The sequence below is a fragment of the Amyelois transitella genome, chromosome 12 (genome assembly GCF_032362555.1).
Source record: "Amyelois transitella isolate CPQ chromosome 12, ilAmyTran1.1, whole genome shotgun sequence".
Taxonomy (NCBI): Eukaryota; Metazoa; Arthropoda; class Insecta; order Lepidoptera; family Pyralidae; genus Amyelois; species Amyelois transitella.
Window position 1 is genome coordinate 1,429,076 of NC_083515.1, and position 288,358 is coordinate 1,717,433.

Genomic DNA, 288,358 nt, shown 5'->3' on the forward strand with positions numbered 1-288,358 from the left:
AAGGTAAGCAGTTTTACCATAGTAAAATTTAAATAATTTTTCAGTAATATGAAATCATTCTCCAACTGTTAAAATAACAGAAGAACGCGGTTACTTCTGCAATTATTTTATTAGGTTATCCCCGAGAAAGCGGAGTGATTGGCAGAGACTATGATCTTTCCACTTGCTTGCCGCGATCCCTGCATACTTCCTTTAATATTGTCAACTCTTGTGATATATTTCAATGTTGGTCCACCGTTAACGCTGTCCCCGAATGGCTGATAACAACCACATGATCTTATCAGAACCGACCCAGAATCCGGATTTTATTATTCTCCTCCAAAACCGTACCTTATAACAAGGACATACAGTCCTATTTTATGTAACGTATTTTTGCAATGTTTTGTTGAAGCATTATGCCCTACTTACAAGCTTTTAGCAAAAGATTCCATGACCTTTAACTCGGATAAAAAGGAAACATTTTATTTCTGTCCTTCGAAATGCATTAAGTGATTAGGAAAGGTGAAGTGACTTTAAAATATTTACGGGCTTGTGACGTCACGGAACAATATCTACGTAATTATGGATACTCCATTGCATGTTATCTCTCTAAAAATTGCGCTATTCTTTTTGCATTAAGTACAATTATTGTAAAAAATAAAATAAATTAATCACACACATTGATCTCAGCGTAAGTTCGAGACTTGCGGTATAATGGTGACTACATAAGTACATATGTAGCGGGAACGATGATTCAGCTCGACCGCCACCAATGAGAAGATCTTCCGCCAGGCTAGGTGTTATGCCTGGGGAGCCGCGGCTCCGACGATGTTTCGATAATCCGTGAAATCTTTGTAATCGCGATTAAGACTCTTCGCTGCTATTGGCTGAGCGCTACAATTGTTGTGTATGACATTAGTGATGTTGCCACACATACATATTATACAGACACTATATCTTTCCTCTTGCCACGATCTTTGCATACTTCCTTCGCTTCATCCACATTCATAACTCTCGTCATGCAAGCTTTTCGAATTCCTTTTTATTTAATAATTACATACATACATATAGTCACGTCTATATCCCTTACGGGGTAGACAGAGCCAATAGTCCTGAAAAGACTGAATGGCCACTATCAGCTGCTCGGCTTAATGATGGAATTGAGATCCAAATAGTGATAGGTTGCTAGCCCATAGCCTAAAAAAAAAAAAACAAGTATGTAAGCCTATCCCTTAGTCGCCTTTTACGACATCCATGGGAAAGAAATGGAGTGGTCCTATTCTTTTTTGTATTGGTGCCGGGAACCACACGGCACTATTTAATAATTTAATAAATTTATATCAATTACTGAACTCAGAAAAGGTGCCTTGTATCATGATTAATTTAATTTATTGTTTTCTTTATCCAGTTATTCACATTTACCAGGGCTCTTCGCTAGTCCCAACTGATAGTATAAATGAGAGAATGAGTTTTATTCGTTTGTTTGTTTGTCATCTCTTCACGTCTACTGATTAAATCATAAAATGTCACGTATATAAAATTAAGTCTAGAGCAGGACATAGAGTACCTTTCATCCCGTTCAAAATTATAGTTCCCATGGGATTTGCGAAAAAAACTGCATTCTTTTGTAAGTAGCGCCAAATTCGTCGCTTTTTATAGGTTGCGTTTGATACTTACGATGCTTTTTGTAGTGCTTTTTGTGCTAATCTCGTCGCTTTTTTGTTAGAAGTTTAAATTCCTCGCTTCTTGTAGATGGTGCTTTTCACGCGAAGGAAGCTGCGGGAAAAAACTAGTATAAAATAATGTGCACGCCTCAATAATTCTCCGTACAACATGCGTTATCTCTTTCGCTCCAATGACTAACAGCTTGCGTTTTATTGTGAGCGAACTGTAAAAGGTGTGCTACCCCTGACTCAGACGACGACACAGAGCAGGGAAGATCGCGCCCTCGTTTTGTGCTCTGTGGTATTTCTAACAAAAACGACATGTTTTTATTTCAGTGAACTGCTATTGAATTGGAAATTCAGAATTTTTATCTAAGTATGGTATAAAATAAACTTTAATGTTACTAGTACAAAGGTATACTTGTATGTCTGTAACTATCGGTATGCTTATCCTACCTACCTAACCTACTTACCGTATAATAACAATATCCCGAAAAGCTACTCAGAATAGCCTGTATACTTTTGTATGTGGCGCTAAATTCGACACTTTTTGTAGGTGTCGTATAATTCGTTGCTTTTCGTAGGTGATGCTTATTTCGTCGCTTTTTTTTAACATTGCGTTTATTTCGTCACTTTTTGTAAATCGCGCTAAATTGACGCGGGCCACGTTGCGGGTAAAACGTAGTAAACAGACTTACTTTCGCATTTAGAATATTAGTTGGGATGGGATTATTTATTTAGGTACCAAGAAAGCGGATAGCTCTGCACAAATGAAATAATTTCCGAGCCAAATGCCTGTCGGTGACAGGGCTAATCACGGGAAAGCCGCAGACAGTGATTCGCAGATAAACGGATATGCAATATAATTGAATGCTGCAGTTGGCTCTCTCGGCTTATGTTGGCCTGGTACATGGAAAATTTTAAATCTATAAAAATACCTTCATATATTTATAATTATAATTTGAAATACTATATAATTCTTAGAATTATTAAAAAAAATCAAGTTTTAAAAAATAGATACATAAATTTCAAATCTACGAGAAAAGATATTAACGTAATAATATTTTTTACATTTAGCATTGAGCTATCAGTCTTTTCGAGATTGTTGCAATAGCCTATCTACCTCGTAAACTAAGTCTAAATAAAGACATTATTATATGGTACATAATTTAGGTATAATGTATAATATATATGTTTTAAATGTGACAGTATTACGCAGCTAAAAGCAGCCAATCCGGGCATCTCAGATAACGGATGGACGGATCGAATCATCGTTTATTGGATGCCACCTCGGCACAGCTGTCGAGTCTTATGCTGCCCTGGTACTTTTGTATTCAAACTAGAAATCCGCCCGGATTTCGCTTAAAGAAAATTAAATTTCCGCGAATAAAAATGCCACTATCGTTCGCAGTTCCCGTATAAATTTCGCAGCTTAGCTACTACTATTTTTTCTGTCAAAGTCAGCTGGTAATACTGAAATTCTAAATTTGGTAAAATTAACTTTTGGCTTTCAACAAAAATTGTTAGATTGGCAGACAACATCTTTGGACTTGCAATGGATCTCTGAATACTTCTTTCGCTTCATCCACGTTCATAACTATCTTCATGTAAGCTCGTTGGATTCGAGAGTTTTTGACCTGAACTTTTGCCAGGACAATAATACGGATGAAGCACGAAGGATAAGAAAATTATTCTCTTAAAAAAATTAAATAACTTTAGATATTCAAGCCGTACCAGCTCAGATTACGGGCAGATCCTATCATAGTTTATTGGATGCCCTCGGCACAGCTGCTGAACGTTATGCGATCCTGCTAAGAAAATCCATTTAAAGTTGCATTAAAAAAAAATCATAACTGAATTATCATTTTATTCTCTCATCAGCGTCACAGCAGTCCGTAAATAAAGCAAATATTTATGTATAGTAGAGTATACATGAACATTTACATGAACTAAAACTATTGGTAAGGTAAATCTGCCGTTGAATGTATTTTACTATGTGTTGGTCTAACATTTTAATCTTAAGTACAAAACGACGATGCTGTTATTACAAGTACTGTTTGTAATTTCATAAAATAAAAAGGTTTAAAAATTAAATGTTTTATTCTATAAAAAGATTCATCAGCTTTTTTTAAGTATGAGTCGAAATATAAAAAAAAATATATATCCTAAACGAATCTTTATTTAACTACAAATTACCGTGCTTACAAACTAAACAGCACAAGACTCCTTTCACTACATTACAATAAAAAGAAAAAAACGTATAGTTGAATATTCAAGTCCATTTATCCAGCAACAAAGCTATCTAACAACGGCCTTGTAAGGAAACTCCCGTAATAGGGCCAATTGGCCCTTATCATTGGCCAGAGCGGGCGAAAGTTAAAATCGCATTACCGACGCTAACGAGACGGTGGAAGCGTTAACTGTCATGTTTTTGTTCCAGACACAAGGCATGAGATACCAACGTGCTATCTATACTAATATTATAAAGCTGAAGAGTTTGTTTGTTTGTTTGTTTAAACGCGCTTATCTCAGGATTTACATAAATACATATGGTCACGTCTATATCCCTTATGGGGTAGACAGAGCCAACAGTCTTGAAGAGACTGATAGACCACGTTCAGCTGTTTGGCTTAATGATAGAAATTGAGATTCAAATAGTGACAGGTTGCTAGTTCCCAGAATCCCAAGTTTAATAGTTTATCCCTTAGTTGCCTTTTACGACATCCATGGGAAAGAGATGGAGTGGTTCTATTCTGTTTTCTATTGGTGCCGGAAACCACACGGCTAATCTCAGGATTTACAGGTTCGAATTGGAAAATTCTTTTTGTTTTAAATAGACCATTTACCGATGAAGGCTTTAGGCTATATACTCGTAACATCACGCTCCAACTATTAGGAGCGAATAAATAATGGAAAATGTGAAAAAGACCCCCAAATGATGCCCAAAATAACTATTCCACGCGGACGGAGTTGCGGGCACAGCTAGTCTTATAAATAAAATTCTCGTGTCACAATGTTCGTTCCCGTACTCCTCCGAAACGGCTTGGCCGATTCTCATGAAGTTTTGTGAGCATATGGAGTAGGTCTGAAAATCGGCCAACATTTACTTTTCATACCTCTTAGTGATAAGAGTTATTCACTCTTAACACTTTTTTTTCACTAGAAGTGACTTAAAAATTATTTATATGGCAAAACAACGTTTGTCGGAACAGCTAGTTGTATAATAAAAATTAAATTATAAACTAAATACCCTGACACAAATTTTACTTCTAACACTATATTGATTACAGGAAACAAAAAATATGTATAATACATATAGATATTTTGCGGCACCAATAAAAAAAGAATAGGATCACTCCATATCGTTGCCATGGTTGTCGTAAAAGGCAACTAAGGGATAGGCTTTTATACCTAAGATTCTACTTTTAGACGATGGGCTAGCAACCTGTCACTATTTGAATCTCAATTCTATCATTAAGCCAAACAGCTGAACGTGGCCTATCAGTCTTTTCAAGACTGTTGGCTCTGCCTACCTCGCAAAGGATACAAACGTGATTATATGTACATATGTATGTATTAAGCCAAACAGCTGAACGTGGCCTATCAGTCTTTCCAAGACTGTTGGCTCTGCCTACCCCGCAAGGGATATAGACGTGGATTATATGTATGTATGTATGTATGTTTCTTTCCCTTATTCCTCTGCATTACGCCACGCGTTAATCGAAAATCGTGCGGCCGGCTGGAATTGTTATTGGGCGGCAATTTGCGGTAATATCGTAAAAGCGGTTACAAGACTTCTCCTTTACTCGGCTGTGACCGGGAAACGTGATCTTAGTGTTGATTGTGCTAATGAATACTTTAGTTCATGTCGGATTGTTAGCGTTAATGTAGGTGTATGAATGGAAAGAATTTCACTAAGGATTAAATAGATAAGTACCTACTTTTATTTTGTTGTAATACATATCAGGTCAAAAGTATCAAAAGTATAAAACGCCGAGCTTGCATGAAGAGAGTTATGAATGGGGATGAAACGAAGGAAGTATGCAGAGATCGTGGCAAGTGGAAAGAGGTAGTCTCTGCCTACCCCTCCGGGAAAGAGGCGTAAGTTTATGTATGTATGTTTATTTTGTTCTGGTCTAGAAAATTCTAAATTGTTCTGTTAATGCCAATAATTGGTGCCGTGTGGTTCCCGGAACTCCGTCAGAAAAGCCACTCTGTCTCATTCCCATAGATGTCGTAAAAGGCGACTAAGGGATATGCTTATAAACTTGCGATTCTTCTTTTAGGCGATGGACTAGCAACCACTATTTGAACCTCAATTCTATCATTCAGCCAAACAGCTGAACGTGGCAGTCTTTCAAGTCTGCTGGCTCTGTCTACCCCGCAAGGTATATAGACGGGACTATATGAATGAATGAATGTTCTGTTAATTTCAGTAAAATTAACGACATTTCACAATACATATTTGTAAGGTATTGGATCAGAATTTATTTGGATACCTCTAAAGTGACGTCCTACTGACACTATGACATTAGTTCTGACACCCCCTCTTTTATGAATAGGGCTAAGACTTATCAAACTGTTGCTGATATTAAAAATAGACAGTAAATTAAATTTGTAAAATAAATTCTATTGATTCCATACTCTGTGCTAGTTCTACGACGCCTCTACGAGTGCTACGACCGACCGCTACGACGCTCTGCGATCTACGAATGGTCTACAATTTTTTTTTCCTATAAACGCTTTACTTCGCTGTATGCAAATGTTTTGTTTTAGGTAAGTACTTATTTTGTATATATATTTGTTATAAGTAAAATGTTTTAATATTTTATGTATATATTACAAGCTAACTCAATCTGTGTAATCTGTCCTATTATTTATTGAATTGTTTTAACAATCTTTCCATTGAAGCTCGTTTTTTAAGGTATTCTTGTCTTCGCATTTTTTTTAAGAACGTCCCCGTTATTTTAATTCTCCTTTACATTCTTCTACTTCATACATACATATGTATAATCACTATATCTCTTGCGGGGTAGACAGAGTCAACAGTCTTGTTAAGACTAATGGTCCACGTTCAGCTGTATGGCTTAATAAGCTAAGTGACAGGTTGCTCATCATCACAGCTCATCACCTAAAACAGAATCCCAAGTTTATAAGCCTATCCCTTAATCGCCTTTTACGATAGCCATGGGAAACAGATGGAGTGTCCCAATTTTTTAGTATTATGCCCACACGGCCCAGAAGACAAGAAGATCAAATCATCCCTGTAAAAGCACATTACATAATGAAAGCGCTCTGCATAGCTTTTAAAAAAAAGCTCTAATGAATAAAAGTCCACAACAATAAGCTACAATGTCGTCTAGTTGGTATTTATTTGTTTTTCACTGGTCATTAGCGGTACAAGGTGGCTCATTAGAGGAACAATGCGTTTTGCGGGTGGGAGTATATTAGTTGTGTTCCGAGACTTCGCTGTAGTGGGAATTATAGGAAAATAATTCATTCGTTCATATATCTATACTAATATTATAAAGCTGAAGAGTTTGTTTGTTTGAACGCGCTAATCTCAGGAACTACTGGTTCGAATTGAAAAATTATTTTTGTGTTGAATAGACCATTTATCAAGGAAAGCTATATAACATCACGCTGTAACTATTAGGAGCGAAGAAATATTGGAAAATGTGAAAATAAAACGAGGGAAATTATTCATCCTTGAGGGCTTCAATGATGCCCAAAATAACTATTCCACGCGGATGAAGTCGCGGGGACAGCTAGTAAAGAAATAATACTATAATACCTACTACAAAAGAAAAAATATTAACCGTTCTCTACGCTCGTTGAACGTTAATCCATTTTTTTAATAAAGCTCTAAACGGTCAAGGCGTAAGACTTTTTAAACCTCCAGAAATAAGACGTGCCTCATAATCAGGGTGTCTGTTAACAGGTGGCTGGTAATTATGAGTTAATTACCCTCTGTCCCCGAAACCGCCGAGCTTGCATGAAGAGAGTTATGAATGTGGATGAAGCAAAGGAAGTATGCAGGGATCGTGGCAAGTGGAAAGAGGTAGTCTCTGCCTACCCCTCCGGGAAAGAGGCGTGATTTTATGTATGTATGTATGTATGTATGTATTACCCTCTGTCCGAGCCGCTGTGATTCCAGGATTGACTGAGTGTAAATTGAATGGGAGCTACGTTCATATAATAACGTCTACATCCCTTGCGGGGTAGACAGAGCCAATAATCACAAGACTAAGGCAACGTTCAGCTAGCGCTTTAGTCACGTTTCTACCTTTTAACCTTTCATTTATATTGAGTATTCATCTCTTATGGGGTAGACGCAGACAGGACGTATAGGCTGGTTCAAGTATAGCTAGATAGTTGTAATGATAGAAATTTGGTCACCTTTATTTTATTTGTGGAATATTAACTTTTATATGCAGCTTCACTCGCGCGAATTTAGCGCCACCTAAGAAAGAATACAGGTTTTTTGCCAATTCCAAGGGATCTATAGTTTTTATCGGAAAAAAGTAACGAATGTCCATCTTCAGAATCCTAACTACATATTTCTTAGCACTAACAGAAAAAATAATAGGACCGACCACTCCATCTCTTTCCATGGATTTCGTAAAAGGTGACCAAAGGATAGGCTATATACAGGGTGGCATTTAAAACAACTGCATCCTTTTAAACATAGACTATACCCATGCTTCTGAGCCGTTTGAGCCTATTTTTATTTAAATTAAACGTCATCATTTTCACATTTAAAAAACCTTCAAATACTACGTCACACGCTTTATTAAAGACCAATACTACGAAAAGAAATTAAAACTAAACATGTAAATAAATGTCTGAAAAATAAATTATTTTTCTAGTATCAAGATCAAGTAAAGTACAGAGTTGTCGAGATCGCTCAGCTGAATGAATTGTGTCGTTGACCTCTGAATCTTACGCGTCGCTTTTCCGCCGGCCGGGGTGATATTACGTATCGTGGATTTTGATACTTTTATTTTTTTTTCGTACTTTCTGAAATATGAACCGATATTTTTCTTTTAACGTTTTTAAATATCCTTTAGATGAGTACACTCAACAGTAAAATTTATGCAGTTGAATTAAAAGCCAGCCTGTATACGTGGAATTCCTCTTTAAGCAAGCAACCTGTCACTATCTAAATCTCAAGTCTATGATTAAGCCAAACAGCTGAACGTGACCTTTCAGTCTTTCGAAGACTATTGGCCCTGTCTACCACGCAAAGTATTATATATTATGTCACTTTCGTATTAAAATATATTTCAAAGATGGGATATAACTCAGTACATTCACACAGTGAGCTGTCATAATAATTCAAGGGCATTGTTTAAGCGTTCCACAGAACAAAAGATAAATGGCTCGTATCAGATAATGTTTTGATTTAGTCTTAGATCGCGACCCGCGACACATGCCCGACAAAGACTCGAATGATTTATAGACTATGTCAGGTTAAGGCACGGTTCCTTTGCATATGCATTGCGATTAATATCTACATGATAGTCTGAAAAAAAAGAAAATGTAATGCGTGCCAACTATTTCTTTATCCACCGAGATTGTAATTAAAAATTAATCAAAGCTTATAAAGTTGGGTAATGAAATTCTACCTTTAGGCGATGAGCTACCAACCGTTCACTATCTAAATCCATCAAAGAGTCATCCAATGGCCTTGGAGTCTTGTGTCTATTGGTTTTATCTATTCCGTTAGAAACATATGTATGTATATAATCGCATCTATGCTTCGGGACCCAGTCACTAACATTTTATTTCCATTTTCTCTGTTCCCTGACTGTGATATTTCATAATGAACCATAATAACCATATAAATAAAAGCCAATCTCTCATCAGCTCAACTCTTGCGCTGAAATTACAGTGAAATTTTAAAAAAATATTTGACTTAAGTTACTTTTTGCGCATGAGGTCGGAAAAATTAGTTCAGAATTCGGCGGCTTTTTAAATGCAGACAATGGCATCGTTCGTTCAAAGGAAGTAAGTATCTTTAATCTGGGAATTTCCAAGTACGAGTATCGTATCGATTTTGGGTAAATAAATATGTTTTTCAAAAACATATCACTAACCGCGTTTTCTTGTATATTTTAATCTTTATTTCTTTGTATTTTCTTGTTTACTTCTAACTCTTATTTTCACTTATTGACATCGTCGAAACGAAAAGTACTGAGTCACCAAAGTCATCAACGCCTTGCCCCAACACTTGAACAAAGAAGGTTTGTACAAAGAACTCTTTACGACGCCAAAGGCCGTCAAAATAATATTGTACCGATCCGACAGTGAAATTAATTATATATCAAAAGCTAATTTAAAAAAGGCATTTTCTAAATATCTTATTCGTTAACGTATTGTTAAGTTACACATTTTGTTAACTTTGGTTTACTGAAATAAAGAAGACTTATTTTTCCGTGAAAGAAATGAATATAAAAATGCAAGTTATTAACAATTTTCCAGTTAATGATGGGTAATTCTCAAATTTGTTTATATAATTTGCATATTTCAATGTTCAAATTACATATTAAAAAGTAAAGTCCCGCTATTTTCTTTGTCTGTATGTAAGCGCGAAACTCGCAAAGTTGTGGACGGATATTATGCCTGTTTGAAATGTTGCGAACAGGATTTATTGAGGATGGATTACATCTATAAATGCTATTCGTGCGAAGCCAGGGTGAGTCGCTAGTTATTGATAATTCTATTAATACCTGAAGGATTATAGGCATATAATTTTTTTTACAATGTCTTCAAGAGGTCATCTAATGTGCTTTAATTTTGTATTAATTCCTCTCGTCAATGAGTATTTATTTTAAATACTTATTGTTCACGCTACGTTAAGCTACGCCAACGAGCGCAATACTTGTACAAATTATTAAATAATAAAGATAAAATATAATAATGTCAAAAACTACGCACAACAAAGAAGTTAAATAAAAAAAAAATTAAAAAATATTTCGTTGCACAATACATGCGAATAAGTTTCGCTTCCACAGAGCCGGCACGCCACTATTCAGTGCTCTGTGCTCGCCTCAAACTTTTAATTAAAGAAGACACATTGCGCCGGGACGTGCGACGACGTGACGTCACTATTTCTTTGCCCAAGAGAAATCGTCGTAATATGAGGAAGAATAATTTTTCGTGAAAATAAATTTCAGCTTACGTGAATAGTTGGAATTGTAGATTTTTGAACAATCGATATTTGTCTAGTGTATAAAGAAGCGAATGTTTTGACTGTACATTAAGGTTGGGTTGCAATACATAGATGCCAAACCGCACCATACATACATATATATATAATCACGTCTACATCCCTTGCGGGGTTGACAGAGCCAACAGTCAAACTGCACCAAGCTATCAAAATTTATTTTCCACCACTTTATATAATTCGTATCTATTTAAATAATAATCATAAATAGATTTGATATAAGAGGCTATGGTACAATTCACACATACAATTTAAAACAAAAAATCCTACTTATAATATAAATTCCAAAGTTTTTGAGTATGTCAGGATGTCAGTATAGATGTTTGTTACTCTTTCACGCAAAAACTACTGAACCGAATACGATGAAATTTTGTAGGTAGCTGAATACCCAGAATAACATATAGGCTACTTCTTATCCCGGAGTTCCCGCGGGATTGATAGGGTTTCCATGCGGACGAAGTCGCGGGCGGCCTCTAGTCTTTTATAGAATCTAGTGTTTTGACTGTTCATTATTCATATTATCGATAGTCATCAATACCTGGCCAAAGCATTCTAAACAGTCCCAACATATATCCTGTAACAGTTGCGCTTATGAGCCGGTTACTTTAATCACTAGTCTACCGACGGTAAGTCATTTAAAAGCTGTTAATTCATTTATTCCAAAATAAAGTTGTAATTTATACATACCAGCACGCCTCTTTCCCATTGGGGTAGGCAGAGACTCTCCCATTTCCTCCACACTCCTATTCTTTTCATGCAAATTTAATTTTATCGATAGTTGTCCTTGAAAATTATCTACCCTTTCGATAAACCTACCTATACTAATAGTATCGATAGCTCAGTTTGGTAGAAGTAACTATCGATAGTATCGGTACTATCAATAGTTACTTCGATCAATACTTTCGATGTTATGACCTATCGATAGTAGCAACACTGTCGAGAGTATCGACATCGATATCGAATAGTATCGATATTCCTATCGATACTACTATTTATACTCAACTATCAACAGTCAACTATTGATCGGCAACACTAAATTGGCCCACTAGCGAATAAAAGTCTTAACTAGAAGTAAGAATTAAAACATTTTTAAATTAATCTAGCTAACGGAATCGCGGCTTAACACCGCGGCACATCGGATCACTCCCGATGTCGAGAGCAGGCGGACTTAAAACAAATGAGCACACAACAAAAGCCCCTAATGTGCTCCTCATTTCCTCTGGGCGTGACTCCTGCATGAGGCGAGGGTTTTTGCTTGGAAGCCAGCGAAGTTGCTTGATAGTCATGACCTATCGATACTAGCAACACTGACGAGAGTATCGACATCGATATCGAATAGTATCGATATTCCTATCGATACTATTATTTATACTCAACTATCAATAGTCGAGTATCGATCGGCAACACTTAATTGGCCCACTAGCGAATAAAAGTCTTAACTAGAATTAACAATTAAAACATTTTTAAATTAATCTAGCTAACGGAATCGCGCCTTAAGACCGCGGCACATCGGATCACTCCCGATGTCGAGAGCAGGCGGACTTAAAACAAATGAGCACACAACAAAAGCCCCTAATGCGCTGCTCATTTCCTCTGGGCGTGACTCCTGCATGAGGCGAGGGTTTTTGCTTGGAAGCCAGCGAAGTTGCTAACTGAATTACGAAGCGTCCGGAAATTTCGTTTTAGTGTTCCAATGATATACCTCTCGGCGATAGACGTATTTTGCCAGGAGTGGCTGGCGGTGTTTAAGAAGTGACGTAAGATTTTTTTTAATTTGCTTTGAAGTAAGTTTGACACTAGTGTGATGAGATAATAACTTAATGATACTATATTTAATTTTTAAAATAAATACTACTTATCTATATAGAGGAACATCCAAGACTCAGGCAAATCAGAAAAAGTTCGTTTCTCATGAAGCCCCATAATGCTTTAAAAAAATAGAACCACTCTTTTCCATGGATGACGTAAAAGGTGACTAAGGGGTAGGTTTATATACATGGGATTTAAGACACCTCTTTTAGGCGATGAGCTAGCAACCTGTCATTTATTGAGTCGCAATTCTAACATTAACCCAAGCAGCTGAGCGTGGCTTTTCAGTTTTTTTAAGACTGTTGGCTTTGTTTATCGCGCATAGGGATATAGATGTGACTATTTTATTTTATTTTAAAATTAATGTTTAAAATATAATGTTAAACAACTGACTGTCGTAATCAATCTGAGATCATGGTGAAAATTACACACACAGGATCCTTTTGGTCTACTCCTGAGCGTTACCAGTGCCTGAGGGAGCGAGGCTTTTTACAAAGACGCTAGTGAATTGAAGGCGAACTCCTAAATGAATTAAAGAGTTACGTACAGAAACTAGAACCTTTAATCTAATATACATATGGTTTAGTATTTCAATGAATAGACGGAATAACTCAATTTTCGTTATTTTAGAAGTGAACATGGTTCTAAAATTAATAAATTATACAAAAATTTTATTAATAAAGTGATATATTTAAATATTATATAAGACTGATGAAGTTCTAGTAAGATTCGATGTTTACAAACTTATTTGAATCAAAGACTGAAGAGAAGAGTGCCAAAGCCTGGATTTTTTACACGATAAACTTGGTAGGTACTTATCACTCACTAAACTCTGAATTTCAATTCCATCAATTAGCTATTAAGCTAAACGTGGACTTCATATATACATACATACATATGGTCACGTTTATATCTCTTGCAGGGTAGACAGAAAAAACAGTCTTGAACAGACTGAACGGCCACGTCCAGCTATTTGGCTTAACGATAGAATTGAGATTCAAATAGTGACAGGTTGCTAGCACATCGCCTAAAAAAAGAATCTCAAGTTTGTAAGCCTATCCCTTAGAACTTCATAGTCTTTTGAATACTGTCTCTGTCTAATCTACACTATAAGTAAAAGATGGCAATACGCGTCTGTATTTTGTAAAGATTACATGTGAAGTTTGAATTCTGCAGAGCATAAATAGAGTATAAAAGAACGACTCACAAACTTATCTGACTCAAGGAATCTTGCGAGCGGAAAAGTGCTCGTTACAAAATTGCCTATTAAGCAGGTGATGTCGAGCGTAATTTCTTTCTTACTTAGAGCAAAGTGCTTAATAATTCTTTAAGGATGTTTTCAAACGGTGTACCTTTTAGTTAAATAGTTTTGCAAAGTCGAGTTCGCAGAAGTGGGTGTCAGTTCACCTCCCTAGTGGTGAAAGGCATAAACTGATGCGAGTTTTTAAAATTATAAATAGTTTCTGTAAAAAATAATTTAAATTACTCAAATATTTTTCTGCCAATATATAAATAGTACTTATCCTATTGACATTATTGTAGCTATATACCCGGTTGTATCTTCTCTTATCTATACACAAGGCCCTGGAACCCCTACGACCCTAGATTGACAAAGTCAATTTAAGATAAGTAAAGTCGAAACGGCTTCAATTTAACTTATGTAGTTGGTCAGAAAAAAAAATACAATTCACATAAAAACTAATATCATATTTTCTTTTTCACGAGCTAACTTGTCGGTCTATAGTATACTCTACCCGAAACAGAACGACCCTGATTTTATCAGCAAGTTAAATTATTCACAAAAAGAAAATTGACGCTCGCGCTTATGAGTCACACCACGTTAGAAGTCAGAAGTTTGTAATATCATTACTTCAAACTCCGTTTTGCGAAGGATCTAGCAGAAACTTGCGCCGGGGCACGGTACATGCCATCAACGTACCTAATACTGATGATGACACTGCCCCGTTTTTTAAAGAACACAAGGATTTAAAAAAATAATTGCCTAGAATTCAAAAAAAACAAATCTCATTACAATGACCGATTTCTTTTTTTAAATTAGTACACAACCATATTGTTCATTTAAAATAATAAAATGTAAAGTTGACAACTTTTATCATTGTCAATTTTGCAGGCAAATATTTTTGAACTTTTATAAGTGTACGTCGAAGTCTTCAGAATCTGAGGTCGATTTTCATTGTATTAACTATTTGAATTTCTTCAAGAGACAATTCTGAAGACTGAATATAGTCTTCGAGAATTTTGACTGTGTCTACCTTATTACATACATATAATCACGTCTATACCCCTTGCGGGGACACAGGGATAGGCTTATAAATCTGTCACTATACGAATTTTAATTCTACCATTAAGCCAATTAATTAAATAATTAAATTAATATTAATAATTATTATTATGTTTCTCCTCTTAGATCGGAGGCGAGGAACAGGGGCCTCCCCTGGGAGCACTCAGGTCCGTGGGGTCGCTACTCCCCAACAGCTCGCCACAAGCTGCCCTGCGGAGACTGATTGCACTGGGAAGGTGACCCAGGGGGCGATGGGGTCGTCACGTCCCGACGCCTTTATTATTATTTTTAATTATTTAATTTCAATGTAATGTACGAAATGTATTGCATTTAGTACAAATTACACTGAAAGTTACGAGTTTAAAGATTGTTTCTTTTTTGGTTGGGGTCCACCAAAATGGGTCCCATATTTCAGCAGTGCCATGAACATCTTTTGACCCGGCTTGGGCTACAGGTTGATGTATCTATCAGTCAATCAGTCAGTCAGTGTGATCTTTCATATATTTAACTAGACACAATTTTTAAAAACCTGTTTGATGTATATTCTTATTTGCTCATCATAATTGTAGCATATAAAAACAAAATTGTTTTAATGTCCACAAACTCACTTTGATCTCCTATAATTTAAATTACGCAGCTCCTAATTGTAATATAAACATTTCTCTGTTGTAGACACCAAAGTTAAATATCAATTTGTATTTATTGACTTGAAAGTTCTTAGCCTGAGTCGAGGTTTTAAGAGAAACTCATTATAAAATGTATGTCTACATAAGTAAATATAATATCTGTTCGTTTTAATCGAAATAAACTTTTTGGTTGGTGATTACCAATTCAAGTATAGATACATACATTCATATAGTACCGTCTTTATCCCAGGGAAGACAGAGACAACAGTCTCGAAAAGACTGAAAGGCACTGAACGTTCAGCTATTTGGCTAAATGATAGAATTGAGATTCAAATAGTTACAGGTTGCTAGTCAATCGACTACACGAGGAATTTCAAGTACAAGTACATATACATTCAGTCAGAAAAGTATCGGGAATGGATTATTTATTTATGGTTCCAAATTCAAATTTTTGTTTTTTTTGTTGTTGTTAGATTGGCACAACTGTTCCATTTTGGCGCGGAGTTTGAGTTGCATCTGTTGTTTACATTAAATACAGTGCTATTTTTAGTTATATCATATCTAGTGTGTATTGCTAATTTCATAATGGATAAAAACATCGAACAAAGAGTTTGTCTTAAATTTTGCATTGCCAATGGAATATCGTGTTCGGAGTCACTGAAAATGTTACAGAAGGCTTACGGTGAATCGACTTTATCAAAAACTCGTGCTTATGAGTGGTACAAAGCGTTCAAAAGCGGTCGAGATGTGATGGAAGATTTGCCTCGCTCTGGTAGGCCATCAACGTCTGCAACTGAAGTTAACATCGCAAAAGTGAAGGAAATAGTGACTGAAAATCCTCATTCAACTTTGAGAGAGATAGCCACCGAACTTTCTGTATCTCACGAGTCGATCCGTACCATTTTAACTAATAATTTGGGTATGAAACATGTTGCCGCTCGGCTAGTCCCAAAAGACCTGAATTTTTTTCAAAAACTCAATCGCATGAGAGTCGCTGAGGACATGCTAGAACGAGTCAATTCCGACCCAACATTCATGAAACGCATTGTTACTGGTGACGAGACGTGGGTTTACGAGTTTGACATGCAAACTAGTCAACAAGCTTCGGAGTGGCGCCTTCCAACTGAACCGAAACCGAAAAAACCACGCCAAAGTCGTTCAAAAGTCAAAGTCATGTTGACTGTTTTCTTTGACTATCGCGGTGTTGTGCACTCGGAATTCTTGCCGGAAGGTCAAACGGTAAATAAGGAATATTATTTGAGTGTTATGCGGCGTTTAAGAGAGCAAATCCGACGAAAAAGGCCAGATTTGTGGAAAGAAAATTCTTGGATTTTGCACCATGATAATGCACCTTCGCACAAGGCCATCATTGTGAACGAATTTTTAACCAAACACTCAACAAATATCATCGAGCAACCACCATATTCACCAGATATGGCTCCAGTCGACTTTTTTCTTTTTCCTAAACTCAAATTACCACTTCGTGGCACCCGTTTTCAATCGGTAGAAGACATAAAAGAGAATTCGCGGCGAGAACTGACCTCAATTCCGGAAACAGCGTTTAAAAAATGTTTTGATGATTGGATTATTCGTTGGCGTAAGTGTATCGTTTCTAAAGGAGCATATTTTGAAGGTGATAAAACAAATTTGGATGAATAACAAACAGTTTGTGTATTATTGATCTTTTCCCGCTACTTTCTTGACAGAGTAGTATAAGTATTTAAGAAGAATAACACAAAAGCCATGCAGACGTGCTACAAACAGTATGCAAACCATTTATCTATACTAATATTATAAAGCTGAACAGTTTGTTTGTTTGTATATTTTTATACATCTGTCAATTATATTATGATTTTTTTTTTCTGTACGTTTGCTTTATTTGGTTACACATTTTATTTTATTTATTTTACTTCGGATATGGATTTACGGATTCAGACATAATAAGAGAGATATTTTCTACTGATAGAAAAATTATGCTTAAGGAATCAGGAGTGGTCCTTTTATTTTTTGTATTGGTGCCGGGAACCACACGGCACATCGTTTATATATAAATGAAGTATACTCAATTTGATACATATAAATATTAAATATTATGTTACCATAGTATAAATATGGCTATAAAAAAAATTAACGAATCCATAAATAATTCCTAGCAAGCACTTAGTTCACATTCTAACTTAGAATTTAGTTTATGGCATAAAAGCCCTAAGTCCTAAGCCTGATTTTACTTAGCTTCATTGAATAGACACTAATTTGTTTCTGTCTAAAGTGGTTTTCATATTCTATTATGAAATAGACAAGATTAATATATTAAGTTACATCACGAAGTAGGCTTTTCAATATATTCACACTCATTAACTTTGGCAACAACGTGAAAGGCTTCTTTGGAATTAAATAGTTTAAGAAATTGATTTAGAAAACTAATACTAATATATTTGGTTTTAACGCTAGCTTCAACGAGGTTTGTTGCTTAGTTTGTGGATTTTTATTATGTTTAGATATAACTTAAATTCAATTTACTAGTATATAAAATGACGTGAAAAAAGTGCCTGCAAGGGCCTATTTACTGAATAAAATATTGATATTAGATTTTAACAATGATCCAATCCAGACAGGAGTCGCTTCGTATAAAAACTTAGAATGCAATCAGGTTATTTTTTTGGTAGAAAAGATATTTAGAAATTTACATTATGATCAAGTGTACCTTAAACCGTTGAGACGAGCTTGAACAAAAAGAGGTAACTAGGAATGTAGAGTGGATGGAGCGAAATATATATATAGTATACAGGGATCGTGGCTAGTGGAAAGTTGCCTCTGCCTACCCCCTCCAGGAAAAATAAGTCTTTCCGCTTCGCTCTCCACGACGCCCCTCTCCATATCCCGGGCGTCCCGGGTCTTCCTTCACCTTTGGACTTCTACAGCATTCACCAAGTAAAGCAGCTCGCTATCCTCTGGCGCCTTCTTGCTGGATCTCATGTCTAAAGCTAAACCCACACTCTCTTTAATTTATAGAAATTGTCCTTATAAAGATTAAATTTTAACTACAGTTATTCTATTCTTGTGTTGTGTGGTTCCCGGCACCATTACAAAAAAGAATAGGACCACTCCCACGGATGTCGTAAAAGGCGACTAAGGGATAGGCTTATAAACTTGAGATTACTTTTTTAGGCGATGGGCTAGCAACCTGTCACTATTTGAATTTCAATTTTATCACTAAGCCAAACAGCTGAGCGTGGCCTATCAGTATTTTCAAGACTGGTGGCTCAGTCTACTCCGCTAGAGATATAGACGTGATCATATGTATGTATGTAGTTATTCTATAGATCTATAAATTATCACTCATCTCTCTTACCTGCGACGTTTTACTAAAAAATGTTAATTTTTTTTTAACAAAAGCATCGGGACCATTAGTCGCAAATAAAATCACATGTCATTTCGTAAAACCACAAAAACATGGAATCAAAACGTACCGTAATACTATCACGATTCCCAAGAATAATCCAGGTATTGTTACATGCTCAAAGCCGAATACACAGATTTGAGTCGCAATATTTTTAATTAAAATGTCACAGAATACCTTTTCGAGTACAATGTTGAAGACAATACAGTAATAAGTTGATGAAATCCCGGCACTGCGAGTTATTGGCCACATAAACGGCAGAGGAACTTTGACGCGACTGTACTTCCAAACTACTTTTCAGTTTGTACACACGGCACTGAAGAACTGCTGGCTAAAGGTTGGCTGGAAGAGATTGCTTGGCGATAAGTCCGCCTTTGCTCAACATATTCGTAATGCATGTTTCTACTACATAAAATGTTTTTTTTTTTTTTTGTGGGCGATAAAGATAATTTGTATTGTATTGTAAGAATTGACAACTTGAGTAGACAAAGTTTTTAGTAGTATCCATGTAAGGAGGAATTATTAAAATTAAAAAAAAATTCAAATGCGTTCCTTTTTTCTTATCTGTGGTCTTATATGAAAAACAATTGCTTAGTGAAATAAGTGTCCGCATAAAATGTAAGGCGGTCTGCGATGTGAATGCGAAATAACTTGTGGCAACATTATTTCTTGGATTTTATCCAAGAAATAATGTTGTACAATCCTTTTAAAACGTAAATTTTTAGATTCATTTTCATTTCTAAAAAAAACCTTTAAATCGTGTATAAGGCTAATTTCGTGTATTCTTAAACATGTATTAAGTTTGGGTTGACTTACTTAAAAAAATGAGAAGGAAACCAAATTGACAATTTGTCTTAATAATGAACTTTGCTAAAGAAAAACGGGCAGGTTTTTACCCTACTAAACACACATTTAATATCCACAAAACAGCCAATAAAAATTGTAAATATTACCATAAATTAATAATTACTTTCCGTTCCCTAAAGCTGTGTGTCACACGAAAAGCTACACCAACCACGAAACTGCACCTTACGTCGCGACAATAAAGTCTAATAATATTTCATCGAATATATTTGTTGCTCCAGGAGATTGCTATTGAGTTTGCGGTTGCCACTTCAGGGAATTTGGGAAAATGGCCTCAACTCATTCTGTTATTGTCGAGTGCCCTTTGTGCACTCAAAACGTTTGGCGGCTTGAATTTGAAACAGCTCTTTGATCAGACAGTAATATTGTTTACTGACAATGAATTTATTAGTCGCTTTAAGCCTATTCCGTTTAAGCTCGCTTTGCATAGCTAATTTATTTTGCGATTAAAATGCGCGGTTTTGGTAATATGACGGCCAAGTTTGGAAGCCGTGTAAATAATAACTATGTAAGAGTCTTTGATAAATCATTTATACAATTTGAATTAGAATGAATAAACAAAAGGCTACATTAAGAAGAAGTAACTAGCCACTAACAAGTTGACTTTATTAATTCTTACCTTAATAAAGTAAAGAATTTTCGTCATTTCATTCATATTTCATGAGTTCATTTAGAAAACAGACTACACTAAGTTGAATGCATGATAAATTGAAATAAAAAAATCTTATAAAAATTATATATTACAAAAATAAAATAATATAAGTACCCGTTTAATCATAAAATACAAATTCCCAATTTTAAACCACTCACAATTCCACAAGTAATTGACAAAAGTAATGCCTTAGAACAGGATTCCACTGTTGAGTGCGGGATAAAGTATAAACTAGCATTAATCAAGGCGTCCGGTGCACGCGGACGCACTCACCGCTGTTAAGTGCACGTGCACCTGCTAATGCCGGCTCGCGTTAGCATTTACATTCTTATTGTGGTTAAATAATACTATCTTTTTTTTTATTTAATTTCGAATAGTAAAATATATGTTTAGATTGATTTGTGTGTTTGTTTGTAATATCTTTATTGCATAGTAATTTACACAGTAACAAGAAAATAGTAAATACATAGTTATAAAAGAAAGTTGATAGTAAAAAATTAAAATTTTAATATGCCGACTTTCGGATTCATGGAGAAATTTAAATTCATAGTAGGTCTTACATAAACGTATAGTTTAACGAAGTTTTTCATTTGAACTGTAATTAAATATTGCTAAACTCGTTGAAGCTATTCCATTACGTCAAAAAACCTACTACCTATAATAATCACGAGGTCTAGGGGTGTACTAAGAGAGTTTTTCCCGAATTTTCCGGAAATAACTGCAGACGATTGCTATTTTGCAAAAAAAAATAGAATCCATAATTATATTTATATTTGGAAATAGACCTTAAACATTATTTCATGTCTAATACATTACATTTATATTTCTCGACAAGCTTTTAAAATACTTTTTATTTAAGCAAGTACACACTCAACATTTTATCGTGTCTCCATTACCTTGCGCTTGTAAAGCCACGTTCAAACGATGATTTTATTTGTCCACATGGACCACAGACCCCGTATTAAACTCTCGCAATACGAACACTCCTTGATAGCGGCAGACGACAGTAAAGGCTTGTTCATACTGTTAAAGTGAAGACATTTTTTATCCCGCCAGATTTTTCAAAGCTCGTTTGAAATTTTTTTTTTTAGATTTTTGTTTGTCTCACTCTTTATTAAACTAAACAGTATTACAAATTTAAAACATTGCTACACAGATAGAAATGTATAAAAGCAGTCTTATCACTAAGCACACAAGCCTAATAGTGTTACCAACAAGGTTTTCTTGACTCGTTTCAATTTTATCTAAACATCTGCCGTCAAATGAACTGCGCTTTAAGTTTCTTTCTCTCACTAGTTAATTTTGCCTTTTATTAGCTGTGCAGTTTTCGTGGTACGACACTTTTGTATCGTAAATAAACAAAACTTGAGAAAAAATAATTTGTAATTTTTTTTTAATAACGATTTTTAAAAAGTTTGTGTCTACGACCATTACCCACTCTTCAAACGTAGCATGGAGGAGAACAAAGTGGCGAGAAAAGTCCTTAAGCCGAGAACATGAATAGATAAAGGAAGATATTTAGATTAAATTGCGCCAGCCCATGTGCACAGACCCTAACTCAGAATAAATGGAGCAATAGATCACTTGCGGGCTCTCTGCTGCGGCTTTTATTTCGAGCAAGATAGTGCAGGGTGTCCGGTATATATACAACTAAATATATTAAAACACAGCCTTATTTCACTTGCGACATAAAATAACGGTATTGTTTTTTTGACATGCCTGTCTGTTGCAGCCAGTATTGCTACCAAAGCAATACAATAGATACCCGTGACTTCATACATAAAATCACGCCTCTTTCCCGGAGGGGTAGGCAGAGACTACCTCTTTCCACTTGTCACGATCTCTGCCATACCTTCGCTTCATCCACATTCATAACTCTCTTCATGCAAGCTCGGCGGTTTCGGGTACTTTTGACCTGACCTTTTACCAGGACGTCCTTAATTTCATACGCGTGTGTTTCCCGTGTAGATTGTAAAAGTCATTCAAGCTCATGAATTTGGCGACTCTACCATACTATTACACTACTATTTCATGAGCTACATACTTTAGTTTGAAGCTAACTGATATTTTAACGATGAGACAACATCGCATAGTGTGAAAACCTGCACATTGAACTCCAATGTGCAACCATGTTGTGGAAACGCAGAAAAAAACATTATCTGTGTTTATATTATCTTCCAATGCTAACTGTAAAATCTAATAAACTTGGGATTCGTCTTTTAGGCGATGGGCTAGCAATCTCTCACTATTTAAATCTCAACTCCATCACTCAGCGAGACATCTGAAAGTGGATTTTCAAACTTTTCAAAATTGTTGACTTTGTTTTATTCATAAGGGATAAAGGCGAGATATATGTACGAATTTTTTTTTTAATAAGTCAAAAATATATTGGACAAAAATTTGTTATTTTACATTAAAAAAAAACCAGATAATTATCAGCAACATGCTTCGTCAAAATAGGCACTTTGACATAATTTTTTTAATTTAATCTTACTAAAATTAAACGTTTTAATTTGCGTAACTAAAACAGTATTTGCCCGAGACCAACAGAACTCATTCGGTGTATAAACGTGACTCGGGAACCGCAGTTTAATTCTCAAATTACACAGACTGCATCTGAATTGAAATCTAGATTAAGATTTGAACTAAATTATGACTAAGATCAGAAATGCCAGCGTGGGACAATAAACAATCATTTACTCGTTCCATAGTAACCTACACAATGTATTTTAATACAATACAAATTATCTTTATCCTTCCTACTAATATTATAAATGCGACAGTTTGTGAGAATGTCAGGATGTCAGTATGGATGTTTGTTACTCTTTCACGCAAAAACTATTGAACCGATTACGATGAAATTTGGTAGCTGAAGTCCCAGACGTGCATATAGGCTATTTTTATCCCGGAGTTCCCGCGGGATTGATAGGGTTTCCATGCGGACTAAGTCGCGGGCGGCCTCTAGTTGCCCATATAAAATACATATGCAGTAGAAACATACATTATAAATATATTGTTATGGAAAGAGATAAAGTGGTCCTATTCTAGAGTACTAGGAACCACACGACACAATATTGTAGCAAATTGTACCATTGGAATGCGAAACGTATCAGCGCATTTGTTCTCAAGCTGTAAAGTATCAAACAAATGCGCTCCACGAGTGTTCTACTATAAAGGACAGTTCACACCTGCTGACTATGCACAAGATGAAATTCAAATGTCAATATTTTTATTCATTATTTTGGGACATCACTTAATAATTGCCATATCTTTTGGTTTCACAACATTGGTTGACGGCAAATAAATTATTTAAAACTAAGTTTGCTGCCGCTTACAAAGCGTCAGTATAAGCGGTAACAAACTGCACTGCAGCATTTTCTTCAATAACGTCAACTTCACAATTATCCAAACTTAGAATAGAAATGTTGGACGAGTGAATACATTGTCGAGTCATTGAAAACTGAACTTTTGCTCACCTCTCTGGAAATTTTGTCATCTTATCTCTTCTCTGTGCCGTGTGGTTCCCGGCACCAATACAAAAAAGAATAGGACCACTCCATCTCTTTCCCATGGATGTCGTAAAAGGCGACTTAGGGATGGGCTTACAAACTTATGATTCTTTTTTAGGCGATGGGCTAGCAACCTGTCACTATTTGAGTCTCAATTCTGTCATTAAGCCAAATAGCTGAGCGTGGCCATTCAGTCTTTTCAAGACTGTTGGCTCTGTCTACCCCGCAAGGGATATAGACGTGACCATATGTGATGTGATGTGTGTTATCTCTGGAAATGAGCACGAGGTGCGCCTTTGATCAACATTCTTTACTCCCGCGTCTTACCTCCGCAACCTGCACATATAGAAACGTTATCCATATTGGACCATTATTACACAGTCAGTAAGTACTGTTCTTAACTAAAATAAAATCTGCCCTTAACTGTGAACCATATCAGTTCACGTGTGATCTTAACTGTGAAGTTACAGTATCAAACAAATGTTCTGCACGAGTTTAAAGCGATAAAGGACGGTTTACACCATAGAAACTGGAATAAAATAAGATAGAAAAGCCATATTTTAATTATTTTTTAAACTTTAAGAGAATTTGAATTCTATAGAAACGATGTCGTCGACTGCATCGCATTTTCTGCGTAAGTAGTTATAAAACTGACAAATTTAAAATTGGGATGCAATATAGAAAAACTTTATAGTATCACGTACTTACGATTTAAATCTGTTTATTCAAAAGAAGTATAACTGACTAATTGATTGACTGAATCACTGATTGAAACTATCCTAATCCAACCCAAACTAGTCTAGAGATTGATGACATTCAATATGAACTTTTTTAGTTAGAAAGTGCATTCCATGATACGAGTATCCTTACAGGAACACAAAATTTTTTCGAGATGGATTTACGCGGGTGAAACTGCGGGTAAATTCTTGTCTATTATTCTGTATTCTGTGGTTGCGATAAAGGACGGTTTATACCTACCGACAGTAGAGCTCAGGTTACGTTTACATGCAGCGAATGTACAGGAAAATGGTGGCAAAATGCCGTGTTTGAGATAAGAGACGCTGTTGTATCATATTATCTCGATGTTGCCCCTTTACCGTGAGAAAATACAATTTTATTTGCTAATATGTTGCAAGTACAAAAAAGACAGTATTTTTAAAATATTATTTTTATTATTTTTTTTTTTTTAGGCGATGGGCTAGCAACTATTTGGATCTCAATTCCATCATTAAACCGAGCAGCTGAACGTGGCCATTCAGTCTTTTCGGGACTATTGGCTCTGTCTACCCCGTAAGGGATATAGACGTGACTATTATGTATGTAGGTATGTATGATTATTTTTTTTATCTTACTTGCATGGGTAGCATTCGGTCATTATAGATCAAAAATCCGTCCACAACTCTCGAGAAAAAAGGGGGACTTCATAATTTGTAGTAATGTTGTGATTACATGTTTGTATTACATGTTATTGTTTACTTTTAAGTTTTAACATAATTTTGTAGGTATTTAAGATGATTCCATATTATAGCAGTAGGTAATTTTTCTTTGTTTGAGACATTTATATCCAAAAACTTGTCGTTTATTCACCGTTTATTTCTCACATTAAATATTGTAAAAAAATAATTATAAATATTAAGGTTGACTGGTAAATATTGCATATAGCATTAAGTCCGCCAATTGTGCTATACATTTGTATTTTGTGCAATGAAGTTTCAACAAATAAAGCTCATAAAAATATTGACTTACTTGACTTGACTTAAGGTCCTATGTCCCCTAGCTGGGGCAGAGGGCATCCACAGTGCGTCGCCATCCCGCTCGGTCTTGAGCTTCGCGTTTTATTTCGCTCCAAGTCTTCCCTATATTCTTCACCTCTGCGATGATTGTCCGCCGCCAGGTCTGTTTAGGGCCTCCACGTTTACGCTTTCCTTGGGGATTCCAGTCTAGGGCTTGCCTCGGTATGTGTTCGGGGTCCCTTCGGAGCGTGTGGCCGATCCAGTTCCATTTGCGGCGTTTGATCTGCTGGTCGATCGGAGTCTCACCGCAGCGTTCCCACAGGTCTACGTTGGAGATTTTCTCAGACCAGTAAACACCGAGAATATGGCGAAGACAGCGGTTAATGACGACTTGGAGACGGTGCGAGATGTCTTTAGTGACCTTCCACGTCTCACACCCATACAGCAAAACGGTTTTCACGTTGGACCGGAATATTTTGAGCTTAACTCTCCTAGTCAGTTTCCGTGATTGCCATACAGGACGGAGCTGTGCGAAGGTTGCTCTTGCCTTGGCGATTCTCGAAGTGATGTCCTCTTCGGTCCCTCCAGTTTCCGACACTACACTACCGAGGTAGGTGAACTTGTGGACTCTCTCTACCCCCTCTGCGCCGATAAGCAATGGCAGGGAGCCAGTTGTCCCGCACCTCATTTCCTGGGTTTTCCTGATATTCAATTTTAGTCCAACCATCAAAGCCTCTCGTCGTAGGTCATCCAGCTTGGCCTGCATGTCGGCGTGTGTGTGACTCAACAGGCATAGATCATCGGCATAGTCCAAGTCTTCTAAGACATTGGAGAGGCCCCACTCTATGCCGCGGCGCTTGTTGTTGGTCGTGTCATGCATTATGCCATCGAGAACGACAAGGAAGAGGAGAGGCGAAAGAAGACATCCCTGCCGCACACCAGCATGAACCGAGGATCTAGGAGGTCTATCCAGGATGATTTTGCAAAGCACCTTAGATGGGATCGAAAGCAAAGTTATACCTCTCCAATTGCCACATTCACTAAGGTCTCCCTTCTTGGGCACGGTGATCAGTAGGCCTTTATTCCAGTCATCGGGTAACTCTTCGGCTGACCAGATAATCCGCAATAGGGGTGTCAGCGCGTTTGCAGCGGTTGGAACGTCGGCTTTAAGCATTTCCGTTGTGATAAAGTCGACTCCTGGGGCTTTACCATTCTTTAGTGACCGGATGGCATCGATTACTTCCTCTCCAGTAGGTGGGGATACATCAATGTCTAGGCTTTGTGCGGGCAAGCTGACGGCAGGTATGATGGTGGCGACAGTCGACATCATAAAAATATAAGAACCAATATCATAAACCTACTAACTCCACAACGTAACGCGAAAAATCTCACCAAAAAGAAAATATTTACCAATTTACTTTTCAGGTTATATATTCAGGTCATTTCCGTCCAACATATAAATATTCATTGTGCTAAATAGCGCCAAATTGACCGAACATTTTAAAGTTCCATTTGCCTTGCCGACGACGCAATTTTAAGGTCCATCCGCACACACCAGGGACGAGCCCATGACGTAGCCGGGAGGTTTCCGTCCGGAGTCTAAAAAATATCGGTGATAAATAATATATAAATATATACTGGACAAATTATACAGATCGAGTTAGCCTCGAAGTAAGTGATTTTTCTATGGATTAACTCTGAAGCTACTAAGACGGCACAGGCAGCGATAGGTGTGATAAAATCCATAGACGATGTCTTCTTCTTCTTCCTCCAAGTGTTAATCCCGGTTCAGCTCTCTGGAGAAGAACCTGTGGTGCTTAGTTGGCAGCATGGTACTAGCCTAGATGAGGTACTTTAGTCAAGTTTTTATTCAAAGCTCCTCCCGTCTGGCCTCCGCAACATTATCAGGGAAATCTTTTAAATAAAGCATAGCACTCAACCTGACTCATTATGAGTCATGACTCATTATGAGTCAGGTTGAGTGCTATGCTTTATTTTTTAAATTCATGCGTCGCCGAGGGCATCACACATTCTTTATCGATTTGGTCACCGACGCTTCAACCCACAGATAAAGTAAGCAACGATATTTTTTTATGCTCCGGACACACCACGTTTCTGCCTCGTCCCTGATGTGTGAGATAGACCTTTACTCGGAATAAAAACGCGTCACACCTGCAAATATGATTGTCACGTTATTTTACAGATTAACACGTGCATTCAAAGCCCCCCGAGTGTTTTTGCGACGGTATCACGTCCGCTTTGTTTATCCCGACGCCGAAAATAAATGGCTTTTTAGTTGGAGGCAAATTTGAGTCGACGTACACTGAGTTACTTAATGGAAACACACGGGATTACGTTTTGCGGTTGAAAAAATGTTGCTAGATGAAATTACACGTACTAAAATTAAGAGCAGGTTGCTAACATGTACATATTATGTATGTATGTACATACATACATATGGTCACGTCTATATCCCTTGCGGGGTAGACAGAGCCAACAGTCTTGAAAAGACTGAATGGCCACGTTCAGCTATTTAGCTTAATGATAAAATTGAGATTCAAATAGTGACAGGTTGCTAACCCATCGCCTAAAAAAGAATCCCATGTTTGTAAACCTATAGGTACTAACTACTAAGAGATGGTGCGGTCCTATTCTTTTTTGTATTGGTGCCGGGAACCACACGGCATACGTTGCTAAAAAAACATAATGACGAAACCTGCACATTAAAGCAACTAGATGTGTAACCATGATCGTGTTGTACCTGCAAAGACTTCGGAGGTCAGATGGTAGTCGTTTCTTGTAAAAACCTGACTCACCCAATCCAGGATACATGGTCAATAGCATATGCCGGGCTCCTCTCCAGAGTGTTGAGGATGCAACTGGAATTAGAGCCAGGAGGAACAAGATGTCTCAATTCTATCATTAAGCCAAACAGCTGAACGTGGCCTATCAGTCTTTTCAAGACTCAACAGTCTTCAGTCAGAGCCAACAGTCAGAGCCAACGCTCTGTCTACCCCGTAAGGGATAAAGACGTGATCATAAGTATGTATGTATGTAGGAACAAGATGTGATTGTACGAATATGTATCCATATGTGTTGAATTATATGCGATGCCCGAATACTTTTACGTCTCTTTACATTATGACGCATGTATTCCGAAACATGACTACCAGACGAACGGTTTCTCCATTAACTTGACGAATTTTATTTTTATTGTATTTATAAAAATGTAATTAAACAAAAGAAACTTGAGAAAAACTCTTACTTTTGAATTAATCTTACTACTTACCTATATAAAGGAAGAAAGTGAATGACTGTATGACATATTAACACACCGCCCAAACCGATTGGTCTCGAAATTTAGCGTGTAAGTTCTTAATGCAATCCAGCGGTGCACTAAGGGAGGATTTCCCGAAAATCCCGCGGGAACGGGAACTATGGTCATTTTTCAATTTAAATTTTCGTATAGTTAATTATATTGTATTTATGCAAATAATAAATTAGAAAAAATAAAGTAAAAAACATTATATAAATTTTCTTTCTTACAAATTTCTAATTATCTTGCTCACTTGCTCTCTTTATATTTTCAAAGCTCAATTATTATTAATACTAAAAGAAGAAGCCCAAGTTTATAAGCCTATCCCTTAGTCGCCTTTTACGACATCCATGAGATAGAGATGGAGTGGTCGTATTCTTTTTTCAAATGGTGCCGGGAGCACGAAAAAAAAAAGAAAAATATATACACTCGAATATTATTACTTATTGAAATAAGTAGAAGAAAAGACGTGACAACATTTCATAATTTATTTTACTTAGACGTAAATCACAATTAATTTCAAACAAACATTTGAAGCATAAAGGTTTCCACAAAATGTGTCTTCAAGTAAAGCTCTTTATTTACATCTCAACTTTGAATATCACGCTTTTTGCGAGCGTTTCTAAAGAAAACATCAGCTTCCAAATCTTTCCCGTGAATTTGAAAATGCTTTTAGCTGGAGCACGGTAGGATTTTTTAAGGTAATTGGTTGCTAAAGGTGATATGGAGCTCATCTGGGGCTAAGGAGTTTCAAATAGCGCAAAGTGGTTTGGGATGGCCACATACCATATAGGAAATATTTTTACGTAACTGCACTAAAAAGACAATGTTACCTATGTATATTTATATATGGAGATTTTTGAGATGAATATTACAACTCATTCATTAATTCATGTTTTTTTATGTAGACAATGTGCATTTATTTGTCCACGATAAGAGATCTATATTTGTAAATTGACGTCCGGTGAAAATGCTGCAGTTCAGTTTGTTCCGTCGCTTCTTCTGCGCATACATGCGCTTTAGAAGCGGTAGTAGTTATAGTTACATTTAAGTGATGTGACGTCAATAAGTGATAACTTGATTCCAATTTTGAAAATATATCTAACTCATCTTTTCAACGACCTCAGAGACGAATAATTTTTTTTTGTTATAGTTCATACATCAATCTCTCATTTTTTCTTTATCTCTACGGGGTAGATAGAGTAAACAGTCTTGATACTGCAAGGCCACGATTCGATTATGCATATTAATAAAAACAATACATTTGTTTAAAGTATAAATATAATTAAATACAAATACACATCGCACAAGGATTAAAAATAGGTACTTACTATCATCATGATAGATCCATTAACGAGAAGTCGATCATCATTTTGTGTAAAATAATATTTCAGCAACAAAGTTAGAACGTTATGAAACCTTATATTTTGATCTTAAGCCAAGAACACACTTAGCACTTGAAAATTAAAAAAAAGTAATCAAATACCTGTTTTTTAGAAAATGTCTAAAAAAAACTCTACAAAAAAATTATCTTACATAATTAATATAAAGTACATAAATGTGTTCAAATTATTTTACGGCTACTCAGTGCTAGGCGATAATTTTTTTGTAGTTAATACATAAAATCACGTCTACATCCCTTGGCGGAGTAGACTGAGCCAAGTCATGAAAAGACGGAAAGGCACTTTTAGCCGTATGGCTTAATGATGGAATTGAAATTTAAATAACGACAGCTTGCTAGCCTATCGCATACAAGGAGAATCCTAAGTTTATTAGCCCTTAGTCGCCTTTCACGACATCCATGCGAAGTTATGGAGTGAGACTCTAACGTGCCGAGAACCACACAGTTACCGTACCATTATAATAATTAAAATTTCTTAACTTTATGTTTTCTTAAGCAGTGTAGAATGAAAAACAAAGGAGGTGACTAGACGCTATATATAATACTATGCATACTTATTCCAAGAAAAAAATGCAAAATCCATCCCTAACAAATTTCCTTTCCACTTCACTCTATCACTCCTTATCCAATACTTACTATCTATAAAAATTCAAGTCACCCTGCAAAGTAACATTGAATAGTCGAGAATATTCTAGATTTTTCAAAAAATGTGCACCAGGTATAATAAAGGCAGAGGTCTTAGCCAATATCTCCCGGTAATCCTGCAGGATACGGGACGTGACCAACGCCGGCGTCTCATCCCACCTTAAACATAGCAAATGTTTACATTTACAGAACGTCAAGTATGCAAATGAAGATTTTTTTTTTGAAATTAAAAATATTCTCATGAATGTTCTTTTTTCGAATTCGATAAGTTACGAACGACATTGCGTAGATAAATACTCTGAGTAGTAAGTTTTGTTATCTGTGTTTAACATAACATAACATACAGTCAGGTCTATAACCCCTGCGGGATAGACAGAGCCGACAGTCATCAAACGTCTGAAAGGTCACGCCCATTTGCCCGGCTCATTGATAGAATTGAGATTCAAATAGGAACCGCTTTCTAACCGATCGCCTAAAAGAGGAATCCCAAGTATATAAGCTGAGATATGGAGAAGTCCTTAATTAAAAGTGTAAAAAAATTAATTTTAAAATATTTTCACCGTCTAGAAACAAATCTAGTCTCTGCCTACCCCTCCGGGAACGAGGCGTGATTTTATGTATGTATGTATGTAGAAACAAATTGTAGTTCAGCACTGATTACAGAAATGCTACATTTGAATTTGCGATAGTAACAGTAAGTCTATCGTTGGAAGTTGTTTATTAAAAGGTACATTAGTTAATCTCAAGTTGTAATAGAGTTTAAATCAATTAATATTTTTAATTTTTTTCTTGTAAATACATTTACGTAGCATAATTAATAGATCTCTCTGTTAATATGTATTATTAGATCACACTTGACAGAAGAATATAATTTTTAGTACCCTAATGTAACCTTCTGGTTTATGTGTATATATACTGTGTGCAAGGAGAGAGAACGTTATTAAAAGTATAGTGTAAACTTGTTATAGCAGAAGAAAAATGTAAGGTGTTAGCGCTGCTTGATTTTATTTTAGTTTTGAAATTATAAATCTGTTTCTATATTGCTTATACTCAGTTAGGAAGATGGCTCATTTTAGTAAGAAATAACGACAGTTTTGTAGTAGTATATTATCTGGAGAGCCACTTATGGATGTAAGTGGCTCTCCAGATAATATCTACTACTTGACTTGCTGTCATCAACCTCTTGAGAAAGGTCCTGGTTTTGTCATCCCTATGGGGGTGAATTCCATCCCTGTGGTAGGAAATTTTAAATTGAGGAAGTCTAAAATCAAGCAAGTCATAAAGAGATGTCGTCTGACCGATATTTTTTCTTGAAACATAAGTTCATACAAACATCACGCCTCTTTTCTGGATGGAATAGCAGAGACTACATCTTTCCACGATCCATGCATACTTCTTTCGCTTCATCAATATTCAAATTGTGTCGTAATGTAACCTACAAATTATGCACAATATGAATGTATGTTCACATTGGTATTCTGATGCAAGAAATACCTACACTGAACCTTTTTACTCACTCCACTCTCAATGCAATTCTACAGTTATCCACTCAATATCTTTCCCAAAACCTTTCTCCGAATAATTAAACGCTACAAAGATTTCAAGCTTAATCTATTGGAATTTGCCGAGTGCTCGAGGAATATTAAGAAGACCCTTGACTCCAGATCGCTTCATGAATTTCAAAAAGCAATCGGGATGCGCTAAATGGAGTCTTGGGGCTTCAAAAGGTGGCCTGATGGTCCTCAAATGATTTATGCGGAGTCTCTCGATATTGAAGGCGTTTGCATCAAGTGCTGAAGAGAGCAATTGACAATAATATATTCAGATTTTTTCAGGACAAACACTGGCATTCGAAGTCATTTTTTTTTTTCATTATTGTGAGACATTATAAACATTGCCTTAATATACATACGTCTATAACGTTGGTTGACGTCGAATCAATAACTTAAAACTAAGAAGCGGTAACAATCTGCACTGCTGCGTTTTCTTCAATAACGTAAAACAAGCTTCGTGCGTGCCATATTACGGGGACTGGAAATGTTTCAGAGTCATGATCACCAAAATACAATTACAACACACGCCATTCAGTCAACATATCGAACTTGTCCAAACATCCTTGGACTGGCGGTCGACTCAACAGTATTAGGTTTATCAAAGGAGGCACATCGTTTGAGACACGAGCCTACTCGTATGTAAATTAATGACCTATGCAATTTTGGTCCATAGAATTTACATACATATAATCACGTCTATATCCCTTGCGGGGTAGACAGAGCCTACAGTCTTGTAAAGACTGATAGGCCACGTTCAGCTATTTGGCTTTAAGATATGATTGAGATTCAAATAGTGACGGGTTGCTTGCCCATCGCCTAAAAGAAGAATCCCAAGTTTATAAGCCTACCCCTTAGTCGGCTTTCACGACATCCATGGGAAAGAGATGGAGTGGTCCTATTCTTTTTTGTATTGGTGCCGGGAACCACACAACACTAGAATTTGTAGTATATATAAGCTTTCCTTTTGCTCGTGACTTTGCTTAAGTCGGAACATCTATACATCCTGTCTTGCCAAAAATATACATACATCTTTCACACGAATATACATACATATGGTCACGGCACACGGCACAGATATAGTTAGTAACCTAGATTAGAATATAGGCTACTTTTTATCCTGAAATTCTATCCCTTGGGGATGAAATAGGGGGTGCAAGTTTGTATGGAACTTCGTCATTTTTGAATCGATATAAAAATCTATAAATAATTATACATAGGTACATACATAGATATGGTCACGTCTATATCCCTTGCGGGGTAGACAGAGCCAACAGTCTTGAAAAGACTGAATAGCCACGTTCAGCTGTTTGGCTTAATGATAGAATTGAGATTCAAATAGTGACAGGTTCTCACGAATATGCATGCGTTTTTTCAGATAAGTCCGTTCAGCAGTACCTGTAATGTTGAAACATAATGTTAGTCATTATTACCTGTTAAGACCTACCTTCTAAAGTTTTACGTAACTATGTAACATTTTATGTAAGACTGTTGGCTCTGTCTACCCCGTAAGGGATAAAGACGTGACCATATGTATGTATGTATGTATGTAACATGCTTAAATACTTGGAATTCCTATTGTAGGCGATGACTAAGGAATATGCTTATATTCTTGGGATTCTTCTTTTTGGCGATGAGCTTGCAACCTGTTACTATTCAAATCTCAATTCTAAATATCATTAAGCCACACAACTGAACGTGGCCTTTCGGTCTTTTGATGACTGTTGGCTCTGTCTACACCTCAAGGGATATAGACGTAATTATATGTGTTTAAACTCTATATCCAGAATCCTATTAATAACAGCACGAAACATCTAATTATAAATTAAATTCGCCTATGTTATTATGGGCCCTTAATAAGCGGTCCTCCATAATTGATTTATTCCCCAAAGTGAGTTTACTTGCCGCCTGCCCCAATTACTATGAAACACTTCTATCAAATTTCTAAGACATTATTAATGTAAATTTACCCTTGTATTTGAATGAAACATTATTTTTTTTATATAACTATTTTTAAAGCATTGACTATAGCAATCATTTACTTGAAAAATCAACCTTGATTATATTATCTTTGTTTTTTTTTAATATAAGCTATATGTATCGAAAACAATAATGGAGAAAAATTATGCATGACGGTGTACAATAACATCATAAATTATGGCAAATTAAAGGATAAAGATTAGATGGAGTGTGGCTTTCAGTGGAAATAATAAAATCATCGTTATACGAGTATATTTGATCACCATTATTCCCTACTATAGTACCGTGTGGTTCCCGGCACCAATAAAAAAAAGAATAGGACCACTCCATCTCGTTCCCATGGATGTCGTAAAAGGCGACTAAGGCATAAGCTTATAAACTCGGGATTCTTCTTTTAGGCGATGGGCTAGCAACCTGTCGCTATTGGAATCTCAATTCTATCATTGAACCAGGCAGCTGAATGTGGCCTATCGATCTTTTCAAGAGTGTTGGCTCTGTCAACCCCGCAGATCAGACAGATCAATTATTGCTGTGGTCTTACGCTAAACTAATACCACATTTTGTTGATAACAATGCATCTAAAATACATTTATTAAGTAATTCATTATAGCTCCCAGCGAAATTTAAATAAAGTGAAAATTACGAGCTGTAAATTAAAAGGCGTTAAGGTACTTGTCCGTTGTTGCATCAGACTATATTCTGGTAGCTACCTCCTGAGTGAAAGTATCAACTTAAAAATAAGAACATTTTTTCTGTTTGTTGGTCTATGTATTATAAAAGTGCATCTTAAAAACGTTATACTTATAAGTATAAAAATCATGACTTTCACATTTCTACACGCTTATGGAAAAGAGGCTTGCATTTTGTATGTAATTAATGCGACTTCTTTTATAGGTATATTTGCTTCAAATCGATGTTACTTTTCTATAGATAAAAACTTTACATTTATTTCTATTTCCAGTTAGTTAGTCACTTTTTTTTACTTTATTGCGCTACAGCTAACACCGTAATACCACTATTTTTTATTCCATTGTGATAAGCCTAGTTTGAGCATGTACTAAAAGTACGCAGCTACGGAACTGTACTTTAAGCATTAACCAAGTCTATTACACGGGGTCCTGGTAACTTAAGACTCGGTAAAATTCATAATAAGGTAATAACTGGCGCTCAAAATGTCTTATATTGCTTTAAAGGAGCTTAGCGACAGGGAATTATTCTACTTTGTAGATCATTATCGATTGTAACCATATAACGACTAATTAAATCGCTTTAGCGTAAGGCTAAATTAAATACCTACACTTTTTTAGTTTTCTAACGCAAAAACGAATAAATAATTAATTCTGAAAATTGGACTTGATATCTTATGATTGATGGTGTTGACATAATTTGTACAGTGTGTACATATTTTATTTTATCTTTATTTATTTGACGAAATATTCGTATTGAAATATCTAGTTCTACATTTATTCATGTTTTTTAATGTAGACAATGTGTATTCGTCCATGATTTAGATTTAAGAGATCTATATTTGTACATTGACGTCCGATGAAAATGCTGCAGTGTAGTTTGTTTCGCCGCTTCTTCTACACATGCGCTTTGGAAGCGGTAGTAGTTATAATTAGATTTAAGTGATGTGACGTCAATAAGTGATACCTTGTATCCAATTTTGAAAATAAATCTATTCTATTCTTTTTATGACTGACTGACATATCTACGCACAGCTCAATACACTGGGTCTAGAAATTTGAAATTGGATATCTGCTTTCAGAAAATTCCCATGAGAATCGATAACAACGGTATTTATCGTATTACAGGAGCACACTCTACAGTTTGGCAAATAAGAGTTTGTACCGGTGACAGGTGGTACTAAAGAGTGTGAATAATGGCAACACTATTTGTAGTTAGTGTGTAGCTATTTGTCTATGCGAAAAAAATTAAGCGGTATTAACTGAACAACATATTTTGCCTCCATTTCTAAAACTCATTCCTCAGGGAGCATGCAAGCATTAACATTAATTTCCCGACCCATCTTTCTGTGAAACACCCGATGCACCGCGACCCGAATGCACCCGAAGCGGAACTCCGCCGCGTCGCCCTGATAAATGACCTAATCACACTGTGAATCTCTCGCTCTTGCAATTGCTCTGTGGTAATTATACTGCACTCTGGTTGGTTTAGTTTAAATTTGGAAGATGTTCTCTTTGTTGGCGCTATATTTAGATTAGTTTTTGTTTTTTTTTTTTTATATATATTATACGCTGGTACAGAGAACATGTTGAATTAAAATATATATAATAATTTTGTGTCAATAAATACTAAATATAAAAATAAAATAAACATACTTCGAAAAACAAAAGAATTTAGAGTTAAGCTCGTTTTCAGTGCAATATCATATCAGTCCTTTTTCCCGGTGTTGTGCAGAACAGAACTACTCAATTCGTATTTTTATTTTCTTATGAGGCGACTAAAGAACACACAAAAGCACAACTAACATTTTCTGAGAATTGTAGGTAAAATCTTTGCTTCGACTCTTCTTTCAAAACATACCAAATGACTAGTCCTAGATTATTCCGACTTCTACTTATATGAGATGAACATTGTTTCATATACGGAAAATTTTTAACATACTCACACATATAATCATGTTTTAAACCTAACGAGGCAGACAGAGCCAACAGTCTTAAAAAGACTGAAAGGCTACGTAGCTTAATGATGGAATTAACATGCAAAAGTAACAATAAGTTGCTAGCCCATCGCATAAAAGTTTTTTACCTTAAAACTTAGCCAAATACTATATAACCAAGCTGACCAGAAACAGGAAATGTCGGCACAGGTTCTATTAACGCTCTAAATTGTCTATTACGGCAATGCTAAGATGAATAGAGGAATATTTTGCGAGCTTACGTGGCCATTATGAGCGCAAATTACCTATTATCACGCTGATGAAACGGCACTGGCCATAGACTAGGTTTGTTTATTTTTATTTTCAGCTTAACCAGCAGCAGTTGTGCTCTATGATAAGGTTATTTTCGAGTTTAGTACCATTTTGTGTTCATATAAAACTGAAGTTAGTTATATATCGTAGCATTTTCATGTAATAACGCCCAGCAAATATGTGGACCGTAGAATTCTACACTTTTTAGATACGCAGTAGCAACTTTTTCATAAGTATAAAAAAATCTTCTGCGGTGCCGGGCACTTGGTTTGCGAATAGTATAGGTTCTACATACAAATAATAACGTCTATATGCCCTGCGGGGTAGAAAAAGTCTTGAATAGACTAGTAGGCCAAGTTCAGCTGTTTGGCACATGATAGAATTGAGATTCAAATAGTGACCTATTGCCTAAAAGAAGAATCCCTTGTTCATAAACCTATCCCTTAGTCGCCTTTTACGAAATCCATAGGTAAGGGATGGAATGGTTCTATTACTAAGGGATTGACTTATAAACTTGGGATTCTTTTAGACGATGGGCTAGCAACCTGTCACAATTTGAATCTCAACTCTATCATGAAGCCATACAGCTGAACGTCGCATTTCAGTCATAATGAGGCTTTTGGCTCTGTCTATCCCGCAAGGGATTAAAACGTGTCTATATGTATGCATTTACAATAATAAAAATCTAGTCAAGTTTCATCTCCATTGTAAAACGCTTGCTCCATTCTCTGCAAAGTAAACTGCCATTTTCATATCTTTACATTGTTTTGTTAAACCTTTTATCTATTATTTATTTGCCTCATTTCTCGAGCGCGACAAAGCCAGCGAGTAGATTAAGTTTAATTTATTTCTTGCTTTCTTGTCTTTGATTGACGACACGAGACATTAAGGTCTCGCACCCATTTCTCTTACTTACTGTGTTTTCTTTTTATTTGACAAGCTTTTGTGAAGGACTTCGCGCCCGTATGTAATTCCAGAATTCCAAAAGTAGTCTATCAATATGTACCTATTGTATAGTCTCTCGAAGGTCTAAGTATTCTATATCTTTGCCAAATTTTATAAAAATCAAACCAGTTGTGATTCAATTGATTTTATTCGTTACAAACAAAAAAAATACAAATAGATATTTTATCTACTCTTTACAAATATAATTATAATTGATTAAAAAATACAACGTCTGGACAGGAGACTGGGGTTTGCCTGTTGACCATGATCATTGACGGTTTCACCACCGACGTTTCGTTGGCACAGCGTGGTAACTAAGAATTTTGTTTTGCTATTCCCGCCAAAATAATTTTGCATACAATCCGTAAAAAAAATTGTGATTGTCATCTTTGAGTATCTACATACGTTTGTATTTCTGTACATACATACATATAATTACGTCTTTATTCGTTTATTATAAATATCTACTTAATTATAAATATTGGCACAAAGGTAAGTCTATAAAAAAAATTACTTTGTCCTTTCAGTCCCTACAAGCGCTTGGCTAGCCCTACTGTTTCGCTTTTTATTATGACGTGAGCGATAGATTTTCGCGCGTTAAAAACGGCGTCGCGCGTGCGCGTGCAGTTAGTTAATTAACCAGGTACAAAATAAATTGAAATAACAAAACGACAAGCGGGTGCGCACCTTAATTTAATTATGACGTGTTCTTGACAGGATTACTTCGGTTGGGAACCGCTTCAGGTGTAAAATGTACTTGCCTTTTGTAAAACAGCAATTACGGTTATTTCTAAAGTTGAAGCCTTTGTTTTACTTGTCGGAAAGTTATCATAAGCAACGATTTTCTTGCCACCGCCGTTGTGAGATGTGTATAAACAAGCAAATAAGTACTTACAAACTTACTTTACAGAAAATGGCTTTAGTTTTTAGGGTTCTGTACCTAAAAGGGAAAACCCCTATTAATTAGCGTCAGCTGTCTTGTCAATCTGTCTGTCACCAGGCTGTATCTCATAAATCGTGATAGCTAGAAAACTGAAATTATCACAAATTAAGTATGTATTTCCGTTATAACAAGATAATAATATACTACAAATTAAAAAGATTTTTATTAAGGGAGGTCCCCATACAATAAACGTGGTTTTTCCTATATTTTCACTCAATATTAATGACGGTCACAGGCGGACGCTTAAAATTTTCACAAAATATTTACTTGTACAATAATTATCTTTCAAAATAAATAATTAAATAACAATAAAGTATTATTCTTTTCTTATTATTTTAGAGATGGGCACCCATACATCAAACGTTATTTTTAAGCAATTTTTTGGTTGATTTTAACAAACAGGTACCAAACTAGAAACGTGAAAATATATGACGGTTAAATCTCCCGGCGCGAGTCTGATTCGCACTTGGCCGGTATTTTTTTTTTCTTCTGAAACACCATGATCAAAATTGACACATTGTGGTGAAAAGTCAGGGTAAGAATAACCATATCTGAAAAATGAGCTTAGAGAGATGTATGGCATGTGGGAAGATGTAAAGCAATCCTATCGGATGAAAATCAACAAGAACATTATGCAATGGAAAAGAACAATCAATTATTTATATGAAATTATAGTTAGCAAATAACTCATTAAATTATGGAATTACAAATGCATTGTTCGTCTCATTCAGCGCAACAACCATAGAACAACGGACTTCCACGAGGCATTGTCTTTACGGGTTCACGTCTCGTTGAAATTTAGGGATCCTCTGGACTTTTATAAAAGCAATAACATACCAGTGTAATTATAATACATAATAACCTACTAAAAACCAGTATAAACCCCACCTAGCCAAGCTCCCTTACATCGACTCAATTCATCGTGGATTAAGATTTAAGAGACTTTATATTTGTGAATTGACGTCTGGTGAAAATGCTGCAATGTAGTTTGTTCCGCCGCTTCTTCTACACAAGCGCTTTGGAATCGGTAGTAGTTATAATTGGATTTAAGTGATGTGACGTCAATAAGTGATACCTTGTATCCAATTTTAAAAATAAATCTATTCTATTCTATTCTTGGGTTCGCAGTCTGTCAAGCGTTTTCCAAATAACCCAAGGCAGATTAAGACCAGCTCCGTAGCGTAGCACGCGCGTCGCTAATTTTATCGCGCGAATACAAACGCTTTTTATAATGATGTGAAACAAACAGCGATAGTTTTATAGAGAAAGCCAAGGAATGTTCGTGATTCCCACAAAATATTTCTACCTATTCTTCTTCCTCCTACCGTTAGTTCCGATTACATCCTCGCCTTTCTGGAGAAGAGCAAGATGTACGATTTTTGGTAAATTGTATTACCTTCCTACTTATGACCTAAGTTTGTCTATATTGTTTAAAGAAGCATATTAAGAAATGTACTTGTCACAAAAGTGGGACATGGAATGAAATTGATAAGCTGAATAAAACAAAAAGATTTTGTGTACGGAACCCAAAAACAATATCAAACACGCACTTTGCCCCGCTGAAGTCTTTACGCCGCGCCCTGAAAATAGTATTCGTATCGCAGCCTGCACTTTTTGGCTGAATAGCTGTTGACATAGCATTGTGCGAACGGGACAATGGATGTGTGAAATACTTATATTTTCGTGTTTCATTCTCATTTCCCCATTGTTTTCATTATGGTCGCAACTGGAATTCTCTGTAGTCGTGTTTGTTAGCTGGATTCATCTTCAATTAATTTGTGCACGTAATTTCACTAATTGGTCTGAATTAATGAATAGGCTTGGAAATGCGGAATCGAATTATTCACTAGTGAGGTTAGATCATGGCTAGTCAGAATCTTTCTGATTTGTTATGACCACGAAGTTTAGTGCCTTATTCTGTTTAGGGTTACATACATACATATAATCACGTCTTTATCCGTTAAGGGGTAGACCTCTGGGTAGTCAAGTACTTATTACTTCTCTTTCCCGGAAGGGTCGACAGAGACTACCTCTTTCCACTTGCCACGATCTCTGCATACTTCCTTCGCTTCATCCACATTCATAACTATCTTCATGCAAGCTCGGCGGTTTCGGGTACTTTTGACCTGGCCCTTTACCAGGACGTCCTTAATTTTATCAAGATACGTTGGTCTAGGTCTTCCCACTCCGACCTTTCCCTCCACACTCTCCTTGTATATCTGCTTATTACTTCAAAAGACTGAAAAGACACGTCTATTTGGGGGCAGTCCCTCCTCTATCGGCTAATAGATCTTGATTCTTATTCTCTTCTTCCTCAAGTAGTTCCCTCACTAATGAGGATCGTGACTTCGACGGAAGCGCTGCAGCAGGCTACTCCGTCTACAGCTAGTTCGTCGGCCACCACTGTTTTGGATCCTTCTCTGTGGTCTTTTGCCATCCACCTTCCCAGTTATTATTAGCTTTTCCAAATAGTCAGTGATTCTTTTACGCAATAAAAAATAAGGCTCTATGACTTTGATATGGTAATAAAATAATTGTTATTATCGAATTTTCTGAATATTAAAAAAAAATATTTTTCTGGTGCGAGATCAGTTCTTATGTTATCTGTCTTTTTTAGAAATCAATCTTTTTGTGAATCGATACATCCGCTTACGATTTGGATCGCTATCCCTATAAAGAAGGTACTGTCAGCCACTGTCAATATCAGTTGTACTTGTCAATCTGCCAACTAAATAACCAAATTAGGTAGGTACCTGCCGACAGCGAGGCGAGAAGAAATTGCGCCAAAATTTCTCTCATTTGTTTGTTTATTCTTGCTGGCAAAGGCTGTTTAATTCATGTAATTGTAAAAAACACGTATTTAGGTGGTTGCTCAATCTTCATAATGTCCAATGTAAAGACAATCACTAATGCAGCTCGCATAGTATCTTCGAAGCCGAAGACTAGACCTTTTAGAGTTTCAATTGAAGGTAATATTGGGTCAGGAAAGTCTACGTGTATCAACTTTTTCGACAAATTCCACAACGTGGAAAAACACACGGTTGGTAGTCTTATTCAGACGATTCTTAACAATACAAATTGTATAATAACCTTATTCTTTCAATTTATTTTGGCTGTAATCAAAAGGTACCTTCTTACCATTTTAAAGTTCCTTTTCTATTTCAGGAACCCCTACACGAATGGCGGAATGTAAACGGGCATAATCTTCTTGGAAATCTGTATACAGATTTACACAAATGGACATTTTCTTTTCAACACTATGTACATTTAACCAGGCTCAAAATACAGACCAGTCCACCTTCAAACCCTAATATTACTGTCAAAATGTTTGAAAGGTAAAATTTATTATTCTATACTGTCATTAATTTCTAGTTTCTAACATTTAAAATTAAACAGTCAATTAGGATAGAACCAGTAACTGACTGGACAAAGTGGATAGAGAAATGTATATGGAAAAGAGGATCCCGGTTCCTTAATCATAATCATTCATCATGACCAGGAACACACAAGGATAAGGGATGTGTTTGTATGTCTTTTACTTCAAAACCACTGAACTCAACTCCATGAAATTTTCAATGCATATAATGTGGAACATGGAGAACCGAGTGCAAGTGAATGTTAGTACACTATACCAAGAAGAACTACTAAGGTTATATTGTCACACTATACATATTTATATTTTCAGATCAGTGCAAAACAGCAGGTTCTGTTTTGTTGAGAATGCAAAAACTCATAAATTTCTCCATGAAGCGGAGTATGAAGTCTTGACATCCTGGTATGAATATGTTGAGAAGAATCTGGATATTGGACTAGACCTTATAGGTGTGTATGAAAAAAAATATATTTTTTTTTCATCATTAATTTTAATTTCTTGTTTAAGTACCTTCATATTTATTGTTGAATGCTGCTATCCAGACTTGTTCAACCAAGTTAACCAATAAATAAATACTTTGCAGTATATTTGAAAACATCTCCACAAGTGGTTTGGGAGAGAATGATGAAACGAGGCAGAGCCGAGGAGTCAGAGGTGCCGCTAGAGTATTTACAGCAGGTTTGTATACATATACATTAAATTTTTTTATTACCCACTTAAAAAAAGTTCACAATTTGAATATATATATTTTTTATATTCATTAAAAAAATTGCTATACCTGACCAGGTTTATATTGTACCTACCCATTTGTAATCATACATACAATCATGTCTTCATCCCTTTCATGGTAGTCAGAGTCATCAGTCTTGAAAAGACTGAAAGGTCACATTCAGCTATATGTCTTAAAGATGGGAAGATTCAAATGATGACAGGTTGCTAGCCCATCACCTAAAAGAATTCAATGTTTTCTATCCATTTCTTTGACAGTGACTATTGTAGCAGGAAGGATAAGGAATAAAATGGTAAAATTCGTAAATTAATTTCTCGCAACATCATTTGTTTTCCTATATAATACATAAGTATATACAGTCTCGTCTATATCCCTTGTGGGGTAGACAGAGCCAACGATCTTGAAAAGACTGATAGGTCACATCCAGCCAATAGTGACACGTTGCTTGCCCATTGCCTAAAAAAAGAATTTTAAGTTTATAATCAAAGTGTAAGTTTATAAGCCTTAGTCACCTTTAACGACATCCATGAAGAGAAATTTAATTTAATTAACTATAGACACATCTTTGCCTTGGTTTTTTTTATTTATGATACACATTTGACTACAGGTACATGACGCTTACGAGAACTGGCTAAATTCCCCCGATGTGGGCTGCGAAATCCTAACCATAGACGCAGATAGAAGTCTTGACATAGTCAAGGAGGATTTACAAAGATATACGTACAAGATCTTAGGAGGGAACCATACTAATTGATAACTTAATTGCAAAACTGTTGAATAATATAGATATTATCATTAAAAGTAAGATTCAAACTACAGATAATTATAAAAATCTATGTAAAGCCTGATTAGTTTTAAGTTAGTTGCCAAAAATTTAAAATGCCTTATCCATGAATGTATGATAATTGTAAAACTTAGCTGTATCAAAACAGATTATTATGCAAGTTCTTTTAATTTATATACAAGATTCTTATTATCTATAAAGCATTAATTCTGATAAAGTACTACATACTAAAACATGCAAAATTATGACTGATTTAAAAAAAATAAATCTATGGACTAACTCGATAAGAGTAAATTGAATTATTTTAAATATATTTTGTAATAAAATCCAATGAACTGAGAATATGTTTTATTTATCACAAAAACAAATTTATTACTAGTTTTAAGCCCTATTTTGTTCACAATTAACCACTACCAATGTAAATTAATTGAAATAAAATGTCTAAAATTTAACCTTTTAACCGCGCGAGTCGCATATATGCGACAAATATTGCCGTGCCCCTACCGCCCGTGTCGTATTTCTGCGACAGAGAATATCCATGATTTTTTCGTTCTATTATCGTCCTATTAACTTCGTGGTATAACTAAAACTATTATTGAATAGAGCTATTTATTACAACAATTACTTAAAATTATGTTTCATAGCTCTAAGCATTGAAAAAACTTAAACAAAAATAAGTAATTGGCAGCTCGGACTTTTCTTCGGTGTCTATCGCGCGTGTCGCATAAATATGACCATAGGGATGGGATACAATGCAATGCGCATTTTAAAAACAAAATAACAAACAGTTAAATAATCAGGTATAATGCATCATTCAGCATGAAATAAACAGTGTCATACGAAATAAAGTTAAATTAACAAGAATAACTTTAAACATAAGAATTATTAAAACGGTCGCTCCATTCGCTCTCACAAAGAATTAGTCAAAATAAGTTAGATTTCGGAAATTTTACTAATTTTCACTTAGAGATAAGCTTTCACCTTAAAGATGAATGATTGTGATACAAGAAGGCTGATTTTAAATAAAAACATAAAAAACTTTTTGACTTTTTTTTATCGATACAACGATTACTCCTCCTTATTTATTGTAGGTATTATTTTATCGATTTGTAGCGGCGCGCTAGGGGCACGACAATTGATATTTAGCCAAGCGCTTAAAAGGTTAAAGTCTTCTGAATGTTGTTGCAAAATAGGTCTTAAAAGTATTTACACTAAGGTAATAATAAGTTATTAAGCGGTTTCAGTTTAGCGGTAGAGATGGTCCGCTCTTATGTTAGACGCTATTTCGCTTTCCCATTTGTCTCCGTTTGATAACAACTTTTCTTTATTGTATAGAAGTTCTTCGTGAGTTTCTGTCGAGAACTCGAAGTTGGGCCCTTCTACAATAGCGTCAACTGGGCACGCTTCCTGTAAATAAAAAAAAAATAAAATTATAGTACACATACAAAAATCATCTGCTAAGTGTTGAGATTCATATCTCTACAAATGAGAAGTAGTTATTCATGTCACATACACAAATATCTGCAATACAAAAAAATATGGTGTGAGTGTGTGAGATTTAAGCTCGGAGAGGCTTAACTTTGACTTCAAAAAATATAATCTCTGTATTCTGGTAACGCCACTGCAAGCGCTAGTAAAGAAATAAATAAATATATACGTGACAAATTACACAGACCAAGTTAGCCTCCAAGTAAGTTCGAGACTTGTGTTACGAGATACCAACTCAACGATACTACCTATATTTTATAATAAATACTTATATAGATAAACATCCAAGGCGCAGGCAATCAGAAAAAATTCTTTTCTCATCATGCCCTGGCTGGGATTCGAACCCGGGACCTCCGTTGTCACAGGCAAGCGTACTACCGCTGCGCCACAGAGGCCGCTTAATAAGCATCTAGACAGGATAATGACTGTAAGGCACTAAAAAGAGACGGTTCTAAATATTAAGATGAATAAAAGTTCTTACCTGACAGAAACCACAATAGATACATTTAGTCATATCAATGTCGTAGCGTGTAGTCCTTCTAGAGCCGTCCTTACGTTCCTCCGCTTCGATTGTAATCGCCTGTAAAAGTAATATGTATGTTAATATTCTTTTAATTTCTAACATATTGGAAAATCGTGGCTATACATGGAACATGATACTAATATATACAGGGTTGTGGTTTATACTAAAATCCCTTTGAAAATGGAACGTAGGCAGAGAAAGTAGATTTCAGCTCCCTAAGCACTGTACGCGCGACGCCGTCCCTTTTCACGTCATAATAAAAAACGAAACAGCGATAGTTCTCGCGCTAAAAAAACGGCGTATGCGTGCCATACTAAGTTGGCAGGGTAATGAATCTAACAAGGAATCATTACCCTGCCAACTTATTCTATATTATTAAAATAAATTATTTGTGACTTTTTTTGTTGTTTACAATTTCTTAAAGATTGTATTGTAGATGCATTTTGCATTTAATTGACCTATCAACTAATAATCTACATTTAATTTTATCAGTTGATCGCGCAATCAGCTTTTTTGGCTATAAGCAGATGTGATAGTGGTGGTCTGATAATAGAGTGCTTCCAGTGGAGTACAGTGCTCGTTTGATGAAGTCAAAGATATCCCTTAGTCTTTTAGCCAACAAATACTCTTTGGGATTGTTGATTTGGATGTAAAAATGTATATTAATAAATTACCTGGGCCGGGCAGATGGCTTCGCACAATTTACATGCAATGCATCTCTCTTCACCAGAAGGGTATCGACGCAAAGCATGCTCGCCTCGGAATCGGGGTGAGAGAGGACCCTTTTCGAAGGGGTAGTTGATGGTGGCTGGCTCCTGAAATTTTATAACAAAAATATTTCTTCAAAATAATAATGTTAAACATTTATATATGGTGGGAGTGGGAAGACCTAGACAAAGGTATCTTGATCAAATTAAGGACGACCTGGTAAAGGGTCAGGTCAAGAGTAACCGAAACCGCCGAGCTTGCATGAAGAGAGTTATGAATGTGGATAAAGCGAAGGAAGTATGCAGAGATCGTGGCAAGTGGAAAGAGGTAGTCTCTGCCTACCCCTCCAGGAAAGAGGCGTTATTTTATGTATGTATAAAATCCGTCCACAAGTTTCCAAGATATTAGCGCATACAAACAGACAAGAGTAAATAGGGGGATTTACTTTAAAATATGTGACTACAAGGGATATACTTACTGGCTACATGAGTATATGTATTCATATAAATGTGTGATTGAGAAGTGATGGTGATAACATAGAAATAATGTCAAGTATGTATGATAGAGAAGTGATGGTACTAAATCTGTGTGGTGGAATTATATATTTACACAAAACTAAGAATGTGATCAAGAATATGCTATGGTGAAAGGGGTTTTTACATCAAAATAAGAAAAACAACAGCATACTTTCACAAACCTTGAAAATGTGGGCTAATGTGACTGCAAATCCCCTAGCCAGCTCTGTCCAAAACATAGTTTGAGCAGCTCTGTCTGACATAGCTCTAAATGTCATCTCAGGGTCTTCAGCATTCACATATTTGTAGCCGGGAGAGTTGGGTGGATAAACTTTCTCTACTTTCCCTCCAGAGCAGTGACGTACCATCACATTGCCAGCATTTGTCGCACGGACTGAAATTTTAAAGTAGACAGGAATCATTATCAATATATAAGTTCAGCTGGAAAACATTTAATTAGTCCAAGTATTTTGCTTTGGTATAATGAAGGGAAGAAATGATTATGGTTGTTACAAATAGCCTTTTGAGAATTATAGTATTGTACGCAGAAACAATCGGAATTTAATTCTAATTGAAGAAACAAATCAGCTGGTAAATACGCAATAGAGGTTATAAACAAAAGTTGCGTAACAGGATATCGTAGTTAACACTAAATCAAGGTGCGTAATAAGTAAACAGTAGGTTTATTACCTCGTGACGACACTGAAAATATTTTAGCTAGCGACATTGTTTTTATTTTATCGCCAATTCATATAAAAATCGATTGAATTTGACTGCAACTTCAGCCGAAATTCAAAACGTCACTTTACTTTCGCCAGTGTTGCCAAATTAAAACTCATTACGAATGACATATGTTTTTTTAAATTTTCTGCTATACCGGTAGTAGTTACCAGGGATTTCAGCACACGCCTCACGGTGAAGTTTTATTATCACCCCTAAGTTCATGTAAACACAACACAACAAATGTTCGTTGATTGTGTTGTGTTGACTACTGTACTTTTACGTCAAAACATCACATCACAAGTGACGTTTACAGATTTTCATGTTGGTGATATAAATTTGCAGAAAATTGGCCACGCAGTATGGGAGATGCACCAGCTTCTGAAAAGGAATCCCCAAATTCTGATCCCTACCACAATGAACCACCAGGCGCGGTAAGATTTATAGTTTTCTCCATTTTTGTACATCTTATTGTATGCCACTGACTAAGCCCTTATCTACAGGACCGGCGTCCATTTGGTGGACTGGAGTTCCAAGTTTCGGAAGTGGTTGGACGACTAGAAGCCGGTGTGAACGCCCAAGAGACTCCAGAAGATGATAAGAAGCGAGAACAGCGCAAAATAAGCGCCGGCTTTTTCGAGCCGGAATCAACGAACATGGATGAGATTTTGAAGGTTTTGGAGGAATTGGTGGTGAAGACTGATCCTAATTGTGAAAGTATGGAACCGCCGTTGTTGCCTACGGATGCCACAACCCGTGCGGCTATTCTATCTCATAGTATTGCAGCATTATTTGGGCGTCTGGAGAGATCGCACGCCGCTCGGCTTGGCGCGCATATTGCTACCGAAACAACACGTTGGATGGCTCATATGTTCAGGTATTTTTTACAGTACATACACTATATATTCACGTCTACATCCCATGCGGGGTAGACAGAGCCAACAGTCTTAAAAAGACTGATTGGCCACATTCAGCTGTTTGGCTTAATAGTATTGAGATTAATAATAGTGACAGGTTGCTTCCCCATGGCCTAAAAGGAGAATCTCAAGTTTATACGCCTATCCCTTAGTCGCCTTTTACGACATCCATGGGAATGAAAGGGAGTGGTTCAATTTTTTTTTATAAGTGCCGGGAACCACACTGTGCTGCGGGGTGTATTTTACAATACATGGTATTAGAAAACTCGTAAAGTCGGGTCTACTTATTATTTTATGGCAATTTGTTATCAGTTGCCTTGAATTGTAATTGAGTTGGGATAAGATTACAAGCTTGTATTACAGTAGTAACATAAACATTGTTGATGTAATGGGAACAAAAACCAATGGTCAGATATTTGGTTGATAATTTAGTTCATTGTTTGTTGTTTAATGTTGATGTGCATTGTTTTGTACTAGATTGAATGTTGGAAACATTGGACTGAGCTTCATTTGCAGCAAACATACTGTCGAAATTTAAACAATTAGGTTCAGTTTTAAGAAAATTGTTGACATATGTATGTCAACAATTTTCTTAAATTATTTAAAAACATACATACATATAATCATGTTTATATCCTTTGTGGGGTAGACAGAGCTGACAGTCATGAATAGACTGATAGGCCACTTTGACCTGTTTGGCTTTATGATAGAATCGAGATTCAAATAGTGACAGGTTGCTAGCCCATCGCCTAAAAGAAGAATCCCAATTTTTCAGATTATAGATATTGTTAATCTTTTATTTCATTCTCGCATCATGTATGTAGATGGAGTGTTCCAAGTCTTTTATTCGCTAAAGTACTATAATATTAAAACAAGACTTACTTGTTCCAGATTAGACAGTTACAATGCATATTACCATCAAGAACAGCTTGAGGGGCTTGTTAGGGTCACAAGGATGTTGCTGCATCACAGATACCCTCGCTACTTGGAGGATGGAGGTGAGATAAAGCCATTTAGTATTCAAAACATTCAAAAGTAAACATACACACATATAATCACGTCTATATCCCTTGCAGGGTACATAGAGCCAACAGTCTTGAAAAGACTGATAGGCATCATTCAGCTATTTGGCTTGATGATAGAATTGCGATTCAAATAGTGACAGGTTGCTAGCCCATCGCCTAAAAGAAGAATCCCAAGTTTATCAGCCTACCCCTTAGTCGCCTTTTACGACATCCATGGGAGAGAGATGGAGTGAATCCTATTCTTTTTCTTTTGGTGCCGGGAACCACACGGCGCAAAAGTAGAATAAATGGGAATCACTTAGATAGGCATGTAACATCTTCATCTTCATCATCACTCACCATCAGGTGAGATGGGAGACAAATGCCTAATCCAAGGGTAGCCAATTAGTTTTGCTCGGGGTCTGTTTTTATTAATGACGTAGATAGAGCCAACAGTCTTGAAAAGTCTGATAGGCCACGTTCAGCTGTTTGGCTTTATGATGGAATTGAGATTCAATTCAATTCGATAAATACAAAGGTAAACAAACGAAGCGAACTCTTTCTTTCTTGTTTGTTCGCTACTTCGCGCGGCAGATTTCGAATTGACGTCAACAAACTTAATGCGGAGGATCAGTTTTATTAAATTACGTAGGTACTCTGTATGTAGTGCATGTTGCTGTTCTCGCGGTCCACACAAAATAGGTCGGCGGTCCGGATGCGCCATTTGGCGACCCCTGGCCTAATCCATAAAAGTATGTATGTATATACAGAACCAACTTGGCCTCCAGACTTATTTTAAAGCGCTATTTTGTATTTCAGCACTGTATGTATATACAGAACCAACTTGGCCTCCAGACTTATTTTAAAGCGCTATTTTGTATTTCAGCACTGTATGTATATACAGAACCAACTTGACCTCCAGACTTATTTTAAAGCGCTATTTTGTATTTCAGCACTGTATGTATATACAGAACCAACTTGGACTCCCAGACTTATTTTAAAGCGCTATTTCGTATTTCAGCACTGGCATTCACAAACCGCCTGCCTTGCATATACAGCTGCGTCGCGAGCCCTCTCGGAGTGGTACAGCACCTCTGCAGACAGCTCAGCCTCCCATTGGCCTGTGTCAAACCCGTGCCAGTACATGCATCAGGTAAAATATATATTTTTTTGTTTACATACATACATAAAATCACACCTCTTTCCCGGAGCAGAGACTACCTCTCTCCACTTGTCACGATCTCTTCATACTTTCTTCGCTTCATCCACATTCATAACTGTCTTCATGCAGGCTCAGCGGTTACAACCAAGGAAAATTTATTTATTAACTAGCTTTTACACGCAACTTCTACCGGGTAAATTTAGCGCCATTTACAAAAAGCGACGAATTTAAATATAAAGCCTCGTTAACAAAAAAGCGACAAAATTAAAAATTGCTCAATAGGAATACACTGCACTGACGCTTTGGAAGCGGCAGTAGACTTAGTTTCAAGTAATTTATTTGACGTCAAACTAATGGTTGTGAAACCAAAAGATATGACAACTAATAAATGATGAATAATAATTTTGAATTAAAAATACATACACAAAAAAAAATGTGGAGAGGATGAATGAAAGCAGGTTGACTAAGCATATATACAAGGAGAGTGTGGAGAGAAAGGTCGGAGTGGGAAGACCTAGACGAACGTATCTTAAATCAAATTAAGGACGTCCTGGGTCAGGGTCAGGTCAAAAGTACCCGAAACCGCCGAGCTTGCATGAAGAGAGTTATGAATGTGGATGAAGCGAAAGAAGTATGCAGAGATTGTGGCAAGTGGAAAGAGATAGTCTCTGCCTACCCCTCCGGAAAAGAGGCGTGATTTTATGTTACCTGCCTTGAATAGAATAGATTTATTTTCATTGCATAATATGCTTGCATATTTATACAGAAATGTTGCAAGGCCACTTTGCTATGTGTGATAATTCTTAAAAACCTTTACATTTTTGAAACTCTTATCATATGAATGTGAAAATCGTGCTAATAATGTCAACAACACAAATAGTTGAAAATAAAATGTACAATTACATCGTGATATGTTTTTTGGACTATTTTACCGTTACCGTTAAAAGTTAATAAATTTCAGAATTGAGATTGAGTCAGATTTTTACACGAAGCGACTCTCGTCTCACCGCCGTAACATTCGCCGGGGAATCTAACTCATATTTAATCATGCTTACACATTCAGTTACCTGAATGTGCACGTTTCGTCGTTATGTTTTCCCTCACTCGTAAATGTATCGGTTAACACTCAAACTAATGTACCTACATAACTCATGAGTCATTGATTGAACCTGTGACCTCACACGCATTACTTGCGCATTATAGCCACCTGATAGTCTTTTCAAGCCTGTTGGCTCTGTCTACCCCGCAAGGGGTAAAGACGTGTATGTATGTGTGTACCTTAACCGTTCGACCACCGACGTCATCTCCACCGGTACTTACCGCGTCTATCTCAAATTAATCATCAGGTCGCGGCATGGACATAGAAGCTTTAGAAAGGATATGCGACGATGATGCCGCCTCTAACCGCATCCCGCTCTTAGTGCTAGGCGAGGTGGGCGCCCCGCCGTTGGGTTGGAGCTCCCCCGTGGCGGCGCTAGCTCATATTTGTAGTAAAAGAGGTTTACATCTACATTTAAGTGGACATGCGTTGGCGTTACCACCCGTTATGGGTAGAGATGAGGTGAGTTTAATTTATTTTTTTAAATTTATTTTTTTTAATTTATTTTTTTTTAAATTTATTTTTTAAACATGATTTACAGAAATATGTGTTTACAGTTCATTTACAAAGGCGGCCTTATAGATATGTAAGTGCGATTTTGCGACAGGTTACCTGCTAGTGAGGATTTTTCAAATTGAATTACTATGTTATGTTTGCCTTTTTGGAGTGTTAAAAAATAATATTGATTATTTTAATTCTTGTTTGAAATAGGCACTTAATCATATCCCAACTGATAATAACACGGACATAGTTTACATTCAGGTAAAGTTCCCCTGCAAAGGTTGCGGAGGTCAGACGGGAGTCGCTTCGTGTAAAAACCTGACTCACCCAATCCAGGATCCATGGTCATTCAGGATCCATGAGAAAGAGATGGAGTGGTGCTAACCTTTTTTTTATTGGTGCCATTAATATATAAGAATAAAAAAAAATACACGAAAAGAAGATCCCACGTTTATAAGCCTATCCCTTCAGTAAGGACTGTCGCTTAAGAGTTGTTACTCTATCGATAGTATTGCTATCGATGCTTTTAAAGCCGCGCTATTTTCAGACGTTTAACTTAGCGGACTCCCTGACGCTGACACCTGGGCCTTGGTTTGGGGTACCGGGACTGCCTACTGTCGTATCCTTTACATATAATTAAATTAAAAAATTCTTATAAAATATAAATCATGTAATAATCGAATGTACTTTTTGTTATTTTATATATTTGTGCCCCCGTCCCTAAAATAATTTACTATTGAATGTACCCAAACGTTCTTAAGAAGATGCTGTAACAGTGATCATTACGTTTTAAACCAGTCATAACTTTTCCTTAACATAATTAACAGACATTTTTCAAAATACCAGAACCAATCACAGTGAATGACCAATCAAAAGGCGTGAATGCGGTAAGTTTTCATATCTTTATTTATTTGAAATAAATTTAAATTTTCGTTAGTTTTTTTAAATATAGAATTCGGAATAATATAATACTAGAAGTGGTAAGTACTGGTTAATAGCAAGCAAACGACCACACAATTCTTATAGTTTCAAATAGAATATGGAGTTTCTATTGTCTCGTATAATTTCTTTTTAAGACTATCTACCCCGCAAAGGATATAGACATTACTATATGTATGTATATAATTCTGTTCTATATAGTTTTATTCAACATTAATTTCGACAAATTAAATAAAGCGGATATAATATAATAAATTATATAGATATAGATACGTATCTTGATAGTCCTAATGCTTTGTTGGATTTATTTAGTGATATCTTACTATCTAGTCATAGATAATATATACCTTACGTATAGTTCTTGAATTACGTAAAACATGCATTATACAGTACACAGAAATATTAACTTTTCGTGATACTGAAATAAACAATCTTAAATTGTCTACCTATTATTGAATAAAATCTCCGCTCCTCCCAAAATCCTCTCCAATCCTGTTGGTCAATATTTCTACGCTTCGCCGTCTCACTCCGTTACAATGGACAGGCGGCCTTGGTTAAAGACGACATGATAATTATGTTGTTATGTTACGCCATTTTTGTTAAGTTCAAATTTTATTGGCGCGAAAATCTTAGCCTATCACAGCGCGCCATTTGTATCCGCGAACTACTGAACTGTCGGATATTACAAAAGAGAAATTTTGTTTTTGTATTTTAAGTATAATGTATATGTGATAAGGTCGTTTTTTTATTGAGTTTTCATTCGGTTTGGTTCGGCGGAGTTTTTTTTTAAATAAAATCACGTCTATATCCCTTGCGGGGTAGACAGCCCCAACAGTCTTGATAAGACTGATAGGCCACGTTCAGCTGTTTGGCTTGATGATAGAATTAAGATTCAAATAGTGACAGGTTGCTAGCCCATCGCCTAAAAGAAGAATCCCAAGTTTATAAGTCCACTTTTAGTCGCCTCTTGCGACATCAATGGGAACGAGATAGAGTGGTCCTAAATGTGTACTGCGTGCTGATGTTTATTCGGAAGAGTTTTGGGTACTAAACGCAGGCCGCCAAAATAGCACATCAACGTGCTTTTTAATGTTACTCGATTAAAATAGATGGTGCTCAACGCTGTTATTACTGTATGTGTATTGTATGTACAGGTTGGTAGCCGAGAGGGTGCCCTAGCGGCTTTAGCTGGTCTGTCAGTGGGGGGCAGTCGCGTGCCCGCATTGCCGCTGTGGACGTGCATCCGCGCGGGCGGCGCTCGCGGCCTCGCGCACAGGCTGCACTCCGCCTTCCGCGCCGCGCGCGCGCTGCACGCGGCCGTGCGCGGCGTGCGGCTGCGGCTACTGGTGACTATACACACTGCATGTACACACACACTGCATGTACACACACACTACATGTACACACACTACATGTACACACACACTACATGTACACACACACTGCATGTACACACACACTGCATGTACACACACACTGCATGTACACACACACTGCATGTACACACACACTGCATGTACACACACACTGCATGTACACACACACTGCATGTACACACACACTGCATGTACACACACACTGCATGTACACACACACTGCATGTACACACACACTGCATGTACACACACACTGCATGTACACACACACTGCATGTACACACACACACTGCATGTACACACACACTGCATGTACACACACACTGCATGTACACACACACGACATGTACACACACACTACATGTACACACACGCTGCATGTACACACACACTGCATGTACACACACACTGCATGTACACACACACTGCATGTACACACACACTGCATGTACACACACACGACATGTACACACACACTACATGTACACACACGCTGCATGTACACACACACTACATGTACACACACACTGCATGTACACACACTACATGTACACACACACTGCATGTACACACACACACTGCATGTACACACACACTACATGTACACACACACTACATGTACACACACACTACATGTACACACACGCTACATGTACACACACACTGCATGTACACACACACTGCATGTACACACACACTGCATGTACACACACTACAAGAAAGTGCAACATCGACCAATCAGAAAGCTGTGTATTATTTGCTGTATTTTAAAGAAGCCTAAAATTTAAAGCGCGTGTGCAATTGGTCGAACCGTTTAGAATATCTTACCAATAGATATCTGTAAGTTTATAAATTTACGTAGAAAATATGTGACGTAGCATTCCTCGCTGTGATTGGTTGATGGCGTATGACGTAAGAGATTACGCCACACACATATTGGATATTATTTGGTTAGTCTCATGACGTGAATATTTATGTTTCAGAGTGACAGACCAGGTGGGGATGAACCACCGACTGTAAGCATAGTTGTGAGTATTCTGAATTCAGTCATTTTCTCAACACTGCTTTTAACTACTAACTAACTAACTGTGCCGTTAACTTATATAAATAAACCAACACTCTCATGGCCAGGTGTTTCAGTTTAGCGTTAAGATTGTGAAAGTCGATAAAGGGAAAGGTAGGTCAATAAAGGGAAAATTGGGATTTTTTTAGACGGTGGTTTAGCAAACGTCGCTATTAATCTAAATTCCATATTTTTCCGAGCAGAGTCTTCGAGAATATTGGCTCTGACCCATAAATGACGAAGAAGGGTTATAAATATTGTATTTTGTTTGTGCCATGTATTCTAGGACTACTCCGTCTCTTTCTTATGGATGTCGTAAAAGGCGACTAAGGGATAAGCTTGTAAACTTTTGATTCTTCTTCAGGTCGATAAGCTGGCAGCCTGTCACTATTTGAATCTCAATTTTACCATTGGGCTGAACAGCTGAACGTGGCCTATCAGCCTTTTCAAGACTGTTGGCTCTGTCTGCCCCGCAAGGAATATATACCTATATTTTTTTTAGGACAACCTGTCACTATTTGAATCTCAATCATATCTTAAAGCCAAATAGCTGAACGTGGCCTATCAGTCTTTGCAAGACTGTAGGCTCTGTCTACCCCGCAAGGGATATAGACGTGATTATATGTATGTATGTATGTTTTTTTAGGAAGCAATAAGCCACGCATCGGCCTGTGTAGCGTTCCAATTCGCGCCGCCCGGGGTTGAAAAGCCGCCTCCATACTATGACAAACTCAATTCCTGGCTCGGACAAGTTCTACAGAGAGAGGCTGATATGGTAAGACACATGCTTTTTTTAACCGCTTTAAAAACAAAAGGCGGTTCTCATTTAGATCTGTATGTGTGTTTGTCCGAGATTATCTCGCGTATTTGTTACAATTAAAAGAAGGTTTAACCTACTTCAAAAAAGGAAGATAATAATTGGAGGTCTCTTGGTTCTCTTTTTACAAAAGTCATATCACGCCCTAGACATTTTATCAAGTTTGTTTAAATGTAGCTGAGGAAAAGCTTACTAATTTGAAAAAAAAAAACTCTGACCTCTAACTTGACTTAAAATATGGCTGATTTATAGCGGTTTAAAAAGTGAATTAATTCAGCTGACAATCAGTACATAAGTATTATAAAGTCCCTCTATTTTCTCTGTCTGTATGTGAGTATGCACTAATCTCGGAAAGTAGTCGACGGATTTTGTTCCTGTTTTAAATATTGGAAAGACTCATTTTATCAGCAATGTTTATATCTACTACTAAGTGCTATTCGCGGCCGACGACGGCCTCTGTGGCGCAGCGGTAGTACGCTTGTCTGCGACACCGGAGGTCCCGCGTTCGAATCCCGGCCAGGGCATGATGAGAAGAGAACTTTTTCTCATTGGCCTAGGTCTTGGATGTTTATCTATATAATTATTTATTATAAAATATAGTATCGTCGAGTTAGTATCTCGTAACACAAGTTTCGAACTTACTTCGAGGCTTACTCGATCTGTGTAATTTAGTCCCGTGTATATTTATTTATTATTTACATACATACATAAAATCACGCCTCTTTCCCGGAGGGGTAGGCAGAGACTACCTCTTTCCACTTGCCACGATCTCTGCATACTTCCTACGCTTCATCCACATTCATAACTCTCTTCATGCAAGCTCGGCGGTTATTATTTATTTATTTTATTCGTGCGAAGCCGGTGCGCATCGCTAGTTTGTTCAAACTGCGATGTCTCGAATCATAATCTTCTCCATTCAGATCAGCATAGAAGTGTGCGAGACGGAAGCCCACGGCGTCGTGCTGCGCTACTGCCCGCTAGAGGGCGCGGCGCCCGCCCGCGACCAGGTGGGGGCCTGGGCCGCCGAGCTGGAGGCGCAGCTGCACGTGTTGGAAGCTACCGTCGCCCTGAGGGAGACCTTCCACGAGAGGCTGGAGGGCCACGCGTGCCTGAAGCTGGTCCATGTGCCGGGGTGGGCAGGTATTCAAAGTTCAATTCGAAATGCCGTGCCGTGTGGTTCCCGGCACCGATACAAAAAAGAATGGGACCACTCCATCTCATTCCCATGGATGTCGTAAAAGCGACTGAGGGATAGGCTTACAAACTTGAGATTCTTTTTAGGCGATGGGCTAGCAACCTGTCACTATTTGAATCTCAATTCTATCTTAAAGCCAAATAGGTAGCTGAACGTGGCCTATCAGTCTTTGCAAGACTGTTGGCTCTGTCTACCCCACAAGGGATATAGACGTGATTATATGTATGTATGTATGTTCAATTCAAAATTTTTATTCATTATTATAGGATACTTCATATCGCTTAATAATTGTCGAAACGTATGGTTTAACAACATTGGTTGACGTCAAATAAATTACTTAAAACTAAGTTCACTGCCGCTTCCAAGGCGTCAGTGCAGAAGAATCGGTAACAAACTGGTGCTGGTATGTATGGTTTTGTTCTCTCTCACGGCTTCTGTGGCGCAGCGGTCTGTGATACCAGAGGTGCAGGGTTCGAATCCCGGCCGGGGCATGATGAGAAAAGAACTTTCTCTGATTTGCCTGTGTATAATTTTTTTTTAAAACTAGGTAAGATTTTTTGTTTGGCCGAGTTGAGGGTACTCGACCTCGACGCAGGTCACCCATGAGGTGGACAGATGAAATAAAATCAACACTAGGTGATCGTGAAGCGAGCCACTGACCCTTCTGTACGACCACGACCACTCTGACAAGAGTGTAACGCATAAGAAGAAGAAGATTTTTTATTCATGTCAGAGATTTGAGGAATTAACCTTTTGTTTTAGGTCTAGGTGGCGTCCGTTACGTCCCAGCGGGTTGGGAGGACGCCTCTCCGGAGGAAATAAACAATTTGAACAGACAATTAGTTGAAACGCTCCGTGCGACAGATGGCGCTTTCTCGTGCGGCGACGGTGACGACGGCATGGCGTGTGTCAGGTTAGGAACATTTATATACATTACAATGGATTTTCAATGTTTTGGACATACATACATACATATGTTCACGTCTATATCCCTTGCGGGGTAGACAGAGCCAACAGTCTTGAAAGGACTGAATGGCCACGTTCAGCTATTTGGCTTAATGATAGAATTGAGATTCAAATAGTGACAGGTTGCTAGCCCATCGCCTAAAAAATAATCCCAAGTTTGTAAGCCTATCCCTTAGTCGCCTTTTACGACATCCATTGGAAAGAGATGGAGTGGTCCTATTCTTTTTTGTATTGGTGCCGGGAACCACACGGCACGGCAATGTTTTGGATGGTTCATGAATTAACGGATTTTAATCATAATTTTTACGCGAACACTCCCGTCTGATCTATGCAACTTTTGATAATGAACCTTATCCATAATGGATCATTTTAAAAGCTGCACTGGTTGAAAGTGACCCATTCCCTACATCGCCTTTTACGACATTCACGCAAAACGAGACAGAGTGCTCATATCTGGTTTGATTGATTGATTTTACTTGATGATTCATCAATAATATCCTGTTTACAGATTCGGCATGGTAACAGCGGATACGGATGTAGATGAACTGCTGGAACTGGTGATGACGGCTGGCAAAGAGGTGGAGGAAAGTTCTAGGGCGCTCACGAATATGACGGAAGTTTTGAAGAAGGGTGAGCTATATTTATACATTATATTACGGCCTCTGTTGTGCAGCGGTAGTATACTTGTCTGTGTCAGAGTCGGTCCCGGGTTCGAATCCCGGCTAGGGCTAGCATGATGAGAAAACTAACTTTTTCTGATTCCCACTGCGCCACAGAGCACGTCAATGTGTCAAGATATACCGCACTTTCTCCACCGAAATGTGGTCGAAATCAATTTTTTTTTTTATTAAAAGTTCGTTTTGTAACGAAAATTTATCTTGCATCTCATTCTTTTTCTCAGGCATCGAAGCCGCCCAAGCGGATATAGAGCGAGAGAATGCTGAAAGACTATGGCAAGAAGGCCTTCTACGTAGAATGCCAGTAGTGGGCCGCGTGGTGGACTGGTGGTCACCGGCCAACGTGCCAATGACCGCAGGAAGGAGATTGCATCTCGCTTTAGGAACTCTTCAGACCACAGACGATGTCTATAGGTAAGTTTCTCGTCTCGTTTCTCAATGTCTTTCTCGTATTAGTTGGATGGTGTACGGCCAACGTGCCAATGACCGCAGGAAGGAGATTGCATCTCGCTTTAGGAACTCTTCAGACCACAGACGATGTCTATAGGTAAGTTTCTCGTCTCGTTTCTCAATGTCTTTCTCGTATTAGTTGGATGGTGTACGGCCAACGTGCCAATGACCGCAGGAAGGAGATTGCATCTCGCTTTAGGAACTCTTCAGACCACAGACGATGTCTATAGGTAAGTTTCTCGTCTCATTTCTCAGTCTTTCTGACTTTTTCTCATAGTAGATGGATGGTGTACGGCCAACGTGCCAATGACCGCAGGAAGGAGATTGCATCTCGCTTTAGGAACTCTTCAGACCACAGACGACGTCTATAGGTAAGTTTCTCGTCTCGTTTCTCAATGTCTTTCTGACTCTTTCTCGTATTAGTTGGATGGTGTACGGCCAACGTGCCAATGACCGCAGGAAGGAGATTGCATCTAGCTTTAGGAACTCTTCAGACCACAGACGATGTCTATAGGTAAGTTTCTCGTCTAGTGTCTCAAGGTCTTTCTGACTCTTTCTCATATTAGATGGATGGTGTACGGCCAACGTGCCAATGACCGCAGGAAGGAGATTGCATCTTGCTTTAGGAACTTTTCAGACCACAGACGATGTCTATAGGTAAGTTTCTCGTCTCGTTTCTCAATGTCTTTCTGACTTTTTCTCATAGTAGATGGATGGTGTACGGCCAACGTGCCAATGACCGCAGGAAGGAGATTGCATCTCGCTTTAGGAACTCTTCAGACCACAGACGATGTGTAAAGGTAAGTTTTTGTCTCATTCGCACTCTATTTCCATCTCTTTTCTGAAACTTATTCTCCCTCTTTTTAACACTCCTTTTGTAGAAAACGCAACAAAGACATTTCTTATCTCTTTCTAGCTATAGACTAGCTCGACTGAAAAAGCGGCTTCATAGCTCGAACATGACTAAACTACTTAAACTGAAAAAATTCCTCAATAAAATCTACGTATATATATATTGTTTGTATCCCTTGCGGGGTAGACAGAGCCAACATTATTGTATGCAATCGACAGTATGTATGTACGCAGTCAACTCTTGCGGCGAGCGAAATCGCGGATAACAGCTAGTTTTTTTTTTTATAATAATCATCACTCTGTTCCCAGGTACGTCCAAGAGAAAAACAAACAGAAGCAAGAGGAACCGGAACCGGCGCGGGCGCACTCCCCCACGCGGACTGAGAAGTGACACAAGCACATCGACATAGCGATACACGACTAATGTTCGCCCAATGTTTGCTAATTATACCAATATTGGTTAAAAATTAATAATGAAGTTTGTGTTACAAAATGTGAAGCGATATGTCCAATGTTTGCTGTTGTTTTACCAATGTTGGACGCAATGTTCATTACGAGATATAGTTAAAAAAGAGACAAATATAGTGTTTCATAGCTAACGATGTTTCTCCAATGTTTGGTATTGCGAAATCAATGTTTGACAAGTGATCGATCTTCAAAGAAAAGCGACAAATATAATGATTGTCAACTATGTAACAATGTTTGCCTCAAGAATATCAAACCGATATTGATTGAAGAATGAATAAAAATGTAAAACGATATGCCCAATATTGGCTATTATATTCCACCAAATGCTGGACAAATATTCTCTACGCGATAGACAAATATTACATTGTGATACAGCAAAAAAATTTTGCATACTGCATGCGTTGCTCAAGTCAATACAACTAACGCCATCTATTGGAATGTATGTGAAACATGATAATAATGCTTGTTAGACTATATCCGATAGTATACCAAAAATGAGACGCTCTTACGGTGAGGAAACCTGTACCATAGTCCAATATAGGTTGGGTTCCCCTGCAATGGTTACCGAAGTCAGATGGGAGTCATTTTGTGTAAAAACCTGACTCACCCAATTGACGTTCATGGTAAAATGGTGCGCCCGGGCTCCTCTGTGAGGACGTAACCGGCAATGATGACAAAAAATAGATTTTTATTCATAATATTACATCTGAAATTATATAATTTAAAAAATTGGTAAACATTGGACGACATTGTTAATAAAAAGCATCGCGTTGAACTGCCAAATTACATTATTATTTTAATTAGCAGAGCTTATTAATTATTATACTTATAACGAATATGTATACTTCATTATTATTCGTATTTATAATGTGATCTGTATTGTAAATGCTAGTTTTTAATGTTAATAAAAATAGTGAAATATATAAGGTCAGTACAAATTATTTTAATTCGGCTATCCAATTTATACTCAATTTAATTTTGAAGCGCTTGACAAAATTCGACAGTGTTTCAAATGTTTCTGTAAGAAATAAGTCAAGTGTAATACGCGTTTTAGTTCAGTTAGCGACAATTTCAAGACAAATGTCATTGAAGGAAAAAAATTACCAAAAAATTATTATTATTTTTTTCAATATGGTTGTTCAGTTATAATTTTATATGGAATCTATCATTTATACCCATAAAAGCAGGACGCTGAGCACTTATTAAAAGAAACTTTGACCCCTTGTAACCTGTTTTCACTAATAAAAATAGATATTCATTTATAAATAGTTTTAATATGGAGGTTTACTCCATCAATTTGAACTTGTACCGACCTTACATAATTTTCAATTAACTATAACTTACAAACGTACTTTCAGATAGAAAAAAAAACTGTAGAACAGTTTTTATTATTGTCTTGTACTGATAAAAATAGCTTGGCATTCAGATTGTAATGTCGTAGGTGTAGTCCAAGGACGGATATTTCAGAATTCCTAAGGGAACTCCGAAGCTAATTATCTACAATATGACTGAAACGTGACCTATAAGGGTTTGACATAATTTTTCATCCTTGTATAATTGAAAGAAAGAAACTTTTCATCTTTGAACGAAAAAACTTTACTGTAGAAGAATCGTTCGTATGACAAACGACTGTCGGAGAAAAGTAAACTATTGTATTAAAGTTCAGTGCAAATTATACATAGAAATGTATGTATGTAATAGTGTAATGCTGTACAAAAATTAGCTTTTCTACTTAGTAGTTTAAACTCTGGTTTTGCTACATAAACATATATATATAGGATGTTTCAAATTTAAATTTAATCTTTAATTCACTTGCATTGAAAGTGTGTTGATTATTTTATAGTTGACAAGTATGTGATTTTTTTTTTATTTTACTATATTTCTCTATGGTATGTAAGAAATGGGTACCATGTGTAAAAAAAATTACACAATAGTTTAGATTGGTCCAGTTCCACATATAGCAGGCATCTGTGGTACTAAGCTGTACTTTTGGTAGCCAAATAAATGTGTAATGTCGTTTTATGTATGTGATTTAAATCCAATAAAAAACTTACAATATTAAAGAAACACTACCACTGTATTCGTCTTGTCCTTTTAGCACACATAATTAAATCTTATTTTTGGTAGAATTTTATTTTTAATTTCAATTGTGTCATCACAACTTTTGTTCAATACATTATGTAGTAAAATATTTAAGGCATTATAAAGGTGCGAATAATATTTAAGATCTCTATATGTTACCCAAATTCTAGAAAACTTGTATTATAATTGTAAGAGATTTGACACACTATTGGTACTGTTTTTACAGATTTGAGCGCCAGTAACATGGCACGCGCGATGCCGTCTTTATCGCGCGGAAAACTATCGCCATCTCGCTTTTTATTATAAAGTGAACAGCATTGAGCGTCCGTGGTCGAATCGATAAGGTGCCTTTAAAATGCGTGATGCACATACAGGCACAGGATCGAATCCCACCTCGGCCATGTAGCAATGACTATTTTCAAAGATATTTACATTAGTTTGAATACTAACCGATGCTCTCATGGTAAAATCATTGCGAGAAAACCTACATATTTAGGCAACTGGATGTGTAGCCATGATCGATTAAATATGAGTCAGGTTTACCTGCAAAAGTCGCGGAGGTCAGATGGGAGTCGCTTCCTGTAAAAACCTGACTCACCCAATCCAGTATACATTGTCAAAGGCATACCCCGGGCTCTTCTCCAGAGGGATGAGGATGCAAACGGGGCTAAAGCCAGGAGGTGGGATAAGTGATAGTTTATCGCCGCGATAAAAACGGCATCGCGCGTGTCATGCTATGCTACAGAGGCAGGTAATGTATTCACGAAGCTTTATAAGGCAATATGTCTTATCTATGCTCCCTATATATTTTTCTCGGATTACCTAGGTATAACTATCTTATCTATGCTCCCTATATATTTTTCTCGGATTACCTAGGTATAACTAAGCGGTAGGTAAAGCTTAAACAGTAATAGTGATAAATTTATTAATTTTGAGGTACAAATTTTATTTGATACTTGTAGATTTAAGTATGTATTTATTTCCAAAATGTATGTACCTCGTTATTATTTTAATTAATCGGTTGGTGGAACTGATATTTTAATGTTCTAAGTTAATCAGTAAAAATGTAACTATTTGAGTCGAATACTTACAATTTTCACAATGTTACTATTGTTTAATTTGTATGGTCAAAACAATGTTGTACTCTGCCGCAACGCCCCCTGTTGGAATTTTTCTTCTACCTATGGCAATTTAATGTACAACAGAAGAATATTATGTACAAAAAACAATTTAGTATGTACATACAGTAAATTTGAGAAAAAATGATACTTTATAGGGCGCTGCTAGAGAGAGAGGGTATACTATACAGCAACGCCACTCAGAATACTTACTTGTATTTATACTAGAAAGCTGATTTTTGAGTTAGACGATGTACGACCGTTTATTAGTATGTACGTCTTAGAATAATAATGAAAATATAAGCAACTATTGTTTTATCTAACTTTAAAAGAAATGCCTTGCAAAGCCTTATTATTTATTAACGAATAAATTGATTAGATACTGTACTGCAGGCCAATTCTGCTATTTTATTTTTAGCCGAAACGGATCTGAAACGCTTTGATGACAACTTTTGGTATTCTACTAACCATTTTTCAAAACGAAGTCGTATCGCATTGGTTACACAGCCGAAAGGGTTCGGTTGTCGTATTCTGCTAAAGGACACGTAAAGTTCCGTTTGCCGTTCGGCTATTATTGCGTATTCTGATAACTTTTTGACAGTTGGTCCGGCCGAAACACAACGGTTCTGCGTTAGTTGAATTGTCAAAAGTTGCGGTTTTGCATCGGCAGCAAAGGTTTAACTTTTGCGAAATTTTGCGATTATCTTGTGATAAAATTGTAAGGTAGGTAATTCCTTGATTATATTAAATTACCTTTTCGGGTGTTTATTGTTGACTTAAAATTTTTGTTCAGTCAAAATTCATTGTTATTTCATTGGTTACTCATACCTTCTTACATATTATTCTTGCAGAAATAATGAGCTCATATTTAGCTTGGGATATAATGTTGAGAGCGCAGCTTCAGGATATTGCCAGGGCTAGAGACCGTCGTAGAAAAAGTCGCAATTCGGCATCAAGAGGGAAGGCCTTTGATATGACCGACAGGGAATTTTTAAAAACCTACAGGTTATCAAAGACCCTTGCACGTCACCTCATCAACGAATTACGGCCCTTTTTACGCCGGCCTCGCCGCAGTGATGCCATAAGCCCAGAAAATAAGGTAAAAGATTTACCCTTCCATCTACAGTGTGCCCCTTCTATACCAACTTTTAATTAATTCAATTTTAACTTCTAGGTGCTAATAGCATTAGCATTTTTTGCTTCTGGCTCATACCAGACCATAACTGGCCAATGTAGGGTCCATGGAGTTTCGCAGCCAACCGTGTCCCGGGCTATTAAGGAGGTGGTAGGGGCTTTAAATATGCCTGATATTTTAAATAAATATATTGTGTTCCCTTTGACTCAAGCTGGCCGGGAACAACTAAAGACCCAGTAAGTATATTGTATTATTCTTAAATATGTATGTAGCTATATCAAATAAATGTTAATTTTGGTGATTTGTTGCAGGTTTTATTCAAAATTCAGTATCCCAGGAGTTGTGGGATGCATAGATGGGACCCATGTTTCAATTATTAAACCCACTCAAAATGAGGAGAGGTATATGAATAGGAAGGGTTATCACTCCTTAAATGTACAAATTGTAAGCATGGTCTTCTTACTCTTAAATATTTGTACTCTTTTAAATGGAGTGTTTATTTTAGTCAACAAAAATTAAAATGATATTTTTATTTCAGATTTGTGATGTGAATCTCATTATAATGAGTGTGGATGCCAGCCACCCTGGCTCAACACACGATAGTGTTATCTGGGGTGAACATCCTTTAAATAATTACTTACAGAGGCAATTGGCCTTGGGTGAAAATTTGTATTTGTTAGGTTTGTATATTTTGTTACAAGTTTATAAATATAATTTCAAATTTAAATACATATTAATTCATTATTTTATTCATCAGGTGATTCGGGCTATGCTTTAAGACCAAGCATGATGACGCCAATTTTAAATGCTCTACCTGACACGCCTGAAGAGCACTACTACAACCTTCACGTCACAGCTAGAAATACTGTAGAGCGCTGTATTGGAGTTCTAAAAGCGCGTTTTAGGTGGGTATACTTATATTGCTTGTTAAAGTAATTGATGAAATAAAAATACTATTATTTTTGTAAAGTTGTGTAATAACTGTTTTATAATCATTTAGCTATTTTACTTTTTGGCTCTTCTATTATAATCTTTTTTTATCTGAAATCATCTCAAGTCTTATATTCTAAAGAAATTTCAATCAAAAACAATAAAATTATATCTAATATGCATCTTTGAAATCACAGTTAAATTACAAATCAGTCTTTTTACCTGAAGAAATATAAATCAATAACAATAACAATCTTTACAATAAAACATACATACATACATACATACAATCACGTCTATATCCCTTGCGGGGTAGACAGAGCCTACAGTCTTGTAAAGACTGATAGGCCACGTTCAAGCCATTTGGCTTTAAGATAGGATTGAGATTCAAATAGTGACAGGTTGCTAGCCCATCGCCTAAAAGCAGAATCCCAAGTTTATAAGCCTACTCCTTAGTCGGCTTTTACGACATCCATGGGAAAGAGATGGAGTGGTCCTATTCTTTTTTGTATTGGTGCCGGAAACCACACGGCACTAAATACACAATACAATAAAACAATTTTAAAATATTCATTATTAGGTACTTTTTGGTACATCTATATCCATTGAAATCACAGTTTTATTACCAAAATCAGTCTTATTTAAAAATCAATAATTTCTTATTAATCTATGTTATATTAACATATGAAAAATATTTCAATTTACTAACTATAAGTATTACTTTTTGATACTTCTATTATTTATATTATGCCATTTTGAAATCACAGTTAAATTACGGATCCTGTATCAATAAATTCTTATCAATTATGTTGCAGATGCCTGTTATCTGCTCGACAACTTCATTACGATCCCATCTCAGCTGCGCGCATAGTGAATGCATGTTGTGTTTTACACAATATAGCAAACAAGGCACGCTTAAATGTCCATCCACTAAACAATGATGAAATAGCAGCTGAACTTGCTGCTAATGTTGATTTGCGCAGGCTTGAAGCAAGGATTGACAGCAACAGGCATCAAATCAATCAGGAACTTTCAGAAGGCAGGGCAGTCCAACAATCGCTCGTGGACCGTCTGTGGGAAGAAAAACACAGACATTGATTAAAAACCTAATTGATACTGTACTCGCCTCACAATAATTTTATTAAATCTTATTATCACCATAATATTTACCTTTCATTACGCCTTCTAGTCACTACTAATGGTCACTCTCATCCCTCGAAGAAATTCGAGGACTCTGAAAAAAAAGTTATGATTAAAAAAACCGGCAACATGTTTGATGATATATTATAATAATTAAAATAAAATCAAAGAATATGTAAAGGCGGTTATACAAAAAAAGATTCTTACTTTTTGAGTATGATGTCCATGCTGTAGTGTAGAGGAGCCTGCAGGATCAAATGTAGACGACACTGCATCTGCTAGCTTATTTATAGCTAGTGCTATTTGCTGCAATGCCTCTACCTTTTTTATTTCTATCTCCATTTGTTTAGTTTGGGCTGCAAGCTTTGCTTCCTCAAGCCTAACAAATGCAGCTCGTGACTCATCCAGGGACTCTTCTACTTGTTGCGCTAAAACAAACATTAAAATAATATTTGATTGGCAGTTTTAAGAAAAATTTTGCTAAATATATATTATAATTGTTACTTACTCAACAAGGACCTATGTCTAGCATGAACTCTAGGCCTGTGTCTAGAACGGCGAGGCCTGGGCTCTGATTCTGTAGGCTCAAGTTGGGGTGCTGAGTCTTGTGGTGTATCATGGTCATCAGTGCCAATCATTTGTATCGAGACAGGAAGATCGGAGATAGAAATTTGCTCAGTCATATCCTGCTCATACCTGTAAAGCAACCCATCCTATATTTTTGTGACCTCTTTTGTGCCACAGCTTTGCTAACTTGTCAACAAAATGCATGTGATATGCAACTGAAATTGGCTTTGGTTCAATTGGTAATAATGAAGCACTAACATATATAATCTATAATAGTTTAATCACTCACTCAATTTCAATGTCGTTCATATAACTTGACAACTCTTGGGGTTGTTGAGGGTGGGATGCTTCATCAGCAGTGTTCTACAGTGAAAATCAAAACATGAAAAAATAAACTGTTAAACTAACATAACAAACCAACATTTATTGTTTATTGTATACATAAAATGAAATTACCTGAGACAAAAAAGGATTTTGTTGCACACCCTGCAACGGAGTGACAACATCTCGTCCCAATATTGTGGCCACTCTATCCTCAATAGGGCTCAAAGAAATATCTATTGCTGGTCCTCCTCCAGTCCCACCCACACTTTGGCGTATGGTACGTAATTTCGATTTCACTCTACCTTTGAAATCATTCCAGTACTGAAACAATTATGTAAAAAATATTTTTTTATTGGCTAGGTAAGAAATCATTATTACAATTTTTTATGTATTGTGTTACTAGCATTATCGTGAACCCACAGGAACAATTCTCTTGGCCGGAATGAAGGGTATCCTATATCATTCTTCATACCCCAGACTATGTCTATGCAAAATTTCATCCAAGATAGGTTCAGTGGTTTAAGCGTGAAGGCTGGACAAACAAAAACACTTTCGCATTTCTTATATTAGAGAGGATTAATTTTAAATGAAATAAAAATATAACTACACACCCACCCTTAAATGGGTAGTTTTTGGTGAAGTTATTTCTAAGTACTTAAGGTACTTACACGGCTCCATTCCTTGGGTTTTCTATATGTGCCCTCAGCATTACAAATCGTGGCACACTCATTCCACAGGCGAGAAGCAAGTGCCCGTGCCTCTTTACTATGTACACGACCAAGTGCCAAATCTTTATGGCGATCCATGAACTCCACCAACAGCTCCAACTGCCTCACAGAAGTTATTCTTCTGCTACGGCCAGCTTGTGCAGACGAGTTTTGTGACATTTTATCTACGAACGAAATTTAATATGAAGTTTACGAGAAAATTTTACAAAATAAAATTCATAGTTCTATTATTTGCCGGTTTATGTGGTGGTGGCCTATAGCACAAACCTCTTTGAGATCCGTCTCAGCAGTAGAACGTATTTATTTCGTGTTGTGTCTAACTATAACTTATAATAATAATAAATAACTTACTTTGTTAAAAATTTTCGTTTGCCGCTTCGTGAATTCAAAACAAACCACTTGTTTGTCAATGTCAATTTCGAACTAAGCGTTACCTTTTTAAACACTGAGCAAAATACTCATACAGCCAAAAATCTTGGAAATTTATAACAAAAGCAGCAATGTACGCGCAACTGTTTCTTTTTTGAGTTGCAACACCGTAAGCCTTCCTTAAGCGGCTTTATGACCAATCGTTTCTGTTTTATATGCGCTTCAGCTATCAACGTAAAGTTACTGGAATACCGTTTGACATTACAAACGCAACTGTAACCAAAACGAAACGCAGCAAACCTGTTTCGGTTAACAAATAGCAGAATTGGCCTGCAGTTCTTCTGTTGTACATTAAATTGCCATAGGTAGAACAAAAATTGCAACAGGGGGCGTTGCGGCAGAGTACAACAAAAAACTTATAACGTTATACTTTTGACAATACTTAATAGATTTCTTGAATTTGCGACTAGTGAGTTTATAGCCTGGTATACCTATTAATGTAGGTATTTTAATTTAATATCTATCGCACTAAATGTAATTTCAAGGTACCTAAATATAAGTTATTGAATGATTCTAAATAAAGATATACAATGTTACACATAAAATTGTTTTGTTTAATTTTAGTTTGTTTCTACCTATAGTGTATACATAACATTACCATGAATGTAGTAAGGGGTGACTATGGAAATAGGCACATTCATCCAGTGCAAACTTCTGAACTGGTTTTGCGAATGAATACAGGATTCTTCTTTTAGGTGATGGGCTAACAACCTTCACTATCTGAATAACACTCCTTCAAAAAGTCATAGTCTGTTTACTCTTGTCCGTTGTCACACATTCAGCTATCGGCTTCATTCTAAATAGTACACACAATATTATTTTATACAACCATAGTACAAAACTACATACATACATAAATCACACCTCTTTCCCAGAGAGGTAGGCAGAGACCACATCTTTCCACTTGCGAGGATCCCTGCATACTTCATCCACATTTAACTCCCTTCATGCAAGCTCATCGGTTTCAGTAAAATAATTTTATAAAAGATATTAGCAAGGTGTCCCATATTTTTCCACCGGCACATTCGGGCAACTGGATGTGTAACTATGAAAGGTTCTGCTGCAAAGTTGGGATCAGATTGGAGTTGCTTAAACTCAATCTGATTCAGTTCCATGGTCATAAGGTGCACCCCACGGTAATCTACAGAGAAGTATATAACTGCGATTAACACAAGAAAAATATTTGCAAGATAACCAGAGACTATGGACAAAACAGTATTATGCTTACCCGAGAAACACTCTTTGGAGTAAAATCTTACAAGGTAGGTTCATTATCTTCTGTGCAGTAATAATCAGGTATGTTATATACAAGGTCATAGGTGCTTCTTTCCAGAGTGGCGAAGACTGAATAAGCACAGTATGACATAGTACAAGAAGCTTTGTGCAATATTGCCTTGAATTGTGACTCTGTATGAGTAAATATGATAATACTGGATAAGATTTCATACACAGCGGTTTATGGTGCCTGTCATAACTACAAGTTGAAGTATTGATGAAAAATTAAAGGGTTTACATTGCACTTGTCACTTAACCTCAATCGGTCAACGGGTGTAAAAAACAAAAACAACAGAATATTTTTTTGGGTTTTTATTTACTTACAGCCTACAACCGTCATTACTTCTTGGCGGCCGCTCCGACCTTGGATTTCTTGGTACCACGCACCTTCTTCATCCTGTTCTTACGTTCCTTGCGCTGTTTACGTGTGGGCCTCTTCTTTTCGTACAATCCGTGGCGGGCTAACCTGTGTTTCGGCTCGAATTTCTTAGCCAAGTCTAAGGTGTCGTAGATCAGCGCGAATCCCGTTGATTTACCACCACCAAAGTTGGTCTTGAATCCGAACACAAAAACTACATCAGGGGTCACTTTGTACATCTTGGCCAGCTTTTCCCTGATCTCGGTCTTGCTGACTGTGGGTTTACCAGGATGGAGAACATCGCAAACCATCTGCTTGCGCGCCAACAATCTAAAAAATTAACAAACGTTGTCAGACATAACCTGTCAGAAGCGAGGTTTGGCGTTCACGCCGATTCCAACATTTACAAGAACAGATTTCAATGATTTACACATTTACCTGTTGGTCATAAATTTGCGCGTGCGAATCGTTGCAGTTCCTTCACTCATTTTTACTTATTTTAGAGTTTTCGGCGTAAATCACGCACGTGTCTCCAACAAACTCTCACAAAAAGAAATTATTAATGTTGCCAACTGGACATAACTACTTTCCTACTATATTCTACTATCGTGGTAGAATGTAATGAGTAATGAAAGCCCAAGCCACGTCTCTAAAACAGATTTTCATTTTGTACAAAAAAGTTTTATTTTTCTTACAAATTCAATATAAATTAATTAAAAACAAAACCTTCAATTCAATTTATTTTCACATACAATTCGTGGGAACGTCGTGTCAGAATGACATTTTGTATGCTGGCAGCCCCGAAAAGAAACGCTAATAAAAATAAAAACCGGTACGTTCACTCACTCAAAACTTTTGGATCGTAATCTTTATGTTACGTTCACCGTACCAAATTTTTGTTGGTCTGTTATAAATAAGTGAGGATTTTATGTCATTGGTCTGTAAGAAATATTATGAAGGTCGATTTTTTGTGCTAGTTACGATTTCTTGTAAGATTTGGTTAAGATCATAAGTCAAGAACCGAGATTATAAAAACTAAGATTTGTAACATAAGTTTTCAGCTAAAAGATATTTATTAACGAGCAAAATGCACATATCTATTATAAACTAAGATTTAAAATAATTTACTTATTTTAAAAATGCTTTTTGCATCGAGTTTTAATTATGTACCTGAGTATAAAGACGTATTATTATTAGCTAGTGCCTAGAACCAATTTTTATTTACCTAGTTCACTCATTCTTATAAGTAGCATTGTTTTCGAACTCATAAGGATCCGAACTCGGGACCTACCATGTCACAGACAAGCCCTCGGAGTAAAGAATCTGATGATGAAGATGAAAAAGTAAAAAGATATATCTGCTCTGCCTACCTCTCCGGAAAAGAGGCGCGTAATGTATGAATTGTAACCGTTACCTTTGGCCTTACCCACCTCATGGTTTCCTTTGAGCAAAGTCACAAGCGAAAGTAAATAAACGGTGTGACCTTTATAGAAAAATCGACTAGCGACAGCGACAAACATAAAGTTGTGTATACACAGATCAATCGTCTTTGAACAGACAATTTGGCAAATCGCTCCCTAGGGACGAGTCGGGTTTTTCACGAGTGCTATTTCGGTCGGGGCGTTTAAGCAAAGACTAAGTTATTTTTTTAATGTCTCATAGAGAGGATATCTAGGCTTTTATTATTAAAGTCTATGTATGGTAGTATGGCAATAAATAAAGGAAGATATCACATTAAATAGGTCATTATTTATAATTAAATCTATACTCTAAGTTATAAGTTAAAAGGTTTCTTTTAGGCGATCCTACGAACCGGCCAATAATTGAATATTAATTCCTTCATAATGTCATCCAACTTTTCAGTCTTTTAAGGCTGTAGCTCCGTCTGTCCCGCAAGGGATAATGTGAAAAGGTGAACTGATAAAGTTGTTGTATATAGGTATAACTTCAAAAGAAATCAGCAAACTTATATTGAAGTATGCACATGTAATTGCTTATTCTTTTGATCAGGCGTTTAGAAACAGTCGATCTTTTTATAAATTTCGACGGTAAAGTGTTTTTTATTTAATTTTGGAACATTCACCTTTCTACAAAATTACATACATATTTAGGATCCGTTTTCATTCTTTGCTTTTTTAATGATCTCTAGTTATGTAACAGTAACAGCCTTATTATAAGGGTCTATAAGGTAATATTGCATGCATAGCGTTACTATTTCACCACAGTAGGTATTTCACATAAATAAACAGCAAACGCGAATATTTTTCTTCTATTCGTGTTTACTACTTCCCTGTGACGTCAGATTACACCATTAAAAGATTTCCTTAACACAACCACTTTATAAGACCTGCAGGAAACCCTCATATTTCCTCTGTCTGTTATTGGGGCTTAAATATTTGAGAGGGGCGGGGGAGGTCTACATGGCTGGTGGGTAGAAAAACCACCCTCCACCCCCTATTGATCGTTTGTTGGCGCCGGCTGTATAACGTGAATGTAAAGTGAAACGGTCGGTTGTCTTGTGCTTATAAAAAAAAAGACAATACGTAGAGATCAAAAAAGGTAAGAATTTAAATTTTGTACCTATTTATTTTCACGTTACAACCTTAGTTGTAGTCAATTCTTTAAGAGATGGACTAGCAACCTGTCACTATTTGAATCTCTATACAACTTTCAGTGGTTGTGAGACTGTTGGCTCTGCCTACCCCGTAAGGGATAAAGACGTGATTGTATGTGGTTAGAAAAGCGTGGTTCTTTTTAGTTGGGTATTTCGTTTATTTTTCTATGATTGGAGGCCATAACCTTGTAGATAAGTATTAATTTCTTCACCTTTACTATGTAGGTACCCATCAATTTCAGTACTTATGATTGTAGGTAAATCTTTACTGATGCCTATTTGCAGACTCAGAATTAAAAGTAGATTAAGAGATACCAACTTCTGACATTGTATCTATGCCCGATCTCGATAGTGAAGTAAAAACAGAGTACGAATGTCCATTATAATGGACTTTCATGAAAAAGGCTTATAGACCTAAATTTCTTTCGGGTCCTTTCGGGTTCTTTCGGGACCAGTGACCTGTAACTCTCCGAATTTCAATTCCGCCATTCGTGGTTTTCTGGTCAGCTCTTCTCTTATCTAATAAGTTTAGAACTTTTCACATTTACAAGAATAGAGCCAAATGTTTGTCCAATGTGCTATATAAATGAATCCACCCAAGAAATATCTACAAATACTTTAATAGTATAAAGATAATACTTAGTTAAAATTAGTTACACGTAATTAATTTAAAATTCTGAATCTCAATTCCATCATGTGGCCATTCAGCTGAACGTGGCCATTCGGTCTTCTCGTGACTCTTGGCTTTGTCTGCCCCGCAAGGGATATAGACGTAACTATAAGTGTATGATTAATATGAAAGATTACACCATATATTTTACATTAGGTAGTATATTTCGCAACAAGGTGTCGAAGCGGTATAGGTACGCTAACTATGAGATGTTTCAAGAGGCAAATACCTACATATTTCTAATTTAGGTAGTAGGTACCTTACGAAACAACCCTGAATACATAATACCCATTTTTGGCAGTTGGGTAAAAGTTTTGCTTATAATGATTCATGGGTAGGGTGGTGAATCCGACAAAGTTCAAAGTTGAACAATAACTTCTACTTTTTGCTGTGTCACTGACAATATTACGGCCAGAACATCATTTGGGGTGGATACAAAAATGAAGTGTAGTTCTACGAATATCCTGAGTTTTGATATTTAAGAGAATCCTACAAAATTTGGCTACATTCAAAATTAAAATATTGAGGGATCCCACAAGGCTTCACGACGTTATGTAATAAGAGTATATCAATTTCTTTTTAATAATTAAAAAGTAACCACTAGGTAGGAGGTCTAAAGGGGGCCGTTTCATCGTTATTATACTATGAATATATCGTCATGTTATCTTTTTTAAAAATTCGGACCTACAATTACAGCAAGCCAAGTTTACGAAACCCGAACTCTAAATAAATGTTATTATCATTGCTTACAGTCATTCGCCATTAGTCACTTCGACTGACACGAAGAATCACCAAAATTATAACTCGGTGAACTGCGGCGCTGTACCGCGCCGCTCCCATAACAACGCGTGTATGGGAGGCCTTACAAAGAGAAGTATACAGAGAAAATTCTTAATGGTTGCAAGTCAAAACAAGCCCAACACACTCAAACTGAACTGCGTCGCTAGAGAAACTAGCAGATACTCCGCCAGAGACCCAAGATTAAGACGCTAATAAAAAACAAAAGAGTTAAACACTGCCAGTATTCTCAAAGGTATTATTTGTAGTACAAACTATGGATTCTAATTCAGAACGCACTGTTAAAAAAAGAACACCGAAGAAAGATACAGTTAGAGATGTAGCTGTCAGAGAGTCTCTTTTATCTGAATCGACTTCAGGAATCTGCAAAGACGAGGAAGATGAACCAACCTCATGCACTTCAACATTCTCAAGTCCAGATCTAGATTTGAGTAACGTAGATCACTTAGTCACAATAACAGAGAGCAATGGCGGGTTCACAAATGATATTATTGATAAAAACACTAAACTAGACACTAAGAATGGAAAAGCAAATTACGTCAAAATTACATCGAATCCGGTGGATGATGTCGATATCGAAAAATCTGATATAAATAAAAAGGTAGCCATACCAGACGGTGGGTGGGGGTGGGTGGTAGTTTTGGCTTCATTTATTATATCTATGATAGCTGATGGAATTAGTTTTTCCTTCGGCTTACTGTATATTGAATTTTTAGAGGAATTCGAAGCGAGCAAATCTACGACTGCTTGGATCGGAAGTCTATTTATTGCCGTACCTTTATTATCTGGACCAGTTATGAGTGCACTGGTCGATAGATATGGATGTCGTAGTATGACTATACTGGGCGGCATAATTTCAACACTTGGCTTTGTCTTGGCATCGATCTCAACTACTTTGGAAATGATGATGATAACTTTTGGCGTAATTGCTGGCCTGGGCCTCGGTTTGGTATACGTCACTGCTGTAGTATCTATAGCTTACTGGTTTGAGAAAAAAAGGAACTTAGCGGTTGGTTTGGGTGCGTGTGGTACCGGCGTCGGAACTTTTGTCTACGCACCTATGACCCAGTATTTCATTGAAGAGTATGGTTGGAGAGGTACAATACTTCTGCTGTCTGGAACACTTTTAAATTTATGCGTATGTGGGTGTGTGATGCGCGACCCAGAATGGTGGATTCTCGAGCAAAAGAAGCAGAAAAGTAGCAGAGATGAGGGCAAAATGAAAAGAGACAGTGTTTCAAGGAATTCTAGCTCCTTGTCTGTAGTCAATCCATATGCATTTGACTTCGACGCCCCTACTCGTGGTAAAAGTATGGGTGGTCTGATCAGAAGAGGTGTATCACCTGAGAAAGTTATAAGACAGGAAGCTGCAAGTATTAAACGTCATCAAAATTTACTACAAATGAAGAAGAAGCAATATAAAATCGAGACACGGTCACGATCTGTCGTTAACATACCCACGTATCTTACCTACAGCGACAAGGTAATAATAATAATATTTTATGTAGTCATGTTCCTTTCATAAACAATGCAAAAACAAATTAACTTATCTTTGGTTTGTCTCTTTCAGGTATCTATGACTTTGTTGGATACCCTTGTAAAAAACACTAGCAAAGAATATGATATAGAAATAAAGTACCCATCGTTTGCTATCAGCAGAAGATGCCACAAAAAAGTAGAAGTTGAAAGTCCTGAAGAAGAAAACGATATACCTATAGTCACTTACGAAAAACCACTGCTTCAAAGAACAAATTCAGAAAAATATGGGTATAAAAAAGAAAAGGACTATGAACATTACCAACTAAAGAATCCTAGGCAAGGACGAGTATTTAAAAAATCAAAGTCCGACGAAGATAGAAACGATAGTAAAATGTTAATAAAGCAGGATAGTAAGGAGAATAAAAGAGATTGGCTCAAGAAGCAGCTTTCTGTAAATCATCATTATTTGAAAGATTTGAAGATGCCTATAAATTCTATAAGTCATAGAAACGCGATATTGAATATAAAAAGGTATAGATTAAAAGCTTCATCATGTCCTGATATATTTAAAAATTCTATGATCACGATTGACGAGAAAGAAGAGGTAAGTTTGTAATTACTAATTTTGTTAAACCTAGGTATGATAAATCACCATAAATAGACTTTGGCACAAAAACTAACTGCACATTACGGCATAATCTATTTTAAGAAATTAGTAACTTAGTTTACATTCACTTCACACCTTTGAATGTAATGAATCATTTAGTTTTCAGCCTTGTTGTAAAAAAGTGATAATTAAATGTCCTACAGGGATGATAATTTCCCTGCTTATGTTCCCGTGCAAATTTTAAAAGTCAATAAAGATAAAGGACAGGTAGGTAATAAATTTGGGAGTCTTCTTTTAAGCGATGAGCAACATCTCACTTATTGAATCTCAATTCCATCATTGAGTCATATAGATAAACGAGGCCTTTTAGTCTTTTAAAATATTGGCTCTTTCTTCCTCATAATATACAATACATAGTAGAAAGATAAAAATTACTCATGTCTTTTATTCCAGAAATGGTATGACGACTGCGTCAGCTGCCTCGCCGACATGTTCAACGTCCAACTGTTCAAGAAGATGACCTTCAACCTGCTTTGTCTTGGCACTATAATCCTGTTCATCTGGTTCATAGTGCCTTACTTCTACTTGGCCGAACATATGATCCACAAGGGGTACACTGAAGACGACGGGGCTGTCATGCTCAGCTTGATTGGCGTTACCAATACTATAGGAATGGTGAGATTTCTGTTAAATTTTACTATTTTATCGTTATTAGTAGAAGCTGCACCAATTTCATTTAGAAACACAATCCAGTTGATGATAAAGTAGGTATCCTATGACAAAGCAACAGTTATCCTGTCACGGAGTAACTCCTGTCGTATCTACGTGCCTTTCATTCACATCCGTCTTATAAAGATGACTAGGTATTACCTGTATGGACAGATAAGATTTTACTTTGATAGAAATGTTGTTATCGTTTCTAAAAAGAGGAATAATAATTCAGTGAGCTTGACAAATGGTGTTTATTTCTCTTCGTGCGATGACAACTTGATGACTGTAAGTTTTAACCGAATATATTTTGAGACAAAATTAGAGAATTCGTCTCGGAATTTGGCACAGATTGGTTTCAAAATAACGAGTAACAGAAGTTGTTTATACTGTACTTTATTTCACTAATTGTACATTTGGTTTATCAATACATTGACCATAGTTCTAGAATTAATGGTTCTTGAAAAAATTGTTAACCAAAAAAGAAATTCCAAATTTTTATTCATTCTTATGAGACACTTCAATATCAATTAATAATAACATAACTTTTGGTTTTACAACATTGGTTGACGTCAAACAAATAACTTTAAACTAAGTTTGCTGCATCCAGTGCGTCTGTGCAGAAGAATCGGTAACAAACTGCACTGCATAATTTCCTTTAGTGTGTTTAATATTTGGTTAATCAGTGTAAGCCTGTTTAATCAAAATGTGTTTTTATTTCGGTACTTCTTCATTGTATTATACGGCATTTACTTATTTGAAATTTTATTCTAATTTTGTGTAATGTCTCCCAGTCATTTACACATCATCATACAGAGTAGTTGTGAGAGTGCAATGCAAATTGTACTTATTTATCAAGACGTCTTATCTGACTTAATTTTAATGTTAAGCCCAGTTTTGTCCCAGCCAGACGTATGGAAACTGGATAGTTATTTTTGGCCAGCCTCGGTGACTGTCATTAGTCATGTGAGGCCTTGGATAGCCAGACTATTTTACTAGTTTCATATGTTTAGAAATTAGTTTGATTTGTATCACCTGCTGTTATTTTGTTTATCGATTTTGAATCTGTTTGTTTGCGTAATAACATAATATGATAACTTCGTCAATCTTTATTATCTACATCAGTCTTTATCATTTCGGGTTGCATTCGATCAATTGGTCCAATGTTCGATTCGCATTTTTCAACAATTCATAAACTTATGTGATTTTCTCGCTTCGCTCGCTCGCTTATGGTTACAACGTTCTTGATGACCTAACAAACCTACCTAAATCATTGTTAGAAAATTTTCAAATTCGGGAAACTGTTTGTAAAATCTTGACGCAAGTTGTTTGAGATCAGAACCTAATGAGACAGAATAATTCAACACATTCCATACTTACTTATTTAAGTAGCTACCATAGCAAGGCTACGGTACCTTATTTAACATTTCTCTTATTGCTTCCAGGTGGGTTTAGGCTGGATCGGTGACTTTCCCCAAGTCTCCATCGGGAGTCTTTACGCCTTCTGCCTCATCCTCTGCGGCGCCTCCGTCGCCGCTCTACCACCAGCCGCTACCAATTATTGGATTCTCGCCTCTGTAGCGTCGGCTTTCGGTCTACTTTTCGCTGCATCCTTCACGTTCACACCAAGTTTGCTGGTGAAATTGGTGTCTTTAGACGACTTCACGTCTGCGTACGGATTGGTGCTGCTTGCGCAAGGTATCGGTCATCTGATTGGTCCTCCGTTGTCAGGTAAGAAATATTTATTTAATTTTGAATTTTTAAACACGAAACTTGAATTAAGGGTGAAAATACAAAGAAAAGAAACAGGTAAATTAATACTAAAATACAAAGGTAAATAAAAATAACAGTTAATGATATAGTAGTTGTAAACCTATAGCCTATTATTAACCTATTGTTGTTTTAAAGTACGTTAATAAATTAGTAGTTAAGTATTAATAAAAAATATATATTAGGTCTATTTTATACGAATTTCAGATTTCAAGTGAGAAGCTTCACCATATTTGGTAGCTAACTGAACGAAATATTATGATCAAAAGGCGCAACCCGGGTTTCTCTATAGAAATCCAAAGAATAAATACATAAATTTATTCACCGTTTGTCCAGGTTTGATCTACGACTTGACGTTTTCCTGGGAGTTGTCTTTCTACCTTGCTGGTGGCTGGATCATGGTGTCAGGTCTTCTCATCTCCCTCATACAGCCGGTCAAGATGTACCAAATGAGTCACGCTGAAAGGGATGACCGTAGCGAATCTAGTGCATAAAAAACACTTAATATTATTATGGAACTTTAAAAGCCAGAGTCCACCAAACGCAGAACAGTAGCAGTTAAAAGAAATTCTTAGAACTCGACGCAAACTACGCTACGCTACTGAACTGCGTTTGGTGTGCTCGGGCCTTAAGAATTTTATAATATTCTTGCGAACCATAAATTAATTAAATAGATCTTACCATCGAATTAAGACTAAGGCGTGGATTATAACAAAATCTCAATTTATAAACTTAAGACAATACAAGTTTACATTAATTATTTCAATTTTAATAGCTATGGTATTTAACAATGGAACTAAGTATAGCGTCATGGCTTAATTTTTTTTTTTTTTTTTAACGCCACGCTATTTAAATGCATCTATAAATTGTGCGATATATGTACGTATTTACCTTTTAGAAAAAGGGCCATTGCCAAAACCATTGCTAGGAAATTAATTTAATTCAAACGACATTAATTTATATAATTTTTGACACGAATAAGAGTCAAAGTACACGTAAAGTAGAATGTCATAAATTTAATTCAAACGACATTAATTTATATAATTTTTGACACAAATAAGTCATAGTACATGTAAAGTAGAATGTCAGAAAGCGGTTTCTATGAGAAAGTTATTAATATAGAACACCAGGATGTGCCGTATCAGTTGACTATTGAGATGGCAAGTGAAAGAAGCAGTTGGAAAAAACTAAACTGCGCTGACCCCACGTTAAGAGTGAGAAAAGGTTACTTAATACTACAAAAGGTAATCTAATAAAAGTCACTTTTAGGTGGATGTTTGAAATCCGACAAAGTGAAAATAGAAATGTCGAAAATCGGACCCTGGGCCCCGAAGCATGAGGCAACGAAGCGAAGTGGGCAACTGGGAACACGCAAAGATGTGAGAGAAGAATTCAAGTCACTGTCTACAAAATAAGTGATTAAGAAGAATTAAATATTTGTATGGCACGTTATAAATTGGGAGTTGGAAATTAGGAAGTTTATACAATGTTTATGCACAATGTATTTTTAATAATCTAGTATTTTTCCTTGTAATGTATTTGTTATTAGTACAATAAGTATTTAATATTATTATAAAATAGACGAAAATACTTAGGTACCTAACTATTGTATTTCCTCGATATTTATTCATGTTTTAAAAATATGAGCATCAGTTATATTAAAATTATTGGAAACATGTTTGCTTTATTATACTTTATTTCACTTATTTTTTTTACTTATCTAACCCATGGATGTCGTAAAAGACGACTTAGGGAAAGGCTAACAAGCTAGAAGGAAGCTCTTTTATAAAGCGCAAGGATAAAAAGGAGAGAACGAGTTGTGCCTGCGACTACCATTGGGTAAGTCATGTTTTTTACACGAAGTGACTCCTGTAATTCCCCTGCACCTTAGCAGGGGAATTACCTTCACCTCCAGTTGGCTGAATTTGTAGGTTTCCTCACGATGTTTTCCCTCAACTTAAGAGCATGGGTATTTTTCGATCGTCCATCACGAGATTTCCGATACTTTAGAATAAAACCGTCTGTTTTCCATGGATGTCGTAAAAGGCGACTAAGTGACAGTTGGCACAGTACAATTGCAAGTTTATGCTGGCTTGGTAAGTAGCATATGATATGTAAGTATGCCTATTTTATTATTAGTACTTTGATATTAAGTAACTTTGTAATAACGGATAAGATTTATTTAAATTTAAAACTAAGAATCAGTCATCATATCAATGACTCATCATATATTATTGTTTTTTTTTGTTTCTTGTTCTTTTTTCAATATTAATTTCCTCCCACCCTAAGGTTCACTGGAAGATATTGCTTTAGCGATAAGTCCGCCTTTGTACCTCATTACCTGTGTTTTTTTTCTGTTTTTCTTTTTTTTATGGTGCAATAAAGAGTACCTATATAGAAAAGGTGCTCACCTGCAGGTAATAGGGTTGCATGCTTGAATTTAATTTTGTGAGTGTATTTTTTTAGAATGTAATCATGTAATCTGTTGGTGTCCCTAAATAAAGAAACAAGATACCAACTTCACAAGACAAATCGTCAGATATTGCAGATAAGAATCATGTTACTTATTGTGAAATTTCTTGATAGCGGCCACACACAGATTTTTGTGATCTTGAGTTTCAACAAGAAAGTAATACCTAATGTAATTACGTCTTTATTCCTTGCGGGGTGGACAGAGCCAATATAGTCTAGAAAAGCTCTTAAACTAAATGATAGAATTGAGATTCAAATATTGACAGGTTGCTAGCCCATCGCCCTAAAGAAGAATCCCAAATTTATAAGTGTATCCCTTAGTCGACCTCGTTTACGGCATCCATTGAAGAGAGAGAGAGAGAGAGTCTATTATTGCTCTATTATTTTTTCTAATGGTGCCAGGAACCACACGGCAAAAGTTTTACCATGGTCTGCTAGGTCGCCTGATCTGAATCTAGATTAGTAACAATGTAGATTGCTTGTGTTGTCAGAGGAGCGGTTGCTATGAGCACTGTTAGTGAGTGACTGGCGGCTGATTACTCTTTCTTTACTATACCGTATCATTGTCGACATAGATTTATAAATGTAAAAGACATGACGGATATAAATTAGTCAATTTTCCGACAAAAAAAAGCCGCGACCTCGCGATTATTTTGAGTTGATGCCTTTCTGAGCGTTGAAAAAAAATAACTTAAAAATTGTACTACGTTTTCTAAATACCTACTTGCAAAATTCCATCAAAATCGAACCATCAGTTCGAATGTTAGCGCGTCATAAACATTTGTAAGTATTATTCCTGATTATGTTAAGAGGTAGGTACCTCTCAACATAATCAGGAATCTAAAAAAGGACATAGGGTTCTTTTTATCCCGGTAAAAACTATAGTTCCTGTGTGATTTGCACAAAACCTGTATTCTTTTGTAGGTGGCGTTAAATTTGCGCGGGCAAAGATGCTGGTAAAAGCTAGTACATACATAAAATCATATAATCAAGACTATATCCCTTGCAGGGTAGACAGAGCCAACAGTCTTGGAAGACTGAATGGCCACGTTCAGCTATTTGGCTTAATGATAGAATTGAGATTCAAATAGTGACAGGTTGCTAGCCCATCGTCTAAAAAGAATCCCAAGTTTGTAAGCCTATCCCTTTGTCGCCTTTTGCGACAAATGAATGTAAAAGCCTATTATTTTTACTACATCTACCCTTTGTGTTAGGTTTACTCTCAAAAATGTTCTACAGCGTTGCGGTTATAATAACAAAAATCTCTGGAACCTATGGTTTTAATGAGATTTATATATATATAATTTCCATGTAAACGACTTTGGTTTCTGGCACTTCAGAATAGAACCTCTCCATGTCGTTCCCATGAATATCGTTAAAGGCAACTAAGGGATAGGCTTAAAAACTTGGGATTCCTCTTGTAGGCGATGGGGCTAGGAACCCTAGGAAAACTAGGAACTGTTACTATTTGAATCTCAATTCCATCATGAAACCACACAGCTGAACGTGGCCTTTCGGTCTTTTCGAGACTTCAGGCTCTGTATATCCCGCAAGGGACATAAGCGTGAAAATATATATGAACGTCTTTGGATCTCGAACAACTAGTCCATCATAATCCTCAAAGTCAAAGGCACACTCTTTTGGGAATAAATATAGAATTGGTTGTAAATTTTGGTTGAAATCAAGATCTATAAGTATATGCAGCAGCTAATACGCCATGACTAAAGAGAAGGAGTTCTTTGAAGCAAAATGTTTACATTGCTCATTTGAATATACCTACTAAGACTAGGGTCCTATAAGGAAAACCTATGATCACATGCTAAGGCAGAACTGCGAGCTGTTCTGTACGAGGTAAGTCCTCACAACTAAAATACTTTAACCTCGAGATCAACAGAATTAGCATAAACCGAGACAATTCTGGATGGCACAGTTGCCGCTCAAACCTCGCCGCATCTGGATTCCAACGCCGCTTCTAAATCTCACGACATCTACACGTCAATTACAATAATTATACGTAAAATTCCACTGATAACGTGATCTGAATTCGCTCAAACAAGAGCGAAGAGGGTAAACAATATTATCGTTGGGAAGATAAGAGCATTTGTGTCCATCGTTCCTTAGGGATCGGTTGTGTGTGAGAAAAAAAAAGTGAAAATAAAAAAAAATGCGGTTGTGCAGTGAGAGGCGTGGCGTTCACCGTCTCGCCTCGACGGTGTAACGAACGATGCCCAGTACCCAGAAGTGCTGTGTGCTCAAAACGGAACGCACGTGCATTAAAAAACCCAGTGAGAACGATTGTGAACACTCAATTCTCGTGTTACTTGGTACGTAGTCGATTTTTTTACCATAATAACAACTGTTTGGACGTATTTTTAGCATTATGTTCTTGAATGAATGGAACGCGTTGATGTGTATTCGATTTTAGCGCAATCAACTCCTTTTGTGAATATATTGCCTGTGAAATACCGAGTTGTTATCGATATTTTGTTGTGTTTACATTTACCGTGCATTTGATATATAGCATGTGTGAAATTGTTAAGAAAATCTGTTAATTTGTGGTTGAAAAAATCTTATGTATTTACATAATACTTAATTTATAGTGGAAAATGTTTTGTGAATGATACGGCAAAACGGAATAGTGTGCCAACCTAAAAAGTGGGATAACATTTCTTTGTTATACAAAGAAATGCGATCGAAAGATCTAGAAATGGCATTAAAATTCACATGAAAAAAAATATAAAAATAGATTTTCGTTAATGGAAAAATACAGTGATTTGAACCGGTGCCCGTCTGGTATGAGTCAGTATTCACAGGAAATATGTTGTAGGCATTCGTCGCTGTGTTCTGTAATACTTTTAATTTTAACCTAGTCTATTCTATACGGCTTCTCTACTACGGTAGAGCAGGTAGCGTCAACATAAACAATGCATTAAAATTTTTATAAATCAATTATGCTTTTGTTACATTTTTGGATGTTGTTCTATTTTAAAATTATTATTATCTGTAAAGAAACTAATTTTACTTTATAACACCACTTATATTTATATGCTACAGTCTTTTAAACTTAAGGACTTTATCTATGGTACTCGTATTGGGATGGCTAAAAAATATGTGCTTTTAATTTATGTTTAACTCACGATGACAAAAAACCAAGTTGTGCAGAATCGATTGACGATACTATCCAATTAAATCTTATATATAAAATTCCCGTATCACAATGTCCGTTCCCGTACTCCTCCGAAACGGCTTGACCGATTCTCATGAAATTTTGTGAGCATATTGAGTAGGTCAGAAAATCGGCCAACATCTACTTTTCATACCCCTTAGTAATAAGGGTAAAGGTCTAGTTAAAAAAAATGTTAAGGGTGGAACTTAACATTTTTTTAACTAGAAATTACTTATAAAATATTTATGGCAAAACAACATTTGCCGGGACAGCTAGTTGTAGTGTAGTATAAAATAAAGGACAAATAAATGTCACAAGCTTATTATACACCTCAAAGGTACAATAGGTGGACTTTAATGAATTAACCTTTAGAAAATAGCACACAAATAAATAAACCGGTGTCAATTTAAGAGTGAGAAAGAAAAATAAGCACGTGTTTTATTCATAGATATGCATAAATAAGAATATATATATGGTGTATGTGCCGTGTGGTTCCCGGCACGAATACAAAAAAGAATAGGACCACTCCATCTATTTCACATGGATGTCGTAGAAGGCGACTAAGGGATAGGCTTACAAACTTGGGATTCTTTTTTAGGCGATGGGCTAGCAACCCTTCACAATTTGAATCTCAATTCTATCATTAAGCTAAATAGAGAAACGTGGCCATTCAGTCTTTTTAAGACTGTTGGCACTGTCTGCCCCGCAAGGGATGTAGACGTGAAATGTAAAGATCGAAAAGATTTGGCGAATTTGTCTGTACCTGTCCCGCTCACAATTTATTATGCCTTGAGAATAATAAGACTGTTCAATTAGTTAGGTACTTAATTTATACCTATCTCACTATTGTTATCAATTTATTGAAGCCATTGTGATTGACATCATTCATTGTTAATTTGCATTGCTAATAAGCCAATCCGGCAGAAATAAATCAAAACTATCAAACACTTAGTTTTATAAAGTGCACATTCGTTATTTATTTATTACGTTAAGCGGTTTGGCTAATTTATAATAGGATTGAGACTTCAAATAATGACAGGTTGCTAGCCCATCGTCGAAAAGAAGAATCCCAAGTTTATAAGCCTATCCGTTAGTCGCTTTTTACGACATTCATGGGAAAGTGGGCCTATTCTTAAATGATGAAATCTTAATTTTATAATTGATAAGCCAAACAGCTGAACGTGTCCTTTCACTATTTTCAAGACTGTTGGCTCTGTCAACCCCCAAGGGATATAGGCGTGATTATATATTGTTATATTTTATACTAGCTGTGCCCGCGACTTCGTCCGCGTGAAATAGTTATTTTGGGCAGCATTGAAGCCCAAAATAAATAATTTTCCTTTATTTCTTCGCTCCTTATAGTTGCAGCGTGATATTATATAGCCTAAAGCCTTCCTCGATAAATGGTCTATTTAACACAAAAATAGTTTGTCAATTTGAACCAGTAGTTCCAGAGATTAGCGCGTTCAAACAAACAAACTCTTCAGCTTTATAATATGAGTAGGTATAGATTTAAAGTATAAAAACACGAAAAGTTTTGGCGAATTTGTCTGTGCCAATACCTACCCTACTGACTAATTATTACGACTTAAGAATATTTATACCATTATATTATATTAACCCATGAAATAAAATTCATCCCGAGGAAATATAATAAGAAGTTACGCTTGTAAATCCTAAGATAATTGTTTATACATTAAACAACAGGGTTAATAATAGTCGAACGAGTGATTGATTGTACAATTCTAACATGATAGTGATGAGGTCGATGACATTCGACTCTGTTCAGTAGGTCACAGAGTATTAATTTATACACAATACAGATTTGAATGGCTTTCTAATGAAAGTTACGAGCATACATATAGTCACGTCTATACCCCTTGCGGGGATAGACAGAGCCAACAGTCTTGAGAAGACTGTAAGTTCACGTTCAGCGGTACAGTTATGATGTATTTGAGATTCAAATCTAAGATTCAAATATATTGCCAGGTTGCTAGCCCATCGTCTAAAAGAAGGGTCATAAGTTTATAAGCCCATCCCTTTGTCGCCTTTTACGTCAAACATGGGAACGAGATGGAGTGATCATATTATCGTTTTATATTTTAGCTCAACGTCAAATTTTTTATGCTAACTCTACTTTAGTTTCTCTCAAAGGCGCACTTTCGCCAAGTCTCGAGGGGCCCATACTAATGTCATTTGTCACTTAGGGAAAAGATTTGGATTTTCGTATGTTTGTAACGAATAAATTAAAAAACTATTCGACCGATTTTGATGAATTTTGGTACACAGAATGATCCTTAGTAATAACATAGACTTATTTTTTCTGGTAATTCCCACAGGAGCGTAACCTCGCGCTATAAAACTATCGCTGTTCAGTCTGACATCATAATAAAAAGCGGAACAGCGATAGTTTTCCGAGCGATATAAATGGCGTCGCGCGTGCCAGTACCTATACTTATTGTTATATCAAGAAGTGTCAAGTCAAAGGCTGGAGGCGTGTGAATTTTTTGTTCCTGCAATTCTTTCGTTATCTTCGTAAATATTTATAATTCTTTAATCTATAATGCAAAGTGCTTACCACGATGAATCGATCTTAATCTCTAGGTCAGTGTGCGGTGTCAATGACCTCATAATGAGTGACGACAAATCAACTGAATCGGCTTCTTAATTAACTTAGATATCGCTTTTTCTAAGTATATTTTTTTTCTTAAATAGGCAATTGATGTTCCTCAATCTCTTGTGGTAAATTTATTTTCTACGACACTCCACTTAAAGCAATTGAAATATTATATCAACATCACTATAGTACCTACCTACCTACTATAGAAAACATTAGGACAGTCTTTATTTATTTAAAACTATTAAGCCTTTAAGGTACAATTCATTCATTCATATAATCACGTTTATCTATATCTCTTGTGAGGGAGACAGAGCCAGCAGCTTTCAAAGACTGATAGGCCACGTTCAGCTGTTAGGCTTAAATGATAGAATTGTGATTCAATTAGTGACAGGTTGATAGCCTATCACCTAAAAGAAGAATCCCAAGTATACGCCTGTCCCCTAGTCGCATTTTACGACATCCATGGGTCCTTTTCTTTTTTTATAATGGCGTTGGAAACCTCACGTGGTACACATAAGTGAATTTATTCTTTTTTATGGTACCATTTTAAATTCAATACAGCTACAGCAGGCAACATTGAAATTGAGAACTTCCATTTTTGGAAATCGGTTAAAAAGAAAGCATTCATCACACCTTTCACACAAATGAATGGCACTCCGTCTGTCTGTTATCTTATCTCCGTAATCTATAGATTAGTCTTTGTTCTTGTGAGCTCAGCAAACATCAATGAAATCCCTTTGTTATATGATTATATGAGTACTGTACAAACTCCTATTTTGAGGTTATTACATCTGTCACTTTTTTAGACGTAACTAGCTGTGCCCGCGACTTCGTCCGCGAAGAATAGTTATTATGGGCATCATTGAAGCCCTCAGGGATGACTTCTCCCCGTTTTTTCACATTTTCCTTTATTTGTTTGCTCCTTATAGTTGCTGCGTGATGTTATATAGCCTAAAGCCTTCCTCGATAAATGGTTTATTCAACGCAAAAATAATTTTTTAATTCCAACCAGTAGTTCCTGAGATTAGCGCGTTCAAATAAACAAACTCTTCAGCTTTATAATATTAGTATAGATTATTATGAGTAGGTACCTGTACAATCTCCTATTTTGAGGTTATAACATCTGTCACTTTTTTATACGTTATGTGATTTACATCACTTGCAACTTTTACCAAAATCTTTTTCTTTCCTCCCGGCTCTAGTCCCGGTTACATCCTCACCTCTTTGGAAAGGAGCCAGCCAGGTGGAAGATCTTCCTTTTGGTGACGGTCGAGCCGAATCATGGCTCCGGCTACACTGGTTTTACGCGAAGCCACTCCCGTCTGCCTGCCCAACATTTGCGCGCGAACTTAACTCACATTCAGTTGCTTGAATGTGCAGGTTTCCTCATGATGTTTTCCCTCACCGTAAGAGCAGCGGTGATATTGCTACTTAATTATTGTAAACTAATGTCGTGTGATTTCCGGTGTTTTAATAGAATCACTCCATATGTTTCCTAAAAACTTGGGATTCCTCTTGTAGACGATAGGCTAACATCGCAGGCTAATCTTTCACTGTTTGAATCTCAATTCCATCATAAAGCCATAAGCTATACGTAGAACGTGGCGCTTTTGTCTTTTCAAGACTCTTGGCTCTACCTACCCCACAAGGGATATAGACGGGACTATCCTACTAATATTATAAATGCGAAAGTTTGTAAGTATATCAGGATGTGAGTATGGATGTTTGTTACTATTTCACGCAAAAGCTACTGAACTGATTACAATAAAATTTGGTATGTAGGTAGCTGAAGACCCAGAATAACATATAGGCTTTTTATCCCGGAGTTCCCGCGGGATTGTTAGGGTTTAAATGTGTATGTAATGTGTACTAACATAACTTTAAAAATATTCAAAAACCTGTGCAAAATATACTTTTATTCGGGCACCTTTTAATCGACTACTGACGCTTTTCAAGACATTTGTATACATCCATAGACAAAAGACGAATTACATTTCAAGAGTAAAATGTTATGGCGATATTTGCATAATAACGGACGTAAGTACTAACCCAACGCCAGCCCTCCGCGGCCCTTACAGATTACAACTACGTCACTGCTTCACATTTTTGTGTCACGGTCATTTTCAGATTGAGGTACTGGTATAGATATGTATACTATGGCTAGGTTATGTGAATAGTATGTTTTATACTATCAAGACAAGTGCCGTGTGGTTCCCGGCACCAATACAAAAAAGAATAGGACCACTCCATCTCTTTCCCATGGATGTCGTAAAAGGCGACTAAGGGATAGGCTTACAAACTTGGTATGCTTTTTTAGGCGATGGGCTAGCAACCTGTCACTATTTGAATCTCAATCCTACCATTTAACCAATTAGCTGAACGTGGCAATTCAGTCTTTTCAAGACTGTTAGCTCTGTCTACCCCGCAAGGGATATAGACGTGACCATATGTATGTATGTAAGATATAGGGCAAGAACGAACTTTCTTAAGCTACCACGTATGTCTTTGTCATAAGTATTTGTATATCCAGGCAGACTTTGATAGATTCGGATTTGTGTGGCAACGACTTAAGCTGCTCTTATACTACAGACAGACAGACAGCTGCACAGACATATACGTAGAAATAACAACACCGCCTTTTTGATTGGCGTCAAAAATTGTGTTTTAAAGTGTCAATGACATAAGATTACAAGACATTGTAGCAGTTGTACAAACAATACAGTCTCTTAATTCCGACTAACAATAAATATTATAATAAGCACAGTGTGTTTGTTTTACGTAAAATGTGTAGCGTACGTAATTGAGATTAGTTTTGAAGGACATTGGAATTAATGTAACATTTTATACGATGATTCTACGCTGCAATACTCTTTCTAAGGTTCGCATTCAGCTCCTCCCGAAAAGAGATGTCAAAATCAGTACAGTACAGTATCTATGCAAAAATGCGTGGAATTTAGTACAGTTGTTTTTGACGTGAAAAACAACATTTTCCAATTTGTATGTCTACAGCGTTCCCTGTTTATGTAATCCATTGGCATGCATAATCAGCCTTTGCGATGTCAAGCCAAAAAATTTATAATTTCCTACTTGGGCCCGACGGAGATGGTTTAGCCAGACATTTGTTCACCAGGATTGGTTGGTTAAACAAAATATTAGGTCAAAAACACAAGTCACAGGAGATACAAGAATTAAAAAAAATATTGTAACTATAATGAACTATTATCATAATACGATTTAAAAAATCAGTTCATGTTTAACTTCTGTTTGTTGCAATGTAGATAATGCTTCAAAATTCAGTATTCATATCTCAAAACAAAAAAATTGGGGTAAAATGCCGCCTCGGCCGGATGGGGGTAGAAAGGAGCGGGTAAAAAGGATGAGTAGGTGAAGCGGTAGACCGGTCTGGGTAAACCGAAGAATTCTTGCTTAGAAGTGGATAGTAGAAGTAGAAGAGGACCCCAGGCCCCGAGGCTTAAAAGAAGAGGGTGCAACTGGGAACACGCCAGGATGAGAGAGAGATATTAACTTAAAATAACATATTGCATGCGTAAAACCCACGTATCAAGTGACAACCATTACAACACAATTAATTAGGCTTATATGTTAGTGCATTGTTATCTAATCGAGCAAGGTCATAAAGATTGTCTGTCACACGAGTTTTCAGGGTGTCTGTAACTCTTAGAGTTATGTAAATTTAACGCAGCCAAAAAGTGTGAAACGATGTTTTTTCATTTTTCAACGCCTAAATTTTCATTACAGCACCTATGTAAGCTTTTATTTCCAATTCAAAACTTTTATTCATTACAAGCTGTGCCCGCGACTTCGTCCGCGTGGAATAGTTATTTTGGGCATCATTGAAGCCCCTGAAGGATGAATTATTTCTCTTGTTTTTTTCACATTTTCCATTATTTCTTCGCTCCTAATAATAGTTGCAGCGTGATGTTATATAGCCTAAAGCTTCCCTCGATAAATGGTCTATTCAACACAAAAATATTTTTTCAATTCGAACCAGTAGTTCCTGAGATTAGCGCGTTCAAACAAATACACTCTTCAGCTTTATAATATTAAGTAGTATAGATTATGGGATATATCAATATCATCATTTAATAATTGTCATAACTTTTGGTTTCACAACATTGGTTGTCGTCAAATATATAACTTTAAATTTAGTTTACTTCCCCTTTGGCGTCAGTGCAAAAGAAGCGGTAACATACTGCACTGCAGCATTTTCTTTAACTACGTTAAATTCGCAATTATCTTGACTTAGAATAGAAATGTGGAAAGAGAAATGATTTTCATTTTGATGGTTTCTGAAGTTGTCTTATCATTGTACGGGATCTCTTAAGTATTTGTTTTTTGTGAAACAGAATTTCGTTGGATGTAAAAGCACCCGGCAGTGCCGTGTGGTTCCCGGCACCAATAGAAAAAAAAAAGAACCATTCTATGATGTCGTAAATGTCGACTAAGGGACGGGCTTAAAAAATCATTCATATTAATCGGATAGTCGCTCCAAAAAAAACATACAAATGATGGCATGGTCGTTAGGTATAACATTCCTCTTTTTGGAGTCGGTTGAAATGTGATTTTTTTAAATTTTTAGTATCGAATATTGAGACAGCATTATTTAAGATACACAAATAAGTTACCTCCAGCTGTAGTCTAAATATACCTACCAGCGTTGAAAAATCAACAACGCTCGAGTTGGTGTGACGTCATCAGTTAAAAATAACCCTGGTACTCGTTCGTGGAGGGACTTGAATGGGATTTCGCAGGAATTCAATACAGTATCTTCTCTCTATCTAGTGCCGTGTGGTTCCCGGCACCAATACTAAAAAGAATAGGGTCAATCCATCTTTTTCACATGGATGTCGTAAGAGGCAACTAAGGGGTAGGCTTATGAACTTGGGATGCTTTTTTTAGGCGACGGTCTAGCAACCTGTCACTATTTGAAAATCAATTCTATTATTAAGACACACAGCTGAACGCCTATTAGTCTTTTCAAGACTGTTGGCTCTGTCTACCCCACAAGGGATAAAGACGTGACTATATGAACTATATGACTATATAAACTTAGGATTCTTCTTTTAGGCGATGTGCTAGCAACCTGTCATTATTTAAATTTTTCTATCTATTTTTATTTTATATTTTTATTCTATCTATTCTCACAAACCCAAACAGCCGAACGTGACCTATCAGTCTTTTCAAGACTGTTGGCTCTGTTTACTATATATGTATGTATGTATGTAACTCGTCCCGTTAACGGTAGTGCAATGTTTTGAAAAGATGTTGTTTATTTGTATTAAAGCCCTTTATTATTATTTCCTCTTCTCTATAAGGCGACTAAACCAGTTAGCCTTTACAAGGTTAGTGCCTTCCAAGAAAACATGACTTTTTATTTTAGTCAGGTATTTCTACAAGATCTGCTATAAACTAGTTATCCGTAAAGATTGCATGTGCTATGGAATTTTTTAAGCACCTCTTAGCATCATTTTAGTGATAAACTAGCTGTGCCCGCGACTTCGTCCGCTTGGAATAGTTATTATGGGCATCATTGAAGCCCTCAAGGATAAATAATTACCCGTTTTTTTTTCAATTTTTCCATTATTTCTTCGCTCCTAAAAGTTGCAGCGTGATGTTATTTAGCCTAAAGCCTTCCTCGATAAATGGTCTATTAAACGCAAGAAGAATTTTTCAATTCAAACTAGTAGTTCCTGAGATTAGCGCGTTCAAACAAACAAACAAACTCTTCAGCTTTATAATATTAGTATAGATAAAATAGAAAAATCGACAAACTTGCTTTGTTTTTCACATGGCCATGATAATTAAGTGTATTTCATTCAAATACTTTTCATACCGAATTCGCACCATATTAAATAAAATTTTTGACTATTTTTTATCAGGCTCTAAATTTTGTATTATCGTAAATATTCGAACGTAAGCATATGAAAAATAAACAAATTCCGTGAAATCATTTCATGTATACTTACAAACTTCTCAGAAATTTATTTTACATACATACGGTCATGTCTAATCCCTTGCGGGGTAGACGCCGTTTACGGCATCCATGGGAAAGAGATGGAGTGGTCCATGTGGTATTCTTTTTTGTATTGGTGCCGGGAACCGCACGGCACGGCACGGCAAATTTATTTTGTTTTTCCATAAAAATATTCGCAAACTGTACTTAGATAGTACAAAATTATGACTTTTTAGATCCAATGATCAATGCACATTCGAAATGAATGTGGATGTATGTAGAGATCGTAGCAAGTGAAAAGATGTAGTCTCTGCCTGCCCCTCTAGGAAAGAGGCATGATTTGATGTACCTACATATGTATGGTCAGCCCGGAAAAGTAATAAATAAATATTTACTATATCAATTATCTGCTGTTTGTTTTAAGTAGATAAACTGGCGCCAATCTTCGTCGAAATATTGCAAAAAGTTGTTAATTTGATAACCGTAATGATTAGGCGAGGTCAAAAGTCCCACTTTGACCTTACCGTTGCTAACCTGCCTAGTAAACAACATTAATAAGTTTTAACAATAAAGTTATAAGCATTACACCATTGGTCACTTAAAATTTTACGACAGAGCCTTCATGAGCACGGGATCCCTTTCATTCGACTAATTTTTTTGTCCTATTTTTGTTTGGCATAACGAGTAACGCATACTATTTTTTGGTATAATTGGTTTTGGCATACTATTTCAATAGGCATAAATATAGTTAAGACTAATTTATTTTTTGCGCGGAGCAGATGTAGTGTAATGCGCTATAAGGCGAGTACTTCTTAGGTTAGGTTAGGTTAAAGGTTAAAGAAATATGCCTAAAAAGGTATGTCAAATAATATTATGCGTAACAATTATTAGGGTAAACAAAGTATGCCATGTAAAATTATGATACAAAATTTTATGCTAATAGATAGAGAACCCCTGTGCACACTAGCCTTTATAAACGAAAAGTGTCATTAGTATGGTGACGTGTGGTTCCCGGCACCAATACAAAAAAGAATAGGACCACTCCATCTTTTTTCCATGGATGTCGTAAAAGTCGACTATGGGATAGGCTTACAAACTTGGGATTCCTCTTGTAGGCTATGGGTGTGCAACTTATCACTATTTGAATCCCAATTCTATCATTAAGCCCAATAGCTGAACGTAGCCTATCAGTCTACCAAGATTGCTGGCTCTGTCTACCCTGCAAGAGATATAGACGTGATTATATAAATTAAATTATTGATTATTAAATTTCATTAGTTCTAGTAATTATTATTATGACTGCATTAACTCAAGGACAAATCCCGAGTCTACTTTGACCTCAGTCTAGGAATCGAAAGGTCAAATAAATAGTCTGATCTCCGTAACTCTGTAAACAAGTTCGTTTACAAGCAACGACTTCGTAATTCACAAATTACAATTGAAAATATAAATGTTAAATAATTTTACTGTGTAAAAATTTATATTCCAAAACATTACATAGTGCACCATTAGACATTTTGTTAATAATACCTAATTATAATAATTGGCTTATATAATAAAGCTTTAGGAACATTACTGTGATATCGTTTATGTCTTTTTTACGAGCTAATTGTTTTCATTTTCTTTGTTAATTTTAGTTAATGGCCTCACTCATGTATAGATTTAATACTTTTAAACTTTTGCTGACATAAATAAATAAATAATTATATCCGGGACAAATAACACAGATTGAGTTAGCCTCGAAGTAAGTTCGAAACTTGTGTTACGAGATACTAACTCAACGATACTATATTTTATAATAAATACTTATATAGATCCAAGACCCAGGCCAATCAGAGAAAGTTCGTTAGTCATTATGCCCTGGCCGGGATTCGAACCCGGGACCTCCGGTGACACAGACAAGCGCACTACCGCTGCGCCACAGAGGCCGTCATTATTGAACATGATATTAATGTTTGTAGACGAAAATTATTTCTAAAGAAATTTCTTCCATAAGTCCCACGACAGGAAAATGTTAAGAAATTACAAAATTTTTAAAGTATTTGTTACATTAGGTATTGGAGTTTTATCATTATTGCTGCCAATTACAAATTACAGTGTAGTTTTTTATCTGAAAGAGGACAAACAATAGGCGAGTAACACGGGTCTCGTGTCATTTGTGTAATAAAATAAATTTATATGATAAAAATAATTCTGAATTGAGTCATGTTCAAGACAACGGGGTCCAGTTATTTAGTTAGGACGTCAATATATAGTTTTTTTTTATTTTATTGCACAAATCCTGTTTGAAAGTTTATTATGGAACACACTGGCCACTTAGAAAAAAAATATTATAGGTACGAGAGGAAAAAATTAAATCTTCTGTCAATTTTCAAATGAATACGCAGGGAGATTTATAATCTGTTGTATACTCTTCCCGGCTTCATACATTTATTTGATACCAACCAAATTGATTGGACAAAAACAGTACATGCCTCACCCCTCTAATCATTCCTGTCCCATGACGTCATTCATAAACCCGATAAGATCTTAACATTCTTTTCGTAAGGAGTGCTTGGCAACCAATTGATGTTTATTTTTATCCAGACAGTGTATTGTGGTATCAATTGTTCAATTAATTGAATGAGTTCGTGCCCGCACATCACTAGTATCCAATTGCTTCGTTCCATTTGGAATTGTTTTAGTTTCTAGAACCGTTAGGTTCAATTTTATGTTCTTCGGTTATGTTGTTGTTTCTATTTGGTTGTGTAAAATATCACATGTAGGTAGTTATCTTTGAATTGGCCTATTTGTAGATACCTAGTTTAATATTAGGTGTTCCTTCTTAATTTTTACTTCAAACATAGTGTGATATGATAAGTTCATATGTAATTTTCTTCTTAATATAATTCTAATTTATTTTTCAGTCGCTCAGCCTCAAGTTCAGACCACGGATCATTGTAACATGATGATTAATTAGATACATTCAAGGTTTAATTTTTATTATAACGCAAACCCGTTACATAATACTTAACGTATTTTGAAACAATTTCCAAAAAGTTACCTACTTGTGTAGTCCCTATTTTTCTTTAAAAGCGAACTACGTTCAAAACCTAAACTCATTTATCTATGAAATTTTGCCTACATAATATAGAGCACGGACGAAAGCTATTACATTCATAAGCACTCCTTGCAAGGCCCGTATTGTCTTGTATTCTCTCGTCCACATTCTATTCTAAGTTTAATTGATATTGTGAAGTTGACGTTGTTGAAGAAAATGCTGCAGTGCAGTTTGTTACCGCTTCTTCTGCACTGACGCCTTGGAAGCGGCAGTAAACTTAGTTTTAAGTAATTTATTTGACGTTAACAACCAATGTTGTTAAACCATACGTTTTGACAATTATTAAGCGATAGGAAGTATCTTATAATAATGAATAAAAATTTTGAATTTGAATTTGAGCTATTATGCGAAGCGCCATCTAGACGATAAGTAGTATAAACAAGTTTATATTCCAGTACAATTTGAAATCAAACTATTCGTTCATATGATCACGTCTATGTCCCTTGCGGGGTAGATGGAGCTAGCAGTGTTGTAAGACTGATAGGCGACGTTCAGAAGATGATAGATTGACTGATGAAATAGAAAAGAAGAAATAGATATTATCTTTGGTCAATTTAAGAATTTTAAAACTTATAACTGATTCTTACCTCGGAATTTTGTCCTCTCAAAACATGAGCGGCCAAAACCCCCGTGTTTACTGGAGAGTGCCAAGTGACGCAAGGCGAGGCGTCTCGTTTCCCGCTATTTGCGAATCGACGACCTTCGAGGACATCCGAATCCACAGATCTTGGAGTAGAGTTGTTAAATTGTCGATTATTTTGTTATCGATTGTATTAGGTGTGTTGTGTATTTTAGTGGTCTTCTTTGAGGCGATGGACAATCTGTCACTATTTGAATCTCAAATCATTAAGCCATACTTACAGCTAAAAGTCACCTTTTAGTCTTAACGAGACTATTCGCTCTGTCGACCCCGTAAGAGATACAGAGTTGAATTTATGTAAGAAATTTTACTTAAATTGATTGCATTCAAATGTCTCTGCAACAAGTTTTTAACTATCTATGATATAGACGACAGCCAAAAACACTATAGATTTTTTTATTGTTATTTCAGTCTAAGTACATGATTATATTTTTCATTTCTTCTCCTTATAAAATATTAGCTGACTCTTGTTAGTGAAGTTAAGTGGAACGTATTTCATTCATTTCTTTTCTCAGTTTTTTTTTTATTTATCTATAGTTGTTTGATATCGACTAGGACTACCCTTTCCAAATTGAAAATTAAAAAATTTGTGTTGTCTTTGGTAAGGCATTATGCCTTTGATAAGTTGGAATCTTCCATTAGCAAACCTGACTTAAATCTTATGCAAATAATTTTCTTTTGATTGTTTACATTTAATACCTACGCGCTGACAGAACAGAATTCGTTCGTATTTCAACACACAGTTTTATAAAGACAGATGTTTAATTAATGCTGAATGAATGATTCACTGTTTCTTTATTCTCAGAAACATAATGTTTACCACATGTTACAAACATTCATATAAATTGAAATTTTGTAAATAACCGCATGCATTTTTGCTTTGTTTAAAAAAATCCCTTTGAAATTAGTCTACCATAATACTTTTTAAAATAGATTTCGTAGATTTTATATTGATCTTTATGTATTAGTCTTTTTGTTATTTTCCTTATTCGTTACCAATTAAATTTTCATTGGAAATTTACCAATAAACCAAAAAAAAACTTTAGAAAACATCGTAGGGACAAACGAAAACAGTGGTCCAACACTACAAAGTAATAGAAGGTTCGTGCTCATAATGTGAATTACAAAACCTAGGATTATCCACAAGGACATTTTAGTCGGTACTCATTCATTGGTTGAACAAAAACTGGTTTTGGCCCGTCTGGCTCGAATTCTTTTATTTGTGGGCAAAATGCCATCGAGTCGATACAAAGTATCGATAGAAATCGTTATCTATACAAATATTATAAATGTGAAGGTATGTGTGTTAAACCATCTTTCACGTCAGAACCACTGAACCGATATCCATGAAATTTTGCATATAATGCACGGAATGGGGCATACGGTATGTTTCATGTGTAAGTAAATATTAACCCAAAAATCTTACTGGAGAGGAAGTTAACTTTTTAAAAGTTTTGACTCATACAACCAGTCACAACCACTTTTGACTGAATCAGTTAGTCAAAAGTACATTTAACCAGCTCCATTTGGCAAAAGTACTTTTAACTGTTATTTTAATCGAAAGTTAACTAAAGCATACGGTCAGTAATAGTAAGTTCTTTCGGCTGATAAGGAAAGAATCCTGAGCTGTGAAGCCATATTGAGCTGCAAATAAAATCAGGATTATGATATAACTAACTTTGGCTTAGTGAACTAACGGACTTAATCTTATAAGCTCCGTACAGGATTTAAAAAACCAACTTAGATGGCACTTCAAACGTCTCAACATACATACATATAATCACGTTTATATCCCTTGCGGGGTAGACAGAGCCAACAGTCTTAAATAGACTGTTAGGCCACGTTCAGCTGTTCGGCTTTATGATGGAATTGAGATTCAAATAGTGACAGGTTGCTAGCCCATCGCCTAAAAGAAGAATCCTAAGTTAAAGCCTTAGTCACCTTTTACGACATCCATGGGAATGAGATGGAGTGGTCCTATTCTTTTTTTTATTGGTGCCGGGAACCATACGGCATAACGTCTCAATCTTACATAGGTAAATATCTCACATGGTGAAATGATTGATTGATCAACTGATAAGATAATGATAAGAAAATAACAAAACATTATCACAATAAATGTATTAAGTAATGCTAAGATTAAGCTTATTTTCTGATAAAAAATAACAGAGTTTTATCATCGAATCGATATGCCGATTAGTGTCGTTTATTGTGATTCATTGTTCTTTATTTAGCAAGTACATGAAGGTCATTGCAATTTTTTTTTATAATTCGAAATTTACATAGTTTAATGCTAGAAAGCAATAAATAAAATAATGCGATTAAGAATTAATTTTTATAAGTGCTATCTTGACCCGCGACTCCGTACGTGCAGTTAAATAATAAATTTCTTTGTTGTTTGGTTTCGTACAGAACGTAAATGCAATTCCAAGATATATTTTTAATCCACAGTTTAATGTCTTTAGACAGGTATTTAATAAATTTAAACTAACAAGTCTAAAGGTGAAACTAAACGAAGCTAAGTAAAGAAATAAAAAAAAATTAAAAGTTTATTTTCGTTTACATTTAGTTATTTTATCATAAATTGTCTCAAAAATATCAGAACATTCTAATTTTGGAACCTTGGATCATAATTCCGATTATTATTGTCAGAATTTACGCGTGCCGTGTGGTTCCCGGCACCAAAAGAAAAAAGAATAGGATTTCTCCATCCCTTTCCCATGGATGCCGTAAAAGGCGACTAAGAGATTGGCTTATGAACTTGGGATTCTTCTTTTAGGCGATGGGCTAGCAACCAGTCACTATTGAATATCAATTCTATCATTAAGCAAAAAAGCTGAACGTGGCCATTTAGTTTTTTCAAGAATGTTGGCTCTGTCTACCCCGCAAGGGATATAAACGTGACCATATGTATGTAAGTATTAGTTAGCCAAACAGCTGAATGTGGCCTATCAGTCTTTATCCAAGACTGTTGGTTCGGTCTACCCTGCAAAGGATATAGACGTGATTATACATATGTATGTCGGTTTTGGGTACTCCTGACCTGACCTTACCATTTATTTATATACATTACTACATGCACGTCGGATGCGCCACATTATATGCAAATTCCCATGAGATATTTTCAATTACCCAGATATATGTACACTGTGCAATGAATGATGTTCCATTGTGCATGATAATCATCATAGTATTGTATGTAAACTGATGACGGTCATACAATACAGGGATATGGGAACTTGTCGAGAGAAACTGACAGAGTATATGACGATTTGCAGGTTAGGCTGTGAATCATTTTTAAATCATGTTAGAAGCGGACGCACAAATCTCTAAATATTAATTTTGTCTATCATTTCTGTGAGTAAAATTCATGAAAAATGGAGCAGTTAGGAAGGTACGTTGTACTGATTGTTTTTTTTTGTTTTTTTTTTGTTTAGATAGGATAAGGTTATCTTCCGGAAATTTCTTTCCAGCCTATCACGTCATGTGATACGTTGGTTAGGTAATGATTATTTTTATTTTTTTTTGGTTTGAAGTGGAACTTATTTGAACACATAGTGCCTATGGCGTATTAAGTACGTCGGTACAAATTTTTTTTTAATCTATGGTGTCAAGCAAGTTTCCTATAGATGTCTTATGATGTCCATAGTGTTAAACATCTCATTAAAGTTGGACGTAGGCTTTCCTAAAAATTCTTTAGAAATAATGCAGTATAGTTTGTATACGAGACACTAATATAAGTTATAGGGTTTTTTTTTATAGAAAATATTTTGTAGCTTTAACATACCTAACGTTGATCAAAGCAAAACAACGGCTTAAAGTCAATGACCGTTCACCTTTATAAGTAATATCCTTTACAAAAACTTGTTTTGATATTTATGTTTAATATCTCAAGAAGATTGCAGGCAAAGACATGAAATACAACACGTCTTTATAATTTACGGGGGACAAAGTTAATACTCTCGAAAAGACTCGACGGTGTTCAGCTGGATGGCTGAAGTTAAGATAGAGTCAAATTGACTTCAACTTAGCAGTGAAAGTCAAAAAGTGTGCAATCAGCTGATTCCAATTTGTGATGAAAGTTAGAATTTTAAGTTTTTATACTGCCGTCATTTTCTATTTGAAGATTTTAGTATTGGCCCAAGTTATCCGGAAAATTTGCTGATGTTTAAAAAGCCAATTTGTATAAGGAAGTGGGATCATGTATGTTTACCTTATTACTTATCTTTATGATTCAGTCATCATCAGTACCTATCGTTTAACACTTAAATGATGATATAAAGGAAAGGCTAATATACTTGGGATTCTTGTAGGCGGTCGGCTAGCAACCTGTCACTGTTTGAATCTCAATTCCATCACTAAGCCATGCATTTGAACGTGACCTTTCAGTAGCAGGTTCAAAATCAAAATCAAATTAAAAAATTTTATTCATTTTTATAGGACACTTCATATCACTTAATTGTCATATCTTTTGGTTTCACAAAGACGTCAAATACCTATGTATATTACTTACTACAAGGGATGTAGACTATATGTATGTATGATTTTAAATACTAGGTAAGTATTTAACAAATAAAAATACAAGATGCATGTATTTAAATACATTGTTATCCTTTTAAACTAGTTTAAGTACCTACGCATTACGCATATGAACTCATAATCCAAATTATACCCACTTATTATACTAACTCTAAGTGGGTTACTAAACTAATGATATGTTATCCTAAATTGTTTACATTCTTAAACTCTCTTATACGAGTACTATAAGTTAACTATGTACTTACCTAATGTTTCATTGATTAGTTTCGCTCAATTTTCAAAGTTCATTTGTATTTCGATTACATTTTAAGAAAACCGTACTTTCTTACTTAGTTGGGTTCTCACAGGTAAGTATTTTTATATTCGTGTTATTTTTTTAAGCAGAAACTTAAATTAGAAAGAAGCTTATATTTATTTATAATATTATAAATGCGAAGAATGCTTTTACGCGAAAACTATTGAACGGATTTTTATAATACAGTAAAGTTAAAATTTATAAAGATTTAAAGCTGACGAAGACGCGGGTAACAGGTAGTCATTTCTCATTTCCGACACAAAAAGAGAATTAAAATTAGTTTCGGCTAAGTCTGGTATCTTCTGGTGTAGGTACTGGTAATTCAGGTCAGGTCAGCTCATTGATCGGACATTGGTGAAAACTGGACCGATTGGGTTCTTGATTGACTGCTTCCTTGACTCTATGAGAGCTCTAGTTTCCTGTTATGTTAAAGTACTTGGTGTAAATTTAACGACTTTTAAAAATAGGTACCTAGGTATTTGTGTAAAGTGTTAGAAATCATAGAGATAAAAAAAAGTTTGGCGTGTGGTTCAATAGAAAAATGAATAGGACCACTCCATCTCTTTCCCTTGGATGTCGTAAAAGGCGACTAAGGGATATGCCTATATACTTGTGATTCCTTTTTTAGGCGATCGGCTAGCAACCTGTCACTATTCGAATCTTAATTCTATCATTAAGCGAGTAAAGTGGAGTAGTTCTATTATAAAGCGTCAGAAACCACACGGATAATCGTTGTAGTTAAATAAATAATACTAGCAATCAAATCTTATCTAAATTTTAGTGTCACACTTTAAGAATAATCTTGTTTATTTTTTTTTAAGGTAGAATTAGTTATTTGAGAAAAACATAATAAAACATTTTTACTTATTAATGTTCTGATTGGAGTTATAAGCCGTTGACTGTACCTACAATGGCGACAATGATATGCATTCGTTGTCGACTCACGGCGCATCCTTGCTATCAAACAATAGGCTGTTTTATATGCAACTGTCATGGTGACGCTATTCAGAGGTTGTGCTAGTCAAAATATTTACTTAATGGTGGTGTGTTCCACAATGTTTACGAGTATATTTATGTGGTCAAAAGTTCAATTGAGCAATATTTGATTAGTTGGAAATGCTCCTTTAACTGGTCAGGTTATATGATAATAACTAGCAAAATAAAAAATATATGAACGAATCCAATCTCCAATTTCTTATTTTTTCACAATTAATGCCAAAACAAGCAAAAGGAATATTTAATTTAGTTAATTTTAAGTTAAGGTTGAGATTCGCCCGCGTAAATTTCGCTATAGGTACTTATTCTATGACTTCACACAAAAGTTCACAAAACAACATGTACCTAAATATACGTCTTACACCCAATATTTTATTATTACTTATTTATTAGACATTGAATTATAATGTTTCACCCTGTTACTGTATTGCGTAGCAAATCTTAAGAAAACAAACATTCCAATGTTGTTTGAAGTCGGTTGAAAATTGTATAAGTCATTAAAATGCTAAAAAAATGTCTACAGTTTTATGATACGAAGTCATAAGTCCTCATAGCATTTGCCGCCAATAATTTATATTTTATTACGCAAATGTGTCAAGACCGTTTCCAGCACACGTGTCTCTGGCCGACGTCCAAAGTCTCGCGTTTCCGAAAAGCAGACAAACTTACGTAAAGCGTAGGTGTCAGCTGAAAATAAACGTCAAAATAAACTTTTAGTATTGTCAAAACGCCAGGGAAATAAGAAAGAAGAAAAAAAATTATTGGTTTTTTATCAATGCCCCGGGTTCGAATCCCAGCCAGGGCACGATGTGATACTAATAAGAATGAATGCCAAAAAAAAAGAGAAAAAAAATCTATTAATTTGTCCACATTTCTATATTTAGTATGTATAATTGTGAAATTGACGTTATTGAAGAATATGCTGCATTGCAGTTTGTTACCGCTTCTTCTGCACTGACGTTTTAGAAGCGGCAGTAAACCTAGTTTTAAGTAATTTATTTGATGTTAACCAATGTCGTGAATCCAAAAGATATGACAATTATTGAGTGATGTTGAAATGTCCCATAATAAATAATGGATAAAAATTTGGAATTTGAAAAACGAACTTTCTCTGATTAGCCTGGGTTTTGGATTGTCTTTTATAAGTTTTTATTATAAATATAGTATCGTATCACAATTTAAATCTCGAGTTTACTTCGAGACTAACTAAACCTGTGTAATCTGGCTCATATTATAAGTATTTATTTATTAAATTTTCATTTTGAGCTAACACCATGTTGAACATGTTTAAATCCGTATTTATAGGTAATTTACCTTTCATAACATCCACAACAAAAAGATAAAGTAGTTATAACCTAATCTTAAGTAAAAAAAAACCCAATAGTTGACTGGTAGATAATGCTTCTAGCATTAAGTCCGCCAATTGTGCTATAGGTACATTTGTTTGTTTGTTTGTAAACTCTTTATTGCATTAAGAAATATAACAAAAAAAAAACAATCGTTGGATGAAAGGCCACGTTATCGGCTGTTTGGCTGAATATTGAGATTTAAAAAGTAAAAATTTGCCTTTCCCTTAGTCGTCTTTTACGACATGGTCCTATTCTAAAAGTGCCGGGAACCACACGGCACACAATTTAAATATATTATAAACACAGATAGGAAAATCCAAATGTTTTGAAAATTATCTTCATTATCATACTTAAGATACATGAGTAGATATCATCTATATAGCTCAGATATCACCTGATAAATGTTGCAATCTTGTTATTTTGATTGTCCTTTGACACCATCTTGATTTATTGATCAATCTTATTGAAAAAAAAGCTACTCATTATAATTATGTAAGTATCATAAAAAGTAAGGGATATACCTAGACGTGATTATATGTATGTTTATGCCCGTACCCCTGATTGGCTTTTACAAAACTTTATTTGCACGGGAAGTGAAAAACAAACGTTAGCAAAATACCTAACTAAGTAAACACATAATACATTTTTAAATTTCTCACTTCACTTAAAAAAACCAAATAATAATAAGTATTCTTAGGTTTCAATATAATAGTACCTACTACATACTAATTTCTCGCAATAATTCATCAATAAGACAAAAAAAAAACGAAAAACTAGGTAGGTATTTATAAATTGTAATAATCATATGTTGAAGAAATAAACTCAATATTTATTTGGTGAACAAAACTTTGTTCACCAAATAAATATTGAGTTTATTTCTTCAAATAAACTGCCAAGTCAGTCGAACATAATCTACAACAGATAATCCTACTACTATTATAAAGGCGAAAGTTTGTATGGATGTATGGATGTTTGTTACTCTTTCACGCAAAAACTACTGAACCGATTACCATGAAATTTGGTATGTAGGTAGCTGAAGACCCAGAATAACATATAGGCTACTTATCCCGGAGTTCCAGCGGGATTTATAGGGTTTCCATGCGGACGAAGTCGCGGGCGGCCTCTAGTGTAAAATAATCCAGCAGTCTGCTCGACAGCTCATCATTATGCGCTAAACCAAGGCTGGACATCGACCTATCAAGGCCGAACTATGTAGGCTTAGGAGTGGCAGGTTATCTGTTAAATAGCAAAACAAGATTGTTTTGGTTAGAATACACATACCTACAAACATATAATCACTTATATCTATGTATATCTGTCTATGACAGAGCCAACAGACTTGAAAAGACTGAAAGGCCACGTTGCTAGCCGATGTCCTATAAGATGAATCTCAAGTTTATTAGCCATTCCCTTAGTCGCCTTTTACGATATCCATGGGAAAGTGATGGAGTGGCCCTATTCTAAATGCAGAGAACCTCAATGTTTGAACAACTTTAAGATATACTTTTATATATGTACTAGCTTTGGCTGCGACTTGCCGATTCCGTGGGATTTTTATAAATCCTTTCTCAAGCCATCAAGTCTCCAATACATCAGTTACAAAAATCGCACTTCGTGTTTGGCGGCTTTTGGCACTAATATGGTATACTATCATCTATACTATACTTAATATTATAAAGCTGAATAGTTTGTTTGTTTGAACGCGCTAATCTCAGGAACTACTGGTGCAAATTGAAAACTTCTTTTTGTGTTGAATATACCATTTATCGAGGAACGCTTAAGGCTATATAACATCACGCTGCAACTTGTAGGAGCGATGAAATGATGGAAAATGTGAAAAAAAAAAAAGCTTATTCATCCTTGAGGGCTTCAATGATGCCCAAAATAACTATTTCACGCGAACGAAGTCGCAGGCACAACTAGTTAATGTTAATGCTATCTTAAACGGGGTATGCCACTCAGTTGAGAGAGAAATTCGGAAATTATACAGTATAGGTATAAATACCTAAGTTTTGAAAACAGTCACATAAAATAATAATAAAGTTTGATTAGATTTTTATTGATTAGGTTAATATAGCTGTTCCGTTTGAAACAGATTATCGTAAGGCAACTTACAGGCGTCGATAGCCACCTTCAGGTCAGCACCTCACCTCGAGTTCATCGTCTCAGCTCGATTCCAACCTCGGCCCAACCGGTTATGTCTCAACCGAGTTAGCTCCTTTCGAATGCCTGTACGGTCTAAGTTTTAGAATGTTATTTTTATCTGTACCTACTAATATTATAAAGCTGAAGAGTTTGTTTTTTTGAACGCGCTAATCTCAGGAACTACTGGTTCGAATTGAAAAATTCTATGTGTTGAATAGACCATTTATCGAGGAAGGCTTTAGGCTATATAACATCACGCTACAACTATTAGGAGCGAAGAAATAATGGAAATAGTGAAAACCGGGGTAACTTATTCATCCCTGAGGGTGTGGCGCCATCTCTACGCCACTCGTCAACAACATCAAATCACACAACAACTGTCAATCATCTCGAAGAAATCGACGCGCTCAGCCAATAGCAGCGAAGAATCTAAGACGCGATTTCAAAGATTTCACGGATTGGAGCTATATATACAACCTCCGACACAACATCGTCGGAGCCGCGGTTCCCCAGGCATAACACCTAGCCTGGCGGAAGATCTTCCCTTTGGTGGCGGTCGAGCCGAATCATCGCTCCCGCTACATTGGTGACCCCGACGTGATCGGAAGCAACCTTCTCCATCATCAATCAACTTCAATCCTCAGCATCACTCCTCACTCTGCAAACAGTCTCACAGCAAGCCAGCAACTGGGTATCGCAGCAGGTCCATCGCAGCCGACTCACCGAGCTTCCTGGTCCTGTCTCCACCCGCACTCACTCTCATCGACTTCAGCGACCGACGCATCTACCGCAGCCCACGCCTGGATCTCTTCGACGGCCGCTCTTCTCTCCAGCGTGGCAGCTCTGCACGATTTCTCCCGGCGCCAACAAGTCGACTTCGCTCTCTTCTGTCTCGACTCACCGCAGACTACGAGCAACGCAACGGCTCACTCCTGACTCACTAAGACTTCGAGCAACTTCCGACTCACTGGAAGACAACTGGCACTTGCAAGCTACTGAAGCACAGATTGCACAGCAAGATCAAGACTTCAGACCTCCGGTCTTGGGGGGGAGTACTGTGGCGCCATCTCTACGCCACTCGTCAACAACATCAAATCACACAACAACTGTCAATCATCTCGAAGAAATCGACGCGCTCAGCCAATAGCAGCGAAGAATCTAAGACGCGATTTCAAAGATTTCACGGATTGGAGCTATATATACAACCTCCGACACAACATCGTCGGAGCCGCGGTTCCCCAGGCATAACACCTAGCCTGGCGGAAGATCTTCCCTTTGGTGGCGGTCGAGCCGAATCATCGCTCCCGCTACAAGGGCTTCAATGATGCCCAAAATAACTATTCTATAAAAGATAGTTAAGGATATTTCTTTTCAAGAAGCCGAACACAGTTTGGAGCAATTATAAAAATTGATTCAATTGTTTTTGCCTTACAACTCAGGCTTTCGTTCGTGGACCGCGTTGCAATAAGGTTTTTGGCCATCAAATTTCAAGCTAGCATAACAGGCTATACTATATTTAGGTATCTTAGTGTAATCACACACAAATCACGAAGCAATAACATCTTTCTTGAACTTCAGATTTATGTCTACTACTTAGTGGACGCTTATGTAAAGCGAAAAATCCAATTTTCATTCCCACAGGGATTGTGGAGTGCCCTTTTTGCGTACCCATAGATCCCATAATTATTATAGGACGTCAGTCAGGATTAACTGCTTCTTCATATATAGATCAATATATATATTATAAGTGCCGTGTGTGTTCGGCGGACCAATAAAAAAAATAATTTTCCGTTTCTTTCCATGGATGTCGTAAAAGGCGACCAAGGGATTGGCTTATAAACTTGGGATGCTTCTTATAGGCGATGGGCCAGCAATATGTCATTATTTGAATCTCAATTCTATTATAATGCCATACAAGTGAACGTGGACGAACTTAATATACATTTAGATAAAGACTTTCTGTACCTAAGACTGTAAACCTTTAAATTTTTACTCTATAAACTCAATCCTTTATAACTGTTTATAAGAAACATAAATTATTGTGAAGCAAAGTCATAAAATGAAAGATATGGTTTCCGTCAGCGATATTAGACGAAATTTTATTAACTTTAGATATTTACATAAAGATTTTTTGCATCTGTTTCATTTATTGCTTATAGATTGTATTTGCAAAAGTAAATAATAAAAAAAATACCTACTCTTGAAAATATTAGGTATTTAAAATTGCTTTTAGACTGGTTCACGATAAAATCAGAACAAATTCTTGAGTAAATATAACGACTCTTGAAACCAAAGGCCTTAGAATAACTTTATACCTACCTCTATGGTCCTTTGTCTGAGACTACCTCTATTATACTTAATACAGAATATTAAAAAGTACCTAAGTACTATGTATATACTTAGATTAGAGGTGAAAACGTATTTGCCATATGTAAGCGGGAAGAAACTAGCGTCAATAAGGTGTTGCCTGTTAATAATTTAACAAAAATAATTCTTAACAATATGGCCACCTTTTGCTATTTATTGTTATTGTTGCAATCACTTTAATATGGCATATGTACCTATGTGTTAACGAAAATTATTCATAATAATATGTATGACCTTTTTCTATTCATTATTTATTGCCATGAACAAAGCAATCACAACATACGGCATATTATTATGTGTTATCTTCTCTCTCTCTCTACACCTTTCGGTTACCCTGAAATACAGAAAGAGATAGAAGATTGAATGGGTCTGATTATACTCGAATAGAACTACAGTAGTCAATTGTGTCAAGGTGAATTCAGGGATGGTCGTAATTTTATCACCCCATTTATTTTCCGCGAGGCCGTTGTAAAAATAAATCACTTTTGGGAGTGTCGCGCTCTCGCTTGCCTACTTACCATTTTACACGATACTTTTGCCTGACTAAGTATCGGCAGGGAACCTTTCATCCCGGTAAAAACTATAATTCCCGTGGGATTAGCGAAAAACCTGTATTATTTTGTAGGTGGCTTAATTTTTTTGAATATTTCTCAGATACTTAGTCGTTTCGTATAAGGTTTTACTGTCAATCGTTTTACTGAAATTATGGGTAACTTTGATTTTTAGATGAATATTATATACTAGCTATATTAAAACTAGATAATTATGCACTTTTAGTTACATACATACATCTTTGATTTATTACTATAGCCTCAATTTCTTGTGTTCGTCTCTCATTAGCCAAACTTTAAATATCATAAAATGTTATCTGTAAGCGTGTTTGCTCTACTTTCGCCTAATGTTAGTTTTATCGTTAAAACAGTTTTAGAATTAATGGATTTAGGAATTAATTTATAATAGCAATTTAGATACGTCAGACGAAACACGCGCCACTTTATTTGGGAAATATTTTTTTTTGTTAATAATAAAATTTTGTAAGAAATCTATTATAACATCAGACTAATAATTTGGATTATATTATTTTAAGGAATATTGAAATTTGTTAATTTTGTGACTAAAATATAACTGATTTAAGTATGTTTTTTTTTTGTTTCAGGTCAATTTTTTGAGGCATATTCAAATGTTGGCAACACTAGCAGTTTGAATCTTCATGCCAACGGAGCATACGGAATTCCGGAGATCAGGACTAAACAAAAGTGAAGTTTTCAAGACGCTGAGATCGAGGACTAGCCGGTCCTTGATGTACTCGACAAGTTACAAGCTTTGCGCCCAAAAACTTTACTTGACTAAGAGACCCTGTCGCTATTCCGCTAGAGACCCAAGATTAAGACACTGGTCCAGAGAATTCTTCTCTTACACTTACAACCAATCTCTTCATTGGTTCTAATCGATTCGACAGAATCGTCCTTTAGAGGATTGACTTAGAAACTCAAGTACGTACGCGACGAGTACTTTCAAACAGGTCGTCTCAAAGACTAATGGACACTGAAAGAGTCTATTCAAATGGAGTTCCAGGTAAAGAGAAAACGATCAAATATGAACACAAAGTACCGTCTGAAGAGGAGAAGACTACGTCTCCTCTCCTTAATAAAATCAATGACTTCAAGTACATTGATGAAAAAGATGACAAATTAGAGCGAGATGTGAAGGACGAAAAGCCTAAAGAAGATCTCAACAAAGTGAATTCTATGAAAACGGATTCACATTCACCTAAAAATTCTTTAGCTGTGGGATATAAAAATGAGAAACACGACGATGATGCCACTTCAAATAATGAAGGGGTTAAATTCTTTGGTTTGGGAGAGGTTGATAGTATCTGTTCAAGTAAACCTCCAGAACAGCCACCGCAAATACCGGACGGCGGATGGGGTTGGGTAGTAGTGGCCGCATCTTTCTTGATTGCAACTGTGGCTGATGGATTAGCATTTTCCTATGGATTGATGCACGACAAATTCGTTGACCATTTTGGCCAATCAGAAGCAAAGACTTCGGTGATTGGCAGTTTATTTATCTCCGTCCCTTTGATAGCAGGACCAATAATGAGCGCATTGGTAGATCGCTATGGTTGCAGGAATATGACTATTCTGGGTGGTGTAGCTTCTACAATTGGATTTGTAGCAGCTTCATTGAGCAATTCTGTTGAGGTGCTATACGTGACTTATGGCCTGATGGCTGGAATTGGAATGGGTTTATTATACGTTACAGCCGTAGTATCTATAGCGTATTGGTTTGAAAAACGAAGAAATTTAGCTGTAGGTTTAGGTTCTTGTGGAGTTGGCTTCGGAACGTTCGTTTATTCACCTCTTACTACTTATTTATTAGAAGAGTATGGATGGAGAGGTGCCTTGTTACTTCTCGCTGGTACAGTTCTTAACGTTTGCATTTGTGGTGCTGTAATGAGAGACCCTGAATGGTTAATACTGGAACAAAAGAAGCAGAGGAAATTGAATCATGCAAAGAAAGCATCAAGTTCTGTATCAATATCAGCAAGATCGGCCAGATCCGGTGGCACAGATTCAGTATATCCAGGAATAGAGGAACTTAAAACTCTAATGAAGAGTGGGGAAACACCGGAATATATTTTGACCACTTTGGTAGCTTCAATAGCTGAAGCAGAAAATCTGGAAGCTACAACAAAACAAAATACAGATTTATCCCACCACAAAGTCAGCTCCGTCGTTAACTTGCCCACATTTTTGAGGCAAAGCGAAAGGGTAAATATATTTTCTTAGTAAACTTTGGCTTTATTTTTTCAAAATACCTACCTATAAAGTACAAATTAAATAATTTGTATGTAAAAGGGACTATAACTTTAGTTAACAATAATGTTTTTCTTTTCATTACAGCTACCAGTTGAAGTTTTAGAACAATTATCAGCTAACAAACGCCTCTACAACATCGTATTACAAAATTATCCTTCCCTTCTGGCATTGAGAAGCAACTCTGAACAAAAACTCCCTATAGAACCTGCTCCAGAAGCGGCTAAGAGTAAACCAGTGACCATGTCTATGAAACTCAAACTGAAGAAGAAACAGAAGAAAGATTTTGAAACGAAGCTGGAGAAAGTGAGAGAGAAACTTCTACAGCCTATTCCTGAGAATAAAACTCCAGTGATACCACCGAGGCAAGATTGGTTATCGCGACAACTAAATACCGATCATCATTATTTGAGAGACATAAGGGTGCACCGTAATTCTATTATGCATAGAGGAGCTATGATGAATATTGCTAAGTATAAATTGCGAGCCTCATCCTGTCCTGATATTTACAGAAATTCCATGTGGTCGGTAGAAGATGATCAAGAAGAGAAGGTAAGTAAATTAGCATGTTTCATGTTAACTAGATATATGAATTTAAGTAATTTTACACTGATGATTCTGTAAGAATAGTTTTACCTTATATTAATCACCAATGACGATGTTTGTGTTGATGTTTAATATGTCTTTTCAGACATGTCTCCGCCGCATGCTCGACACGATCAAAAAGACATTCGACTTTAACATGTTCACGGAGTTCCACTTCCTCATGATGAATCTCTCAACTCTTGTTTTGTTCATCTGGTTCATTGTTCCTTACTTCTACATCGCCAACTTTATGGAGAAGAGCGGTTACCCCGCGTCTGACGGCAGTTGGATGCTCAGTGTTTTTGGGGTCGCTAATATCATTGGTATTGTAAGTATACTTTCGTTTTATACTACTTAAAATTATTTAGTTTATGATGAATTATATAATTTTTATTTTCGTGATTAAATTTAACATTCATGCCATGAATGAATTTGAATTTCGGCCATGGTCCTGGGCACGTCTTAAAAATTATAACAAAATAATGTATCTTTACATACATACATATAATCACGCAGGTTGCTAGCCCATCGCCTAAAAGAAGAATCCCAAGTTTATAAGCCTACCCCTTAGTCGCCTTTTACGACATCCATGGGAGAGAGATGGAATGGTCCTATTCTTTTTTCTATTGGTGCCGGGAATTACACGGCGCAATCAAATCAATAATGTATCTGTAAATGATCTATTTGGAAATTATATTTATCTAAGGGTTTTGCATAAAATTCCTCCATGTTATCGTTATTCTTATAGTACTTATTCAGGCATTAACTTATAACTGTTTCTAAAATTTTCAGGTGGGTCTCGGTTGGATTGGTGATCTTCCTTGGGTCAACATAACCAAGACCTACGCCCTTTGCCTGGTCATCTGCGGTGGAAACATCGTTCTGTTCCCCCTCCTCATCGGATGGTTGGACCCCCACCACCCAGCTAGTTTCTACGCCATAGCCTGCAACGCAGTCATGTTCGGCCTTATGTTCTCCAGCTCATACTCTTACACTCCAAGCATTTTGGTAGAGCTGATCGCCTTGGAAAGATTCACTATGGCTTACGGTCTAGTTTTGCTGAGTCAAGGTGTTGGACATCTAGTTGGTCCGCCTATGGCTGGTAAGATATTAACACTTTTTCTGTAATTAAGTTTTGTATGTAATTTTATACGTGGTATTTTTTGTTTATTTTGAAAACACTGAAAAGCAACAAATAATCTCTTACAACTAGTTTATTATTTTTAATTTTCCCTCGTTGAATCATTAAAAATTCATGTCAAATGTTTTATCTACGCTATTTGTGAACTCTGACGCCTACATTTGATTTAAATTAAATCGATTAGTTTTGAGAAAAATAACCATAAATCGATTCAAGAACAAGGCTTAAAGATTTAAAGACTTCCTTTATTCTATTCTTTTTTGTTACTTAGCTGTAAATCTTCCAAAATTACTTATAAATGAATTAATAAAAAGGAGATCTTCCATTAACCTATTTCACGATGTAATTTCAGGTGCACTCAAAGACATAACCGGGTATTGGGACGCAGCATTCTACGTCGCCGGTGTTTGGGTCATCATCTCTGGTTTACTCGTTGCTGTAATACCTTACACCAAGAACTTTAGGATGTGTGGTAATGCCCCCCTCGCGAAGGATGCAGCTGGTGAACCGGATCCTAATATTAAGATCATTATAGCGCATTAACATCATGAACAGAAAATTAATCATCACCTTTGTAGTCCGATATGAATAATACACCAAACACTATTATGGTGGGTCTATCAAATTGTTAAGCAATGCCGTGTTAATATATATGCACAGGGTAGGCAATTTACGATTGATATAAAATTGAGACAAGTATTTTATTGTAACAATTTGTCGATGTATATTTATGAAAAGATTTTCATCTTTGCTATAGATACTCATATCGGACATTAGAAGAGTATCAATGATTCTTGTGATCACTGCAAAATCACTTAGAATATTATAACTCAATATTGTAGCTTTATTACAAAATAAAGTGCCTTAGAAGGTTATATTAAAGTTTTGTGCGTTCGTGGATATTGTGGATCAGATAGGTTAAAACGAAAGTAATTTATATTTATTTAGATAATTATATGATTCATGCGGTTTCAGTGTGATAAATAGATTAGATTTGTATTTGTATCAGTGTTCGCATGTACTTCCATCGGTTCTGAAACTCCAAAAATATTTTGGAAATTTCTAAAAGCTGGAATATAAAGCACATAAAAAATAATCATGATTATTCATATTCGTAGACACCTGTTTACAATTAAGTAGGCAAAACAGTAAAATAATAATGTTCATTTGTCAAGTAATTTATAAACTAACGGGCTGAGAGAAGAAATCCTTCTGAGAGTAAAAATTAAGGGAGAGAAAAAATATAATTATTAGATATACAACATAATTATTTTTAACAAGTTTCTTAAAAATATAATTCAATCATTATTATCGTAGTTATTGCCTTTCTCCATATCCATTTTTATTTGTAAGTTAATTTTAATTGTTTTCTAAGAGTGACACTGCGTGCCTAGTTTATATCCGTGTTTTGTAGTATTTCACTTATTTATTTTTTAGTTTATAATTATTATGGATAATGCAAATAAGATAATGCAAATCAAATGAACACAAGTGACACAATAAGCATACTTAATAAAAAAATACAGGTACTCTTAAACGATTATAATCAGACTTTTTGAAATGTGTTCACATCTTATATTTTTGTGCAGTAGTATTTAGACAACAGGAAGTAGGTACTTATGAAGTAAAGTAATAGTGTGGCGACTATTTATAAAAAAAAATTGTCCTATTCTGCCTTAGATTGTGATGATGATAATTATGATACTACCTACCTACGAATTTATTTTTATATTGCATTCGAAAAGTATTGTAGCGTAAGAGTTTTATCTACTTACTTACTTAGAAAGTAACTTAAGGTATACGATATAATCTTATTAAAATTGTAAGGAAATAAAATAAATGTTTGCGATTTTATGATGGGAAGTTATTATTTCTGATAACAATCACACCTACCATTCTTTAAAGATCTTAATTTTCTAGTCGCCGTTTAAAATTTAATGAAGGCATTTGATCAAGTAGGCAATGACATGGTCCTGGCAATAATGCTTTTCAATTAGCTTTACCCCTGCGCTTCTATTATTTTGCTACTTATTACCTCTCAAACTGGATGCAAAGGGAATTATAAATCAATTTCAGTAATTGAACTGTACTGCCTGTAATAGCTGGAGTTAGTCAGGTGAGTACTTTGGGCCCCATCTTTCAGAGGCGACCTATGTCAAAAGTTTGCTATTGCTATTGTACTACAATTTGCTATTGTCGGCCTCTGTGATGCAATAGAAATGTGCAATTGTGCATGTGACACATAAGGTCTCTGATTCTCTTTCTTTGTAGCTAAGACATGTAATCTGTCTTGCAGACAGTGGATATTCAAAAGAATATTGAGAATATTGAGGTACTCATATCAAATAGCCACTGAATTAAAGCTGAGTGAATTACCTATATGTGTTCACCACAGATAATAATATAAAAGTCTCAGAGTGTTCTCGGAAGAAGGAATTAAAAAAATGTGAATGTACCCATTTTACGATGGCCGGTTTGATTATTAGGTGAAAAAAGTGAAAACTTGGCTACGCATATGCGAAACTAATTTCTTAGTAGGAATAATTTATGTAGAAAAGACATATTTTTTTTTAATATAAATCCGAATTGATGTTATCATTATGTTAAGGATAGAACTCTCTTGGGTTGAGTAGGGTAGATTATAATAACACTTTTGGCAACATTAAAATCTTTTGAAGACGTCCAATCTTCTATCAAATTCAGTTATGTCAATGTCAATTCAAGGCGTGGCATTGACAAGTTTAGTTGATAGATTTAATTATGGCTTTGTTTGTTTTGTTTTCTTTTTTTGATTGTGGTATTTGAAATATAAATACTCTGACGTTGTTTAATATTCTTGATTCAACTTATTCAAGGGCAAGTTCCGATATATAATCAAAATAAATGATGAGTTATTGTTTATAACAAACAAACAACGTATGTACCTTACCGGCTTTTTTAATTCGCGTGCAATAGCATAGAAGTTGACTCAAACTGATGTTATATATTTGAAAAATACTTACCTCAAGAATTTGCAACTACAACTCAAGAACTCGTTAAAATTTAATCATTGTTTAGCCATTTCAAACCAAAACAACAATGCAAGTGGAACACAGGTAAGCCCTAACTAAATCGCCTTTAACTCACAAAATGTTTACTTTCCCTAAAAGTTTTACAATGCTTTTATCTAAAACTAATTTTGTTTCCTAACTAGCCAATTTCATAGCTTTTGGTTTTAAATAATTATTTACAAATTGTTACACTTTCAATTGGTTAATTTGTATTGCTGGTTTCTGTCCCCGTAGTATGTGACACGCGCGACGTTTCGCTTTTTATAATGACGTGAAACGGGACAGCGATAGTTTTTCTATATATAAAAATTAAAATTTATTTTCCAGGATTGTACATTTGGACTTGAAGGGTGCTCCTTGGAAGATTCCTTATTTAGAAAAGGTAATCTTGTTCATAGATCAATACTGTCAGTACTTATATTATACTTTTACAAAAACATAAGTGTGTTATATTTTTGTAAAAGTATATTATGTTATACTTTTACTAATACATAAGTGAGACCACTATAATATATTATGTACTAATATACATATAAGTGGTCCGATTCTAAAGTCCTGAAAAAACCTCACCGCGCCTGATACCAAACATGGACAATTTTTTTTATAATATTAATGACTCATTCATTCATATAATCCCTTGTGGGGTAGACAGAGCAAGCAGTCTCGGAAGACTGATAGGCCACATTCAGCTGTTAGGCTTAAGTTAGTTAAGCTGTTAGGTTGATGTTATTGCATGATCATTCAATATTATTAATTTTATCAGTTCCTGTAGTCAAAGTGGATATTCTGATTCCAGGTATTACTGAAAGCCAAATCATGGGGCGCTACCGGAGCCCTGTTCGAATGGGAAGACACATTTCCGTATAATGGAGAGCTTGTGGCATTAGGAAGTATCATGGGATGCGGGGGAGACGGCATGTACACAATAGACGAAGTTAATTATATCATGAGATTTTGTAAAGAAAATAGCTTGGAAGTTGTAAGTTTCTGCTATGTGAAAAATGCAATTATTTATACCACTAGTCCTGTCTATATCTGTATGCACAAATATTACACATAAACAGATAAATTAATTTGATGCATTTTTAAGATAATGATCTAGCTGGGTTTCATGTTTGTGAGATTTTATTTTTTCATATTTTCATTTAAAACCATTTGAAGATTTTGTTAGTCTATGAGTGGTCTACGATAATTTAAGTGCCTTGGTCCTGTGGCAGAATCTATGTATGTCTATCACATAGTATGTACTAAGTTTGATTCCCAACTATTTATTAGTACAAGTATTTTGTGCATGGAAGAAATTTACTTTGTGTGTTCAAAAGTCACTTTATTCTGATTTCAGATCCAATTAATCCAAACCATGGGTCACATGGAGTTTGTACTGAAGCACCCAGCATATGCACCTCTCCGGGAACTCCCAGAGTCTCCCACCTCGCTCTGTCCGTCCAAACCGGAGTCCCAGGTTCTAGTCCGAGCCATGCTCGAACAAGTGCTGGATGCTCAGCCTGATGCGGCTTATTTACATATTGGAGCTGATGAGGTGAATAATTTTGGTTTGATACAAGAAAATATATAGTGTTTTGCTTTTGTGATAATTTCTACTAAGGATAAGGGTATGAATATATGTATGTACATACATACATATAGTCACGTCTATATTCCTTACGGGGTAGACAGAGCCAATAGTCCCGAAAAGACCGAATGGCCACGTTCAGCTGCTCGGCTCAATGATGGAATTGAGATCCAAAAAGTGACAGGTTGCTAGCCCATTGCCTAAAAAAAGGATCGCAATTTTATAAGCCTATCCCTTAGTCGCCTTTTACGACATCCGTGGGAAAGAGATGGAGTGGTCCTATTCTTTTTTGTATTGGTGCCGGGAACCACACGGCACTGCCGGGAACCACACGGCACTATATGTATGTATTTTCCAGGTATGGTACACAGGTGTATGTTCAGATTGTAAAAAGAAACTAGAAGGGAATGCACACGGAACAGTATCACTTTACCTGGAACACATACAAAATTTAGCTCTATTCCTGAAAGAAAAGAGACCAAATTTGACTATCTTGATGTGGGATGATATGTTAAGGCCCATGAGTTTGGATACATTGAAATGTGAGTATTTTTTACATTATTAATATGTACAAGAAATTGTTGTATACAGATATATGATCAGGCCCATCAGTCTTTTTAAGACTGTTTACCCTGTAAGGCATATAGACGTGATCATATGTATGTATGTATGATCAGATTTGGAATGATATGTTAATGTCCATGAGTTTGGGCACATTGAAATTGTATGTTATAAATTAATAATAACAAGAATGAAGAAATTGTTATACACTTAAATATGACTGACAAATTTCATCGTCGCTCAACATCAGGTGAGATGGAAGACAAACGCCTAATCCAATCTATACTAATATTATAAAGCTGAAGAGTTTGTTTGTTTGTATGAACGCGCTAATCTCAATAATTACTGATTTGAATTGAAAAATTCTTTTTGATTTGAATAAACCATTTATCGACGAAGGCTAAAGCCTTCGTCGATAAATGGTTAATGGTTAATATAAATAAATGGTTAATAAATAAATAATATATATAATAGCCTAAAGATATAAATAATAGCCTAAAGGCTATATACCTATATATAAAGAGAAAATAAATAATGGAAAATGTGAAAAAAAAAACGGGGAACGTTATTCATCCATCAGGGCTTCAATGATGCCCAATATAACTATTCCACGCGGACGAAGTCGCGGGCACAGCTAGTAAATTAATAATTACAAGATTAAAGAAATTGTTATACACTAAAATATGACTGACAAATTATATACTTACCATCAGGTGAGATGGACGACAAATGCCTTATTTCAATATTGAATTAAAAAAAAAAATGTTACAGCGTACAAACTAGGCGAGTTGGTGCAACCAGTGGTGTGGGATTACAATGTGGTGCACCATTTCAACATACCACCAGATTTGTGGACCAAATACTCGGAGATGTTCCCGAAGGTGTGGGCCGCTTCGGCGTTTAAGGGCGCCAATGGAATTAATAAGGTAAATATTAATACACTAACCGTGCCCGCGACTTCGTCCGCGTGGAATAGTTATTTTGGGCATCATTGGAGTCCTCAAGGATATAATATAATTTTAGAATAATTAAAGAATAATTTTCCCCGTTCTTTTTTTTGCATATGCCATTATTTCTTTGCTCCGTATAGTTGCAGCGTGATGTTATATAGCCTAAAGCCTTCTTCAATAAAAAAATTCGAACCAGTATTTCTTGAGATTTGAGCGTTCAAACAAGATGATTACATCTATACTAATATTATGAAGCTGAAGAGTTTGTTTGTTTGTTTGAACGCTCAAATCTTAATATTAATATTAATAAGGTATATAATGATATGTGCCGTGTGGTTTCCGACATATTATATAAATAGGATCACTTCATCTCTTTTACATTGATGACGTAAATGGGGACTAAGGGTATAGAAATTTGGGCTTCTTTAAGACAATTTATTTGAATCTCAACTCCATCATTAAGCCAAACAGCTTACCGTGGCCCGGCAAGGGATATAAACATGATAATATGTATGTATTTTTGTCGTAAATACCCTTAGTCCCCAAGGGTTTAGGCACACTTATCTAGCACATTCATCTCTATATATATATATACGTGAATATAAAATACCCGATGCAGAATCATAGTCTTTAAGGCGCGTTCGTTTGTATGTATGTATGTATGTTTTTTAATTTTTTTTATTGTTTTTATAGGTGATATCGCCTGCCAGTAGATACGTGAGCAACCACGTGGCTTGGGTGAATGAATTTGAAAAATATCCGAATATCAATTTCGCTGGAATCATATTGACTGGCTGGTCGAGGTATTGATTTGAGTTTTCATCGCGTTTTCCATTCGGATTACTTAGCATAAGTGAGAGTCTGGTATAAACATTATTACATATTGTAAAGTCCCGTATTTGCTCTGTCTGTCTGTATGTATACGTTTTTCTCGGTAAGTTGTGTACGGATTTTGAAATGTCGGAAAGAGGGTTTTTTGAGGTAGGTTTTTTATAAATGCTACCGGTGCGAAATCGGAGCTAGTATTTTATAAAGTTTATAATTATGTCTCATAAAACACATACATATATAATATACACCATATAATATAGTTTTGTAATGTCCATCTTTTTAAATATCCGTAGCCCTACTCAATGAATAGAAAACATATAATTTCGCGTGAACATAGGAAAAAATAGTTACATTATGCAAATATTAGATTAAAATTTAAATAATTATTTTATACATTCTCTAGATTCGTTGTGATAATTACATACATACATATAATCACGTCTATATACATTGCGGGGTAGACAGAGTCAACATTCTTGAAAGCACTGATAGACAACGTTTAGCTATTTGGTTGTAATAATTAATTGGTGTTATTATTAATTTTTTTTAAGGTACGAACATTTCAGCCCACTCTGTGAGATATTGCCTGTTTCTATGCCGAGTTTGGCGAGCTGTTTGAGTACTGTGGCCCAAGTTGACGGCCGACCATTAGGTTTGTACGACTCCCACTGTCATTATATAACGTCCGAACATTTATAAGCTATTTAATAAATGATTTAGTACATTTTAAAAATAGATTTTAACGTATTGCAATAAAACACACAGTCCTTTAAGTATTAATTTTTGCACATTGTGATTGAACAGAATTTTATAATGTGGGGATACATATGGTCACGTCTATATCCCTTGCGGGAGATCCAGAGAATGTATCGACGCAATATCTATAAAACCACAATCTCGCTGAAAAAACAATCAGAACCAAACAAGTTCGTCCGTCCATTCGAAAATGGATCTTAAAATAAAACACAAAATGTGCCGTGTGGTTCCCAGCACCAATACAAAAAAGAATAGGACCACTCCATCTCTTACCCATGGATGTCGTAAAAGGCGACTAAGGGATAGGCTTATAAACTTGGGATTCTTTTGTAGGCGATGGGCTAGCAACCTGTCACTATTTGAATCTCAATTCTATCATTAAGCCAAAAAGCTGAGCGTGGCCATTCAGTCTTTTCAAGACTGTTGACTCTGTCTAGCCCACAAGGGATAGAGACATGACCATATGTATGTATGTATGCATATCTATTCTTTTTTTTTCCTTTTAGTTTTCCTCCACTTAGTAATACTACTGGGATCAGGGGGCAGGTTTGAGTGTTCCCAGTTGCACCCTCCGCTTTACTATACCACGGTGTGCAGTATCGATTGAATAACTACCGTATCTTTATACCGTATTAGATTTATTTCTCTTGTTCTGCGCCAACGCCAATCTCCTGTTTAGTTTCCTTCCACCCAAAGGTTGACTGGAAGAGATTGCATTAGCGATAAGTCCGCCTTTGTACCATCTACATACATACATACATATGGTCACGTCTATATCCCTTGCGGGGTAGACAGAGCCGACAGGCTTGAAAAGACTGAATGGCCACGTTCAGCTACATATTTGGCTTAATGATAGAATTGAGATTCAAATAGTGATAGGTTGCTAGCCCATCGCCTAAAAAAGAATCCCAAGTACCATCTCCATCTGTTTTATGTTGTTTTGTATGTTTTACTCTTATGGTGCAATAAAGAGTTTTATCTACAGTAGAACTCCAATTATCCGAATTAATGGGGACCGGGACCCATTTGGATAATCAAATATTCGGATAATTGCCATGAAGAACTTGATTGATTGATTTGATTCGGATAATCGGCGATTCGGATAGTCGGAGTTCGGATAATTGGAGTTTTACTGTATCTATCTTTTTATGTGAATGTTTCAGAAACGTCAGTGTGTGAAGATTTGCCGGCCGAGGAATGGCCCGGCAGCCATCTTGCTAAATGCATCAGATACGCTATCTCATTGACTGAGGATTGTCAGAAATTTGTTGCTGGGTCAGTAGTTTATTTTTACTCGTTTTATATTTATACATACATACATATAATCACGTCTATATCCCTTGCGGGGTAGACAGAGCCAACAGCATTGAAAAGAATGATAGGCCACGTTCAGCTATTTGGCTTTAAGATAGAATTGAGATTCAAATAGTGACAGGTTGCCTAAAATTAATATTTATATTTGCTTTTATTTTCGGAACCTCTCTCCCGTGGCAATAACCAATTGGAAAACATACATACAATCACGTCTGTATCCCTTGTGGGGTAGACAGAGACAACAGTCTTGTAAATACATACATAAAATCACGCATCTTTCCCGGAGGGGTAGGCAGAGACTACCTCTTTCCACTTTCCACGATCTCTGCATACTTCCTTCGCTTCATCCACATTCATTCTTCAAACTTATATTATATTATATAATATTCATAACTCTCTTCATACAAGCTCGGCGTAAATACTTATAATTATATCAGCTGTTTGGCTTAATGATAGAATTGAGATTTAAATATTGGCGTGTTGCTAGACCATCGCCTGAAAGAAGAATCCCAAGTTTATAAGCCTATCCTTTGGTCGCCTTTTACGACGTCTACGGAAAAAAGATAGTCTTATTTTTATTGGTGCAGGGAACCACACGGCACTATGGAAAAAGGTTGTCTATACTACTGCTGAAGGTACGGTCACGTTCATAATTGCAGTCATAGTTCGCAAAACTTTATAGCTTGCACCACTGCTACCACTCACACATTCACACAAATAACACAATAAACAACAAGCGGTGAAACGTTGGGTAACGCGCCATCAAGAAGAGGGTAGTGAAAAAAAAAAAGTCGTCCGCTAATCAACACAGCGACACGCCACACAGCGGAGATCCATGGTGGACCAGTACGAAAATAATGGCTTCATACCGACCTGAACATTTGCGGAACAGTTCGACACATCAGTGGTTACTGTTCGTTGAGTTTGCACCGTGAGGGACTGCACCACAGACAGCCAGCAAGAAAGCCGTATTTATCAGAAATAAATAAGCAAAAACGTTTAGAATTTGCTCGGCAGTATTTGGATTTTAACTGGAAAAAAGCGATATTTACGGACGAAAATGTTCGTTTACGTCATCGCAACACGGTAGGCTTCATTTATGGCGAAGAAATGCAACTCGATATGAAGAAAAAAATATTGTGCCAAATATGGAGTCTGGACACATATCTGTAAATATGTGGGGCTGGATGAGTGCTGCTGGACCTGGGGAACAGGTGTGGATAGCAGGACGCGCTACAGCTGCTCATTATGTGCAAGTGCTGCAAGAAACCATGTTACCAACTGTGCGGTGTATTTATCCGATTGATGATATGCCAACAATATCATTTGTGCAAGACAACTTCCCTGTGCATCGAGTCCATATAGTGCGTGAAAGGTTCTGCCAATTTATATTAAAAGTACTAATTACTTAGATAGTATTTTAAGGACAGCTTCAATATCTTTTCTTTATGAAAACGAATAATTAAGCTGTAACCTTAATAATAGGAGATAAGTGGATGATACAATTAGTGTAATATACTATATATGTATAGCTTTATATAATCATCAATGTGTAAATAAAACTATAGGTAAACTGTTTCAATAAAATTTACTAATTTTAATTATTGAATGTTTTATTTTGCTCCCTCTTGTTTAATATTTCTTGCTGATTTCCGTGTTTGAAGACACGGGTATTGTAATTCTTAGATATCAGTTAGTTAGTTAGTCAGTCAGTTACTTAGTTCAAATGGCACCTTGAAACATTAAAAATTGTCAGTAACACTAAAATAGACAAAAAAATCCTTGAATAACTTCGGAATCCAAGTAACGCTAGTAACTAGAACAAGCGAGTGTGAGCAAGCGAGATTATCTCATATATCTTAGATCTCACTTGCTCACACGAAATAATAAAATTGCTACCCAATAACTTTCAAAGGAACCACCTACCTATGTTAGGGTCGTGTGCAGACAAACTTTCAACCTTATTGAAATGACATAAGTCTGGCAGTCGCAGGCTTCCCTCTATAGGCAAATCTTATGCAAATAATGAGAGACGACGATATCTCGATCGACAATTATCGGGCCCAGTTCGGCGAATGTTAATTACCGTCTCTTTCTGTTTTGTTATGTTATATGTCATAGAATAATAAACTCTTTTACTTAGTAATCATTGTCATTAAAGACCGTATTAATTTGAAGGAATATTTATTCTTTTTAAATATGCATGTGTGTGTATATCTAGTGGAACCACAGTGCACGCTATTTTAACCCGTAAGAATTTTAAAACTATGACTGCAGATATGAACGCGATCGTACATATATGTTTACTTTATTTCTTATTTGATTCAGTCATCATCAGTACCTATCGTTTAACACTTAAATGATTATAAAGGAAAGGCTAATATACTTGGGATTCCTGTAGGTGATGGGTTAGCAACCTGTCACTGTTTGAATCTCAATTCCATCACTAAGCCATACATCTGAACGTGACCTTTCAGTCGCAGGTTCAAATTCAAAATCAAATTTAAAATTTTCATTCATTATTATAGGACACTTCATATCACTTAATTGTCATATCTTTTGGTTTCACAAAGACGTCAAATATATATCTTACTACAAGGGATGTGGACTATATGTATGTATGATTTTAAATACTAGGTAAGTATTTAACAAATAAAAATACAAGATGCATGTATTTAAATACATTGTTATCCTTTTAAACTAGTTTAAGTACCTTTAAGTACCTACGCATTACGCATATGAACTCATAATCCAAATTATACCCACTTATTATACTAACTCTAAGTGGGTTACTAAACTAATGATATGTTATCCTAAATTGTTTACATTCTTAAACTCTCTTATACGAGTACTATAAGTTAACTATGTACTTACCTAATGTTTCATTGATTAGTTTCGCTCAATTTTCAAAGTTCATTTGTATTTCGATTACATTTTAAGAAAACCGTACTTTCTTACTTAGTTGGGTTCTCACAGGTAAGTATTTTTATATTCGTGTTATTTTTTTAAGCAGAAACTTAAATTAGAAAGAAGCTTATATTTATTTATAATATTATAAATGCGAAGAATGCTTTTACGCGAAAACTATTGAACGGATTTTTATAATACAGTAAAGTTAAAATTTATAAAGATTTAAAGCTGACGAAGACGCGGGTAACAGGTAGTCATTTCTCATTTCCGACACAAAAAGAGAATTAAAATTAGTTTCGGCTAAGTCTGGTATCTTCTGGTGTAGGTACTGGTAATTCAGGTCAGGTCAGCTCATTGATCGGACATTGGTGAAAACTGGACCGATTGGGTTCTTGATTGACTGCTTCCTTGACTCTATGAGAGCTCTAGTTTCCTGTTATGTTAAAGTACTTGGTGTAAATTTAACGACTTTTAAAAATAGGTACCTAGGTATTTGTGTAAAGTGTTAGAAATCATAGAGATAAAAAAAAGTTTGGCGTGTGGTTCAATAGAAAAATGAATAGGACCACTCCATCTCTTTCCCTTGGATGTCGTAAAAGGCGACTAAGGGATATGCCTATATACTTGTGATTCCTTTTTTAGGCGATCGGCTAGCAACCTGTCACTATTCGAATCTTAATTCTATCATTAAGCGAGTAAAGTGGAGTAGTTCTATTATAAAGCGTCAGAAACCACACGGATAATCGTTGTAGTTAAATAAATAATACTAGCAATCAAATCTTATCTAAATTTTAGTGTCACACTTTAAGAATAATCTTGTTTATTTTTTTTTAAGGTAGAATTAGTTATTTGAGAAAAACATAATAAAACATTTTTACTTATTAATGTTCTGATTGGAGTTATAAGCCGTTGACTGTACCTACAATGGCGACAATGATATGCATTCGTTGTCGACTCACGGCGCATCCTTGCTATCAAACAATAGGCTGTTTTATATGCAACTGTCATGGTGACGCTATTCAGAGGTTGTGCTAGTCAAAGTCAAAATATTTACTTGATGGTGTGTTGAACACTGTTCACGAGTATTTATGTGGTCAAAAGTTCAATTGAGCAATATTTGTTTAGTTGGAAATGCTCCTTTAACTGGTCAGGTTTTATGATAATAACTAGAAAATTTTAAAAAAATATATGAACGAATCCAATCTCCAATTTCTTATTTTTTCACAATTAGGTAGTTGCCAAAACAAGCAAAAGGAATATTTAATTTAGTTAATTTTAAGTTAAGGTTGAGATTCGCCCGCGTAAATTTCGCTATATTCTATGACTTCACACAAAAGTTCACAAAACAACATGTACTTAAATATACGTCTTACGCCCAATATTTTATTATTACTTATTTATTAGACATTGAATTATAATGTTTCACCCTGTTACTGTATTGCGTAGCAAATCTTTAGAAAACAAACATTCCAATGTTGTTTGAAGTCGGTTGAAAATGTATAATACCTAAGTCACTAAAATGCTAAAAAATGTCTACAGTTTTATGATACGAAGTCATAAGACCTCATACCATTTGCCGCCAATAATTTATATTTTATTACGCAAATGTGTCAAGACCGTTTCCAGCACACTTGTCTCTGGCCGACGTCCAAAGTCTCGTGTTTCCGAAAAGCAGACAAACTTACGTAAAGCGTAGGTGTCAGCTGAAAATAAACTTTTAGTATTGTCAAAACGCCAGGGAAATAATATAGAAAGAAGAAAAAAAAATTATTGGTTTTAAATCAATGCCCCGGGTTCGAATCTCAGCCAGGGCACGATGTGATACTAATAAGAATGAATGCCAAAATTTCTATTCTAAGTATGGACAATTATGAAGTTGACGTTATTGATAAATATGCTACGGTGCAGTTTGTTACCGTTTCTTCTGCACTGACGCTTTAGAAGCGGCAGAAAACCTAGTTTTAAGGTATTTATTTGATGTTAACCAATGTCGTGAATCCAAAATATATGACAATTATTATGTGATGTTGAAATGTCCCATAATAAATAATAGATAAAGATTTGGAATTTGAATTTGAAAAACGAACTTTCTCTGATTAGCCTGGGTCTTAGATTGTCTTTTATAAGTATTAATTATAAATATAGTATCGTATCACAATTTAAATCTCGAGCTTACTTCGAGACTAACTAAATCTGTGTAATCTGTCTCATATATATTTATATAATATATTTAATTTTCATTTTGAGCTAACACCATGTTGAATATGTTCACCCGTATTTATAGGTAATTTACCTTTCATAACATCCACAATAAAAAGATGAAGTAGTTATAACCTAATCTTAAGTAAAAAAAAAACCCAATAGTTGACTGGTAGATAATGCTTCTAGCATTAAGTCCGCCAATTGTGCTATACATTTGTTTGTTTGTTTGTAAACTTTTTATTGCATTAAGAAATATAACAAAAAAAAAACAATCGTTGGATGAAAGCCCACGTTATCGGCTGTTTGGCTGAATATTGAGATTTAAAAAGTAAATATTTGCCTTTCCCTTAGTCGTCTTTTACGACATGGTCCTATTTTAAAAGTGCCGGGAACCACACGGCACACAATTTAAATATATTATAAACACAGATAGGAAAATCCAAATGTTTTGAAAATTATCTTCATTATCATACTTAAGATACATGAGTAGATATCATCTATATAGCTTAGATATCACCTGATAAATGTTGCAATCTTGTTATTTTGATTGTCCTTTGACACCATCTTGATTTATTGATCAATCTGATTGAAAAAAAGCTACTCATTATATCTAAGTATCAAAAAAAGTAGGTAAGGGATATAGACGTGATTAGGTATATGTGTGTAGGCATGTATAATTTGCGAACGTTTTTATTTAATTTCTGAGTTTTATGCCCGTACCCCTGATTGGCTTATACAAAACTTTATTTGCACGGGAAGTGAAAAACACACAAACAAACGTTAACAAAATACCTAACTAAGTAAACACATAATACATTTTAAAATTTCTGACTTTACTTAAAAAAACCAAATACCTATTTAATAAGTATTCTTAGGTTTCAATATAGTACTCGTACTATACTTATTTCTCGAAATAATTCATCAATAAGACAAAAAAAAACGAAAAACTAGGTAGGTATTTATAAATTGTAATAATCATATGTTGAAGAAATAAACTCAATATTTATTTCGTGAACAAAGTTTTGTTCACCAAATAAATATTGAGTTTATTTCTTCAAATAAACTGCCAAGTCAGTCAAACATAATCTGCAACAGATAATCCTACTACTATTATAAAGGCGAAAGTTTGTATGGATGTTTGTTACTCTTTCACGCAAAAACTACTGAACCGATTACCATGAAATTTGGTATGTAGGTAGCTGAAGACCCAGAATAACACATAGGCTACTTTTTATCCCAGAGTTCCCGCGGGATTGATAGGGTTTCCATGCGGACGAAGTCGCGGGCGGCCTCTAGTGTAAAATAATCCAGCAGTCTGCTCGACAGCTCATCATTATGCGCTAAACCAAGGCTGGTTAAAGACCTATCAAGGCCGAACTATGTAGGCTTAGGAGTGGCAGGTTATCTGTTAAATAGCAAAACAAGATTGTTATGGTTAGAATACACATACCTACAAACATATAATCACTTATATACCTACCTACTTATGTATATCTGTCTATGACAGAGCCAACAGTCTTGAAAAGACTGAAAGGCCACGTTGCTAGCCGATGTTCTACAAGATGAATCTCAAGTTTATTAGCTATTCCCTTAGTCGCCTTTTACGATATCCACGGGAAAGTGATGGAGTGGCCCTATTCTAAATGCCGAGAAGCTCAAGGGTTTGAACAACTTTAGGATATACTTTTATATATGTACTAGCTTTGGCTGCGACTTGCCGATTCCGTGGGATTTTTATAAATCCTTTCTCAAGCCATCAAGTCTCCAATACATCAGTTACAAAAATCGCACTTCGTGTTTGGCGGCTTTTGGCACTAATATGGTATACTATATACTATACTTAATATTATAAAGCTGAATAGTTTGTTTGTTTGAACGCGCTAATCTCAGGAACTACTGGTGCAAATTGAAAACTTCTTTTTGTGTTGAATATATCATTTATCGAGGAAGGCTTTAGGCTATGTAACATCACGCTGCAACTTTCAGGAGCGAAGAAATAATGTAAAATGTGAAAAAAAAACTTATTTATACTTGAGGGCTTCAATGATGCCCAAAATAACTATTCCACGCGGACGAAGTCGCGGGAACAGCTAGTTAAGAATAAGGCGAAATGTGTAAATATATTGCTATCTTAAACGGGGTATGCCACTCAGTTGAGAGAGAAATTCGGAAAATATACAGTATAACTAAGTTTTGAAAACAGTCACATAAAATAATAATAAAGTTTGATTAGATTTTTATAGATTAGGTTAATATAGCTGTTCCGTTTGAAACAGATTATCGTAAGGCATTACAGGCGGTCGATAGCCACCTTCAGGTCAGCACCTTACCTCGAGTTCATCCCCTCAGCTCGATTCCAACCTCGGCCCAACCGGTTATGTCTCAGCCGAGTTAGCTCCTTTCGAATGCCTGTACGGTCTAAGTTTTAGAATGTTATTTTTATCTGTACCTACTAATATTATAAAGCTGAAGAGTTTGTTTTTTTGAACGCGCTAATCTCAGGAACTACTGGTTCGAATTGAAAAATTCTATGTGTTGAATAGACCAATTATCGAGAAAGGCTTTAGGCTATATAACATCACGCTACAACTATTAGGAGCGAAGAAATAATGGAAATAGTGAAAACCGGGGTAACTTATTCATCCCTGAGGGCTTCAATGATGCCCAAAATAACTATTCTATAAAAGATAGTTAAGGATATTTCTTTTCAAGAAGCCGAACACAGTTTGGAGCAATTATAAAAATTGATTCAATTGTTTTTGCCTTACAACTCAGGCTTTCGTTTGTGGACCGCGTTGCAATAAGGTTTTTGGCCATCAAATTTCAAGCTAGCATAACAGGCTATACTATATTTAGGTATCTTAGTGTAATCACACACAAATCACGAAGCAATAACATCTTTCTTGAACTTCAGATTTATTTCTACTACTTAGTGTACAGGGAACGCTTATGTAAAGCGAAAAATACAATTTTCATTTCCACAGGGATTGTGGAGTGCCCTTTTTGTCTACCCATAGATCCCATAATTATTATGGGACGTCAGTCAGGATTGACTGCTCCTTCATATATAGATCACTATATATTATAAGTGCCGTGTGTGTCCGGCGGACCAATATAAAAATAATTTTCCGTTTCTTTCCATGGATGTCGTAAAAGGTGACCAAGGGATTGGCTTATAAACTTGGGATGCTTCTTATAGGCGATGGGCCAGCAACTTGTCATTATTTGAATCTCAATTCTATTATAATGCCATACAAGTGAACGTGGACGAACTTAATATACATTTAGATAAAGACTTTCTGTACCTAAGACTGTAAACCTTTAAATTTTTACTCTATAAACTCAATCCTTTATAACTGTTTATAAGAAACATAAATTATTGTGAAGCAAAGTCATAAAATGAAAGATATGGTTTCCGTCAGCGATATTAGACGAAATTTTATTAACTTTAGATATTTACATAAAGATTTTTTGCATCTGTTTCATTTATTGCTTATAGATTGTACCTATTTGCAAAAGTAAATAATAAAAAAAATACCTACTCTTGAAAATATTAAGTAGGTATTTAAAATTGCTTTTAGACTGGTTCACGATAAAATCAGAACAAATTCTTGAGTAAATATAACGACTCTTGAAACCAAAGGCCTTAGAATAACTTTATACCTACCTCTATGGTCCTTTGTCTGAGACCTACCTCTATTTCTATTATACTTAATACAGAATATTAAAAAGTACCTAAGTACTATGTATATACTTAGATTAGAGGTGAAAACGTATTTGCCATATGTAAGGCGGGAAGAAACTAGCGTCAATAAGGTGTTGCCTGTTAATAATTTAACAAAAATAATTCTTAACAATATGGCCACCTTTTGCTATTTATTGTTATTGTTGCAATCACTTTAATATGGCATATGTACCTATGTGTTAACAAAAATTATTCATAATAATATGTATGACCTTTTTCTATTCATTATTTATTGCCATGAACAAAGCAATCACAACATACGGCATATTATTATGTGTTATCTTCTCTCGCTCTACACCTTTCGGTTACCCTGAATAACAGAAAGAGATGGAAGATTGAATGGGTCTGATTATACTTGTATATAACTACAGTAGTCAATTGTGTCAAGGTGAATTCAGGGATGGTCGTAATTTTATCACCCCATTTATTTTCCGCGAGGCCGTTGTAAAAATAAATCACTTTTGGGAGTGTCGCGCTCTCGCTTGCCTACTTACCATTTTACACGATACTTTTGCCTGACTTAGTATCGGCAGGGAACCTTTCATCCCGGTAAAAACTATAATTCCCGTGGGTTTAGCGAAAAACCTGTATTATTTTGTAGGTGGCTTAATTTTTTTTAATATTTCTCAGATATTTAATCGTTTCGTATAAGGTTTTACTGTCAATCGTTTTACTGAAATTATGCGTAACTTTGATTTTTAGATGATTATTATATACTAGCTATATTAAAACTAGCTAATTATGCACTTTTAGTTACATACATACCGACATCTTTGATTTATTACTATAGCCTCAATTTCTTGTGTTCGTCTCTCATTAGCCAAACTTTAAATATCATAAAATGTTATCTGTAAGCGTGTTTGCTCTACTTTCGCCTAATGTTAGTTTTATCGTTAAAACAGTTTTAGAATTAATGGATTTAGGAATTAATTTATAATAGCAATTTAGATACGTCAGACGAAACACGCGACACTTTATTTGGGAAATATTTTTTTTGTTAAAAATAAAATTTTGTAAGAAATCTATTATAACATCTAACTTATTATTTGGATTAATATTATTTTAAGGAATATTGAAATTTGTTAGTTTTGTGTCTTAAATATAACTGATTTAAGTATTTTTTATTTTATTTCAGGTCAATTTTTTGAGGCATATTCAAATGTTGGCAACACTAGCAGTTTGAATCTTCATGCCAACGGAGCATACGGAATTCCGGAGATCAGGACTAAACAAAAGTGAAGTTTTCAAGACGCTGAGATCGAGGACTAGCCGGTCCTTGATGTACTCGACAAGTTACAAGCTTTGCGCCCAAAAACTTTACTTGACTAAGAGACCCTGTCGCTATTCCGCTAGAGACCCAAGATTAAGACACTGGTCCAGAGAATTCTTCTCTTACACTTACAACCAATCTCTTCATTGGTTCTAATCGATTCGACAGAATCGTCCTTTAGAGGATTGACTTAGAAACTCAAGTACGTACGCGACGAGTACTTTCAAACAGGTCGTCTCAAAGACTAATGGACACTGAAAGAGTCTATTCAAATGGAGTTCCAGGTAAAGAGAAAACGATCAAATATGAACACAAAGTACCGTCTGAAGAGGAGAAGACTACGTCTCCTCTCCTTAATAAAATCAATGACTTCAAGTACATTGATGAAAAAGATGACAAATTAGAGCGAGATGTGAAAGACGAAAAGCCTAAAGAAGATCTCAACAAAGTGAATTCTATGAAAACGGATTCACATTCACCTAAAAATTCTTTAGCTGTGGGATATAAAAATGAGAAACACGACGATGATGCCACTTCAAATAATGAAGGGGTTAAATTCTTTGGTTTGGGAGAGGTTGATAGTATCTGTTCAAGTAAACCTCCAGAACAGCCACCGCAAATACCGGACGGCGGATGGGGTTGGGTAGTAGTGGCCGCATCTTTCTTGATTGCAACTGTGGCTGATGGATTAGCATTTTCCTATGGATTGATGCACGACAAATTCGTTGACCATTTTGGCCAATCAGAAGCAAAGACTTCGGTGATTGGCAGTTTATTTATCTCCGTCCCTTTGATAGCAGGACCAATAATGAGCGCATTGGTAGATCGCTATGGTTGCAGGAATATGACTATTCTGGGTGGTGTAGCTTCTACAATTGGATTTGTAGCAGCTTCATTGAGCAATTCTGTTGAGGTGCTATACGTGACTTATGGCCTGATGGCTGGAATTGGAATGGGTTTATTATACGTTACAGCCGTAGTATCTATAGCGTATTGGTTTGAAAAACGAAGAAATTTAGCTGTAGGTTTAGGTTCTTGTGGAGTTGGCTTCGGAACGTTCGTTTATTCACCTCTTACTACTTATTTATTAGAAGAGTATGGATGGAGAGGTGCCTTGTTACTTCTCGCTGGTACAGTTCTTAACGTTTGCATTTGTGGTGCTGTAATGAGAGACCCTGAATGGTTAATACTGGAACAAAAGAAGCAGAGGAAATTGAATCATGCAAAGAAAGCATCAAGTTCTGTATCAATATCAGCAAGATCGGCCAGATCCGGTGGCACAGATTCAGTATATCCAGGAATAGAGGAACTTAAAACTCTAATGAAGAGTGGGGAAACACCGGAATATATTTTGACCACTTTGGTAGCTTCAATAGCTGAAGCAGAAAATCTGGAAGCTACAACAAAACAAAATACAGATTTATCCCACCACAAAGTCAGCTCCGTCGTTAACTTGCCCACATTTTTGAGGCAAAGCGAAAGGGTAAATATATTTTCTTAGTAAACTTTGGCTTTATTTATTCGAAATACCTATAAAGTACAAATTAAATAATTTATATGTAAAAGGGACTATAACTTTAGTTAATAATAATGTTTTTCTTTTCATTACAGCTACCAGTTGAAGTTTTAGAACAATTATCAGCTAACAAACGCCTCTACAACATCGTATTACAAAATTATCCTTCCCTTCTGGCATTGAGAAGCAACTCTGAACAAAAACTCCCTATAGAACCTGCTCCAGAAGCGGCTAAGAGTAAACCAGTGACCATGTCTATGAAACTCAAACTGAAGAAGAAACAGAAGAAAGATTTTGAAACGAAGCTGGAGAAAGTGAGAGAGAAACTTCTACAGCCTATTCCTGAGAATAAAACTCCAGTGATACCACCGAGGCAAGATTGGTTATCGCGACAACTAAATACCGATCATCATTATTTGAGAGACATAAGGGTGCACCGTAATTCTATTATGCATAGAGGTGCTATGATGAATATTGCTAAGTATAAATTGCGAGCCTCATCCTGTCCTGATATTTACAGAAATTCCATGTGGTCGGTAGAAGATGATCAAGAAGAGAAGGTAAGTAAATTAGCATGTTTCATGTTAACTAGATATATGAATTTAAGTAATTTTACACTGATGATTCTGTAAGAATAGTTTTACCTTATATTAATCACCAATGACGATGTTTGTGTTGATGTTTAATATGTTTTTTCAGACATGTCTCCGCCGCATGCTCGACACGATCAAAAAGACATTCGACTTTAACATGTTCACGGAGTTCCACTTTCTCATGATGAATCTCTCAACTCTTGTTTTGTTCATCTGGTTCATTGTTCCTTACTTCTACATCGCCAACTTTATGGAAAAGAGCGGATACCCCGCGTCTGACGGCAGTTGGATGCTCAGTGTTTTTGGGGTCGCCAATATCATTGGTATTGTAAGTATACTATCGTTTTATACTACTTAAAATTATTTATTTTATGATGAATTATATAATTTTTATTTTCGTGATTAAATTTTACATTCATGCCATGAATGAATTTGAATTTGGGCCATGGTCCTGGGTACGTCTTAAAAATTATAACAAAATAATGTATCTGTACATACATACATATAATCACGTCTATATCCCTTGCGAGGTAGACAGAGCCAACAGTCTTGAAAAGACTGACAGGCCACGTTTAGCTATTTGGCTTTAAGATAGAATTGAGATTCAAATAGTGACAGGTTGCTAGCCGATCGCCTAAAAGAAGAATCCCAAGTTTATAAGCCTACCCTTTAGTCGCCTTTTACGACATCCATGGGAGAGAGATGGAATGGTCCTATTCTTTTTTCTATTGGTGCCGGGAATTACACGGCGCAATCAAATCAATAATGTATCTGTAAATGATCTATTTGGAAATTATATTTATCTAAGGGTTTTGCATAAAATTCCTCCATGTTATCGTTATTCTTATAGTACTTATTCAGGCATTAACTTATAACTGTTTGTAAAATTTTCAGGTGGGTCTCGGTTGGATTGGTGATCTTCCTTGGGTCAACATAACCAAGACCTACGCCCTTTGCCTGGTCATCTGCGGTGGAAACATCGTTCTCTTCCCCCTCCTCATCGGATGGCTGGACCCCCACCACCCAGCTAGTTTCTACGCCATAGCCTGCAACGCAGTCATGTTCGGCCTTATGTTCTCCAGCTCATACTCTTACACTCCAAGCATTTTGGTAGAGCTGATCGCTTTGGAAAGATTCACTATGGCTTACGGTCTAGTTTTGCTGAGTCAAGGTGTTGGACATCTAGTTGGTCCGCCTATGGCTGGTAAGATATTAATACTTTTTCTGTAATGAAGTTTTGTATGTATGTATGTATAATTTTATACGTGATATTTTTGTTAATTTTGAAAACACTGAAAAGCAACAAATAATCTCTTACAACTAGTTTATTATTTTTAATTTTCCCTCGTTGAATCGTCAAAAATTCATGTCAAATGTTTTATCTACGCTATTTGTGAACTCTGACGGCTACATTTGATTTAAATTTGTAAATCGATTAGTTTTGAGAAAAATAACCATAAATCGATTCAAGAACAAGGCTTAAAGATTTAAAGACTTCCTTTATTCTATTCTTTTTTGTTACTTAGCTGTAAATCTTCCATAATTACTTATACTTAAATTAATAAAAAGGAGATCTTCCATTAACCTATTTCACGATGTATTTTCAGGTGCACTCAAAGACATAACCGGGTATTGGGACGCAGCATTCTACGTCGCCGGTGTCTGGGTCATCATCTCTGGTTTACTCGTTGCTGTAATACCTTACACCAAGAACTTTAGGATGTGCGGGAATGCTCCACTCGCAAAAGATGCAGCTGGTGAACCGGATCCTAATATTAAGATCATTATAGCGCATTAACATCATGAACAGAAAATTAATCATCACCTTTGTAGTCCGATATGAAACACCAAACACTATTATGGTGGGTCTATCAAATTGTTAAGCAATGACGTGTTTATATATATATATATGCACAGGGTAGGCAATTTAAGATTAATATAAAATTGAGACAAGGATTTTATTGTAACAATTTGTCGATGTATATTTATGAAAAGATTTTCATCTTTGCTATAGATACTCATATCGGACATTAGAAGAGTATCAATGATTCTTGTGATCACTGCAAAATCACTTAGAATATTATCACTAAATATTGTAGCTTTATTACAAAATAAAGTGCCTTACAAGGTTATGTTAAAGTTTTGTGCGTTCGTGGATATTAGATCAGATAGGTTAAAACGAAAGTAATTTATATTTATTTAGATAATTATATGATTCATGCGGTTTCAGTGTGATAAATAGATTAGATTTGTATTTGTATCAGTGTTCGCATGTACTTCCATCGGTTCTGAAACTCTAAAAATATTTTGGAAATGTCTAAAACTGGAATATAAAGCACATAAAAGATAATCATGATTATTCATATTTGTAGACACCTGTTTTCAATTAAGTAGGCAAAACAGTAAAATAATAATGTTCATTTGTCAAGTAATTTATAAACTAACGGGCTGAGAGAAGAAATCCTTCTGAGAGTAAAAATTAAGGGAGAGAAAAAAATATAATTATTAGATATACAACATAATTATTTTGAACAAGTTTCTTAAAAATATAATTCAATCATTATTATCGTAGTTATTGCCTTTCTCCATATCCATTTTTATTTGTAAGTTAATTTTAATTGTTTTCTAAGAGTGACACTGCGTGCCTAGTTTATATCCGTGTTTTGTAGTATTTCACTTATTTATTTTTTAGTTTATAATTATTATGGATAATGCAAATAAGATAATGCAAATCAAATGAACACAAGTGACACAACAAGCATACTTAATAAAAAAAAATACAGGTACTCTTAAACGATTATAATCAGACTTTTTGAAATGTGTTCACATCTTATATTTTTGTGCAGTAGTATTTAGACAACAGGAAGTAGGTACTTATGAAGTAAAGTAATTGTGTGGCGACTATTCATAAAAAAAAATTGTCCTATTCTGCCTTAGATTGTGATGATCATGATAATTATGATATTACCTACCTACGAATTTATTTTTATATTGCATTCGGAAAGTATTGTAGCGTAAGAGTTTTATCTACTTACTTACTTAGAAAGTAACTTAAGGTATACGATATAATCTTATTAAAATTGTAAGGAAATAAAATAAATGTTTGCGATTTGATGATGGGAAGTTATTATTTCTGATAACAATCACATATACCATTCTTTCAAGATCTTAATTTTCTAGTCGCCGTTTAAAATTTATTGAAGGCATTTGATCAAGTAGGCAATGACATGGTCCTGGCAATATTGCTTTTCCATTAGCTTTACCCCTGCGCTTCTATTATTTTGCTACTTATTACCTCTCAAACTGGATGCAAAGGGAATAACAAATCAGTTTCAGTAATTGAACTGTACTAGCAGTAATAGCTGGAGTTAGGCAGGTGAGTACTTTGGGCCCCATCTTTCAGAGGTGACCTATGTCAAAAGTTTGCTATTGTACTGCAATTTGCTATTGTCGGCCTCTGTGATGTAATAGAAATGTGTATGTAACACATAAGATCTCGAATTCTCTTTCTTTGTAGCTAGGACATGCAATCTGTCTTACAGACAGTGGATATTCAAATTAATATTGAGGTACTCATATTGAATAGCCACTGAATTAAAGCTGACTGAATTATATGTGTTTACCACAGATAATAATATAAAAGTCTCAGAGTGTTCACGGAAGAAGGAATTAAAAAAATGTGAATGTACCCATTTTACGCTTGCCAGTTTGATTATTAGGTGAAAAAAGTGAAAACTTGGCTACGCATATGCGAAACTAATTTCTTAGTAGGAAAAATTTATGTAGAAAAGACATATTTTTTTTTAATATAAATCCGAATTGATGTTATCATTATGTTAAGGATAGAACTCTCTTGGGTTGAGTAGGGTAGATTATAATAACACTTTTGGCAACATTAAAATCTTTTGAAGACGTCCAATCTTCTATCAAATTCAGTTATGTCAATGTCAATTCAAGGCGTGGCATTGACAAGTTTAGTTGATAGATTTAATGATGGATGGCTTTGTTTGTTTTGTTTTCTTTTTTTTTTATTGTGGTATTTGATTATATTATACCTATAAATACTCTGACGTTGTTTTATATTCTTGATTCAACTTATTCAAGGGCAAGTTCCGATATATAATCAAAATAAATGATGAGTTATTGTTTATAACAAACAAACAACGTATGTACCTTACCGGCTTTTTCAATTCGCGTGCAATAGCATAGAAGCTGACTCAAACTGATGTTATATATTTGAAAAATACTTACCTCAAGAATTTGCTACTACAACTCAAGAACTCGTTAAAATTTAATCATTATTTTGCCATTTCAAACCAAAACAACAATGCAAGTAGAACACAGGTAAGTCAAAACTAAATCGCCTTTAACTCACAAAATGTTTACTTTCCCTAAAAGTTTTACAATGCTTTTATCTAAAATTAACTTTGTTTCCTAACTAGCCAATTTCATAGCTTTTGGTTTTAGATAATTACTTACAAATTGTTACATTTTCAATTGCTTAATTTGTATTGTTGGTTTCTGTCCCCGTAGTATGTGACACGCGCGACGTTTCGCATTTTATAATGACGTAAAACGGGACAGCGATAGTTATTCGCGCTATAAAAATGGCTTCGCGCGTGCTATTAAAAATTAAAATTTATTTTCCAGGATTGTACATTTGGACTTGAAGGGTGCTCCTTGGAAGATTCCTTATTTAGAAAAGGTAGTCTTGTTCATAGATCAATACTGTCAGTACTTATATTATACTTTTACAAAAACATAAGTGATACTATATTATATTATACTTTTACAAATACATAAGTGAGACCACTATACATATACTAATATAAATATATAAGTGGTCTGATTCTAAAGTCCTGAAACCTCACTGCACCTGATACCATATACCGCACATAGACCAAACTTTTTATAATATTATTGCATAATTCATTCATTCATATAATGCCTTGTGGGGTAGACAGAGCAAGTTGTTTTGGAAGACTAATAGGCCACATTCAGCTATTAGGTTTAAGTTAGTTAAGCTGTTAAGTTCTGATGTTATTGCATGACATATTGCACAATCATTCAAAATTATTAATTTTATCAGTTCCTGTAGTCAAAGTTGATATTCTGATTCCAGGTATTACTAAAAGCCAAAGCATGGGGCGCTACCGGAGCCCTGTTCGAATGGGAAGACACATTTCCGTATAATGGAGAGCTTGTGGCATTAGGAAGTATTACGGGATGCGGGGGAGATGGCATGTACACAATGGACGAAGTTAATCATATCTTGAGATTTTGTAAAGAAAATAGCTTGGAAGTTGTAAGTTTCTGCTACGTTAAAAATGCAATCATTTATCTGTATGTACAAATATTACACAAAAACTGATAAATTAATTTGATTCATTTTTTTATTTTGCAAATGTAAGAAAATGATCTAGCTTGGTTTTTATTTTTTCATATTTTCTTTTACTTTAAACCATTTGAAGATCTTGTTAGTCTATGAGTGGTCTACGATAATTTCAGTGCCTTGGTCCTGTGGCAGAATCTATGTATGTCTATCACATAGTATGTACTAGGTTTGATTCCCAACTATTTATTAGTACAAGTATTTTTTATGCCTGGAAGTAATATACTTTGTAGGTACATAAGTCACTATTCTGATTTCAGATCCAATTAATCCAAACCATGGGTCACATGGAGTTTGTACTGAAGCACCCAGCATATGCACCTCTCCGGGAACTCCCAGAGTCTCCCACCTCGCTCTGTCCGTCCAAACCGGAGTCCCAGGTTCTAGTCCGAGCCATGCTCGAACAAGTGCTGGATGCTCAGCCTGATGCGGCTTATTTACATATTGGAGCAGATGAGGTGAATATTTTTGTTTTGAACAAAAAGGAAATATATAGTGTGGCAGGCTTTTGTGATAATTTCTACTAAGGATAAGGGCGTGACTATATGTATGTATGTTTTTTCCAGGTATGGTACACAGGTGTATGTTCAGATTGTAAAAAGAAACTAGAAGGGAATGCAGATGGAACAGCATCACTTTACCTGGAACACGTACAAAATTTAGCTCTATTCCTTAAGGAAAAGAGACCAAATTTGACTATCTTGATGTGGGATGATATGTTAAGGCCCATGCGTTTGGATACATTGAAATGTGAGTATTTTTTACATTATTAATATGTACAAGAAAATGTTATTCACAGATATATGATCAGGCTCATCAGTCTTTTTAAGACTGTTTACCCCGTAAGGCATATCGACGTGATACATACATAAAATCACGCCTCTTTCCCGGAGGGGTAGGCAGAGACTACCTCTTTCCACTTGCTACGATCTCTGCATATTTCCTTCGCTTCATCCACATTCATAACTCTCTTCATGCAAGCTCGGCGGTTTCGGGTACTCTTGACCTGACCCTTTACCAGGACGTCCTTAATTTGATCAAGATACGTTTGTCTAGCTAGGTCTTCCCAATCCGACCTTTCCCTCCACACTCTCCTAAACTCTCCTTGTATATCTGCTTAGTCAACCTGCTTTCATTCATCCTCTCCACATGACCGAACCATCTCAACATACCCTAGCATAACATAATCAACGTGATCATATGTATCTAGGTACCTATGTATGATCAGATTCGGAATGATAATGTTAATGTCCATGAGTTTGGACACATTGAAATTGTATGTTATAAATTAATAATTACAAGAATGAAGAAATTGTTATACACTAAAATATGACGTCCGATGTCCGATAAATAAATTGACGTCCGATGAAAATGCTGCAGTGTAGTTTGTTCCGCCGCTTCTTCTACACATGCGCTTTGGAAGCGGTATTAGTTATAATTAGTTTAATTTAAGTGATGTGACGTCAATAAGTGATACCTTGTATCCAATTTTGAAAATAAATCTATTCTATGCTGTTCTATACATACATACATATAATCACGTCTATATCCCTTGCGGGGTAGACAGAGCCAACAGTCTTGTAAAGACTGATAGGCCACGTTCAGCTATTTGGTTGGCTATTCTATGGCTGACAAATTTCATCGTCACTTACCATCAGGTGAGATGGAAGACGAATTGGAGAAAAATAATTGTTACAGCGTACAAACTAGGCGAGTTGGTGCAACCAGTGGTGTGGGATTACAATGTGGTGCACCATTTCAACATACCACCAGATTTGTGGACCAAATACTCGGAGATGTTCCCGAAGGTGTGGGCCGCTTCGGCGTTCAAGGGCGCCAATGGAATTAATAAGGTAAATATTAATACACTGGTAAAGGGTCAGGTCAAGAGTACCCGAAACCGCCGAGCTTGCATGAAGAGAGTTATGAATGTGGATGAAGCGAAGGAAGTATGCAGAGATCGTGGCAAGTGGAAAGAGGTAGTCTCTGCCTACCCCTCCCGGAAAAAGGCGTGATTTTATGTATGTATGTATTAATACACTAGTTGTGCCCGCGACTTCGTCCGCGTAAAATAGTTATTTTGGACATCATTGAAGCCCTCAAGGATGAATAATTTTCCCCATTCTTTGCACATACTCCATTATTTATTTGCTCCGTATAGTTGCAGCATGATGTTATAAAGCCTAAAGCCTTCTTTAATAAAAAAATTCCAACCAGTAGTTCTTGAGATTAGCGCGTTCAAACAAACAAACAAACTCTTTTGTTTTATAATATTTTCGGAATTTAATAATAAATAGGATCACTTCATCCCTATAACACGGATGTCGTAAATATGGACTAAGGGCATAGAAACTTAGGATTCTTCTTTTAGGCGATGAGCTAACACCCTGTCACGATTTGAATCTCAATTCTATCATTAAACCAAACTGCTGAGCGTAGAATATCAGTCTTTTCAAGAATGTTGGCGCGGCTGCCCCGCAAGGGATATAAACGTGATAATATGTATGTATTTTTGTCGTAAATACCCTTAGTCCCCAAGGGTATAGGCACATTCATCATATATATTTATATATACATACATAGATATGTATACATATAAATATATATATACATATATATATCACGTGCCGTGTGGTTCCCGGCACCAATAAAAAAAAGAATAGGACCACTCCATCTCGTTCCCATGGATGTCGTAAGAGGCGACTAAGGGATAGGCTTATAAACTTGGGATTCTTTTTTTAGGCGACGGGCTAGCAACCCGTCACTATTTGAATCTCAATTCTATCATTAAGGCGCTACATTCAGATTACATGTACCTCGATGCGGGCGAGAGGCTCACCCCGCGCGGGGCTCACCCCCGACCACGCTTGCCCCGCTAGATCGCCGCTGCACCGTAGCCGCTGGCGCGTGACCTCACGTAACCCGAATAAAGTTTGCGAATGCAATGGAGTCCGCATCAGAATATTTTATTGTTTTTGATACAATAAAATAATTTTACAAAAAAACATACATATATTAAATTACATTATAAGCAATGATATAGTTGCGGATGTATGCAAAAATTTTGTATAAAATGAATAACTTGTAATGGTTTTAAAAAAACTACTCGTAATTACTTATTCGATTTCGTTCAATCAAAGGTAATTTACATAGTAATGTATATCATATATTTTTAGGGTTCCGTAGCCAAATGGCTACGGAACCTATGGTTTTCTATATATGGTTTTCTATCTTGGGTTGTCGTTGATGTCGGCGTCGGAATAATGCCATGACTATCTAAGTCCATAATATCAACTGTCGACTCCACACCATCCGCACTTCTCTGTTCGGACATTGTCAACGACGATATCGGAGACAATTTATTTTTCCTAAAAATTAATAACAATCAAATAATGACATAATGATTGTGATCGTGCCAAATGAAGAAAGCGAAGAAAAGTAAACCCTGCGACGTCTTGCAGCTGAGGAGGTACCCTGAATAATACAGTTACCTAGGAGTAAGTACCTATAGAAAAAGACAGAACAATCATCCAGTAAAAAGTACTGTTTCCGTAGGCAAAGACCAGGGCAACAACTAGTGACAGTATAACCGACGGCGGCGGAGCTGTTGTTTGTTGTTGTTTTATCTATCTATCTACCTACTGCCGCCCCGCCACAAGCCGGTATCAAATGAAATATTTTTCACCTTCAGTGTTTGCGGAGAAAATCTCAGTAGGCATCTATATGTCTATCTATTAGTAAGTGTAATTAGTACCCACCATCTTAATTGTCCCATATGGGAAGCTCTTTCAAGGTTTTTTTTAATATGCTAACATTTAACATGCTATCATGACGTAAAATTATACACCTATTTACACTAAACGAAACAAAAAAACTGTATTAAAAACTAACCTAAACTACAGAGCCGGATTAACCTTAAGGCAGAGTAGGCAACTGCCTAGGGGCCCAGCATCGACAGGGGCCCCGCCCACTGCACTGCATTCCGAAAATATTTTTTTTTGAATTGAACGAAAATGATAATTAACAAAACTATTCTTTCTTTTTCAACACCTGTAACACTTTATACATACAGAACCATCTAGTATCTAATATTAGAACAATATAATCCTTCGAATCGCAACTAACTGGACTTCATGTACGTTGGGGGAATCCCCGATTTGTTGGGTGCGTTCTGTAAGCTTCCGTAGCGTGATAATAATTTGTAGCGTAATAGTTCCGAAACTTTCAAAATACCTATAACCTACGTATAGTGCGATTGCAAGGTAAATTTTAAAAAGTTTATGTGTTCTCCGTATTTGAAGACTTACGATTTTCACATACACAAAACCAAAAGTATTAAAAACAAAAGTGTTCCCGCTATTTCGGCATTCATAGAAAGGATTATGAATTCGAAATGGTGTGAAGAAAGAAACAGAGCACATATATCTTTTATACCTACTAAAAATGAGCTTTTGATTTATAGTAATTTAAAAATTTACTGCGATAAACCTTCTGCCAGTTGTATTGGAGAGAAAATTTTTTTTAAAAATGCAAGAAGTGCAAAAAAATATAGTTTTTGGCCAGTAAAAAATAAAAAATAAATTAGTTAAATGTAACTTAGGTAATTTTTTTTTGTTCCCTACTAAAATACTATATTTATGTGCAAGGTACTATATTTATAAAAACTTTTCTTAAAAAATACTATATTTTGACACTAAAATGTTGGCAACCCTAGTAGAAGGCAAAAAAAAATACGTCACATGATTTAGTCAGTCAGAATAGGTAAAGAAAAGGGGCCCGAAAATTGTAGTGCCTACAGGCCCATGACAGGGTTTTTTTTTAGTTTAGTAAACTATCTGTAATACCTATATTTCAGAAAGTACCAAAAAAAAAAAAGTATTAAAATCCACGATCCTAAATACCTACGTAATATCACCCCGGCCGGCGGAAAAGCGACGCGTAAGATTCAGAGATCAACGACACAATTCAATAAGCTGAGCTGACAATTATGTACAGAAATAAATTCAAACAAAATGAATGTGGGAAATTAAATACTTCGCAGAATATTTTTCAACGACGCTCGGAGCGACTGGCACAGGTCCTGCGTCCGAGAATGTGATCCGCGGAGTGAAGGCACGCTTACAAAGGATAGCGCTTTATCCCACCCGGTCGTGTAGGAATGAGACAGAGATAAAGTGTCAACACTCTACTGTCCAGTACTATTGTCGCAACAATTTTAATTCCTGTTTTCATCAATTTAGTTTAATTACGTCTAAACAAAACATCCAATCGAAATTTCATCTTCCAGAAGTTATTATTTTTTAATGATCTTCAATTTGGTACAAAATTCAAATTTTAAATCCTTATAGTTTGAGATAAATAATCGAAATCTAGACTTGTGTTCCTGAATTTTTTTGATCGAGGATTTTTGTTCCAATCGTGTTTTCATCTTCCACAAATATAATTGAATATATTTACTTTCATATCCTAAAATATTGAAACGATGCAAGTTATATTTTATGAGAAAAAACCAAGTGAAAATGACCCAAAATCTATGATGTATCGCCTTAACCCTTTCCATGCGGAAGCATTATTTCAATTTCGCCGTCTCTGTACGGGCGGTTTTGTATTAAGGCCCTTCTATAAAACGATGGGCGAGATATTACGTCATAAAAAAGTGGTTCTACTGTACGGAAGGCGTATTATTGCGTTCTGTAATTTCTTTCGCTAGACGCGGATGGCGTATTATTTCGTTTTCAAAATTATATAGACAATTTTGGTGTTGCCATACCTTGAAACAATAACGTCTTTATAAGCAGAAATGAGCAAAATTGAATTATGATTAAGAATAATGAATATTTGCTGCAAAAATACAAAAAGAATACCAAATCAAATATTTATATAAAATTACTTGCATATATATTTTTTTTATAAAAAACTGAAATATGTAGTAAATTGAAATCAAATTTTTATTAATCATAATAATTTTTTGGGCAACTGGGTATGAGCAAGCATATAAGCAAATTAACACTCAGTTTTTTACATACTCATTTTACATTTTTTTATATTATTTTATCATGCTTTTAAAAAAAAATCTATGGTTATAATAAAATGTAACGAGGGTAGCTTAAAATTTAATTTATGAGAGTACAATAAGTAACTGGCTAGTTGACATATCTTGTACATTGTATCGTGTTTTTATTGGACATGGTGTTATCGGATTTGGAGAGTCATCATAACATTTCACTTTATTTTGTAAAATTCGTTGCGGTATCTTAAATACTTGAGATTCTTTGAACTCGTCAAAAGTTTCGGGAGAAATTTCATTGTTTCTTCCTCGTTTTCTAGATAAAATACTTTACGACATCTCATCATCGTCGATAAAATTTGGTTGCGAATATGGTTCATGCTCGTCAATTTGAGTCTCATCTGAAGATTTATCTTTAAAAATATTATCGTCGAGGTAAAACACATTATTAAGAATTATAAGTAATAAACTTACCATTTATATTATTCTCCTTTTATTAGACTTTTTATATAAAAAGCTTACAACACTATCGGCTTAAACCATGCACTCGTATCTACATAATAATAAGTAAGTATTTTTCCACCGTTTCACGTAAGGTTGTTGAGTTTATAACTACAGTACAGGGGAACCAACTTTCATATTGGTCTAATCGTTTAACACAAGGAATTGTTTTGGACGCAATAATACGCCCACCGTGTGGCCAACGGTTTTTAGTTATACGTGATATTACGCCAGCCGCATGGAAAGGGTTAAGCCAAACAGCTGAACCTGACCTATCAGTCTTTTCAAGACTGTTAGGTCTGTCTACCCCTTAAGGGATAAAGACGTGATCATATGTATGTATGTATACATTATATCTATGTATATATATATATATATATACATATATATACATATATATATACATATATACATAGATACGTGAATATATAATACCCGATGCAGAAACATAGTCTTAAAGGCGCGTCCGTTTGTATGTATGTATGTTTAATTAATTTTTTTATTGTTTAACAGGTGATATCGCCAGCCAGTAGATACGTGAGCAACCACGTGGCTTGGGTGAATGAATTTGAGAAATATCCGAATATCAATTTCGCTGGAATCATATTGACTGGATGGTCGAGGTATTGATTTGAGTTTTCATCGCGTTTTCCATTCGGATTACTTAGCATAAGTGAGAGTCTCAGTTTTTGTATAAACATTATTACATATTGTAAAGTCCCGAATTTGCTCTGTCTGTCTGTATGTATACGTTTTTCTCGGTAAGTTGTGTACGGATTTTGAAATGTTGGAAAGAGGGTTTTTTGAGGAAGGTTTTTTATAAATGCTACCGGTGCGAAATCGGAGCAAGTATTTTAAAAAGTTTATAATATAGTTTTGTAATGTCCATCTTTTTAAATATCCGTAGCCCTACTCAATGAATAGAAAACATATAATTTCGCGTGAACATAGGAAAAAATAGTTACATTATGCAAATATTAGATTAAAATTTGAATAATATTTAATAGATTGTCTAGATTAGTTGTAATAATTACATACGTACATACATATAATCACGTTTATATACATTGCGGGGTAGACACAGTCAATATTCTTGAAAACACTGATAGGCCACGTTTAGCTATTTGGTTGTAATAATTAATTGGTATTATTATTAATTTTTTTTAGGTACGAACATTTCAGCCCACTCTGTGAGATATTGCCAGTTTCTATGCCGAGTTTGGCGAGCTGTTTGGCCAAAGTTGACGGCCGAACATTAGGTTTGTACGACTCCCACTCTCATTATATAACGTCCGAACATTTATCAGCTATTAACTAAAAAATTAAGGACGTCCTGGTAAAGGGTCAGGTCAAAAGTACCCGAAACCGCTGAGCTTGCATGAAGAATGTGGATGAAGCGAAGGAAGTATGCAGAGATTGTGGCAAGTGGAAAGAGGTAGTCTCTGCCTACCCCTCCCCTATGTATGTATGTAACTAAAAAATGATTACATTTAAAAAGTAGATTTTAAAGAATTGCAATAAAATACACAATCCTTTAAATATTATTTTTTGCACATTGTGAATGAACAGAATTTTATAATGTGGTGTGGGGATTTTGTGTTTTATTTTAATACTTTAAGATCCATTTTCGAATGGACGGAAGAATTTGTTTGGTTTTGATTACTTTTTCAGCTAGATTGTGGGTTTATAGATATTGCGTCGATACATACATAAAAATAAAATCACGTCTGTATTCCTTGCGGGGTAGACAGAGCCAACAATCTTGTTGACCGAAAGGCTACGTTCAGCTGTTTTGCTTAATAATAGAATAAGCGTTGATACACATTCATTATATTTGTATCATTTCATCAGTCCGCCTTTGTACCATCTACATACATACATACATATGGTCACGTCTATATCCCTTGCGGGGTAGACAGAGCTAACAATATTGAAAAGACTAAATGGCCACGTTCAGCTATTTGGCTTAATGATAGAATTGAGATTCAAATAGTGATAGGTTGCTAGCCCATCGCCTAAAAAAGAATCCCAAGTACCATCTCCATCTGTTTTATGTTGTTTTGTATGTTTTACTCTTATGGTGCAATAAAGAGTTTTATCTATCCATCTTTTTATGTGAATGTTTCAGAGACGTCAGTGTGTGAAGATTTGCCGGCCGAGGAATGGCCCGGCGGCCATCTTGCTAAATGCATCAGATATGCTGTCTCGTTGACTGAGGATTGTCAGAAATTTGTTGCTGGGTCAGTAGTTTATTTTTACTCGTTTTATATTTATACATACATACATATATAATCACGTCTATATCCCTTGCGGGGTAGACAGAGCCAACAGTATTGAAAAGACTGATAGGCCACGTTCAGCTATTTGGCTTTAAGATAGAATTGAGATTCAAATAGTGACAGGTTGCCTAAAATTAATATTTAGTACATACATACATACATACATAAAATCACGCCTCTTTCCCGGAGGGGTAGGCAGAGACTACCTCTTTCCACTTGCCACGATCTCTGCATACTTCTTTCGCTTCGTCCACATTCATAACTCTCTTCATACAAGCTCGGCGGTTTCGGGTACTTTTGACCTGACCCTTTACCATTATTAAGATTTATATTTGCTTTTATTTCGGAACCTCTCTCTCGTGGCAATAACCGATTGGAAAACATACATATAATCACGTCTGTATCCCTTGCGGGGTAGACAGAGACAACAGTCTTGTAAATACTTTTACTTATATCAGCTGTTTGGCTTCATGATAGAATTGAGGTTCAAATAGTGACGGGTTGCTTGACCATCGCCTGAAAGAAGAATCCCAAGTTTATAAGCCTATCCTTTAGTCGCCTTTTACGACGTCTACGGGAAAAAGATATTCTTATTTTTATTGGTGCCGGGAACTACACGGCACTATGGAAAAGGTTACCTATAGGTACTACTGCTGAAGGTACATTCAGTGCAAAATATTTTCAAGTTATCGTAGTATTTTGCGACTATAAATAAACATATGTACAAACATTATCTCTTTATAAAATTCTCATCAGCGAGAAATAAGCTCGTTTTGATTACAAGACATTGTTCATTTCAATTCCCTAATTATATTATTATTATTATTTTTTTGTTACAGACAAACAAATTTGAATCCTGACATGGATTCCGCGCAAGTTGAAAAGAAAAATGAAATTTCGGAAAATCCTGCTGAGTAAGTAGTATTCGTGTACTTGCGGGATAGACAGAGCCAACGGCCCCACAAAGACTGGAAGGCCACGTTCAGCTGTGTATTTTAATGGAATTGAAAGGTTGCTAGCTCATCGCCTTAAAGAAGAATCAATAATCAAGTTAGTTATCTATGTTCATTCGTGAAATTATTTATTTTCGCACTCATAATCTTATAATTAGTTGGGATTGAATGTATATTGCAACAGCTTGCTTTCTAGTTACATCGCAAGCCAATAGATGGCGCTATTCCTAATCATAATAAATACTGTAACTTTACAATTGCCGTTTCTGTTTTTTTCAGAATGCTCAAAGAATTGCAAGCGGTGAAAGACGATGTGTCGAGGCTACTCTCTGAAATAACAGGGAAAAGGAGTGCGCAAGAATGGGTTCAAGTTTATCTCATGCCGTCTATAACAATGTTGACAGAAATAATTAAATAGACCATTCAAAATTGGCCAAAGATTGAATTCAGAAGTGTAGAGCAATAATATAAATGCCGCCTGGAAAAGATGCTACATAGTAGATGATTGTACCATAGACAAATCATGATCATCCTGATTAAAATAGAATAATTTCCGAAAACTATTACGTACTATTTATGCTTAAAAAAAACTTATTTAGCTTTGGATGTGTGAGAAATCAAAGGCAAGTCAGCCATAGTTATTATTTGATTTTTGTCAAACAAACGGTTGTAATTTACTTAATTTTAGCAATAAGTGCAATTGTGATCAAATAAATAGTAATCTGTGAACTTTAAATTATTTATTACTTATTATTTTAGAATTCTTTTTTGGAGAAATAAATTGATTTAAAATTAACCCTTTTCAGTCAGTTTGTATACAAAAGTCATCGTCCTATTATTATATGATCCGGTCTCATTCTCACCTCTCAGGAGAGCCCGGGGTGCTCATTTGATTGGTGATGATACTTGATTGGTTGAATAAGGATTTCCACATGAAACCATCCCATCCCATCTGACCTTCGCAAAAATTGCTTATTATGTTGTTAAGCCGCTAGCTTCGGAAATACTTGCCTTGTGTTTTTTGATGTGAGCGCATCATTTTGTAACGAAGCCATGTTTATTGTCATGTTTGTGAAAATGACAGCTTTTTAGCTATTAGGTTTATGAGATTTAGCCTGGTGACAGACGGAAAGATAGCGGAGGATTAGTAATAGGCTCCCGTTTTTACCTTTTAGGTAAGGAACCTTAATAACGCAAAAGTTTGTACTGGCTATCTGTTTGTAACCATTTTACAGGTAACTGAAATTTTCTAGGAACGTTGCATAATGAATTAAGTCAATAAAATGCTATTTTTTAAATCATTTTTTAATAATCATAATAAATATAATAATTAATTATTTAAAGCTTTTTATATCGATTCAAAAATGACGAAGTTCCATACAAACTTGCACCCCCTATTTCATCCCCTTGGAATAGAATTTCAGGATAAAAAGTATCCTATATTCTAATCCAGGTTACTAACTATATCTGTGCCGAATTTCGTTCAGATCCGTTCGGTAGATTTTGCGTGATGCGCGTACAAACATACAGACAGATAGACGGACAGACAAAAATTAAAAAAAAAATTGTTTTGGCTTCTATTGACCCTAAAAAGACCCCGTATAATTTTTTTTTCTTAAATATCTTCAATGTACAGGCAAACTTCAGTAACAGTTTTATTATATGTATAGATATTATTTAATGTAAATAACTTAAAATAACTTCGAAAATAGTCATTGGTACATAGCCGGGGTGAGATTCGAACCTGTGCCTTCCGGGGTGGGATTCGAAATTTCGAACCTGTGCCTTTTTGCGCCACACGCATTTTAACCGGGCACTTAACCGATTTGACGACCAACGCTCACTTTATATATACCCCATCTGTATATCTAGTGGTATACTCATTACCTTACTTAATTTTAACTCCTCTTTGTATCTGATAAACATTTGAAAAAGGTATAAACTGAAAGCCTCCCCATTATAGCAAACTGCGGGCGTTAATTATGTATTAATCAAGCGATAAACACTACCTAGCGGAAAACGCTGTTCGCTTTGCGACCGCTTGTTTGACCCCGAGAGGTTTATCTGTGTTTGACGATTCAGTTTATTGTACCGAATTTTTTATTTATTTATGTAATCCATTGGCTATTGTAATGTTTTAGTTGAATGACTGACTGTTGGAATAATAATATTTGTGGTTTTGGGCTATATTCAGTATACCCGTATAGTGCAGATACTATTACCTGGCTCACCCAATCCTTGATCGTGGTCAAAAAGGCACACGGATGTAACCGGTATGAACACCAGGAGGAAGAAGAATTAGGTACTTATTGGATAGATTTGTCCGTGTGGTTTTCGGCACTTTAGAATAGAACCACTCATATCTTTCCCGTGGATGTCGTGAAAGTCAACTAAGGGATTAAAATAGAATAGATTTATTTTCAAAATCGGATTAGTACAAGGTATCACTCATTGACCTCACATCACTTAAATCTAATTATAACTACTACCGCTTCCAAAGCGCATGTAAGAAGAAGCGGCGGAACAAACTACACTGCAGCATTTTCACCGGACGTCAATTTACAAATATAGATCTCTTAAATCTAAATCGTGGACGAATGCACAGTGTCTACATTAAAAAACATGAATGAATGAAATTATTTCAATGCGAACATTTCGTCAAATAAATTGATTGGTTTATAAACATAGGATTCCTCTTGTAGGCGATGAGCTAGCAATCCGACACTATTTGAAACTCAATTCCATCATGAAGCCTTACAGCTGAACGTAGAATTTTCAGTCTTTTCGAGACTGTTGGTTCTGTCAACCTCGCAAGGGAAATTGACACATTGTATAATTTCAAGTCGACCGTAGGCCGTAGTCATTTTATAAATCATTGTACTTAAACCGAATATTTATCTCAAATAATATTTGGCACGGTTTATAATTACCTATTATTCACGTCAGTGCCTAAACAGGATCGAATGAACTGGATCTAACGAGAATGAACCAGGGCCCAGTCATCCATAATGGCTGACATCAAACCGACCGCCGCTCTTTGTTGAAACACAATGAACCTCCCATAATTAAGATAAAACCGCAAATATACAACCGAATTTTATATGATTATCGTTGGAGATGCGCTCGGTCATTTTGACCCACTTCGCGAAAAGGAGTAAGTAATTTTCACTTGTATAAAAATGTTATGAATCGTTTAATGTTTCGTGGTGCTTTAGAATTAATTCTTTTTTTTTACCTTGAATTTCGTAAATGGCGTCGTAATAAAATAATTACGAAGATTCATCTAGTACCTACATAATATCGGGGACGTCTTGGCGAGAATGATGCATGTCCTATTCCCAAGGGCCGGGAATCACACGACATCACGTAAGTATGGAAATGTTTATAATTTAAAGAAAAATAATTCTAAAGTTACTTCAAAAAATCACAAAATTAAGAAATATACCTTTATATTAGTGGGTAGGTACCTACCCAATTTACTACCAAATTGTTACATCGCACCGAAATTATCCCAAAATGGCAGTTCGTTAATAAAAACTTGAATCATTACAAAGAAATATACCCTCGAAGAGTACTATTTGGCGAGATCACACCATAAACTTGGATAAAGTTAGGGTCACCAAGTTTGGAAAAAGATCTGGATAAAGTTTTTTTTAAAGTGAGCCAAAGTTAATTTTTTTTTATCTTTGACAAGCGTCTGTTGAACGTGTTAAGGCACAAAACCATAAGTTTACACACACGTAGGTACACCCTGGATTTTTTGTAACCAGTGTTTGTTACTCAGGACAAGAACCATACCGAAACTTTTAAAATCCGTCAAAATGTCAAATGAACTTAGTCTACTTCGTTAAAAAAAAACCTACGTACGAGCGTAGCGCATTCTATTTTTTTAAAATCAAACTACGGCCTCTCTCCTTCTCATCTTTACTTGTTCCTTCTCGGTTACACCCTCGACTGCTATATTTCTGTGTGTTATTTTTTTATTATCATATTACGCGACGTCAAGCCAGTATTTTTACCACTATTGACAAATATCTCCAGGGCGGGCAACCAGATTATCTGTAAGTAGAATTTTTAGATACGAACTATCCGACCTGGCGTGGACAGAGGCTCCTGCATGATTTGTCAGTATTTGTTGGAAATTTGTCCACAATTTGAGACTTATCTAATAAATTCCGAACGCATGGTGACCTTAGCAACAATGATGTTCAATGGGGTTCAAAAAGTACGCCGTAAATTGTATATTCGCCGATTTGCGTTTTACATTAATCTTCTGGAATTGCTTCCGTTTATTGTGGCTTTTAATTTATTAGTTTACGTCATCCATGGAGAAATGCAAATGAGTTTAGTGGAGTACCTAAGTAAACCAAAAACATTAATTTTATACATACATACATACATACATATGATCACGTCTATATCCCTTGCGGGGTAGACAGAGCCAACAGTCTTGAAAAGACTGAATGGCCACGTTCAGCTATTTGGCTTAATGATAGAACCGAGATTCAAATAGTGACAGGTTGCTAGCCCATCGCCTAAAAGAGGAATCCTAAGTTTATAAGCCTATCCCTTAGTCGCCTTTTACGACATCCATGGGAAAGAGATGGTCCTATTCTTTTTTGTAATAGTGCCGGGAACCACACGACACATTAATTTTATAAACATAAATTAGGTAACTGTTCGTGATCATTTTATTAGGACTGTTGTTAGTATTTATGGATACTTTTTTTTAATTTCCTAGGTATTTAGCAGAAGCGACAGTTCAGAGTCGACTGCCATCAAAGGAAAAACCGAATTATTTAATTAAGTGTAATCCTACTACTATTATAAAGGCGAAAGTTTGTATGGATGTTTGTTACTCTTTCACGCAAAAACTACTGAACCGATTACCATGAAATTTGGTATGTAGATAGCTGAAGACCCAGAATAACACATAGGCTACTTTTTATCCCAGAGTTCCCGCGGGATTGATAGGGTTTCCATGCGGACGAAGTCGCGGGCGGCCTCTAGTAGGTATATAATATTTTTGCATTACGAGTACTTTCGCTTTTACTACTTTCTCGGTAACGAAGACCCCGTCTAACCATCAAAATCTAACCCAGCTTGATTAAGATTGTTGCACTAGTTTAAAAATAATTAAACCCTTAGTCGCCTCTTACTCAGTTCACGGTATTTCAAATAAATTCAATATGAAAAATAAAATATAATGTACCCCAAATATTACATCAAATAAGTGAGTAATTAGATGTTACATCGCCTAAACCAATGTAAATTACAATAATCAGCCGCATTGTTATTTAACTGATAGCGATAACGCGGTCACGTATAATTCTGAATTAGTCTAACTGCGCGCGCGCCGTAAACAGACGCGTCTAAAATAAACCAAAATGGCCGGCCGTGCAACGCAGTGTTTATTGAGCATTCCAAAGAGGGGTTATAGCTCAAAAGCGGATAAAAATGTGGCCTTTCTCGGCCTTGGCAATATGGGAGGGTTTATGGCCGCAAACCTAGTCAAAAAGGTGAGTTCTCAAAGTTATTGTGAATGCAAACCGGTTTGGTGTTTGAATAAGAATGTTTATGAATGTATTTGTTTAGTTACGTCTTATTTGTACGGAAAAGCAAAAGACAATTTTATGGTGATTGGTCTTCGTATTTATTTATTAATGTAGATACTGATTTTTATTAAAATATCAACATATCTATGTATTTATTGGTGCCGTGTGGTTCTCGGCACGAATACAAAAAAGAATAGGACCATTCCATTCCTCCCTATCAAACCCGCGGAAACTCCGGGATAAAAAGTAGCCTATATGTCATTCTGGGTCTTCAGCTACCTACATACCAAATTTCATCGTTATCGGTTCATTACTTTTTGCGTGAAAGAGTAACAAACATCCATACTGACATCCTGACATACTCACATACTTTCGCATTTATAATATTAGTAGGATAATAATGTGGTAGTTTCGTATCGTTAGGCATTTAATTACCTAGTAGATATTAGTATATCTTCATAAATACCTCAACCTATTGGAATCCTAACATACCGGCGGTAACGATAACATTACAGAGCACTGAAGCCCACAGCGCCCGAGGGAATGGCATTCCGTTCTCTGTGGGTGGCTTTGTATGGGTGCCTGACAAGATAAAATAACTTTCAAAGTTCAAGCGATAATTTTACGAATTTCATCATACGGTTCTGAATAAATCCAAATTACATACATACATACATCTGAATAAATCCAAATTACATATGTATGTATGTATGTAATTTGTATTTATTCAGAAGCGTATGATGAAATTCGAAGAATTATCACGTGACCATTCACGTCTATATCCCTTGCAGGGTAGAAAAAGCCAACAGTCTTGAAAAGACTGAATGGCCACGTTCAGCTATCTGGCTTAATGATAGAATTGAGATTCAATTAGTGACAGGTTGCTAGCCCATCGCCTAAAAAAGAATCCCAAGTTTGTAAGCATATCCCTTAGTCGCCTTTTACGACATCCATGGGAAAGAGATGGAGTGGTCCTATTCTTTTTTGTATTGGTGCCGGGAACCACACGGCACCAATCCAAATTATGAGATATTTACACACACCTCACGTCTTTATGCTCTGCCAGGTAGACAAACAAATAGTTATAAGACTGAAAAGCCACGTTTGGCATCGTTTTGTGGACGTTATATTCTGAATAAATTCTCTAAAGGGAGAATATTTTTCAATACATAATTATCAATAGTAAAACCTTTCTTCGCAACCTCAACCAGGATATGGCAATAACAAATGTAGGTTTACGAGAACCCTTATTCCTCCTTTCATAATTAATATTACACTTAGAAAAATACTGATTAACGGTACACAAAAGCGGACTTAGGTATTTCTCAGAAATCTCTTCTTGTGTAATCTGTGGACTCTGGGATATTTTCCAGGCAGTTGGACTTAAGTCAGAGGATGGATGAATATTACTCGTATTATTAAAAAAAAAACATTTTTAGGGCCAGTTCACAACGAAGACGCAACGTGACAGTTAGCAAGAACTATTTAAAAATTTACTTCATTTCTATAAGGACACGAAAAATTGCACAAATGTAAAAAGATAGCGAGAATTAAGATATGTATTGTCTTGTATTGCCTGTTGGCTATATAACTCTTAGTTATTTAAAGAAAATTATATAATTTTTCATTTGATATCAGAACAGTACATTGTATAATGTCTTATCTTTAACTAAACAGTTATAATAGGCTTACTTAATGATACTTTCAACCTTGCTATTTAAATGAAGCTGAAATGGTTATAAAATCTTATGCAATCATTCACAGTTTTAATAATAAACAAACATCCAACATGTTTAAGACAATAATTGTATTAAAAAGAGTACGCAAATCTTTTCACAGCACGAATTTGCCTGCTGAAATGCTGTATTTTGACGATTAAAATTTTAAATCTACCTATATTAAAAGTACTTTTCAGAAAAAAATTGTTAAATCTTTTCGTAAAAGTCCGTGAATGTTTTAACGAATCTTTAATTATTCACGTAATCGACTTTTTCCTATTCCATTAAAATCTCTCCCTCAAAATTACCAATACAGAAGTCAATTACAAAAATTAAAACATCGACAAAAGATTAAAGGTAAAAGTAAATTAAAGATTGAGCAGAATTCGTGGCAACCAGTACAATTTAAAATTAAAATTCACTCAATTCATTCAGGATTATGCAGAATTATGCAAATGAGGTGCTCTTTGCTTTGAGTTTTGGGGTCATTTGAAATGAAAAGTAAAACATCTGGACCTGTAATCTGACTAAGATTATATACTAAAGATTCTTGGTATATATTTAGTTACAACCAAATGGATAATTTGTACATACCTTCATATAATCACGTCTATATCCCTTGCTGGAAAGACAGAGCCAACAGTGATGGAATTGAAATTCAAATATTTAAACAGGTTGTTATTCTTAAAACATTACCTAACTAGAGAGGGGGAGATTAATGATTACTTCACATCATTGTAGTTGATCTTAATCTTTCTTCCCCTGTTGCTACGGTAAGAGTCCGATTGAACTCTTAATTATAAGAATTGCACTAAAATTTAATGTACGAGTGAAAATATGCAGTGTAAGTATGAGTTTGCATGACAAGACAGATTGAGGTCTAATGAATTCAATTTACAATAAAATACGGTCCTTATGTATTCTAAAAAGAATTCTTTTTGAACCAGGGCTTCGCTGTGAAAGGCTATGACCATAGGACCATTCCATCTCTTTCCCATGGATGTCGTAAAAGGCGACTAAGGGCCAGGCTTAGAAACTTGGGATTCTTTTTTGGGCGATGGGTTAGCAACCTGTCACTATTTGAATCTCAATTCCATCATTAAGCCAAAATTAAATTTACGCGTGAAAATATGCAGTGTAAGTATGTGTTTGCATGACAAGACAGATAGAGGTTTAATGAATTTAATTTACAATAAAATACGGTCCTTATGTAGGTATTCTAAAAAGAATTCTTTTTGAACCAGGGCTTCGCTGTGAAAGGCTACGACCCATCAAAGGAAGCCGTGACAGCAGCCGCCAAGAACGGTATCACAGGAGCCACATCCATCGCAGCCGCATTGGAAGGTGCAGACGCCGTGGTCTCCATCCTGCCCAGCAACAAAGTGGTCCTGGACGCGTATCTTGGAAAAGATGGCGTCGTTGCACATGTGAGTATAGAATAGAATAGATTAATTTACAAAATTGGATACAAGGTATCACTTATTGACGTCACATCACTTAATTCGAGAGCTGCGTTTAAATTATAGGTCAAAATGAAAACGTTATGTAGCAATTATATTTATCATAACTCACCTCTTTTATTACCATCAAAGTTTTAAGTGCATGACGTGCCTTTTACAAATAAACACTTATAGATTTTCTTTATTTTATTCCAGGCACCCAAAGGAACCCTACTCATAGACTCTAGCACAGTGGACCCCAATGTTCCCAAACAAATTTTTCCAGTAGCCATTGAAAAGGGGGTTGGATTCATCGATGCCCCGGTATCTGGAGGTAAATTATTACATTGTTATTACATACCTAAATATGTTTGTCTTTATCCCTTACGGGGTAGGCAGAGCCAACAGTTTCGAGAAGAATAGAAGGCCACGTTTAGTTTACTTATGAAAAAAGTATTTATTAAATAGTAATTAGCTGAACGTGGCCATTCAGTCTTGAAAAGACTGTTGGCTCTATCTACTCCGCAAGGGATGTAGACGTGACCATATGTATGTATGTATGTTTGTATAATAGTTTCCACCAACTCATAAGTATAAACTTCATTACTATAAGATTTTCCACTCATTTTCGTTCATAATGCTATCGAATAGAATTATTATAAAGATACACAGCATTATTTATCCAAGGGGGGCGACCCGGCCCACTGATAAGCTATCGTTGTCTTATCAACGGCACATTTAGTACGTAACAATAAATGGAGTGATTTGAGAAAAACAATTCTTATCATCGATAACTATTTGTTGCCATCTGAAAAACAAACAGCTGTTACGTGATACTTATTTACCTGATGGGGAAATAACGTTGAGGGAAACCATTGTGAGGAAACCTGCACATTCAGGTAACTGGATGTGTAAGCATGATAGATTCAATACGGGTTAGGTTTACCTGCAAAGGTTGCGGAGGTCAGAGGGGGTAGCTACATGTATAAACCTGACTCACTTAATTCAGGATCCATGGTCAAAGGCATAACCCGGGCTCCTCTCCAGAGTGAAGAGAATGCAACCGGAACTGAAAGCCAGGAGGAAGAAGGGGAAAGAAATCATGCGATATTTTTTACATTCATACATACATATTGTCACGTCTATATCCCTTGCGGGGCAGACAGAGCCAACAGTCTTAAAAAGATTGATAGGCCACGTTCAGCTGTTTGGCTTTGATGGAATTGAGATTCAAATAGTGGCAGGTTGCTAGACCATCGCCTGAAAGAAGAAATCCACGTTGATGATGGTGGATGAAGGGAGGTGAAGAAGGGACGGTGGCAAGTAGAAAGATGTAGTATTTGCCGTCTCCTGAAGACAGAAAGATACACGAATACCATGGATTTCATGTATGTTTTGTTCAAAACAGAGTGAGTCAATAGTCTCAAAAAGACAAGAAAGCCTCAGCGGAGCTGTATAACTGTAGTTTGGAATGGAGATTCTGACAGAGACAGATTGATAGCTCATCGCTTAAATTATCCCAAGGGTTAACCTTGATTGAGTCATACAATAGTTCATCAGTTCTACATTCATTCATTTTTTTTTAATGTACACAATGTGCATTCGTCCTCGATTTAGATTTAAGAGATCTATATTTATAAATTTACGTCCGATGAAAATGCTGCAGTGTAGTTTGTTCCGCCGCTTCTTCTACACATGCGCTTTGGAAGCGGTAGTAGTTATAATTAGATTTAAGTTATGTGACGTCAATAAGTGATACCTTGTATCCAATTTTGAAAATAAATCTTTTCTATTCTATCCTAATAGGGCATTATCCCAACAGAGGAGACAATAAACACCTTCAATAATTCCAGGTACAATGGGAGCCCAGAATGCAACTCTCGCGTTCATGTCAGGAGGTCGCAAGGAGGACTTTGACAGATCCCTCCCCATGCTGAAGGCGATGGGAGCCAAGCAGTTCCACTGCGGTGAGATTGGCGCTGGCCAGGTCGCGAAATTGGCCAATAATATGCTCATGGGCATCACTGGCATGGCCACGGCTGAGTGCATGAATATGGGTATCAAGTAAGTAGTCTTTATAATGCATCTTGATTTTTAAAAAGTTGAGATTCAGGTAAGAAATAAAAAGGAAGCAAAAGAAAGCAAGAAGAGCTTAGGCGATATGTAAAGGAACAAAAAGTACAGTTGGCAAATGCTTCGCGTAACCTTTTTTTGTGGTTATCAAAGGGGTGCCGTGTGGTTCCCGGCGCCAATGGAAAAATGAATAGGACCACTTACGACATCCATTGGGAAAGAGATGGAGTGGTCCTATTCTATTTTTTAATGATGCCGGGAGCCACGCGGCACTGTTTCACGACATTTACATAATTTTGTTTTTTTTTTTTACGGTTTTATTAAGTACACAGATCAAGTAAGCCTCGAAATAAGTTCTAACTTGTATTACGAGATACTAACTCAACGATACTATATTTTATAATAAATACTTATATAGATAAACATCCAAGACCCAGGCCAATCAGAAAAAGTTATTTTCTCATCATGCCATGGCCGGGATTCGAACCCGGGACCTCCGGTGTAACCGCTGCGCCATAGAGGCCTTCAAAATTACAGGAACATTTCTTTATCACAGAATCCATCAAAAATTCCTGATGCTATTGGTAAATTTTAAATCACATCGATTATACGTCTGCTTACCATAAAGAAATTGAATCACCGTTTCCCTCCTGACTTGAGTAACAAATCGTGTCTTTGGATTAATAAAATCGCCGCAGCTTGGTAAATAGGGTGCCATCTGAGTCATTTCAATATCTTATAATGGACTATGCCAATCATTTGCATACAATTGGAAATGGCCTAGTTAAAAGGAATTGATGGCAGTAAAATTTAGGTAGGTATATAATTGAAGTTAACCTGTCATAATGAGATTTGATAATATTTTGAGTTTACGGTTTTTAATGAATCATACATACATATAGTCACGTATATACCTTGCAGGGTAGACAGAGCCAACAGTCTTGAAAAGACTGATAGGCCATGATCAGCTTTTTGGCTTGATGATAAAATTGAGATTCAAATAGTGACACGTTAAAAAAAATGGGAAAGGAACTTCTTCTGATTAGCCTGGGTCTTGGATGTTTATCTATATACCTATAGTATCGTTGAGTTAGTATCTTTAGTTTTAGACTTATGTTATTATATATAATTATAATAAATCTGTAGAGAGGTCATGGAATATATTTTCAAAATAACTATCAGGGGGTGATTAGTGATCGATACTGATGCCAAAAATGCAATCAGTAAAATTTTTGTCTGTCTGTCTGTCTGTCTGTATGTTCTTTATAGAAACAAAAACTACTTGACGGATTTAAACGAAACTTGGTACAGTTATTCTTCATACTCCTGAGCAGGTTATAGTATACTTTTCATTATGCTACAATCACTAGGAACAGAGCAGTGAAGAAAATGTTGGGAAAACGGGAGAAGTTACTTGATTTTTTAAACTTCCGTCGCGTGTGCAGCCTTAATGGTTAAAGATACAGCGAAACTATGTATAATGGAAATATTCTACATAAAATTATTAAAAAAATATCCCAAGACAGCATAAGTCTATCTTTTATGGTTGACTCACAATAACACGTGTAATTCCTAATAGCTTAGCAGTTCGGAGATTTCTGATTATATTTCTTTACTCTGATGTTTATAATACCAATAACACTCACACTCATTCGTAATTCTTAAAAGTTAATATAAGTACCTATTCAATAAAATAAAAATCATCGAAATCAGTATAGAAATACCAAAATTATACATGAAATGAAATACGCTAGCAAGCCATCGCGCGTAAATACTGAATCATGCTATAAGGATTATTTTTGCGTAACGGTTGCCGCGCTCGACGCGGCTAGCGGCGGCAGGGTATAAAAGGGGCGGGAGGGGAGTGCAAGCTTCATGACCAAGGCAGCCAGGGGGAGACTTCACGCAGTTCTCTCCTCCAGCCTCCCCCTGAGGACGAAGCTCGGGATCTACCAAACGTACGTCAGATCCCGCCTCACGTACGCGGCCCCGGCGTGGTACGCATTCTGCTCTGAGACCAACAGGAGAAGACTCAGAGCCCAAGAGAACCAACGTCTCAGAGCAGTCGTCGGAGCCCCGCGCTACGTGAGGAACTCGACGATCCGCAGGGACCTGAAGTGGGAGAACCTAGATATTCGAGAGGGCGGACGCGTCATCACACAGCCACCTGCGCGTCATCTCGCCGCTCCACGCCCGCCCTCCGGGCCGTCGGGTGAAACTCTCCCCTCGCTGCCTTGCGGCAGACGTCGTCGACCAGTGATAACGCCGCCGCCGATGGGAACTCCCAGTGTATGAAGTCGTGAAGACCCAGGCCGTCACGGCCGCCCCATCGACCTGCCTACAGTTGTAGGCAGCGATGATGCCATTGAAGAGACCATTTATCAAGGAAGGCTTTAGGCTATATACTAGCTGTGCCCGCGACTCCATCCGCGTGGAATAGTTATTTTGGGCATCATTGCAGCCCTCAAGGGTGAATAATTTTCGCCGTGTTCTTTTCACATTTTCCATTATTTCTTCGCTCCTTACAGTTGCAGCGTGATGTTATATAGCCTAAAGCCTTCCTCAATAATTGGTCTATTCAACACAAAAAGATTTTTTCAATTCGAACCAGCACTTCCTGAAATTAGCGCGTTCAAACAAACAAACTCTTCAGCTTTATAATATTAGTACAGATTTTGACTACAGTTTTGTCTATCAGTCTATGTATTATAATTATTAATTAATAGCTTTTTATATCGATTTAAAAAATGACGAAGTTCCATACAAACTTGCACCCCCTATTTCATCCCCTTGGGATAGAATTTCAGGATAAATAGTAGCCTATATTCTAATCCAGGTTACTAACTATATCTGTGCCGAATTTCGTTCAGATCCGTTCGGTAGATTTTGCGTGATGCGCGTACAAACATACAGACAGACAGACGGACAGACAGACAGACAGACAGACAAAAATTCTAAAAAAAATTGTTTTGGCTTCTATTGACCCTAAAAAGACCCCTTATATTTTTTTTTCTTAAATATCTTTAATGTACAGACAAAGTTCAGTTACAGTTTTATTATATGTTTGGATTACGTCTAGCTGCAACTATTAGGAGCGAAGAAATAATGGAAAATGTGAAAAAAATCGGGGAAGGAGCATCCTTGAGGGCTTCAATGATGCCCAAAATAACTATTCCGCGCGGACGAAGTCGCAGGCACAGCTAGTTATATATAATTATGTAAATGCCGTGTGGTTCCCGGCACCAACACAAAAAAGAATAGGACCATTCCATTTCTTGCCCATGGATGTCGTAAAAGGCGACTGATAGGCTTACAAAACTTGGGATTCTTTTTTAGGCGATGGGCTAGCAACCTGTCACTATTTGAATCTCAATTCTATCATTGAGCCAAATAGCTGAACGTGGTCATTCAGTCTTTTCAAGACTGTTGGCTCTGTCTACCCCGCAAGGGACATAGACGTCACCATATGTATGTATGTAAATGTAAAAGTAATCGTATCTTTCTTACAGAATGGGTTTAGACCCCAAGGTTCTCCTAGATGTCTTGAACAACTCCTCGGCCCGCTCGTGGTCTACCGAGGTCTACTGCCCGGTGCCTGGCCTGGTGCCTACCGCTCCTTCTAGCAAGAACTATGACGGTGGCTTCAAGAATGAACTCATGGTCAAGGTGAGCGTGTAAAAATTCTTTGAATGAATGAATGAATGAAAGATTTATTTGAACAACCCAACGTACAGAAGCTTCAAAAACATATAACATAAAAAAAAAATCTTAAGAATAAGAAGTTATGCGCTGCAGCAATTTAAAAGGGTCATAACAACAAACAGTCTTGAAAAGACTGTTTGGCCTCCGCCACCATCAGCTGTTTGGCTTGATGATAGAATTGATATTTATATAGTTCGATAGTTATATAGTTTCGACGGCCTCTGTGGCTCAGCGGTAGTACGCTTGTCTGTGACACTGGAGGTCCCGGGTTCGAATCCCGGTCAAGGCATGATGAGAAAAGAACTTTTTCTGATTGTCCTGGGTCTTGGATGTTTATCTATATAAGTATTTATTATAAAATATAGTATCGTTGAGTTAGTATCTCGTAACACAAGTTTCGAACTAACTTCGAGGCTAACTCAATCAGTGTAAAAAAAAAAAAAAAAAAATAGTGACTGGTTGCTAGTTCATCGCCTAAAAAAAGAATTCCAAGTTTATTCTATCATTAAGCCAAATAGCTGAGCGTGGCCTACCAGTATTTTCAAGACTGATGGCTCTTCCCCACAAGGGATATAGACGTGACCGATATGTATGTATGTATATTATATCTATTCCAGGATCTGGAGCTCGCCAGTGGCATGGCTCTCGGCATCCGGTCACCCATCCCGCTCGGGGCCGTCGCGACTCAGCTGTACCGAATGGCGCAAACAAGAGGCTTCGGACAAAAGGACTTCTCATATATTTATCAGCTTTTGAAAGAAGATAAACAATAGATAATAGAATTTTTAAAAGATAAATTTGCTTTATTTACCCTTAAGTGACGAGTTTGTGTGGAGAGATTGATGAATTTGGATGACCCAAAAATGGATTGTGGCAAGTGGAAAGATTACATACATACATATGATTACGTCTATATCCCTAGCGGGGAAGACAGAGCCACCAGTCTTGAAAAGACAGATAGGCCACGCTCAGCTGTTTGGCTTGGTGATAGAATTGAGATTCAAATAGTGACAGATTGCTAGCCCATCGCCTAAAAGAGGAATCCCAAGTTTATAAGCCTATCCCTCAGTCGCCTTTTACGACATCCGTGGGAAAGAGATGGAGTGGTCCTATTCTTTTTTGTAATTCTGCCGGGAAACACACGGCACTGCCGGGAACCACACACTCTCTGAATACCCCTACAGGAGTGATATTTAAATATAATTTAACATACATTATTGTTTTTGTATTGCCAGTCGTACCCTCGTTCCAATGCAGCGGGCCTGGGTACCCCTACACACACTTTTCCTTCTTAAGAAAAATACATGCCAAAGTTCAGCTTTTTACAGTCAAATTACTTTTAAACTGCTTATCGCATCCATACTTACATCCATTGGTACTAATATTATAAATGCGAAAGTGAGTTTGTTTGTTACCTCTTCACCTTTAAACTACAGAACCGATCTGCATGAAATATTGCATAGGTACGTATAGTTTGGCGTACGGAGAAGGTCATAGGGTAACTTTAATCTCGGTAAAAATTCCCGGGGGATTTGCGAAACATCTATATATTTTTGGAAAGCTAAAGTAAAAGCTAGTAAATCCTCATTTCAGCCCGAAGCTAAAACTGTATCGCTCCACAGATGGCGGCTAAATAAAAAAAAAAAAAAAAGAAATAAATGTCATTGTATTCAAATTTGGAACTCGTGCCAATTTAGCTGGGACGGCGGCATTCGCGCCGATAAGTTATGGAAAAACGCTGGCTGGTTTGATATTTCATTTTCGTCCAATACTGTTCAATTTCCTACCCATCTTGTGTTAAAGGTGTACCATTTCTTATCAATGTAATAGAATAAAGCAAAATGATTTTTATTAAAATTAAAAAAAATATTCATTCAAAAGAATTCGTTGTTGGAAATCAACAATTTTTTTATTTTACATTTTCATTGACAGCCTGTATGACGCAGTTATCGGATTCTCGCTTCCGAACCAATGGGTCCTGGATTCGATCCCAGATCAGGTCATGAAAATAGTCATTGCACCACGAGTCAAACAAAGCGAATCCATTTCGTATTTTATTTTCCTACAAATCAAAGCGAAACCAGATTATAATTTATTTTTCTACAAATCTCATTGCAAATTTATTGTGCTTTAAATGTTTCAGCGTGAAGTATACAGCTTTGTATCAAAAGTTTTTGTAAATTCAAAAACGCGTTGTACTTAAGACTTGCTTTGTTATAGTACAAAAAATGGCATTTCCCGCCAAAAGAACCCGAAGTAGAGTGACGTTAAAAAACTGAGCATCGTCCGAAATGGCCGGTTAAACGCAAGCAATGCCTCGTTTGAACGATTCAAGTGAGCTTGCATCGAGTAACGTTGGGCAGTGATAATTTGTATAATATAATTGTTTTGGTGTAGATTCTTTAACGGCTCTAATTATAACTGAAGAATGTTTGAAAAATAAAATATAACTAGGACAAAGTTGTCGACATATAGAAACATAGGCTGGAAGTTAAGTAGATGTAGCGTTTTAGTAAAACGTCGCAGGTAAACGAGATGGGAGATAATTTAAAAATATAATAGAATAAAGACAATCTTTATAAGAACTAGTTTTACAATTTGTTAAAGGGCGTGGGTTTAGCTATAGACATGAGATCCAGCAAGAAGCCGCCAGAAGATGGCGACCTACTTAACGGTGAACGCGGTAGTAATCTAAAGGGTTCCCAGACTGTGAAGAGTGGCGTCAAGAAAGAAAGGACAGGTACGCTTTTGGTAACTGTAGCTGGGAGCCTTATTTCATTATTTCTTTGTAGACAGTTACAAAAAGCAGACAACCTGTCTTGATTACAGAATCTAGCAGTATCGAGTTCTGTTTGGCGCAGTAGTAACATGGCACGCGCAACGGCGTTTTGATAAACTATCGCTATCCCGTTTTCACGCGTCGTAATAAAAAGCGAAACAGCGATAGTTGTGTCATTGTGTCGCTTGCTTGTGTGATTTTGTCGTATATTATCAAAAGTACAGCTATTTCTTTAAAAATATCAATTACATTGTCCATCTCCAAGTAACCGCTGAACGTGTAAACGAGCCTACATTCAAAAAACCCAACACAAACGGAGCTTATATGCGCCTAACTTTCATTTATAACCCAGTCACATTAATGTAAGAACTCTTTTGTGCTGAGAAAAATATGATTATGACAGAGACCGTCCCTCCTATTGTCCTTTATTCGATTTTTTTCCTCCAAAAAACTCAATATGGATGGCATTTTTTGCCGTCCGAAAGCCGAGGCGGGGAATTAAAAGGGATGCGTCCATTCCGCTCGGCGGTGGAAGTAGGGAATGTGAATATTATAAGATTTTCGTATGAAGTGTTTTGTATAAAAAAAAAGATTTAAGTCATTGTTTCAATTTATCGTGTGGATTCTACAAAACGAAAATAATTATTGCAAGATTGACCTTTAAGTCTAATAATTAAAGGCTAATAAGCTGCATCTTATACGCATCTTATGCTTTTTATTGTTATATGTGTGCATAAAGTAAATATAAATATACTTATAATGATATATCAATGCTAATCAATGCATAATTTGATTAGTTAGGTTAGTAAGAAACACATTCTGATCTTCGATAAAGTATTAAGAAAATATCTTGTTATTACCTACCATAGGAAAGGGAATGGATATTTTTTTTTAATTTTGGGAATAGCAATAAAGAATATCAAAAAATGATAGCCATAATATTATTTAAGGTATTTTAAAGCAATATTGTAATGAGACTCGATTCCATCACTAAGCCATACAGCTGAACGTGGCCTTTCAGTCTTTTCAATATCGTCAGCTCTGTCTACCCCGCAAGGGATTTAGACGTAACTGTATGTATGTTTTATAATGAACACTACATTGAGATACGTATTAAACCAAATAAGTATCTTAATTTAAGAATTAAATAAAGGTCATTGTACACATTCATAAATCACCGAATGGAATCCTTATTTTCCTCACGTAAACCACAAAGAAAATTAAGGAGCGTCGTGTAAATTTTTCGGAGCTGACTATAGGCGCACGAAAATGTATCGGAGGAATCCAAATAGCATTCCTGTCACGATTCGCCATTACTTGCCGGCAGTGACTTCCAATTTCACCCATCACAATACAAACACACCTTAAAATCAACCATTATCAAACGAAAATAAATTCTATTCCCGAAACTGTAAGGTTGAAAGTCAATTTGTTGGTCGCATGAGTTATATCATTCTCGACACCGGAGCAAACATCGTAACGTGAAAATTTTAAATTTCGTGTTTAAGTGAAATTTTATTGGGATTCCCTATTTTTATTGGACGTTTCCCAAAATATTGCTAGTTGAATATTTGCGTAATGCAAATAAACTATTATTTGCGAATAGAGATATTCTTGACAACTGTGTAATGTTGGTGCCGTGTGGTTTCCGGCACCAATACAAAAAAGAATAGGGCCACTCCATCTCTTTCCCATACATAAGGGGTTCATCATTTAGGCTATCAGCTGAACGTGGCCTATCAACATTTCAAAATTGCTGGCTCGGCCCGCAAGGGATATAGACGTGATAATTTATTTTTATGTATCAATATCACTATCTACGTTAGTACCACACGGAGTATTATTTCAATTGCATATTGTACACCTAGTTCTAAACTAGCGAAGCATTAAAGGCAATTTAAGCAGTAACATCAACACGAATATCCATAAACGGCAAGTTTTTTATAACACAATACGTATTTATGAGACGGCAAACATGACGATCCCACGGGACGTCTTTATAATTCGTGTTCAGATAATAAGCTGTGTGGATTTCTGCCACAATATTAACATAGATGGCGGAAGATAAGGGGACTGATGCGAATCTTATTACTCTGGAGATTGAAAGTATATTATTAAAAAGTATCTGAGTATATATGTTTGCGTAAAACGAAATAAACGTATAGTTACGTCTGTATCCCTGGCGGAGTAGACGGAGTCAATAGTCTTGAAGAGACAAAAATGCCATGTTCAGCTATTTGGCTTGATGATATAATTGAGATTAAAATAGTAACGGGTTGGTAGCCCATCGCCTAAAAGAAGAATCCCAAGTTTATAAGCCATCCCTTAGTCGCCTTTTACGACATCCATGGGAACGAGATGGAGTGGTCCTATTCTTTTTTTTTATTGGTGCCGGGAACCACACGGCACACAGATTAAAGTATATGAAACGAAATATACGTATAGTTACGTCTGTTCCCCTTGCGGAGTAGACAGAGTCAATAGTCTTGAAGAGACAAAAATGCCATGTCCAGCTGTATGGCTCAATGAAGAAAAAAGAATCCAAGGATTATTAGCCTTTCCCTTAGTCGCCTTTTACAACATCCACTCATTCATTCACTGCTCTTTCATTTGACATTTCTCCATAGGCAATTACGAACATTTGGGTTGCTCACGTCAACTTTCTAACCTTTTATACTTTTAAAACCGCCATTTTGACTATCTGTCAAAAAACGATTTATTGAATCCGCTTTTGCTATTTCGGCATACAGATTCGGTATATCCGTTTTGGTGTTACTGCGACACAAACAAACACATACATACATATGGTCACGACTATATCCCTTGCGGGGTAGACAGAGCCAACAGTCTTGAAAATACTGAATGGCCACGTTCAGCTATTTGGTTTAATGACAGAATTGAGATTCAAATAGTGACAGGTTGCTTACCCCATCACCTAAAAAAGAATCCCAAGTTTGTAGGCCTATCCCTTAGTCGCCTTTTACGACATCCATGGGAAAGTGATGGAGTGGTTCTATTTTTTATTGTATTGGTGCCGGGAACAAACACGACAAATTGATATCACTCCTCTTTTATGGCGGCGGTTCAAAAAAACTACAAACGTGATTGTTGTACCTGCACTGTCGTGTCGTGATTAGAATGCTTATTAGCATACAAAGTGGAGATAAAATTCTTCGTGCAATGGCGCATTATTTATACTATCTAATTCAGAAGTGTTTAAAAGTACGTAAACCTTTTTTAATAGACAATTATACTGTAGAATTCATCGTAGATCTTTCCTCATACATACATACATAGGTATAATCAGGTCTATATCCCTTGCGGGGTAGACAGAGCCAACGCTCTTGAAAAGACTGAAAGGCCACGTTCAGCTGCATGGTATAATGATGGAATTGAGATTCAAATAGTGACAGATTGCTAGCCCATCGAGTACAAGAATCTTAAGTTTAGTAGCGTTTCCCTTAGTAGCCTTTTACGACATCCATGGGGATGGTAACCATGAATCTCGTAAAAACAAATTTAAAATGATCAGTGAAAGCCAAAACTAACGTGCATTGACTAAAATAAAGAATACCTTCTTGTAATAGTTGGGGTCTTAAATAAAGGAAATTTAAATAAAATAAAATAATTAAATTAATGACGTCCTGGTAAAGGGTCACGTCAAGAGTATCCTAAACCGAGGAGTTTGCATGAAGAGAGTTATGAATGTGGATGAAGCGAAGGAAGTGTGTAGAGATCGTGGCAAGTGGAAAGAGGTAGTTTCTGCCTATGTATGTTTGTTGAGTTCAAGGTTACCTTTAGCCAGCGTTTTGATCAACGTGACTGAAGCAAAATATGTATGCAAACGAAATTTATAAAAAAAAATAACAACCATTGTCGGAAAATATTGCAAAAAATACACCCTCTAATGTGACTTTAATGGATTTCATATCATCATATTCAAAGGTTTTACTCTGAATAGAGTTAATGTTGAACGTTTAAGTACATACATACATACATATAATCACGTCTATATCTCATGCGGGGTAAATAGAGCCAACAGTCTTGAAAATACTGATAGGCCACGATGCTGTTTGGCTTACTGATAGAATTGAGATTCACATTAAAGTACTCCTAACAAGTACTTAAGTATTCTTAAGTGCCGTGTGGTCCCAAAATAAAAAGTAATAGAACCACTCCATCTCTTGCTCATGGATGTCATAAAAGGCGACTAAGGGATAGGCCTATAAACTTGGGATTCTTCTTATAGGTAATGCTAGCAACCTGCCACTATTTGAATCTCAGTTCTATCATTAAGCCTAACAGCTGAACGTGGCGTGTGAGTATTTCAAGACTGCTTGCTCTATCTACCCCGCAAGGGGTATCGACGTGATCAAATGAATGAATAAAGTAATATATAGCATACATACATATACATATATAATCACGCCTAAATCCCTTGCGGGGTAGACAGAGCCAACAGTCTTGTAAAGACTGAAAGGCCACGTTCAGCTATTTGGATTTAAGATAGAATTGAGATTCAGATAATGACAGGTTGCTAGCCCATCGCCTAAAAGAAGAATCCCAAGTTTATAAGCCTACCCCTTAGTCGCCTTTTACGACATCCATGGGAGAGATGGAGTGGTCTTATTCTTTTTTCTATTGGTGCCGGGAACCACACGGCTCTATAATACAGAAACATATTTATTTATATTTCACAGGAATATTAATTGATATAGTATAGTTAGTTCGTAACAATTAATTACTTAGTAAGTATTTCATGACAATATCAGTGTAATACATGTAATGGAACAAATTAATGGTTCAATCAAGCAGAGTTCCATTTGTCCTTCACGATCAGATATGAGACTTAATATACAAAAAGCTTTCTATATGAATTACTGATTGTCAATCTAAATATACAAAAGAGGTCATTGACTGACTGATTGAATGACATTTGGGTCTATTGATTAAAATATTTCATTATGTGCCGTGTGGTTCCCTGCAACATTAGAAAAATAAATAGGACCACTATTTCCCATGGATGTCGTGAAAGGCGACTAAGGGATTGGCTTATAAACTTGGGATTCTTCCCTTAGGCGATGGGCCAGCAACCTGTCACTATTTGAATCTCAATTCTATCATAAAGCCTAACACCTGAACTGACTGGCCTATCAGTCTTTACAAGACTGTTGGCTGTGTCTACCCGCAAGAGATATAGACGTGATTATATGTATGTATGTTTTTCTTATGTGATTTAGGGGTGTACTAAGATAGGGTTTTAAGAAATTCACGCGGAATGGAAATTAATAAGATCTAAAGTAAAGATCTTATTAATTTCCTAGTTTTTATGAGTAAACCTCTATAATTCAGTAAAATTTTGTGAATAATATAAATAAATTTATTGTTATTTATTAATTCGGCCTCTGTGGCGCAGCAAATAATAATGGACGTAGACAAATAAAAAATACTGATAGACAAACGCACTACTTGACCATCAATATTTTTTATTTTACTCTATTAAGAACAGCGATCTTTTCAATGGCTTTTCATTCCGGCACATCTGCAGCACTAAGAATGCCTATTTTAAATTTCCAAGTCGCTTCGTCATAGTAGAAATGTTCGTGGAGTAATGCGAATCTCGAAATGAGACCGTGAAGTTGTATTGAGACACACTGATAAGATGATTGGTGAATAATATTTAAAACAATTAAGAATGGAACACATATAAAAATATAAAAAAATGTGGATGAGTATAAAATGAATCGAAAAAACTGATTTAATTCTATATTCATACATATAGATCCCATGCGAGGAAGACATAACCAACAGTCTTGAAAAGACTGAAAGGCCACGTTCAGCTATTTGGCTTTAAGATAGAATTGAGATTTATATAGTGACAGGTTGCAAGCCCATTGCCTAAAGGAAGAATCCCAAGTTTATAAACCTATCCCTTAGTCGTACGACATCCGTGGGGAAGAGATGGAGTAGTCCTATTCTTTTTTCTATTGTTGTCGGGAACCACACGGCACTATTACACGGATTATTTATAGTCCTCATCATTTTTCATCGAAGTATGAATGCGTGCATCGAATCATGGAAGCGGTAGTAGTTATAATTAGATTTAAGTAATGTGACGTCAATAAATGTATCCAAAATCATGAAAGTAAATCTATTCTTTTCTATTCTATCGATTATCTTCGATAAAATAATAATTTGATAACGTTAAAAAAAATATTTTACCGAAGACGATCGTAACAATAACGTTATTGTTGTCCAATCTTCACGTCCGTATGTCACAAGCAGCGTCTGCCATCACTCCCAGGACATTTGGTTTGCTTTAATATAATTAGTTGGACTAACTTGAGGACAGGATAAAGCAAGTTCCCTTGGGAGTGGTGTATTATTTAATTATTGTGTAGACTGAATCTCTGATCAATTATTAAGTGAATTAAATAACTCATGTGATTACATACATGTCATCACATCTTTATCCCTTGCGGGGTAGACAGAGCCAACAGTCTTGTAAAAGACTGAAAGGCCGCTGTTTGGCTTTTTGATAGAATTGAGATTCAAATAGTAACAGGTTGCTAGCCCATCGCCTAAAAAAGAATCCCAAGTTTGTAAGCCTAACCCTTAGTCGCCTTTTACTACATCCATGGGAAAGAGATGGAGTGGTCCTATTTTTTTTTTGTATTGGTGCCAGGAACTACACGGCACTGATTATAATTATCACCAATTATTTATTAACTTGGCTGAATTAAATAACTCATATGATTACTCATGTGATTAGAGTAATGAGTGTAGAGGAAACGGGAGAGGTCTGTTAGGATCGTAGCAAGTGGAATTCCATAGTCTCTGCCTACCCCAATGGGAAACAGGCGTGATGGTATGTATGTGATTAAAGTAATCCTAATGCTAAATGTTAGTTTACTAAGAAAAAATGTAAATGAACACACAAGACTGTTGCAATACACACATACATATTTGTATAAAATCACGTCTGTGGCGACATCTTTTCGTCACAAGTCACAACAGTTAATCACGCGACGCTATCACCCAATAAGAGCGGAGAGTCTAAATCGCGCAAGCAAAGATTTTACGGATTGGAGAATATGTACAATCTCCGACACAACGTACCATCTAGTCTGGCGGAAGATTTTACTTATTAGATAGAACTTTATTTATTTATTTGTTAGTACATCAAGGAAAATAAGAATAAAACTTTGTGGCGGTCGACCACGAATCATCGCTCCAGCTACACGTCTATATCCTAGATTGGGTAAGTCAGGTTCCTGTTTTATATCAACCCAAGTTTAAGTTAACTTTTGTTACTTTTGTCATTTTAATTTGTGATCATAACAAAAATAAATCTTAATTAACTTCGACGGCAAATTTAATTTGAATTATTAAAGGATGTTCAAATCAAATCAATCTTCAGATGCTGTACACGTCTTGAGCAATTTCCCTTGCTTCCTTGCCAGATTTTTATGACGTGAAGTGGAAGGAAGGCCCTCGGGACGCCGTGGCGGGAATAACAATGGCGGTGTATTTTTTTTTAATTTTAACTTCGCTGTGGCGAAGACGTTGAGGCTATGCGGATTTGTGAGCTGCGGGATTAAGCGTCCTCATACGTGACGGGTTAGAATTACAAATAATTATATTTAGAAGGAGATAGATAGATAGATAGACTCTTTATTGAACTATAAGAAAAAGAAAAAAAAGGTTCTTGAGAGAAGATTATTTTTAACCTGCATTAACTATTTATTACCTAACTAGGTATATACCTTAGCATGGCCCTTAGCCTAACTAACATAATGCCTGTTTCGCTGCAGGATTTTTCGCTTCAGCTTCACCTTGATCTGACCTTTAGACAGGACGTCCTCGATTTAATCAAGGTACATATTACCTTTTTATTCCTGGACCTTAAAGCAACGCTTAACATGAAGAATAATCATATGTCTCTTGTTTGTCCAGATATAGCCTTCCACCGCAGCATTATAGGTACATTTTCATTTCTTGAAATTACGAATACATTCTACTAATATTATAAATACGTAAGTATGTAAGTATGGATGTTTGTTACTCTTTCACGCAACACCTACTGAACCGATTACGATGAAATTTGGTATGTGGGTAGCTGAAAACCCAGAATAACATATAGGCTACTTTTTATCCCAGAGTTTTATAGATTGATAGGATTTCCATGCAAACGAAGTAGCTGGCGGCATCTAGTTAAAAATACTGTTGAAAATATCGAAAAAAATAATAACAGTATGGTGTAGAAAATATTTTAATATCAAACTCGTACGGTCAAGCACTGAAAACATGGTAATTTTTTTAACTGGCAAAAGAACACAGCGTTGTAAAATGTAATGCAATTGAGAGCACTTGTGCCGAGCCCCATAAAAACGCGAAAACACGCCCTTAATGAGCAATTAGTCGACATGTGTCCGCTAATTCCCGGCTTATGGCCATATATTCCCATTGAAGCCCCGTTGGGAATCTGAATTTACAAATTTAAATAAATACACATTTTATTTTACATGACAAAGAAAGTTTTAGATTAGGCCAAAGTATATCTGCAGCTGAATCCGCCAACCGAACTTAATTGCTAGACGTGATAGGTTATAGGTACAAGTAATCGCTTATAACCCTTGGCCACTTTGAGGAGCTAATCTTTAATACATTAAAAAAAATACTTTACTATTTCATTCGTTTGATTCACTGATCTAATCGGTTCGATTATTTTTGGGAATCATTTTCACGAGCCAAGCGGGAACGCGCCAATACATGAGATATGAATGACGCTGATTGGCCAATTTGAATTCGTACGCGCAACATTTGGGGAGCGTGAATAATTTTTAAATTTATTAAAAATATTGGATGGTCTGCTTGTGAAAATATTAACTTCTTTTTTAAAATTAAATAGTACATAAATAAAGCATTTTATATCCTCAATAACAAACTTTTTTTAAAGTACGTGTCACTCATATTTTTTATTGATCTCCTGAAAAACATGGGATTACTCGAAGTTGTAGATCGCAGGTGAAGAAACAAATAACAACAACTTTCACTGTACTTTTATGCAAATATGGAACATATTTCTTTCAATATTAAAGATCATATTGCATTAAACTATGAACTAAAAACAAATAGGGAACTCAAGCCTTTTATAAAAATTAAGTACGCAATAATACAATTTCACTTTTTTTTTTCATAAACTGTATTTACCAGCCAAATACTTCTGAAAAATAAATGGGGTGGCTTCAATGGTTGCTTATTCTATTTTCAAACGGTGACATTTGATTCTTTTACCTGCCTATGCAATTATTCTTTTCACATTAAAATAACCAATATATAATGCTGAAACGCATTTCTGTAATGTTACCCTATTTACCTAGAGATGTAGGTAGACGTGCCAAGCAATGAGAATGTATTCTAAAACTAGACGACAAACGACATACCATGTTTTATCCTATTCCTCCGTGCGTCACGGTCGACTTACAGGATCAATTTATTTTCAATTTTTCCTCGCATACGCACGTAACGCCGCCAAATTGGATGTCTCCCCGATTTAGGGGTGACGCGGGAGATTGGGAACTTTTAATTCGAAGGGTTTCCAGATAAGTGTCCTTAGGTTAAGCCGTGTGGGAAAAACGGTATCGCACATCTGCGATTGATGATTTCGACACGTGAATAAAAAGTTTTCGTCTACTAAAATTTTACTTAGGTCGTTGTCAGATATTTAAATGTGAAGAAGCCATTGTATGTATTGTATGTATATACATGTATTATTTATGCCTCTTTCCCAAATAAAAGAACAGAAAATCAGAAAAATACACTAAGGTCAAATTACATTAATGGAAATCCCCAAAGTAAAGTAAGTAAAGATGATGTCTTTATCCCTAGCGGGGTAGACCACATTCACCTGTTTGGCTTTAATTGCGATTCAAATAATGACAAGTTGCTTCTAAAAGAAGAATCGCAAGTTTATGAGCCTTCCCTTAGTCGCCATTTACAACATCCTTCAACTTGTCACGATCTCTGCATTCGTTTGTTTCTTTATCATCGAATTTTATTATAATTACTATTTTATTATTCTCACGGCTTTATTTTATAGAATAGATAGACAGTTAAAGATAGAGGCGGCAGGCGGTTCTCAACTTGGTCACGAATTATTATCAGCAACAACATAACTTGGACTTTGGAAACCGTTGAGTTACATTTAGCCACAGAGCGTGCAATTGACTGGACGTGCATCAATAGCAAAAAAATAGTTCGATTTAAAAAATATTCTGCGATGAAAATGAAAACCTATTGTTTTAAATATTGATTTGATCTGAATAAAAATCTGTTTTTGCTGTTGCGACTTGAATAATGAAACAATTAAATGTTTTAATTCATAAGTCCGCCATTGCATGTGATTTATTTATTTTATATCTATGTACTATTTTCTTGTAACTGTGTAGATTTCTATGCAGTAAAAATATTACAAACATACATACACACATACATATGGTCACGTCTATATCCCTTGCGGGGTAGACAGAGCCAACAGTCTTCAAAAGACTAAATGGCCACGTTCAGCTATTTAGTTTAATGATAGAATTGAGACTCAAATAGTGGCATATTGCTAACCCATCGCTTAAAAAAAATCCCATGTTTGTAAGCCTATCCCTTAGTCGCCTTTTACGACATTCATGGGAAAGAGATGGAGTGGTCCTATTCTTTTTTGTATTGGTACCGGGAACCACACGGCACAATTACAAACACATATTACAAACAAATAAACAAACAAAAATCTGTTTTTGGAAACATTTCTCGATCATTTGAAAATATTTGATCGCAATTACTATAATAGTATTGGGGAGTCCAGATTAACTAATTTGAGTGGCAAATACGCACTCTTGTTGGAACAAAAGACATTTCAAATTAACTCTATGGCTAAAACAGACGTCCTAAGTTCGACAGATGTCTACGCTATGTCTAACTTCACAGAACAAGATGCGCCTACTAAGCGGCAGCTAGGGTTGTGGAGCTGATACTTATAACTATAGAAGCAATTGAAACTAATAACGAAATCGCTGTTCTAACGACGTTTAAAGTTAACAATAATGTTATTGTGTAAAGTTAGATTATATAGTAATTATTAATTACATACATACATGTTTGCGGGTTAGATAGACTCTGCCAACAGTCTCTAAAATACTGATAGGCCATAAGCTGTTTGGCTTTATGGTAGAATTGAGATTCAAATAGTGACAGGTTGGTAGCCCATCGCCTTTAAGAAGAATCCCAAGTTTATAAGCCTATCCCCTATTCGCTTTTTACGACATTCACGGGAACGAGACGGAGTGGTCGTATTCTTTTATTGGTGCCGGGTACCACACGGCATAAATTATTAGTAAGAATAGTAATAAGTTAGATTGATTATTTAGTATTACGAATTGATGCTTATACGGGGGATAATTGGGAACACAATATCACGAGAAAATCTGCACATTCAGGCGACTGAATGTGCAATCATGATCCAAGTTAGGTTAGGTATCCCTATCCAAAATGCCGTGTGGTTCCCGGCGCCAATACAAAAAAGAATAGGACCACTCCATCTCTTTCCCATGGATGTCGTAAAAGGCGACTAAGGGATAGGCTTATAAACTTGGGATTCTTCTTTTAGGCGATGGGCCACCAACCCGTCACTATTTGAATCTCAATTCTATCATTAACCCAAACAGCTGAACGTGGCGTATCAGTCTTCAAGACTGTTGGCTCTGTCTACCCCGTAAGGGATAAAGACGTGATCATAATGTATGTATGTATGTACAAAATTGCGCAGCACAACACATACGGACCATGGTTGAACAGCACTGTACAAGCAGAAATTCATTCATATTGTAAAAACGTGTTCAGATGGAAGAGGCTTCGTGTTAAAACTTGACTACTAAGAATAGGGTTCACAGGACTTATCTTCAAAGATGTGAGGATACAACCGAGCCTGTAAGAGGATGATGATGTGATCGAAATCTATATAGGTATTATAATGAAAAATTATTTTATTACTGACCGACTAACTGATTGAGAGACAACGCACAAACCAAACCGCTGGATCTAGAACCTTAAAATTTAGGTTTCTTATCTAAGAGAGGATTTCCCGACATTAAGAAATTTGTTTAATATAGGCAGAGTAGCGGGCGTTTCCTAGTCTAATTAATACGTCACCGGTTAAATAGAGTGAACTGGCCACTACACTGAAACAGGCAAACTAAAGCGTAAATAAAAAAAAATAAACAACAAAAAAGGTCGTAACAATCAAACTACCAACATAAGAGTATTTACCCGAGGCAAGAGTCATCCATCTTTAGTTGTTGTTCTATAGACAGGCCATTATAGGAACTGCCAACACTCCGAAATAAACGGGCCGATAGTAAAAAAAACTTTTAACTACCCAAGTTTTCACATCCCCTTGTTTCTTGTTTGCGATTTAACGACTACGCCTTGGTGGGATTATCTCCGATACTCATTTGTTATACGTTTCTGTTAGTTTAAAAGTAAGCTATCTGGGTATTGGTCAATGTGCAGACGTTTTCAATTTAGTTTGACCGGCCTGATTTTTGCTAGATTAGATATTATATTTTTATTATTACAGACATACATACATACACATAATAACGTCTATATCCCTTGCGGGGTAGACAGAGCCAACAGTCTGGAAAAGACTGAAAAGCCACGTTCAGCTGTATAAGGCAATAGAGATTCTTATAGTGACAGGTTGCTAGCCCATTGTCTACAAGAATAATCCCAAGTTTATAATTACCCTTAGTCGCCTTTTATGACATCCACATGGATAATAAAGTGGTCCTATTCTAAAGCGCCGAAAACCACACGGCAATATTTTTATAATTTTTTATATTTATTCAATCGCAAGAACAGTCCAAGTCAGAGACAAAAAAAAAAGTAAACGAACTTCTAACACTTCTATTTCCATTCACTAGGACCATAGGTAGTTATAAAGTAAGCTAGTCTTAATGCCAGGACTATGATTGATGACAGGCCTTCCAAAATCAGATCAAAAAGATGATGAAAACTAGCTAGAAATGTCATTAAAATCCGTTACAACTTCGCCCTCGAAATTAAAAAAAAAACACTTTTTTTAACAGATGCCATTTATCAAAGATCTATAAATTTCCAAGGAAAGCCAGGTCGGCCGCTTATAGCCTATAACTCAACCGAATAAACCTGATACTGCCACAAAGTGCGCGGTGCGCTAAATTAGCAAGACACAACTAAATGCATAAATTCATTAAAACTTTGCGGGTCTGCGTGATCTATAGGTTGTTGTTAGAATTTAGAATACATTGTGGATTTGCGTGATGATATATTACAACTGTCGTGTTTGCATCTAGTAATAGATGTAATACGTTGTCTCGCTCACACAAGTCGGTATCACAAATGTCAAGTTGACAGTGACAGTTGCGTGCGAACGTCAATCGCAGACGGACGTGTACTGATACTTGGTGTGGTATTGAGCCGTTGATTGTGAGCAGTACAAATATCAGGTGTTTTACAATAGCCGCATTTATATTTCATAATTTTAAAGTCGCATTTCGTTTAAAATAATTGAGCGTTTAAATCGGCAACAAAGTTCAGTTTGTTACTGCTTCTGCTTTGCTTTGGAAGCGGCAGTAAATTTAGTTTTAAGTAATTCGTGTGTCGTCAATCAAAGTTGTGAAAAACCAAAAGATATGACAGTTACTAAGTGATGTTGAAATGTAGCATAAAAATGAATAAAAATTTTCAATTTGAATTGCTCTTTTCAAGTAACACAATTTTAATATACACATTTGTTATTTAGTGCCTTTATTCTTCTTTCAATTCTGGTCCATTTTAAGACATTTATCTTTTCACTTTGTTCGGTCTGCGGCGTCTTTCCTTTTATTTATTACTAGTTGTGCCCGCGACTTCGTCCGCGTGGAATAGTTATTTTGGGCATCATTGAAGCCCTCAAGGATGAATAAATTTTCCCGTTTATTTTTTACATTTTCCATTATTTCTTCGCTCCTAATAGTTGCAGCGTGATGTTATATAGCCTAAAGCCTTCCTCGACAAATGGTCTGTTCAACACAAAAGTATTTTTTTATTTCGAACCAGTACATAGATCCTGAGATTAGCGCGTTCAAACAAACAAACAAACTCTTCAGCTTTATAATATTAGTACAGACTAGCTTATAGTTAGTTGCACATAGTTTTTCTCGCTCTTTCATTACTTGCGCGAATTTTGTGCCACTTACAAAAGAATATAGGTTAGGTTTAGCATTATCTCACGGGAACAATAGTTTTTTCCGGGACGAAATACACCCTATATCCATTTAATTATACCTACCTATATATGCAAATTTCAAGACGATTGGTTTAGGAGATAAAGTGTTAAGAGACAAAGAAATAAACTTACTTTCGCATTTATAATATTAGTTGGAATGTACGTACATCAAGTAAGAAACACAACAAGACCTTAGACTAAAGAAAAATTTTGTAGGTACTACTTATTTGTAAATAAATTTCTTTCAATAGTAACTTTTGTTTCTCATCTCCACTATTTTTACAATTCACAAAAATTTATTAACTATTTGTACGCGATAAAACATTTATAATTTCAACGTTTCCAATTTACATTGGATATAAGTGAGTGAAATTGTATAAAATTGAAAAATGTGATTCGCGCGCACCAAAGAGTGGAAGTCTTCAACAATTCTACGAGTATTCTGCCTTTGCAACAATACAACTTTGCATTGGAAAGCTGCACAGTGTCTGGTAGCATTTACACCGTAACGTACAACAACGACATTTCGTCACGTCTTTATCCCTTGCGGGGTAGACAGAGCCAACAGTCTCGAAAAGACGGGCCACGTTGATGACGTATAGCTTCATGATGGAATTGAGATTCAAATAGTGACAGGTTGCTAGCTCGTCGCCTAAAAGAGGAATACCAAGTTTATAAGCTTATGCCTTAGTCGCCTTTTACGACATCTATAGGAAAGAGATGGAGTGGTCCTATTCTTTTTTTCTATTGGTGCCGGGAACCACAAAGCACCAATTGTTAAAGATTATCTATTAATTATTTATGTACATACATATGGTCACGTCTACATCCCTTGAGGGGTAGACAGAGCCAACAGTCTTAAAAAGACTAAATGTCCACGTTCAGCTATTTGGCTTAATGATAGAATTGAGATTCAAATAGTGACAGGTTGCTAGCCCATCGCCTTAAATGAATCCCAAGTTTGTAAGCCTATCCCTTAGCCGCCTTTTACGACATCCATGGGAAAGAGATGGAGTGATCCTATTCTTTTTTGTATTGGCGCCGGGAACCTCACGGCACTATGATATGTTGATAAGTTTAATTTGAGCAAGAACTTCGGTGGTCAAATCCGAAGGTGCTCGTTTAAAATACGCTATGCGCATGAGGTACTGGTTCAAATCCCAACTCGGCCATGTACCAATGACAATTGAAGAAGTTATATATATTAGTTTGAATACTAACCGATGCTCTTACGACGAGGGAAAAGATTGTGAGGAGTAAACCTGCATATTCGTGCAATTGGATGTGTATGTGTAGCCATGATCTGAAACGGGTTTTTTTTTAATTAATTTTATTTGTTTTATCTTTAGGTTTATTTTGTCACATATGTTTTAAGTCTTTCTTTATCTTTCTAGTTTGTTTGCAATTTGATACAATTCAAACCAGTTGGCTAATGTTTTACTTGTTTTGAAGTCACAAATCGTCGGGGATAGTTCAAAGCCGCGTAACTAGCATTGGATAATTTCGCATATATGACAAATGTAGCCATTTTAAGTTTTCGCGGGCAATTCACGCAAAATCTTGATAGACTGCCACCGACTTGAAACGAGTTCATTTCGACCAAGAGACACATTACTAATTACTTTTTGTGTAAAAATGAGCTTAAAATTAATTGAATTAATAAAGTTATTAAGTTTTAAACTTCCCCTGTAAAACTGGATCTGTTGCAGATACGCATCTTTTACGTATGGTAGATTCGCGGATTTGCACTATCCCCGATGAAATGGTTTATGACTGATACTGGTTTAGTTTCACCTGTAAGGTCAGGTGGGCTTTGCTTTGTGTAAGAACCTGACTCACGCAGTCCAGTATCCATGGCATACGAGCTCCTCTCCAGAGATTTTAAATAAATAAATATATACGGGACAAATTACACAGATTGAGTTAGCCTCGAAGTAAGTTCGAGACTTGTGTTACGAGATACTAACTCAACGATGCTATATTTTATAATACATACTTATATAGATATACATCCAAGACCCAGGCCAATCAGAAAAAGTTCTTTTCTCATCAAGCCCTTGCTGGGATTCGAACCTGGGACCTCCGGTGTAACAAACAAGCGTACTACCGCTGCGCCACAGAGGCCGTCAAAATTTTATTTACATTTTTAACTATTGCTAAGGTTACTTCCGTGTGATAGGCATCCATCCGAGGCGAATATTCAAGGCATCTTTGAATGTTTCCGCTGAAGGGTACAGATGTCGGCCGACAACCCATTTTGCTGGAAAAAAGAAAATATTTTCATTTTCCACGCAGATCTTCATGATTTTCTGCAGATAAATAGAAGTAGGTCTCGTAGGCAATGAGCTTTGAATGCTGTTGCGAGTTTTTTTTTAGTTTATCCTGCTGCAAAAAAGAGGGTTATGTGATAATGTAAAAAAAGCGCGTAATAATAAAGCAAACCGCCATCTATTAGAACAAAAACAAAAATAAAGTTTCATAAGATTGAACAAAAGAATAATCAGAACTGCATTATCTTAATCTATCTGTAGCGGGAACTATGATTCGGCTCGACCGCCACCAAAGGGAAGATCTTCCGCCAGGCTAGGTGTTATGCCTGGGGAACCGCGCGACAGACGATGTTGTGTCGGAGGTTGTATATATAGCTCCAATCCGTGAAATCTCTCTCTCTCTCTCTCGTGACTGATAGCGTCGCGTGATTATATTTTTTTATTTTTGTGACTTGTGGCGTACAGATTTCGCCACATACCTTTTGCGAAAACAAAATATATATATATGTAAATTTATATCATTATATAAGGGACCTTAACTCCGAAGTTACCTTGGGCGCCTACGTACACTCGCAATCAGAACTTTTTCTTAAAAACTTACCCGCTTCAAGATACGACTGTCCAACTTTTACCATAACGAGTTTTGTTAAAAACTCTTTTATTCCCATTGTACTTGGGAACTTGGTTCCAGCATTTTATAAATGGAAAATTGTCACAGGGAGCTTTAAGGTTGAGTAAATAAGTATTATTTATCGGTGATCTATGGGGCGAATCTTATTGCCCTGACCAAAAAGGACGGTGGTATACGCCCCATTGCTGTAGGGTCTACGTTCAGACGGTTAGCTGCTAAAGTGTGCGTTCGGCTCACTCGCCATAAATTACAAAATCTTTTTGAGCCCGTACAGGTTGGTTTCGGCACACGTGGAGGGTGTGAAGCTGCAGTGCATGCCGTGCGCACCTTTACTCATTCCAATATGTGCGAAGTTCTTTTAAAACTAGATGTCAAAAACGCCTTTAATTCGGTCAACAGGGATACCTTGCTGAATGAAATTAAATTGCATGTTCCGGAATTGTACAACTTTTTACTACAATGCTACCATACTCCATCAAAATTAGTACACAAATATAATGAGATTGATTCGGCCACGGGTTGTCAGCAGGGTGATCCCCTCAGTCCAGCTATTTTCAGTTTGGCAATTAACTCAATAATTCACGGTTTAAATTCAAAATTAAACGTATGGTACCTTGATGACGAAACCCTAGGTGGAGACTTTAAAACAGTTTTGAAAGATTTAATTGATATAAAAAACAAGTTCTCTAATATTGGTCTGGAATTAAATTTTGATAAATGTGAATTATATATTTCTGAAACTTTAAATACATCTTTGGCATCTCAAATTATTCAAAATTTTAATAACATAGCCCCTAATATTAAAATTTTGACAAAAGATAGTCTCTACCTACTTGGTTCACCGATATTTGATGAGGCCATACCTTCCCTTCTTAGTAAATCAATTTCAAAATTCACTGACTATTCGGACCGCCTCACCAAAATTAGCAGTCACTCTGCGTTATTCGTTCTAAAATTCTGTTTATTCATACCAAAATTAACTTACCTGCTCCGTTGTTGCCATATTTGGAAATACCCCACTTTGGTCCAACCTATTGATCAACTTTTAAAAAATAAAATTGAATTAATACTCAACATAAGTTTTGGCGAAGAGGCATGGACCCAAGCCTCCCTTCCAATTAGGAATGGAGGCTTAGGAATCCGAAAAATTTCTTGTGTAGCCCTGCCGGCTTTCTTGTCCTCTATCCACAGCACATCTAATCTCGTAGGTAATATTCTTAAGGTCCCTGCGACTACAAACTACGAGATTGCGTGCTTGGATGAGGCCACAAATGCCTGGCTAACCGGACCGAGTCCAAATCTTCCCTCCAAGCTACAAAGCCAAAGGGCCTGGGATTCCATTTCTTCTAATTTTATTTTCAGTTCTCTTTTAGAAAATTCCTTTAGCAGAGATAGGGCTAGACTATTAGCCGTGTCCAGACCAGAGTCCGGACATTGGCTTCATGCCTATCCATCTCCTGCTTTAGGAACTTTTCTAAATCCCCTAACTCTTCGCGTGGCTGTCGGTCTCAGAGTCGGGGCTGAAGTCTGTGTGGACTACAGCTGTGCCTCTTGTGGGGTTTCTGTTGATCGCCTAGGTCACCATGGTCTTGCCTGCTCCTCGGGTGCCGGCCGCCAATCCCGCCATGCTGCTCTCAATGACATCCTGAGACGGGCGCTTGTCAGCGCCGACGTCCCCGTGGCCCTTGAGCCCCAGATCGTGCGAGACGATGGCAAGCGCCCCGACGGGATGTCATTGATACCCTGGCGCACGGGTCGCGCGCTGGTCTGGGACGCCACTTGCGCAGATACGCTGGCGGCGTCCTACCTCCCTGCGACCAGTAAACAGGCTGGTGCGGCGGCGGACGCCCGGGAGCGCTTCAAGACCAATAAATACAGTTGTCTTGGCACCCAGTACGAGTTCGTACCGTTTGGTGTAGAGACACTTGGTCCTTGGGGCAAGGGCGCGCGGGAGCTCCACAAGGCGCTCAGCAAACGCCTGAGGGAGGCAACAGGAGACCCTCGCGCGGGCAGCTTTCTTGCGCAGCGTATTGCTATTGCAATACAGCGCGGGAATGCTGCCTGCGTGATGGGAACCCTTCCTAGGGGTCAAAATTTAAACAATAATGTTTTTGGCTTGTAATTTAGAATAGTTTTTTTTTATTATTATAAAATAATTAATATTAGTTTAAATCATTTAATTAGGTATATTTATTATTAGTACTTTTCTGATTAATTATAAACAATTGTATGTAATATTTATAAACAAATAAAATCTCCTTATTTGTTATATCTTTATAGTATTATTTTATCTTGCGTGCACTACCTTAGACCCCATCTTGTTTGCTATTAAGAAGACTGCAAGCGCTCATATTTTCTAGAAATATATAATACTAGAGGCCACCTGTGTCTTCGTCTACGTGAAATCAATCCCGCGAGAATTTCGGGATACAAAGTAGCCTATGTGTTATTCTGGATCTTCAGCTACCTACATACCAAATTTCATCGTAATCGGTTCAGAAGTTTTTGCGTGAAAGAGTAACAAACATCCATACTGACATCCTGACATACTCACAAACTTCCGCATTTATAATATTAGTAAGATATAATATAACTCTTTATTGCACCATAAGAGAAAAACATACAAAACAGAAACAAGCACAGATTCGAATCCCACCCTGGCATTTACCAATATTTTCGAAGTTTTGTACATTAGTTTGAATACTAACCGATGCTCTTACGGTGAGGGAAAACATCGGGTTAGGTTCCCCTACAAATAGTTGCGGAAGGCAGACGGGAGTGGCTTAAGGTAAAAACCTGACTCACCCAACCCAGGATCCATGGTCAAGGGCATACCCCGGCCTACAGAGTGGCAAATGAGGATACAGCTAGTCTATTATATGTTGATAAGTTTAATTCGGGCTAGAGCTTTGGTGGTGGAATCAGAAGGTGCCCGTTTAAAATACGCTATGCGCATAAGGAACAGGTTCAAATCCCACTTCGGCCATGTACCAATGACAATAATTGAAGAAGTTATGCATATTAGTTTGAATACTAACCGATGCTCTTACGGCAGGGGAAAACATTGTGAGGAGGAAACCTAATAAGCGCGACTAAAGCCAGGAGAAAGACGAAGGTCCAATGGGAACTCGCTCCCATGAATGTGACAAGTGTGACCTAGACGAAAGTAGATAAAAGAATATGAGTTTTGTCTTAACTTTCTCGCCGTGGGAATAAAGTTGAAACCTACAATGTAAGCTTAAATAACTCGAATTTGTTTTGTTGTTAAAATAATTTGTTTTGGGGCTTTTTTGAGAATTGTATTTCCTCTTAAATAAATTTATAGTTTACATTTATTTCTTTAAGAGGAAATACAATTCTAAAAAGTAAGTACAATATTTAATGTAATTATTATACTTACTTTTTGGAACAATAACTTGATGTTAAAACCATTTCATCACTAAAAACAATATCATGACAAAAAAATGTGAAATCCCAGTTGACCCTAAATCGAAAAGATCAATGGTCATTTAAATTGTGCGTGGGTGGAGCAAAATTACGAATGATTCGATTTGCATTCGAATAATTGGCATCGATGAATCGATAAATCCAGTTACATGGCCAGTAATTCTATTTACCCCGTGTCTTTCCCCTGGGCCACACGAAACAGTGAAACTCAAATAATTAGCCTACCTGCCTAATTGTATGAGTTTCACTGTGTATACTATTAACTATATGGTGATCTCTAATTGAAACGTGTAGGTGTTTAATTGTTACAGAATATAAATTTAATTTGGTGCAAAATAATTTAATTTAGTTTATTTTGTTTACCCTTGGCTCTGTTGCGGCAGGGGATATAAACTCGATCCGAACTACATGTAGTATGGATGTATGTAAAATCTGTAACGACTTTCTTATTATGATTTGTATGGTTAGAAATAATTATGTCGTTCTTAAATAGGTATTTTAAGTAATTTACTGGTTGACTCTATAATAAATAAATAAATATATACAGGACAATTTATACAGATTGAGTTAGCCTCCAAGTAAGACTTGTGTTACGAGATACTAACTCAACGATACTATATTTTTTAATTAATACTTATATAGATAAACATCCAAGACCCAGGCCAATCAGAAAAAAATCTTGTCTCATCATGCTCTGGCCGGGATTCGAACCCGGGACCTCCGGTATCATAGACAAGCGTACTACCGCTGCGCCACAGAGGCCGTTAAACAAATATCTCCATACCTGATTTGATATTACTTAGGTTTTACATATTATGGCGTGATTTGGAAAATAAATACGATTAGCTGTTTACTACTATAAATATGATAAAAAAAATTGTATTTTTTTTTCGTAAACCCATAAAAGCCAAGAAGAATTTCCCGCCAACAAAGCACAATAGCTCTTTAGCGGACTACTTAATTGAGCCTTCCCCAAAGACAAAGGCCAAAAAAGCGAGTAAAGTCGGGGGAACTCACAACAAACAGGCCAACCGCATCCAGCTAACTTTTGCATAACAAAAACAACATGATATTTGGCAAAAAGAAGGCGCTCGCGACCGGTAAATACCAGTTTTTGCCGGATTAAGCCGGACCGAGGCGGATATACAAACACAGTATATGAGAATTTACCGCCGTTGTATGCAAAGCGAAGTTGCAGAGTTTTTAAGTGAGGATTAAAAGCGAGCTCTCGTGTGGAAGGAAACTTTTGTTATAAGCGCGAGAGGGTTTCGTGAGGCGTCTGTTGACATTAGGGGAATTATTAATTTCAGTTTAGGAGGTCTTGTTTGGCTAATCTTGAAACACTCGACGATAGTACTGCTAACTTTGCTCAAGGTCACATTAATTCATATTTAAAATCACTCTTAATTCCCGGAGGGGTAGGCACTACATCGTTAAAAAGACATACTAATAGATTCGTCTAATTGACAGATATAATTCAATTACAGTCACATTAGTCTTAGGTATTTTGATTTATAGGCATGGAGAATATAAATTTTCAAAGGTATCTCAAAATACTTACCCTAAATGTTAAGTTAAAGGGAACAAATAAAGGTCGTCGTAAAACAAGAGCGAGGCATGAATTGCAGAGTTGCCGTCGAATGCCGTTCGTTTGTTGAATGCGAATTAGAAGCGGTTTGAATTTTAAAACGCGTTTAATGCCTAGTTTACATGGAGATTTTTATAAGTGCATTTATTTTTTTATTAGTGTCAAGATTAATTTATTTATACTTGGATCACAGTCATAATCATTTTTTTTATTGCCCCAGCAGGATGCCAGGTGGATGATGATAATTTTAATAATCTATGTCTATGTAAATGTGAAAGGTGTTTGTTTATTTGTTCTTCACGTCAAAACCACTGAGCCGGTCTCCATGAAATGTGGCATACATATAGTGTAGACATGTACAGGTAATAAAACGAACTGTACACGCGGGCGAAACTAGTGCTATATATAGTAGTAGTAGTAGTAGTAGTAGTAGTAGTAGTAGTAGTAGCTAGTGTCTATATCCCTTGCGGGGTGGACAGAGCCAACAGTTTTGAAAATACTAATAGACCACGTTCAGTTGTTTAACTAAATGATAGAAATGCGATGCAAATAGTGACAGGTTGCTAGCTCATCGCCTAAAAAAGGAATCCCAAGTTTATAAGCCTATCTCTATTTTTTTCTTATAATTGGATATATAAATATTTTCTCATACTTACTTTTAAAAAATGTAGACGTACCTTTACGAGGTGTCATCAAGCTATAAGCTCTATTCCTTTCTTACTATGAACCAACGATTATTTTATCCAGAAATAATTATAATATATTATACTTGTTACACGAGTAACTGGTACTTAGTTGCTACAATAGTGTAGCGAAGGCAGAATGACTTTCATGTTTTCTTTGGCATGTAAATTTCGAATACAATTTTCCGATTTTACGGTGTTGTATCTCAGAAAAATCTTAACTTCGGCTGTAAATAAAAAGAAACCGTGCCTTTATTACATTTAATAGAAAATTGGATTATTTGTTAACCCTTTCGTATTATCGGGGCCCGGGTATAAACTATTTTTAATGTTAACTTTATTGGACTAAAACTGAACTTAGCATTTCAGTCTTTTCAAGAATCTTGGCTCTGTCTACCCCATCAACGATAAAGGAGGCATGATAAATGTATGTATGTTAGTGGACTCTAGGATCCAAAGGTGCTCTCATGAGCATTTGCCATTCTGAAATTAATATTACCTTTACAAGACAAATTATTTACTAAATACATATAATCACGTCTTTTCCCTTACGGAGTAGACAGAATCAACTGTCTTGATGAGAGTGCAATGCCACGTTCAAGTTCAGCGACATGGCTTATAATGACAAATTATTACTTACTTTTAGTCATCATAAATTTTTTATTTCATTTTAAAAAGTTTGTCATTTTTTTTTTCATTTATTGAACCTTTTCATTATACGAAACCCAATTATTTTTCACCCAGATTTGCTCGTTAATTGTCGATGCCGTTTTAATTGCGTCATGAACGCTTATAATTTCCGATGTGACAATAACGAACGAAAAGTCAATTTATAACGGTTAATTACCAATACGGAATAAAAAACATACTGATTTTTTTTTAATATCTATTTTTTATAATCTGAGTACTCGTACTCTTTGAGAGTAGGTAAAAAAAAGTCTATGGTTGACTGGTTGAGGTATTCGCCACATTAATAGTTACTCAGGTTCAAATCTAACTGCCGCCATATACTCGTATCAACCAATGATTATTTTATGAGCTACATGCTTTAGTTTGATGCTAACTGATATTTTAACGATGAGACAACATCGCATAGTGACAAAACCTGCACATTGAACTCCAATGTGCAACCATGTTCTGGTGGTGCAGAAAAAAACCATAGTCTGTATTTACTTCGCTTCCCATTCAGATCGTAAAATCTAATAACCTTGGGATTCGTCTTTTAGGCGATGGGCTAGCAACCTGTCACTATTTGAATCTCCATTCTGTCATTACAGCTGAATGTGGCCCAGTCTTTCTAGGACTGTAGGCTCTGGCTACCTCGTAAGGAATATATAATTATGTATCTTGTAATTATTTATGCATTTTGTTTTTCGTAATGTATGTATTTTTCAGTATGTATGCGCACTTTATCGCACCACCAACTTAATTTTTTTTCTTTTTGGTCAGCTGGTTGACTGGTAGAGAATGCCACAATTTAACGGCCTCTGTGAGGCAGTGGTAGTACGCTTGTCTGTGATATCAGAGGTCCCGGGTTCGAATCCCGGCCAGGGCATGATGAGAAAAGAACTTTTACTGATTGGCCTGGGTCTTGGATGTCTATCTATATAAGTATTTATTATAAAATATACATAGTATCGTTGAGTTAATATCTCGTAACACAAGTCGCGAACTTACTTCGAGGCTAACACAATCAGTGTAATTTGTCCCGTATATATTTATATTTATTTATTTATTTATTTAATATAATGTTTGTCCATATCTTCCAATGGGTCCTTTAATAAAAATCGATTTCGCCAGCGACCATTCCATCAGAGGAATCGTTATATTTTTTGTGTCACATCACTATACACCTGCTTCCTCGTCAATCACACTGCGACCGGCTGTAATCAGATACAGCTACAATGATTGATGCGAGAACAGGATAAATTTTACTGACATATCATTTTTATGATTGTTTCATATCAATTTTTATAACGATTCCTCTTATTGGCGATGGGCTGGTAACCTGTCACTATTTGAATCTCAATTCTATCATTGAGCCAAACAGCTGAACGTGGCCTTTCAATCTTCAAGACTGTTGGCTCTGTCTAAGGAATATAAACCTACATACATACATACAATCACGTCTATATCCCTTGCGGAATAGACAGAGCTAACAGTCTTGAAAAGACTGATAGGCCACGTTCAGCTATTTGGCTTTAAGATAGAATTATGATTCCAATAGTGACAGGTTGCTAGCCCATCGCCTAAAAGAAGAATTCCAAGTTTATAAGTTACCCCTTAGCCGCCTTTTACGACATCCATGGGAAAGAGATGGAGTGGTCCTATTATTTTTTCTATTGGTGCCGGGAACCACACGGCATCTAAACCTGATTATATGTATGTATGTATGATACCTACTAAATAAAACTTATTCTTAAAATTCAAAAATATAAAAGACCTAAGAAGTACTTATGAATATTCACTAGTAGTTTTAACGACATAGATAGATAGTTGACCTATATATTCAAAATATAACACGGCAAAACCAACCACGATATTATACTTTGAAATTGTTAGTGGAGGTAATATTAAAGTTAAGCATAACTTTTCAAAAGTTCAACGTAGAAGGAAAACCAATAATACCACTGTGACGTTTATAAGGTTAGGGATTTGTGTACTATGGTTACTCGATGTGAGTTCACCTGTATTTCTTTTTATTAATTAATTTATGTACACACATACAAACATACATATGGCCACGTCTGTATCCCTTGCGGGGTAGACAGAGCCAATAGTCTTGAAAAAACTGAATGGCCACGTTCAGCTATTTGGCTTAATGATGGAATTGAGATTCAAATAGTGACAGATTGCTAGCCCATCGCCTAAAAAAGAATCCCAAGTTTGTATCCTATCCCCTAGTCGCCTTTTACGACATCCATGGGAAAGAGATGGAGTGATCCTATTCTTTTTTGTATGGGTGTCGTGAACGACAGTTCCTAGGGGCCAAAATTTAAATAACAATATTTTTAGTCTGTTATTTAGAATAGTTTTTATTTTTAATTAATATTAGTTGTATTTTTAATATATAATAAATAATATTATAAATACATAATAGGTTTAGATAAGAAATGTAATTTTTTTAGTTCACAATTTGTACACATAATTTTTGATGAAAATCCTACTAATATTATAAATGCGAAAGTTTGTGAGTATGTCAGGATGTCAGTATGGATGTTTGTTACTCTTTCACGCAAAAACTACTGAACCGATTGCGATGAACTTTGTTATGTGGGTAGCTGACCACTACTACCCAGAATAACACATAGGCTACTTTTTATCCCAGAGTTCCCGCGGGATTGATAGAGTTTCTATGCGGACGAAGTCGCGGGCGGCCTCAAGTAATATATATACAATTTAATTTAAGTAACAGAACCCATTAGCTGAACGTGGCCTATGAGTCTTTACAAGACTGTCGGCTCTGTCTACCCCGCAAGGGATATAGACGTGATTATATGTATGTGTATGTATGTAACCCATGGCCGGTTAGAATCGTCCAATATATGAGTTCGAAAACATTGGTAGGGTTGCTATGAGTTAATAATGTGAAAGTATAAGACTCGCTACCTACCTAGCGTGCGGATGTAACGGTGAGAATTGGCAGCGAACTACTTCGAAAAATATTTTTAAGGTGACAGATACATAACTCTAGGTGTTAATGTAGCATTGCTTGGAATCATAGAATAAAATAGAATAGATTTACTTTCAAAATTGGATACAAGGTATCACTTATTGACGTCACATCACTTAAATCTAATTATAACTACTACCGCTTCCAAAGCGCATGTGTTGCAAGAAGCGGTTGAATAAACTACACTGCAGCATTTTCATCGGACATCAATTTACAAATATAGATCTTTTAAATCTAAATCATGGATGAATGCACATTGTCTACATTAAAAAACATGAATGAATGTAGAACTAGTCAATATGATTTCATATGAAAGAGAATCACAATCAATCATTATTGTAATAATGTTTGACAATATCTGCTCCTAAGAAAAATAAAGGCATCAATTAATTCACATAAGAATCTCAGATATCAATTTCAAATCTGTAAACCGGGTTACCGCTGTTGTCTAGTTATAAATTATCGTGATTTAAATAAAACAGTTGTTTTCTGATGTTGAACTCTAGGTGTTTTATTCAATCACTAGCTGTTGCCCGCGACTTCGTCCGCGTAAATTTCGAGTTGGATCTTGATAATACAGTCAGATACAGACAGACAGACAGACAAAAAATGTAAATAAAAAAATTCCCTATCCGTTTAAGTCAATATATTAAATGTACCTACAGACAGACATATGTAGTTTTTGATTTTCAGGTTTTTTTAAAATAAAATACTCAAACAACAAAAATAAAAATATTTTTAATAAAAAATATCCCGTTTTTGTTGGGGCTCGAACTAAGACCGCCAACTTCACAGTGTCACGCGCCAACCACTGGACCATCGAGGCCGTTGTGGTGGTGTCGAAATTAAAGAAGACTACATACACGACGTCTCTAGACAGAGCCAACAGTCTTGAAAAGATTGAATGTCCACGTTCAGCTATTTGGCTTAATGATAGAATTGGGATTCAAATAGTGATAGGTTGCTCGCCCATGGCCTTAAAAAAGAATCCCAAGTTTGTAAGCCTATCCCTTAGTCGCCTTTTATGACTACATGGGAAGGAGATGGAGTGGTCCTATTCTTTTTTGTATTGGTGCCGGGAACCACACGGTACTAAAGTAGACTAACAAACCAAAAATCTTTTTACGTGAGAATTACGCATGTTATGTGCGGCAAAACCAAAATATTATCAAACTGATTTTCTTTTATATTTATATGTTATAAGTATTATGCTGTCGTACAATGATAAATGACTTAACATATTAAATTTCTTTACTTATTTGCAGGCAAACTCATGCCTTGACTTCATGTCGATAACTTTTTTTTAGTGAACCGATTTTGATGAAACTTTAAATGTTCTTCTGAGTTAAAACAAAGCAATTGGTGAAAGTTTCAAGTAAATCGGTTCAGTACTTTCGGAGATAATCATGATCATATATACAGACAGACAGACAGACAAAAAATTAAAAAATATATTTTTGCTTTCTATTATTCATTTTAAGTGTCCCTCTACCCATTTCAGTCAAAAATACTAAATGTACAGACAAAATATTTTTACTGTTTTATTATATGTATAGATTACAAACGCTAATAGACAGACGTCCTTTTATATATGTACATATATAAAAAATATAGTTGTATATGTTCTTAATTTGAAAACACGAATAGAAATTTAATACTACGAATTGATATCTGTTTAATTTCACGCTCTGCTAACACTGAAACAAACTCAATTTGTCGTACGCGAGGAGGTATCATGTTTCTAAAACGAAGCCACGCCATGCCCTCATCAAAAAACCATCAGCTGTCATTAAGTCATAAATTACAATTAGGTATAACATATAATAGTTCAGTTGCCAACAAGTCGTATTACAGACAAATACTACTTTGAATATTTGTATGAATATGTGCAAGGATAATACCTAGGTATATTTTATAATACATACATATAATCACGGCTATATCCCTTGCGGGGTAGACAGAGCCAACAGTCTTGAAAATACTGATGGGCCACGTTCAGCTGTTTGGCTTACTGATAGAATCGAGATTCAAATAGTGACAGGTTGTTAGCCCATCGCCTAAAAAAGAATCCCAAGTTTGTAAGCCTATACCTTAGTCGCTTTTTACAACGTCAATGGGAAAGAGATGGAGTGGTCCTATTCTTTTTGGGTATTGGAGCCGGAAACCACACGGCATTGCCGGGAACCACACGGCACATAAACGGAAATAGCTTAGCTTTTAAGACAATTACAGTGAATAAACGCACTAATTTGAAAGATTGGAAGGAGCTCACGCGTCTTAAACGTTTTAATTGTGGAGCAATTTATGAACTGAAGCGATTTATTAAATATTATGGTGATTTGGCGAAGTAAAGAGAAAATTCCAACTGTACATTACAAAAACATTTCAAAATTAATTAATTATCCAACTACGACGCAACTAAAGTAAACATGTCTTCCGAAATTGACGTTTTGTGGTAAAAAAATCTTATGGGTAATAATGAAGTAAGGTTTAGTAGACGTTTTTCAGACACAAAAAGTTATGTTTATTATTACAATGGCATGAATAACTTAAGATAGCTAATTGGAAAATAATTATTTCTATTTATATGGCAGAAAATAGTTATTTCTATTCATATTTATTGGTCAATTTTACCTACAACAAATATCCTTATAGTAGTAGCCAGACTGAGAGTATATCAGCAAAAAAAAAATTAACGAAAAAACAACAGTACCACGAAATATTGTTGCAATGACGTTTCGCCACAATATTGTACTGGATTTAATTTCCAACTAAGATATCGCACTACACTTTCATAGTGATTTATCTAGGCATATTTCCCTTGTAGATTCACAATACATGCTTTATTTTATTTAAGGTGTGTCTAATTAAAAAAAAAGCAACAACAAAAAAAATCATAACATATATCTCATTGATGTGTAAAGCTTTCAACAAAATTTCAACCTTTACTTTTTACCCAAAACGACTTTACAAAATCTGTTAACTTGGACCACACGGTATGCGGGGTCGCGTGTTAACTCGTCAATTAATATTATATTTGTAATGCAATTAATCGTCAGAATCCTTTATAAACGTTAATCCTTTTTGACGCATTGGACAGTTGGCACAGGTTCAAATCCTGCCACGGCCACTTTTTGAGTTATGTACAGTTTGTGTATTGCTCTTACGGCGAGGGGAAACATCGTGAGGAAACCTGCACATTCAGGCAACTGAATGTATTACCGTGATACATTATGGAAATCCCTTAAAAGTTTATCTTATTAATGTTTGCGGAGGTATTTGTGGTAGTTGTTCCGAGCAAAAACCTACAAACATATATATGTAGATATAGTTACGTAAACTTGGGATTCTTCTGGTAGGCGATGGGTTAGCATACTGTCCCTATTTGAATCTCAATTTCATCATTTAATTGATCTTGATCAAATTAAGGACGTCGTGGCAAAGGGTCAGGTCAAGCGTACCCGAAATTGTCGAGCTTGCATGAAGGGAGTTATGAATATGGATGAAGCGAAGGAAGTATGCATACATGTATAATCTCCTTATAGTTATATATATAGGTAAGTAGAGACCGTGGCAAGTGGAAATATGTAGTCTCTGCCTACCCTTACGGGAAAAGGCGTGATTTTATGTAATGTAATGTATTCCATCATTTAACCATAGAGCTGAACGTGGCCTTTCAGTCCTCTCAAGTCTGTTGGCTTTGTCTGCCTCGCAAGGGATATAGACGTGACTATAATACGTGTGTACGTAAGGATTTTAATTCTTTTTATCATTTGTACTAGCTATAACTGAGCTCGTATTTTTGCCGACTATAAATCTGTATGGTCCAATTAGTACGGCTTAGCGTTAATCCCGGCGGAACAAGTTGAAAATAACTAAACAGCAAGTACTTAGCATAGGGGGATTATAATTGTTACAGTTTAAATTCCTTTGGACATACGTTATCGTTGCTTTGTCCCTTATAGGGGTAGACAGAGCCAACAGTCTTAAAAATACTGATAGGCCACGCTTAGCAATCATTATTAGGTATTAAACGCACATTGTCTCCGAGGGTCATTGTAACATAATTCGAAACATCCGAGATAAAGGTACATATTATGTAAGTGTATGTGTAAGTAAGTGTGTTTAAAACCTGTATTCTTTGTAAAAAAGTGAACCTTTTTTTCTTTCTAGAGTTAAACAAAACAGAATGAAGATACGACATTTTCCTATTAATTACACTAATGAACCATAGAATTTATGGTAATCTTTATAAAACTTAATTATTATTAAACAAAAGAACATGAAGTTGATTTGCTTAAAGTGTTCAGACGATAAGAAATAATCAGCAGGAATTTATTGCTTTTCAAAATTAACATCCTGAAGCGTCGTTATAATGACTCGGTGTCTCCGTGTGGTCCAAGTTATAAGATATTAAACCAGAGTTAATTAACAGGAGTTTATAAGGTTATTAGGAGTTTATTAAATGTTCTTACGTTTTAAACTGACTGCTTTTTACTGCTAAATATATTAAATGACTTGTAACGCTACAAATTTATATGTGTCAATAAACATTATGGTTACAAACTTTTATGTTAATAAATAATATTTTATTCATTTATTTATGTACACAAAATTATGTATAAGAGCATATAATACAGTAATTAAGGTACTTAATGCTGAATTATTACATGGAGTTTATTTCAAGAGGTAAATGTCCTTAACTCGTCGTTTCAATGAGGGAAGAGTTTGGGAATCGCAAATATTATGTAGTAAAGAATTTCACAGTCGCAGCATGAGCAGAGAAGGAAAAGGAGTAAAAGGAAGTCGTCCTAATAGTTTCGAAATAAATTGGAAGAAAGAAAGAGGCCGTTCTCATGTAATTATTTGTACTGTACTAGTTGTTTACTTAGTAATGGTCCAAAAACAGCCAAAATCAGAGAAAAACAGCAAGAGAATAAAATATGAGAGATGAATTGAAAGATTGTAAGGTGAATCAAAGGATTATTTTGTTTTTTTTTAATAATTTCAGGGCGTTTGACCCCAATCTGCCTGGTGGTAAGCAAGGTGAGGTCCAAGGTGGTGCATGCAAGCTCAAATAATACCTATTCACCCTTGCCTTGTAAATTTCCAAGTTGTATGTATCATTGAAGAGAGATTTGGGAACGGAATTCCAAATCACAGCGGTTCACGTGATAAAAGATTTGGCGAATCGCAGAGCGCGAAGGGCGGTGATATCGACCATGTACGAGTGGAATTATGTGAGTGCTTGTTGAAATTGGTGGCCATTTTTAATTAACATAAATATTGTTGTTAGTTAACTGATAAAGTACCGTGTGGTTTCCGGCACCAATATAAAAAAGAATAGGAACACTCATTTCCCGTGGATGTGGTAAGAGGCGACTAAGGGATAGGCTTTAAAACTTGGGATTCTTATTTTAAGCGATGGGCTAGCAACCTGTTACTATATGAATCTCAATTCTATCATTAAGCCACACAGCTGAACGTGGCCTGTCAGTCTCTTCAGGACTGTTGGCCCTGTCTACTCCACAAGGGATATAAACGTGACTTTATGTATGTATGTAACTCATAAACTCCACGATTTTCTCTCGTCACTTGTACCAAACAATAGTCGTAATTCGGCTCGCTCGTAAAAAAGCGCTAAACATCAGCGTGCCTCGTAAACGTGCAAATAAACGTGTTATGTTATGTCGGACAGAAGCCTACTGCTTACTGAAACTGAATTTTTATCACTCTTAATCTGACTGTTAATTTAATCTGACGATGCTGAAAAATTGGAAGATAAATCAATAAACATACATACATACATAAAATCACGCCTCTTTCCCGGAGGGGTAAGCAGAGACTACCTCTATCCACTTGCCACGATCACTGCATACTTCCTTCGCTTCATCCACATTCATAACTCACTTCATGCAAGCTCGGCGGTTTCGGGTACTTTTGACCTGACCCTTTGCCAGGACATCCTTAATTTGATTAAGATACGTTCGTCTAAGTCTTCCCACTCCGACCTTTCCCTCCACACTCACCTTGTTTATCTGCTTCCCGTATATATTTATTTATTTAGCAGGTTGACTACCTGCTAAATAAATAAATATATACGGGACAGTAAGTATAGGGGAAGTAAGTTCGAGACTTGTGTTACGAGATACTCAGACCAGACAGATCAGATAAGATCAGACAGAGACCGTATTGTTACGCGGGCAGCGTTGAATGCCTTTAAAAAAAAAAGATTACTTAAGGAAACTTAGCTTTATTCACTGAATGGATGTACCTACATGAACAACTTATTTTGTTTACTGGATAGTTTTAAACGATTTATAACGTTATGGAGGCAACCGCTCTGCAAAAGGTTCTAAGGTAGACTGACTATCAGAGCAGCGTTCGGGACAGAGGCGCTGTGAGGGGATGATGAGCAAGCCTGAAGGGTTTGCTCTGTCAGCACTATTACTAACACTAGCGGGATGTAACAGTATGTATGTAAGATGGGACATACATACGGTCTCTGTGGCTGCGTTAGTATGCTTGTCTGTGACACCAGAGCGTATATTCGAATCCCGGCCAGGGTATGATGAGAAATGAACTTTTTCTGATTGGCCTGGGTGTTGGATGTTTATCTATATATGTAAGTATTTTTTATAAAATTAATGTAGTATCGGTGAACTAGTATCTCGTTACACAAGTTTCGAACTAACTTCGAGGCTAACTCAATCTGTGTAATTTCTCGCGTATATATTAATTTATAGAAAGTAGATCTCGGGGCCCTCAGAATTCAAAGAAAAAAGGGGCAAACATGTATGTACAAAAATCACGCCACTAATCCGGAGGGGTAGGCAGAGATCACATATCTCTTCTCGATCCCGGCAAACTTCTTTTGCTTCATCCATATTAACACAGTGTATAAAATGTTTCTCCGCAAAAGGCATTATAAAAATTTTCTCCTCCCGCGTCTGCAAAATTATATTTCTTTTTCAGAACTCATAATAATGCTTTCTTTTATTACCACACTGCGCCTGCAACATAGAGTTACGATTCTATAGAGCGTGCATTGCATTTTACTCATTTTTTTCGGGTCAATTTTTGATAAAATCACATAGAATTTCTTGATTTGATTTTTCACGGTACTAAATTCAATAAATAAATTACTATTTAAAGAAGACTTTGTTAAGCAAACTCCTTCTTTATTCTGGATTTAGTCAGACCTTCGGAAGGTCTTCATCGAGAGAGGAACCCGAGAGGCGTCTTTCTGAACATGACATTTTGATGTTTGAACTAAGTAACCATTGCGAGGGAACCTAATTGAGAAGCTTGTAGAACAAACAAATATGAAAACCTAGTTTTTAATAAAAAATGGTGTTAAGAAATAAAAATGATAGTATAATAACAATATTATAACCTTAATAATATTTTTTTTTAGTTTGTAGTTTACATTTTTATTTAATAATTTAGTTTTATTATTAGTAGAGATCGGATAATCGGATGCATATTTACCTAAACTAATATTTTGGCTAAGAAAGTGTGGAGGCGGCTTCTTGCTTTCGGGATTCGAATTATTTTGATTCCCGGATATTTTATTAAACAAGAAATTATTTTATAAACATACGTGATGAATAATCACATTTATTAAAAAAATACCTACCTACCGAGATTCCAGAATTATACAGCGTAATTTTTTTTTACAGAAGTACGTTCCATACTAACCCAACACCCCAACTTTACGTAAATATGCATCCGAATATCCGATCTCTGATTATGAGTATAGTTTAGAAATTGTAATAATACATTTTGTCAACATAATATTAATAATAAATAAATTTCAGCAAAAAACAGAACAAATAAATATTATTATTTATTTTTCTCCACAAAATACACCAACTTTTCATACTAACTCTACGAATTGTAACAATATTAAACTTTCGCGTGGTCTCTGAATTCTTACCTGCTAGAAATTTGTGAGGTGCTAAGACTTGGCGCTTTCGTAGCATTATCGTAGCGATGTGGCTACGGCGTAGCATCTGCTACGACAACTTTAGTGCGATTGTATTTTATGAATATGAAGTAGGAATTCTGTTTTAAAATAAGGAATAAATAATGTTAGAAGTTACTATATATAAAAAAGTGGGAAATTTATGCGTAAAAATTTATGCAGAAGAAAAACATGATGAGTAAACAAACGACACATTCGGGCAACTAAATGTATACCTATTTTATCTCTTTCTCATGGATATCGTAAAAGGCGACTAACGTTACTATTCATTTTCTGCAAAACTTTGTGCTTCTAGTACCAAATAAACACATGGCTGCTTATTTTCTCGCACAGATAGAAAGATCCAATTAATACAAAAGATTTTAATTTTAGAATCTTATTTTATGCAATGCTCTAACAAAATCTATTGAATTATTAATATTATTCATTAATTTATCATTTCCACCAACATAATCTATCCACATCGAATCGAATCACTAAAAACAAAATAGAATCACGCTTTTATAAATCGCAAAATATGATATAGGGAATGAAAACATCACAAATAAGGCTGCAGGTGGTACAATATTTGCAGCGGACCGATGCTCGTTGTGTGCCGAGTTCGCGTGAAAAATGTATCGTTACTCGAGATCTGCCAATTTTTAGAATTAACGATATCCGAACATCGTTATTCGAATACAAAATTGTGATGTCTGACTTGAGCGGAAATGTTTTTCAATTTTGTACATACATACATATGGTCACGTCTATATCCCTTACGGGGTAGACAGAGCCAACAGTCTTGAAAAGACTGAATGGCCATGTTCAGCTAATATGGCTAAATGATAGAATTGAGATTCAAATAGTGACAGGTTGCTAGTCCATCGCCTACAAGAGGAATCCGAAGTTTATATGCCTATCCCTAAATCACCTTTTACGATATCCATGGGAATTATATCAAGTGATAGTAACGACACGACAATATTACTTCGTTCTAAAATAAAAGTCAGTTTTTGTACAAAATATATTCTTATTTTTCAACATTTCTGATGGTACAACTAGAAGTCTCTATTAACTAACTTAATAATTTACGAATTCATTGTAATTGTTAACAAAACTAATGCTTTTAAATGAGTATTGAAATACAATGACGTCACGTTGTTATTACTTCACAAGGTCTCACAGTTAAACTTATTCAAAATTCATACTTATAAAATGGTATAACCTTAAAAAGAAATCGTTGGTACATATTTTAGACATACATCCATACATATGGTCACGTCTACATCCCTTGTGGGGTAGACAGAACCAACAGTCTACATATTTTAGAGTTATTTCTTTAAAGGACTTGCTCAAACCCAGGGTTTGGGAAATAATAATATCCTAGTGAAATCTGTTCAGTGATTTCGGTCATGCATTAACATATATACATTCATACTCACGTCTATATCCCCTGCGGGATAGACAGAGCCACGTTCAGCTGTATGGATCAATGAGGGAATTGAGATTCAAATCGTGACAGGTTGCTAGCCCATCGTCTACAAGGAGATCCCAAAGTTATATATGTATGTATATCATATTTATTGCATAGAAAATAAATAGAAGACAGCTTCCAATTCATATGTTTTTTTTGTGTTTCTCATATGTGTGTAGACCTTGAAAACTTTATCGAATAATTCAAAATACATTATGAGGTATGAGTATATCGTTGTTACAAAAGTTTATTAAGGTTTTATATACATACATCGACATCAATACTGGGTGATTTTTTAACAGGAGGCATCTTAATATTCTTTTTTTTTGACAGACAAAATCTAACGAACTATAATAAAGGCTTTCTGAAAACTCCATCTTAAGGGAAAAAGCTTTGTATTAATTTGGTATTTCTTTAAATTTAATAGTTATGGTCTAGTCATGTATAATAATCGAAGCTACCTCCGTATCACGGCACGCGCGACGCTGTTTTTATCGTGCGAAAATCTATCGCTATCACGCTTTTTATTATGACATGAAACGGGACAGCAATAGATTTCCGCGCGATAAATACGGCGTCGCGCGTGTCACGCTACGGGGACAGATGCTCTTTTTTGTATTCTACGTATCATTCGACGTCTTTCACTGTACAAAAAAAAAATATTGTAAAAAAAGGGAATATAGGATCTACTGTTAAAAATCACCAGTCTGTCATGGCGGGTATTAACATTAAGGCAGTGTTGGGGAAATAATGTGCGAACAACCATCAGATAATTAAACATATTAAAATAGCTGAGTGAATAAAATAGGCATTAAATTAACTTTAGTTTTTGCATATAGGTATATCATAAACTAGGTGTGCCCGCGACTCCGTCCGCGTGGAATAGTTATTTTGGGCATCATTAAAGCCCTCAAGGATGAATAATTTTCCCCGTTTTTCTTTTCACATTTTCCATTATTTCTTTGCTCCTTATAGTTGCAGCGTGATGTTATATAGCCTAAAGCCTTCCTCGTCTATTCAACGCAAAAATAATTTTTCAAATAGAACCAGTAGTTCCTGAGATAAGCGCGTTCAAACAAACAAACTCTTCAGCTTTATAATATTAGTACAGATTACTTCATATTTTTAAACATGTAAATTTTGGTATGACAAAATACGATTTTACTCGTAAAAATATTTCAATAGAGTTAAAAAATCAAAAATTATAATACCTCGCAAATATGTACCAAGTTTTGATGATTCTGTCTGATTTGGAATAAATGTTAAAATTGTGTTTTGTTTTTATTTAGAGGAAAGTAACTAAATGTGGGCTAGTGCTTTAATATGGGCTAGTAACAATTCTCGAAAACCTACAGTCGAATGACACAACAAACGACGATCGTCCATCGCATTCATTCGCTTTGACATCGCACTCACTCGCTCTCGTCAATCGCGCGCGAGCTGTCGCCATTGTCAGCTGTTCTTGTGTTGTTGCTGTCGAAAAGTTTTCTGAGGTTCGTATCAATGTGTTGTTTAATCAAAGAAAATTAGGTCTAAATACTGTAACCATGTGTTTTATTGCAAAATATAAGTTTAATTTTATGATTTTCGGTCGATTTATTGCTTGCTATATATGATTTGTAAAGTACAAGATCAAATTTATTTTAGTTAAGAATTTCGAATATGGGCTATTACTATGGTCCTAAATATGGGCTGCTGTGGCTTCGGTCATAACTTTGTCTCCATATAAAAATGGCCTTATTGCAACAAGTAGGAAGAAAATTGAAAAAGAAAATAAAAGAAAAGATAAGTAACCCAAGCAAAAGAAGTTTAGGAAATAAGTAAGCCAAGACCAAGGAAGAAAGTGTAAGTGAAGAATATGTCCAATTTGATTCAGTACCTCAAGTGTAACTGTTTGTTTAAAATTTGAATACGCTTCGAACACGTTATTCGAGCTTACTACCATCTATCCGTTTTTTCAGAACCAGATGCCCCTATAGGAAGAGAGGCTCCTGATACTGCCGATGCAGCGTGTATGTTTTGTCAGGAATTTTTTTCAGAAAACGCAGCAGGAGAACTGTGGGTAAGATGTTTAATGTGTCAGCTCTGGGCACATAATGACTGTCCAGATGCCCCTATAGGAAGAGAGGCTCCTGATACTGCCGATGCGGCGTGTATGTTTTGTCAGGAATTTTTTTCAGAAAACGCAGCAGGAGAACTGTGGGTAAGATGTTTAATGTGTCAGCTCTGGGCACATAATGACTGTGCTGGGCCAGAGTTCGACACTTGGATATGTGATTTTTGTAAGTAAATTATGTGATTTCTTCCATCTACCAAAGTAATTTGATCTCTTATAAGGTAAATATTTATAATTGTTATTTTCGTAGAAGACATATTAAGTTTCTATTAGTAGCCCATATTTAAGTACCTGTTCCATATTTAGAATCTATTTTGATATTTTGTTTAATGCTCAAGATAATAATATATAATAATATTAAGAACATATGATTGTTACTTAGCTCTTTAAAAATGTATGTGTGATTATTTTGACCACAATAAATGGTTATTTTTTTAATAGTTTTTTATTTTTGAGGCAAAAACAAAATGGTAGCCCATATTTGGTTACTTTCCTCTATGCCTATTTTAATCACATCATCATAAATTATTGCGTTCAACTAATAAGCTAAGATTCGTGCGAATATCATCTTAAGCTATTGTCAAAAAGATTTCTTTGTAACTTAATAACTCCCGAGAAACCTTTCTGGCATTATTCTAATAACATTCTTATGAATAATACTTTATATTTACAGAGTAACTGACTTATTTTCGCGCAGAGAAAAAGCGCGGCATAACGTAGAAGAGTTTCGAAGAAAATTGTATGTAATGGATAATGTTACTAACAGAAAGCACATGTTCGATATGAATTCGAAAATAAATAACAAAAAACGTGAACTTTTCTCTATAAAGTAACAAGAATAAAAGTGTCGAAATCAATAAAAAAATGAAGTAGTAACAAAAAAGCAAAGCTTATTTGATTATGGAATGTCATAATTGAAACAAAGAGAAAGACAAAATTGACACATTGATAGTATAATCGTTTGATTTCAGAGTGAAAAATGTTCACGTGAGCAGGATTCACGAGTATTATCTTGCACATCTCGATTGTATATTTAAAAACAGTAGGTATTTTTCTCCGCTTAAAGATGACATGTCTGTACCTTACTTTTTCATACAAAATTACGTGACCAATACCTAATTGATAATTGCTTAATATTTGGCTACTATCACCTTGTCCTATCCTATACGATTCGTTCAAAGCATACATTAACATATTACTATGGTATATAGCATGTTATAGTATGTATATACATTAATTACAAATAGCATTGAGCGCCAACATTACAATAATTGAACCCTCGTGAATCATGGCTTCAAGCTTGTGCATCAAAGACAGTAACACCCAGATTACACCTAATGTAACAACTGCATCACTCCGATAAATTGGTAACAAAATGTTTCATTGAGCAAAAGTGGAGATACACCTTTCAATAGTCAACAAGAGAGGGCTCTGGCGCTCAGTAAAGCGTCTGTCAATGTAGACTCCAATCCAGGGGCAGGTCCCTGGACGTTGACCTCGAGTGGAGTGACGGCGGCGCGTGCGCACCGCGGGCCGCGTGTCAGTAATCCAATGACTCTTCGTCTGGAGATCGTTTGCGGCAGCATAGACGCCAAGCGGCGCCCAATGCACAGACGGCAAGAGCGATCGCTAACCCAGCCCCCAAAGCTGGTGCTGTCCAATCCCCACCGACAGAACTCCTCGCACCAGCACACAATTCTGGCGCCTCATCATGCAACTGTCCCAACGGAATGCCGTTCAACGCATCCAAATACCCAAGACGCCTTAAACTATCCTCCGAATAAGCTTCTCTAGCTCTCTTCTCTTCTGCCGTCCAGAATTTTCTTTCTCCCGACGTATGAGTAACATTAGGACAATTCACAACACCGTTACATATCAGTCTTGCAGGAATACAAAGCGCTTCCTCGCCAGGGCAAATGAAATCACACCCGTGGCCGTCAGCTTTGGCTCCACCATCAGTCAAGCGAGATGTCATCAATGTCCCATCTGAGTTCTTAGGCAAGTGGAATAGTCCTGTCCAGGCAATTTTGAAAGCTGCCCTAGCTGGTGATGCGCTACCTATAAATACTATTCGAATAGATCTAGTTTTTTCCTTCTCCATTACTAACGGATCATCTAAAGATTCGAAACCAAGTTCACCAGCAGATAATATAGGCAGCTTGTCGGTTTCGGAGACATTTCCACCACAAATGGACAAATAAGGCTCAACTCTTCCAGGTAGGAATATTTGTATATTTCCATCTTCGCAATGACGGGATGCGAACTTTATACTATCGAAGTGCAGCCATATATCTCTCTTTTCTTCTATTTCTAGATCCCAAATACATTGTATTCGCTTGGGAGGTTCAGTGTAACCTAAAGCTTCTAAATGGGGATAGACAATTTCACCATCTGATGCAGCAGCAAGTACGGCGGGTCCACACAATGGACCGTGGATGAATTCATAGCGAGCTTCGAAAAGTGGGGATGGATTTTTGAAGTAAGACGCTGCGGCGTGGGCATTATCTACAATCAACTGCAGATTCAGAGTTTCTCCAGATGAAACGACTCTATAAGGTCTTGCTCGAGATACTGTATTTGCATGTTTTGCACAAAGACATGAACCAAGTGAGCGTTGAACAGCTAAGTGTAGGGGTAATGGAGTGGTTGTTACTCCTATGGAAGAGTTGATAGACTTTCCACCAGGTGTTGGCTCCCAAATGATTAACTTATCAGCACGATCTTCGTAACAGTTTTGGCACGACACTGGCGTATATGGGTGTTCCTGTGAACAAAAAACATCAAGGTTAGGAGAATGTTAAATTTTATTGATTTTTCAATTTCGTAGATTTGTTAGTCTTTGATAATATAACAAGATACGAGTATATCCATTTTGAAAATAACCCAATTTTGGCATTGGCCAATGAATCGTTTGTTTCAAGTTTATCTCTTGTAATTTTACTTCAATTATAACATTATGATTGCAATTGTATCAAATGAATAGTACCCAAACTTCTATATAATTTTTGTAACCCATAAGGAGTCTTACCTTGAAATTTACGCTGAGTATGGTAAGAATAACTCTTGCATAAATCCTTTTGTCAGTGACAAATCTGTACAAGCAATGGACATCTTCGCCCACCGGCGCTTGCTTATAGACCAGGGTGTTGAGGGGAGACCTGAGCCTACCAGCTCTCTGCTTCCAGGAGGCGATGACTTCATCACAAGCGGTGTTAGGAACGGGTTCACCGAATCGGGTGTTGTTGAAGAAGTCGTAGTGAGCCCAGTAATAGAGGGAAGACCTGAGGATTATTTTTTAGTAAGTTCAACAGAATCTATTCTTTTTAAGTAGGAGCTTAAGTTTGTCAACTTATATTACCTTAAGAATAATGTTGAAAAGAATTGAAATTCTTTTTTTAAATTTGAAGAATAACTAATAAAGTGTATATTGATAAACTGAAAAACAATGTATACGATAAAGAAATGACGGTAGGAAGTGAAACATGAACAATGATAAAAGTCATAAAAGCCAACTGAAGTTTTATGCCGTGTGGTTCCCGGCACCAATACAAAAAAGAATAGGACCACTCCATCCCTTTCCCATGGATGTCGTAAAAGGCGACCAAGGGAAAGGCTCATAAACTTGGGATTCTTCTTTTAGGCGATGGGCTAGCAACCTGTCACTATTTGAATATCAATTCTATCATTAAGCCAAATAGCTGAACGTGGCCATTTAGTCTTCAAGACTGTTGGCTCTGTCTACCCCGCATGGGATATGGACTTGACCATATGTATGTATGAAGTTTTATGACAATGTCAAAGTAAAAATAAATAAAAACATACCCACTGTAACTCCCAGTTTTACTCTCAAACCGAACAAACATAGCGTTGCCGGTAGACACAAAGTCATGTTTCTCCATGGGTCTGCTGAAGGTGTCACAGAAGGTCTTTATGATCCTCGCGTCATCAGGTCTCGGGGCATCGTAAAGGGTCAGGGATTCCCCGCAATCTCCCGTCCAAGGCACTATCGGAGACTCTATGCGATTGATTCGGAAGCTGACAAAGGGAGAAAATTATGATTTTAAAGTAATTGATTACATACATCATTTTATAAAGTTTTCATTCCTTAGAGGCAGTTAAAAAGACAGGTAATAAATGTACAAAATTCAAATATAGAGTTTTGCATCTGTAACCTGGACGTCTTATAAACTGTTCAAATCTCATAATTTGCCTATATAATATGCCTTTGTTTGTTTAGCTATAACATAATTCTTCTTCTTAAATTTTATGAAAATCACTTCATCGTTTTCAAAATAATGGGGCAAGAAATTGGGAAATCAACTCAAAGTATGCAAATATGTCTGAGTAAGTAATTAAATACAAGGCTCAACCTAATGAATTTGTATTAATTTACGTTATTTAATTAACCAAAGTAAAATTAAATAAAAAGTGCCGTGTGTTTCCCGGTACCCATAGAAATAAAAGAATAGGGCTGTTCCATCTCTTTCCCATGAATGTCGTAAAAGGCGATAAAGGGATAGGCTAATAAACTTGGGATTCTTCTTTTAGGCGTTGGGCTAGTCACTATTTGAATCCCAATTCTATCACTAAGCCAAACAGCTGAACGTGGCTTACACAGTCTTTTCAAAAATGTTGGCTCTGTATCCCCCGCAAGGGATATAGACGTGAATATATGTATTCAGTCTTTTCAAGACTGTGGGCTCTGTCTCCCCCGCAAGGGATATAGACGTGACCATATATATGTATGTATGTATGTATGTAAATCCTTAAGACAATACCTTGGAAAATATAGCCTGACAACTTGACCAGGAAATCCTTGCATGAGGTAAGTGCAAGAAGTGTGAGGTGGGTACCAGTGAGCCACTGAGAGGAATATGCCTTCAGTGTCACCAGACTTCTTCAGGGATTCAGCTGTTAGCAGCCAGTCACACGTGCCGACCCTGGACCCTGGCGCCTCCACGTGGCCAGGCCAGTTGCCCACGTTAAAATGGAAACCAGTGTTCAGTAATGGACCTGTGAATTAAGGGGGCGTTGTAGAAAACTATTTGGTGAAAATGCGATTACATTACATACGTATTTATGACTATTTCTATCTAAATGTTTTGAATTATTTACTTTGTAGGTATTCTTTTTTTAACTGGAGTTGGAGGTAACCCGAGGTAAGAATCAGTTATAAGTTTGAAAATTCTTAAATTGACCAAAGATAATATCTATTTCTTCTTTTCTATTTTATCATTAATCTATCATTAAGATTAAAATCTTCTGAACGTGGCCTATCAGTCTTGCAACACTGCTAGCTCCGTCTACCCCGCAAAGGATATAAACGTGATCATATGAATGCATAGTTTGATTTCAAATTAAATTGGAATATAAACTTGTTTATACTACTTATCATCTAGATGGCGCTTTACATAATAGTCTTACCAGCAGGCGAGCTGACGAACTCCACGAACAGGTCCTGGGAAGTCCCGATGATGGAGTAAGGGAACTTGCCCATGCCACAGAAGGTGCCGATGACAGACGCAGACTCGTCCTTGCCGTCGTAAATCCTGATGTAATCGTAAGGACAGTTTTCTGAACCTGTGAACAAAATGAATGTATCTACCTAAATGAACTAAAATTCGTATCGTGACATATGGAGAGATTTAGTCTTTGCCTTCGGAAAAGAGGTGTGAATAAAGAATAAGCAAAAATTATACGTTATTGTGTAAATATATACATACATATAATCACGTCTATATCCCTTGCGGGGTAGACAGAGCCATCAGTTTTGAAAAGACTGAATGGCCACGTTCAGCTGTATGGCCATATGATGGAATTGAGATTCAAATAGTGACAGGTTGCTAGCCTATCGCCCACAAAGAGAATCCCAAGTTAATAACCCTACCCCTTAGTCGCCTTTTACAACATCCATAGGAAAGGAGTGGTTCTGGTGGTGGTTGTTCCGCCGCTTCTTCTACATATGCGCTTTGGAAGCGGTAGTAGTTATTAAGTTATGTGACGTCAATAAGTGATACCTTGTATCCAATTTTGAAAATAAATATATTCTATTCTATTCTATTCTGTTCTATTCTAAAGTTCTGTAAACCACACGGCACGGTGTATAATAAAATTACAATAACGCACAATATTGCAGAAATATATATTATGAAAGGGACATTATGGACATCTAGCCACGCTTTATTTTTTCAATACAATATACGCGTAATGAACGTAGGTACCTTAACTGGTTGTGACAGTTGATAAGGATTTAATGCTTGTATATGCTAAAGATATGTGGCGACATCTCTACGCCACTCGTACAACATGCAATCAAACAACTACTGTCAATCATCGCGAAGAAATTGACGCGCTCAACCAATAGCAGCGAAGAATCTAAATCGCGATTTCAAAGATTTCACCGATTGGAGCTATATATACAACCTCCGACACAACATCGTCTGTCGCGCGGTTCCCCAGGCATCACACCAGCCTGGCGGAAGATCTTCCCTTTGGTGGCGGTCGAGCCGAATCATCGCTCCCGCTACAGATACTACCGTCTGTACGCGACTCTGCTCGCATGTATTAAGTTGAACGTGGCCTTTCTCAAGACTATTGGCTCTGTCTACCCCGCAAATGATATAAACGTGATTATATGTACGCATTTAGTTGATGTGTTAATTTGGTGTTTAATGTTAATTACTGTTAATTTTCATAAAAATTTGTTTAGTATTTTTTGCATTAATGAGTTATAAATACCGACTTCAAATAGATATTCTCAAATGTTCACGTTGATTTTGTTCATATCGTTAATAAATATACGGGACAAATTACACAGATTGAGTTAGCCTCGAAGTAAGTTCGTAAGTTACGAGATACTAACTCAACGATACTATATTTTATAATAAATTCTTATATTGATAAACATCCAAGACCCAGGCCAACCAGAAAAAGATTTTTTCTCATCATGCCCTGGCCGGTATTCGAACCCGGGACCTCCCAGAGTCACAGACAAGCGTACTACCGCTGCGCCACAGAGGCCGTTTAAATTTCCGTTAATCGTATGAGCGTTGGCTAGAATTCAAACTAATGAGCTATGATAATCATGTTCATATTTTTTATTAATTTGTACTCACTTTATTGAATACTGACAGTATCTGTACTAAGAAATAAAAAATTATATTCAGCAATCATAAAACTGCATACATTATATGTAGATACTTCACAAAGACGTTAACATTACGAGGAGAGAGAAATGTAACTCAATAAAATAAGAAATAAAAATTTGTTACTTTATTATACAGTAAATATGTTACATTCTTGTGCTTTATTAGCTCTTTATGCCTTGAAACGAATCGTGATGTATGCTCTTGTAGCGGGAGCGATGATTCGGGCACCAAAGGGAAGATCTTCTGCCAGGCTAGATGTTATGGCTGGGGAACCGCGCGACAGACGTTGTTGTGACGGAGGTTTTGTATATATGTACATTCAGTCAGAAAAGTATCGGGAATGGATTATTTATTTATGGTTCCAAATTCAAATTTTTGTTTTTTTTGTTGTTGTTAGATTGGCACAACTGTTTTCCATTTTGGCGCGGAGTTTGAGTTGCATCTGTTGTTTACATTAAATACAGTGCTATTTTTAGTTATATCATATCTAGTGTGTATTGCTAATTTCATAATGGATAAAAACATCGAACAAAGAGTTTGTCTTAAATTTGGCATTGCCAATGGAATATCGTGTTCGGAGTCACTGAAAATGTTACAGAAGGCTTACGGTGAATCGACTTTATCAAAAACTCGTGCTTATGAGTGGTACAAAGCGTTCAAAAGCGGTCGAGATGTGATGGAAGATTTGCCTCGCTCTGGTAGGCCATCAACGTCTGCAACTGAAGTTAACATCGCAAAAGTGAAGGAAATAGTGACTGAAAATCCTCATTCAACTTTGAGAGAGATAGCCACCGAACTTTCTGTATCTCACGAGTCGATCCGTACCATTTTAACTAATAATTTGGGTATGAAACATGTTGCCGCTCGGCTAGTCCCAAAAGACCTGAATTTTTTTCAAAAACTCAATCGCATGAGACTCGCTGAGGACATGCTAGAACGAGTCAATTCCGACCCAACATTCATGAAACGCATTGTTACTGGTGACGAGACGTGGGTTTACGAGTTTGACATGCAAACTAGTCAACAAGCTTCGGAGTGGCGCCTTCCAACTGAACCGAAACCGAAAAAACCACACCAAAGTCGTTCAAAAGTCAAAGTCATGTTGACTGTTTTCTTTGACTATCGCGGTGTTGTGCACTCGGAATTCTTGCCGGAAGGTCAAACGGTAAATAAGGAATATTATTTGAGTGTTATGCGGCGTTTAAGAGAGCAAATCCGACGAAAAAGGCCAGATTTGTGGAAAGAAAATTCTTGGATTTTGCACCATGATAATGCACCTTCGCACAAGGCCATCATTGTGAACGAATTTTTAACCAAACACTCAACAAATACCATCGAGCAACCACCATATTCACCAGATATGGCTCCAGCCGACTTTTTTCTTTTTCCTAAACTCAAATTACCACTTCGTGGCACCCGTTTTCAATCGGTAGAAGACATAAAAGAGAATTCGCGGCGAGAACTGACCTCAATTCCGGAAACAGCGTTTAAAAAATGTTTTGATGATTGGATTATTCGTTGGCGTAAGTGTATCGTTTCTAAAGGAGCATATTTTGAAGGTGATAAAATAAATTTGGATGAATAACAAACAGTTTGTGTATTATTGATCTTTTCCTGCTACTTTCTTGACAGAGTAGTATGTATCAATCCGTGAAATCTTTGCTTGCGCGATTTAGACTTTTCGCTGCTTTTAGGTGCGTGATTGGTAGTTGTGACTGGTGGCGTAGAGATGTCGCCACACTCTATTAAATTACGTAAGACAAAAAAAAATAATTAAAACCTTTGTTTTGGCCGAGTGAAATACGAGCGTTAGTTGTTCATGGTAAAGTGCCAAGTTTCTTTTAGAAAAAGTTTGGTGCGTGTTGGAAATTGCGTTAAAGGCATCCTTCCATTACTATGTGTAAATAATAAATCTATACTTATATTATAAAGCTGAAGAGTTTGTTTGTTTGAACGCGCTAATCTCAGGAACTACGGGTTCGAATTGAAAAAGTATTTTTGTGTTGAATATAGAAAATAAAGAAAGAAATAATGGAAAATGTGAAAATTACGGAGAAAATTTTTCAACCTTGAGATCTTCAATGATGCCCAAAATAACTATTCCATGCGGACGAAGTTGCGCGCACAGCTAATAATGCTATTTTATGCATAATCCGGAAATTGCGAACAATGAATGAATAAAATAAAATGTTGTATAAGATCATGCAATAAAATATTGGAAATGAGAGTATCATTTAAAAGATAAGATTTGTTAACATACAAGTCAAACTAAATAAAAGCTTTACAAAAAAAAGGAACGGTTGCTTACCCCAATCTATTTAGAATCAGTCTAGATTTCTATGTTTTTTTAGGCAGTAAATTGAAATAAAAGTGACTGGTCTTTTAGAAACAGGACAAAACAATGATTCGTGTGGAATAACAGTATTTTCTTTGTATTCGTCCTCATTTTTCTCAATTTTTTCCGCAGTTCCTGTATCTTGCTACAGAAATAAGCGACGCACAGTATGTTGAGCGTAGCGTAGCGAATCCAAAGCCGGTGGACGTTCGCCCTAAAGGGCCACTGCAACGTTTGAACTGAACTTTTTGAATTATTTTTGTTAAAACTGCACTGAATAGATTGTTCTGTTAATTGAACGAACGATACGCAAGAAGATAATTTTATTTTATTTTTAAACCTAAATATCTTTTACAAAACGATTTTGTAAAATACCAGTTAAATCGGTAGTAAAGAACTAAGTAAGAAGTTCGAGAAATCCTCTTCATTCTTAGACCGTTAAAATGACTTGCTTTAAATTTCACATTACTAGACCCAGCGGTTTTGGCCGTGCGGTGATATCAGTCACTCAGTCAATTAGTTAGTTATTGCCTTCTTTTAATTATTTAGGTTTATACTTCTAAATATCTGTGACGACTTCACTAACACCATCCAGCCAATCATGTGAGAATACGACGCGATCAACCAATAGCAGCGAAGAGTATGTCGCCATCTCAAATGTAACACGCCACCAAGCCTATCACGGGGCGTATGCTAAATCGCGCAAGCAAAGATTTCACGGATTGGAGCATAAATACAACTTCAGACTCAACATCGACTGTCGCGCGGTTCCCCAGGCATAACACCTAGGTTTTCGGAAGATCTTTGCTTTATTGGCAATCGAGTCGAATTATTAACTCCTCTTTTTTTATTTTTTTTTTCTAATAATATAAATATATACACTTTTTTTCTGAAACTTGTATTACGAGATACTAACTCAATGATACTATAATTTATAATAAATACTTATATAGATAAAAATCCAAGACCCAGGCCAATCAGAAAAAAATCTTTTCTCATCATGCCCTGGCCGGGATTCGAACCCGTGACCTCCGGTGTCACAGGCAAGTGTACTACCGCTGCGCCATAGACGCCGTCAATACTTTTCATCTATAACTTAAAAATTGTGACTGTAAGATGATACAACAAAGGAAATTGTCTTACCTGAAGTGATAGGTCTCATGGGACAAGTCATGATGTTTTCGCAACGCTGTCCATCAATGTTGAACTCCTCGTTTTCGATGTACAGCTTTATGTATGGGAGCCTCGTGTTCAGGTGATATCTGTTCAGAATTCAAATTCAAATTTCTTTATTTTTCTCTAAACAAACTTAAATCAAAATAGGTATACAAAAAGTTAACTATAACTATAGAGAAATGACAAATATTTTGGTCTAAGTGGTTTCGTCGTGGGATTTGAAGCATGTCCTTAGTGACTAACTGACTTACAAGAAATATTAAAGGAAGTATAGTTACACAGTTAGTTATTCCTACAGAAAATAGAAGGAGAAAAGAGGAGAGAAATAATCAATTTAAAATTACTATAATATTATTGACCATAAAATATAAAAACCTATTTAACATTAAAAATAATTTTGACATTTTTCTATCTAAAAAAACCATGGCAACCGTTGCTTTGGCGTATACCGAGAAGGTTGCCTACATTAAAGATATTGTATGTAGGATTCTTATAGGGAGTAATCCCATAAGATTTTTTTCGAAATTCTTACGGAACTGATATCACGGGATTTTATACGCTTAAGACGCGTGGTAATCAGGAATTCTGCCCCGTAACATGGCGCAAAACTATCGCTGTCCCGTTTTACGTCATAATAAAAAGCGAAACAGCGATAGATTCAGATGTCATAAAACCAATACTTTGTTTTTTATGACATCTGAATGCGGGTCAGCACTTACTCTATAATTATTAACTCTAAAGCACTTTTGTTTGTTACTATCGAAAACATATGTATAAGGATACATAGGTACAGGCTGTGCAAATTAACTTTTTTTCTAAACCAAAATTAAGAATTAGTTAAATAAAAAACTTATATTAAAAAGAAAAAATAAAATTACCGATAGCTATAATTAATTATCTCAAATTTCCGAAATCCCGAAATCTCAAGTGCCGAAATAAGGTTCCAATAAAATAATTGTAAATTTTCCGCTCGGTATTTATTTTCAACCGGATACTAACTTATTATCCTAATTAATACCCAGGTTATTCAGTAAAAGATATTAGAGGGAATAATTTTTAAAAATTAATTGTTATACAATTAAACACACGGCTCAGGAGATACCTAGGTAACTTCTCATACATAAATCAAGGCGAGGTGTTACAGAGATCTCTCGAGTCCACCGTTTCAAAGTCTACATATAAATATACATACACATAAATATGGTCACGTTTATATCCCTTGCGGGGTAGACAGAGCCGACAGTCTTGAAAAGACTGAATGGCCACGTTCAGCTATTTTGGCTTAATGATAAAATTGAGATTCAAATAGTGACAGGTTGCTAACCCATTGCCTAAAAAAGAATGCCAAGTTTGTAAGCCTATCTCTTAGTCGCCTTTTACGACATCCATGGGAAAGAGATGGAGCGGTCTTATTCTATTTTGTATTGGTGCCGGGAACCACACGGCACTATGTCATATAAATATATATATTTTTAAATATTATTACCAGTTTCTGTTTACGCTCTAGGGAGGTAACTATTCATAGCTTGAAAACTTTTAAATTCAAAGTTGGAACAGAAGAGATAAACAACAATTATGGATAACAATGGCAAAGCCTCGGGGTATGCAAACTTGATTATTTATTGCAATATTGCAATAAATTTGAAAAAGTTAAGCGACATTTTTGTGGTTCCTACTAGGGATGGGATATTAATAATATTTATATGAAATTATTTACTTTAATATGTTTAACTTTCATAACTTAATCTTAATTATATCCTGAAGCAAAACAGCTGAACGTGGCCACATCTATATCACGTCTATATCCCTTGCAGGGTACACAGAGCCAACAGTCTTAATAAGACTTACGTTTCGTTACGTTCAGCTGATTGGATTAATGATAGAATTGAGATTCAAATAGTGACAGGTTGCTAGCTCATCGCCTAAAAGGAGAATCTCAAGTTTATAAGCGTATCCCTTAGTCGCTCTTTACGACATCCATGGGAACGAGATGGAGTGGTTTTATTATTTTTTATCGGTGCCGGAAATCATACGGCATTAAGTATGCCTTAAGTAAAATAACGATGGGCTAGCAACCTGTCACTATTTGAATCTCAATTCTATCCTCAAGCCTAACAGCTGAATGCGGCCTTTCAGTCTTTTAAGACTGTTGGCTCTGTCTACCGTGACTGTATGTATGTTTATATTGCACTTTGGGAAATACACAAAAACATGTATGTATGACTATATGTATAAATGTCAAATAACCAACTTAAAAACAATACCGAGGCCTACATGTTGGATGTTAATCTATAAAAGTATTGATTCAATAGATATATATATTATATCTAGATTTCAGATTTCAGATTTATTTATTGCAAGTCACAAGTTATAAGTTGTTAAATAAATAGTAGGTACAAGTGACGCCCTGCAAGGGCACTGCAAACATGAGGGCAACTAGTTGCCACATTACTTACAAATTAAATTTGATTTACAGATTTTCGCTTTATTTGTAATAAAGAAATCAAAGTGAATTGGTAGGGAATTTATCGTCGAAAAATTCAGAAATATCATAATAACATTTACCTACGAGTAGATTTTTAAGATCTTTCGCAAATATAGGGATTTTTATAATATTTCTTATATAATTCGGGATATGGTTATATATTTTTATAGCCATATGATGAGGGCTGGAAGAAACAAGTTTCATTTTAGTGATTGGTCTTTCTAGTATGTTGAGGTCTCTATTATTTCTTTTGTTTCTATTTATCCTTCGTATATACAGAGCCTCATGCTTCCTCACAAATTTGCATGCTTCTAGAATATATATAGATGTTAAGGTAAGAATTTTATGTTTTATGAAATATGTTCTGCAGGATGTCATCTGGTCAATATTTACGAGTATTCTAACGATTTTCTTTTGTAGCGTAAATATATCATTAATTGTACAAGAGTTTCCCCATATAACTATGCCATATGACAGTCTGGAGTGGGCATATGCATAATAAGCGGCAAGGCAGGTTTTTAGGTCAGTTACCCGTTTAAGTTGGTGTAATGCATAAGTAAAAGATGAAATCTTATTTTTTAGTTTCTGAATATGTGGTTTCCAAGTCATGTTGGTATCTAATTCGATCCCCAATAAGGTCGCCGTGTCGACTGTTTTTAAATTAGTATTCTTATAATTAAAATCCAACTGCAATGGTCTTTTTTGTGATGGTTTAAATTGTAGTAATTTAGTTTTATTTAAATTAAGTTCTAAGTTATGTGTATCCAACCAATTTATTATACTATCCATAGTAATATTTAATTTATTTTCTAGTTCAACTTCATCAGAACAGGATAGTAAAACCGATACATCGTCCGCAAAGAGTATGCACTCTTCTTTGATTTCGTCTGGGAGGTCATTGATGTATATGAGAAACAGAATACACCCTAAGACACTACCCTGCGGAATAGAGCCGGTGGAAACTGCTCTATTTGACCTTATAATTTCTATTTTACCCGATTCAAAGTTTGTATACCTAAGTTCGACGTGTTGTACACGTTTTTCGAGATATGATTTGAACCAGTTAAGTGCCGTGCCTCTAATTCCTGAATCAAATAATTTGTTAAGCAGAATATCGTGATTTACTCTATCGTAAGCCTTACTCATGTCTAGGAGGAGTCCTAATGAGTATTTTTTCTGATCAATGTTTTCGAATATTTTTAGTGTGAATTTATAAATCGCTAAGGTGGTGGAGAAATTTTTCCTGAATCCATTCTGATTTTCATGGAGCACGTTGTATTTTTCATAGAAGTCACTTAAACGTTTTACCATAGCCGATTCAAACACTCTCGCTGACGCCGGTAAAAGAGATATCGGTCGATAATTATTAATGTCTGTGGTAGGACCTTTTTTGTGTATGGGTTTGATTAGAGAAATTTTTAGCAAATCCGGAAATATGCCTTCAGTAAAGGATTGATTTATAAGTATAGTATAAGGGACTGTTAACTCATCAGCGCATTTCTTTAACAACATCAAGGGAATTTCATCTATTCCGAATGAATATTTATTTTTAAGGTTTTTCAATATACTATTTATTTCTTCATAGCTGGCAGGATTTAGGAACAAAGTGTTCAATACTCTAGATTTAGAAGGAATATTATTTTTTGACGTTACTTGGGGGCTCGTTTGTGTCTGAGATTTTCCGAAAGATAAAAAAAAGTTATTAAATTCTTCAGCTACATTTTTTGGTTCTTCTATTGTTTTATTGTTAGATAGTTTAAGCTTTATATTTTGTTTATTTAAATTGTTTTTATTCGTTTCTTCATTGATGATTTTCCACATACTCTTTATTTTATTATCAGATGCCATTATCTTTTTTTTATTTTTAAATTTTTTTGCCGTTTTAACTGTTTTTTTAAGTATTTTGCAGTACGTTTTATAGTTTTCTCTAAGAATTTTATCTTTTGTCTGTGATATTAATTGCCTTAATAGTCTTTTATTTTGACAGGATGTTCTAATTCCCGGTGTTAAGTAAGATTTTTTACATTTTGTTAGATATTTGATTGTTTTTTTAGGCATACTTTTATTTAAAATATTGCACATAATTGCATTAAAAATGTTATAATTTTCGTTTATGTTGTTGTTTTGGCTTAAAACTTGCACCCAATTAATTTTTCTTATTTCCTCTTTGAATTTGTTTATATTAACGTCATTAAATATTCGTTTCACCACCGAAAAATTTTTGGGGTTTTGATATAGTAGAGGTGTAGTGAAAATTACTCCCTTATGATCAGAAATACCAAACTCATGGACATCCGCTTTACAAGTCTGCCTGTTAAAATTTGTAAAAACTAAATCAATGCACCTAGAGGTAGTTTTTGTAATCCGAGTTGCTTCTTTTACCTTTTGATGGAATTTGAATAATGACATTAAATTACATAATCGACTACTTTCGTTTCTGTTTAGGAAGTTAACATTAAAATCGCCTGTTATTATGATATTTTTCATCTTATCCTTCTCATTAATCAATACTAGGAGCTTTTCAAGACTTTTAAAGAATACTTCGATTTCTCTATCACTATCAGGCCAGTACAAATTAATGATTAAAAGATTCAATTTAGGTACATCAATAGCACACGCATCAAATATCATTTCAATTGATAGAGATGCTATATCAAGGCGGTGTGAAAATTCCAGTGTGTTTCGAACCAAAATACAAACTCCGCCGCCTTCACGCTCTTCTCGATTGTAAGATGCTCCCATATTGTAATTTTTTATGTACAGAAGTTTTTCCCTCTCCGCGTCCAACCAACTTTCAGTAATACAAAGAACATGCGCATCGTAATCTTCGATTAAAGCTTCAAGAAGGTGCTTTTTATTATTTATGCTTTGCATATTTTGTAGAAGAATAGTAAATTCAGTTGCGAAATGAACTATTTTTATCTATATGGGGCTTTGTAGAGTCGCTTCCTTTGGTAGAGTTATTCGTGCTAATGCTGTCTGACTTTTTGTTCTTGACGTCTATTCCATATTGCAAAGAGTTAGATGGTTGAATAGTTTGTCTTGAAGTATTTATTTCTTGTGATAGGTCTTTTTCGTAGCAGGAAACATACGCTTCACATTGATTACTCTTTGCGGTTTTCTCTACTTTTTTCCCATCTATGATCAAGTTATTATTTCTTATTATGGCGTGGTGCCCACTGCTTCTTGCATTCAGCAGCATCCTCTTCAGTTCCCTCTGTTCACGAAGAGCAGCTGTATCTAGGAATTCTGTAACGCTTACACCCGTACCTCTGAAATAGCTTGAATTTTCCAGAATATATTTAGTCATCCTTTTGCTAATAAGTTCTATTTTTATAGGCCTAGATTGGTTTTTCCTCCCTATGAATGAGATTTCTTCTATGTATCCGTTTAAATTTACATTCAATATTCCACCAAAAATATTTTTAATTCTTTCTATTATTTCATCTTCAGATTCCCAATGATGAACAGGTAGCCCATGCAGTACTAAATTTTTTTCCCGACTGTCAGATTGTGTAGGTTTATTCAATTTCGTGTTATCAAAATTTTCTTGTAGTTTTTTATATTCTTCTTTAATATTTCGGCATTCTTCTTCTAGCAGTGTTATTTTGATATTTACTATTTCTAAATTTTCTTGAGTTTGTACCCGTATTTTATTTTCTATTTCTTGATGTAAATCATACTTTAAATCTGCAACTGCTTTTTTTATTTCCTCTTGAACAGATATTCTTAAAGCCGATAGCATATAATTATTATTTTCTTGTAATATTATTTTGAAGTTTCTTAGCGTCAGTAGATCGTCATCTTTACAATGGTATAAAGTTTTTGTATTTTCAAATATAGATTCGTCGCTCATTGGTGCAATTGTATTCCCCTGGAGAGAGTTCGCCGAGAAATCCTCTAGTTCAGAGCTATCTTCTTTACAGTAGGAGATTTTTTTCCTTATGGTAACATTTGAATCAGAAGTGACTGGATCTATTGATGTAATTGGGTGGTCATTTGCCAAGTTTTGTTGTATAGGTGGGTTTTCCCGATTTTTGGGCAAAATAGGGGTGTTGCTATTACCAACTTTTGGTTCTTTGGACCTGCAATAGTGGCATTTCCATTGTTTTTTGTGTTCTATAGTCATGGTATTATAAAATCGACCCTCACTAACATTAGCGCATTCAAGGTCAAAGGTTTGGTGACACAATTGGCAGGATAAAAATCGCCTGTCAGGTATAGATTGTTTACAACCTGCGCACAGTAGCGCCATCTTTGGGCAAGTAGCTAAATGTCTAGGGTTTATATATCTGCTGGGTGGTTTTCGTTCCGATGTATACCGCTAGATGGCGTGGTGTACAGTATTGATTAGTTATTTAGGATGTCACGAGATGGCAGCACAAGTAATATCAATACGTAGTGCAGTTGCTTAGTCACCTTATCATTGAGGTTATAACAATATATAAATTTGTACCTTATAGGGATGGATACTTTCTTTGTTCTGTATAGCTAGGACGTACTCCTCGCTTTCTGCTTCAGGTGTTCAAATGTATCTCGTGCGTTTATCAGTGCTGGTTTTTGGGTTTGCATAATCCACAATAAAGTGATGTATTCCAATGTAAATATGAGCTTATTTTCGTAGATAACACTTTCACCTCAGTATTGTATTATTAATTTTAGATTAAGCTTATAAAAGCGGGAAGAACTTATCGCGTTATATTTTTAAAAATTAAAAATGTCACAGCTTTATGTTTACACTGGCAACTAGCGCCATCTCCTCTATATCTATCATTAAGTAGCCAAAAATATTACATTTTTCTTTGGAACCGGCCTCAAAGTGTGATTGTACCGGTAAGTATAATTAATTTAATTATTTACCTGCAATGCAAATTCCTAGGGTAGACACCGGGGTAGGCAGCAGACTGCACGTAGCAGGTTTGCAGTCGGCAGTCCCTGAACACTCTTTCACAATACGACCTGCATCAAAATAAACTTTTGTTAAAATCACCAATTATTGTCATCCGGGGCTATGTCATCGTGATTATTGAATCATGATTATTAAAGCATGATTATTGAATCATGATTATTGAATCATAATTATTGAATCATGATTATTGAATCATGACTATTGAATCATGATTATTAAAGCATGATTATTGAAGCATGATTATTGAATCATGATTATTGAATCATAATTATTGAATCATGATTATTGAATCATGATTATTAAAGCATGATTATTGATTCATGATTATTGAAGCATGATTATTGAATCATGATTATTGAATCATGATTATTGAATCATAATTATTGAATCATGATTATTGAATCATGACTATTGAATCATGATTATTGAATACTGATTAAGTAACCCCGGGTGGGTTCGGTTCCCCTGCAAAGGTTACGGAGGGTAGACGGTAGTCGCTTCGTTAAGAAACCTGATATACATAGGTGCACCCCGGGCTCAGACTGAGGTGGTGAAGAGGTGAGGTTCAACCAGGTAAAGCCAGGGGAATGATGATGATTACGTGGGGTTATCTCTGAATGGATAAACACATCCAGATCTTACAATCAGGTATAGTAACTAATCTTTTGGCGTTAGCCCTGAATGCAAACTCACTTGCCAGGGGAATATAATCCAATTATCGTTTCTTCACGATGTTCTTTCTAACTGTAATAGCATCGGTTAGTAATAATACTAATGAACGTTACGCAGAATGAAGTCACATTGCCGCGTAGGCATAAATTGTAAACCCTAAAACAGATACGCTTTTCTGAGTCAGATGCGCTCAGATATACTGAATGAATTAACATTGATTGATTTGGAAATATTCTGTGGCTTGTGCCAATCCCTAGTGGATTTAGGGTCATCCCCAAGGAGGTCAGGTCAGGTCAGGTCATTATAACAGGTCGATAAAAAAGCGCTTTTATAGCACTCGTATTACTACCACAGACGTATTTTTAATAAAACATTATTATTTCACGACTAAATTAATTTTCGAAAAACCTTTTGATCTTTCAATTTCAAATGATTTTTTTTCAAAGAAATATAATACTAAGATCCATTTTACATTTTTCAATGGCGCAGTGCTGCTCTCATTTGAAATAAAACATTATACTTAAAAGTTCTTCATTAAATGACTAGATCATATTACAAGCATAGCACTGCACCGCTGAAAAATGTGAAATGGTTCTTATAGGATACTTTATAGGATTTTATTTATACATAGGTACATACAAACATACATAAAATCACGCCTCTTTCCCGGAGGGGTAGGCAGAGACTACCTCTTTTAATTTTAATTATTTTTTTGATTTCAATTATTTTCGTCGTAATATGTTCCAAAAATAGCACAAGATGAAATTTACAAAAAAAAAACAAAATGTAGATGAGCATTAATAATAAATATTGAATGCGTGACTACGATAATAAAATACAAAAATACTGAAGCGCCATCTATCATTGTTGTTTTAGCTCCCAATTTGGATGGATCATTAATCTTGTCTTTTATTATACTAATACAAGACAGACAACGTCATTATAGCCGAATGACGGGCACAATATATTTTTACGTTGATGGTTGAGCCACCTTAAATCTGACGATGCTTTCAGCGACAAATTGTGAGAACATTGTTATTACAGCCTGTATTGTAATTACCTGTATTTCATTTGTGTTAATGCGTCTGTAGTCGAACCTTTAAGGTGATAAAGTACAATGGAAAAAGAATCTTCTTACCGTGCCGTATGGTTCCCGGCACTAATAAAAATAAATAAATAGGACCACTCCTTCTCTTTTCCATGGATGTCGTAAAATGCGACTTAGGGATAGGCTTATAAACTTGTGATTCGTATTTTAAGCGATGGGCTAGCAACCAGTAACTATTTGACTCTCAATTCTATCATCAAGCCGAAAAGCTGAACCTGGCCTTTTAGTATTTTCAAGACTTGTTGCCTTTGTCTTGCCCGTAAGGTATATAGACGTGACAATAAGTATGTATGTATGTAACAAAAACTCGTACTAATCTTTTAATACATGAGACCTATGTATATTGTGAACATATTCAAGGAATAAATAAATGATTAAATTATGTAGTTTTAAATAGTCTGCCCGCTGCAACGTGACTATTGAATTATATATCTACCTTTATCGCATGCATACATACATATGATCCCGTCTTTATCCCTGACGGGGTAGACATAGCCAACAGTCTTTTCAAGACTGATAGGCCACGTTCAGCTGTTTTGCCTAATGATAGAATTGTCTATCCCTTAGTCGCCTTTTACGACATCCATGGGAACGAGATGGAGTGGTGATGATTATTTTTTTTTTATTGATGCCGGGAACCACCTTTATCGCGCTTGTAAAAAAAGTACATCCATCCAAAGAACCGAAACTAAAACGGTATCAAGACACCGTCACTCACTTTAATTCGCACTTGATTGCTGACGATAACTCAGTGGGGCAATAATGGCCGGGCATGGCCGCACGATTTATCCGCCATTTCGGTCACGTAGCTGCCCAAGTGGCCGCCATTTGGGCAGAAAATGATTCGAGCGACATTCAAGGGTAAGCCGTTAAGTAATTGGCAAGTTGCAAGATTTATAATATAGGGATAGGTGTATAAACTTGGGATTCTTCTTTTAGGCGATGGCCAAGCAACCTGTCACTATTTGAATCTCAATTCCATCATAGAGTCAAACAGCTGAACGTGGCCTATCAGTCTTATCAAGACTGTTGGCTCTGTCTACCCCGCAAGGGATATAGACGTGATTATATGTATGAAATGCAAGATTTATTCAGTGATCGAGTTGGTTGTTGAGAGGGATCTTTCAAAATCTATTATTATTGATAGTCTTGATTGCATAGTTAAGAGTTTTTATTTTAAATGCGAATGTAATCATTAAGCCAATCAGCTGCACGTGGCCTATGAGTCTGATCAAGAGTGTCGGCTCTGTCTACCCCGCAAGGGACATTATATGATGTTACAATGATCCATCGTCACCGAGCATATAAATATAATATAGGTCCGAGATAAAATAAAGGTACGTTACGTGCGAGTCTAATACCTGTATCATTTATTAATAGGCAAAGCCGTTTCTTTGATTTCTTCATTACACTATGTTTGAGAAACCCCGTTTAAGACTGCTCCTTATCGTTTTATACTCTGCACCCATGGGACCCTACCTGGCCCACTTTTGAGCCGTGAACTTCAAAAGCGTCTTATTAAAAGTGTCGAGGAACGAACTACGAACTTCAATGTGAAGCTATAGGAAGTATAGTTATCTTTCATCACTTACTAACATTTTTCTATATATAATCACGTCTATATCCGTTGCGGGGTAGACAGAGACAACAGTCTTGAAAAGACTGACCGGCCACGTTCAGCTGTATGGCTTAATAACAGAATTGTGATTCAAATAGCTGGTTGCTAGCCCATCGCTTATTAGAAGAATTTCAAGTTTATTACATGTAGGAAGTGTAGTTATTAAAGTTATTTATTCCTACAGAAGAAAGAAGGAGAAAAGAGGAGAGAAATAATCAGTTAAAATTAAATAATATATTATTCAACATAAAATTAAGAACATCTAACAATAAAAATTATTTTTGACATCTCACTAATAAACAACATCATTGCAACCGTTGCTATGGCGTATACCAAGAAGGTTGCCTACATTACATTTTCCCTTAGTCGCCTCATACGACCTCCGTGGAACAACAGGCTGAAGAAGAAAAAGAATAAAAACTGACATACCCTGCCACGACCTCTCCTCTTCTGTTGGGATAAAGTTCAGGGTGCTGTCCATAGCGGAGGTAGACCTCAAACTGCTGCTCAGCTCTGAGGAATAAGTAAAATATTTGAAAATGTTTTAAGAAGGTCTAAAATATTTAAAAGAAAGCTCCTAACCTCTTATTGGAATTACACCATACGACACATGTTTTTTTTTTTCTCTTTATTATAAAAGTAATTAAGATTTTTATATCCTGTGTTTAATTAGCGGACACTTGTGTTTGTGATAGATTTTTCAGAGCGCCTGAAGGTATCTGACGTGATTTTACTACTGCTATTTAGCAGATGACAGACAAGCTTTCCAAAGTACTCGTACGGACGATCTCTAGAAAATTTTGATAAACAACAGATGACAAAAATACAAAATAAATAATAAGCAGCCTTACTTCTAGATTACACAAATTAGAAATTAAAAATAAAGAAAGAAAAATTTCTATTTCGTACATAATAATATATCAAGAACAGAAACCTTAATCTATGACAACTTTTTTACCAAAATGCATGCCCTTCAGCATTTGTCGTGTAATGTACCACAAAATGTAATATATAGAAAATAAAATAATAAAAAAATAATAATTAAATATGGCTTGCTCTTTCGGTATGGATAACTACATTATTTCCACTCTTATTACCTTAATAATTCATGAATAACTACTTTACAAGTAGTAAAACCACTTTCATTTCCATAAATAATGTTTCACATTAAAGAGTGTGATGCAGTTCTTATTCCTTTTGAATACAATGAAAATAACAAAAAAGGATAACCCTGTTGACTTCAAAGTAAACTACAAAGAAACGAATAATCTAAGCAAACGCAGATGGGCGAACTCGCTTTATGTGGATCTGCAAGTCTTGCCTACAATCTAATTAGAAGTACATACATACATACACATGGTGACGTCCACATCCCCTGCGGTGTAGCCAGAGCCAACAGTCTTGAAAAGACTGAATGACCACGTTCAGCTATTTGGCTTAATGATAGAATTGAGATTCAACTAGTGACAGGTTGCTAGCCCATCGCCTAAAAAAGAATCCCAAGTATGTAAATGAACTTTTACGACATCCATGGGAAAGAGATAGAGTGGTTCTATTCTTTTTGTGGTGCCGGGAACCACACGGTACTAATTACCTAATTAGAAGTATGTGGGATCTATAAGCCTGTTCTAACTTTTCCTAAAAAAAAACTTCTTACATATATATTTACTATAATTACTCTGAATTCTCACCTAGAATCGAAGCTAAAATAAGTCTGATCAGTGAAGTTATCAGCGTGGAAGACGATCTTCACGAAGTTGGTCTCAGAGATGAAGGTCTGAGGCTGTTCTATCTCTCCACAAAAGAGACCAGGCTCCTTTCTATTGGACACGTCCGTCTTCGCGTTGCCGTCTACAATCTGTTGAAGAAATTTATTGTTATTAATATATTAATTATTGAAAATAGGCTTACAAACTTGGGATTCTTTTTTTAGGTGATGGGTTAGCAACCTGTCACTATTTGAATCTCTATACTATCATTATGCCAAATAGCTGAACGTGGCCATTCAGTCTTTTCAAGACCGTTGGCTCTGTCTACCCCGCAAGGGATATAGACGTGACCATATGTATGTATGTATATATGCTCTTTTCCGAACATGTAGGCAAATACGTCATTTATCTGTTTATAGTTTATAATCCTTGCATAACTTTTGCTTCATTCACATTAATAACCCTCTTCTTATATGTACTGTTCTTATTTCTTACTTCATTATAACCTTTCAAAACAGAAATACAAACATTTGTTAACGATTAACTAATTTCTATTCGGATCCAATCTAAACTCCAATTAATCATCAAAGCGTTGGAGCGTTTTAAAATCCAACTCCAAAGGCGTAGCGCGGATGGATGATCCAGTAATTAGTTGTCCAAATTGGCTCCTGTTAGACAAGTTTACAGTAGGCGAGTCAAATAAATATCTAGTGTTAATATTTAATATAATGGGGTCAGTATGGCTGTGCTTAGAAACTTGTTATTCCCAATACTAATGTATGGTGTTGAAAGTTGGTAGAGGCATGAAAACAGAGTGAAGCGGTGTAAATGAGACAGGATAAGGAACAGTTTTAAAGACCCGGTTAAAATGCATGATGCGCATTGATCACAAATATGTAACAGCCTTTAACCTGTGCTGCACAATAAATATATTTGATTTGATTTGCAGTAAGGCACAGGTTCGAATCACACCACGCCCATATACCAATGACTATTTTCGATGTTATGTACATTAGTTTGAATACTAACCGATGCTTTTACAATGAGGGAAAACATTGTGAGAAAATCTGCATATTCAGGCTTTTTGATGTGTAACCATGATCGATCCAATACGGGTAAGGTTCCCCTACAAAGGTTGCAGAGGTCAGATGGGAGTTGCTTCGTGTAAAAACAAGACTCACCCAATTTCAGATCAAAGGCATACCCCGGGCTCCTCTCCAGAGTGGTGAGCATCTATAAAATCCATCATTTTGACGAGAGGTCAGGTCAAGAGTTGACATGAAGATGAATGTATTATATGACTATGGCAAGTGGAATGATCTCTGCCTAACGGAGGAGCTCATCGGAGGCGATGCATGATTTTATGTAACTAAGTATGTGTGTATGTTATTCTAAGAAAACGGTAGCAGTTAACTGTTGTTCTCGAGCCTCTTATCAAAATACTCGCCTAATGTACTACTATGTCTCAAGTCGTGGCTCGTGGGCCATCAGCGGAGTTCAAAAATTAATTATATCAATTGCTGAAGCGAACAACTCAATTAGTACTTGGAGAGCCGAACGATTTTGACTTCGAAACTTTTTGTGTTTGTTTCTTTAGATTAAGGTGGTGTTCCCTTTGAGCGTCTTACAATTTCGGAAGTTTTCGCTCCGGAATTGTGTTGGTGCGTTCCTGGTGTGACTTTGTTTTGTATGAATCTGTTTGGTTCTATACGGTTTTCGAAATGAAAATGAAAAAAATCATGACAATGTGGTATGTGTTGACTGATCTCTTATCTTAGGATTTTTTAGGCGATATGGCAGCTATTTTTCGCTATTTTAAAATCAAATTCATGCAACTGAGAATGCATATATAGTCTTGTGACAACTGGTTCTACCTACCCGTAAGTGACAAAGGCAATATGTTTTTGTGTGTTTCCCAAAGTGCAATATAAACATACATCAAGTCACGTCTAAACCTCTTGCGAGGTAGACAGAGTCAACAGTCTTAAAAGACTGAAAGACCGCATTCAGCTGTTAGGCTTGAGGATAGAATTGTGATTCAAATAGTGACACGTTGCTAGCCCATCGCCTACAGGAAGAACCCCAAGTTTGCAAGCATATCCTTTAGTCGCTTTTAACGACAAGCGATTAGTTAAACGGCGCAACGGGAATAAACTTTTTCATTTCGTCATTGACTCGGAGGCAAATTATTTTCTACCAATGTTTTGTCGTGACAATGTTTGTTTATTCGAATACAACTGGATTCTTGTTTTCTAGCAAAAGAGGCTTTAAGTTAATATTGCGTACAATTGAGTCAAACAATTCTACATTCATTCAAACGATGGTAAAAATAAAAGGTGCCTTATAATATTGTCACCTTAGAATCATCAATAGATTGATTGCAAACCGTTCTTGTCGTGTGGTTCCCAGTACCAATAAAAAAGGAATAAGACGAGTCTTTTTTTATTGGTACCTGGTACCGGTACTCTTTCCCATGGATGTCTTAAAAGGCGACTGAGAGATACGCTTATGAACTTGGGATTCCTCTTTTAGGCGATGGACTAGAGCAACCTGTAATTATTTGAGTCTCAATTCTATCATAAAGCCAAACAGCTGAACGTGGCTTATCAGTCTTTTCAAGACTGTTTTGGATCTGTCTACTCCGCAATGGATATAGACGTGATTATATGTTTTGTTATGCAAACCGATCTTACGGCGAGACAAAATCAATGGCTTAATTATCACTAAAAAATATGGGTCTGTAAAAGCTATTTATTAATTACGCATTCACAGTCATAGCGAAAATGGATTTAATGAATAAAATTTTTTTCCGAGTGTTACTTTAAGGCTGTCAGTTTACAATTGCTATATTTTGAGAAGATAAAAAGTGGTCCAAAAGTTCTGAATGTATGTAACAATATCATAGACACAGAGAATGGAATAAAAAAAAAAAAATCCGTTTCCAAAAGCTCGCCGAATTTCAGAATCCAAACCAAAAATACTCGTTGGTATTTCGAAAATCGAGAAATTGCGGAATAAATATATGTCTGGTAGTTATTTAAGGAATTCGATAGTACAATAAGAGTATATATTCTGCAATCATACACTTATACATACATCATGCCTCTTCCCTGGAGGGGTAGGTAGACTACATTTTCGTTCCCAATTTTTTATGTTCGTCTTATCCTTTCCCTCAAAAAGTTATTATTAAACTCGCCTTGTATATTTACATAGTCAACATGCTAATTCATACTCTCAACATGGCAATTTCAGCATTCACTTTTCGATTTGTATACACATACATATAGTCACGTCTATAGCTCTTGCGAAGTATGCAGAGCCAACGGGACTGGCTCTGTCACCGCAAGGTATAAAGACGTGATTATATGTATGCGTATACATACATACATACGTATAATCACGTCTATATCCCTTGCGGGGTAGACAGAGCCTACAGTCTTGTAAAGACTGATAGGCCACGTTCAGCTATTTGGCTTTAAGATAGGATTGAGATTCAAATAGTGACAGGTTGCTAGCCTATCGCCTAAAAGAAGAATCCCAAGTTTTTAAGCCTACCCCTTAGTCGGCTTTTACGACATCCATGGGAAAGAAATAGAGTAGTCCTATTCTTTTCTGTATTGGTGCCGGGAACCACACGGCACTGTATGCGTATGTATGTATTATTTATGAATTGTATATATTTTCACAAGTCTTACCTGCATATATCCTTTGTGGCAAGTTGTGCCGTTGATCAACGTGCCGACTTTAAACTTCTTGAATCTGATTCTCAATATCCAATCCTTGGGCGAGCCCCGGAATGCACGAAATCTAAAATAAAACATAAAAAGAAATCTGATAACAACAAGGTGCATATATATTTTTGAATTGGAAAGTTAGGAGCGCATAAATCATATATCGAAGTTAGTTCGAGACTTGTGTTACGAGATACTAACTCAACGGTACTATATTTTATAATAAATACTTATATATAAAAGCCCATTCCTTAATCTCCTTTTAAAACATCCATGGGAAAGATATGGAGTGGTTCTATTTGTTTATGGTGCCGGGAACCACACGGCATCACTCAAAATTTTCAAAATTCAAAATTCAATCCTCGCAAGAGATATAGACGGAAATACATGTATGTACTAATCTAAATAAACATCCAAGTCCCAGGTCAATCAGACAAAGTTCGTTTCTCATTATGCCCTGGACGGGATTCGAACCCGACCTCCGAAGCCTCAGCAAAGGTCGAAGGTTATATACCTATCCAACTTTAATAGATGAAAAGTTTGTTTGTTTTATAGCTTAACTACCGAACTGCTCTCCTTGAAAAATTGCATTAGGCATGCATATTTATTTATTATTTATTTATACTCGTATAAGTATTTCAGGTATAATGCAAATTTTCAACGTTTTGCGAAGTCACAGGAAAAAGATATGAACTGAAATTACCTGTATGTACAAGTCAGCGGTCTGCCAAAGTTCTCCGGCGTGACTGGTGGCGAAGACACGTCTTCGTAAATCTCCACCGTCTTATTGCAATGGTCCCTTTTGGAATCTGTTGACAAATGAAAATGATATAAGGAAGAAATTCTCATTTAAACGTTATCAAATTATTCAGAAGTTAAGGTTCACAAAATTGACAATGTTTGTTTTTTTGGGAGGGTTGACTGGTAACTATGCACTGGCAAATTATAAATTTATTTACATAAAATCACTTTTTCCCGGTGGGGAGGCAGATACTACATCTTTCCATTTGTCACGATCTCTGCATACTTCTTTCGCTTCTTCCACATTCATAACTCTCTTCATGCAAGCTCGGTGGTTTCGGATACTCTTTAAAGAATAATCCATTCACTTTGCTTCCACGGAACCATCTGTTCTTGTCGAATTTTCCGCGACCGCGCAATGGCATTCACAAACTTAAGATAGTGCATAGAAATGCCATTTTGTACTTGAAACTATAAAAATGACTTGCATTGCATTGCATGAAATGTTCAGCGCTGTTGTTAAGCTATTAAAGAAATCTTATAATATTGGAAGATAAAAACTATTTTTGGCACTGACGTTTTTGTGGTCATCATTTGGCGTCTCTATCGATTTCCACAATTTTAATATCAATAAAAAGTGAAAAAATACAATTTGATTTCAATGTAGTCGTTTCTAAGCACTTAAATTGAACTGATATACACTCATATTGGTCATAGTTGGACACAAGACTATATATTTTTTTTAATTCACATACTAACCAAAATGTTTCAAATTTGAAATTTATTTGATACTACACTAGCGCCTCTAGCGGCTAATCCATATTCCGTAGCCCTCGTGGCGTCGTCAGATCCATCAGGTTTTACCACTTCTGTGGTTTCAAATGATTCCAAATTCTATGATATCGTGCAACTAGTGAATTACCGAGGTACATGAGTTACGGCCACTTTCAACTTTAGTTATTAGGGTTCCGTGTTCAGGCGGTAAAAATACTTGTTGTTGCAACTTTGTCCGTAAATTTGTTAGTTTTTAAGATATTGGAAATTAGTTTGTTTGTTGGATATGAAGCTTAATGGGGCTTTTAAATCATGTCACGATTGGCTCTGTCTAAAGGATTAAAACATGATAATAAGGCGTGATTTTATCTATGAATGTATGTATATATGTATGTTAATAAAGAAATTAGAATACTAAATTCCCTGAAGTTTGAGGTTCGCTTAAGACTTGGTAAGTGTCACTTTATATTCTGCGAAAGATAAGTAAAGTTTCACGGTTGACTGCTTATCTGGCATCAGTTCGTCCTTCTTTAAAGATATAAGACAGCAACCTGTCACTATACATACACATATCACGTCTATATTCCTTGCGGGGTAGACAGACCCAACAGTATTGGAAAGACTAAAAAAAAAGATCACGTTCAGCTGTTAGACTTAATGATAGAATTGAGATTCAAATAGTGACTGGTTGCTAGCCCATCGCCTAAAAAAGGGAATCCCAAGTTTGTAAGCCTATCCCTTAGTCGCCTTTTACGACATCCCTGGGACAGAGATGGAGTGGTCCCATTCTTTTTTATATTGGTGCCGGGAACCACACGGCACCAATATAAGCAGTGATATAACCTCTAAAAAGTTAAGCCAGTTATTTTGTATGTCTCTTAGGAGACAGAGAAGTATTCCACGTTTTTGTTTACAGCGCGCTATCGCCGCGGATTTCGTCGGCTCAAACTTTTCCTCAAGATTGCAAAGTAATAATGATACAGAAATATAGTCATGTCGCTAATAATCTTTTAAAATTTGCAGATTTTTTTTAACACTTAAAATATTTTAAATTATATTGAGTTCTACTAATATTATCTATACCTACGTATAGGCGACAAGACATAGCATATATGTACGTATAGATAATATTAGTCTGTTGTAGTGACAAATAAGACTATTGAGCAAACTCGCAAAGACAAAATAAATATTTGAAGTAAATAATATTTTTGTGTTAATAATTAAGTAGGTAATTATTGTAATAATTTTAAGAACAGTTTTGATAAACACTATTCAAAAAGCTACATCATAATATTCAAATAATAATATGCTTATATTAAAGAGAAGTCATTTTAACAGTTAATAAACTTAGTACGATTAAGTACATCACAATGTACGCCGCTCCAAAAAATAGTTAAAATTAATGTCTTCCGTACATTCTTTATTCTATGCTCGAACTATGCCTCGCGGGTGTTGGGCTATACATCAAATCGCAAAAACCCACAGATTATCTTCATATTACTTCGTTTTTCTACGTAACCTGTATTCTCTTGTACCAATCAGAGCGGAATAAACTATAGAGAGGAAAAGCGAGTAGTTTGTAAAATGTTTATCTTTTAGTGGCCGTAGCCGTGTGGTTCCCGGCACCAATACAAAAAAGAATAAGACCACTTCATCTCTTTCCCATGGATGTCGTAATAGGCGAGTAAGGGATAGGCTTACAAACTTGGGATTCTTTTTTAGGCGATGTGCTAGCAACCTGTCACTGACTCTGTTATGTTTGTTACCCGGAACATAACCTTCTTTTGATAAACACGTAACAATTGTCAAAACTGTCTTTAGAACAAAAATTTCGTCTGAATTAGAGAGTTGGTACTCAGAGTCGTAATAAGGCAGTGTGCACTTTACTCGAATTTGTGCCTCGGGACCTCGGTACGGTTCAACGGTATGGAATATACACCATTTGGTGGAATTCAAGTTTGGCTGAAGTTTTTATTCATTGTTTTGAATATTTAACTGAAAACCTTAGAGTTTTTAGTACAAAGGTTTGATGTTTCTTTTTGTTTTTTTTTTTTAACTAGATTTTAATATGTGAATACGCTTTTCTCGTGGTACAGTTCAGTTAACCAGTTAACTCAGAAATAGATATAAAAAAAAGGAAAAGAGCCGTAAGAGTCGATGAAAGCAGTGACTAAAAGATACATACATACATATGGTCACGTCTATATCCTTTGCGGGGTAGACGGAGCCAACAGTCTTGAAAAGACTAAATAGCCACGTTCAGCTATTTGGCATAATGATAGAATTGAAACTCAAATAATGACAGGTTGCTAGCCGATCGCCTTAAAAAGAATCCCAAGTTTGTAAGCCTTTTCCTTAGTCGCCTTTTACGAAATCCATGGGCATCTTGTGCCGAGCTTGAGGAACACATTGTTATTTGTATTTATAGTCCACCCAACAGTAGTATTATGGATTTCCTGAATGTAATGGAGGAAGTTCTAATAGTAGCTACAAAAAGTAATAAGAAAGTAATTGTTTGCGGTGATTTTAACATTGACATATTAGTTAGCTCCACAGTGACAATACAGTTTCTTAACCTATTTAAATGTTTTAACTTAGATAATGCCTTCTTGGAACCAACCCGCTTCACTGCCACATCTGCTAAATGTATTGATAATGTTTTTAGTGAACAAAAACCAAATAATAAAAATGTATTTAGTAAATTACCCTCTGACCACTGCGGTCAATTAGTTACCTTTTCCACTAAACATAGTACATGTGATGGATTAATTATGTGCAGACCTATCACAGCCCATAAAATCAATAAATTTACAAGTTCTTTAGAGAATAAAATTTGCGCAGTAACTTACACGGGCAGCGATCCTAATGGTCATTATAATAAGTTATTTACTACCATTTCAGACGCGTACTCTAAAACATTTATACAAAAGAAACGGAAATGCAATAATAACTTTAAATTCAATGAATGGGCTACTGTTGGCATCTACAAAAGTAGAAAGACTTTGTACGATTTATATGCCCAAAAACAGTATCGATTTGAAAGCGGCTTCGTAGACCATGTTAGGAATTATTCAAAAATTTTCAAAAAAGTATGTCTACATGCAAAATCTTTGTTCATTAAAAACAAAATAAGTAATGCTCCTAACAAAACAAAGGAAACCTGGAGTGTTATAAACAAGGAAACTGGTAGAAGTAATTTTAAAGAAAATATTAATGAAATTAAATTTAATGATAGGAAAATTACCTCTACAACAGAAATAGTAAATTTATTTGAACATTTTTTTACAAATATACCGTTGGAATTAACTTCTAATATTGACTCATGCCCTAATGAAGCTGAAATACTACTTAAAAATAATGTCAGCATTTGCAGTTCCAAATTTAAATTCTTAAATATTGACCCTACTGACATTATTAATACCTTTAAAGAACTTAATCTGAAAAAGTCTGAGGATTATTGGGGTATGTCGGCTGTTGTGATATGTCATATTATAAATATTATAGCTGGGGACTTAGCATATATATTCAATAATTGTGTTGACCAAGGGATATTTCCAAATTTAATGAAGTATAGTAAACTAATTCCATTATTCAAGAAAGGTGAAAAATCAGATCCTGGTAATTATAGACCAATCTCAATTTTACCAATTTTGAGCAAGGTGTTCGAGAGAATCATGCTTAATCAAATGCAGCGTTACTTTAAGTCTAATAAATTATTTCATAGTCAGCAATACGGCTTTACTGAGGGGAAATGTACAACAGATGCAGGTGTGGCTCTTGTCACTCATATTCTCAATGCATGGGAAGACTCACAGGATGCCATCGGAGTGTTTTGCGATCTGACCAAAGCATTTGATTGCGTAGATCATAGAACTCTTCTGCTCAAGCTCGCTCATTACGGGTTCGATACTGCTGCCGTTGAACTAATTAAATCATATCTTAGTAATAGATTACAGACGGTAGATTTAAATAATACAAAATCGAAAGGAGCGACGGTAAAAATTGGGGTACCGCAAGGTTCCATTTTGGGACCTTTTCTCTTTCTGATATATATCAACGACCTGCCTTGCATGATTGAGAAACAGACTGGCATCGTGTTGTTTGCAGATGATACGTCACTAATTTTTAAAATGAACCGCCGTAGCGAAATCTGTGATGATGTGAATAGCACTTTAGCCGCCATCTCTAACTGGTTTACAATCAACAACTTACTGTTAAATGCAAATAAGACCCAATGCATTAAGTTTACACTTCCCAATGTGCGGCAGGCAAATGTGGATATTAGTATAAGTAGTAAAAGATTAGATTTTGTTGATAGTACTACTTTCTTAGGAATAACATTAGATTCAAATTTGAAATGGCATGCTCACATTTTAAAACTTTCTAAAAGGCTTAGTTCTGCAGCATACGCTATTCGTCGTATTAGGCATTTGACGGATGTGGCAACTGCTAAGCTAGTATATTTTAGTTATTTTCATAGTTTAATGTCATATGGTCTACTGCTTTGGGGATCAGCAGCAGACATACAAACTATTTTCATTTTACAAAAAAGGGCAATTCGATATATCTACGGTCTTAAACAAAGAGATTCCCTTAGAGATTTTTTCAAAAACCTAAATATTTTAACTTTGCCCTCCCAATACATATTCGATAACATCATGCATGTTAGGAAAAACTTAGACTCTTTCAAAAAAGTAGGTGAATGTACTAGTAGATCACTGCGGAACAATTACAAGTTGTCGATCCCAGCACATCGGCTGGCTAAGGTAGGGAAATCATTTCTGATTAATTGTATAAGATTTTATAATAAATTACCAAAAAGTGTTCTTGAAATGAATGACAGAAAATTCAAACAGTATATTAAAGTTGAGCTTTGTAGGAAAGCCTATTACAGCACGGATGATTATATTAATGATAAACATGTGTGGCCCGAGCTGGACATAATGGCCTCTTAAATGCTTGTGTATTTTTGACATGATCTTGACATAATTTGTACAGTATGTACATATTTTATTTTATATTTATTTTATTTGACGAAATATTCATATTGACATAATCAGTTCTACATTCATACATGTTTTTTAATGTAGACAATGTGCATTCGTCCACGATTTAGATTTAAGAGATCTATATTTGTAAATTGACGTCCTATGAAAATGCTGCAGTGTAGTTTGTTCCGCCGCTTCTTCTACACATGCGCTTTGGAAGCGGTAGTAGTTATAATTAGATTTAAGTTATGTGACGTCAATAAGTGATACCTTGTATCCAATTTTGAAAATAAATCTATTCTATTCTATTCTATTCTATTCAAGAGATGTAGTGGTCCTATTCTTATTTGCAATGGTGCCGGGAACAAATGTTTTCGTATGAACAAAAATTTTAAGTAAAATTCTGTTATCTCAGACTATCTAAAACTTAGGCTACGGCAACAAACCCATAATATTTCTAAGTTCTCCGCAGAGTTAAGAGTGTCTTACAACAAGTTCCGCTCAACAAAAATGTTAAAAGTTTGGTGCATTCTGTCTTGTTCGGGGAATGTCCCCAGAGTGAAGTATTTCGTTAGTTTTAGAAGTGTTGTGTATGTTTTATATGTTAAAGTTAACTAAACATAGAACATTGTTTTGTTGGTGTTGAACTAGAAAACTAAAGTTGAGGATTTTAGAAATAGGTGAAGTTTAAAAAAAATGATTTGTTGACAGCGTTAAGGAAAGCATAGAGGGAAAATAAATCCGGAGTGGGACGAATTGAAGGAAATTAATATACTGTGCCGATATGTGAAATGAAGACATGAATAACGTACTTAATAAAGAACTCACAATAGTAAATAAGAAGCCAACGTCAAATAAATAATATTAGATCATTTATCTATACTTATATTATAAAGCTGAAGAGTTTGTTTGTTTGAACGCGCTAATCTCAGGAATTACTGGTTCGAATTGAAAAATTATCTTTATTAAATTTTAATAAAATTATTATTATATAAATAGACCATTTATCAAGGAAGGCTTTAGGCTAAATAATATCACGCTGCAAGTATAAGGAGCAAAGAAATAATGGACTATGTGAAAAAAAAAAACGGGGAGAATTATTCATCCTTTAGGGCTTCAATGATGCCCAAAATAACTATTCCACGCGGACAAAGTTGCGGGCACAGCTGGTATAAACATATAGCATAATTCTATCTGTCAATGAAAGCAGAGTAAAATGGGCCAAAACTTAGAGATTTGCTGAAAAGGATTTTGACTCATGAACAGTCTTCCTCCTGGATTAAGTCCCCGTTGCATCCTCATTACACTAAGGAATACCTTTGACCATGGATCCTGGTTGGGTGAGTCAGATGTACACGAAGCGACTCCCATCTGATCTTCGCAACCTTTAAAGTTAAACTTAACCCATATTCTATCAATCAAGCGACTCCCATCTGACCTCCGCAACCTTTAAAGTTAAACTTAACCCATATTCTATCAATCAAGCGACTCCCATCTGACCTCCGCAACCTTTAAAGTTAAACTTAACCCATATTCTATCAATCATGGTTACAGATCCAATTTCCTGAATGTGCAGGTTTCCACTCATGAACAATATGGCGCTGTAAATGTTTGAGCCTAGACTCTTAGAAAACTTCCTGATTAATCCGAATAGAAAAAAAAATCACAAACAAAACCGCGAGTATGATCCAGTGATCCCAATACACTAAAATATATAAAGATGTCGCGGTCATATGGCAGAGTTCCCACAGGGTGATTCCGAGCTACGTAGCGGGAACTTTTTACGAGTTCGGAAAGTGGGTAATTCTCCGTTGCGACTTTCTGCTTTTTATAGAGATATTCTGGATTTATTGTTACGCGTTTGAGCGCACAATAGAGGCTAATGTTGCGGCTAAATATACTTATGTCACATTAAGAATAGGTTTTTCAATGTGTGTTTATATTTTGAAAGAATATTTGTTTAATTTTTTTAGACTTCAGATATTAAAAAAATACCTGATAAAGGACAAACTGGACTTCAAAAGAATTTATTTGCTCATTTAACCAAATTTTTGTGATATTATTTTTCATTCTTCCTTACATAAGTGATAAAAAGTTGCTTAGTTTTCTTATACAGTCATAATACAATCACAAATAACACAAAAATTCGAGAAATCATATCATCAACTGTCGGTTATTACAAATTAAATATAATAAAAATATTTTATCCGCTTTCTAATCCATACATATAATAAAATTGTAACTCAACTTTGTCTGTACATTGAAGATATTTAAGAAAAAAAATTATAAGGGGTCTTTTTAGGGTCAATAGAAGCCAAAACAATTTTTTTTAGAATTTTTGTCTGTCTGTCTGTCTGTCTGTCTGTCCGTCTGTCTGTCTGTATGTTTGTACGCGCATCACGCAAAATCTACCGAACGGATCTGAACGAAATTCGGCACAGATATAGTTAGTAACCTGGATTAGAATATAGGCTACTTTTTATCCTGAAATTCTATCCCATGGGGATGAAATAGGGGGTGCAAGTTTGTATGGAACTTCGTCATTTTTGATTTGAATCGATATAAGAAGCTATAAATAATTATACATACATACATACATATGGTCACGTCTATATCCCTTGCGGGGTAGACAGAGCCAACAGTCTTAAAAAGGTTAAATGGCCACGTTCAGCTATTTGGCTTAATGATAGAATTGAGATTCAAATAGTGACAGGTTGCTAACCCAACGCCTAAAAAAGAATCCCAAGTTTGTAAGCCTATCCCTTAGTCGCCTTTTACGACATCCATGGGAAAGAGATGGAGTGGTCCTATTCTTTTTGTGTTGGTGCCGGGAACCACACGGCACTATAAATAATTAATTCTTATATTTATTATGATGATGATGATTAAAAAAATTGCATTTATTGATTTAATTCATTATGCTTTGTTTATTGATTTAGTTCCCGTGGTTTAGGTATTTATTTTTTGACCACCCGATACGAGATGGCGCCTCATGAGAATTTAAGAAATAACACGATTGTAGCCGCCGGCAAAATTTTTAATTAATTAAGTTTTAATTAAGTAATTTTAGTTTCGCCAGTACTTACCGTTTCATCACATCTTTAAGAAGATTTTTTTTATGTATGAGAAGATTTTTTTATGTAGGTAGTTTGACGCACCCCGCATCGGCGACGGTTGCCATGTTCCTCAAGATTAGCAGAAATAACACACATATAGTAACGTCAGTACTTACCGTTTCACCATTGATTTAGTTCCCGTGGTTTAGATATTTATTTTTTGACCGCCCGATACGAGATGGCGCCACATGAGAATTTAAGAAAAAACGCGATTGTAGCCGCTGGCAAATTTTTTAGTTAATTAAAAATTCTTTTTTCGTTGATTTAGTTTCCATGGTTAAGACATTTACTTATTTGGAGAAAATAACAGGGAATCGCATTATGAGTGGTACCACTGTATTATTTTGTGGTGATTTCCGCCAGACTCTACCCGTAATAAGCCGAGGTACTAGAGCTGATGAAGTAAGCGCATGTCTCAAACGATCCATACTCTGCCCCACAGGTTAGGAAATTAAGTCTAACACGTAATACGTTGGGTGGTAATCCTCGAGCGCAAGAATTCTCAAATGTGTTATTAAAAATCGGTAATGGTACGTTGCCTGAATCGAACGGATTGGTGACTCTGCCAGAGAACCTCTGTCAAGTAGACTCGCCTTAATAATTAATATTATAGAAGCTAAAATTCTTACTGGTTGTGCAGCTGGTGAAATTGTTTTTATACCGCGCATTCCCCTCATTCCCAACAACTTTCCATTTCAATTTAAGGACCTCAGGACGAATTGCTTCTCACACGGACAGCTCTACGTCGCTTGCTCGCGGGTCACCAGCTGTGACAGTTTATTTGTGATGTCTCCAATGGGCAAGACAGCAAATGTTGTATACAAAGAGATACTTTAACGTTCCATTATCATAATTTCCTTTTTTTGTCTTTAGAATCTATTCGTTTTTTAACAGCTGCGCCCCCGGGACTTTGCTTTTGTAGGAAAAATAAACTATGTTCTATTCCAGGCATCATTCTTCCCGTGTACGTAAGTTCCATCAAAATCCATCCAGTAGAATTTGCGTGATTGAATAGCATCCTTAAACACGCACTCACGTAGGTACATCTATTTTTTTTTGCATAATATTAGTTTATGTCAATGCAAGGCTCTTTATCTAAGCAATCTTTTTATGGAAGCGAAATTAACGCAGGCGAAGCCGCGGGCAAATGCTAGTTTCAAATATTTTTAATAAAAGACCGTTTCTTGACATAAATTTATTAACAAAAGTCAAACAAACAAAGCGAGGGTGGAAACAATTATTTTATCATCATGACGCCGATATCACAAATTTGAATCACTACGTGCCCTGTTTCAACCGCAGGCAGTCTCGATTTTCGTCAGATTGGTCGAGTGAAGAAACGGTAGGAAAAATAGGATTCTAAACAAAATACGGTCGAATTGAGAACTTCTTAATTTTTAAGTCGTTAAAAAAAATGTAAAAATCGTTTTAATTTTCGAAAAGGATACAAGTAATCGTTTAATGACATATACTATAATATGTTGTCTAAATTACATAAGTGTAACTATATCAACTATCGCTTCCAAGTATAATGAACGGTCGACCGACACCACAAGTTTAAAAAAAATCGTATCATACATATAATCACGTGTATATCCCCTGCGGGGTAGACAGAGCCAACAGTCTTGAAAATACTGATGGGCCACGTTCGGCTGTTTGGCTTAATGATCAAGTGGCCTTGAAGTCGAATGTGTTGTGACTGAGTAGCCTAGGTTAACAGCCGATGCAGTTCAAAATGACAAATTGTTAGTTAAATAATAGTTTTTAATGGCCACCCAAAAACATCTGCATCTTGTGTATATGCTCAAACTGTTTGAAAATATAAAAAATAATTTGTTTTAATTTGCACAGACTGTATCTATCCTTTGAGGTTTTAAATGAAACAAGCGAGTGGAAAGGCGAGTGTAGTAGCTGTACGAGTTAGCACAATGTGAACTTTCCTGACCGCAGTCTACCTCGACTTTAAAGGACGCTGACAGAAATTTAATTTACGGTTTGATTTCAAGCTTCAGTTTAACTTTGAAATTTTGAGTAGAATCGAAATGAAGGAAGTTTTTCCATTTCACCTAGGACATGGATTCCAAATTCCTATTAACTGAGATAAATTTATAACAATCTAATAAATCTTAACTTTTTCATCTTCTCGGTATTTGGTGAATTATAAGAAGGACAAATTAATTTTTGCGTGTAATAAGGCTTTATTATTAAAATGTTTACACATCATCTACAAGTTAATTTGGAAAAAAAATGTAATTGTGTACCTATTCTGTTTTGGTAGTAAATTTACTAAATTAAGATGAAGCTTTGTATATTTTTCAACTTAAGAGGTAGGTAACTTAACTACTTTAAATTGACTGAATGGTGTGCAGTGGAGTAGGTCAGGACTACACTATCTGTTAATATTGTAGGAGACGACTAAAGGATAATTAGCACTAATTGTAAGATATTTAATTTTCAAATGAATAACGAGGTAGATACAAATCGGAAGAAATAGAAATTTTATCCAAAACACAGACGTTACTACATCATGAAAAATATTATTGAGGTATTTAAACAGGAATAAACAATAACACAGGAAGAATTCCCTCAGAGGGATAAGTCTACCGTTGTGCATTGTTATTTTTTAATGTCTTTTTATGTACTACTACAAATTTGTTATGAACAATAAAGTATTTACAAACAAACAAACTAGCACAAAGAAACAGTCTAAATAAATACATTGCATATCAAAAATATCACAGGAAATGACGCCGACAAAGTCATGGGTAACAGCTATAATTTATAAAGCTGAGGAGGCTGTTCGCAAAAATAAATGATGCCCAAAATAACAATTCCACGCGGACGAAGTCGTGGGTACAGCTAGTTTAAAATAGAACAAAATTTGATAACAGCTTAAAATAGTAGTCAACTCTGGTAATAACCCGTACCCCACTAACGAATGCTGAATAAATTGAATTCGTCAAGAATGCCCCGTTTGGGTATGGTACAAGTGATAAGCGTTTCATGGCAAATAATTTAAAATTTAAAATAAAATTTCGTAACTTATTTGCAGGCAAACTCATGCCTTGAGTTCATTCGAATGTCGATAACTTTTTTTTTAGTGAACCGATTTTGATGAAACAAACTTTAAATATTCTTCTGAGTTAAAACAAAGCAACTGGTGAAAGTTTGAAGTAAATCGGTTCAGTACTTTCTGAGATAATCGTGCTCATACATACAGACAGACAGAGAGACAAGAAATTCAAAAAAATATTTTTGCTTTCTATTATTCATTATGAGTGTCCCTCTATCCATTTCAGTCAAAAATACTAACTGTACAGACAAAATATTTTTACTATTTTATTATATGTATAGATAACTGTTGAGCATTGAGCAACAGGATAAGCTGCCTCTTTCTTTATTTATGAACTTCAAAACTCAAGAATTTTATATATAAGACGAGAAGATAGACATAAGTGTATATCTTCTCGTCTTATATATAAAATTCTCCTATCACAATGTTTGCTCCCGTACTCCTCCGAAACGACTTGACCGATTCGCAGGAAATTTTGTGAGCATATTGAGTAGACATACATATTTAGAGAATCGGTCAACATCTGTTTTTCATACCTCTTAGTGATAAGGGTTGTCCACCCTTTTTTTAACTAGAATTTACTAAAGAAAAACAGGTTGCTACCCCATGGCCTCAAAGAAAAACCGCAACGAATCTCACGGCCCCCAAAAAGAATATAATTTTTTTTTATATTCTTTTTGGGGGCCATCATAAAATATTATACAAGAGCGTTTGCAAATCTCGTGACTTAGACCACCGAAATCACAGACTGAAGACTTATTTAATTATGTCCAAGCTCATTGGAAATATGAAAGAGAAATACTCGTACCAAAAGGACGCGACTACATCTCCGCTCTTTTAGAAGCTTATACGAGTAGTTATGCTGTTATAGGATTTCTCAGTAGAAAATGGTCGCAAAGGTTCCCCAATGAATTTGTTGAAGGTGCATTATAATTAAAAAGATTAATGAGGAATTATTTTATACAGAAATCATACCTCTTTCTTTCTTGTGATGGGTAGGCAGAGATTTTATCTTTTCACTCGTTAACATCCACTACGTATTTATTTTATTGCCCTAATTAGAAGAATTCCAATTAAGAGCGTTCTTAATTGGATCAAGGTACGTTCATCGTAGCTCAACTTATATATACTTCCAATACATACATATAGTCACTTCTATATCCATTGCGGGATAGACAGAGCCAACATATATAAATATATTTATTCGACATACCTTATCCCAAACGGGAATGATACTTAAATAGTGACAGCTTGGTAGCAGCATTGCCTAAAAAAACAATTTATTAGTATTTTAATTCACATGAATTAATCCATACAAATAAAAACATCAGCAAAATCCCGCGAATCCCCAATCGGTATCACGTGCCGTAGCGTATTTCATTGCGACACTAACGAAGTGATGTCTCGGACGCTAGGATTGATTCCACAGTCCGGCCCTGGTTGACTGAACAGCTTGTGAATTGTGCGGTGCATACAGACACACATGCAAGTAAGTAAGGAGTAATAGTAAGTAAGGACATATTCTTCTTTTATTCTACATACATACATATGGTCACGTCTATATCCCTTGCGGGGTAGACAGAGCCAACACTGAATGGCCACGTTCAGCTATTTGGCTTAATGATAGAATTGAGATTCAAATAGTGACAGGTTGCTAGCCCATCGCCTAAAAAAGAATCCCAAGTTTGTAAGCCTATCCCTTAGTCGCCTTTTACAACATCCATGGGAAAGAGATGGTGTGGTCCTATTCTTTTTTGTATTGGTGCTGGGAACCACACTGCCGTGTGGTTCCACAGTGCCGGCTAACTTTTATTCTAGTTTGATAAAGACAAAAGTATTCGTAACGTGCGTCCTTAGCATTTATATCTATTCATCAAAATGCTGTTGAAGAAGAAGAGGCGCATGCTAAGAAATTCTTAGTTGTTATATATACATAAATATAGTCACGTCTATATCTCCTGCAGGGTGGACAGAGCTAGTCTTGGAAAGACTGAAAGGTTACGTTGGCTTAGTGATGGAATTAAGATTCAGCTTAAATAAAGACAGCTTGTTGGCCCATCGCCTACAAGAGAAATCCCAAGTTTATAAGTTTATCCCTTAGTCACCTTTTTCGACATCTGCAGGGAAGATTTTTGGTTTTTAACTAAGAATTCTAAACTTAAGTGTACATTCTCTTGTACCTTGTATTTTTTCAATTAAGTATGATGTCATGTTACAACCTGTCACTATTTAAATCTCAATTCCATCAAAAAGCCGCATGTGGCCAAGTCTCTTCAAGACTGTTGGCTCTGTCTACCGCGCAAGGAATACAGGCGTGAATATATGTATGTATGTAAGTATGATGTCTTTATATAGCTTAAAATTGTGGAAACACATCCATACGATTAGCAATTATGGTACTAATGTAACCAAATGGCTAACTAACTATTGTCTTTTCATATTTAAGCCAAATGCTTTAGAAGTTTAAATGTTCCATCCCCAAGAAACAAATGAACAGCGATTTTAGAAAAATTTAACCACAGTAATAATAAAATCCCACGAATCCCCAATGAGATCACGTGCCGTATCGTATTTCATTGCGGCACTAACGAACTGGTGTCTCGAACGCTGGGATTGATTCCGAAGTCCGGCCCTGGATGACATACAGCTGGTGTTTACGGACGAACATGCAAATATATGGAGACATATTGTTCTTTTGTCTCATATATTTTGTTTTAACAAAGACGTCATTGCCGAGAGATATATACGTATAGTCTATATCCCTTGCGGGGTAGACAGAGCTAACAGTCTTGAAATGACTGAAAGGCCTCGTTCAGCTGTTTGGCTTACTATCAGTAGTAAGCTAAACAGCTGAACGTGGCCTTTCTTTTTCTCCTTTCTTTCTTTCTAATAGTGAGATATTCAAATAGTGAGAGATTGCTTGCCCATCGCCTAAAAGAAGAATCCCAAGATTATAAGCCAATCCCTTAGTCGCCTTTTACGACATCCATTGGAAAGAGATGGAGTAGTCCTATTCTTTTTTCTATTAGTGCCGGGAACTACACGGCACAAACATGCAAATAGGGTCATTTCCGAGAGATCTTTACATACATCCATATAGTCACGTCTATATCCCTTGCGGGGTAGACAGGGCCAGCAGTCCTGAAGAGACTGACAGGTCACCATCAGCTGTTTGGCTTTATGATAGAATTGAGATTCAAATAGTGACAGGTAGCCCATCGCCTAAAATAAGAATCCCAAGTTTCAAAGCATATCCCTTAGTCGCTTCTTACGACATCCACGGGAAATGAGATGGAGTGTTCCTATTCATTTTATATTGGTGCCGGGAACCACACGGCGGAGATCTTTGTGTGTAGAAACTTCATCCTTCCACATCCCACGATCTCTGTATATTACTTTCATGAGTCTCGTCGATTTCGGGTTTTCTTGACCTGACCTTTTACCACGACGTCCCTGACTTGATCAAGGTGCATTCGTCTAGGTCTTCCCATTTACACTTTACTTGTATATTTGCTTCGGCAACATGGAGTCATTCTTCCTCTCCACATGACCAAACCATCTAAGCATTCCCTGTTCTATTTTTATCACAAAACAATCTGTCACACCATAGCCTTCAATCCTAGAAAGAAAATCCATTCGTCCATACACATAATCACGTCTGTATCCCTTGCGGGGTAGACAGCAGTCTTTAAAGACTGACAGGCCACATTCAGCTGTATGGCATAATGATAGAAAGAAGATTGCTTTAAAATTTGTACATATACATATAAACACTATGCTCTCAAACGTAAGTAAATCTCTTATTACACTTTTACACTATTTATTACATATACATATATCCACATCCACACTAATAATAAAGAGGAAAGATTTGTATTTTTGTATGTTTGTGTGGAATAAACTCAAAAACTACTGGTCCGATTTTGATAAAATTTGGCACAGATATAGAATAGATCTTCAAAAGTGACATAGGCATAAATTTGTTTTGAAATTAATTTATTTCAAAATATAAAACACAAAAATATGTCCACCCGTGCGAAGCCGGGGCGGGCCGCTAGTATATATATATTTATTTATTTTGTCTCAGTTCAGCCCTGACAAACAGCTTGTGCAAACAGACAGCCATACAAATAACGTGTACTGTGTGTGTTGAGTGCACGCTCGCATTAATATTCGAAGTGATTGAATTAGACATTACATACATACATACATATGGTCACGTCTATATCCCTTGCGGGGTACACAGAGCCAACAGTTTTGAAAAGACCGAATGGCCACGTTCAGCTATTTGACTTAATGATATAATTGAGATTCAAGTAGCGACAGGTTGCTAGCCCATCGCCTAAAAAACGAATCCCAAGTTTGTAAGCCCACCTTTACTCGCATTTAACGACATCCATGGGAAAGAGATGGAGTGGTCCTATTTTTTTTGTATTGGTGCCGGGAACCACACGGCACAATTAATTAATTAAACATTAATATTAGTTTAAAGATGATGTGTGATGATCTATGAGCAAGCAATGAGCTTTATTATCTACAAGTTTTTTACTCGCAGTTTCGCCAATTCGCAGCAGTGTGAATTTAGCGCCATCTAAAAAAAGCGACGTATTCACCTATAAAACTGTAGTTTTTTTTTTCATTCTCCAGACTCTTAATCTATACTAAAATTATGTTTGTGTTGAATAGACCATTTATCGAGGAAGGCTTTAGGCTATAATATATAGCTTTAGGCTTCAATGATGCCCAAAATAACTATTCCACGCGGACGAAGTCGCGGGCACAGCTAGTAATAATTATACTAATATTATAAAGCTGAAGAATTTGTTTGAACGCGCTAATCACAGGAACTACTGGTTTGTATTGAAAAAATATTTTTGTGTTGAAAAAACCATTTATCGAGGAAGGCTTTAGGCTATATAACATCACGCTGCAACTATAAGGAGCAAAGAAATAATGGAAAATGTGAAAAAAAAACGGGGAAAATTATTCATCCTTGAGAGCTTCAATGATGCCCAAAATAACTTTTCCACGCGGACGAAGTCGCGGGCACAGCTAGTAATAATTATATATGCGTAATATTTCAAGAAGATTAATTCAGTAGATAGCCCGTGAAGAGGTTACATACAAATAAACTTACTGTCGCATTTATAATATTAGTTTGGCTCTATCTATTAGAGTTGAGACGTTGTGGCAGGAGCGATGATTCGGCTCGACCGCCACCAAAGGGAAGATCTTCCGCCGGGCTAGGTGTTATGCCTGGGGAACCGCGGCTCCGACGATGTTGTGTCCGAGGTTGTATATATTACTCCAATCAGTGGAATCTTTGCTTGCGCGATTTAGGGTTTTCGCTGTTTTTGACTGATAGCGTTGCGTGATTTTATTTTTTATTTTTGTGACTTGTGGCGTATAGATGTCGCCACAAAGTTAATAAAGAAGTATATTATTAACTAGCTGTGCCCGCGACTTCGTTCGCGTGGAATAGTGACTATGAGCAGCGTTTTTTTTTAAATATATACTTATTTTTATTTTGGATCATAATCACAGTCATTTTGGGTAGCTAAAAAACCTACTTTAATGGCGCGGCGCGGTTCTCGGCGCGCTTTATATACCTACCCGCGCGCGCAGTCGTCGTATGCAACCGACAAACGTCCATCCTAAGCTGAACCGCGATTCCTAAACCGATAATTTTTATTTAACTTCTCTATAAAGATATTTATTATAAATAAAAATTATTATAAAGTTTCAGTAAATTCTACTAACAGAGAAAAAAAGTAGTTATTCGTAATAGAATTAACTCTTACTAATAATATAAACGCGAAACTTTGTATAGACGCATATTTGTTAGTCTTTCTCGCAAAAACTACTGAACAGATATGGATGAAATTTGGCAAACAGTTAGTTTAGGCTTGGAAATAACAACACTTATGTTACTTTTTACCGCGGGATAACATCTCAGACCCACGGGAAACTGGAAGGAATCTGTTCGACATTATTCTTAAAATTCAACAGCTTACAAACTACCTTCAGCCGTAAAAGAACAATGTTTTTTCATTCCCATGGGAGTACTATGATTTCCCTCGGTAAATTATTCTTATAGTTTATGATATCAGCCTAAACTAACTTAAGTAGAAAGAATTTAGATGAGCCCTTTTAATTTTTTTCCCATGGTAATCCAGTCAATTCCAAGGTAATAAGTAACTATAACATATTCTATTAATGATTGTAATTTACCTATCTAGTAACAATGATCGACGTCGTTCGTTGACCGGAACAGGCGTTAAAAAAACAATATACTACCGATTCCCATGGGAAACGGATGTTTTCCCGCGGTAAAAAGTAGTCTTTATGTTGCGCCAGGCTCTAAAATATGTCGGTACAAAATTTCAACCAAATCCGTCAAATAGTTGCGGAGATTAATGGTGCCTATGTATAAGCATAGAATAGTGTTCGACGTGATTCTTTAATTTGACATAACTTTTTTATTTATGAACCGATTGACATGAAACAAACACTAAAGCATAACTGAAGCATACCACAATATATTCGTGAAAATTGCATCCAACTCGGTTCAGCCGTTTCTGAGATTAGCGTGAACAGACAAACAGACAAACCGACAAACAGACAAACCGACAAACAGACAAAAAAAAAGTTAATTACGTTTTTGGGTTCGACATCGACATAACAATAAGCCCTGCTATTTTTTTTATTTTTATTTTCAATGTACAGACAGCACTTTTCTACAATTTTATTATATGTATAGATTTACTTCAGATAGTTATCACCTCGTGCCTTGGACCACATAAATGAAGACCTGAAGATTTATCTAATTATATCGAGTTTGCGGAATATGAAAGAGAGTGCGGCCGCAGCGGCGCGGCGGTATAAAGAGCTATTGTGGCTTTGCTTGGCGCACCGTAAAACCTTTTTATAGGAATAAAGTGTGGATTTATGTTATTATATATATAGAATAGGATAGAATAGGATAAAATAGGATAGAATAGGATGGAATAGGATGGAATAGGATAGAATAGGATAGAATAGGATAGAATAGGATAGAATAGGATAGAATAGGATAGAATAGGATAGACCAGTAAGAACTGAATAGAACAGGATAGAATACAATAGAATTGATTTATTTTCAAAATTGGATACAAGGTATCACTCATTGACGTCACATCACTTAAATCTAATTATAACTACTACCGCTTCTAAAGCGCATGTGTAGAAGAAGCGACGGAACAAACTACTCTGCAGCATTTTTATCGGACGTTTATCATCATGCTGAGGTATTAATGTTTTAAAAAGGAAATGTATTTTTTGTTTATAACGAATAAACTCAAAAACTACGTTGTCGATCTATTTGGATGATGTTGAGAAAGTACTAGGTAATGTCTTTAGAAATAACATTGGGTACTTTTGATTATACATTCGAAAAATTGTATAAAACTGAGCAGTATTCTAAAATGTAACCTATTTGGTTAATAAACATGTTTAAAAAAGTCAGGTTATTATAGTAAATGCCGCCCAATCCTGGCTCTTTTAAAAGATAAACATTTTCCATCGCGCCGTGTGCCCGGCACCAAAACAAAAAAAAATAGGACCACTCCGTCTCTTTCCTATGGCTGTCGTTAAAGGCGACTTAGGGATATGCTATATGATATGGGATAAACAATATGAAGTTATGTATGTAAGAACGTGGATGAAGCGAAAGAAGTGTGCAGGCATCGTGGCAAGTGGAAAGATGTAGTCTCTGTCTATCCCTCAGGGAAACAGGCGTGATTTATCTATGTATGTAAGAATATCTAAATTTACCAGCTATCTTTCAGCGCAGTTTTCATGCAGTATATTTTATTTGAAAACTTTTCACGCGCTGGGAGCATAGATGAAAATATATTACGTCTTACCGAAGTATTTGCTCCTTATTCCTACCAATACGATTTTACTATTTTGAACTGTAAATAAGAATGTGTAAGAGAATCGTGTGGAAATAAAATTTTTAACCATGTAGGGTTTGAAAACCCTCATAGAATAGAATAGTTTTATTTTCAAAATTGGATACAAGGTATCACTTATTGACGTCACTTCACTTATTTCTAATCATAACTACTACTAACATACACAAATTCCTTACTAATATTATAAATGGCAAAGTCTGATTGTCCGTCTGTTCCGCTATCACAGCTAAACTAGAACCGCTAGACGGATTCAAACAAAATTTGGTATCCAATAAATATAAACCGCTGTGAAAAGACTTACAAAACCTTCCTTTTTAAGTCGGGTAATAAAATACGCGTTGCAAGCACTCCTGCAGCTTAGCAGTGTATTTTGAAGAATGAACAAAAGACCCGAGTTGTATTGGAACGGTGCCAAAGTTGCCATGTGATGACTGGGCTGTTTGAAATTACCCTCATATTTTGAAACGTTTTTAGAATATCTTATCTCTCTCTCTCGCTCTAAGTCTGGTAAAGAGGAAAAAACTTAGTGCCAACTTTTTTTAGCGTGCAAATTGTAAAAGTCCATCAACAAAAAGTTTCATCACTCCTTTATTGCCCATGGTCTCAGTAATAGTCCCTGGGAGGTACTTACCACGGGGCTTATTTTATCCGTGGTCCCTGCATTTAGTATAAGCCAACTAATTTAAACAGGTATGTATTTAAAATATTTAATGCAGTTTTTAATACGCACTTCATTTTTGGTCTAAAACTCACGTTTTTTTATCTGAAATTGTATATCTATGGTAATTCACTGCTTATGACTCTCTATGTGTATCTATAGTACGGTAGATACCTCAGAATCTACCCGGCTATACCGAAGAGCAAGTTGCTGGTGAATAATCCTGGCTACCAGGTTATGTCTGTGCAAGTATTCGCCGTCAGCCAAAACAACAACAATATTATTACAATACTAAGTATGGTAAGAATCCACCATAAATAATACTTTAATCCTTCCAATTTCAAATAAATTTCCCCCTCTAATTTTCTAAAAGACCTCGAGAGCCAGTCTTCACATGCGTCCTGTTGTTCGCAAAGCAAAATACACTTTGCCCCTCGCCATTAAAGACGTTAGTGAATTGCGGACGTTAGTTTAATCAGCTGATTGCGAGCAACTTTTGCTGCAAAGAACAAAATTCTGCAGTTTGGATCAAGGATGTGAGATGGGATCGTTTTGGATGCGGTGGTAAAGTTTGAGTGAAAGAATAAGCAACTAACGCAAACACGAACATACTCTCAACAATACTCGTGTGTAAGATCACATACTCCTTAGTAATAATGCAATAATTTATAATCAATTTTTTGTTCTAGGTGTACACCTAGAAATCTTTTGATCTTACCTTTCTTCACAGTGAGAACAAATTAGGTCGTAACATGTAAAGGTAAAGGTATAAAATATACATGATGACACATTTATAGATATTTTAAATACGCATGGTGCCTAGATGACGGTTCTCTCCTCAAAAGCTGCGTTTATCGGAGACTAAGCAGAAATTGACCAATCACGAAACGTTTTGAATAATTAAAGCGACGTCATTGGCTGATTTCGCACAGGTACACATTATTCTATAAAAACGGAACCGTATCATAGCCAAGTCTCGGCTTAAATACGGTTCCGGTAAATAAAGGCTAATCCATTCAATGACATCTGTATTTACGCCTAATAAATACAATACATATTTAATAGAGGCGTCGTAGGTATAACTTAGTTTCTGGAATGTTGCCAGCATCTATAAACGGGTCTTATGATAACTGTTCCACTTTATTTTCTCTTGCCCTGATGTTGGCAATACTGTCTTCGCTGAGCTCAAATGCAACGGTATTTTTCAAAAATATTCTCAATTGAATTTGCATATTTCGGTTGGTTGGCTAAATTATGAAAGAAACGAAGTATAAATAATAGGTACTGGAATCCACCAATTCTTTTTATATTCTTGAATAAATTTTATGACGTGTGGTTTCCGGCAATGCCGTGTGGTTTTCAGCACTTAAGAATTGAACCACTCTTTATCTATCCCATAGATGTCGTAAAAGGTTACTAAGGGAAAGGCTTATAAACTTGGATTCTTCTTTAAGGCAATGGGCTAGCAACTGTCACTATTTGAAACTAAATTTTATTAGTAAGCCAAATAGTTGAACGTGGCCTATCAATCTTTCGAGGCTGTTGACTTTGTTTTCCCCGCAAGGGATATAGACGTGACTATATGTATGTATGTTCTTATTGAAAAATGTAGAAACTTTGGTAGATGAGGTAAAGTTTGTGTATATGTTTCTTATATTGTCTCCTATCTTTGCTTGGTCCATGTTGCGTTGATTTATATTCGAGAAAGGGAATTATACTTTCTATAAAGGCCGAGGCTTGTGATTCCAGATATAATTTTAATCAAAATCGTTTCTTAAGTTTAACGTAACAGACATACAGATAGAAAGACTTTGCATTTATAATATTAGCATGTCTGCTAAGGCGTATCGCAAAAAAAAAAAAAAGATTTTACGCATCGGGCGCTCGTTTCAATGGGACCTCCATTTATTTTCCCACAATATACCATTCGTAACTCCACGGTCTAAGATCGAATGCTTGTTATAGCACGCTGTACGCCTCTGAAATTACATTGTTAACAAGTTTCTACTTGTACCGCATCAAATTGGTTTATAGCATCACGTTTATTGCCATTATGAACTAAGTAACCTAACTGCCGTGTGGTCCCCGGCACCAATACAAAAAAAGAATTTTTTTTTTTTTTTTTTTATTTGGGACAAATTACACTGATTGAATTAGCCTCGAAGTAAGGAATAGGACCACTCCATCTCTTTTCCATGGATGTCGTAAAAGATTATATGAATGAATGAATATTATTTCGCGATTCTACAATATACATACATATGGTCACGTCTATATCCATTGCGGGGTAGACAGAGCCAACAGTCTTGAAAAGACTGAATGGCCACGTTCAGCTATTTGGCTTAATGATAGAATTGAGATTCAAATAGTGATAGGTTGCTAAAAAAAGAATCCCAAGTTTGTAAGCCTATCCCTTAGTCGCCTTTTACGACATCCATGGGAAAGAGATGGAGTGGTCCTATTCTTTTTTGTATTGGTGCCGGTGCCTTTTTTATATTGTAGAATGTGCCGTGTGGTACGGCACATTCTACAATATAGGTATAAGTTGTTTATAGAGAAAGTCTTCAGTACATTGTGTTTCGATCAGTGCCCCAAGCGACTCCAGTAAGCAATAAGTTAGACAAGATACTGCAAAAGTTGCCCGCTCAAAAAGAACAGTTGTAACTACCTCTCGGCCCTTAGGGACGGTCAGGGCCCATCGTTTTGTGCCCTCAATTCTCACTCAGTGGCCATTTTCCTATAATGGTCCCGAAGTGTTACAATGTACTAAGTTTCGGACAAGGGTTTACCCGTACGAACGTATAAAAATAAATCATTGAGGGCAAAGTAGGACAGGGTTAAACAATGTTAACAAGTACGTGTTCATTAACGGGTTAAATTTATTATAGTATCAATGATTTCTTGAATAATTATTTATGAAACGTTTGTTTATTTGTGCCGCGTGGATTCCGGCACTTTAGAATAGAGCCACTCCATATCTTTCCCATGGATGTCGTAATAGGCGACTAAGGGATAGGCTTAAAAACTTTGGATTCCTCTTGTATTTATATCTCAATTCCATCATAAAGCCATTCAGCTGAACGTGGCCTTCCAAACTTTTCTTCAAGTCTTTTCAAAACCGTGACTAAAAGTATGTTAATTTTAATGTTGATAGAACCAAGTATCATTTACTTTTCGTTAAACAGTTTTGGATGCATACTTTTTATCAAACCTCCTTTCTATCATGTATTTCCACACGTGTCACTGATAAAACATGTAGACTCAACATAATTATTTAACATAAATACGTTCTAACAAGCTCATAACAATGCCTTTTCACTTTTTTGCCTTTGACATCCATACGTGTACGGAAGCAGAGTTCTAAAATTTAGGTAGGCATTTAAAAAGAAACACAAAGATAACTAGGCTCCGTCTACCTCTGAGGTCTACCCCGTAAAGGGTAAGGACGTGATTGTATATGATAGAATAGAATAGATTTATTTTCAAAATTGGATACAAGGTATCACTTATTGACGTCACATCACATAAATCTAATTATAACTACTACCGCTTCCAAAGCGCATGTGTAGAAGAAGCAGCGGAACAAACTACACTGCAGCATTTTCATCGGACGTCAATTTACAAATATAGATCTCTTAAATCTAAATCGTAGACGAATGCACATTGTCTACATTAAAAAACATGAATGAATGTAGAAAGATATGTACATATTACTTAACATAACTTGCACGACCGTCGACCATAGACAAAAAACAAAGCAAACTGCAGTACTTTATTCTAGAAACTTCAAAGCAAGTTAATAGCATTCTACGTGCAACATGGCGCCCTCTATAACAAGCGCCCGATCAAAGAGTTGCCAGTTTCGAGCCGTGAAATATAATTACCAAGTTTCTCTCGCTGCGAATTTTTTCCCGCATTTTCGAAAAAAAAAACTGTCAAACAAAGTGAAATTTATCGACAGACACGTTGTAACTTGTTTTTCTTTTTTATTGGATACGTTTTTCGTTGCAGATAATAAAACTTTTTGTCTCTAATTTAGCACTTCATTAATTTCTTTGGGGTTTCATGTTTGTGTTTTTTTTTTGTTAGGCAAAAGTAGATATTTATTAAGAAGTACTCGATATATTTTTTTTATTTCGTATCGCAATATATAAACACTAATGTTTCATGTAATAAAACTGCTGAAATAGAGAAAATTGACTATTGCCAAACAAAAGATTTGTTCGATTGTAACGAATTTTCAGTCAATAATTTAAAACGATGTAGTATCTGCTTATCCCTCATAAAAGGCGTGTCTTTTGTAATGTGCAATACATATGTATAACTGAAAATACAATCTTGTCACTATTTGTATCTCAATTCCACCATTAAGCCATACAGCTGAATCTGACTTTTCAGTCTTTTCAAGACTGTTGGCTCTATCTACCCGGCAAGGGATATAGACGTGACTATATGTATGTTTCAACAAGAGTACCACTAAAATTCCCAAGTTTTCTAAGCCGAGCATATATTCTTTCTTTATTAAATCCAATGTGATGAACATTCATATTCCAAGGACGGCTGCGAGCGGAAATGAAAGCCATTTGGACTGAACTATATTATAACGAGTTTTGGAGCTATTCCGTAATTATTAGGTACCTATTTCTAGCTAGCTGTTTCGACAGGGTTCTGTTTAAGTAGGAACTGAAAATAAATCACAAATAAAATCGGAAAATCTTGTGTAAAGAAATCTTTCAAATGTGTATTACCAGGCATCTAGGGGGAAAATATAAGTAGGTATTTTCTTTGTATTCAGTTATTAGCTTAAACTTTATGTTTATTACAGTTATTTATATTACAGTTAAAGTAAGTATAAATTTACAAATTATTATGCGTGACTACTCAAACCGCAATAACAGCATTTAATAATTTAACAACTGTTGGCGCTTGGGTCTTGAAATGAATGATTCCTTTGGTTCAAATGCCTGTGTAATTCCGTTTATTTCTTTTGATGACAATATTTTTGCGAAATGAGGTTATGGCGAGCACAAGATCTAGCGTGATTTTTTGTGAATTAAGGAAACGGATATAAATGCAATAGACAACCGCCGCGTTGTCGTTCAGAAACTAATTTTACAAAGTTAAACATTGTCTATGAAATGGTGTAAAAATATTAAATTAATATTCTTTATTTATGTATATATGCTCCAACATGCCCCCGGCCTTGGAAGCTCGTGCTTTCAATGTGTTCTCTGCTACTCGAGCAAAGGACATATCTTGCTGTACGATCGTTTGACAATGCCCGTCGAAGTCCGTATGTCTGCCACTCTTGCAACGCCATCCTTTCCTGGGAAGATGTCGATGATTCGTCCAAGATGCCACTTCAAAGGCGGCAAATTATCATCCTTGATAACGACGAGCATTCCGGGCTTCAACGGAGTATCATCCTTTGTTGTCTTGGTCCTTGCTTGTAGTTCAGAAACATATTCTTTAGCCCATCTGGACCAGAAATGCTGGCGAATCTGTTCCACACGTTGATAGCGAGTAAGACGATTCGTCGAAATTTCAGTCACGTCTTCACAAGCAGGCGCAGTAAGTGGACGGCCAAGCAAAAAGTGAGCTGGGCTCAAAGGAGTGAAGTCTTGCGGATCTGTGGACATAGGACTAAGGGGACGGGAATTCAAAACGGCTGCAATCTGAACCAAAACCGTGCTAAACTCCTCAAAGGTTAAGTGTGCATTTCCTACGACACGTCGTAAATGATACTTACAGGATTTCACTCCAGCCTCCCACAAACCACCAAAATTAGGAGAATATGGAGGAAGAAAAGTAAACTTGATATTTTGACTTATTGCGTAATCTATTATCTCCGATGAGCAATTATTTATAAACTTTTTAAATTCATTCATAAGCCCAACAAAATTTCTACCGTTGTCGGAGAATATTTCTAAAGGTTTGCCACGTCTGGATATAAATCTTTTTAATGCAAGTAAATACCCTTCAGTGGACAAGTCACTGACTAGCTCCAAGTGAATGGCACGAGTCACGAAACAAATAAAAATACAAATATAACATTTTGTAGTCCTCGAACCTTTACCCCTACGATTTAGCATGAGCATTGGCCCGGCGTAATCGACACCACAACGCATAAAAGGAAAAGTAGCGTCCAAACGTTCCATTGGTAAATTCCCCATTAAAGGAGTTGGAGTTTTTCCCCTTAACCGCTTGCAAACAATACAATTATGTACCACTTTCCTAGCAAGATTCCTACCACTAATAGGCCACCAGGTCTCTCGCAAATTGTATAAAAGCGCTTGTGGAGCTGCATGTAACAAACGGGTGTGCTCATACCGAAATAGCAAAGTAGCAAAAGGATGGCTACCAGATATGAGTATTGGATGTTTTTTATCCAACGAGAAAATTTGTGAATTGGAAATACGACCACCTACACGTATTAATTTATTGTGATCAATAAATAAACTTAGCTTTGCTAAATTGTGTTTATGTCCTAAACAATTATTTTTAGTAAGCGACATGTATTCAACTGGAAAAGATTCCAATTGAGACAGCCTAGCTAAAGTTATATCAGACTCTCTCAATTCATCGACACATAGGACGCCTGATCGCGGGTTATTAGTATTGCGTGAATTATAAATAAACCGATTTACGTATGCGACAGCGCGTCTCATGCGATTAAATTGAGAAAATCTATAGAAGGGAAACAAGGAAGACTCGGAAACTTTATCAGGCACAGCAGAAAGCGTCACGCCCGATTTTAACTCTGGTAACTCATCAGGCAAACCATTTATAAATGAAGGCACCAGATCGCATCTAAAATCGGGCTGGCGAAGATAGGCCGGGCCTTCCCACCATAACGTAGAAGTTGAGAGATCTTCTAGCGACATACCGCGGGACACTAAATCAGCTGGATTATTTTTTCCACTTACATGACGCCAAGGAAGTTCCCTCGTCAACTCATGTATTTCTGATGTCCTATTTTGTACAAAAGTTTTTTGTAAGTTAGGTGGCATGTGTAACCAGCCTAGTACAATTGTTGAGTCAGTCCAAAACATAATATTTTTAAATTGTAAATGAAGTGCCTTATTCACTTTGTCGTATAGCCTTGCACCTAATAAAGCTCCGCATAATTCTAGCCGCGGAATACTAACGGGCTTCAAAGGAGCAACCTTGCTTTTTGAGCACAACAGTCTCACCAATGAATTATTGTCACTGCTGACTGAGCGTACGTAAATACAAGCGCCGTACGCTACTTGCGATGCATCGGTAAAAATGTGTAACTCCGAATGTGTAGCAGTAGTGTTAATAACATGACGAGGCACACGAATGGTGTTAAGTTCCGATAGGGCGTTCGCAAACTTAGTCCATGTAAGTAGAACATCGCTTGGCACCACATCGTCCCAACCTAATTGCAATAACCAAAGTCGCTGTAATAATATTTTCACTATTATTATAATTGGACTAACTAAACCAAGGGGGTCAAAAATTTGAGATATGTGTGATAAAATACTACGTTTTGTTATCTTGTTAGTGTCACTCTTAAATTGCGTATTAAAATAAAATTCATCACTAGTGTTGTACCATCCTAAACCCAAAGTCTTGCACTGAACAGTATCACCTAATGTTAACTCCTTACCTGCGCTGAACGGACCTGATGACTGATCACATTGAAAGTTAAATGTCCATTTTCTCAATGGAAAACAACCGGACTGTAAACACTTTGAAGTCTTGTTACAAAATGATAATAATTCATGTTTATCATCCCAACCTGTGATCATATCATCAACGTAAAAGTCCTCAGAGATGATTCTCTTTACATCAGGGTCAGTACACTCAAGTGCCAGCTGTTTGAGGCATCTAACAGCAAGATAGGGTGACGCTGCCATGCCGTAGGTCACGGTGTTGAGCTGGTACATACTTAAAGGCTCAGAAGGATTATCCCGCCAGACAATCAGTTGCATGTCGCGTTGTGACTCATGTAATAGGCACTGCCTGTACATTTTTTGTATGTCTGCACACGCAGTAAACCTATATCGTCTAAACCGCAATAAAATATCAAATAGTTCACTTTGTAGTGGCGGCCCGACAAGCTGAATGTCATTTAAGGATACTCCATTACTAGTAGCAGCACTTCCGTCAAAGACTACTCTCAATCGGGTTGAAGAGCTATGCTCCCGATATACACCATGGTGTGGTAAAAAATAATGTGGTGTTCCATATGAACTTACCTTTTTCATATGACCCAAATCAAGGTATTCATGTATGAAATCAGTGTATAATTTTTTATAAGTAATATTACGTTCGAGGCGTCTTTCTAAAACTAAAAAACGAATTTTAGCCTGAGTGTACGACTCGCCAAGGCTAGCTGGTGACTTCTGAAGCGGCAGATGTACGCAGAACCTTCCATCACTTGTGCGCGTTGTAGTGTTAATAAAATGTTCTTCGCAAGCACGCTCGTCGTCCGTGTGTGTGAGACTAGCCTTAGGCAGTTCCTCTAGTTCCCAAAACTGCCGTAATTGTGTTTCAATAGCGTGCGAAAAATTACATTGGAAAGACCTATCAATATTGTGCGTATTACTGTGTATAGGCCCTGAAATTATCCAACCTAATTTTGTGTTTTGTAAAACTGGGCCATTTGGTAACCTTATTTTACCTTCGCATAATAAATCCCAAAATATTTCTGCGCCAATCAAAATGTCAATATTGTGGGACTCGTAAAATAATGGATCGGCTAGCTGTATATGTTCAGGGATGAATAGTTCGTTTTGATCATATGCAACCGCCGGCAATGTACATGAAATGTAAGGCAACACAAAACATTTTAAACTCGTAGAATAGGCACCGGTGCGCGATCTTATTTTAACATCACAGATCTGTGTTGAGTTTGTAACCGAGTTACCTATTCCTCGTATTTCACAAGTGGACTGTATTAAAGTAACATTAAGTTTTGTACATAAATCCTTAGACAAAAAACAAAGTTGACTTCCTGAATCGAGAAGACAGCGTGCAATATGATAATTATTGTGATTATCCGCTATTTCAATCATAGCAGTCGATAATAAAACAGAATTTATACTTTTAACTGATTGATTATTGAACGTATAGCGAGTGTTATCTATGTGCGGCTTGTTTACCTGTGCCGTGCTAGACCGATGCATGGGGACGTCGACCGCGGGGACCGCGGGGGTCGCGGGCGCGGTCGGTACATCTCTCGGCTCACGATTATTGCAATTTGAATGAAGCGTCATTACTTGAGCGTCATTAGACGTGTCACTATGAATTAGCGTATTATGTTTTCTATTACATTTTCGACACGGACCAAACTTACATGTTTCTAACGTATGTCCAGAGCGTAAACAGTTCTCACACAACTTGTTGGTAGCTATAAAGTGTAGTTTAGTGTCTATATTAGCATCCAAAAACTTTGGACAGGAATACAGTGCATGATCATTGTAACACATTAAACATGGCTTCTTATAGGTAGTGCGACTTTGTTGTGACTTGGTGGAGACATTGCATTGAGCCTTATGTGTAGTTTGTTTTTTGGAATCAAGATTAATCTTACTATGAGAGGCTTGCAATGTTTCCAACATCTCAGCACGGTCCCTGAGAAAGGTGAGTAGATCATCCACCTTTAGTGATGATTTAGTTTCATTGTGTTTACGAATAGTACACTTATATTGCTCCCACTCGCGTTCAGTAGTTTCATCTAATTTAGAAGTGACTATGAATATGACCAGTGTATCCCAGTGCTCAGTGGGTTCACCAAGCATTTTTAAAGCTCTTAAATTCTTAAGTATTGTATCAATTAGGCGCCTGAGCATGTGGTACGACTCCTTAGTTAATTTCTGAATGGTAAATAAGGCCTTAACATGGTTGTGTATTAACATACTGCTATTATTGTATCTATTGAGAAGTAATTCCCATGCTATAGTATAATTGCTGGCTGAGAACTCCACAGAATCTATAACCAACTCCGCACTGCCCTTTAATGAGGATTTTAGGTAATGAAATTTTTGAATATCGCTAATTTCATTAGAATTATGAACTAAAGACATAAATGTATCTCGAAACTCGAGCCAATGCTCATATGAACCATCGAATGTAGGCATAGATATGACAGGTAATTTAATTGATTTTATTTTACTATGACACACACTGGAGCCATCAGAGACTTCGGCTCGGTTAAGTAAGTATTCAGCTCGTGACAAGGCACTATAATAGCTATCCTCAAATAAATCTCGTTGATTTAATTGGCAATCTAAATCAGAGTCTATCACTATCTTCTCAATCATTGTTTGAATATTATTAAATTCAGTAAGTAAGCTGGCTGCGCCTTGCATACGCAGTTTTAAATCAATGCATTTTTGACTATTTAATTGATCTCGAGTTATGCTATTAATAAAGGTTGTTAGTCTTGTGAGGCGACCTTTGATTATGCCTCTGCCTTTTACTAAATCAGTCAACTTCTCACTATCTTTGTCACAGAAGGCGGTAGGGGGCCTACTGTACGGAGACCTATCGCGAGATTTAGGCTTAGCTTCATCATTAACTAGGCTCATTTTGGTTGTTTGTGAAAGGACTTACGGTTTGTGAATATTCCTGTTCGTACTGTGGCGTCAGCCGATGCTAGCAACGGCACAAAGCTGACTATAGCGATGCACAAGAACTGAAATATGAACAAAGCACGGTATTAGCACAGATTGAACTCACAGGGACGAGGTTAGGAAGGATGGCTGGCCGTACCGAATGTATGCAGCAGTTCCTCCGACGTCTTAACCTCGCTGGTTCTATGTCTTCATCCGGCTCGAAGGACCACAACGTATGTTGGCGCTTGGGTCTTGAAATGAATGATTCCTTTGGTTCAAATGCCTGTGTAATTCCGTTTATTTCTTTTGATGACAATATTTTTGCGAAATGAGGTTATGGCGAGCACAAGATCTAGCGTGATTTTTTGTGAATTAAGGAAACGGATATAAATGCAATAGACAACCGCCGCGTTGTCGTTCAGAAACTAATTTTACAAAGTTAAACATTGTCTATGAAATGGTGTAAAAATATTAAATTAATATTCTTTATTTATGTATATATGCTCCAACACAACCACAAATATTTATTTATTAAAATTTTTTTTTTTTCTTTTTTTTCTTTTTTTTTTTTTTTCTTTTTTTGGACAAATTACACAGATTGAGTTAGCCTCGAAGTAAGTTCGTGACTTGTGTTACGAGATACTAACCCAACGATACTATATTTTATAATAAATACTTATATAGATAAACATCCAAGACCCAGGCCAATCAGAAAAAGTTATTTTCTCATCATGCCCTGGCCGGGATTCGAACCCGGGACCTCCGGTGTCACAGACAAGCGTACTACCGTTGCGCCACAGAGGCCGTCAAAACAACTGAGAGAGAAATAAAAAGAGAATATGTAAGTAGCTAAAATGTTTTAATTTTGGGTTATCAAATAAATACAAACATATTATCACGTTTATATCCCTTGCGGGGTAGACAGAGCCAAGAATCTCGAAAACACTGATAGGCCACGTTCAGCTGTCTGGCTTAATGATAGAATTGAAATTCAAATAGCGACAGGTCGCTTGTCCATCGCCTAAAAAAGAATCTCAAGTTATAAGCCTATACCTTAGTCGCCTATTACGACATCCACGGGATCGAAATGGAGTGGTCCTATTCTTTTTTTATTGGTGCCGCGTACCACACGGCTGATAAATAAAAACAAAAACATATATATTATGATAAATTACGATAAATTAACGCTACATCACTAGTCACCGACGATCAAGCTTATTCCCTATCAACGAATTACATATATATGTATGTTTTTACGATCCAAGTTCTGACCTTATTTATTTTTTGCTCACAAATTGCTTTAGGAATGTTCCCCGTTATGTGTACATTACTAACGAGTGTTTCCCAAAAAATCCCTCGGGATGACATACATCGTGTTTATTTAGGATACTCTGTAAACATATGTACCAATTTGTATAGTATTTATTTTCAAAGGTAAATGAAAAATTTGTAATAATTCATCAGTCTTTGACTTAGTTTTTTTTTTGATTCAAATTTTCTTTAAATGTTTATTTTTATCTATCTTCTTAATTTCACACTATATGTATGCAAAATTTCATGGTTTCAATAGTTTGTGAGTATGGATATTTGTAACTCTTTCACGCAAAAACTACTAAACCGATTGCGATGAAATTTGGTATGTAGGTAGCTGAAGAGCCAGAATAACATATAGGCTACGGGAGGGACTACTTTTTATCCGGGAGTTCCCGCGGGATTGATTACACGCGGAAGAAGTCGCGGGCGGTCTCTAGTATTTATATAAATAAAATTAATATGGATTTACCCGTAAAACAAAAAAGATTGACCCTGGCTAATATTTCACATACAAACATGTGTGTATAAAAAATGCATGTTCAAAAATCCTACTTGCAGACCAAAGTTTTACAGCAAGTCATTTTGGAATTAATTTGGTTTGAGATATTCTAATCTTCTTATCCCTCCTTCTTCCTAGCTTAAGTCCTGGTTGCATCCTCACCACTCTGGAGAGGAGCCCGGGGTATGCCTTTGACCATGGACCGTGGTTTGGGTGATTCAGGTTTTTACACGAAACGACTCCCGTCTAAACTCCGCAATCATCATCTAACCTGAATTGGATCGATCAGGGTTACACATCCTGTTGCCTAAATGTGCAGGTTTACTCACGATGCTATCCCTCATTGAAAGAACATCGGTAAGCACTCAAACTAATGTACATAACTTAGAAAATAGTCATTGGTAGATAGCCGAGCATGTTATGCTCTCTATCAATATAAAAATGCCTAAAATATACTCGTATTGTTGAAAGAAGTCCATTTTCGCCACTCACAATAAAAGATTTAGTTGTGGCGTAATATTCATACCCGGACTAGGGTCATTAACCTCGGGTAGGGTTGGCAATTCTCACTGAAGTTTCAGCAAATATTACAATCGATTCATAGTTATTTCACTGTTCGTTCGCTTTGTGAAGTTTTATTATTTTGTCCCTAAACTTTCTTTGGACAATATACATACATGCATTCATATAATCACATCTACATACTTATTTAGTTAGTACTTAATTGCTACAATTCTGTCTTAGTACAATTTCCAGAAGTTCCTGCGGGAACAAAAGTCGACAGGATTTTTCGTTATACGTAGCTACCGTGTGGTTCCCGGCACTAATATAAAATAAATGGACCACTCCATCTTTTACTCATGGAAGTCGTAAAAGGCAACTAAGGAATGGGCTTATGTACTCGGGATTCTTCTTTCTGGCGATAGGCTAGCAACCTGTCGCTTCACGTATTTGCATCGCAGTTCTATCTGTTGGCTGTTGGCTCTGTCTACCCCACAGGGGATAAAAACGTCATTATATATATGTACGCAAGTGGAACCACGGGCGCTCTCTAGTTGAAGGATAATCCTCAAAAATTCTCGCCCTCTTACGGAATCCCACAAAAGAATAAAAGCAATAAGGCTGTATTCACACCGACAAAGCATTGAGACAAGTCTCTGGAGCCAGTTAATTGGAAACTGGCAAGTTGAATGGCAGTCTTGCGGGGATTTTTATTCACAATCTCTTCTAATTAACTGCGTCGGCTCAGATACGAGTTGCTATGGTCTTTTGTAGCAAATAATGAAGTATATAATATGGTGGAGGTAAAATTTTGACTATGTCTGATACTTTAATAATCATCGAAAGAGTCATTGGTGCTGTCAACAGCATATCAACTTACCCAAATGCTCTGCAAATTCGCAACTAATACCCAGTCATACAGTTCCATATTTCATGTCTATTTTTGTACATATTTGTTTTTTTCTTTTTTGTTATGGTGTTTTACGAATAAATTCTTTTACTTTTAACTTTACTTCCACCCGGGTAACTTGATATGCCGTTGACTGTATATTCGTGGTAAGAACCTTTTTTTCAGTAACTGTCCACCAACCGATGTGGCTATAAATAATGTCACGTGCTAAACCACAAAATAAGACCCCTGTGAGTAAATTTCACAGAAAATATGCCCCGGTCGAAATCAGAGTGCGTATTCTGTAAATGGCCGACTCGCTCGTTATGGTCGGTTTTGAATGAACGTGCAAATTTATGGCCCAACCCTACTATGTGGCAATTTATGGGGGCCGTTTGTCACGGTATCAAGCGATTACTTGCTGCGTCTTCCATCATTTGGTTTCTATATATAGTTGAGTAGTTTTTGCCCGGGTTATTGCTATAAGTGGCCACTTTTAGCAATAATTGCTTATTAACGTGGAAAGAATATATCCCATTTATTATACATACATATATAAAGAAAGAGGCCTGATTTTATGTATATATACATACAAAAAATCAGGCCTCTTTCATCAGGGGTAGGCAGATACTACATCTTTCCACTTGCCACGATCTCTGCATACTTCCTTCGCTTCATCCACATTTATAACTCTCTTCATGCAAGCTCCCACTCCGACTTTTCCCTCCACACTCTCCTTGTATATCTAATTTTATAATACCAGGCCAATAAATCGTTTGTAATATTATCTAGTAATTTTATTATAAACATTATTTTAAAGATTGAAATAAAATTATTTTTCCAAATGAGGGCAGCACTGCACCGTTTAAAATTCTAACCTGTGCCTTCTGCGAATCATATTTTGAACCTTCACCGTTTCGTTTCAAGTAATAATAAATACATGCATATGGTCACATCTATATCCCTTGCAGGGTAGACAGAGCCACCAGTCTTGAAAAGACTGAATGGCCACGTTCAGCTATTTGGCTTAATGATAGAATTGAGACTCAAATAGTGACAGGTTGCTAGCCCATCGCCTAAAAAAGAATCCCAAGTTTGTAAGTCTATCCTTTAGTCGCCTTTTACGACATCCATGGGAAAGAGACGGAGTGGTTCTATTCTTTTTTGTATTGGTGCCGGGAACCACACGGCATAATGATATTAAATATATACTTGGAAAACTTATTATTTCTTAAAATAAAGGTAAGCAGCATCTTTTCCAAATGTTATTTTTAAATCCTTAATCCAATTTATTGTAGTAATTCTACCAGTATATACCAGTGCCCGAGTTTCTGCTTTTCCGAATTCTAGGATTTATTCTGGAAACGTAGTTGCACAATACGCTTCAATAATCTTTATTCTTTAAAATATATTTTCTTCTTCTATTCATAAATGTAAAAGTTGGTTTGTGTTTATTATTTGTCTGTATTTTACGTCAAAACCACTGAACTGATCTCAATGAAATTTTGAATACTTATAATTTAAAGAGAAGGTTCAATTTTATCGTAAGGGGTTTTAGCTTAAATCTAGTGAAATATAAATTCAAAAGTGTTTAGTTCAAAAGTGTGATTTCCGGCACTTAAAAATAGAACCATTCCAATATCTTCCTCATAGATTTCGTAAAAAGAGACTAAGGGTTATGCTTATAAACTTGAGATTCCTAGTGTAGGCGATGGGCTAGCAACCTATCATTTTTTGTGTCTGTGTGTTACAGCTGAACGTGGCCTTTCAGTCTGTTTAGTTGGCTCTGTCTACCCCGCAAGGGATGTAGAAGTGATGAAATGTATATATTTCACGAGAACCAACAACCAGGTCTTGAAGTATTAGGCAAGTTATTGTGGACCTGCATTGATTTTAATTATTAATAATTTAATTTAATAGAGGCATATTATTAATGAAATGTAGTTTGTCGTCCAGTTTTGTTAGTTTCAAAGCACCAATAACTTGTTAGGCCTATCTTTTCTATAGATAACACAATTTCTCTAAGGTATATCAAATTCTACCGGCATATCGAATACATGTTTGCAGTACTGAGAAATCTGACCCTCAATTTCTACTGAACCCGTTACCATGGCAACTAGTCAACAGCCCGAATAATTCCTATAGGAAGATTGGAATCGCTTTAATAGTTTTACCGATTCGAACACCGAAAGAGAGTCGGTGGTTGAATCGAATCAAAAAGAAGATTCTCAAGTTTAATTAGCATCACTTGATTGACTTATAAAATCTTCACGGTAAGAGAAGCGGCTGGCGAACACTTTTTCTTTCTTCACTAGCCAAAAAGCGTTGAAGTTAAATGTATAACAATAAAGAACACCAAAATAAACTAGAACATACATACATATAATCATGTCTATATCCCTTGCAGGGTAGACAGAGCCAGCAGTCCCGAAAAAACTGCTGCCACCTGTATGGCATGACAGGCTGCTAGCCTATCGCGTACAAGAGGAATCGCAAGTCTATTGGCCTATCCCTTAGTCGCCTTTTACGATATACATGAAAAAGAGATGGAGGGGTCTTATCTTTATTAATATTATAAAGCTGAAGAGGTTGTTTGTTTGTTTGACCCCGCTAATCTGATTGGTCCGAATTGAAAAATTCTTTTTGCGTTGAATAGACCATTTATCGAGGAAGGCTTTAGGCTATATAACATCACGCTGCAACTATAAGGTGCAAAGAAAAAATGGAAAATGTGATAAAAAACCGGGGAAATTATTCATCTTTGAGGGCTTCAATGATGCCCAAAATAACTATTCCACGCGGACGAAGTTGCGGGCACAGCTAGTTTTTTTAAATAGGTATTGGTGCCAGAAACCACACGGCACTTAGAACATCGAATCGTACGGTCGTCAACGTCGAATCGATGCAATGTGGAAAAGGCCATATCTATCGGAAGATTAATCGATCGACATCTGCGAACGGCGGGTGAAGTACTCCAAGATTAGTCATTTGGGATTATCAGGAGTGCGCAATCGAGCGTAAAACACCCCTATTTCTTGCTTATTAAGGTTCATTTTGGACGCAAGGGTTTGAGGTAGCCAATAAGCCAAGTCGGTTGGAATAAGAGTACTGTTTATTCAGGCTTAATTTATGTGGATAGCGCACTGTAAGAAATAGAGTTGTCATAGGCAGCGATCGGCATTGAATTTGTGGGTATTCGTCTAGTTATTATGTCAAAGCACGAGCGAGCATGATGTTAGAATTTCACGGTGTTATGAGTTTAGCTCCCGTACTATAATTTCGTAGAGAGAGACTGCAAACATTAGTTGAGAGCTTCTTATTATTAATATTAAGTATTACTTATAATAAGGTAAGGGTCCTTACTTCATGTCAATGGGTAAACATACATATAATCACATCTATATCCCTTGCGGGGTTTAGCTGTTTGGCTTAATGATATAATTGAGATTCAAATAGTGACAGGTTGCTAGCCTATCGCCTACAACAGAATCCCAAGTTTATTACCCTATCCCTTAGTCGCCTTTTACGACGTCTATCGGAACGAGATGGAGTGGTCCTATTCTTTTTTGATTGGTGCCGGGAACCACACGGGTTCAATGATCGTTTTTCACGGTCAATTTTCGATATTGTTATAAATCAGACAACATTTTTGAATATTGAAGACCCCCTTCTACAACATTGAAAAATCATCAAATCAAATCAATCAAATCAAAAATATTTTATTTAACTCCACAAGTTAAAAATGTTGTAAAACAAGAAATAATTTGAATAAAAGTATACCGATAAGTAGCTTATAATGGTCAATAATGGTCAATAAGAGGGAAATAGGAAAGCGGACCCCAGGTCCAGAAAAAAAAAGTCTGTCTGTTTGAACTTTTGAACGTATTTGAATGCAAACGGAGTTGCGGGCAACAGCTAGTGTAAGTACATATGCGTGTATGTCTGAACCTAATATGATGAGTTCGCGTCGTTCGAGTTCACACGAGCCCCCCCTTCCTCCGGATGGCCTCATTCATTTGATTCCCTATCGAGCGCGAGTTGGGATCTATCAGGCAATTTAGTAGGTAATATTGCAACTACTGACGACAAGATATCTTTTAGGTATCCAATGAGAATATGAATAAAAAGTTCTCGTATCCAAAATATCAAATTAAGAATGTTAAGGAAAATTGTAAGCAATGTGTATTTGTATGAAAAACTTACGACTAGAAGTGAAATATTGAAACGGAATTCACTAATTGATATTCAGATTTTCTTCACGTTTATTTTATCAATACTAAGTGTTTGTTCATTTTCGTGGGCATTTCCAGAAAATTGTTTTAGAAAATTCTCCTTTGGTTTATGTCCATGCCACTAAAGTTCTGTCAAAATTTTTACTTTATTTGTAGGCCCCGGCTTCACACGGGTAGCATTTGTCCAGACCTTCCTCATGAATCACAAATAAAAATGGCATGAAAATCCATTGTGAAGTTTTAAAAATCTAAGCATACAGACAGACGCGAGGAGCCACTTCCAGCTCATACTATGTAGTGACAAGCAACAATACTAATCTCTTTTTTATTTCAGTACAGATGAAAAAAACATTTCGATTATACTAATATGTAACATTCAGAGTAAGCACAGGCATGCTTAACGCAGTTATTTTGTATATTCCAGCATTCTATAAAAAAAAAACCACTGATTTGTACGGTGCAAGTAATAAGCGCCGGGCACCAAATTTTACCCGATTTGATCAATTGTTAAGCAGTTGTTGATTTTTGCATGCTTTGTGTTGGCGTCTAAAGCTAATGCTTTTGGTGGTTCCGTTAAAAATTAGTAAGTAACTTAGTGACCTAGATAAAATTAGGTCGGTGGCCGAAAGGTTAAGGTGCCTGAAAACCACACTGGCTAGTTATACCAATGGTTATAATAGTTATACTATTAGTTTAAATTGCTAACTGATGATCTTACGGTACCCTTACCGTACCCTTACCGTAAGATCATCAGTTTCCCCTGAAACATCGTAAGGTTACCTACACAATCAGGCAAATGCATAAAATATTTTTGGGAATCAAAGCTTGTGTGTTAAATTTGAATAAGAATTGCCTTCATTTTTTCTAAATTTTAATAAATATAAAACACACGTCCGCCATCCACAGTATAATATGTTTCGTAAAAATTCTTTTTTAAAAAGCACTGCTTTTGAACTAATAATTTTTTGCACCAAGATAATAAACCCTACGTCTTTTAACTTGGACCACATCTTAGCTGCAATTTCGTTCACGTTTAGTGTGTCATTGTGTGCGATGGCTGCTACGGTAACAACTATTATATGTATATTTATATGTTTGTCTGCGCCTCATTTGGTATCGTTCAAACAATGAAAGCTTTTAGACGTGATTCAACCGATGGCAGGAGCTTTTATTGCTTCAGAGAAAGCTTGTGTTAAAATGAATACGTGTACCTTTAGCTGTTTTCCTTAGAAAATAGGAATAAAAATGTTTATATACATACATACATACATAGATACATATGCGTTTTAGAATAGGACCACTCTAAACTTTTCCATTGTTGTCGTAAAAGGCGACTAAGAGAAAGACTAATACGCTTGGGATTTTTGTTACATTTAGGGGCCTTTCAGTATTTTCAAGACTGTTGGCCGTATCCACGCGGCAAGGAAAATGAATTATGAGAAATTTATATTTGCTAAGTTACATAGACCCCTTTCAAGTCCCAGATGAGCAAAGACTCAGGAAATGGGCTAGTCTACAATTATAGCTGAAGTAAGCACAGAGAGGACTTAGCATATATGTTGCAAACAAAACAAGATCCAGAAACTTGGTCAACTATGTTTAGTCGTCCAGGGATCCATATATTGCGAAATGGCTAACACTTGCAACATTGTTCCACTGTTTTAATGTCCTTTGAGAACCCAGCAGACTAATTCCTTAATGCATATATGTAAACCGTATTATGAATTATTTATTTTTCTAAAGAGAGAAAAAGCAAAAAGTGCAGCACAAAGACTTGATTATTTAACAGCGTGGGTGGTAGAATCTGTAAGGTTTAAATGCGTGTGACGCAAAAAGGCGCAGGTTCGAATACCACCTCGGCTATGTACCAATGACTATTTTCGAAGTTATGTACATTAGTTTGAATACTAACCGATGTTCATACGGTGAGGGAACCTGCACATTCAGGCAACTGGATGTGTAACCATGATAGATCCGATACGGGTTAGGTTCCTCCGCAAAGGTTGCGAAGGGCAGACGGGAGTCGCTTCCTGTAAAACCTGACTGCCCCCATTCCAGGATCCATGGTGCAAGGCACACCTCGGGCTCCGAAAATTATCGACACTACTGTTACTATTGGTACATTTTTCATAGATTTCCTCACCTCATTAGCATTCTTCGACAGGTTTCGTTATATTCTGAGTCTAATAATTTGAAGCCTAATATTAAGATTAACTCGACATCCTTAAACTTATTACAGAAGCCAAAAGCAACAATATTTCAAATAAATATACTTATTTCGGTAAAAGCCATAGCCAATTTGCAACGTTGGTCGGTTTAAATGTATAACGACGTGCAATTTATTGCTAATGGTTAATTTTTCAAGTCGTTTCTTCTGTTTATGTGACTATGTTTTATGCAGGAGAAAACTTAGTATACAACAAATTTAACTGTACTTACATTGACATTCAATGCCAAAAGCTGACTTGTGACCAATGAGTTCATTTCCTTTAGTGGACTTAATAATTTAATTAAAACTTAAAAAAATCAACTTAGATCACAAGGCCTTGTAACAATCTCTTACAGGCGCCTTTAATAATATTTCGTGGGGATAATTAATGACATACTTTTAGCAATACTTATATATTAGTAAATACATCACTCATCGTTATTCGGACCATAGATTTTTATAACTCTCTTTAACTATAAAAATATTATAAAGAGCATAATCGACACAATTTTAAAATGGGTATTTTATAAGGAAACTTACATGGGAAGGCTAACAACGGGGAAGCCCCTAAAATGTCTAATAGCTACTATCGAGAAGGGCGTTTGAAAAAAAAAATATTTTAACAGAAAACAACAAAATCATAAAATGTACTAATGAACTGAATAATAAATCTACAAGATGAAGGTTAATAGAGTTTTCGTATATTTTTTTCCTTAAACAAAATGTCGCGTAAATAAATTTGATTCTGAAAGTTCCCTTTCAGGAATTAAATTACTTTACAACAAAAAAGCATCATAATTATATTTACTCAAAACAAAAGCCTAAAACAGAATAAAGGAAAAAAAACCGCATTTACAATTCAAGAGGGTTGAAACTTCCCTAATTGATTGTTTCGCTCGCTCTTCTAAGGTTATTTTTTGTAGAAAAAGTTTAAACCGTAACCAAAAGATAAGAGATTCTCATATAGACAATAACTATCATTTGATTTTGCTAAAAACAAATGTGTTTTAATTTTAATTTGTCTTAGAACATGTCTCAGAAAACACATTTTTGTTTATTTTTTTCTCCTATAGTCAGTCACGTTTACATTACATATTTAGTATAAAAATATTTGTTAGAAAGTTAACAATAAATTTTTTAAGCTTGATAACCTCAAGCTACTGATCCGAGTGAAAAAAAAAACAAAAAAAAAAGAAGTTCATTAAAACTATTCATAACTTTGAGCTTACAAACAATAAACTTCATATTTCGAAAGGCGAGCGCAAACTTTTTGAATTTCCACCCTGTTCCGTATAATTCCGAAAGTTGGTAACTCCTGAACTTTCGCCGGCCAGCTAAAGTATTCCACTTGCGATAGTGTTGCTATAAGTGCTTACTTTTTATGCAATTTACAGACTTGAAGCTTGAAAGTTAAGTATTTTTCGAGTCCCTAGACATTTTGTTTTTACGGACTCGCAGCGGGTGGCGCAGCGGTAGTACGCTTGTCTGTGACACCGGAGGTCTCGGGTTCGAATCCTGGCCAGGGCATGATGAGAAAAGAACTTTTTCTGATTGGCCTGGATCTTGGATATTTATCTATTTATTATAAAATATACAATCGATTAGTTAGTATCTCGTAACACAAGTCTCGAACTTACTTCGAGGCTAACTCAATCTGTGTAATTTGTCCCGTATATATTTATTTATTTCTATTTGTTTTGTTTAATTTTTTTGCACCGTACGTTATTGGCTTCTTATGTATTTTCTTACATAACCAGTTGAAAGCTTAAAAGTAGACTATGTCGACATACCTGTAACAAATTGAATTTATGATTAAAAATAATGTCACATAATCAGTCAACGTATTCTTACACGTAATATTCATGTGATAAAAAACTAATGTTCGTACGAATTGTTCACGAGATTGTCGATAAACTATTCACGCGAGTGAGTTGTGCCCACAATTCGCTCGCGTGAATTAAGAAAAATCTTGCTTGTAATCAAATTTAATTCAAATTTGTAATTCTCTATTCACATACATACATATAATCACGTCTTTATCCCTTGCGAGGTAGACAGAGCCAACAAAAGACTGATAGGCCTCGAGCAGCTGTTTGTCTTAATGATAGAATTTAAACTCAAATAGTAACAGGTTGATAGCCCGTCGCCTAAAAAAAGAATCCCATGTTTATAAGCTTATCCCTCAGTCGTCATTTACGACATCCGTAGGAACGAGATGGAGTCGCCATATTCTTTTTTTATTCACAGTTTAAATTAAAACCAGCAAGTCAAACAACAAAAAAATTATCACAAGTAAAATTGAAGAGTCGTACTTAAAACTTTTCGCTTACAAAAAGCGAAGTCTGATCCGGTGAAATATACAGGGTGACATTTAAAACAACTGCATCCTTTTAAACATAGACTATACCCATGCTTCTGATCTGTTTGAGCCTATTTTTATTTTAACTAAACGTCATCATTTTCACATTTAAAAAACCTTCAAAAACTATATCACATGCTTTATTAAAGACCAATACTACAAAAAGAAATTAAAAGTGAACATGTAAATAAATGTTTGAAAAATAAATTATTTTTCTAGTATCAAGATCAAGTAAAGTACAGAGTTGTCGGGATCGCTCAGCTGAATGAATTGTGTCGTTGACCTCTGAATCTTATGCGTCGCTTTTCCGCCGGCCGGGGTGATATGACGTATTTAGGATCGTGGATTTTGATACTTTTACTTTTTTTCGTACTTTCCGAAATATGAAGCGATATTTTTCTTTTAACGTTTTTAAATATCCTTTAGATGAGTGCACTTAACAGTTAAATTTATGCAGTTGAATTAAAAGGCGTGATAAGGGAATGTTGTGATGTGAAAGAAGATGTAGTTACAGGAATAGAAAAGGGTATGTTAAGATGGTTCGGTCATGTGGAGAGGATGAATGAAAGCAGGTTGACTAAGCAGATATACAAGGAGAGTGTGGAGGGAAAGGTCGGAGTGGGAAGACCTAGACGAACGTATCTTGATCAAATTAAGGACGTCCTGGTAAAGGGTCAGGTCAAAAGTACCCGAAACCGCCGAGCTTGTATGAAGAGAGTTATGAATGTGGACGAAGCGAAAGAAGTATGCAGAGATCGTGGCAAGTGGAAAGAGGTAGTCTCTGCCTACCCCTCCGGGAAAGAGGCGTGATTTTATGTATGTATGTATGTATGTTGAATTAAAAGTCACCCTGTATTTTCCAATAACAAGAACAAGACACGGTGAGCTAGACTGGGATATAGTGAATAGTCGTGCGGTTCTGTCGCCGTCTAGCGTGCAGCACGCTACAAATAAAGTTAATACGAGTAGCTAATGCAATGGGAGATTTTGAACTAATATATTATACGTCGAATCTTGGAGTTTTAGTTGGTTCTATCTTGTTTACTTACCTCTTTTCTCTCACTTTTTTTTGTATTTATTACAGTTTTGTATTTTGTTGGTAAACTTCCGAGTTTAATATCCACTTTCTCGCATGATACCCTTCATTTTGCTGGATTTTTGACATTTTGAGCCCGTTGACTGTAGGTATATCATTTCTTCCACCATTGTCGGCAATGTTAAGCATTCTCTGCCTACCCCTCTGGGGAAAAGGCGTGACTTTATGTATGTATGTTAAGCATTCCAACTTGACCTACCGCCATTTTGAAAGCACTGGCACTGGATTTTATGTTATGCTGTAGCGAAACTTGGCTCGACCGCCACCGAAAAAGACGTGATTTTTATCTATGTATTTAGTTCAATCAAATAGAATTTTTAAGTTCGCAATTTTGCATTTTCCTTTTAAGTGTAGTGTTGAGACCTTACCATATAAGGATCAGGTATTTCGACCCTAAGCTTCAAGGTTTGTAGTATCAATCAAGAAAATATCTTTAACATTCTTCCGATCATCCAAAAAAATTAGAATAAATTGACGTCGATATCTGTAAACACGCTGCTCTTACGTAGAAGTAATATACTTTGACTTACATGCAAGCTACGTGAACACGCAACATCACGCCACGCCACGCCACACCACGCCACGCCACGCCACACCACGCCACGTGTCGCGGTGACGTACAGGCAACAGTTTTAATCCACGTAATTATGTTAAGTGGCACGCCACATCAATCAAATAGTGTTTACTGTGTGATAGAGTTATAATTTTTACACGATAAAAGTGTCAACCTTGTTGTATATGTTTCAAAAGTAGTTTTGTTTTCCTGGTTTTGCGCTATTTTACATAAAAGTGCTATTTAATAAATTTCAGGAGTGAGCTACAGAACATTTGCACAAGTGAAGAAAGAAAAGATTATGTGTGTATGTATGTGACAGCTATTTAATTTGGTGAGCGCTGTAGTAGTCTAAAAGGGAAGGCTCGGGGCGCGTGCGCATATACATATAGTAGGGCTCGCGGGCTGTGGAGAGGGACGCAGAGGTTTTTACCAAATTTGAAGAAAACACGCCATGATTTTTAGTCATCAGTAAATTGTGCTACAAGACTTTATCTTTTATCGTCATCGACAGAAAATTATTCGTAGGCAAAAAAATTATGAATCTATTCTATCGACGATTGGTAAGTAAATAATGTAATGTACTATGTACTTGCTATTTTCTTGTTACTGTGTAAATTTCTATGCAATAAAGATATTACAAACAAACAAACAAATAATTCCCGTCGGCTGCCTGTTCTGTGTTCTGTTCGTATCACAGACCTCAACGACCGTCGCAGAAGAGTTACAGACTCTCATTTACTCCAACTCGAGGAAGACATTTCGAATGCTTTAAGAAATTACAATCAATTAATCTCCCATCAATATTCCTTAATAAATATCAACCTCTTAGGTACATCAAATTCCCCAGCAATATCCGGACAGCTTAAAACTTAAAACTTAATTAAAATGCAGTTAGATTAAGTTGGCAGGTCTTAACAAAGTTGTGATTATAAAGTTGGTGGTACACTCACCGTGAGTTTGGTTAATTTACAATTCCCTACCTAACGCTGTATAATCGGCTGATACGCTTAAAATTTTATAAATCCATTATTTGATGATTGTAAATAGAAAACTTTATTAAATTATCATACATACATATGGTCACGTCTATATCCCTCGTGGGGTAGACAGAGCCAACAGTCTTGAAAAGACTGAGAGGCCACGTTCAGCTATTTGGCTTAATGTTAGAATTGAGATTCAAATAGTGACAGGTTGCTAGCCCATCAACAAACAGAATCACCAAAAAACAAGAATCCCAAATTTGTAAGAATATCCCTTAGTCCCTTTTACGACATCCATGAGAAAGAGATGTTGTGGTCCTATTATTTTTTGTACAGGTGCCGGGAACCACACGGCAGTATTAAATTAAGATTTTGTTTATAAAGAATTATCTCTGTCGTTATGATTCTGCCAGATGAACCGATATTGATGATACTTTTAAATAGAATGGTAAATAAGGATGCTATTAAAGTCTTACTAAAAATGCGTATTTTTCCAAGTTTCTCGTAACATACCGATTCATGTTTCCGATGAAAAAAAAAAGAAACAGTGTGAGTCGACCCTTATTCATTATGTATGTACTGATGGATTGACTTATACCACGCGCAAAGTTACTTAAATAAATTATGCGGGATCCACCCGAAACGAAGTAATAAGCAAGCACCTGACTTCCATATTAAGTCGGTTAACTTCAGAGACCTGCCTTTTGGATTTTCCTTCGGGAAATTCGTAGGCGTGTTTATAAATAGAGCTGTTGTAACTTAAAAACATACGAAAATATAACGTCTTAAGAGGTAGAAAGAGCCATGAATAAGATTCTGAGACATCATTAATGTGGACGGTTAACAGATGGAAATTCTATTAAAATAATATAGGTTGCTTGTCCATCGAAGAGATGAGAGAGAGTAAAAGACGACTAAGGGAATGGCTAATAAATTTGTGACTTCTTGTATGCGATGGGCTAGCAACCTGTCACTATTTGAATTTCAATTCCATATCCAAGCCATAAAGCTTAACGTGGCCTTTCAGTCTTGAAGACTGTTGGCTATGTCTACCCCGGAAAGGATACAGACGTATATGTTTGCAAAAACGTACATTAGTTTAACTAAGAACCGGTGTTTTATTTATAACATACATACATATAATCACGTCTATATCCCTTGCGGGGTAGACAGAGCCAACAGTCTTTAAAATAATGATAGGCCGCGTTCAGCTATATGGCTTTATAATGAAATTAGGATTCAAATAGTGAAACGTTACTAGCCCATCGTCTTAAAGAAGATCTCCTAGTTTATTAATCATTCAAGAATTTTTAAGTAATAAAATTTCGATTAACAGTAACAATATAAGTAAGTCTGAGAAGAATAATGGCAGCTTAGATTTGATTCCACATGCATAAACACCCACATTTGGCCATAAAAAGGCATTAATATAGAGCTATAAAGCGATACGCAGCCATCAGATCATTCCGCCTATAAATATGACCTCGGTAAATTCCGATTTGTCGCGTCATAATCGCGACATGAATAACGCTATAAAATTGTCGGCGATGTTTTAAATTTGGAATGTTATTTATATTGTTGCCAGTTGTATTCAGTTTTTTATTTATTTAAAAAAAAAAAAACGTCAATTGGTGTAAGATTTATTGTCTGGTTTATCACCATTGGAGATTTGAACTCTATCCACTCCTACCAGGGACCATTTTACCACTCTGCGATCGAACAATCAGAAATCTATATCTAAAATTTCTATGCTAAATATCAATTTAGTATTTATGTACATCAAGAAAAAAATACAATTAGAACTTACACTAAGGAGAAACTTTGTACAAGGGCACTACTTATTTGTACAGAAATTTCTTCCAATAGGCCCAGTATCTTTCTATTTATAGTTCTGTTACTATGTTTTACTAAATCTTTTTATTGCCAAGGAAATTAAGTCCGATAGAAATATAACAAAATTCAACACGTAATTAAGTAAGTCACCTTTCTCAAAATCGATTAGGTACACCACTCTTTTGCAAACATAAATCAATCACAAATTATTTACAAGGCAAACTTAGGATCCTTTTCAACCCTTCCAATACCCTCGGAATCATTCACTGTCAGCGGATATTATCCGCTCATTCAGCGCTGTTTGTTCACTCACTCATTCATCCCTTCACTCATTAACCGTCGTTAGTACCCGTAAATTTTTCTTCGCAAAGAAAATGTAGACGATTTTTTGCTTCTGGTTAATTTGTTTAAGTGGATGTGTTCAAATAAATGTTTTTGCTTGGCAGTGTTTTACTTCATTAACACGAGTAGCGAGACTGTGTGTTTGGTCATTTATTTTTAGCTTTGAGCGTCGAAAGGGATCTTATTTAAAGTTAAAGGAATGACAAGATTTAAAACGGAGATATCAACCCTCTCGTGTCGTATTCTGAATTCAATTCGTAGCTCTAAGTTTAGAAACTTGGATCTGATAAATCTTACAAGCCATGAGAATGAAAGGTAAATTTTCTCTCTCTGTGCTCTCGGAGTTGACTCTTGAATCTTTGGTAATGTTTAATTGGTTAAATTACCTGACCGCAGCCTTCAGTAGTAATTTAGGTGAACTATTTACCAGGTGTTTTTCTTCACTCTCCTCATGCCATTAAATAAAACCTCAGGGTTTACAGTAATCGGAAATAGTATCGTCCTTTGAAAACCACGGTATGCCGTCATTCTTTATCGTTTTCGCCATTTGGAAATCGTGAAGTAATGACTAAGGTTTTAAAAAAGCACTTTTGTTGCAAAGACTCATCGTCAAGTATTAAAGGTATTTAAAATATAATTTGACACACACACCAGCTACCGCAGTCAACACACCCGTACAAACAAACTATGAGAAAGATATATGAAACGGAATGACCAATCATTCAATTGAACGAATCTAAAACTTTGCCACTCGATTCACGGCCCGTCGAAAATTACGTGAGTGATCGTACCCAATGACCCCGATGTCGCGGCCAATTTATCGAGTTTCGGTAAAATATGACTTTCGGGGCCAAACGACCCCTCTCGGGACTAGCCCGCTAATAGGCAGCGAACATAAAATATAAAGAGTACAAAAATTCTTCGAAATTTTATATGACATCAAAGCTGCTGGTATGCTTTCAAAGTCTACAGAGCTTCTGACCTTTTTAAGTATTATACTTGAAGTAGATACATTAAATATTATACAAATACTATAAAATATTTTTATATATATCTTGATTGAATGAAATATGACTTTCGGGGCCAATGGACCCCTCTCGCGATTGGCCCGCTTATTATTAAGTGGGAATAAAATTTGAAAAATATTAAATATTTTTAGACAACTTAACGGCCTTCTATTTTTTATCCATAGGATGCAGTAACTGCTTAGCATTATTTAGTATTCAGTTTAAATTAAAAAGTTACTTTATATACACCAAGAGCTTGTATGAAGAGAGTTATGAATGTGGTTGAAGCAATAGAATTACGCGGGAATCGTGGCAAGTGGAAAGATGTAGTCTCTGCCTACCCGTCGGGGATTGCGGCAAAGATGCGTGATTTTATGTAAGTATGTATGATGATATAGATGAAGAGTGTCTTCTGTGCTCTCTTTAGTTTTAACGGTCAACATAGAAAATCTGACTGATACTTTCACATTATTGTCAATTAATTTTATGATTTTCTGGTTCTGGATTTCAGCAAAAGATAAAAATTTAAATTAAGATTATTTTGGGAGCTGTACGGACCTCCGAGGGTTAAACAATACATATCTTTTCTTGTCAATACATCGATAAATTGTATTCGATTCTAGGGTATAAAGATCTATTCAGGTCAACGGAACCGTCAATGATTCTGCATCAGTGCCACATGCTCATTCCGAGCAGCTATCTCGAGGGTACAAGTGTCCTTTATGATCGCCAACCCTCACAAGAAGCTGGATTATAGGAGGCAGCATATATTGGAGAATATATAAGAGCACTTAGAAATATATAAAAATCGAACGACCTAAAGATCTCAGTTATAAGCGGACCTAGGGCTCCCCTCCAGAGGGGTAAGGCACAACCGAGGTTCGCCTTAAGAAAGAAGTAGGCTCGCAAAAAGTCTCGCAAAGACTGATAGACCAATTTCAGTTGTAGAACTTAATGATGGAATTGAGATTTAAATAGTGACAGGTTGCTATCACTTCGCCTAAAAGAAGAATCTCAAGTTTTTTAGGTACCTATATCCTTTGCGCGCGATTTCTAACATCCATTTGAAAAATAGGGAGTGGTTCTTTAAAGTGGTGAAAACGGATGGAAAGTATTTTAATTAATGAAGACCCCAATAATACTTAAACTAATTCAGGTGTTAAACGCGCACGTAAAGTACTCTTAGTTTAAGTCTTGGATGATAATGATAAAGGATGCTTCGAATCATGTTACAATGATACGCGGTCACCGAGCGACTTTATTAATACCTGTATTATTTACTAGCTGTGCCCGCGACTTCGTCCGCGTGGAATAGTTATTTTGGGCATCATATTTATTTTTGCAAACATCCTCCTCGGCTTTATCAACGGTCACGCGTATTAGAAAGAACGCTGGTTCGCCGTATTAAATGTTTCGCTGCAAATTGCTTATAACGACTATATCTCAAAACCTATTCGTCTGATTCATATACTGTAAATGGCAATTTTAGTCTACATGAAAAGCCGAAAGTAATAAACATATTTATTTGGATAAGGATTAATACTGAATTAAAGAAAATTGGTTTCAAAATAACTTATGTTTATAATGAAAAAATAATCTTAAAAAATGAACATAAAAGTGGTTATTGTAAGTAAACCTTAAGAGATAAATATATGCTCTCGCGGACTTTTTTGTGGCAAAAAATGAGTACTTCACATCTTTAGTACATTGTTTTACTATATCTTTGTTGGTTTGCGCAGCGTTCGCGCGGAAAGCTCGCAGATGGCCGACTCATTCAACTTTCACCTGCATTGTTGACGTTTCCCGTAGGAAATCCGGGATAAAATGTAGCCTATAGCCTTCCTCGATAAATAGACTATCTAACAGTGAAAGAATTATTCAAATCAGTTCAGTAGTTTCTGAGATTAGCGCGTTTAAACAAACAAACAAACAAACAAACAAAACAAACTCTTCAGCTTTATAATATTAGTATAGATAAATAGAATAATGCAATTAAAATCAGTAACCCCAATAATAGTATTATTTCATTTATCTTACATATGTACATACATGTGATCACGCCTATTATATATCCCTTGTGGGGAAGATAGATCCAACAGTCTTAAAAAGACTAATATATAGCCACTTTCAGCTATTTGGCTTAATAATAGAATAGTGGCAGGTTGCTAGCCCTTTGCCTTAAAAAAAGAAACCCAAGTTTGTAAGCCTATTCCCTTTTTTGTATTGGTGCCGGGAACCACACGGCATTTCATCTTACATGTATGATTTACTAGAGGCCGCCCGCGAATTCGTCCGCAAGGAAACCCTATCAATCCCGCGGGAACTCTGAGATAAAAAGTTAAGCCTATATGTTATTCTGGGTCTTCAGCTACCTACATACGAATTTTCATCGTAATCGGTTCAGTAGTATTTTAGTGAAAGAGTAACAAACATCCATACATACTCACAAACTTTAGCATTTATAATTGCTTTGCTTTTCATTATAACAATGGAATCTCTTCCTATCGGCGAATACACGCAGTTGCAAAATTTAAAAACTACGAGAACAGACCATCAATATTTTACCCCAAAATAGTAACATTTCCGGAACCTTCATCTCTTTTTATCTTATACGTGAAACTGTTGTTAAAAAGAGATACATGTATGTATGGATTTGTAGCTGAAAATCGCTGGGTGTCGTGAAATATTCATGAGGTGAACGCATACATACACGAGATTTTGTATTACGGTGTTTAGGGAATGAACCGGTGTGAAATAAGTTGTTTTCTGGTGTGTTTATTTTTAGGTTAAGATGTTGTTCTAAGTGTTGCCTTTTAACCCCCTCGACGTGGAAACAAGGGGTGATAGAAGTTAGAGATTATTTTTTTGCCTGACTGTATCGCATTTTCGTAAATTTTCCAAATATTGGTGCCGTGTGGTTACCGGGACCAATAGAAAATAGACTAGGTTTACACCATCTCTTTCCCATGTCGTAAAAGGCGACTAAGAGATAGGCTTATAAATTGGGATTTTTATTTCAGGCGACAGGCTAGCAACCTGTCATAATTTCTATCTCAATTCTATCATAAGGCCAAACAGCTGACCGTGGTTTATAAGTCTTTAAGACTGTTGGCTCTGCCAACCCCGCAAGGGATATAGACGTTAAAATATGTATGTATGTCCTTATATGGATAATAGTAAACTTCTCTTCTTGCGCAGGTTTTAAACCAATCAAAAAGAAGCTTCATATTTCGTGGGAAAGAGGTCTTATTCTTTTTTCTTTAGGTGTCGGGAACCACACGGCACTGCACCATATAAAGACAGAAATAGCATAATTATCGTACTACCTTCAAATGAAAAACTGAAACCTTGGCCTATTTGCGCCATGTTTACCTGCCCAAGAGTCCGTGTAATGGATAATTTCACCCACACATACATACACACGTGTCCCTTCGAAGGGCCGGCTTAAACGGACCTAACCCTTTTATAGGGCGGTATGCTAACGAGGATTTTGGAATGTAATATCGATTAAAACCACTTCATTTTAAATTCTAGAATCCGTATAATAAGAGTGTGTGGCCCCTTTTGCTATTAATTGGAAATGACTTTACCTTAACATAGAGATGAAAATGTATTGCCATAAATTTTTGCCTTCCCGTTATTTTGTTGAGCCTTAAAAGTACAATAGTTGAACTTAATGCTTATAACATTCTTATTTGTAATCAGTATTAATATTATAAGGCAGAAGAGTTTGTTTGCTTGTTTGAACGCGCTAATCTCAGGAATTACTGATTTGAATTGAAAAATTCTTTTTGCGTTGAATAAACCATTTATCGAGGAAAACTTAGGGTTATATAACATCACGCTGCAACTATTAGAAGCGAAGAAATAAAAATGGAATACGTGAAAAAAAAAACGGGGAAATTATTCATCCTTGAGGGCTTCAATGATGCCCAAAATAACTATTCCACGCGGACGAAGTCGCGAGCACAGCTATGTTAGATATTCGTGGTGAGGAATCTTGACTTGTAACTATGATCCAATTAGAGTTTTAGATCCCCCTGCAAAAGGTTACGCCTGTAAGATGGGAGTGGCTGCGTGTTGAAACCTAACTTCAATCCAGGATCCATGGTCAATTATCACGCATTATCCCTTACGGGTTCAACAGAGCCAACAGTCTTGAAAAGACTGAGAGACCACGTTCAGCTATTGAAACTGAAATAGTGACAGGTTGCTAACCCATCGTCTAAAATTATCTAAATATATTTTTACATTACAAAAACCTTTATAAGTAAAAGTGACAATATTTGTCGAACTCCGAAATTGTACCACATCCGTACAAAACGTGTCAAGTGTTTCCATCATGAAAGGGCCCAGAATTCCTATTGAAGTGTGCCCCAAAAAGAACCCTATTAAAAAGTACAAAAGCTTCGAGTTTAGCTTTCGCATGGTCAAGTGCCGGGAGAGCCTTTTGAAAGTTCAAGGTTGATAATTGACAGTAATTTTTACTAGACGTGACTTTTTTTAGAGACTTATATTTTATAGAGCGTTTTTTAATTTTCTTAAGGATTTGATCAGTGAATATTTTTCAAGTCTTTGCTGTTTATTCGTCAGGCTATTTTTGGCCATGATAGTGTTAAACATATAAATCGTAAAGTTAAAGATTAAATTTGGTGTAGTTTAATGTTCTTTAAAACCAAGAGGAATAAGAAATTTTACATGTTTTATTTTATTTGGACGGCCTCTGTGGCGCAGCGGTAGCGCGCTTGTCTGTGTCACCGGAGGTCCCGGGTTCGAATCCCGGGCAGGGCATGATGAGAAACGAACTTTCTCTGATTGGCTTGGGTCTTGGATGTTTATCTATATACGTATTTATTATAAAAATATAGTATCGTTGAGTTAGTATCTCGTAACACAAGTTTCGAACTTACTTCGAGGCTAACTCAATCTGTGTAATTTGTCCCGTATATATATATATATATGTATTTAATAAAATTGTTTACAAAAAAACACAACTACCCAAATAAGTTATTTAAAGTTAGTTAATTAAGGTTTATATTAGGAAAACAGGCTATCTTAAAAAAATTGGCAGGCATATTAATAACCGTAGTTTTAATTTGGAAAGTTTCTAAAATTCATTTTCGGAACATAAACACCATAACAATATTTTTTTAACATTATAGTTATTATTTGAAATTTGGCACAAATATAGAA

At 36.0% G+C, this 288,358-nt stretch overlaps 14 protein-coding genes across 15 annotated transcripts; 9 read left to right on the plus strand and 5 right to left on the minus strand.

Annotated features, from left to right (window-relative positions):
* Positions 1 to 42,215: 42,215 nt before the first annotated feature.
* Positions 42,216 to 45,128, plus strand: LOC106137062 (deoxynucleoside kinase). Its single transcript, XM_013337812.2, has 5 exons — positions 42,216 to 42,523; positions 42,649 to 42,818; positions 43,169 to 43,305; positions 43,440 to 43,534; positions 44,194 to 45,128. The coding sequence occupies exons 1-5, from the start codon at positions 42,368 to 42,370 to the stop codon at positions 44,338 to 44,340; spliced, it is 705 nt and encodes a 234-aa protein (XP_013193266.1). The 5' UTR covers positions 42,216 to 42,367; the 3' UTR covers positions 44,341 to 45,128.
* Positions 44,704 to 48,436, minus strand: LOC106137061 (NADH-ubiquinone oxidoreductase subunit 8-like). Of its 2 annotated transcripts, XR_009657090.1 has the most exons (6): positions 48,295 to 48,436; positions 47,787 to 47,998; positions 47,056 to 47,196; positions 46,340 to 46,438; positions 45,533 to 45,777; positions 44,704 to 44,818 (listed from the first exon to the last, which is right to left on the minus strand). XR_009657090.1 is itself a non-coding variant. In XM_013337811.2 (5 exons), exons 1-5 carry the CDS (start codon positions 48,329 to 48,331, stop codon positions 45,616 to 45,618), a joined length of 651 nt encoding a protein of 216 aa, XP_013193265.1. In that variant the 5' UTR covers positions 48,332 to 48,436; the 3' UTR covers positions 44,704 to 45,615. The 2 variants fall into 2 exon arrangements, 1 of the variants encoding a protein (XP_013193265.1); XM_013337811.2 differs by having other exon boundaries at positions 44,704 to 45,777.
* Positions 48,437 to 48,603: 167 nt separating this feature from the next.
* Positions 48,604 to 65,842, plus strand: LOC106137063 (pyridoxal-dependent decarboxylase domain-containing protein 1). The gene is made up of 15 exons (XM_060946759.1): positions 48,604 to 48,758; positions 48,828 to 49,201; positions 50,133 to 50,239; positions 51,267 to 51,398; positions 52,754 to 52,968; positions 53,555 to 53,626; positions 53,835 to 53,894; positions 55,101 to 55,292; positions 56,306 to 56,350; positions 57,032 to 57,160; positions 58,123 to 58,342; positions 59,160 to 59,310; positions 59,872 to 59,993; positions 60,265 to 60,454; positions 61,652 to 65,842. The coding sequence occupies exons 1-15, from the start codon at positions 48,687 to 48,689 to the stop codon at positions 61,731 to 61,733; spliced, it is 2,163 nt and encodes a 720-aa protein (XP_060802742.1). The 5' UTR covers positions 48,604 to 48,686; the 3' UTR covers positions 61,734 to 65,842.
* A 127-nt stretch (positions 65,843 to 65,969) lies between these two features.
* Positions 65,970 to 68,471, plus strand: LOC132902295 (putative nuclease HARBI1). The gene is made up of 5 exons (XM_060946761.1): positions 65,970 to 66,381; positions 66,457 to 66,589; positions 66,684 to 66,825; positions 66,903 to 67,050; positions 67,891 to 68,471. The coding sequence occupies exons 1-5, from the start codon at positions 66,311 to 66,313 to the stop codon at positions 68,171 to 68,173; spliced, it is 777 nt and encodes a 258-aa protein (XP_060802744.1). The 5' UTR covers positions 65,970 to 66,310; the 3' UTR covers positions 68,174 to 68,471.
* On the minus strand, positions 68,060 to 69,993 carry LOC106141659 (uncharacterized). The gene is made up of 7 exons (XM_060946760.1): positions 69,775 to 69,993; positions 69,239 to 69,427; positions 69,072 to 69,145; positions 68,724 to 68,911; positions 68,423 to 68,643; positions 68,246 to 68,309; positions 68,060 to 68,146 (listed from the first exon to the last, which is right to left on the minus strand). Exons 1-6 carry the CDS (start codon positions 69,991 to 69,993, stop codon positions 68,271 to 68,273), a joined length of 930 nt encoding a protein of 309 aa, XP_060802743.1. The 3' UTR covers positions 68,060 to 68,146; positions 68,246 to 68,270.
* A 1,842-nt stretch (positions 69,994 to 71,835) lies between these two features.
* Positions 71,836 to 72,493, minus strand: LOC106137060 (small ribosomal subunit protein eS24). Its single transcript, XM_013337810.2, has 2 exons — positions 72,335 to 72,493; positions 71,836 to 72,226 (listed from the first exon to the last, which is right to left on the minus strand). Exons 1-2 carry the CDS (start codon positions 72,382 to 72,384, stop codon positions 71,878 to 71,880), a joined length of 399 nt encoding a protein of 132 aa, XP_013193264.1. The 5' UTR covers positions 72,385 to 72,493; the 3' UTR covers positions 71,836 to 71,877.
* A 3,741-nt stretch (positions 72,494 to 76,234) lies between these two features.
* On the plus strand, positions 76,235 to 82,219 carry LOC106137058 (monocarboxylate transporter 14). Its single transcript, XM_013337807.2, has 5 exons — positions 76,235 to 77,461; positions 77,549 to 78,061; positions 78,518 to 78,739; positions 80,218 to 80,503; positions 80,879 to 82,219. The coding sequence occupies exons 1-5, from the start codon at positions 76,235 to 76,237 to the stop codon at positions 81,034 to 81,036; spliced, it is 2,406 nt and encodes an 801-aa protein (XP_013193261.1). The 3' UTR covers positions 81,037 to 82,219.
* A 2,767-nt stretch (positions 82,220 to 84,986) lies between these two features.
* LOC106142672 (monocarboxylate transporter 14) lies at positions 84,987 to 116,604 on the plus strand. Its single transcript, XM_060946990.1, has 6 exons — positions 84,987 to 85,338; positions 111,362 to 112,979; positions 113,112 to 113,576; positions 113,716 to 113,937; positions 114,402 to 114,711; positions 115,103 to 116,604. The coding sequence occupies exons 2-6, from the start codon at positions 111,744 to 111,746 to the stop codon at positions 115,291 to 115,293; spliced, it is 2,424 nt and encodes an 807-aa protein (XP_060802973.1). The 5' UTR covers positions 84,987 to 85,338; positions 111,362 to 111,743; the 3' UTR covers positions 115,294 to 116,604.
* Positions 116,605 to 117,516: 912 nt separating this feature from the next.
* Positions 117,517 to 133,819, plus strand: LOC106140860 (hexosaminidase D-like). The gene is made up of 10 exons (XM_060946993.1): positions 117,517 to 117,845; positions 118,128 to 118,182; positions 118,597 to 118,779; positions 119,143 to 119,340; positions 119,732 to 119,915; positions 120,706 to 120,860; positions 121,578 to 121,687; positions 122,267 to 122,367; positions 123,635 to 123,746; positions 133,778 to 133,819. The coding sequence occupies exons 1-10, from the start codon at positions 117,829 to 117,831 to the stop codon at positions 133,788 to 133,790; spliced, it is 1,128 nt and encodes a 375-aa protein (XP_060802976.1). The 5' UTR covers positions 117,517 to 117,828; the 3' UTR covers positions 133,791 to 133,819.
* On the plus strand, positions 133,819 to 139,135 carry LOC106137057 (monocarboxylate transporter 14-like). The gene is made up of 5 exons (XM_060946991.1): positions 133,819 to 135,395; positions 135,524 to 135,988; positions 136,128 to 136,349; positions 136,916 to 137,225; positions 137,629 to 139,135. The coding sequence occupies exons 1-5, from the start codon at positions 134,160 to 134,162 to the stop codon at positions 137,817 to 137,819; spliced, it is 2,424 nt and encodes an 807-aa protein (XP_060802974.1). The 5' UTR covers positions 133,819 to 134,159; the 3' UTR covers positions 137,820 to 139,135.
* A 915-nt stretch (positions 139,136 to 140,050) lies between these two features.
* Positions 140,051 to 151,882, plus strand: LOC106142660 (hexosaminidase D). Its single transcript, XM_060946992.1, has 11 exons — positions 140,051 to 140,365; positions 140,672 to 140,726; positions 141,144 to 141,326; positions 141,674 to 141,871; positions 141,980 to 142,163; positions 143,112 to 143,266; positions 148,435 to 148,544; positions 149,089 to 149,180; positions 150,050 to 150,161; positions 151,040 to 151,114; positions 151,433 to 151,882. The coding sequence occupies exons 1-11, from the start codon at positions 140,349 to 140,351 to the stop codon at positions 151,569 to 151,571; spliced, it is 1,320 nt and encodes a 439-aa protein (XP_060802975.1). The 5' UTR covers positions 140,051 to 140,348; the 3' UTR covers positions 151,572 to 151,882.
* Positions 151,883 to 156,477: 4,595 nt separating this feature from the next.
* Positions 156,478 to 166,437, plus strand: LOC106142661 (NAD-dependent L-serine dehydrogenase). Its single transcript, XM_013344510.2, has 6 exons — positions 156,478 to 156,672; positions 159,671 to 159,853; positions 160,082 to 160,199; positions 161,719 to 161,929; positions 165,448 to 165,604; positions 166,258 to 166,437. The coding sequence occupies exons 1-6, from the start codon at positions 156,541 to 156,543 to the stop codon at positions 166,411 to 166,413; spliced, it is 957 nt and encodes a 318-aa protein (XP_013199964.1). The 5' UTR covers positions 156,478 to 156,540; the 3' UTR covers positions 166,414 to 166,437.
* Positions 166,438 to 208,106: 41,669 nt separating this feature from the next.
* On the minus strand, positions 208,107 to 237,722 carry LOC106140867 (uncharacterized). The gene is made up of 12 exons (XM_060946876.1): positions 237,707 to 237,722; positions 234,161 to 234,266; positions 233,422 to 233,533; positions 229,709 to 229,875; positions 228,447 to 228,530; positions 224,571 to 224,669; positions 217,193 to 217,311; positions 211,991 to 212,146; positions 211,345 to 211,579; positions 210,389 to 210,601; positions 209,595 to 209,847; positions 208,107 to 209,330 (listed from the first exon to the last, which is right to left on the minus strand). The coding sequence occupies exons 1-12, from the start codon at positions 237,720 to 237,722 to the stop codon at positions 208,107 to 208,109; spliced, it is 2,784 nt and encodes a 927-aa protein (XP_060802859.1).
* Positions 237,723 to 259,894: 22,172 nt separating this feature from the next.
* LOC132902304 (uncharacterized) lies at positions 259,895 to 265,853 on the minus strand. Its single transcript, XM_060946846.1, has one exon. The coding sequence runs from the start codon at positions 265,319 to 265,321 to the stop codon at positions 259,997 to 259,999; it is 5,325 nt and encodes a 1,774-aa protein (XP_060802829.1). The 5' UTR covers positions 265,322 to 265,853; the 3' UTR covers positions 259,895 to 259,996.
* Positions 265,854 to 288,358: the final 22,505 nt, after the last annotated feature.

What these genes read in the sequence shown, in the direction of transcription:
- LOC132902295 (XM_060946761.1), top strand. Translation starts at nt 66,311, where the DNA reads ATGCCTGATATTTTAAATAAATATATTGTGTTCCCTTTGACTCAAGCT. An exon ending in CGGGAACAACTAAAGACCCA is followed by an intron (nt 66,382 to 66,456) that starts GTAAGTATATTG and finishes GATTTGTTGCAG; the next exon opens with GTTTTATTCAAAATTCAGTA. An exon ending in TGAAAATTTGTATTTGTTAG is followed by an intron (nt 66,826 to 66,902) that starts GTTTGTATATTT and finishes TTTATTCATCAG; the next exon opens with GTGATTCGGGCTATGCTTTA.
- LOC106137061 (XM_013337811.2), bottom strand. Translation starts at nt 48,331, where the DNA reads ATGTCGCTAGCTAAAATATTTTCAGTGTCGTCACGAG. An exon ending in ATTTTCAGTGTCGTCACGAG is followed by an intron (nt 47,999 to 48,294) that starts GTAATAAACCTA and finishes TTAAAATTTCAG; the next exon opens with TCCGTGCGACAAATGCTGGC. An exon ending in CATTAGCCCACATTTTCAAG is followed by an intron (nt 47,197 to 47,786) that starts GTTTGTGAAAGT and finishes ATAAAATTTCAG; the next exon opens with GAGCCAGCCACCATCAACTA.
- LOC106137063 (XM_060946759.1), top strand. Translation starts at nt 48,687, where the DNA reads ATGGGAGATGCACCAGCTTCTGAAAAGGAATCCCCAAATTCTGATCCC. An exon ending in CCGTTATGGGTAGAGATGAG is followed by an intron (nt 52,969 to 53,554) that starts GTGAGTTTAATT and finishes CGCTATTTTCAG; the next exon opens with ACGTTTAACTTAGCGGACTC. An exon ending in TACAGAGAGAGGCTGATATG is followed by an intron (nt 57,161 to 58,122) that starts GTAAGACACATG and finishes TTCTCCATTCAG; the next exon opens with ATCAGCATAGAAGTGTGCGA.
- LOC106141659 (XM_060946760.1), bottom strand. Translation starts at nt 69,993, where the DNA reads ATGTCACAAAACTCGTCTGCACAAGCTGGCCGTAGCAGAAGAATAACT. An exon ending in ATGAACGACATTGAAATTGA is followed by an intron (nt 68,912 to 69,071) that starts GTGAGTGATTAA and finishes GTTGCTTTACAG; the next exon opens with GTATGAGCAGGATATGACTG. An exon ending in TAGACATAGGTCCTTGTTGA is followed by an intron (nt 68,644 to 68,723) that starts GTAAGTAACAAT and finishes TGTTTGTTTTAG; the next exon opens with CGCAACAAGTAGAAGAGTCC.
- LOC106142661 (XM_013344510.2), top strand. Translation starts at nt 156,541, where the DNA reads ATGGCCGGCCGTGCAACGCAGTGTTTATTGAGCATTCCAAAGAGGGGT. An exon ending in CCGCAAACCTAGTCAAAAAG is followed by an intron (nt 156,673 to 159,670) that starts GTGAGTTCTCAA and finishes TTTTTGAACCAG; the next exon opens with GGCTTCGCTGTGAAAGGCTA. An exon ending in CGATGCCCCGGTATCTGGAG is followed by an intron (nt 160,200 to 161,718) that starts GTAAATTATTAC and finishes CAATAATTCCAG; the next exon opens with GTACAATGGGAGCCCAGAAT.
- LOC106137058 (XM_013337807.2), top strand. Translation starts at nt 76,235, where the DNA reads ATGGATTCTAATTCAGAACGCACTGTTAAAAAAAGAACACCGAAGAAA. An exon ending in CGATTGACGAGAAAGAAGAG is followed by an intron (nt 78,062 to 78,517) that starts GTAAGTTTGTAA and finishes CTTTTATTCCAG; the next exon opens with AAATGGTATGACGACTGCGT. An exon ending in TTACCAATACTATAGGAATG is followed by an intron (nt 78,740 to 80,217) that starts GTGAGATTTCTG and finishes TATTGCTTCCAG; the next exon opens with GTGGGTTTAGGCTGGATCGG.
- LOC106142660 (XM_060946992.1), top strand. An exon ending in TACATATTGGAGCAGATGAG is followed by an intron (nt 141,872 to 141,979) that starts GTGAATATTTTT and finishes TGTTTTTTCCAG; the next exon opens with GTATGGTACACAGGTGTATG. An exon ending in GCGCCAATGGAATTAATAAG is followed by an intron (nt 143,267 to 148,434) that starts GTAAATATTAAT and finishes ATTGTTTAACAG; the next exon opens with GTGATATCGCCAGCCAGTAG.
- LOC132902304 (XM_060946846.1), bottom strand. Translation starts at nt 265,321, where the DNA reads ATGAGCCTAGTTAATGATGAAGCTAAGCCTAAATCTCGCGATAGGTCT.
- LOC106142672 (XM_060946990.1), top strand. Translation starts at nt 111,744, where the DNA reads ATGGACACTGAAAGAGTCTATTCAAATGGAGTTCCAGGTAAAGAGAAA. An exon ending in TTTTGAGGCAAAGCGAAAGG is followed by an intron (nt 112,980 to 113,111) that starts GTAAATATATTT and finishes TTTTCATTACAG; the next exon opens with CTACCAGTTGAAGTTTTAGA. An exon ending in AAGATGATCAAGAAGAGAAG is followed by an intron (nt 113,577 to 113,715) that starts GTAAGTAAATTA and finishes ATGTCTTTTCAG; the next exon opens with ACATGTCTCCGCCGCATGCT.
- LOC106140867 (XM_060946876.1), bottom strand. An exon ending in CCTAGGAATTTGCATTGCAG is followed by an intron (nt 217,312 to 224,570) that starts GTAAATAATTAA and finishes AATTCTGAACAG; the next exon opens with ATATCACCTGAACACGAGGC. An exon ending in AAAACTGGGAGTTACAGTGG is followed by an intron (nt 209,848 to 210,388) that starts GTATGTTTTTAT and finishes AATAATCCTCAG; the next exon opens with GTCTTCCCTCTATTACTGGG.
- LOC106137062 (XM_013337812.2), top strand. Translation starts at nt 42,368, where the DNA reads ATGTCCAATGTAAAGACAATCACTAATGCAGCTCGCATAGTATCTTCG. An exon ending in TATTGGACTAGACCTTATAG is followed by an intron (nt 43,306 to 43,439) that starts GTGTGTATGAAA and finishes AATACTTTGCAG; the next exon opens with TATATTTGAAAACATCTCCA. An exon ending in CGCTAGAGTATTTACAGCAG is followed by an intron (nt 43,535 to 44,193) that starts GTTTGTATACAT and finishes ATTTGACTACAG; the next exon opens with GTACATGACGCTTACGAGAA.
- LOC106140860 (XM_060946993.1), top strand. An exon ending in AAGAAAATAGCTTGGAAGTT is followed by an intron (nt 118,780 to 119,142) that starts GTAAGTTTCTGC and finishes TTCTGATTTCAG; the next exon opens with ATCCAATTAATCCAAACCAT. An exon ending in GAGTTTGGATACATTGAAAT is followed by an intron (nt 119,916 to 120,705) that starts GTGAGTATTTTT and finishes AAAATGTTACAG; the next exon opens with CGTACAAACTAGGCGAGTTG.
- LOC106137060 (XM_013337810.2), bottom strand. Translation starts at nt 72,384, where the DNA reads ATGAGTGAAGGAACTGCAACGATTCGCACGCGCAAATTTATGACCAAC. An exon ending in CGCAAATTTATGACCAACAG is followed by an intron (nt 72,227 to 72,334) that starts GTAAATGTGTAA and finishes TTAATTTTTTAG; the next exon opens with ATTGTTGGCGCGCAAGCAGA.
- LOC106137057 (XM_060946991.1), top strand. Translation starts at nt 134,160, where the DNA reads ATGGACACTGAAAGAGTCTATTCAAATGGAGTTCCAGGTAAAGAGAAA. An exon ending in TTTTGAGGCAAAGCGAAAGG is followed by an intron (nt 135,396 to 135,523) that starts GTAAATATATTT and finishes TTTTCATTACAG; the next exon opens with CTACCAGTTGAAGTTTTAGA. An exon ending in TCGCCAATATCATTGGTATT is followed by an intron (nt 136,350 to 136,915) that starts GTAAGTATACTA and finishes TAAAATTTTCAG; the next exon opens with GTGGGTCTCGGTTGGATTGG.